Source organism: Leopardus geoffroyi, chromosome A1 (genome assembly GCF_018350155.1).
Source record: "Leopardus geoffroyi isolate Oge1 chromosome A1, O.geoffroyi_Oge1_pat1.0, whole genome shotgun sequence".
In the NCBI taxonomy this organism is placed as follows: Eukaryota; Metazoa; Chordata; class Mammalia; order Carnivora; family Felidae; genus Leopardus; species Leopardus geoffroyi.
In genome coordinates this window covers 110,850,010-111,138,367 of record NC_059326.1, presented here as the reverse complement: position 1 = coordinate 111,138,367, position 288,358 = coordinate 110,850,010, and the positions used below count along the sequence as shown (strand labels likewise).

General features: G+C 42.2%; 5 protein-coding genes and 1 long non-coding RNA gene across 23 annotated transcripts in view; 4 read left to right on the top strand and 2 right to left on the bottom strand.

Annotated features, from left to right (window-relative positions):
• The window catches only part of JADE2 (jade family PHD finger 2), a 115,659-nt gene extending 17,133 nt beyond the window's left edge, over nucleotides 1-98,526 (bottom strand). Inside the window, exons 1-10 of one of the 11 annotated variants that reach the window (XM_045489121.1) lie at nucleotides 98,245-98,526; nucleotides 37,068-37,172; nucleotides 26,211-26,268; nucleotides 24,083-24,171; nucleotides 11,195-11,352; nucleotides 6,525-6,685; nucleotides 5,643-5,854; nucleotides 4,294-4,461; nucleotides 2,758-2,874; nucleotides 1,029-1,493 (exon numbers count right to left, since the gene is read on the bottom strand). In XM_045489121.1, the coding sequence (XP_045345077.1) occupies nucleotides 1,029-1,493; nucleotides 2,758-2,874; nucleotides 4,294-4,461; nucleotides 5,643-5,854; nucleotides 6,525-6,685; nucleotides 11,195-11,352; nucleotides 24,083-24,171; nucleotides 26,211-26,268 (1,428 nt within the window). In that variant the 5' untranslated portion in view covers nucleotides 37,068-37,172; nucleotides 98,245-98,526. Of the gene's footprint in view, nucleotides 1-1,028; nucleotides 1,494-2,757; nucleotides 2,875-4,293; nucleotides 4,462-5,642; nucleotides 5,855-6,524; nucleotides 6,686-11,194; nucleotides 11,353-24,082; nucleotides 24,172-26,210; nucleotides 26,269-31,133; nucleotides 31,318-31,413; nucleotides 31,595-34,330; nucleotides 34,444-34,803; nucleotides 34,915-35,092; nucleotides 35,910-36,666; nucleotides 36,752-37,067; nucleotides 37,173-98,244 lie in introns of those variants that run through there. The other 10 variants (XM_045489103.1, XM_045489057.1, XM_045489067.1 and 7 more) reach the window with 10 other exon arrangements.
• LOC123603842 lies at nucleotides 35,585-44,680 on the top strand. The gene is made up of 3 exons (XR_006715066.1): nucleotides 35,585-35,641; nucleotides 39,763-39,848; nucleotides 44,371-44,680. It is a non-coding gene; the product is annotated as an uncharacterized LOC123603842 (long non-coding RNA).
• Nucleotides 98,527-118,241: 19,715 nt separating the features above from the next.
• On the top strand, nucleotides 118,242-126,080 carry CDKN2AIPNL (CDKN2A interacting protein N-terminal like). The gene is made up of 3 exons (XM_045489195.1): nucleotides 118,242-118,533; nucleotides 119,802-119,901; nucleotides 125,378-126,080. Exons 1-3 carry the CDS (start codon nucleotides 118,295-118,297, stop codon nucleotides 125,387-125,389), a joined length of 351 nt encoding a protein of 116 aa, XP_045345151.1. The 5' UTR covers nucleotides 118,242-118,294; the 3' UTR covers nucleotides 125,390-126,080.
• A 7,661-nt stretch (nucleotides 126,081-133,741) lies between these two features.
• On the bottom strand, nucleotides 133,742-149,911 carry UBE2B (ubiquitin conjugating enzyme E2 B). The gene is made up of 6 exons (XM_045489185.1): nucleotides 149,517-149,911; nucleotides 147,358-147,438; nucleotides 145,666-145,691; nucleotides 140,405-140,494; nucleotides 136,032-136,120; nucleotides 133,742-135,074 (listed from the first exon to the last, which is right to left on the bottom strand). Exons 1-6 carry the CDS (start codon nucleotides 149,558-149,560, stop codon nucleotides 134,946-134,948), a joined length of 459 nt encoding a protein of 152 aa, XP_045345141.1. The 5' UTR covers nucleotides 149,561-149,911; the 3' UTR covers nucleotides 133,742-134,945.
• Nucleotides 149,912-151,074: 1,163 nt separating this feature from the next.
• On the top strand, nucleotides 151,075-254,412 carry CDKL3 (cyclin dependent kinase like 3). 8 transcript variants are annotated; one of them, XR_006715054.1, is made up of 13 exons: nucleotides 152,537-152,645; nucleotides 153,063-153,245; nucleotides 160,409-160,603; nucleotides 174,362-174,540; nucleotides 181,963-182,075; nucleotides 183,917-184,056; nucleotides 189,885-189,973; nucleotides 191,945-192,098; nucleotides 192,213-192,536; nucleotides 195,381-195,543; nucleotides 199,035-199,089; nucleotides 248,744-248,909; nucleotides 254,285-254,412. XR_006715054.1 is itself a non-coding variant. In XM_045489157.1 (12 exons), the coding sequence occupies exons 1-11, from the start codon at nucleotides 152,613-152,615 to the stop codon at nucleotides 199,052-199,054; spliced, it is 1,593 nt and encodes a 530-aa protein (XP_045345113.1). In that variant the 5' UTR covers nucleotides 152,537-152,612; the 3' UTR covers nucleotides 199,055-199,089; nucleotides 254,285-254,412. The 8 variants fall into 8 exon arrangements, 1 of the variants encoding a protein (XP_045345113.1); XR_006715053.1 differs by lacking the exons at nucleotides 152,537-152,645; nucleotides 199,035-199,089 and adding an exon at nucleotides 151,075-151,160; XR_006715056.1 differs by lacking the exons at nucleotides 152,537-152,645; nucleotides 199,035-199,089 and adding an exon at nucleotides 152,431-152,527.
• A 7,203-nt stretch (nucleotides 254,413-261,615) lies between these two features.
• PPP2CA (protein phosphatase 2 catalytic subunit alpha) lies at nucleotides 261,616-286,308 on the top strand. Its single transcript, XM_045489026.1, has 7 exons — nucleotides 261,616-262,056; nucleotides 277,173-277,382; nucleotides 281,876-282,049; nucleotides 282,832-282,921; nucleotides 283,439-283,600; nucleotides 284,669-284,787; nucleotides 285,554-286,308. Exons 1-7 carry the CDS (start codon nucleotides 261,955-261,957, stop codon nucleotides 285,624-285,626), a joined length of 930 nt encoding a protein of 309 aa, XP_045344982.1. The 5' UTR covers nucleotides 261,616-261,954; the 3' UTR covers nucleotides 285,627-286,308.
• The last annotated feature ends 2,050 nt before the right edge of the window (nucleotides 286,309-288,358 follow it).

The following is a 288,358-nucleotide window of genomic DNA, read 5'->3' as shown; positions in this document are numbered from 1 at the left end:
TTCAGAGAATATCTGGTTTCATCTTTAGATTGCCTCCAACTTGGTGGTAGTACTTTATGCGTTGGAGGAAACACAGTGGGAAAGTAAAGTCAAGCTCAAGCGTATTCTCCGTGGAAGGTGTAATCTCATCTTTTCTTCTGGGGTAGTAGGAGGGAATGGAACCTTTTGGGGGCTCCCATGCTCCAGGCAGAAAGCAACTCTCACTATCCCTTAACCACCACAGCTCACCCCAAAGCCATGGTGTCTCCTCATCTTACTCTGCTCCCAGAACTACCACCTTGGACCAAGCCAAGACCACCGATCTCCTTAGTACACAGCTGGGGGTAGTTTCAGCCAACCCATCCACCGTAGACCCAGTGACTGTTTGGAAGTTGCAGCCAGAGGGACAGTCCCTGCTTAAAACATCCTGCAGCTTCCACACACACTTTGGTCCACCCACTCAGCTTCATCCTTCTACTCCACACAGGTTGACTGTGTCTCCAGCCCACCCATATGCCCCCACGCCCCACGTTAATACCTGTTTTCCTTGCCCTGGTCCAGAACATGCCTAGTGTGCCTAGTATGCCCCCACGCCCCACGTTAATACCTGTTTTCCTTGCCCTGGTCCAGAACATGCAACTTGCTGCAATTCCCAGTTTCTCCCCTGCCTGATTCCAAGCTGAAGTTCATGTGTTGGGAACAGGCTACAAATGGGGACAGAGACCAACAGAAGCTCGAAGCCTGGGTTGTGCCCCAGGTCTGATGCCCTAGAGCCTCAGGAACACAGCAGGGCCCCTACCATTCAGGCCCATAAAAGGGTTGGCACAAGAAGGGCTCAGAGATCCAAGGGTCAGAGGCTTCCCTGTTCTGCATAGTATAAGTTACCCCCACCTTGTCAGGGAACTGGAAGCCCTCAGCCCCTTGGCCAGACATCACCATTTGGAGTTGGAGAGCCATGGCTGCTGTAGGGCAGTGTACGTGGGGTGGAAAGACCTCCTAGGATGCCCACCAGACAGGACGGCAGGTGGAAAAGTGACAGGGGGACTCACCCTCTCCAAGTCCTGCCGCAGGTGTGTGAAGAGCTTCAGGCGGCGGTATAGGACGTCCTGCTCCTGCTGGGCCAGGTTGTCCACCTCGTCAGTCTTGGGGGTCAGCAGTGGCTGATTGGCGTTGGCTTTCCTCTTCAGTTTCCAGTACTGGTAGATAAAGTCAACCAGCGCCTCAGCTAGCTCCAGCCGCTCAGCCACCTCAGCGGGCTCCACCAGCTCGTAGAAGTCTTCCTCTAGCTGCTGCAGCCGCTGTTTGCGTAGGGTCACCTTCTCCAGGTCCTCACCAGCTGAGCTGGGCTCCACGGGATCAGAAGTGGGCTCACCCCGAGGGCCCCCGTCACTGTGCTCCTGGCAGAATGACTTGAACTTGACCTCGTCATTGTCCGCTAATATAGTCCGCATTTCCAGGCCATGGTCAAAGGCGCATGTGACGTGAAATGCTGTGACACAGGAAGGCATGGAGCACTAGAGGGAGAAGAGGGGAAATGTCAGGCATGAGGGGAGCCCTGGTAGGAAGGAAGAAGGATGTAGGCCACTCTCCAGGGTTCCACTGAGAACCCAGGATGCTGGTGAGACCTTATATAAAATGGCATGGACCCCCAACATCTTGTGGGTATGGAAGGAGCTGTGGTATGTGGGAAGGGGGAACTCTGGGGGAGCTTGAGAGGAAATGGGTTTCAGCACCATATATCCTGGGGAAATGGTCAGGTGATTTGACAATCCTTTGGGGATTAAGCTGCATAACTATGTGGGCAAAATGACTTTGGAACAAGAGGCATCAAAAGAAAGGCTGGTGGTGGGTCACTGCCTCCTTTCTGCAACATCATCTAAGATGGGGAGTCATGTCCCTCCTTTGTCCTCTGGGAAGAGGTGCTGGACAGGGACCCCTTCCTTCTCTTGTCCAGGCAGCTAGGGCCGACTCAGGGACTGCTCCTCCCTCACAGCCCTGGATGATGGCTGTGATCAACTGATAAATGTTTCAGGAATACCCCACCCAACTATTAACGACCACTTATGTCGCACTCACAAGTCATTTTGAAAGTCTTACAAATGGGTGGAGGCACATCTAGTGTTTGCAATGACAACTGTTGCTAGAGAAAGAAGGACAAAGGATGACCCCTACTTTCCAATCTATAGACCAGCAGCATCGGGTCACCTGGGAACTTGCTGGAAAAGTAAATTCTCAGCCCATTCTTGATCTACTGAAACAGGACCTCTGGGGATAGGCCCAGAAATGCGTGTTTTAACAAGCTCTCCAGGTATTACTGACGCACACCAGAATGTGGGAACCAATGCTGTGGAAAGACTGGTGCAGCCCTGTCCTGTTTGGGTAGAGCCTATTAGCTCAGCTGGACGAAAAGTGTTTCCTACCCCTCCCACGTGTTTCATGTCAGATGTGAGGTCATTGTATTTATTAACCCCAAAGACAGTCGCTCTTTGGGAAAGCCAGAATCCTTCGGAATGCAGTGATGTGGTGAGCCTTTGCTTCTGCACTCTACCCCATGCCCAGAGGGACTGGGGATGGAGGAATGCCTCTCAGGTGAGGTTCTGAGTCTGGCTCCAGTCCCAGGCCTCCATGGCCCATCAGTGGTTCTGTCTATAGCACTATGGGAGTAGGGTGGGGGTGGTGGCAGCTGTGTATTTTCCAGAGGGTCCCAGAAGCACCCCTCTACGCAGATGGTATATGCAGGAGACCTCCTGGGCGACAGCAGGTGAACGGGCCACGTACCTGGATGCAGGTGCCTGTGCACTCCTTGCAAAGGCTGCACGACAGAGCCCAGCGACTGGCTGGGATATGTGAGATCTTGGTGATGGGCTCCATCTTCTCAGGGCACCCGATGCTGACCTAGGCAGGACACAGGGAGCTGCATCAGGCCTCTCATCCACAGCCTGCCTCTAGGGATCCCCCAAATGGGAGGTGTCTGCTGAAACCAGGCAGTGTGTGCACAGGGCAATGGGAGAGCCCCTGAATCACAAGACCTTCATGACTATCCCAGGCTGACCACTGAGTGTGTTAGTGTTTCCTCACCTGTGACTAGTCTTAAACTGTGACTGTGTATGAGAGTGCACAGCAGTCTGTGTAACTGTGTACGTGTGTGTGCGTGCACAAAGATTACTTATTATAACATGTATATATTTAATTTATGTTTCTGGGCAACAAGTAAATACCCCAAAGCAGCATTTTTTCTTGGGGGCTTCCAGAGCTTTCCTGGCCAATAGGGATGTGCCTTTATTTAGCTCTTCCTATCCCTCCTATGGGGAGAAACCAACAACCATGCCTAAGTCTTCTGGGCACAGCCCACCTCTTAGACCCAGAGGGTGCATTGGCCTCCCTACTGCCCCATGTCTGAAGATAGAGGAAGGGCTCCTGTCCAGAGGTCCTAAACCAAAGGGCCCCCACGGTGGGGAGAAATCTTGTTGGTTCTGCCTGTCTCCGCTGTGCCCAGCCCAGGGTACACTCAGAGGTAGTCCCAGCTTTCAAGATGTTGATCTGGGAGAAAGATACCACTGTCAACACAATCACTATCACCACAGAAGCCCACAATGTGGGTCCCTGCAAGAACATTCAGACTAGAAGCCCACGAAGGGGAGGGGCATCTGCTGACAGGGCCACTTGGCTTGCTTCCAGACAAAGGCAGCATCAGAGTGGGGCTTTATTCTGAGTCCGGGAACACAGCAGGGCTGGGTCAGAAACTCTGGTGAATGTCAGCATTTCATATTTCAAATAAAAGACCAGGACCTTCCAGGAGCCCAGGGCTTCTTCTAACTCAGAGTGGGCAAAGCCTGTTGCCCACAGTCCCCCTCCACCCAGACTCAGACCCAGGCTGACCCCTCCATCCCAGCCAGTTAGCTATCCACTTCTAATGAGCTCTCTGCCTGATTGCCTGATTTCCTTTTAGGTCAGCTGGCTTATTTTTGTTTTAAACAGGGGGTATGACACTGGTTGGAACCACTGCCTGGATTTGGAAGGACCCACAACATGCTTTCACCTCTACTCCGTGGCCTGGCATCTGCCCAGCTCTCAGACCTACCACCTGGATCCCCCAGTGTCCATAATCCCATTTACCCATAGAAACTACCACCTGAGTTCTGTCCAAGTCCACAGGCAAAGCTCTCTGTGGGTCGCTGCCCCAGTTCTTCTCAGGTGCCACGTGAGATATCCCTTTTTATGCAAACCTGTGGCCTTCTTTCCCAGTGCTCTGCTACCAGAGTTCTGGTAGCAGACCCTCTTATCCAGGGCTGCCCCATCCCCATGTCTGCCCACCTCAGGAATCCACAGAGCGCAGCTGACGTGCACCCACTTGGTCCCGCTCCTGGTGGGCTTCAAGGCTCCTCCTCGCTTGGGGCAGAGCAGGCACTTTGGCTGGACACCCAGGGCACATGTCCGGCACAGCCAGCTGCCCGTGGGCACCTTGAGGATCCCGTAGCATGCCTGGGAAGAGAGCAGAGTGGTCACAAGTCAGATGCAATGGCCATCTGCGTCTGGTCAGGGTTCAGCTGCAAATGGTCTCAGCCCCAGCCCGAGCTAGAAGCTACAGGGCCACACTGCTAGTAGGCTCTGGTAAGGAGGCCTCCAGAAGGATTCTAAGGCAAAGATGCCAGTCCTCTGTGGAAGGGCTCAGCTCTGCCCTCTGTTGGGAGGAAAGTCGCTTTGGCCAGAGATTCCTAGTGAGTGATGGATTTCAGAAGTGTCTATGAACTCCTGCAAGTTGAACATACATTTGGGTATGTTATGATGCCTGAGGACAAGGCCCAGAGCTTTCTACTTTTTTTCATAGAGATTTGTGAAGGGGGCTCCCCCTGGTCATGCCTAGGGCTTATGGACCTAAGAGCTACTGGGTATAAGGATAAGAATGAATGGGGGGTACACAGACAAGTGATGAAGCCCCTCTGAGCTCCCTAGGAAATATTTCAGAACCGGTGGATAAGGAGATGTGTGTGTGCGTGTGTGTGCTGGAGTGGATCCACTGGGTTCCAGTCAAGTCTTCTATAAACAAAGCCCAGAAACACCCCACACCTGGGAGCTTTCGGGCCCAAGATCAAGAGGGGGGCATGTCAGGCAACTCCTGATTTATAACATCAATAATGATAAATACTTATAGCTCGTACTATACTGTTCTCAGCAAATAGCTCGTTAGAAGTATCTTAGTCGTCACAAGAAATTACTTTTATCTGTAGCTGAGAAAATAGAGGTCCAGAGAGATTAAGAAATTACCCAAAGTCACATAGTTTGTAAAGGGCAGGGCCACAATTTGAAATCAGGAACCCTGGCTGCAGGCTTTGCTCTCCATCACTGCACGGTGCTGCCTGTTTAGAAGTTCAGGACGGTGAGGAACAGAGGAAGAGGGGCACGGAAGCAGGGGGTAGGGTGTTCAGTGAGGGGATTTGATGGAGGCCCACAGGAAAAGGATGGAAAGAGAACCCAGTGGACATTCACTCCAGTCTGGCTGACAGGACTGAGCCATGGGGCACTCATTCCGTTCCCTCCTCCTCCCTTGCCCTTCTCAGGGGCCTACGCCCATAGTGCTACTGCATTCCTACAGCGAGAATGACCAGTTCCAGGCAGCAGCCTGGCCAAGCAGCATGGGGGAGAATGATTGAAAGGATGCCCACCTGGTGCACACAGACATTGCATTTGTCACAGAAGACCATCTCGTTGCCATCTTCGCCCTCGGGAGAACGGCACACATCACAGACGACGTCCTCATCATACTCAATGCCCAACCCCTCCTGTGTCTCAATGGCCCGTGCCATATTCTGGTGGCACTGGGTTTCCAACTCCTCCAGCACACGCTCTAGCGTCAGCTCATCCAGCTCTGGCCTCTCTGTGAGGACAGCAGGGGAGGGTGTTAGGAGCCTGGTCTATCAGGGCAGACGTGTGGATGGGTCTCCACCCACGTACTGTGTGACTTGGGAAAATGCACCCACTGTCGTGGGCCTCAGCTCCATCATCTGGAAACAGAATGGGCTGGACCATTCAATCTCAAAGACCCCTGGGGCTGGTTATGGTGTTCTGACTTTAGACACCCTGCTTGTGACCACATACACGTGTAGATGCAGATAACACAGAAGTATCTCTGGGGTACAGCTGTGTGCATGAGGAATCCACTGCTTGAATTGTGTGTATGGCAGGGGGCTCGGGGAAACCTTCCTAGGAGATACTAGTGGCCCATATCAACTGTCCTCAGCCTCATTTATCATCCTAGACTCATTAATGTGTTCACTTACTCTTCGTATAATAGTCAGGCTTACTAACAATATTCTCAAGAACTCTGGAAATTGCATGCTATTAGTGCACTCACCTGACAGCTACAGAAAATGAGGCACAGACACACCAAATAACTTCTCCAATCAATCAGTAATACGGCGGGGACTTTCTCCTATCTATGCAGTGCCAAAGCCCAGTTGTGCCCACTACCTTTCTGAGGGTGGCATTCAGAAGAAAACTCTGCCTGACCTGCCCCGATCCCACTATTAGCCTGGCAGGTCACCTACCCATCTCCTTGAGCTCCGAGTTGATAAGCTCCAGCCAATAGGCATCAATCTCGTCCAGGTCATAGCGGCTGCCCCCAGGCCAATCAGGCTGGGAGCCCTCACCAAGTTCAGAGCTGCTAGGGGACACCTGGGTAGGGGGGCCTTCCAGCGGCGGGAGAATCCTAGGAAATCAAGAGAGGGTATTATGAGGGGAGGGATCCTCAGCCTGCCAGGCTTACTGGGTCTGGCAGCCTCCAGTGAGTCGACCAGCCCAGATGAGGAGCTGCTGGACAAGTGTGATTTTTTGATGCTACTTCCTTATACTACCTCTTCCTGCCTGCCCACCCTGCAGAGACTCAAAGCATTACGGGTAAGCAGGAGAGCAGACCAAAGGGCAGAGTGTGGGTGGGGAGCGGGTGCTGACCTATTGTCCTGCACATCCCATAAACATCCATTCTGCCCAGAGCACTCTACTGGTCCTCTCATGAAGGCATCTGGGCCTTAGCTAAAGCTCCATAATCTAGATCTGCCCCGCCTGGGCCTATAGGAGTCAGCCTATGTGCTCTCACTGGGCAATGCCCAGTGCTGGCCACTGTGGGACAAGGGGGAAAGAGCCAGTGGGGCTTCAGGTCCTTCAGCATACCCCTCAAGACTAGGGAGAGGCCAAGATTATCCCCATGTCCCCACAGGGGAAAGTGAGGCCGGGTCTCCTCTAGGGTGAGAAGGAGCCTTACCTGGGTACACTGCTGTAGCTCACAGTGGCCCTTTCCACATAAAGGGTCTACACTCCCAGAAGACAGTGTCTCCCACATACCTTATCATTCCCTCGAATATGACATAACCTGAGAAGTCAGTCTCTCACCATGGTGTCCCCTCCCCCACTGCGAGATGGAGGCCTCCTCCCCTGGATATAAGTAAGGATGGGCCTACTACAGTCCCAGAATCATACTCCAGGGCAGCCCTCCCTTGGGTCATGGCTCTTCCTGAGGCAGCTACATTTGAAGGGTCCTGGCTGCAAAATGTGGACCCAAAGTCCTGATACACTGTATGTTTTTTAAGTAAACTCTACCCCCAACGTGGGGCTAGAACTCACAACCCTAAGATCAAGAGTCGCATGCTCTACCGACTGAGCCAGCCAGGAGCCCCCTGATCTACCACTTACTGTGTAATCTGGGCAAGCTGCCCAACCTGTGACCAGTGACCTCATCCAAAAAAATAAGCTAATAATAACAGTACTTACTTTCTATGGTTGATAAGAACTAAATGGATGAATATGTGGAAAGCTCTTACAACAGTGCCTGGCACACAGTAAGCACTACAGGTGTGTGAGTGTGTATTTTAAGACCTCTAGATATCACTTTGCTCCTTCTGAGATGGAACTGGAGGGCTTTTTATCTGGGGAGGGCATAGTTCCCCCTCTTGGCTCAGCTGTGTGCTGCCCCTCAGTTCCTGATGCCAGTTCAAAATGCCAGCTCTTCCCACCCTCTACCGGTTGCCATGGTTATTGCTGTGGAGCCTGGCTTCCATCTGGCCAGCCCTCCCAGGGGCTGAGAGGCCCTCACTTGCCCGAGGAGCCTCCTGGGGTTGAAGGCAGGGCTGCCAGGGGTTGTGACTCAGCGCAGACACGGGAGGGGAGGGCAGGATGGCACAGGGACATGGCTGAGCTATGGGGAGGACTCCTGGGCTCCAGGACATGCCCCAGGTGTCAGCCAGAGGGGCAGGAAGGATGAAGGAGACAGGCAAAAATGGCCTCCAGACCCGGAGGGAGGCTCAGAGAAGGTTGGGGGGAGTAAGGAGAAAGGGAAAGTGCTTGGTGCCACCTTTTCCCACACGAGAGGCCCAGATTAAGGAAGGCCTCAGGTAATGACTAATGGTGACTCCATCCAGCCCCCCCTGTAAAATAGGTCATTCCAAATAGATGTAATACTGATACTCTTAGTCCTATAAAATCCTGCTTTTCCTCACAAAGATCTTACTGGAATTAATACATTCTTTTAAAAACATAGACTAATTTTGTCTTGATGCTACTTTGTGTCCCCAGTGTATGCTCAATGAGGTTTTGGATATAACCTTAGAGTGCCCTACTACCTACTGGTGTAACTACTGACACCTGTGTTCTCAGTCAGAAAATTCCTTTCTTTCTCTGAGAATCTAGGGTTAAGGGGCTCACACCAGAAAAGGCATTTCCTGTGTTTCTTGGGGATCTCATCCTCAAGTGTTACACCTCTTCTGGCTCTGGCTATGGAAGAAGCTATCTCTACCAGCTGGGGATCACCTGACCCTAAGCCAAGGTCTCAGTCTCAACTGTTAGCTAGCAGGACACAGATCAGCTGAAGAAGGCAGATGGCCTGGGCTGGGATCTGGGGGAGGGTCTCTACTTCAAAAGCCTATACCTACACCAGAGGCTGGTTTTGCCCTAGGTTGAATCTTCTGGATACAATGAGGGAGCAGCACAGGCCATCACTCAATTCATGATCAGGGGTTGAGACAGGTTCTCATTACCCACATAAATTTCAGACCATGAGGTAGGCAGACCTGCCAAAGGGCCAGGGAAGAATGGACAAAAAGGGAGACAGAGGCGGCTGGGGTAGCAGTGGGGAAAAAGCAATGAAAGCCAGCATGACAGCGTGATGGGGGCACAGCCTCTCTCTGGGCCTCACAGGGGCAACCCAGTGCTTGTTCCCTTGGCTTGTGACTTCCTGGCCCAGCCCACTAGGCCCTGGCGGTCATACAGGGAATTCCCCAGAATTTCCCAACTTCCTCATCTATCAAATGGGGACAGTAAGATGTACTTTATAGGGCTGATATGGTAATTAAATGAGAAGATGAACATAGCAGGCTCAGCACAGTGAATCCTCAGGAAGCACTGCTGTTAATAGTTCTGACCACGGTGGTTGCTGTGCTGGCTTCCAGATAAGGGCCTTGCAATGGGAGGTGCCCTGGAAGATGGCGGGACTGGGCTGGAGGGAGATAGGGAAGACTTTGCAAAGGAAACAGCCCCTCCCTACCTCTAGTCTATCTTCTCCAAAGAGCACAGACAGGAGGGGAGTGCCTGGCTCCTGTCAGCTTAGAGCAGCTGAGCATATGCAGGGAATGCACCTAGAAAAGCCAGAGCAGTCTGAACACGTGCTCTCCTCTTGATGTCAACAGATAAAGCACCATGCAGGCAGACAGAAGCCAAGCTACTGGTGTGGAAGCATCTGCAATTAATTACCCAGGCCATTGGATGTTTCCGGAACCACCTGACATTGACATCGAGAAGGGAGGACAGACAGCTGGGCCAAGCCTAATCAGGAATCCCCTCTCAGCCCAGCTGGTGGCCTGCCCCTCCCCTTTACTGACCTGGGCCCTTGCCATGTGTATTCTCATTTCATCCCTGCCACACCATTAGGCAGCTACTGTTATCGGGCCCATTTTACAGAGGAGAAAACTAGTTCAAATAGGTTAGTGGTAGTTCTTCAGTCTGCACAGTCTGCAGATGTAAAGGTGTCAAACTGGCTAGGAGCTTAATCCACATTTCTGGCCCTGGGGAGGGGATGTGGAGAATACATTTCCTCTCCAAATCCCACATATTCTCCCTTCCAGAGAATACTAGAGCTGCCCTGACTGTCAGAGGGCCCAGCACTCAGCCCTCAGCAGCCACAGGATGAGCCCTGCCCAGCCCCCGGTCCTCACAGAGCACGTAAGCAGCATTCAGAGTCTTATCTGCCTCTGTAATTCCATGTCCAGCACAGGTCTGGCACCAGGCGGGCACTCATAGGTGTGGCTACTGGAAAGCAACAGTGCCAATGTCAAGGGAGGTCAGGGCTGGAATCTTTGCCCCAGGCCTGGTCAAAATGGGCCTAAGTGAGAGCCATGGGGCTGCCAAGGCCAAGAGTGCCGGTGGGCTGGGGAGGTCAGGACGTCAGGTCCCTCTACCCAGAGACATAACTTAGAGGGTTTTGTAGCATGCAGAAAGCATCGCTTGGCTGACCTCTTTTGCTGGAGGCAAGGCCACAGTCATGAGGCACCACAGGTCTCTGTGATCCACAAGACCTGAAGGCTACAAAGCCTGGAGAGGATATACCCTGACCTAGCTCCTACCTTGCCCTGGCAAGGAATCCTCCTGGGATTCCGGAAGCAACTACTTCCGGAGCATCTGCTGTGTGTCAGCATTCAACTCCCTCCCACTTAGAACTCTCAAAAAGGAGTTAACAAGCCAAGAGCATGGCTTATTCCTGACTTAAAGACTTTTTAAAAGCCTGGAGATTTCCCAGATAAGACCTGCTTGTGGGACCCAGTTGGGACTGATGTGAAGACAACTCATGGCCTGTTTTTACTGAGTGCTTGCGTGAGCCAGGTCCCATGCCAAATGTCTTCCAGGCGTCGTTTCCCTATGTCATCTCAACCACCATAGGGGGTAGATGTACCATCGTCATTCCCATTTCACAGACAAGGAGACCAAGGCCCAGGGAGGTTATGTTTCTGGCCCAATGTCAGACTGAATGTGAGTGGCAATTTGAACCTAAGCCATCTGGCTCCAGAGCTGAGCCCAAGTCCGGGCCCTCAGCCTCAAAGGCAAACTGCCAGTATTTCTGGAAATTTTCAATGGTTTGTGGGACCAAAGAATCTAAGAACAGAGACAGGCTACAAAGGTCCCTTGTCCCAGCCTCCCCTGTCTAGGGTCTCCCAGCCTGGGCTGCCCAACTTACCTCACCACAGGCTCTGGAATGGCCTCTGCTCCAGCCGGCACCTGCACGCCCTTCTCCCATTCTTGTCGCCATGGGTCGGCCAGGATGTAGTAGTCATCCGGGCTGAGCTGGCAGGAATCTGGAATCTTCATGGCTGTGATCAAGTCTGTCCGGAACACCTGTCAGGAGCAGGAGTGGAAAGAGTGCCTCAGAGTGGTCTGCTCCACAGCCAGGGCAGGAAAAGGCAAATGCAACTCCAGTGGGCTTTCTGTCCACGCCGCACTGCCCCCACTTTACTTCAAAGTAAGAAGCCAACACAAAAGCAATAATTACATTAACACACCTTCCCTGAAGTCAGCACAGGGCTCTGCACAGAGATGTTCAATAAATGTGCTGAACGGAATTCACCTGTGTTCTGATCTGTTAAAGAACAGAGTTTGAATGACAGATGGGAGTGGAACTCAGGGAAGAGGAAAAACTTGCTGAGAAAGGCCAAAAACCTAAGGGAAAAATCAGATGGTAGGAAGGCTTCTGTGAATGCAATACTGCCATTAAGTGACTGCTTGGGGAATTTCTACTGAAGGTTTAAAATTACGCTCCATTGCTCATGTCCTCAATCTCTCTCAAAATAAATAAATAAATAAATAAAGGGGTGCCTGGGTGCCTCAGTTAAGCAGCCGACTTCAGCTCTGGTCATGATCTCATGATTTGTGAATTCGAACCCCGTGTCAGGCTCTGTGCTGACAGCTAGAGCCTGGAACCTGTTTGAGATTCTGTGTCTCCCTTTCTCTCTGGCCCTCCCCTGCTCTGTCCCTCTCTCTCAAAAGTAATAAACATTAAAAAAAATGTTTTTTAATAAATAAATAAAAACTTAAAAAAGCTGGGGGTGGGGGCACGCCTGGGTGGCTCAGTCAGTTAGGCGTCTGACCATGATCTCATGGTACTGAGTACAAGACCCTGAACTGACGGCATGGAACCTGCTTGGGATTCTCTCTCTTTGCCCTTCCCCTGCTCATGTCCTCAATCTCTCTCTCAAAATCAATAAATAAAAACTTAAAATTATGTTAGTACTGCAACCACAGGCTCAAATGGAGGTGTGAAGAAGTACAGGACACCAACCCCAGGCAAATATCAGAATCTTACATAAGTAGCTGAGGGAGAGGCCAGTCCCCAGGGGCAGCTCAGAGAATAGCTTCCCATGAGCCAGGGACTCCAACGTCCCTCAAGAACAAGGACACTGTGTCTCCTGCTCACCCGGGGCAACAAAGTGCCATCCTCTGTGTGTGACAGAGTAACAAGAAGAGAAGGTTGCATTCCTTCTTAGTCAAGCCCATCCGAAACTTCTCAGGACCAGGCCATGAATGTCTGCACCCTCATGCTCTGGTTTTCTTCTGGGCTACAGGGAACTCAGGGGGAATCTGCTTTTCCCAATGTTCTGTCTGTTGCCCACTCCCCCAACTCCGATTCCCTGCCTTCCACCCTGGAACAGTCTCCAAGCCCAGCCCCAGCTGACACCAGCAATGCCTCTCTTGCCCAGTTGCCTGACCTCACTGTGGCCTCCCACAAAGGGATATTGCAGGACCTGGTGGCAGCTCCAAACACTATGTGACTTGCTTAGGCACCAACTTTCCCAGTGATTATCAAATCAGAATCACAAGTTGAGAAACCACTTCAATGAGTTTTCTAGGCCTCTGACCAAATTCCAAACCAAACACTCCCCAGAAAAACCAGCATCACTGGCCTTCCAGGGGTTCATGACCAACCCGTTCAGTGGCAACTTCTGCCTGCCAGGGGCCCAAATCACTTGGCTGTGTGTGTCTCATTTGAATCTAGGGCCACAACAGCAAGAAAACAACCGAAATGGGTGCACCAAGGGGGCTTGAGGCAACATCGTCCAGAAATCTAATTAACATTTGCATCTAGCTAGAGAGCGCCCTGGCTTGAAAAAGGTCAAGTTTCTTGAAGACTCTATTTGCCAATATAATTTAATTGTTAAGACTAACACCCTAACATTTAATTAGGGTGCCAGTGTGAAAAAATTAAAATGAGATTACGATTAAATGCTAATTAAGCAGAAGATGAAATGTGGGGAAGATTTCACAGCCCTGATAATTTGCATATCTTATTAGCAAGCAGTAAGGCAGCTGATACAAGAACACAAACTCAGGCAGTGGGTGCTTCTGTGCTGTCTGTCTTTCACAAGTCCCCCTTTGCTGGCATGGGTCTTTCCCAGCTAAGGCCTCTTACAGAGCCCAGCAGGGCTGGAGCTGGGCTATTTCCCTCTGGGCCCCAGGACAGGACCTGGTGGGGTGAATGGAACCCATCATAGTCAGCTCATCACTGCCTCCAAATTCTCCCGATCCAGGTAAGCCAAGTGGTATAGGTGGAAGCCCTGTCACTCCAATGCCATGGGGAGCCTCCCACCCAGGAGGGCGTATCACCTTGCTCCAGAAATCAACCCTTCACTACAGTCACTAAGTGCCCCTCCAAAAAGGCACAGGTAAGCCTGAAACCTTTTGCAGTTCTCTCATCCTGCTCTATAGTATAAGCATCACGTCTTTCAGGATCCTTTCCCTGATCACCTTGACTCAGGGAACACCAACTGCCCCACAGAGCCATGTTCCACCCTGTCATCCTGCCTCTCGTCCCAGCACTTAACACCCCCACAATTAACTGGTGTGCTCCTGTGGTTTGTTTCTTGCCATCTCCCCTGCCAAAGCAGTCCTGTGTTCTGCTATGTTCTCAGTGCCTGGCATAAAGACTGCCACATAGCAGGTGTTCAGTAAATAGTGATGAAATGAATGAATGAAAGAATGAATGAATGGCCCTCTCTGGGGAATTATCTGAGGAGTCTGAGACCCCCAGCTAGCTCCTTGGCAGAGCTTTTTTTTTTTTTTTAACATTTTTTTATTTTTGAGACAGAGAGAGAGCATGCACGGGGGAGGGGCAGGGAGAGAGAGGGAGACACAGAATCGGAAGCAGGCTCCAGGCTCTGAGCCATCAGCCCAGAGCCCTACGCAGAGCTCGAACTCACGGACCGCGAGATTGTAACCTGAGCTGAAGTCGGAGGCATAACCGACTGAGCCACCCAGGTGCCCCTTGGCAGAGCTTTTTGAACATGCACTAGTAGGGTGAGATACCTCACGGATATATGCAGAGTTGAAATCCCCAAGCAGGGCTCAAAGCCTAAGGACCAGCACACTACCCAAGCTGGAGTCTGGGAAGCCAGAATGCCAAGCCACACCAGCAGGGGAGAGGTGGCCCTGAGGTAGGAACAGGAGTGGCACTGGAACTCTGCAGGAAGGGATCCCAGGCTCAACTGGATCAGAGATTCAGGAGGGAGGGAGAAAGTGGGGGGGGGGGGGGGGGGAGAGAGAGTCTAGCCCCAAGACAGTTCCAAGTTTCATCCTAGGTCACTTAGGTAGCAGGTGGCAGACTGGACACATTGGTCCTTTTGGGCAGGGGACTGATGGAAATTCAGGCAGGGGAGTACTATCCTAATAGTAGCAGCCAGCACTTAAGGAGCACTGGGTATTCAGCACCAGTCTAAAGGCAGTTCTTCAATTAATTTGAGTCCTTACACTAACTCTGTGAGGTAGATGCTACCATCATCCCTATTCTGAAACTAAAGTCAGTTAAATAACCTACACAAGGTCCTATATGCTGCAAGTGACACAGGATCCTAGGCCATGAGCCACCCAACACTCCCCCCACAGCCCCTCTGCCCCTTCTGGCCACTTGCTCATTGCCTGCACAGAAGCCAAATCAGATAGCTTCCCCAAAGGCTGGACTATGTAAATTAGATGGTAGCCTTTGCAAACTCCAAGCCCTTGAATGGCCTTCCACTGTTCCCTCAGGCTGAGCTGTAGGGCCTACCAGGCCCTGTGGCCACACAAATACACTTCAGTCTCCTGAGCACTTTTCACTCTTGGCACATGGGAGGACCCTGCTGGGACGCTCTTCTCTCTTGCCAAAGTGGGGCTGGCCTGTTTCATCTTGGAGGTCTCAGACGGGTCCACATGTGCTCTGGGAAACCTTCCCGGATCCCAGGCTGGGTTCTGGGCTTCCTGTGAACTCCCACAGGTCCTGTATTGGAATCCCCTGATTTCCTACTCCATAGCCCCCACATGAAGGAGGTGAGTTCAGTGAGGTCCAGCTGGGTCATAGGCTGGGGCCCAACAGTGTACGTAGGGCCTAGCACATGCAAGGTGCCAACAAAGGCTGAGTGACTCAAAAGCCTTTCACGAATCTACCACCACTTTCCTGGGTTACTGCCCAAGGCTACATATAAGCTGGGCACCTTGGTACTCTGTACCTTCCAAAGGAGCCTCTGTGCATTTATATAAAACCTGTCCACAAATATGGCAACCCAACTATCACCCAAACATCCTTTTTGTTCTAAACAGCCAGAGGTTATGCTTGAAAGAAGCTCAATTACTCTTCTAAAATGCCTTTGAATTATTTATGAAAACTAAATAAAGAATAAAATGGACGCTGATGAACTGGAGCCTTGTCATGGCGAGAAAGTTGGAAGTTGGAAAACAAGCAATTTTCCAAGAATGTGAATGTTTACTATTTTTTCTCTTATGGCAGAAAATGACAAATTGTCTTTAAAGGTCTGCTGCCTAGCAACAAAGTTCTGAGCTGCCTGGGAGATGTTAATTGTAGCTTCTTCAAACAGTATGAAGAATGGTTAAAGGTCTAAAACTTCAAACAGTATGAAGAATGTTTAATAACCAGTCTGAATGCCAAAGTGCCAACATGGCTCTGGAGGGAGCCGAAGACCGTGTTCTCCCCAGATCTAGCAACAATGCACATGGCCTTGAACTCCATTTCCTTTTCCTGAGACTGAAGACTACAGCCACTGAGCCATCTGTCTGGTTTTCCACACCTACTTCCTCAGGAAGAACCCCAAACAGACTCTGCCAGAAACCATCAGTGGAGTCTGGTACGACCTCCTGAAGCAAAGACAGTGACAACAGGCAACTTTCACTATGCTATGCACAGAGCTCTCGTATTTCGTATGTGATCACAAGACTTGTGGATGTTATTTGAATATTTCATCCTGGGACCTTGGCCTGTTTCCTTTTCTCAAGGGGGAATTATTGTATCAGAGAGTATTTCAGACCAAGAGACACCAAGAGGAAGTTCAGTTACTTAAGGAAAGGCTCCAGCACTTGTCATAATTATAAAATATGATTATTTGTGTAATAATTTGTTTAATGTCCATCTCCTCTAGTAATTAAGCTGAGAAAAGCAGAGACTGCATGTGTCTGGTTTATCATGGTGCCTCTCTACGGCACAGTGCCTGGCATGCACCAGATACTCAAGAAATGGGGTACAACAGGGCACCTGGATGGCTCAGCCAGTTAAGCATCTGACTTTGGCTCAGGACATGAAATCACAGTTTGCAAGCTCGAGCCCTGCACTGGGTGAGCCCCACTTCTCTCTCTCTCTCACTCCACCCTCACTCATTTGCCCCCTCTCTCTCCCCCCCCCCAAAAAAAAACAAGAAAAAGAAAATGAAAAAGAAATGGTTTACAACAAATGAATGAATGAATGAATGAACCCCAGGATTTGTCTAAGTATGATTAAACTCTGAAGCTTCCTGTCCTGCCTAGTAGGGAGAGTGGAGGCAGAGGGCTGAACTGAAAGATCCCTCCAGGTGGACTTTAGGAACTGGTCTTGGTCACTGTCCCAAAGCCAATGAAAACAGCTTTGGCCAAGAGTGCCTCTCCTTGACCTCTGCCCACGTTAGGAGTAAAGGTAGGAGTGGCACCCTCCTCCTAATCTCCCCCAAAATGGAGGGTCTGTCTTGAAAAATCCAAGTGAAATTACTACCAAATACCTCGTTTTGTTTATTTATTTAGTGTTTGTTTATTTTTGAGGGAGAGAGAGAGAGAGAGAGAGAGAGAGAGAGAGAGAAAACACAAGCAGGGGAAGGACAGAGAGAGAGGGAGACAGAATCCAAAGCAGTCTCCAGGCTCTGAACTGTCAGCACAGAGCCTGACACAGGGTTCAAACTCATGGACTGCGAGATCATGACCTGAGGTGAAGTTGGATGCTTAACTGACTGAGCCACCCAGGCACCCTCCAAATACCTCATTTTAAATCACAATTGCTTTTTCTGAGCACTTCATCTCTTTAGAAACAATAGCTAATGTTGAAAAGTCATTGTCCTGTTAAAACAAGGTGCATGCTAAATGCTTTTTGTACGTGATATATACATACACATACACACACACACACACACGCTTAACCTCACCTAATTCATATTACCCCCATTTTACAGACAGAGAAACTGAGACTCAAAGAAGTAAACCACTCATTTGAGGCCTGCATTGTACTTTAATTACAGCAATACTGCCAAGGAACCAGCCAGATATTTCTTCTTTTAAGAACTTTTCTTTGGGAATGCAAGCTGGTGCAGCCACTCTGGAAAACAGTGTGGAGGTTCCTCAAAAAACTAAAAATAGAAGTACCCTACGACCCAGCAATTGCACTACTAGGCATTTATCCACGGGATACAGGTGTGCTGTGTCGAAGGGACACATGCACCCCCATGTTTATAGCAGCACTATCAACAATAGCCAAAGTATGGAAAGAGCCCAAATGTCCATCGATGCATGAATGGATAAAGATGTGATATATATATATATATATATATATATATATATATATATATATACACACAATGGAGTATTACTCGGCAATCAAAAAGAATGACATCTTGACATCTGCAACTACGTGGATGGAACTAGAGGGTATTATGCTAAGTGAAATTAGTCAGAGAAAGACAAAAATCATATGACTTCACTCATATGAGGACTTTAAGAGACAAAACAGATGAACATAAGGGAAGGGAAGCAAAAATAGTATAAAAACAGGGAGGGGGACAAAACAGAAGAGACTCATAAATATGGAGAACAAACTGAGGGTTACTGGTTGGGTTGTGGGAGGGGGGATGGGCTAAATGCGTTAACGGGCACTAAGGAATCCACCCCTGAAATCATTGTTGCACTATATGCTAACTAATTTGGATGTAAATTTTAAAAAATAAAATTAAAAATGAATAATTAATTATTAAATAAAAAAAAAAAATAAAATGCTCTAAGAAAAGAGAGGCCAGGGCCTAGAGTCAGAAAGAAGACCAGTTCATAGGCTGAGGGGATTGTTAAGACTCTTTGGGTCAGTTTATTTGATCAGAACCCTTTGCTTACAAACCTGAAGTTCCTAATAATACAGATAATACTTTGATATTGAAGAAGCATATGCATGTGTTTTGATCTTCAATAACTTTTCTTCTTGTGCTAGACTAGATGATATAAAATGTAGTCAAGTGGTAATTAGTGATAATACTGATAATAGTAGATAACGTTATATGAGCTTTTTTGCAATGAAAATTTTTTAGACTACATCTACAGTGAAGTTTTGAGATTAATTGATGAGGGTATTTCCTTGGCCTTACTACTTTTTTGGGAATTTGTGTTTGAATTTTTATCAATTAAATATTTTTATTAGTGTGTAGTTTAATTCCTTTACATTTGTCATTGAAATAAATAGGATACTTTGATATGAGAAAAAAAAAAAAGAACTCTCTCTTGGGCTGGAACACGATAAAAATATCTCAAGCCAAGAACAAACTTAAATTAGGCATAAAACATCAGAGAAGCACTCTGAGCGTAGCCACACTCTGCCCAGCCCCATCCAAGCTACCACTAGGTTAATTTGGTCAGACACTTCTCCCCCCTCCTCTCTCTCTGTCTCTGTCTCTCTCACACACACCCTCTTTCTCTTTCACAAGGATAACAGCACTTCCTGCTCTTTAAAGAATTTATTACACACATTTCTTTTGCAAGAGAAGCCCCAGAGGCCAGGAGGAATTTCCAGCTGGCGGGAGCAGTGGTGTTTCCAACTATACTAGAAGTGGATTCTGCCCCCCACCCCAGAGGAAGGCGGCGAGAGTCTCAGAAAGCAGGCACTTAACCCAGTGGAAGGGCTCCCCTTCATCGCCCGCCTGGCTGCCTTACTGCCTCATGGGGCGGCAGAGGAGCCGCTGGCTATAAACATAGCTTAAGACCACAGGGCAAACATGAAACCTTTTTCGATTTCTCCTGTTTGACCTCTCAAGATTATGGGCATTTTGTTACAATATACGCCATCACTGTTTTAATATAAAATCTGTCATTTCAAACATCTGCATAGCACCTGTACTCCTCCAGGAAAACATCTTATTTATCCTGTGGTTTTGCATCTCAGCAACACATTCTGGCTACCCGTGCCTTCACCCAAGGTTGAAGGGTCCCATTTTTAGAAACAACAGGTCAAGCCAATAAGCTTCATCCTTGCTCTTCACTTGCTGCTTTTTCGGAAGGGGTGGGGGAGACTTCTATAGGAACTTTCACGGACACTGGTTCTGACAGACACCTCAGTCGTGACAGAAACTGTTCACGAGAATCACTTTTTTCTAGCATGCCCCTTCTTCCCCTAGGGCAAGAAGCTGAGCATTGGTGAAGGGCCCCTGTGGAACCCGCAGAGAGGCCCTATTCTCTCCTCTAGGGATATACTGATTTGTCACCAGGGCCTGCAAAGGAAGCTGACAGTCAGGTCCCAACTCCTACCTACCCTGTTCTGGGACCATCAAGGCTTTGACCCCAGGGAGGCCAGTTTTACCTCCACTTATTTCTGGGATCTCCTCCACCTTCAGGCTTCAGAGGCCTCAGCAAAGGACAGTCCTATCTACTGAACAGAAACTCCATGGCAGGGCTCTACAGATAACGACCTGCAGGCTAAGGGAGATAGAGTCACTTGCCCAAAGTCACAGAGCTCCTCAGTGGCAAAGCTGGCTGCACCTCCCATAACGGACACTTTCCTGTGTAGCACCTGCATCCTGCTGCCAGTCAAAGGACCAGTTCCCCGGGGACAGGGCCTGCATTTTCTGTACCCCTAGCACCCAGCTGGGCCTATCAGGTGTTCTCAAGTGCTTGCTGAGTTTAATCATTATCAGTAGCTCTTGGGTCCTGGAGACCCATGTCCCTGCCCACTGGCTGATTTCCGGGGACTCAGACTTCCTGAAAACCCTGTCTGGAGGGGAAACCCCACCACTCGGCCTGCCCTTCCTTCTACCTTTCTGCCCAGGCCTGAGGAAGACACAGCCTCAAACAGCAGCCTCCAACCCAGGGGGCTGGCCTCATTTCTCCTCCAGAACTCCTTCATAGCTCGGCCAGGGCTATAGAAACCTGTCTGTCCCCCTGGCCACTATGTGAGTAGGGGTCAGCTGGGGGGCCTGCCCTCAACCACACTCCCTGCTTTTGCTTAGTTCACTGAAACAGGCTGGAAAGCCTCCTCTTCCTCCTTCAACCTCAGGGTCCTTCCAGGAAGGATCAAGCCAGGACCTCCTGTCTTAGTAAATTAAGGAGAAAGGTCTGTGGCAGTAGACCAACAAAAAGGCTTTAAAAAAGAACAGATACTTGGGACTACACTCCAGGCCATTTAAGTCAGAATTCCTGGGGGTGAGGTGGGATGGGATGGGGGCCTGGTATTAATATTTAAAAGAATAATCTTTGGGATTCCATCAGATTCTCAGAAATAGGCCCCACAAAGTGTTAAGCACCAATAATGGTTATACCATCTGGTCAGACAAGCCAGGCCAGAAATCCAAGGCCTCAGCATGGTTTATACACTAGTACCACCTTCCCAGGGCAGGCTAATCCCTTCTACTCCTTCAGGACTTAAGCCTTAAGCGACAAATCTCAGCTTTGTTGGGATCCTATAGGCAGGCAGAACAGAGGAAGGGGGCAGCCTGTGTCCTTGGGGTCAACACGACCTTTTCCTTCTACTACCAAAGGGGCCAACTTCAGACTTGGTTCACTTTTACCAAAAATCCAGCCTCTCAAGAATCCCGGGGCCTGTCCCTTCAGCTCCAGTACTGAGACCTGTACTCCACCCCCCCACCCGCCACTCTGGCTGAGGGAGGCCACCCACTGGTTACAGGCCAGAGGGGAAGCTGGGTCTCAAGGCCTCAGCCCTGTCCAGGGTCCTGACTCCTGATCCGAACACTTTTTTCTGCCCTACAGCACCTTACTCCAGTGTAGATGGGGCTCTGAGATTTATACCTTCGGATGCACTGGGAAGGGCAGCCCCTGGCAGGTCATCACAGGGGCAGTCGCCCATCTGGCATAAACCCAAGCCCAGCCCTTTCTGTGGCTTTTGGCTTAACTAGGTGTTGGTACTGCTGCTATGCTATATACTCCTGGCCCTCAAATCCCCCATGCCATCACTGTCCACATTCAGAGATGAAGAGACAAAGGGAACCAAGGGTTCCCCACCAGGGAGGGGAATGCACCATGCACATCAATTTGCAAACATTGTGGCTGGGACCTTGGGCCAGACTGACAACTACCCCACAGGTGTCTTACTTTAGAGTACTGGAGAGTTGGGACTCCCAGATCCCCTTTCACCAGGGCGACCAAAGCCCTTGGTCCCCAGGCCCAGCAGACTCTAAAGGCCCGCCTCTCCAACCCATTCACAGAAAGAGAGGGGAACAGCCCAGAGAGGAGATTTAGTGTTAACGTTATCTGCCGCCAAATCGTTGCTTTTCATCTCTGCCTTCTCATGAGCCAAATAATTTGGAAGCTTTCATTGATGGTTTCCTCTCGGCCCCACGATCACTTGGAATTTATGCCGGCTATGGCTCAGCCTCCTCACTTAGGGGACAAGGGAAACCTCACAGGCTGCACTCCAGCCTGCTGTGGGAGGAAAAGCTTGTCCTTGGCGACAGTTCAAGGCAGTGAGGACTTCCTCAGCCCTCCTGGAGCCCAGGACTTGAGGGCGGGTGATGCCAGTCAGGCCTCAGAGCTGCCTGCAGAGGCCCCTGGGCTCGAACCCAGAGCCATGCACAACCAGTAGCCAGCAAGGCCTGGCATCAACGGCCTTTTGATGATTTAACTCTATTTTTAGGTGGAGAAAGGTTCAAAGGCTCTGCGCTGGAAAACCCAAGAGGGAGGGGAATTTTCAACCCCATGCAAATCACTCTTCCCCTCGGCCTTTGCAGACACCTGTTTCCTCCCAGCCCCTGGCCTATCCAGGATAGAGATGGCAGTCCTGCCCCTGGGATTTCTACCCTGAGAAATGGCCCCACCTCCTCCTGGAGCTTGGAGGAAGCAGGGTAGGCAGAGCCCCAGGAGCTCCCCAGAACTGCCCAACTCTTCTCCAACATTGAGAGCAGGGGCAGGCAGAATCCTCATCTCCAAAATGGGAAGAGAATTCCTGCTTCCTAGGTACTTGGAAGGCACATAAAGGTGGCTATTGTTTTACTAATTCAACCATAGCCACTGGGGAGCCACTGTGGCTCTAAGAAGAGGGTGGGAGGACAGGTGGGGAATAAGGGTGGAGGAGCAGAAAGGCAGCCCCAGAGGCTCCCAGGGCTCTAGAGCACACTCTGCCTCTTATGTCCCAGTGCCCTTGAGCACATCCCATATAGCCACTGAGCAGGGCTAGTCCACGAGGGCACTAAGAATCTCAAAACAGCATCCCCCTGCCCACCTCTTGTTCCAGTCCTCATGGCATTCCTAGAGGTATCTCCTTCCATCTCCACCCCTCTCCCACAGGGCCAAAGAAAGACACTAAGTTAAAGGATGGGGTGGGAGACATCGGGTCTCAACTACCTGCCCTCCCCCTCCAAACATACAAAAGTCCTAGGCTAGGCCAGCTCCAGGACCTGGGGAGTTATTTTTCAAATGCAAGGTTCTACAAAAGATGCCTCCACTGCATCTTAGGGGCTGGCTAACTACTGCTGCTCAGGATTGGCCCCCATAGTCATGAATGCCCCTGTGGTTAGTGGGGAGAGAGGACTCCAGGCTCAGAACAAAGATACCCTCCCCCACTCCATGTCGGGAGCTCTGCCTCAAGACTCTAGGCCCTTCTACCCTTGGCACTACTGGCCTCAAGAGCGTCAAGTCCTGGCTATACAGATCCTCAATTTCTTTACTGTAAGAGGAGGATTGAGAACCCTAAGTTACTTTTAAGGATTAAAAAAGTCAAGTGTTCAGCCCAGCTCCTGGCTACTCTGTAGGCTATAGAACAATGTCTCTCTTAAGGCACAGATTCAAACCCCCTGCTTCTTGGGTGTTCAATGCTCTTTCAATTGCGTATGGGCCAAGGGCATCTGCTGTCCCCAGTGCAATGCACTGAAGACCTGAAAGAGAGTGATGTGGCCCTAGGATGTGATTTGTCAGTGGCCACAAGAAGCAGGATCACGATGGCCCCGCGTGTCCAGCACTACCCACCCCTGACACACTTCTCCACAGTTCAAGAAATCAAACATCTCTACCTGCCACAAGAAACATCCCAGGTCAGAGTAAGGAAGACTTAGAATGCAGGTGAAACAGGAAGAATAAGGAGCAGATGACCTAACTGGATAGATGATCCCGAGGACCACAGCTGTCACCCCTGTATCAGCACATCCCATCACCCTTGGCTTAGCCACCAGAACACTCCAAATCCTACGGCTTCTTTCTCCACTGCTACTACTCAGCTCTCAGCCACCACTGCTTTTCTTCTGGACAACTGCAAAAGAGTCCTCCTTTCTCCTCACAGCATTCAGTGGGGCCTTTTATTAAAACATCAGGCTATGTCATTACCCTGCTTATGATCCTTGAAAGGCTTCTCTTCTTGCTCAGCTCACTTGGAACATTTTTACAACATCCTACAAAGCTTGGCATCCACACCCCCTCCTCCCATTCATTCCACTCAACCACTCTGGCCTCGCTCTGGTGACTGGACCCTCTGCCAGGAACGCTCTCTCCCATACATCTGCAGAGTTTTATTCCCTTAACCGTCCACAGGTCTCTTCTCCTGTGGCTTCTCCACCACTGCTTCATCTTTCTCTGGACACCTGTCACTACCCACCTCGGAGGGTTTCTTTTCGTTCTGCCGGGGCCAGCCCGACTTGGTGCTGCTGGGCAGTTTGGAGCATCTTGATGCAGATGTAGCGTGACCTGCAGAGAGAGCACAGCCCATTAGGGGCCCCTGGAAGGCAGGGAACACCACCCACCCACCCACATCCAAGGATAGGAAGCCTGTAAGGAAGGGTCTGGCTTGAATGTTCAGCAGGTGGAAACCTCTGTGAGCACCTGTCCCTGCTCTGGACTTCATCAATGATGAATGCGGACATGAATACTTCCTCCACTCACCAAGCATAAAGGACTTAGGAAATAAAAGGCAGTGGCCAGGACTCAGTATTAATTTACTGTACGACCCGTGACAAGTCCCTTGTCCTCTTTGGTCCTCTGCTTCCTCCTTGGTGAAGGAGGATCAGAATAAGCCTTCTGTGGCCACTCTTCATTCCTGCCCCAGGTTTAGATACTCTGGGATGATGCCCAGTGGATATAAAGAGGGACAAAAGGGAGGTGGGAAGAACGCTACACTACAAGTAGACCCATTTCCTAACTTGTCACCCTGGGCAAATGACTTACCCTCTTGGAGTCTCAGTTTGCCCTTCTCTAAAATGGGGGCAAAAGGTTGTTGGGAGGATGAAATAGTATTATGCCTGTAAAGTGTCAGTACAGTCCCTGGCACAGACCACCGCCTCCATAAATATTAGCGATTATCATTAGGGTTTAAGACCCTTACTGGACTCAAAGACTGTGACCTCCACCCCAAGGGTCAAAGGAGCAACAGCCATGGGGGTGTACAGTGGTGGGGGCTGGTGGAAAGGGAGTACCCTTGCCCAACTGTGATGCAGCTGCCCAGACAGCCACTCTTGCAGGTGCCTGGCCTTCAAGAGTTCCTTCGTCTGCAATGGAGTTAGAAGCGGAGGATGCGGTTCTTCTTGGCTCTACTGAGACAAGCCACAGGCAGTGTGGTTGTGGCCACAGAGGGCCAGATGCTGTGATCTCCTGCTGCAGGGAGGAAGGGCTGGCCAGGTTAGACACCAGAGCCAAGGCGAGCAAACAGACCCCAAAGGACAGTGAACGAGACCTGGAGGTAGGGAAGGGGCTGGGATGGACTGGCCATCTTGGGTGCATCTATCTTCAGGCTGTTGGGGTGCTGTGAAACTCCAGGAGCTCCAAGGGGCCTTGGAGATCTCCCAAATCCCAGTTGCTCACCACATATGAACAGACTGAGGTTTAGAGCCACAGGGCTGCAGGCCCAGCCTCCCTGGCAGTTAGTTCAGCCTCTTCCTCAGCCTGGGCTCCCACCAGCATGCACTGTTGGTGGGATCTCCCTGGCAGCGCACCTCTCCTACATAGGGCAGAACAGAACTCCTTACTTGGCTATTTCATGCAGGCCCAGGTTCCTGCAGCATCTGGGAAGAGCTGCCTTTTGGTACCAGAGAAAAGCTCTCTCCTTATACAAACCTCCCTTACCTCCCCCAAATTTGAGAAGAGGCTCCCTAAGCTCCCTTTTCTCTTTGACCCCTTTTTCTTTGCGGCTCCCTTGACCCCAGGACATCCAGCTTCCACACCCAGCCCATACACAAGTCTACCTCTGAGATTCTACTGCCAAGGTGCCTCATTAACTCCCTCGACAAGCATTTATTTAACACCTATTATGTGCCGGATCTAGCTGGGGATACAGCAGTGAGCCAAACATAACCCCTCTCATCGAGGAGCTTATGGCTCGTTAGGACATGATATTCATATTGGGTAATTATAATAAAAAGAAACAGGTTTTCTGTCTGTTGTGTAGAGACTTCCTACAGGGCCCTGATTTAACAGAAGGGCCAGAGGGAATGGGAAGTGTTCTGAGGAGCCAGGTGCAGCATATGCAAACACCCAGAGGGGATCTGATCTTTTCCAACCAGATCAAAACACATGGGACTGAGACCTAGGGGATAAAAGGGTACAGGGTGAATAGAACACCAGGCTCTGGAGGCCACAGGGTGTGGAGACTTTCGTAGGAGCACAAGGACCTGGCCTGATTTATGCTTTCGTCAACATGGAGACCATGGGGCAGCCTCCCCCAATCTGGGCCTGTGGGCCTGTTAATTATTTAAATGCTTTCCTTGTAGGAGCCCCAAGCAGGAAGGCCTTACTGTCAGTGGTGTCAGAGTTGTCGCTGCTGATGGAGTATTTTCGCCTCTTCTCTTCCATCTGCAATAAAAGGCAGGCTCCATTACATTTACAGGAGGCACAGGAAATCCTCAATCTCTCAGAAAATTGCCTGATCACCTACCTCCCCATACTCCCCCCTGCTGCAGTGAAGAATGAGAATAGGTCCTGCCGTAGCCTTCTCCCCAGCCATCCTCGCCCTCTCCCCACCCACCCACCCACAGGACTCCTGGGGGTGGGGCAGGGGGCTGCATCTCCCACTTCCTGAGCTCAGAGCCTCAGATGAGCAGGAGTCTGGCCAAAGACGACAGAGGGAGGAGGGCAAGGGGGTCAGCAGCCCCAGAACAATGATTAGGGCCTGCCCAGCCCCAGCTTCCACTCAAGGCAACTCAGGCCTTCCAGAGAATCCACTCCCATCGAGTTATAACTGGTGTTCTGCAGGGTGCCGAGGAGGGGCAGGAAGAGGAAACAAGATTCTTCCAGAGGGACCATTGCCATGTGAGTTTGCAGACAAGCCAGCTCACACAGCACTAATGGCACATCCTGAGAGTGGTGGCCAGAGGGGTGTGGAAAAGGGGTAGGGGCAGAATGGCTCCAAGTTGGGTCCCTGAGACACACCAGGCCCAGGGTGACTGGTCCTAGGCTGGGCTGCCCTCCCTCCCCCAATGTCCTTCTCCACATTAGAGTTCAAACCAACTTTATCTCAACTATAGTATTTGACTTCAAGGTAAGAAGGGAAGCTCTCCATACTGAGCTCATTCCTCTACCAACACTACCTCAGCTCGTGTTCCTAACAACCCGGAAGTTGCGAGCCTTTGGCTCCCCTTTCTGGAGTGGTGCAGGACCTTGTTGTGCTAGTAACTTGCTGAACTGGGATTTGAATCCACGTGGTCTGATCCCTGAGCCCACACTGAGCTGCCTTTGTGCCCTGTGAGCTCCTGCCTGTTGGGAATGCTTTCCCACCCACCATTTCCTCGAATCCCGCAGAACCCAGAGTGGCAGAACTTGCTTTTGACTCCTCTTGGAGGGGAGCACACCAAGTGGCTGGTTCACCTGCCTTGGGTCTCACAGCTAGTCAGTGGCTGGAGTCCTAATGTGAGAAGAGATCTGGGATTCAGGACCCAAAGCATTTTCCACCACATCCCTCTTAGTCTGGAACCTGGGCTGCCTCACTGCCCACAGTAAAGGGCAAGGAGCCAGTGTCAGTAGAGAGAAAACCCCTGCTGCCCAGCCCGGCTGCAGGCCAACCAGGTTCCCCACCTTCCCATGGGCTGCCTGCCACTGCCAACCCCTCCAAGTCTGTTCCTGCCGAGCCCTGGGTTTCCCTTTATCTTATTGTGGCCCTGCAGAGACAAGGGAACATTAGCTCTCCAGGGCAGGGCATGACTGTCCAGACCTCCGAGCCAGCCAGGACCCTCCTGCCTCAGACCTAACCTTAGTCAGGAGCTTCTCCCCACTCCAGTGTCCAACAGTAGGATCAGGATGACAAAAACATTCACTGGGGCTGCTTGCTGCCAGCTCCAAAGGTGCAGGCAACATGCTCTCCAGAGGGTGCAGAGGTGCAGGGGGGAGGTCTGAGGACATGGGTGGCATGGGTGCCAGGGAGGTTAAATAGCTCAACACTCATTGTGGCAGAAAAAGGGGATGCCCTGCTACACAGGGACCTCATGAAACCCTCAGAACAGCTCTTCTGTGCCAGTGGGCATGATGACTGCTTCCCTTTTGCAGATTAGGAAAAGGAAGCACAGAGGTTAAGTGACTTTCCTAAGACTGTAAAGCTTGTGAGCACGTGCCCTTGACCTTTAGACTTCAGCCCCGTGGCCTGGGTCATGGACTGAATGGGGCAATAATGCTCTGCCACCCACAGCTGTCATCTTTACAGTCCTCCAGGTTCTGAGTGTGACAAGATGACTTCGATAGGGCCCTGACTCTAGCCTGCATCTTGCCAGCCCAGTGCTCTCACAGGTAGGGCAGGGCGAGGAGAAGTGCTATAAACGCAAGCCACCGGTTTTCTCCTGAAGTCTTGCCCATGTCTCTCCTCTTCCAGTAAAGAGGGCACTTGCAAGCCAGCGTTTCCCAAAGCAGAAAAGCAGAAGCTCTGGATTCAGGGGTGACGAGTTCAAATCCTAGCTTTACCCCTCAAGAGACCAGAGACCTTGGAAAAGACATACCTCCCAGAGGATAAGGTTCTATCTGGATTTTTACAGAAGTCTCTTGAGCTTCAAATGTTGGCAACTGATTCAGAATTTTTAAAAACACTTTGAGACGGCCAAACTAAACACATCCGTGGGCCAGAATCGGCTGGTGAGGATAAACGAGAGCAGCGTAAAACCTTAAGCACAGTGGCTGGCTCTCCATATAAGTGCTAGTCATATCGTGAGAACCCTGGGCCAGGTAAGGGGTCCTCCTACCAATGCCCTGAGGGGCTCATGTACAGCAAGGAAGGACTCCTATAACAGGACTCTTCGATTGCCAACACCCTTCTCGTGATGCTGTTTCCTGTTGCCCAAGGACCAACAGGTAACCTGCCAGCTTTCAGACCTACACCCCACCCTCAGCCTGCTCCCAGTCCAACCTTCCCTCCGTGAAAACACCCCAGAATTCTTCTGGGTAGGGTGTTATTAAGGGAGCAGATTTTGTGTGGCTTAATTGGAATAATAACTAGGCTTCAGAGGGAAGCTACTTTTTTTGTTAGCGAAGTTTCTTTCCTTTGAACCAAGTCTGTTCCAAAGGCCTCCCTGCCTCAGGTGAACCTCCACTGTTAGTGGCTAATGAAGCTCCAAATGAGGCTTGGGCTTCCCTGTGGGACAGTCTTTTGTCCCTTGACTCCCCACCCCCAACTCAGCTAGGAGACAGGGAGGACTCCTTCCCCAAAGCTGAAATCCAGGTGGGGTGTGTGGGGGGCTGCTGACACTTTGGTCTTGGCCTCTGGTTTTCTCTCTCCACTGGCCCCTCCCATCTCTCCCAAAGCAAGGTCTGCTCTGGAAAAACACCCCAGTGTCACAAGGCGTTTTGCTTTTGGGGATAAAGGTGACCCCCTGAAAAGGGTCCCCTTTTCCTTCCCTTTGCACCTCCCACACCATCCCCAGCCTGGAGACAGAGAGCAGAAGCTCTCCTTCGGGAGCATGGGTGTCCTAGAGTTCCCACAGCCTCTCTGTGCAATCTCTGCCCCCACAGTAGTCCCCTGGCAAGTCCAGGGGGCTCTCTGTCCAGAACATACTGTGAATCCATCCACTTTTCCCCATCTCTGCTGCTACCACACTGGTCCAAACCAGTCTCATCTCTTGCCTGGACTCCTCATTCATCTCCCACCTTCCACTGTTGCTCCCCTCCACCCCTCAATCTAGAATCCACACAGCAGCCAAAATGACCTTTAAAGAAACATAAATCAGATCATGTCATACCCCTATTTAAAATCTTTCAAAGGCTTCCTGCTGATCAAAGGGCAAAATTCAAGCTCTTTACCACAATATCCCCATGATCTGGCCCCTCCCTACCTCAACAAGTTCACATGGACCACTATCCCCTTCCTCACCACTTTCTAGCCACACTGGTCTCCTTTCATTTCCTGAAACAAGCCAAATATTCCATGCTTCAGAACCAGTGCACAAGCTGCGCTCTCTGCTGTAAGGTTCTAGTAGTCTATGCATGTCTGACTTTTTATCCTTCACATTTCAACTTAAAGGTCAAGGAGGTTTATGCCAGTTACCTTATCTAAAGAAAACCCACAACCAAGTTATTCAACATCTTCAGAGCATCCACCATGATTAGTATCTGTTGAGCTACTTGTTCAATGTCCTCTTTGGAGAAGAGGGGAAGGAGCATGTCTGTCTGGATCTCTGCTGGAGCTCGTGTTATGTCCAGCACACAAAAGGGGTTTGATACACAGGGATGCTGAGTGAATTCTTGTCCCCTCCCTGTAGAAGTGTGGGGTGCACAGAGCCCAGCTGGCTGGCCTGCAGCTTGCAGGAACATACACCCCAGGCCAAGATTTCGTCCTGTTTTCACAGCCTGCCTTCCCCATCTTAACCTCACACATTTTCCAGGAGGCTTTATTTGGTTGGGCTCCTGGCTAATGATCAATGTCAACTCAGTAATAGGGCAGCAATTTGGTGGCAGATGTTTTCTTGGCAGCACTAGCCATTGGTCTTAGTGGGGGCCTCGGGTCTGGACTTGAAACACCAATGCCCAATGCCAGCCCCCTTTAAAGACCTCGCCACAAATAAACTCAAATAAACACCCTGGGCCTCCATTAACGCCCTTCCAGCTGACCCTGGGAACAGTGGGCCTTTCAGGCCTGCTAGTGCAGCCGCTCCCTGGGCAGTTAAAACACCCCAACCTGGCCTCCGGCCTCTCTTCTCTGGGGGCCACCAGGCCTGCCCTGCCCGCCACCACACACAGCAGGACTTCGTCTTCCTCCTTAAAAAGGGGGGGAAAACGGCTTTCAAGCAGGCAATTTACCATTCCAGACACAATCTTTCAAAGAGAAACAAAAAGTCTCCCTGTCTGAGGCAGACCGCTTAGGCGTGTGTGTAATAAGATGCTAATACAATTTAATGATATTTCGGCTGGAAAACCTGTCCTCAGAGCCTCCTTGTGTCGGGAAGGCCAGACATTCAGAAAACAAGAGCTGCACACTCTTAAACCAGCTTTAAACGGGGGTCAGAGCCCCAGTCTTTCCTATCTCTCATTAACTTTAATGCCTTCTGAGGGACAGTAATTGCCATTACAAAAAATGATTTTGTACACACAGATCCTCAAACTTGCTTCTCCAAGCAGAGGGGAGCCTGAACCCTCCTCCAACGCTCATCACTGCCCACTTGCAATTCCAAGTGTCCCTGAGGGCACCCAGCTCCCTGGAACACGCTGCCCACACCGACCCACCAAACCCAGTTCTGGGGACATACCTAGGGGATCCTGGAAGAATGAAAAGGGGCTTTGTCTACTTTGTCCTTCGGCACCTTCTCACCCTACCCTCCACCTCAGAGGGCAATGCTCAGTCCACTTGCTCCCACAGATGGCTGCCCATTGGCAACTGCAGGGTCCTTCTCGTCCCTTCTTCAGAGAAGGGAGCTGGCTCTCTGGCCTAGCCTAAAGGGGAGAGATCAAAGGTCAAAGCTGCTTTTGGGCCCTCTCCAGATCATTAATAATAATAGTAAAAATGGCTAATGCTAATCAAGTGCTTACCACATGCCTGGCTTTGGGTTTAATCTTCTTTATGCAATATATTGCTTAATCCATACACCAATCATGGGATACAGACTGTTACTAACCCTACTTACAGATGAAGAAAGTGAGGCACAGAGCACTGTTACAGTTGGTGACTGCATAGCTAGCATTCGAACCCAGGCTCTCTGACTCCAGGTGGTATATCATGGGCGCCCCGCCCCCCCCCCCCCCCCCCCCCCCCCCCCCCCCCGCCCCGGGCTAACCTGCACAGGCCTACAACCCCAGAGCGTGGCTGACGTACTCCAGATTCCTATGGGTTATTTGAGAACCTTCCTGGGTTCCTAAACTTTAAGCCACACGGTCAGGATCCTATGTGGATCTGCACAAAGCAGGCCAGGAATACCTCCTCACAACCTGGTCTTTCCTTGGAGCACCTAAACACAGAACTAACTGTAAGGCCTGCAAAGAGCCTGGTGGATGAGTTGTCAAGAATTTGGACTGGAAGTCACTGAACTGGGTCTTGGGTGTAAGACAACTACCTTCCTGTTACCTGGAACCCCGGTTAACTAGAGCACCCTGCTCCCCGCTGTCCCCCCACCCCCACCCCCGTCATGGATGTGGTAGTTAGTGTTGGAGGTCTACCCTCAAGACTCCAGGGTACATCTGGGGGCTGGGACCAGCAGTCCCACCTCACCTGTCAATGAAAGGCAAGTGGAAGCTCTCTTGGAATAATGTTACTGGCCATTTAGCCATGAAATTTAGGGAAAGAAAAAGCACGTTGGATGGGAAATGTTCTGGAAACATTTGCTGCATCCTGAGTCCAAACAACTTTGTCCTTAAACACTTCATCTCCAAAAGTGCTGGAGAGACCTTTGGCCAAACAGTTTCAAAACCAATATTCACTGCAAGTCCTGCTGCCTGGGGCGAGGACTTCCCTCTGCGAGGCATTTGCTGTAGAACCAAATGCTTTTCCACTCCAAACAACAGCCAACAGCACTTGGGACAACTGAGAGGGCTCCAGATCAAACAAACATCCCTTTTTTTCCCCCTACCATGCAAACTTTCTCAATAAATTATTCGCCCACTTCGGATCAAAGCCTGTTTTGCAGCCTGTGACCTAAAAAGCAAATAGCATCTCTTAAACATGAAAGCCCTCCTCCCTGCCTGGGTCGGCTTTATTACTCATTCCTTCCCCTTACAGTTATTCTGTTGTTATTTTCCTCCTCTGCTTGTTAGATCGCTTTGCAAGTCCCAACCCGCCTGAGGAAGAAGAGATGGGAGGGATGGTGCGTTCACTTGGGGCCCTAAGGTGAGAGAGGAAGTCAGGGTAGGGGAGAAGCCAGCACCCTGGGAACCCAGGAAACAGGGCCAGGCCCGGTTGGCAGCTCCTTGCATGGCCCTTTTGCCAAATGTCCTACTGGGAATTTTACCAGTGAAGGGAGGGAGTCAATGCCACCGTGAGAGGAGGGACCAGGCGGCAGACCCGGGACCCTGATTCAGTTTGCAAACATAAACGTTAAGGGGACATCCTGACAGCTAGTGTGGGCTCAAAACTCAGGGCTCCTCCCCCTTCCAACAAAGGCAAGGCGGCAAGCCAGCCGTGCCCTCTTAGTCTTTCCCCAACTCCCTTTAGCGCCACTCCGAGCGCAAACAAGATGCCTCCTGATGACCCCTACAAACTCAGCCTCTGGGTAAAACTTTACGTCCCGCAGTAGATGAGCGAGGGTTGCTAAAAGCGGGAGCAAGGTTTGGAAATCTACAGAGACCACAGTCGCTGGGTGCACCGTGCCCTTGGCTCAGGGCAAGGGGAAACACTGCCCTTCCCGCCCCCACCAGCCCTGGCATAAGACCTGCAGCCAAAGTGGTTTAAAAAAAAAAAAAAAAAGGCGTCCCGGCCCGCGGCGATGGCTACGGGGATTGGGAGGGGGTGGCGCGCGCCTCCAGCCTGCCCCTGGAGGCAGTCCGCGGCACAGCAGGCTGGAGGCGCGCCGGCGTGATTCCGACCGCGAGAGCCGGGAGGAGGAGCCGGAGGTGGCTGCGGGGGGCTCTGGCCCAGGCAAAGGAAGGGCAAGGGGCGGTTCGGGCCGGGGGCTGCGGACTTGACGTCCAGGGCGGGGGAGAGGTCTTTAGGTGAAGCGGGTAAGAGGAGCCGAGCCTCTTAGGAAGTGGGCAGCTCTGTGGGGGGGGGGGGGGGGGAGACTGGGTGTGTGTGGGGGGGGGGGGGGTGTCCTGGGCCTCTGGAAGCCACCGCGAAGCCTTCCTCCCTGTTTCACAGACATCCCCACCTTCTGATGTAACAGCTACGAATCGCGAGGCTGACCTCTCATCCTTTGGCCTGGAGATGAGAGTGTCTCAGGCCCAGTGATAGGCGGGAAGGGACCGGAGGGAGCCACAAGTCTGCACCCAGGCGGGGAGGAAGCGGGCGGGAGCCGCTCCGCAGGCGCAGGCGAGTGGGTGGGAAGGAGGGAGGGAGAGAGGGAGAGAGGGAGGAAGGAGGTGAGGCCGGGAAGATGCCACTGCCGGGGGCGGGGCGGGGCCCGGGATCCGGGAGAGGGACTGCAGCGGTGTTTGGTGGGGGCTGGGGCTGCAATGTCACTTATTTGAGGGTCAGGTGTGTATGTCCCAGGCTGGGACTGCCACTTGCTTACATCTTCCCAGTACCACCCAGGGCGCAGGGACCGAGGCGGAGGGCAGGGGACTGCAGTACCGTCCCCGAAGCGGGACGCGAACCGGCAGAGTTGGGAGAAGGTAAACAAGGGCCACGCCCCCTGCCGTCGCCCCGCGGGCGCGCACCCGCCGCTCCGGCCGCAGCCGGTACATTTCCACTCTCCCAGCGCTTCTCCCCCGCCGGACTCCCGCGCAGCCCCAGAGGGGGGACTGCCCCCGACCCCAGCCCGCGCCCCGTACGCCGGAACTGCACACCCGGCATACTCACCTGGAAAGGGTGTCCCCCGCCCCTCCAAAACACTGTTTAATTTGTGCAGAGCCTCCGCGCCGGGGAGCTGAGCATGCTGCCCCCGCGTGCAGCGCCCGCGTGCACCCAGCCCGGAGAGGGGGCGACAGGGCGGAGGCGGTGGCCCCCGGAAGGTGTCTGGGACCGGACCGGCTGCACGTGAGCCCAGCGCGGAGTCATGTGCACCGGCTCAGCCCGGTTCGGCGGCCGGACGTGCTGCGTATCAACAAAATGAAACTCAGGGCGACAGGAGGGCAGATAGCTCTGGGTCCTCCGAACCCCCGTCTCCGGCAGAACGACCTCCCCTCCGCTGCGGTCTCCCGCCGCAGCCCCTCCGCGCGGCCGGAGCCCGCGGGGCAAGTTGCAGCCCTGGCGCGCCCCCGCCCGCCCGCGCCCCCTCACCGGCCCGGGGGCGCTTTGCCGCAGTCATTAATAAAGAAGGTCGCCAAGCTCACCCTTCCAAAAGTTGTTGTTGCATGCGCCCCTCTCAGCCTCCCCGCAATGTACTCTTTAAAACACGACTGACCAACATGCGCAATCTCTCTCCCCGGTGCTGTGCATCTCCCCCCCCCCCCCCCCGCGCCCTGGCTTCCTAGAACAGGCAGCCAGCAGGAGAGAGAGGGAGCGAGCGAGCAAGAGAGAGAGCGCGAGCGAGGGAGCGAGGAGCGCTGGCAGATCTGTTGCAAAAACATAAAATAACGCCGTGGAGATGCGCAGGGCCCATCGCTGGGGGCAGGATCTTACCTTCCTCCGCGGTGCCCTTCTGAGGGGCGCTGCCCTGGACTACGCGCCGCGGCGGGGGCCGGCGCTGGAAGGATGCTCCCGAAACCCGGAGCTCCTGGGGCCGGCGCGGACGGGCGGGGGGCGCGCATCCATCCGGGGTCGCGGCGAGGGAGGCTGCCGGGCCCTCGGCGTCCCCGGCCCCGCACCCCTGCTGGGGACGGTCAGCCCGCTGGACGTAAGCCCTTGTCGCTAGGAATGGGCACAAAGTAACTCCATGGACGCTACTCACCCCCCTCCCAAAAAAATAGCCTCCAACTGCGATGGCCGCGGTCGGCACCATTCACCAATCCCCCTGTGTATGTTTCTGTTTCTTTTTAAACCAAGACTTCCTTGTGATCTCTTTAGAAAAAAAATGTGTTGGGGTGGGGGTGGGGTGGGGGCGGGCGGGAGGAGCGAGGGAGGGGGAGTAGCCACTTTTTTCTTATTCACTCGGATCTCCACTCCTGACACCCCCCCACCGTCGCCCGCCCCACCCCCCGCCCGGTTGTTTGGCTCCGGCAGCGGGTCCAGGTAGGGTTGCAGGCCTCGGGGGCGGGGAGGGTGCTCTACCCGGCTGCCCGTCTGCCTGCACCTCGGGCCCAGACTCCCCATGGGCTCTGGGGCGCCCCCAGCCCGCCCTGTCCCCAGGGCCGGGCCCGAGCGGCGGCTGCGCCCGTGCAAGTCCCATCAGGTCTGCTCACACTTCACACACTCACACACATACCCCGCCCCTCCACTCTCTCACACTTTCTGCTCACACCCCGCCCCCTTCGAGCCCCAGACCCGGGCGGCGCCCCCCGCAACCTTAAAAAAAAAAAAAAAAGCAAGCTTATACTTAAAAAAATCTTTTGGCGCCATATTAATGACGTACTTAAAATTTGCCATTTCTCCCTGCGTCAAAAAGACGTTTCTTTGCAAATAACAGCCTGAAGGCGACACTCGCGGAGGGAACGAGGTTTGCACCGAGCACCCCGCCTCCCGGGGCTCCAGCGCTGGAAGACCCTCGCCCTAGGCCCTGCTCCCGAATCGCTGGTTTAAAAATGCGAACCGAATAAATCGCGTGGCGCTCTGCAGCGCCAGAAGTGAGCAGAAAGTGCTGGCAGGAGCGGAGGGGAGGGGCACGCGCGCGAGTCTGGGGGAGGGGGCGCGTCCCTTCTCCCCCACCCACAGCAGATGGAAACTAACATCCCGGGCGGGGGAAACTTGAAATTGCCGGCGACCTCAGGAAGGAGGGGCCGTCCGTGGAGAGGGTCCTTCTCGGGTTCGTTGCCCCCCTCCCCCGTTCGGGTGCCTACAGGCTCCCAGCTCTGCCCCGCATTTCCGGGGGGTGGGGAACGCAGTGATGGGTGGGTGGGTAGCTGCAAGTCTTGGCCCCAGTAGGAGTTTGCCCCGAGGTGTTCCCTTCCCCCCTAGCTCGTCCTTCCCATTCCCCCTAAAGGGTTAAAAACCGAGGGGGCTACTTCCAAGGGCTGGCACTTGGCGAGGAAGCGGGGCGCCCCTCTCCCCACCCTTCGCCTCCTCGCCCCTCCTCCTCCGGCTCCACTTCCCGACTTGACCTTGTGGTGCACAAACAGTGCGCTCGGATCCTCGCAGTTTCTGGAAGAAGCGCTTGCGCTCGCCAGGCAGGCGGGCTGTCGGGCGGCTCGCGGGCGGTGGCGGGGCCTTGGGTCGGTTCCCAGAGCCGCGGGCCACACCCACCCAACCCGCTGCGCCCGCGGTGCTCACCTTCTCTCGAGGAAGGAGCTGCGCTAGCCTCCTGGATGGGGAGGTGTCCGGGGCAAGCTGCAGCCTTCTCCCAATGCTCCCAATTGGGGAGAGGGTGGTCTGGTCTCAGGCGGGGTTTGTTGGGGAGACCTGGGAACCTGGTTCAACATCCCCAAAGCATCGTTGCCAACTTTTCCTTCCCCCTCCCTTTTGGCTGCCCCTCAAAGATGATCCAATAATTTTTGCAACTCACCTTTGGCTTTGAAGGCACATGGGTGAGTTGTGAACTGGGACAGGAACCGCCTTCCCTCTCCGAGACTGAAGGTTGTTTATCCTTTCTTTCTTTCCCTTCCACCCCCTTCTATGGAAAGACAAATACTCAATTTACATAAGATGACATTTATGTGACACTTAAAAAGATTCCCCCATGGAATGTTGTGAACACATTTGCTTATAGGAGAAATAAATCTAATAATAAACAAACTTCTAACAGCACAAATCCTCTGACGGGTTAAATGGTCTACACAACAAAGAGGAAGATGGTGAACGTGGAAATAAGCCCTTTCTGCAACAAGAAAGAAATATGAGCTCAAAGGGAGCCCCAGCAGCGTTTCTCTTCCTTGGCCTTCATTCACAAAGTCTGGGAAGGCTTGTTTGGCAAGACTGAAGAACTGGGGTACCACCTCCAGACCTGACTCTAGCTCTGAGTTGGTAGGATTTTCCCAAGCCTAAACTCAGTGCCAGAAAACAGATGTCACAAGCTGTTAGCATGTAACAAAAATGGTCAAATACCTGGATTCAAATCCTGGCTTTGCAGTTGAGAAGCTACTTAATGTGGGCAAGCACATTCATATCTCTGGGTCTCTTTCTTCTATAGAATAGGATGGTTGGAGGGTTCCTGAAGCCATGTGTATATATACATATATGTATATATGTTTGCATACATTCTGTATGTGTAAAGCAGGGGCCTGGCTCAGAGTGCACAGTGCACATTAGCACTTTCCCTGGTGTTTGTGTTTTGGAAGGGTGAATATGCTCCCTGAAAGCTCTTAACACTGGAAATACTGGAGAACAATGATTTCTATCTTGTCCTCTATGATGACATATACAAGATCTCCCAGTTAGGGCAAAAAGAAGTAGAAGAGAAAAAACTGTACTAGATGGTAGGCTTCATGGTCAAGGTCCAGATGGCAGTCTTAACCACACATTTGAAGTGGGAATGGAGGCACCAATTTACAGTGGCACAGTCCAAAGGAAGCACTCTGGGTCTAGATATAGCGGGTTTACATACAGGAAAGGACTGGACAGGCTCCTCCTCTTAGCCATCAAGATCCTGTGAGCCTTGGCAGGCAGTTATAAAATGACCTAGAGAGATGGAAGAGGGTGAAGATGACCATCTCCTGTGCTGTGCACTATGCCAGTCATCCCATTTCATCCTCAGAAAAATCCCATTTTATCTATTCAGAAAGGTTTCGTGACTCACCAACAATCACACGAGCTAGGAAGTGGTGGCAGAGTTGGCACCTGGTTTGGATGCCCCCAAGATTATGTGTTGTCCATTTTACCATGCTGCCAGAATTAAAAGGTATGAGAATTATTGGTTTGATTGGGGATGGGGGCCTGACTGCTGTAACAGCAAGAAAGAATTTTATGGGTAGCACTTTGCCTCTAAGGTGGTTCCCTGAATTTGGGTGAGACACAGGTCCCCTAAGGAGTCCTTGGAAGGTACTTCTTGTTTAGGACTGGAAGCTCCATCAGAATCCTTGCATTCCTGCTGCTCTCTGCTACTGTTTAAGGTTAACCTTGATAATGTTTACAGAATAATAGGAAAGGAGATAATCATAACTCTTTAATCTTTAGTAAAAGTCTCACAAATCATGAACTTACTGCAGAAAAAAAAAAGAGAAGAAACATAAGAGTTCTAGGAGATGTAATTACTCTTTTTTTTTTTTCAACAAATGTTTACTGAGTGCCACCTGTATTCCAGGTACCATTCTAGGGGCTGAGGACACAGCACAAAAGTGGCAGACAAAAATGCCTACTCCCATGGAATTCACTTTCTAGTGGAAGGAGATGCACAATTTTTTTTAAGTGAAATATTATATTTGAAGGTGAGTAAGTGCTGTTCAGAAAAATTAAGTAGGAAAGGGGGATAGGGAACGTGGGCATGCAATTTAAATAGAGTCCTCAGGGAAGAGCTGACTGAGAAGGTGGCTTTTGAATTAAAGGAGGTGAAGGAATGAGCTGTGAGGGCTTATGGGAGAAGAGCATTCTAAGGCAGGGGTTCTTAACATGGAGTCCGCAGACACTCTCCTCCAGAGATCTGTGTATAGAATTCACAGAGTCTTGACTTCAGATAGGGAAAAAATGTTATCTTTATTTTCACGAATTAACATTTGGCATGTTCTTCAATTATGAATGCAGACAGCAAATCACAGTGCTATTAGCAGCACCTGTGATGTTGTTGCTAGTAGAAATCAGATATTTTCATAGCACATTATAGTTGCTTCAAATATCTTAAAATATCATTACAGTTATCACTACTTCATAATTATGCTGCTAGCTCTTGTAATTTAATGAATTAATAAGAAACACATATATTACTCTATTACACATTTTAAAAATATTTTGAGAGTTGTATTTCAGCATAATTGGTTTTCTTTATAATTTATGAAACTTATTTTATGGATTTAAAGATACTGTACTCAGAAGGAATCCATGGGCATTACTAACTGCACAGGGGTCCCTGGCACAAAGTAAAAGAAACCACTGTCTCCACCATTTGCGGTCTCTAGCAAATGCAGAGGTCCTGAGGTAGGAAGATGCTTATTGTGCACATGTAGAAGAAAGAAGTGACATAGGCCATTGTTAGGAATTTGGCTTTTGCTAGGAGTACTAAAGATGGTTTTGAGCTGAGGAGTGACATAATCTGACACTGGATTTTACAGGTTACTTTGCTGTCCTATGGAGGACAGACTGAAAGTAGAAAGGCTGAAGCTGGAAGACAGGTGAGGAGGTCACTGAAATAAACCAGGTAAGAGATGATGTTAAAGTACACTAGAGTGGTAGCAGGGGAAGTGGTCAAAGTCAATATATTTTATGAAGATAGCTTTGACAGGATTTGTTGATGAGGCATGAGAAAACAAGAATTCAAGGATGACTAGAGTTTTGTCTTGAACCAGTGGAAAAACAGAATTGCCATTAAAAGATATGTGAAGACTATGGAAGGAGTAGATTCGGGGGAGGATAAGGAGCTCCGCATTAAGACATAGTAAGCTTAAGATACCTATTAGATGTCCAAGTGCAGCCGTCCTGTAGGCAGTTAGAAATGGTAGCCTCAGCTCAGAGGTAGGTTCGGGGCTGAAGGTACCTTTTGAGAAGGGTCAGCAGGTGGCTGGTTTTTAAAGCTATAAGACTGTTTGAAATCACTAAGGAATTGAGTGTAGAAAGAGAAGTCCAAGGACGATGCCCTTGGCCACTACAAGGTTAAGAGGTCTGGAAGATGAAAAGGAATCAGTAAGATGTTGTTAAAAAAGAAATATTCAGACATTTCTCCAAAGAAGAAATATAAATGGCCAAAAAGCACATGAAAAGATGCTCAATGTTGCTCACCATTAGGGAAATACAGATCAAAGGTGCAATACGGTACCACCTCACATCCAATAGGATGGCTATTATTTAAAAGAAAAAAAAAACAAACAGAAAATAACAAGGGTTGGCAAGGATGTGGAGAAATTAGAACAGTTGTGCACTATCATTGAGAATATAAAATAGTACAGCCACTGTGGAAAACAGTATGGCCATTCCTCAGAAAATTAAAAATAGAATTACCATATGATCCAGCAATTCCATTTCTGGATATATATTCAAAAGAATTGAAAACAGGGTCTTGAAGAGATATTTGTGTACTTGTGTTCATAGTAGCATCATCCACGATAACTAAAATGTGGAAGCAACCCAAGTGTCTGTTAATGGATGAATGGGTAAAGCAAAATGTGGTATATACATAGAATGGAATATTATTCAGCCTTAAAAAGGAAGGAAATTCTGCAACATGCTACAACATGGATGCACCTTTAGGTCCTTATGCTAAGGGAAATAAGCCAGTCACAAAAAGACAAATACTGTATGATTCCACTTATGCGAGATACCTAGAGTGATGAAATTCATAGAGACAGAAAGAACAGTGTTTGCCAGGGGCTGGAGCAGGGAGGGCAGATGGGGACTCATAGTTCAACAGGTACAGTTTCAGTTTTGCAAGATGAAAGAGTTCTGGAGATGGAGGGTGGTGACAGTTGCACAACAGTGTGAATGTACTTAATATCATTGAACTGTACACTTAAAAATGATTAAGATTGTGGGGCGCCTGGGTGGCTCAGTCGGTTGAGCATCCGACTTCGGCTCAGGTCATGATTTCGCAGTTTGTGAGTTCGAGCCCCGCATCGGGCTCTGTGCTGACAGCTCAGATCCTGGAGCCTGCTTCAGATTCTGTGTCTCCCTCTCTCTCGGCCCCTTCCCTGCTCATGCTCTGTCTCTTTCTGTCTCTCAAAAATGAATAAACGTTAAAAAAATTTTTTTAAAAATGATTAAGATAGTAAAATTTATGTTATGTGTATTTTATCACAATAAAAAAATTGGGGGAGGGGTGCCTGGCTGGCTCAGTCAGTGGAGCATGGGACTCTTGTGTGTTTGAGCTCTACTGTTGGGTGTAGAGATTCCTTAAAAATAAAATATTTAAAAATAATAAAAATAATTTTTTTTAATTGGGGGAAAAAAGTAAAAAGAAAGCAGTGGCATCCAGAGAGATAGGAGGAGTGTCTTAGAAGACAAGATAAGAGTGTTTCAGGAGGGAGGAAAGCTCTATGTGCAAAGCTACCAAGAGGAATGAGGTTAGATACAGACTGACAATTGATCATTAGTTTCAGCCACGTTGAAGTCACTGCTGATACTGATAAGAGCCACATCAACACACTGGCATAAGTGAAAGTTTGACTGAGTGGGTTCAAGAGAGAGTGGGAAAGTTTATAGTTGTTATACCTTGTTCCAAGATTCTACTTGAAAATGAGAAGTCCTCTGTATATGTATGTTTATAGAAATAGATAATCATGTATCTGTAGGAATTCAATTCAAATGATTTTTATTGAGAGTCTTCCAGGTACTAGCCATGTTTAATGGGTTCTACAGATAACTGAGAGAAAGAAAACACATTAACTGCCTTCCAGTATTTCACAAGAGTTCATAATCTACCAAACTTTGTGGACACAAAGTGATGTATATGGCTAAATACACACAGTCAGACCCAGCATCAATTTTTTCAGTGTATGGCTAAAACTGTGGATTCCACATTCATATGGTCTTAGGATAGAGTCCTGTCCCCACCATTCACCAGCTCTGTGACTTTGTACAACCTCTGTGTGCCTAAGTTTCCTCCTCTGTAATTAGGGATGCAATAATTTCCAAACTTCAGTGTGCCTGGTATGCTTGTTAAAAATGGAGATTTCTGGGAGTGCCTGGCTGGCTCAGTCAGAAGAGTTTGTGACTCTGGATCTCAGGGTCATGAGTTCAAGTCCCATGTTGGGTGTAGAGATTACTTAAAGAAATAAAACTTAAATTTCTTTAAAGTTTTATTTATTTTATTTTTGAGACGGGCAGGGGGTGGGGCAGAGAGAGAGGGAGAGAGAGAATTCCAAGCAGGCTATGTGGAACCTGAGGCAGGGCTTCATCTCACAAACCATGAGATCATGACCTGAGCAGAAATCAAGAGTCTAATGCTCAACTGACTGAGCCACCCAGGAGCCACTCCCCGCCAACCCTCAAATTTTTTTAAATGTGGATTTCCAGGTGCCTGGGTGTCTCAGTTGGTTAAGTGTCAGACTTTGGCTCAGGTCATGATCTCTCAGTTCATAAGTTTGAGCCCCGCATCTGGCTCTCCGCTGTCAGTGTGGAGCCTGCTTTGGATCTTCTGTCCCCCTCTCTCTCTGCCCCTCTCCTGCTTGTGCTGTCTCTCTCTCTCTCTTGGTCTCAAAAATAAATAAACATAAATAAAATAAAATAAAATAAAATAAAATAAAATAAAATAAAATAAAATAAAATAAAATAATAAAATAAAATAAAAATAAAACGTGGATTTCTAGACTTTATCCCTAAAGGTTCTCAACGGGCAGGTCTGGGGCAAGGCCCAAGGATATGCATTTTTTTTTTTTTAACATTTATTTATTTTTGAGACAGAGAGAGACAGAGCATGAAAAGGGGAGAGGCAGAGAGAGAGAGGGAGACACAGAATCGGAAGCAGGCTCCAGGCTCTGAGCCATCGGCCCAGAGCCCGACACGGGGCTCGAACTCACGGACCGTGAGATCGTGACCTGAGCCGAAGTCGGACGCTTAACCGACTGAGCCACCCAGGCGCCCTGATATGCATTTTTTAATAAGTACCTGGTCATGCTTGATGCCCTTGGCCTTGAACCACACTTTGTAAGCATTGGCCTGGCACTCAGTAATTGCTCATCAGACAATAGCTGTTCTTCCGGGGGTCCCTACTGGGAACAAAAGTTCTAATCCCTTGTGATTTATATCCAGAACCAGAGGTCCAGCATACCCTAAGCACCCTAAATGTAGAAAAGAGCATGAGAATCATTCAACATTTATTTATTGAATGCTTACTCTGTTCTAACAGTGTTCAAGGGCTGGAGAGACAAACAATATATGACTCAATAATTTGTTTGAGTCATCAGGATAGGCAGAAGCCCCACATGAAGTTAGCCACACTCTCCAGCAGCCAAACTGTATCAGGTGAGAAGTCCTATGTTCACTCACTAGCTGCTTAAGGCAGTACTTGTACAACAATAACATGAACATGAATCACCTGGGTTCCTGTCTACATGAAGGTTCTGATTCATTAGGTTTGGGGCAGGGCTTGAGAATCTGCATTTCTAACGGGCTGCTAGATGATTTGGATGGTGCCAGTCCATAGATGATACTTGATGTAGTAGAGTTAGGAAAACTGGATCACAATACTTGTCCTAACATTAGAGTTCCTAGAGACTTTCTGCAAATCCTAAAGGGACAAAATGAAATCTGGGAAGATCACACATGTGAGCTTTGCTCACCCTTTCTTCCATCTCCTCTGTTTCTGGAATCTGATCCTCACCCTCCCAAATATAGTCAGTGCTACTAGGTGACCTCCTCTAAGGGAGGGTGAACATTCATTCTCTTGGTCATTCAGTAAATATTTCCTGGCTGCCTACTCTGTGCCAAGCCCTATGCAAAGCGCATAATTTGGCATTCAAGAGAGGACAGATCCAGCAGCTCTGCCTCCTAGGCTCCAGGCAGGGGCTGCAGGTGGGGTTTGGGCAGATAGGAAAACTGCCCAGGGCTGCATCTGTGGCTTAAGACGCTGCCCTGGCAAGAGCCAGCCTTGCTACTTTCTGTGGTGCTACAAACACATGCCTGGGAGAAGCACCCCTCTGGAGCCTTTGCCAGCTGGTTTAGAGATGGTACTGACCAGCCGTAGGAGATGTCTGGATGATGTGCCAGCCTGGCCACCTGTCTCTTCTCAGACTCTCAGACTCAGCCCAGTGGCCACAGATGGCAGAAGGCAAAGAAGATCCCTGGGGCTTCTAAACACTTCCCCAGAAACTGGCAGCAGGCAGTAACTCCGGCCAAGTCAGGGGCCAGCTTGACCAGACACTCATCAAAGTGTGAGATGCCCCGCGTGGAGCTGAGGGACCTGGCTCTGTCCAAGAACCATCAAGAACCAAAGGCGCTGGCTCCAAGTCAAGTTGAACAGGGTAAGCAAAACCCTTTCCTCTTCCCCTAGGGTTTCTTTCTTTCTTTCTTTCTTTCTTTCTTTCTTTCTTTCTTTCTTTCTTTCTTTCTTTCTGTTTATTTATTTTTGAGAGAGAGACAGACAGACAGACAGACAGGCAGAGCACATGCTGGGGAGGAGCAGACAGAGAGGAAGACACAGAATCTGAAGCAGTTTCCAGGCTCTGAGGTGTCAGCACAGAGCCCGACATGGGGCTCAAACACACGAACTGCTAGATCATGACCTGAGCTGAAGTCTGACACTTAACCGACTAAACCACCCAGGTTCCCCTTCCATAGGGTTTCTGATAAATGAAGCAAATCTCCCTTCATCTGGCAGTCTTACAAAGACCCTTCCCATGGATTTACTGATGAATTCATAGCCATGCTGGAGGTAACCTGGTTTTATTAGAAATAGCATGCTTTTAACAAGCACCTATACAAACAAGGCTTTATCTTAGGGCAGTGAGTTCCAGGTTCAGATCCTATTTTAGAGGGGTTTTGGCCCATTTAGGAAGACAAATCCTTAAGTGTATGCAGGATGGGCAAGCTATCTGGGGAGCCTGTGGGGTGGAAAAATACAGAAAGGTTGAGAAGGGTCTGGAGATGGACCTGCATATAGATAAAAATTTTGATGAGTTGGGGGTGGGGCGGGGAGAATGATACAGAGAGATGAAATGTGTCTGTCTGGTGCACAGCAGTACAGTGGGGGCGTAGAACATGATGCTAATAACTGGTTCTAGGGTTCCTTCTGAGAGAGAACTGCCCTTGTACAGGAAAATATACCAGTAAGCTGGTTGAAGATGAAAGGTGAGAACCAAGTTAGAAGTAGGAGATGAGAAAGGTTGCCCCAAGTTAGAAGTAGATGAGAACATGCAGTCTACTTCTAGGAATCTACCCCAGAGAGACCCTCTGATGTGGGCACAAGAAGATCTGTTTAAGATATCATTAGAGGGGCGCCTGGCTGGCTCCGTCGGTAGAGCACGAGACTCTTGATCTCAGGGTCATGAGTTCAAGCCCCACATTGGGTGTAGAGGTTACTTAAAATAAAATAAAATAAAATAAATCTTTGGGATGCCTGGGTGGCTCAGTCATTTGGTCTTCCCGACTTCAGCTCAGGTCATGATCTTATGGTTCATGGGTTCGAGCCCCGCCTCACGTTCTGTGCTGACAGCTTGGAGCCTGGAGCCTGCTTCGGAATCTTAGACTACCTCTTTCTCTGCCCCTCCCCCACTCACGCTCTGTCTCTCTCTCAAAAGTGAATAAACACTAAAAAAAATTTTTTAAACAAAATATAATATTTATTTTATTATTATTTTTCTCATGTTTATTTATTTTTGAGAGACAGAGAGAGACAGAGTATGAGCAGGGGATGGGGAGAGAGGGAGAGGGAGACACAGAATCCAAAGTAGGCTCCAGGCTCTGAGCTGTGAGCACAGAGCCCAACATGGGGCTCAAACCGACAAGCCATGAGATCGTGACCTGAGCTGAAGTTGGACGCCCAACCAACCAAGCCACCCAGGCGCCCCTAAAATACAATCTTTATAAAGAAAAAAGAAAAACTGGAAATGGCTTGAATGTCCATCACTAGAGCACTGGCTAAATAAACCACAGTCAAAAAGAAGGCAGTGGGGCACCTGGGTGGCTTAGCTGGTTAAGCATCTGACTCCTGATTTCTGCTCAGGTCATGATCTTGCAGTTCATGGGTTGGAGCTCTGAGTCAGCCTCTGCACTGATAGTGTGGATCCTGCTTGGGATTTCTCTCTCTGCCCTTCCCCTGCTAGTGCACTCTCTCTCTCTCTCAAAAATAAATAAAAACATTAAAAAAAAAAAAAAGAAGGCAGCGAAGAAAGAAGCATTGTGTGGTTTTGTGTGTTTGATGTGGAAAAAGTTCTAATAAAAGTGTTAAGTGAAAAGCAAGTTTCAGGATATACAAATATCAGATCATTATGCTGTACACGTGAAAACAAAAAGCAAGTTTCGGGGTAATATGTATAAGATATTATCTGCATGAAAAAACACCTTAAAAAGTCTACATTTTTATCTGAACATAGACACACAGATATACATAATTTCATAGAGAAAACAAAGCATCTGAAAGATACTCATCAAATTGTTGATGAGTTGCCTGTGTTGTAGTGTAGGAAGTGAAGTTGGGAAGAGGTGAAGGGTTAACGTAGGAGTTGTGAAGATGAAGAGGAAGAGTCAGCCCCATGGTTGTTGAGGAAGCCCTAAGAAGCCCTTTGCATTTACCATAGGTGCTTAGAATTCTCCAGAGACAAAAGCATCATGGGGGTGGCAGGACATGTTTTCCCAGCCCAACCATGGACTGCATTGTCCAGGAAGCCTGCCCTCTGGTCTAGCCCTCTGGTCTAGCCCCAGTGCTGACTCCTGGTGGCCTGGGGCCTGTTTGGCCCTCTTTGGGCCCCAGCATTAGGGTCTCTCTGGGATTCTAAGTTCATTCCAGAGCCTTCTCATGGAGACTGAGCTCCAGCAGGGGCATGGAAAAGCTCCACTTGGCCTTTGGCCTGCTGGGACTTAAACATGGGCCAGGCTGCGACTGGGAATCAGTGTGAGAAAGGAGGTTTCTGAGCATCACGGCTTCCCTCCTCTGACAGATGGACTACCATTTCTTCCCAGAACATTTGGCTTGAGGATACCTGGCCCAGCTTGGTTCCTCAGGAAACAAATGTGGGGATTATTCATTACCTGTTGGGCTCTAAACAGTTAATGAAACCCACTGAGTGAGGGCTCTGGACTGGGAGGCAGAAGTGGAGACTGCTTCAGGCTAGGACTTGGGCTCTGGGCCCACAGGATGTTGGTGTGAGCTGTGCACAGGTGCAGATACAATTCCTATGGTTGGTCTAGGCTAGCTTCAGTTTACAGAGATGTGTTAGATGAAGTGTCTGTCCTGAGGATACCACAGGATGGAGGAGGGGCATTAATTGGATTTGGATGGGGTCAAGTATGTGGATAGAATCTAGCCTCAGCGTGGAACCAGAAGCAGCAAGGGCAGCTGGCCCTGAGATGCCTCACTCCAGTCAAGGCTTCGTTAATGGTGTCCTGGCTTTGACCAGCTTCCCACTGCTGGGAAGTGCTCCAGAGTCCAAGGTGGTTGCCTTGGGAGCCTCCTGCAGGCACTAGTGAGCAAGCTGTTCCTCCCTTATGGCTGTGGACAAAGTGACTTGTGAGCCTGGGGTGGCCTTAGCCACTGTAACTGGTGGACATCCAGGACCTGCAGCTCTGGCAGGTGGCAACCTCCTTCAAAATGTTCTAGATCTCCAGCCAGGGCCCTGGGGAGAGACTTGGACAGGAATTGGCCCTGGATGCCTGTGCAATGGACATGCTTGGAAACAAGGGAATTCTTGTCAAGCTGATCCCCAGCTAGGCCAGCTCCAGGCAGATTATCCACCTAATACAGTTCCTCTAGGCTCTAGGAAAGTTCTACAGAAGAAGGAAAGCCTGTAGACCCTGGCATCCAGCTGGGGCAAGAGAGGCAGATTCCTAAGGGGCAGAAGGGACTTCCCTGAAGACCCTCTGTCTTTGGGCATCTAGCTGCTTACTTTTCTGATCCCCAGCTGCCCTTAGAATTCAAGGAAAGGCACACAGCTCTTAAGTGTCTAGTCTGCTGGCTGTCCAGGCTGTGAGGGCATGCCCAAGGAACAGCAGGTATCATTCTTGCTCTGGAAAACCTCACAGCTCAGGTGGGGAGGTGAGATTCCTAGATTGGAAACAAGATGGGTTAGGGTATGAATCAGTGTTCAAGTGTCCACTTTGGCCATGTGTGTGCACATACTCACAATGTGTGAATGAGCCAGGAAGGATTCACTATGTGGGAGCAGAAGAAAGACTGTGTGCATGTGTGCATTTGTGTGTACCCATGCTCATGTGTACGTGTGTGTTGCATGTCTGCATGTGTCCAGATACACCTAATGTAGCCTCTCTAGAGTCCCCATCCTCTGTGCTATTTGCCTAGACAACCTAAAAATAATTTCCATTTAACTTTAGGATTTGTTATTCGAGGCATAAGATGCTTGCCCAGCAGATACAGTTTTCTACCTACACTTTATCTGAAATTAAGTTAAAATGGGTCTGCATTATTTATACACAGGATGGCTAGTGAGCAAAAGGCAGACTAGAACAGCCTGGATTTGGCTGGTAAGTCCATATAAAAACGATCCCTACGTGGATAACAAAACTGGACAGTGTGCATAGGTTGGCAGTGATGGCATCGACAGCGATGATGACAATGATGAAAAAGGGCCCAATATGGTTACCAGGGGTATAAACAACCCTGTATCTCACCCACACATGACATAGAATTGGGCACATGGCAAGCAGTCATGAATATTTATTCAATTTATTTGTAGGTGTTTAGAAGGAATGTCCACATATGTGACACATATAAAAATATGGAGCTAGATGACTGATAATTCATCATGTACAGAGGACTATCAAATGATAGATTGAGTTTAAAAATTAGTTTATTGGACCCATGGCTGGGGGACCATACAATTATCAGATTGAATGATGAAAGCCATGGAGGAATGATAGATTGATAAATAACTTGTTGATACTTGATAAAGGGGTAAGAAGGGAGATAATTTGTGGCCAGGTGACAAAGTTAGTAGATCCATGGTCAAATCCAAATAGGTAGATAGATAGGTGAACAGAAATGTAGCAATGGAGTGAGAGGCAGATAAGAGGATGAGCGAGATACTGCAGTGGGCAGAATAATGCCCTCCCAACATGTTTATGGTGTGCTTTCCATAACCTGGAATATGTTACCTTACATGGCAAAAAGGACTTTGCAAACATGATTAAATCAAGGGCCTTGAGATGGAGACATTACCCTGTATTACCCAGATGACCTCAGTCTAATCATATGTCCTACCCATGACCTCTCTTTCAGCATGCCCCAGCCTCCTCTGCCTCTTTTCAGTTCTTGATCATACCAAGCTCCCTCCTACCTCAGGGCCTTTGAACTCACTGTTGCCTCTGTCTGCTGCTTTTTGCCTCTCAGATCTCAGCTCAAATGAGTGTTGCCTCCCTGCTTCCAGATTTTTGTCCTGAAGCCTTGAGCACACTCCGTTCCTGGGGACTGGGCTGGTGCAATGGGATGTCCCAGCTCTTAGCCTGCCCTGGCTGGCACTATCCCCAGCCCTGGGTCCCGCCCAAAGCTGCGGGATGGAGCAGTGTGCATGAGTCATCGAGCCACAGACACAGTCCCCTTGTTGGAGGGACCTGAGAAGTTATGTTGTGGCAAACTCTTAGAGCCAATGGCCAGATTGAAAGGGAAGGTTAGGAATTTCCCTAAGTTATTCAGGCTCACACGAGGCTGGGAGGGGGCTGGACGGTAGAAGAGCTGGGAGTGGCCTGTGGGGATGATGCTATAACCTCTCTGTGGACTGCCCTGTTCCCACCCAAGCTAGAACAGGCTGTAGAGGAGTAGATGACATGCCCCAGTCTGAAAGGCACTCATTTCCCCTCAACTATTCCTTCAGTCACCTCTCTGTGACTGAGCACCCACGGTGTACCAGGAACTGTGCTGCCCTACTCCAGGCCAGGCCCTGCCCTGAAGGAACTTACGGTCTAGTCGGGAAGGCAGGCTGGCATGCAGACCTTACCGATTGACTGGACAAGGGCTCGCTGTCAGGGCTCACAGAGAAGCCACCCTCGGCTGCCTGTATGATGGCAGTGACTGGACTAGCTAGAAGGGCATTCCAGGCAGTAGAATCAGCCTGGTGTGTTAGTTTTCTAGAGCTGCCATAACAAAGCAGCACATGCTGAATGGCTTAAAAACAATAGAAAATTGTTCTTTCACAACTCTGGAGGCTGGAAGTCCAAAATGAAGGTGTTGACAGGGCCAGGCTCCCTCCCAAGCCTCAAGGGGGAGGATACTTCATTGCCTCTTCTATCTTCTGGTAGCTCCAGGCATTCCTTGGCTTGTGGCTGCATCCTTCTGATCTCTGCCTTCATCTTTACATGGTCTCTTCCTTCAGTGTCTGTGTGTCTCCACATGTGCTTGTGACTGTGTCCCAATTCCCCTCTTCTTACAAGGACATCAGTCATATTGGCTTTGGGCCCACCCTAATGACTCATCTGAACTGGATTATATCTGCAAATAGCCTATTTCTAAATAAGGACATACTCACAGGTACTAGGGTTAGGACATTTTTGGTGGGACACAATTCAACCCGTAACAGTCAGTGAAGACTTGCAAGGGCCTGGAGCTCAGGACCAGAGCACTCTGCTGCTTGCTGTTTCATCACAAGCTTTGTACACATTTCCCCCGGGGGCGGCTCACTGGTCCATACACCTGTTAGCATGTCTCCACCTACAGACTTACTCCCAGCTCCCCCCATCTCGACAGCTTTTCCATCTCATGCGTCAGACTTGTCTCTGTAGGAAATCTTTCTCTGATTTCTGAGATTCTCAGTCCTCTTCAGCTTCCTCCCCACCCCATGCCAAGCCTAGCATTGGGAAGCCAGAGGCTTTGAGTCTAGCCCTTCAGCTATTTCCATATTCCCCTCAACACCATCTCTGCCCAGGCTTCTGACTGAGCCTCGGTGTCCCTGTGATGGGGGAGGCAGAGCTCTGACTTCTGCACCAATGGCCCTAGCTGTTGAATTGTCCCCTTTGCTCTGGCCACACTGCATCTGCTAGGAGCTCCCTGAGAGTTCTGAGGTGTCCCCACTTCCAACACTTGGGGCCCTATGAAGGCCACTTGGCCCCTACAGTGAACAGGGCTGTAGCGGAGCACTGCCTAGCTGACTCAATTTGAGGGGCTCACAAAGGGCTCCCTGACCCAAAGATCTCTCTCACCTAACTGCCCAGGCTCAGAAATTCCACCATGGGCAAGTCTGACAGCATCCACCCCTAATGAGGACAAGTATCGCTTCCCGGGGAGGGGGGTGGGCAGAGCAGGGAGACTCTCTGACGGGAGTGGCTTAGGCAGGGACTTGCCTCCGGAACCTGGAAATCTGGTGATATTTCACTCAAGTCCTACAGGAGACTTGCCACCCAGGAGCAGGAGGGGCCAAAGAAGACAGGCTATGATGCAGAGCTTTGTCCAGAGCCTGCAGGCTGTACAGTGGGGGGCAGCTGAGGGCAGCTCCAAGCCCAGCCTGACCCAGGCAGAGATGCATTCAGGCCCTAGGATATGAACTAAGCCCAGCCTCTTCCTTCTCTCCTGCCCATCCTCCTTTGTCCTGAACCTCCCCGCCTGAAGACCCAGCCTCTTCGACATACTCCCAGCCACTGGGCTGTTAGTGGCCTTTGGACTGGGGAAGGATTGGGGCCTCCCTCTTGGGCTCCACACCCCTGCTGGCAATCATCAGGAGCAGGGAGAGGCCCAGAACTGTCACTCCCTGGGCACAGTCCCACAGTGTCCTCAACCGGCCAGTCCTATTCTGCCCTTTCTCCCATGGGGAGGAGCTGGGGGCAGGGCCCAGACCTGGACAGAGGCACTGTGTTGCCAGGGGCCCTTAGTCCCACGTGTGCCCATGGAGCCCACACTGTGTGCGAAGGCCCTGGATGAGGCCGGGCTGCCTGGACTGTTCCTCCTTTCCTGCCAGAGGGACTGAAGGATAGGATGGTGTGGGCTGGGGGGTGTGGAGGGGGGGGATGGGGGGTGTTTTGCTCACTACAAGACCCCAAGTCTTCCAGAAAGGTTTCTTTGGAAGGGTGAGCCAGCCATGTCTAATAATGAGCTATTTCAGTTTTGACACAATCAAGTCTAGCTTTAGGCTGCCTAAAATAGCCAAGTATAGGGGCGCCTGGGTGGCGCAGTCGGTTAAGCGTCCAACTTCAGCCAGGTCACGATCTCGCAGTCCGTGAGTTCGAGCCCCGCGTCAGGCTCTGGGCTGATGGCTCAGAGCCTGGAGCCTGTTTCCGATTCTGTGTTTCCCTCTCTCTCTGCCCCTCCCCCGTTCATGCTTTGTCTCTCTCTGTCCCGAAAATAAATAAACGTTGAAAAAAAAATTTTTTTAAATAGCCAAGTATAGAAGCCAAAAACCTGCAAGGATGGTTTGGCTCCTAAGGCCTGGGGTCCAGTGCAGGCCCAGGTTGGGGTCAGGAAGGTAGCCTCAACCCCTGCATCCAGATTCCAGGCCTCAATCTCCACACCAAGGTACCAGTCCAGGCCTAGCCCATACCAGATCCTGAGGCTAATGAATCCTCTCAAATTCCCACTCTTACCTATCCATTTAGTACCCACATGGCAAACATTAATAGAGCACTTTTTAGATTAAGAGCTGTGTGGAGAATTTCATGGTGCCCCAGAGAGGGTAAGGAATGGTCACGGGTATAGCTAAGTCTGGCTTTGAACCTGCTGCTCGTGGAAGAGAAGGCATCTCCAGGCCAGACCTGAGCCTATGTTGGGGGGTCCAGTCAGTAGCCTGGGCAGCTGGGCTGGCCTCTTTGCCCAGGATTATCTACCTGCTGGGTTACCAAGGACAGCCAAGTTGGGGAAGCAGCCCCTGTCAATGGCCTTACTGGCCCCTCTTGGGCTTGCTGAATTCTTTGTTCCCTCTCTCACAGAGAAGGAGGGAAACCAAGCAGTGTGTGTCATGGGCCACAAGGCTCTGAACCTTGAGCATAGCACCATGCTAGGACGGGGAGCAGCATACAGAGACACTCAGGGGGCACCTTTGGAGCAGAGCCGGCTGCCTTGGCTCAGGAAATAAATGCTCAGCTCCCTCTTAGCAGCAAAATCCTGCTGTGTGTCCTATTTCCTCACCAGGCCCTCAGAGACCATCTGGGGAATCCGTGAGAGCATGATCTGCCTCTGCCAGGGGTACAATCCCCAAGGTCATCAGCCACCAGACTTCTGTGTGTTCTCTGGAGGTCTTTGCGCAGCACCGGGAAGAATAGTTTCTCCCTCACCTGACCCTTGACTTCTCTGGGAAGCTCATCCCTCCCTAATGCCCCCTGTGGGCTTCCTGAGTCCCAGAACCTCAAAAGCACAGTCTAACAAAGCTGTTAATGGCCGTTCCACCACTTGGTAGCTATTTGTGAGCAAGATAATCTCTCTGAGCTTCATTTGCCTCACTTATAAAGTAGAAATAATGACAGTCTTTATCTGAAAGGGTCATTGTGAGGATCAAGTAAGATCATCTAGGGGCTGGCACATAGTGACTGTCTAATAAACAAGTGGTATGATTATCATCATTATCTGTGGGTAACCTTCTTTAATCTGCTTCTCTTCTTTGCTCCTCCCCTTTAGCCCCCTAAATCCATAATTGTCACCTTCCTAGAAGCTTCTCCAGTTTGAAAGGGGTTAGCTGGTCAGGTCCTGCTCCCAGGTGAGTGGGAAACAGGATGTGTGCCTGAGCATTCTGATTGTAGAGCCTAGAATGAGTTGTCCACTGACCCAGAACGTTCTCGCTTAGGTCACCATCCACATCCTTAATTCAAGGGGATTTCAAGAATCAGCATTTCTGTGGTAGAAGACAAAGCCAAGAAACGGAGAGGGTGAAGGAGTCACTGAAGGCTACACAGCAAGCTTAGGCCAGAGCTGGGCTAGAGCCCCAGGGGACCTGCCATCCAGCTCTCCTCACTGTCTGACTCAACAGCTCTCATTTCTTCAGAAGTCTCACTGGAAACCTTACTCCGGAGCTTTCCTGTTCAGAGAAAGCAGCAAAGTGTAGAGCCAGGCCCCTGGGCCTAGAGCCCTGAACTCCCTGGGCAGACCCACAGGCTGACGGAGACGTTACCGGAGCTGATGATTCAACTTCCTGCCTTTTGAGAGCACCCAGACCACAGAGGTTTTCTTTCTTGGAGGAGGGGGGCATCTCCTTGCCTTGGGCCAGGCAGAGTGGGTCAAGTCTCCACCACAAACCACAGGGACTAGGTGGTGCGTGGGGCAGCCCCTAGGGGGCCATGCTAGAACCCTGGCTGGTGCTTCGGTAAGCCTGTCTCCTCTTTGGGTTAATGATTACAACCTAGGGTGACAAACTATCCTTTTTTTTTTTTTTTAAATCTGCCCTGGTGTTAGCACCAAAAACTCCACATCCTGGGAAACCCCTCAGCCCTGGGCAAACCAGAACGGTTGGTTACTTTATTACTACCTTCATTTCAGGAGGACACGACTTTCCACCTCAGTGACGCTGGGAGCATGGGCCCCAGGACAGCACATTCTAGAACAGAGAATTAGCAAACTATGGTCTGAGGACCTGATCTGGCCCTATGCCTATTTTTGAACAGCTCATGAGCTAAGAATAGTTTTTATGTTTTTTAATGGTTGAAAACAAAATTAAAGAAGAATAATATTTCATGACACGTGGAAGTTACATGAAAGTCAAATTTCCGTGTTCATAAATCAAGGAACACAGCCATGTCCATTCACTTATATATCGTCTCTGGTTGCTTTCTTATTACAAAGCAGAGTTGAAGAGCTGTGACATAGACTGTATGGACCCACAGACCACCTCAAAGTCTCAAGTATTTCCTGTTTGACCCTTGACACAAACAGTTTGTTGACCCCTGTTCCAGAGGCAGACAGAAGGTAGGAATGCTTGGAGTGCACCAGGTGTAGGTGTGTGTTGAGGGGGCAGTGATGCTTCTGTGAAGAAACTCAGAGCTAGAGGAGAGAGAGAATAGAGGAGGATTCATAGCACAGCACTAATCCAGGATTTATTGGATTAGCTGTGAGGTGGGGACAAGGTACTGAGTTTCTCTAAGATTCAGTTTGCCCCTTTGCACTGTGGGGTGAAGGTAGGTAGGCTCTGCATCTCTCTGACTTCACTGCCTTGTCCTCTAAGCTGACACAGTCCTCTCCAATGACTCAGACACTCCAGGACTTCTGTGTGGCCTAGAGCAGAGCAGGTCCTGCTCCCTCTGGGCCCAGCCCACAGCCTATTTGGCTTTAAGCCACAAATAGCCCACAGCCTGTTTGGCTTTAAGGCAGACCCAGATCCTGTTTCCAGGACTGGAAACTCCATCCTAACTAACTAATATTTCAACAAACCTTAGGAAGCACCTACTGTGTGAAAGGTACTTTTAGGGCCTCCTAATACTGGAATGGTCCAAGGAGCCTCTCTTTCCCTTTCTTCCAGTCATTTGAGGTGGGGAGCTCTCCTCCCCAAGAGAGGGTGCAATAGAGCAATTGACTCCACGACACCTCTTCTTAGATGAACACACTAGAAACCTCTCAAGTGCCAGGTCATGTACTATGTGCTATTAAGCTGAGCCAGCATGCAGTTGACAATCTGGGAGAGTTTGAACAATGTGGACTCGAGTGAAATTGTACCCAATGCCAAGTCTAAAGTGGGCACCAACTTGACCCCTCTGCCCCTTCCCTGCCTTAGCCCTACAACAAGATGTACTCCCCTTTTCTCTTTCAGAGGGCTGGGAAAGGAATTTATCTGGTTCATAGAAGGCTTGCGGGGGGCTGACCTCAGTGTGGACCTTCGTGAGCTCCAGCTAAGCACCTACAATGGTCTGTCTGGTCTTTTCTGGAGACCTTTGTGCCCTCGGAGCACAAAGCCACCTTCTTCTTCTTTGCCCCTGTCCCCACAGCTCTGGTGGCTGACCTTAATGCATAAGACATCTGAGAACCCAAAAAACTAAGGATCAGGGGAAGGTACTATAGAAACAGATGCTCAATTTCCAGGCTCTCTGAAATTTCTGCTGGGGTTGATTGGGTCAGAGGGGTTATTTATCTTTTTTAAATAAACATTTTAATTGAAATCTAATATTCTTGGAGAAAAGCGCTCAGCTCATAAGTTCACAACTCCTGTGAACACACCTCTGTAACTATTACCTATGTGACCAAAAACAGCATTACCAGCCCCCCAAACCTCTAGTGCCCTCTGTAAGTTACTGACCCCAGGGATAACCACTATGGTATCCTCTGTCACCATAGATTAGTGTTGCCTATTTTTGAAAACTTATATGAATGGAATCATATAGTATGTGCTATTTTTATGTCTGGTTTCTCTTGCTCAGTGAGATTCACCCATGTTATTGACTATGAAATAGTTTGCTCAGTTTCATTGCTATTCTCTGTTTTATGAATGTACCACCACTGATTTGTTGATATCATTGTTGATGGAAATTTGGGTTGTTTCCGGCAATAGTACATGTCTTTTGGGACATGTATGTACCCTTGCTGAGTATATGTACTCAGAAGTGGAATTGTTGGGATATCAGACATGCCTATGTTTAACTTTAAAACATATTTACTTGCTGATAGTTTTCAAAGGATTTTTTAAAAGCTCAGGCTAAAACTTCAAATAGATATGTCTATAACTACTTACATTTCTGGGGACAGGTAATGTCCCAACCCATTTCTCAGGCTGCAAACACTTGCCAGCCCAATTCCAAAAATGGTTCACAAATGATGCCCATACATCCATGGGATGTACCCTCCGCCTGCTAACAATTGTGCTTCATGGGCTTATGGGGGACACTGGGGCCTGCAGGACACATGCAATACCAGATCCTTGGCCTATAGGTCACAGAGTCCTGTTTAGGCATCCATGGGACCTGTAGTTTCAGGACCCCAAATCAAAACTTGGGGTCTGACAACTAGGAGGCATATTTGAAGCTGGGACCATCTTATGAAACCCACTTTTCTGACCATGGACAAAAGCAGTAAGGCTCCATGTAGGTTCAGGCATCCCAATGTTGTCACACAGTGCCATAAGTACAGCAGAGGCCCCATGTGCCTGAGCAGGTCTCTCCACTTGTACCAGGGCCAATCTACCTGTGTGACTTAGCAGCTCAGGGCTGCAGCAGCACTGGTAGGCTGTTCTCAGAGCCTGGTATGGAAGGTCCTCATCTGATTCCTTTCTGAGCAGCTTCTAGTTCATGGGACCCTGATTCCTTCCCACTGGCAACACATGCAAGGAGAGTTTCTCAGAGGTGGATTATGCCCTCATGTTGCTCTCCCTGGCCCAGATTTTCAATTCTTAGAAGGAACAGAGCTCATTGCATCTCTGCAAGAAACCTTCCTCCATGTCTTACTTGGGAAAGACAGTGGCTTCCTTAAGGCTTGAGCAATGCTTTCCATCACTTTGAAGGACTCATCATTAAGAGCAAACACCATGGTTAGCTTACTAAACATTGTAGGAAATAATGAAGGCAGTACTCACAGCCCCCTTGGGGGAGGCAGGTTGTGAGGAAGTGTGAGAGAGAGCCCTGGAGATATCCTGGAGAAGACCTGGGCCAGTTTGGTTATTACCCTGATGCCAGGAAGAATTTTGTCATGGACCTAGGCTGGGTTTGTTAGCTCTACATGGACAACGGGTGTGCTTGACTAAATATCCTACCAACCACTCCATCAGCCATGTGATCAGGTTGTTTCCAGGCCATACATCCCATACTGGCTTCTGTGGACTTATTGCTGAGATAAGGAGAGGTTGGGGATGGTACTAGAGTCCCCTCATTCAGAGACCTGGGCTCTAGGTCAATCCTGAGTCCCCCAGGCTGTTGCTCAGTTGTGCCCCTGTGTTCCCATCTACAAAATGGGATAATTTTGTCCATTACAAGGGGGCTCTAAAGAACAATACCAGAGAGAAGGCCCCCTGGTGATTTCATTGTGGACATTCCACAGGAGTTGGTTCCAGGTTGATGCTGAGGCAGGGTGTATGTGGGAAAACCAATTAGAATTCTTTTAGTTTCAAGTTATATGAAACTCATCCAAATTGGCTGAAGCAAAAGAGAACTATTTGTTTGTTTGGTTGGTTGTTTTACATAATGGAAAAATTCAGGGGCTTCAGGCACAACTTGATCCAGGGGCTCAACTATGTCATCCAGACCAGGGCATTCTTCATTTCTGCTTCCTTAAGGATTGGCCCTTTTCTTAAAGTGTGGTGACAAGACAGCTGCCAGCAGCTCCAAGCTGACACCCTCACATCTCTAAGTCCAGATGAAAGGACAACATCTTTTCCTAGAATACTCAAATACTTAGTATTGGCTCTGATTGGACCTCATGGCTCGGCTTACATCCCATGCTCCGCCTTAAACCAGCCATTGTGCAACCCTGCAAAGGGCCTAATGCGCTATGCAACTCTGATTGTCCAGGCCTGATTCACTTGTGACTCTCAAGCCAGGGAATTACTCCACCTGAAGCACATGAGCTGAAAATTATAAGAGGAGTACTTTCTTGGATGAAAATTGGGTTGCTATTCCCAGAAGAGGAGGGACAGTTACTAAGCAGGGAAACGACAACAGTTCTCAACAGGGACGTCCCCTGCCTAGAACAGGAGTCCTCTGGCCTGTGCCTTTTACTCCCTGATTGTGCTGTGCTTTGAGGGCAGGAATCATAACTATCTTCCCTCTGTATCTGCAGAAATATTAATAGAATGAATAATAATCTTGGGTAGGTATGTTGAGCTTGATACCTTTTCAAACCTCTTTTAACATCTACCCTATTATTTGATTCTTTGTTCTTCTTTTTGGCTACCCAGGATCTGAACCCTCTTCCTGTGATGGGGAATTCCCCTCATTCTGAGGCAGAGCCCACTTCCCACTACAGAGGCTAAAAGTACCATGTGCATACTTTTCCCAGCCTCTCCGTGGCTGGGTGAAGGCCCATGACTGAGGTTCTGCCATTCAGGCACAAAGGCTCCAGACAGTGACCCAGGAACTAGTGACCCAAAGAAGCAGGGATCACAGAAGGTTCTCCTTGGTGGTTACTGTGGGTGTAGCCGGCCACCCACAGTGGTGGTGGAGATGGTGACAGCACAGAGCCTGGGCAGGATACAGCAGCCCAGCCTATAGGGTCTAGTGCACGATGGTGGTGGCAACAGTGAGAACAATGAGGTCCTGACTGAGCCAGTTTTCAGTATGATTGTCTTTTCACGTCATCTGCAGGGCTGCTTTTCTGCTTTGCCAAGAGATTCTCTAAGCTGCTCAATATTATTTTTCTGCTTAAATCAATTTAGCTTAAGTCAATTAAGTTAAAGGTCTAAGTTAAAGGTCAATTTCTGTTGCTTGTATTTAGAAACTCTGACTGTTACAATCCTGGAGACAAACCCACTGGATAATTCCCCTTTCTCGGATGGATAAAATAAGGCTTAGCAACCGGCCCAAGCTCATTCAATGTGACAGTCTGTGAGTTGAGACCAGAACCCTGGACTAGGTGGGACAGCCCTACAGCTGGCAGGTGGGAGCCCAGGCAAGGAAGAACTTTCTCACAAGTAGAGCTGCCTTACCAGATAAAAGCCCCTTGTTACTGGAGGTGTGCAAGCAGATCTCGGGAGACTTAAGGGAGAGACCAAGCAAGGGAACTCCAGTTCGCTTCTTCCTCATGGATTGCACACGTTATCATCTGTCCAACCTAGAGTGAGTGCTCTTTGTGAACACAAGGGTGTTAAAGGGGAAAACACAGTTCCTGGTGCTACAACTCCAAATGCCCACCCTCTCTTGTGAGTCAGCCTGGCCCTGGCCCAAAACATAACTGCCACTATCCCTGTGTCCCAGAGCAAAGTCATGGTGTTTACTGGCCTCCGTCGCTTTAATGAAAAAGCCCCTACACCAAACAAATACAAGCACAGACATTTGCAACTAATTACAGTAGTGCTGATCAGTCAAATTTCATTGCAAATTGCATGTTGAAATTGATAGTGGGCGAGTCAAGAATAAACTGGTTGTCTGGAAAAGTGACACGGGCACACAGGACTAGATTAATAATTCAATTTAGACTCAGTCAGACACTCTGAAGAAGAGGAAAAAGCAGATTAGCATTGCCCCAAGATTGCTTGTTTACCCAGTACTTCTTGCCAATGTGCCTGGCTTCTAAGGGAAGTTGATCCTCCTTTAGAGTCCTCCCACTTCGGGAGACCACAGGGCGTTGAGTATTCCAGCCTTTAATTCCTGGTTTGCAAAATTGCAGCCCTGAGTGGTTTGGGGAGGGGTAAACTGCCCTTCATCCTAGCTGCTGCTGAGAAGCCTACTCAGGCAGCTTCTTGGGGGACAGACACCTCCTGCTGCAGTGAACCACACTCTTGGTCTCTCATTTGTGGGTACTGGGCTCGGGGGAGGTAATCCACCTTGAGAGTCCAGGTGGATTTCCCAGGTCAGGTATGGCTCCAGAGAAGTGAGCCCTGAGAAGGTGGGAAAGAAACCAGAAGGGCCTCACAGAGCTCCCCAGTTGGCTTGGTCCCCATGGGATCCCAGAGAGCTATGAAGTCCAGAGTCCCAGCTTGGATGGAGGCCATAAGATGGATGGGCAGTGTCCTTAGGATCGGGCCTTCTGGGAAGGTCACTGTGTCCTTGCACCTGGAGAGGAAGGTAGGAAGGAGACACAGCAAGCAAAATGTACAGGTGTGTGTGTGGTGGTGGTGGGGGGGGTGGTTAGGTACCTGTAAGCCCATGAGATGCCACCTTGAGTGGCCACCCTGAACTAGCCAGGAGTGCTTCACACTGAGCTGCTCACCAGCCCAAAATGGATTGAGTATCAAGCAGCCTGCAATGTGCACAGAGACACTGGCCCCCACTCCAACTGCCCTCACTCCACAGGCCTGTGCAAAGGAAAGTCTTAATCTTCATCCTCTGGATCTGGGTTCAAAACTCAAACATCTACAGGGAAGTGGGCCAGCTATGGGATGGGGGAGAGCTGGTGAGCTTGAAACTGATTGGCGGGGGGCGGCCGTGATTCAGCTTCAGGAGTCTGCCTAGAGACAATATAAGTTGGAATTCAGAAAAAAGCTTAGGCCAGGGATATAAATTTGCAAGTTGTCAGCAACGGAATGTTATTTAAAGCCAGGACACTGGAGGAGATTATCAAGGGACTGCGCGAAGATAAGAGATTAAAAGAGGTCCAAGGACTGAGCCTTGGAGATGAGGAAGTGCCAGCAAAGGAGACAGAAGATGAGTGACCAGAGAGGTAGGAGGGAAACCACGAGAGGGTGGTGCTGATCCCGGTGCCAAGGAGGGAGAGATGAACTCTTACATGCTACTGAGAAGCAAGCAAGGTGAAGCCTGATATTTGAGAACATGGAGAGCCCTTGACAGAGGTAGCTTTGCTGTAGTGGTAGGGGCTAAAGCCTGATGGGAAAAAGGAAGCAGGGAGAGGACTTGAGACAGCAAGAAGAGTCCATTCCTTCTAGGAGTTAGGCCATAAAGAGGAGCAGAGAAATTGGGTGAGAGTTTGAGGGGGATATAAGGCCAAGACATGATTTTTCTTTAAGATGGAAAAATCACAGTATTTTTGTGTACTGATGGGAATAATCCTGGAGAGAGGGGAATTTTGATGATGTAGGTGAGAAAAGGGATAAATGTTGGAGTGAAGTCCTTGAGTAGACAGGTGGAGATAGCATCTGGTGTACAAAAAAGGGGACTGTCCTTAAATAGGAGCATGGACAGTTCACCCATATTAGCAAAATGAAAACCAGAGTTGATGAGCACAGATGCAAGTGGGTGGGGGAAGTAGTGGTGGAGCCCGTGGAACTTCTCTGGTGAGGGCTTCTATTTTCTTAGCAAGCTAGGAACAGGTTGTCAGCTGAGAGTGAGGTGGAAGAGGAGGTGTGAGGCAGTCGGCTGAGAGAGAGGGTGTAAGTGCCCTTGGGGGTGTAGTACGATTTCTGGGCAGCCTATAGGTCTCACTGAGGGAGGCTTGGGTTCATTAATTCAAAGTGAGACTGGTCAGCCCATTGTGGGTTTTTATTTGTCCCAGGTAGTCTGTGGATGCAGGTGTAGGGTAGATAGAGGGCTGAGTTTAACCAAGGCTGTGGTTTTGCCAGATGACCATTCTACAGGGAGGGGAGAGGGAGAGAGTATGGCATCAGACCATGGAATGTGAGCTGGGTAAGAAGGGAAGGGGGCCTGAGGAGGCAAGGGAACACGAATATTTGCTTGGATCAGTAGGCTCCAAGACGAGCTGTTGGATTGGGGGCACTAGAAGGAGTGAGGTGGAGAGAGAGGTACTGTTTACCGAGAGGGGACACAGATCACCCAGTCAATGAAGGTACTGTACTGACAGATAACCACCAGTTGGAGGTCTGGCTGCTGGAGCAAGAGGCTGAGGTACTACGGAAGCCAAGATTGTGAAGAGGAGGCCAAGGGGCTGAAAGAGCTGGTTCATTTACATGAATGGAGAAACTAAAAACTAAGGCAGGAGTGCCCCTGGAGAGGAAAGGTGGGGAACTAGGGTGGGCCAGGAGCTAAAATCTTCAAAGAACAAGGGGGAGAGACCAAGGGGGCCTGTCAATGGCTGTCAAAAGTGGAGGAATGGGTGGTCTTGTCTGATGACATGGCTTCCAGACATGGGTATTTCCAAGGAGGAGGGCAAACTGTGACACTGAGGAGCAAAATGGTCATTCCCGATCCCACCAGGGACACAAGGACCACAGTAGGGGAAAGAGCCACCACTTGAGAGGCTGAAGGGGAAGCGGAGTCCTTACAGGAGAGGCAGTTTGCCATTAGAGCAAGAAAGCAAAGATGACATTCTGAAATGAGGTTGAGGATATGGGGAAATTCACTGATGCCAGACCATGAGTTTCAGAGACCAGTGAAAGGATTTCTAGACATGGGGTAGGGTAGTCGATGAGGTCAGAAAAGGGTAATGCAGAGGCACATGGGGCTTAGAGTCCTGGAGTGAAGGATACCCTTGGAATTCTGGACTTCATGTGGGACTGGTATGAACAGGGATAAAGGGGCTGTTGAGAGCAGCCCCGAGGAGCCTAAGGCAGAGGGTGGTGGCCAGGCTGGGTTTGTTGGGAGGGGAGAGGAGAGAGCACCTGTCGGGAGCCCTCTTCACTCCTCTTATGGTGGTCTGGAGGTTTGAGGAAGAGCAGTATTCCCAGAGCAGGTAGAGGCCTGTGCTCCCTCTTTACTCCCACATAGAACTATTACTCAAAACTCTCTTCATAGAACCGAAAAATAAAACTACAGACACATCAATGAAAGAGAGTTATCCAGAAATAGAGTCTTACATATGGCATAATAAATCTCTATATAATAAAGTTTGCCCTCAAAACAGTAGAGATAAAAAGCATGATTTCCCCTGCCCCAGGGACAAGTCACTATTTGAGAAAAAATAAATCCAGATCTTTACCTTAAATCTTACACTAAATGAATTCAAGTGATCTAAAAAGCTAGTGTAAAAAATGTAATATTAGTGTAAAGATAGAAATAGACCCACACATACATGATCAATTGATTTTTAACAAATAGTACCAAGGTTGGGGCGCCTGGGTGGCTCAGTCATTTGAGCAACTGACTCTTGATCTCGACTCAGTTGATGATCTCACAGTTCATGAGTTCAAGGCTTGCATCAGGCTCTGTGCTAATGGTACGGAGCCTGCTTGAGATCCTCTCTTTCTCTCTGCCCCTCTCCCCACTTGTGTTCTTTCTCTCTCTCTCCCTCTCAAAGTAAATAAATAAACTTAGGGGGAAAAAACCACAAAAAAACCAAAACAGTACCAAGGCAACTCAATGGGGAGCAAACAATCTTTCCAGCAAATGGTCCTGGGACTATTGGATAGCCATATGTAAAATTCATACCACATACATATATCATTTATGCTATATATAAAAATTATATGATATGGATTAGAGACCTATATGTATGACCCATATCCAAATTATATATACAAATTTTAATTTTTTTTTCAACGTTTGTTTATTTTTGGGACAGAGAGAGACAGAGCACGAACGGGGGAGGGGCAGAGAGAGAGGGAGACACAGAATCGGAAACAGGCTCCAGGCTCTGAGCCATCAGCCCAGAGCCCGACGCGGGGCTCGAACTCACGGACCGCGAGATCGTGACCTGGCTGAAGTCGGACGCTCAACCGACTGCGCCACCCAGGCGCCCCTATATATACAAATTTTATACAAAAATTATATACAACACAATTTAAAAACAGGCAAAAGACTTGAATTGAAGAAGACTTTACCAAAGAAGTTATTTAGGTAACAAATAAACAACATGAGATGCTCAACATCTTTTGTCATTAGGAAAATATAAATGAAAACTATGAACCCACTAGAAGGACCAGAATTTAACAAGACCGACCAAATCAAGTACTGGCAAGGATGGGAACTGTGGTTGCCCTGGGACGGATGGAACAAAAAAGTGCCATGAGGAAACACGGGGAAATTATGGGTCTGTTGTATGAGCAAAGCAGAGTTTAACCTTCGTTTGCTCAGTTGATAGACATTTCAGTTGTTGCCGGTTTGGGCTTGTGGCTGACGCAAAGATGTGTCACCCAGATCCTTCCTCAAGGAAGGATTTGCTGTCCAGTTGCAGAGAGTGTGATAAGCAGAAACCTGCAGCTAGTAGTTTATTCAGGGTCTGCCTGAGCTGCAGAGGGCTGCCTTGCCCCTTTTCAGAGCAGCTGGCATCCAGTGACTGAACAAAGCAGGGATATAGAGGCTGGGCCATTTTAATCCAATCTGGGACAATCCAGATGCACAATATTTGCTCCAGAGTTCCCTGCCAACTTGGCTTAGACGTCAATGAATGTGCATCACAGTTGGACTTCTTCTGCTCAATCCTGCTTCCTCTCCCTTCCTTTCATTGATGTTGATTCCTAATGTCCATCATAAATATCTTGTGCTCCAAACTCCATCTCAGCATCTGTTTCCTGGGAACCAGATTTATGACAGGGCTATGACAAACCGAGCTCCTATGACCATTCTTGTCCATGTTTCTTGTCCTATTAACACTCTTTTCTGTAGGATATTTGCCTAGGAATGGAATTGCTGGCTCGTAGTGTATGTTATTTTCAGCTTACTTGGATAATGCTGAACTGTTTTCCAAAATGTTTGTTCATCTTTATGTAAATTTATATAGATGAATGTTTTTACTTATTCAATTTGGTAAGTATGTAGTGATATCTTACTGTGATATTAATTGACATTTGCCTGATGACCAAAAAATTTGAACAGTTTTATGTTACTGGCCTTTGTGTTTCTTTTTTTCAAAGTACCTATCTTTTGCCCATTTTTCTTTTTCCCAAGTTATTCTATTTTTTGTATTATTTACTCATTTATTTTAAAACCACTTTATTAAAGTATGATTGACATACAGAAAGCTATACATATTTAATGTATATAGCTTGATGAGTTTGGAATGCACATTCTTCTACTGGGTTGTCTTCTGTTATTATTTCTCATGAGTCCTGTATATATTCTGGATAAAAGCCTTTGATAGTTTAAAAAAAATTTTTTTTAATGTTTTATTTATTTTTGAAAGAAACAGAGCATGAGCAGGAGAAAGGCAGAGAGAGGGAGACACAGAATTGGAGGCAGGCTCCAGGCCTCGAGGTGTCAGCACAGAGCCTGATGTGGGGCTTGAACTCACAAACCATGAGATCATGACCCAAGCCGAAGTTGGACGCTTAACTGACTGAGCCACCCAGGCACCCCATAGCCTTTGATAGTTTTATCTGTTATTATTATCTTCTGCTACTCTGTAGATTGCCTTTTCACTCTCTTAATGTTGTCTTTTGATGAATATAAATTCTTCCTTTTATCCGTCTTTCCTTTGTAATATTGCTTTTTGTGTTTTGTTTAAGACCATTTCCCTACCCGAGATTATGAAGATATTCTTCTACATTGTTATTTTTCTACGTTATTATTATTAATGTTTATTTATTTTGAGAGAGAGAGAGAGTGCGTGCACACATGTGTGGGGGAGGGACAAAGGGAGAGAGAGGATCCCAAGCAGGGTCCATGATGTCAGTGCAGAGCCCAATGTGGGCCTTGATCTCAAAACGTGAAATCATGACCTGAGCCAAAATCAAGAGTTGGATGCTTAACCCACTGAGCCATGCGGGTGCCCCTCTACATTATTATTTTAAAACTTTACAATTTTGGCTTTTCTATTTAGGTCCATATACACCTGAAGTTGATTTTGGTGTATGGTGTAAAGTAGGGGTTCAATTTCATTCTTTTCCTATATAGATCCTCAGTTGTTCCAGCCAAGTTTATTAAGAATCTTTCTGCCAATGCTGTACCATGCCACTTCTGTCAAAAACCAAGCATCTAAATATGTGCAGCTCTGTTTCTGTAATCTCATCTCTATTCCATTGAACTGCCTATCCCCCAAATCCAGGCCCTCTCCTAATTACTATAGCTTTATAGTAATCTGATATAGTAATAGCAATTCCTCTAATCTCGTTCTTCCTCTAGAGTGACTTAGCTATTCTTGGCCTTGTGCATGTCCACATAAATTTTGGAATCATCTTGTACAGTCCCACAAAAAATCCTCATGAGACTTTATAGAAATAAAATTGAATCTATAGGTCACTTTGGGAAGAATTGATGATCTTTGTAATATTTTAGTCTTCCAATCCATGAACACTATAGCTTCATTTATTAAGATCTTTAATTTCTGTCTATAATGCTGTAAATTTTTCTGCATTGGAGACTTATTCAAATTTTATTGCTTTATTCCTAGTGATTTGATATTTTAAAATGATATTCTAAGTGCTATCCTTTTAAAATATAATTTCCTTTTTGTTGCTGTTAAATACATTGATTTGTATATATTTACTTTTTTTAAATCCAAGAAACTTGCTGGACTTTGTTAATAATTCTAATTACCTGTAGAGCATTTTAAAAATTTCCTCTGTATACTATCAAAACATCTATAAATAAAGGAAATTTTGTTTCTTCCTTTTCCAGTCCTTATTCCTCTTCTTTCTTCACTGTGTTGGCCAAGATCTCCAGTATCATGTTGAATAAAAGTGGTGGTAATGGATATCTTTGTTTTGTTCCAATTTTCAAAGGGAAAATTTCCAATGTTTTACCACTAAGTATGATGCTTGCATTAGTTATTTTTTAAAAGACAGCCTTTTTAAAATTAAGGAAGTTTCTTTCCAGTTCCAGTTTGGCTCAAGGTTGGTTTTTTTCCCCACTATTTATCCATTTGATTCAATGGATGTTGCATTTTATAAAATGCTTTTTCTGCATCCACTGAGATAACTATAGGATTTTTCTTCTTTAATCTATTAATGTGATAAATGACATTGACTGGTTTTTGAAAGTTAAACAAAGCTTGAATTTCTAGGATAATTATAACTTGGTCATATGAACTATCTTTTTTATTATATGATGATAAATTTTGTTTATTTTATTATTTAAAAAATGTTTTGTTTTTTTTTTAACATTTATTTATTGTTAAGAGACACAGTGCGAGCAGGGAGGACTACAGAGAGAGGGAGACACAGAATGTGAAGCAGGCTCCAGGCTCTGAGCTGTCAGCACAGAGCCCAACATGGGACTCAAACCCACAAACTGAGATCATGACCTGAGCTGAAGTCAGATGCTCAACCGACCAAGCCACCCAGGTGCCCCTAAATTTTGTTTAATTTAAAGTTTATTTATTGAGGGAAAGAGAGAGAGAGAGGGAGGAAGAGAGAGAGAATGAGTAGGGGAGGGGCAGAGACAGAGAATCCCAAGCAGGCTCCACACTGTCAGCACAGAGCCCAACAGGGGGCTCCAACTCATGAACCCCAAGATCATGACCTGAACTACAATCAAGAGTCTGATGCTTAACCAACCGAGCCACCCAGGCGCCCCAATAAATTTTAATAATACTTTGTTTAGGGTTTTTATATGCATGTTCATAAACAAGACTGGCCTTCAATTTTCCTATATTGACCCTGTTAGATTTGGGGGTCAGGGACATATTAGATCCATGAAATGAGTTAGAAGGATAACTTTAGTCTTTGGGAGTAGAAACTTCTATACTTGTGGAAGTTTGTATATGAATGGTATTTTCTATCTGGAAAAAAGAAATCTTTGTGGAAAGATTTTAAATTACTGATACAATCTCTTTAATAAAATATACAATATAAAATATTTATGAATAAATAGAATCAAGTACAAATATAAAATATAAAACATAAAGTATAAAACATAAAATATTTAAGAATAAATATAATCAAGCAAATATAGGACTTGTATACTGAAAATTATAATGCATTTTTGAGAGAAATTAAGGGGAAAAAAGAAATTAAAGAAGACCTAAATAAATGGAATAGATATCCTATGTTCATGAATCAAAAGACAATATTGTTCAGATGGTAACCTACAGAATCAATGCAATCCCCATTCCAATGAGTTTCTTTGCAGAAACTAACAAGCTAATCCTATATCATGTAGAAAATGCAAGGGACTCAGGACAATGAAAACAATCTGGGTAAAAACCAAAAAGTTGGAGGACTCACATGTCCTGCTTTCAAAACTTACTGCAAAGCTACAGAAATCAAGACTATGTGATATTGGCATAACGAATAAACACACAGATAATAGAATAAAAGTGAAAATTCAGAAATAAACTCTTACATTCAAGGTCAACTGATTTTCAACAAGGGCACAAGACAATTTAATGGGCTAAAAGAAAAAACAGTGCTGAAACAACTGAATATTCACGTACAGAAGAATGCAGTTGGATCCCTACCTCACATCATACCTAAAAATTAACTCAAACCAAATCAAAGATCCAAATGTAAGAAATAAAACTCAAACCATTAAAAGAAAACATAGATGTAAATATTTGTTACTTGGATCAAGCAATCATTTCTTAGCCATGAAACCAAAAGCACAGGCAACCAAAGAAACATATAAACTTGGACTTCACCAAAATTAAAAATTTTATGCTACAGAGAGCAACATTAAGAAAGTATAAAGACAATCTAGATGATGGTAGAAAATTTTTACAAATCATATATCTGACAAAGGGCTTTTATCTAGAATATATAAAGAACTCTTACAACTCAAAAGTAGAAAGACAAATGCTCAATTTAAAATTGGGCAAAGGATCTGAATATACATTGCTTCAAAGAATATATACAAATTGCCAATAAGCACATGAAAAAATACTCATTATTAGTCATCAGGGAAAAGCAAATGAAATCATACTCAGATACTACATCATACATACCACTAGAATGACTACAATTAAAAGAACAGATAATAACAAATGTTGGCAAGGATGTGGAGAAATTAGAACCCTCATACACTACTGGTAGAAATGTAAAATAGTGCAACTGCTTTGGAAAACAATTTGACAGTTCCCCTAAAGATTAAATATAGAGTTACCATATGATCCAGAAATTCTACTCCTAGGGATATACTCAAGGGAAAGGAAAACATGTATCTATAGAAAAACTTATACATAAATGTCCATAGCAGCATTATTCATAGTATTCCAAAAGTAGAAACAACCCAAGAGTCATGAACTGATAAATGGATAAACCAAATAAATGGAATATTATCCAGCCATAAAAAGGAAAGAAATTCTAATACATGCTACCACATGGATAAACCATGAAAACATTACGTAAGTAAAGAAGCTAGTGACAAAAGACCACATATTGTGTGATTCCACTTAAATGAAATATCCAGAATAGGCAAATCCATAAAGAGAAAATAGGGGTACCTGGCTGGCTCAGTGGATGGAGCATGTGACTCTTGATCTTGGGGTTGTGAGTTCGAGCCCCATGTTGGGCGTAGAGTTTACTTAATAATAATAAAAAAGGGCAGCAAGTAGATTAGTGGTTATCTAATGCCCTGGAGGTAGGGTATAGGGGGAAAAGTGAAATGACTCCTAATGGGTATGATTTTTGGAGGAGAAGGTGAAGAAATGCCCTAAAAGTGATTGCAGTGATCATTGCACATCTCTGTGAATATACTAAAAACTCCTGAATTCTCTACCTTAAATAGATGAATTGCATGGTATGTGAATTATATGTCAATCAAGTTATTTATTAAAAAAAAAAAAAAATATATATATATATATATATATATATATATATATATATATATATATATATCAGAGGCACCTGGCTGGCTCAGTTGATGGGGCATGCAACTCTTGATCTCAGGGTTATGAGTTTGAGCCCCATGTTGGTTATAGAGATTACTTAAATAAAAAAATAAATACATTTTAATGGATTTGAGAATCAGGAAGACTCTGATGACCCTCAGCCAGCCAAAAGCATTTCAGTGCCATGGTCACGTATTGGAAATTGGCAGGATGGGGAGTGATGTGAAGAAGGAAGAAAGGAAAATACAGGGGAAAGACTTGGAAGAGTTATCTGGCCATGAAGGCAGAAGTGAGACTTGATGGAAAAGAAGGCTCAGGAGTATGTATTCTTTAGAGTCACATAAGACACATTACATACCTCAGCCTGAGATCTAGCTCATCAAAGAAGCTGGTGAAGCTGATTCTGTGGGCCTTTCCAGCCTTCTCTCCTGATGCTGGTCAGACCGGCCAGGCCAGTCCTCTCTTCCTATACCACTAAAACTTAGCCACCTGGAAAGGCTTACCACACCCCGCCTCATCTTGGAGCCTTTCCCAAGAGGTGCCATCTCCCACTGACCTCTCCCTTCTCAGCCTGCTTTCACACTGCATACAAGATGTCATCACTATATTGTTATCTTACATGACCAGGTATTCCAGATTCACCAATGCTGTCCTGGTGACCTGATTTGGGGAGTAGGATATTGCCTAGAGCCTGGGACCCAGAACCTTCAGCCTGCCAAACTCATTAATAAAACATTCTCTTATGACCATCACCCCATGCCTGGCTTCTATAGGCTGGCCCCTCTTTGAGGATATGGTCACTGAATGTGGGTTTCTAGGAAGCCATGGTTTCTAGGAAAGCCTACATGTGCCCACCCATTCCATGTGGGCCAGAGTCAGCAAGAAAGACATACTTATTAAGCCTTGGGCCCCAGTATTTTCAGAAGAGCACAAGCCCCATGAGGCTGGCCTTAAGGTGTGAGGGGGACTTCTCTATACCCTCCCCACTCTTGGAAAACAAAAATGCTGTTAATTGTCATATGAAATAAAGGCTTTGATAAAGCCCAGTAAATGGTGCTTAGCTTTTTTGAACACAGTGTTTCCCAAAAATATTTGTCCTTGGGACCTTTTGTCCACCCCATCCACTATCATCCAGGAACACATCACCCCAACAAAAAAGTCTAGAACCTATAACTGGCACTTGTGGCCCAGCCTACAAATTTCAATGGCCAACCTCTCCTCCTCCACCAGGACCCTTCTCTGTATCTTACATATTCTCCTCTAAGGCATAGCCTACAGCTATCTCCACTTGCTGGGGTGCCAGTATCTCTGAGTCACCTGTTCCCTTAAACACACAGAGACCCCTCTCCCCACCTCATACCCACAGCTGGCTATTGCTTCCAACATTGAATATCCTTGAGTATGCCTGTCCTTTCCCTATCCCCCTTTCCAGGTCATTCCTTACAGCTCTCTGGGTTGCCCCTGTGAGGCCATGGGCATGAGACACCACATTTGGCAACAAGCCAACGTGGCAGCACTGGGCTTTGAAGTATTCTCAGAACCTGAGTCCCCTCTCTCAGCTTCTCTACCCCATAGGGATTCTGCCCCAGATAGCACAAGAGCAGGGTATAGGGCAGGATCAGAGGTGGAAATGGGCATGGGGCCACAATCCAGTAGCAGCTTTTCCCATGGGCAGGGATCAGAGGACCGTCCCTATGCCTAAGTTTGGCACTTGGTGAATGATCATGGACAGTTCTTAGAAGCCCCCACTCCTCCAGACCCTAGTGGGGGCACATTCTCCACGAGGGAACTGGACACTTCCCAAACTCAACACATCCTGGCTGGAGCTGGCTGTGGGCTGGGCACCCCCGGGCCAGCCGGGCAGGGCGGGGTGTCCTGGAGAGCCACGGATGGGCCTCACACCCAGGCTGGGCCAGGACACCCCGTCCTTGGCCGAGGCCCAAACCGGCTCTGTTTACAGAATCTGTCAGCTCTGTTCCCCCTCCCCCACCCGGCACTTCCCCTAGAGTCCTGGGGGCTGGGAGAGGGGCAGGCGGAGCCTGAGGGAGACTAGGAGGCAGCCAAATCCCAGTCTGGTCCCTCAGTCCTCCTCCCCTTCTTGGCGCCTAGGGACTATCTCCGCCGGTTCTCCAATCTTCTGGTTTCCCTTTCAAAAGCATTGGGTGGGAATGCGCCTTTTAAAAGAGAAATCTGCAAAAGACAACGCTTACTCCCAAGGAAAGTTTAGCTAATGGTGGAAAGATAAGACACTGAGCCGGCAGGCGCAGGGAGAGTTTTCTAGGCAAGGGGTTCCTGGATACCTCCAGACAGCCCGGAAGGAGGCTCTCTCTTTCCTTGGGACCCCAAACTCATGGGCCCCTGGGAATTTTTCCAAGAACTACCAGAGGGAGTTGGCGCAAATTACATGTAACCCGTCGGGCAGGCTGGGGGCTTTTGGAGGGTAGCGACGTCTCGAGATAAGGCCAACGGCCGGACAGGCCACCGTGACTCAGCTGCCTTGGGCTGCAGGGAAGCTCCACGGGCGCCCCCAGGAGCCGGAGGGGGAAGGCGGGACCCGGACTGCGTTGCTCCGCCCCTACCCCGCCCCCTGGCTCCGGGAAAGCCTGCCCACCACCCCCAGCTTCCCAGAGGCGCCCGGATTTCCCACGGGTTTCCCCACCTGCTGCAAATAGTAACAAAGGCTGGCGTTTGCAGAGCGCTCACGCTGTGCTAGGTACTTAGCAGGAATCGTGTCTTTTGTGACCTCCAGCAAGGCTCTGAAGAGGGCACCACTTTTGCTGCTAGAGAAAGAAACCGAGGCTCAGAGAGGCCAAGCTACTTACTGAAGGTCACACAGCTACTGAGTGGTAGGGGCCAGAGTTTACAAAACCTCAGATACTTCTTACCCCTTAGGGTACCATGTCCTGACCTTCCTGTTGCTAGCGGGTCCTCTGGGCCTTTCTAAGGAACCAGGACATCCCCTGGGTTGGGGGCTAACACATTACAAATATTTATCTTGGGGCAAATTCAGTGATATTGATTACGTGTGTCCTGAACTCCCAGCCTGGTTTCACATGGTGGCAAAATTCCCCAGCCTTAAGTTTCCCTTTGACCCCCACTCTGACGGAAACTCCTGGGCACAGGGCTGGGCCCCCAGGGAACACTGCCACGCCAATGCTTAGCCCTGCCCTCTGGAGAGATGCAGTCTCCAGAAAGCCCCTATCTTGCTTACAGATTAGTCCCCCAACCCTGGGACCTTGCCAAGAGAGAAGCAGCAGGTGCACACCACCCCCCTGCTGCTGGCTGGGCCCTGACCATATGCAGTCAAGGACAGGACAGTGCCACAGAAAGCCAAGTCTGAGCCACAGAAGAGGTCAAGGAGCAAAGGGCAATCTGTACCCTAGGGCTGTTCTGGGAGCTAATGAGCTCCATGTTATGTGGTGTGGAAGAAATGATTCAAAAATAGGGTGGGATGAGATGACCTCTGAAACCCCAAATTCCTCTCTCCTGTGAGTCAGGCAGTGTCCAAGTGAATGGCCTGTTGTGACAGCCACTCACATAGAAACTTTCCCAGACTCTCTCATTTTCTTCTCCTTTGGCCTTTTTCTTTGGGGACCTGGGACCTTTCTCCTGGAGACTCGGGAAGTATTGGGAAGGAGATCACTGCCACATGTCCCTGCCTCAGTTTGCTACTCTGTCTCAGTGGCCATTATGTAGGCTCTGGGAGGGCTCTGACTTGTGGGGAGTAAGGAAGGAAGCAAAGAAGGAAGGAAAAAAGGACCACGAGAGGGAGAAATCTTGAGACCGGGGACTGCTTCTGTGGCTGAGTTGGTTTGACCTTTGGCCCCAGTCATAGCTCCATCCTCTTCCCCTAGATATGAGATCTTGAGCACTGTCACTTTATCTCCCAGGGCCTCTGTGAAATGAAAGAACTCTAATATCAACCTCCCTTGTTGGGAGGGTTGTCGGTAGCAACAATGAGTGACCGCTGGGGGTAAGGTCATCTGAAACACAATTCTGTGCTTGTGCCCAGTGGGCAGTCCAGCTCTACAAGCAGACATCATTCGTCATGGTTCTGTCTGAGGAAATAAGTCCCCAAAGACGGGCCAGTTTGGATGGGAGAGGAGGGAGAAAGGGACGTGACTAGGGGCTGCAGGGGATGGGTCTCCTGCAGCAGGAAGAGCTATGGTCTGGGGTCAGTGGACCTGTGTCCTAAAGATACTAAGTACTGCTCTGTGGTCCAGCATGGTGCTAGGTGCTTCACAAACATTGTCATATTTAGTTCTATCTACAAGGCAGGTAGTGTTGCCATCTCCATTTTATAGTTAGCAAAAGCAAGGCTTAGAGAAGTTAGGTGAGCTGTCATCAGAGGGGCACAGAGTCATAGCCAGGCAAGCTGGCTCTGGAGCCCTGTCCTACCCAACTCCTGACTCAGGTCCCTCCTCAACTGCCCCCACAGTTGTCTTAGGGGCTGGTACCCGGTGGCCCGGCAGATTGTGCCCAGTTCCCCAAGGTCCGTGCCCTTGCCTGGCACCCTCTCTCTGCCAGTTGCCTTGTCCACCCAGAACAGTGCTGGTCAACCTGAGTCTGGCATCATGACAGTGTTATACCTTGTACCTTGTACCTTGTACCTTGTACCTTGTACAGAGAGACAGGGACTAGGATGAAAGCCCCAAATGACAGGAGACAGGGTATGGGGGAGAGGTCTTGCCTGGTGCTCAGCTTTGCACAGCAAAGGAAGAAAAGAATACTGGGAGGCAAGGAGCCACCCCTACCCACCCTGAATTCAGAACTAAGAAGCGACCTTAGGCACCTTGTTACCAGACCAGCTATGGTTCCATAAGCATTGGTTTTAGCGAAGGTTTTAGATGGTCATCAAGCGAAGGTTTTAGATGGTCATCAAGGAAGCTGTAAGAGTGAGGCTGCCCTAAATAAGAGGTAATACTGGAGGACCTCAAGTCCCCCACACCTAATTTTCCTGTCAGAATCATGACCTAGCCTAGGGCATTCCCTGATCAAAGCCCTGTATCACCAGGAGGTCTGGAAAACCTCTGTCCAGTGGCTCTGAGCCCCACATGGGTTCCCTGCCTTTAGTTAGAAGAGCCCCCTCTTTGCCCTCACACCTCCACTTCCAAGGAACTCTTCCTCTGACCTTGGAAACAAACTGCTCCCAACTTCAAAGCATTATAATCCCCCCCAAAGAGCAATCTTGAGAATGTCAAGGGGAAATTATTGAATTATCCTGGTTGGCAGAAAAATCTAATTTATAGCAAAGCACTTCTCCTGAAGTTTTAATAGATTTTTTTCCTCCGATGGATTTTAATGTGCAATTGTTTCCCGGGCTCGGAAATTTAGTTGGAAGCACTGACATCGCTTTTCAATGCTTGATTTATTGCCAGCTCTCTGCTTTTGAGCCTGATAGCAAACCCAACATTCTATTTTCCTAAACTGAGAGACTGCACTTTCTGCTTATCCTGCTAGACCAGACATCTGATGGCACTGCCATCTCATTAAGGGTGTAAGGAGGACTGGCGATCTGGCTGAAACTTTCATGCCCTCCCTACCTAGCTCCCAAGGACAAGTCCCCTCCTTGAGGATTTTGCTGGATGGAATCTTAGTACTATGTTATGAGGATACTATTGATCTGTGGACACCACCGGGGGCAATGGCATGGCTAACCTTCCCCTCTGCCCACTCCCTGCTTCTCAGTCCGTCAAGGTGTGTGGCACAAAATAAGGGCTCAGCCAATAGGTGTTGATTCAAAGAGAGTGGGGCAAGAGGGTGGTGTGACTGAGTGTCAGAGTCCTGCTTGGGCCAATGACAGCTCAGGCCAAGGAACATTGTGTTGACATCTTTGCCCAAGCTCCAGTCCATTGGATTGCAATCATCTGGGCATAGCACAGGGGCAGCAGGTAAGAGTGCTGTCTGGAGATTTTAATTAATGGCAGCATGACCAACTCGGGAGAAAGGGGCACAAAGGCATCAAAAAAATACACTCTACCCCCAAAGATAAGAAGCTTAGTGAGCCCCTAGCCACCTTTCAAGAGTATCTGACTAGGGCAATGCTTAACCCAAACTTGATAAGGAGAGTGGGGCTTTTGGAATGTACAACAGGCAGAGAAGGGAGTTATTTAGGAATAAATAGACTTCCTTTGATCCCTTGGAATGATGATACCCATTTTACAGACACAGAAAATGAGGCTCAAAGAGGGGCAGAAACTCACAAAGCTTTGGCAAACAGCCAAAGTGACACTGAGATCCAGCTGTTTGACTCCCTGAGGTCTCTTTTCACAGCAGTGTGGGAGGCTGTACCAGGCTCTTGCTAGACTGACCCTGCAGGACTCAGCAAAGTTCAGGATCCTTTGAAAGAGTGGGCATCCCTCAGGCCCCCAAAAGAGGTTGCCGATCATCTAGTTTTAGAATAGGTTGACAGGCCCATGGGGATTCCTTCCTAGGTCACCCCTGTTTTCTGGGGGTTTCTCCTAGCAATCCTGCCATCTCTGACCCCATGTACCCAAATATCCAGACCCTGCCCCCCTCAGAGATTTCAGTCTCTTTCTTCCCAGAGATCCCTGCTGTTGTGCCAAGTGAAAGGATCATTTGGCCAGAGAGGGGTGTGAACAAGGAATGAGGAGGAAAGGGTCTGTACCCTTTTGATCACTCCTTCTCTCTATACTGTGTCCTCCCCCATTTCTCCCTGACTGCCTTATCTTCTATCCTTGGGAAATTTGGGGTTCCTATCACAGGGCAGTACCAGGAACAGAGTCAAACGGCCTGACCTCTGGGAAGCCCTAGAAGAGGTCCCTGGGGCTAGAGGGGTCACCCTGGCCAGAGTCCCTATCTGGACATGGAAGTTGGGACTTCCATGGAAGTGGCAGGAAGTTGGAAAACACTCCCAGTGTGTAGGGCTGAAGCAGACCCTGCACACTTTGTGAGACTACTCCCATCACATCCAGCCCTCTGGAGCCCAGCCAGGAGAGAGTGGTTTGGCGGGGGCACATAGAATTGTGAGGAGGGGGATCATGGCAGGTGTTTCTCTCTAACTTCAGGGCAGAGACAGGCCTGGGGCTGAGGATCCTAGAGACTCCACTCCTATAAGGAAGGTATCCTCACCACTCAAGCTGCAAAAGCTCTGTCATGGGGACAGAGTACATTGTCACAGGGCTATTCCCCTGGCAACCTGCCTCTCAAGGTTCCACCAGACAAGCTTCTGCTCAGGAGTGAGGGAGAGCTACTACCCTTATTAATTCACCCTGCCCCTCCAGATTTAATGACTTCCCAAATGCTACCTCTGCTGGGACAAGTCCCCAGCTGTGTCCCAGCCAGCTGGAACCCAGGTGACCTGATTCCCTTCCTGGTACTCATCTCTGTACCCCCTGGCAGACTTGTGACTGCACCAGACATGGATGTGAGCCAGGCCCAAGAGAGCTGAGTGGCAGGTGGGAGGAAGAAGAAGGAAGCTTGAGCAAGCTGGTTATGCAATTCTAGCTCCTGGGGATGGGGAGCTCATGACAGGCCAAGACTGGGACACTTTTCCTGAGGGTGTTGGGAAGCAGACTTCCAGGATGCTTCCAGAAGGACAAAATGGAGATCAGGGATGAGGAAGCTGCTGATAGGACCCCAAATACATGTTAAGTCAGTCTTCAGTAGGTCTGGGAGCTTTGAGGGTCCCAACTGGTCAGCTAGACAGGCAGGACCAAGGAGTGCTCAACATGGTGCCCCAGTCCCCCACCTGCAGTTTGGTAAGATGAGGTGTAGGGTAGGCCAGTTGGAAGGAGGTATGCATGAGCAGGGCTCTGGCCCTACCCATGAAAGCTCCCCAATGCCACAGCCCCTGCTGACCAGCCATTCTGATCAGACCATGGGGCAGGGTCCCTTGCCTAGGTTTCTGAAAACTTACCCTCTGGTGAGTAATTTCTGGGAGTTTGTGCCTGGCATCAAGATCAGAGATTTTGCTCTCCACCTCCTACCTCTGAAGGATTCACGAAGAAGGGCTTTCTTGAGGGCCCTGGGGGATGCTTCTGATCTGAGAAGCCTCCAGAGGCAGGATGAGGGGCATGTGTGGACCTGAAGCACTTGGGGCAGGAGGTTTCTGGACCAGGTCCTCCATCCCACGCACCCTGGCACAGGCTCCCTGGGTCTGAGTCTGACAGGCACCAGAGGCTGACATGCTTGATGGTGGTCATGCAACAGGCATGTCCACCACCCAAGCCCTTGGCCCCCAGCCCATGCCTCAGTCCCACTGCCTCTCAGCACCAAGCCGACTCAACAAGGGCAGTAGAGAATGGCCTGAGCTCAAGTTGCAGCTGGAAGTCCGGGCTAGACTTAAAGAACTTTCTGAATATAGGAGCTGTGATGTGTAACCAGCAGAGGTGTGAGAAGGTAGACTAATCACTCAACTCTCAACAACCACATGCCAGCCTTGTCCCTTCAACTTGTTTTTTCCACTTGTCAGATCTCAGGAAATGGCAATGCCAGCCACCTATCCACCCAAGCCCCCTGGGCAGTGAGCCCTTCAGCCCCAAGGCCAACCCAGCATCTTTTCCTTCCAAACATCTCTAGAAACAGTCCCTAGCCCTCCACCTCCACTGCTACTACTCAGGCCAAGCCACCACCACCCCTCTTGTAGATGCCTGTAGCAACCTCTCCTTGTCTGCCTGCTCCTATCCATGCCCTTGCTGTCCATTCTCCACCCAACAGCCAGAGTGAACTCAGAATTTAAGTCAAAGGGGTCTCTCTCCTGCTGCAAACCCTCCAGGGGACTATGATCCCCTTGGGTAAAGGTCCTGACCAGTCTGGCTCCAGGACATCTCCTGCTACCTGGACTCAACATTCAGCCACACAGTGACCTCATTCTGCATGCCCCTAGCTTCACCATGACTCTCCCATCTTCCTGGACTTTAAACTGTCACTTACTCATCTTTTAAGACCAGGAAGACTTTCTGGTCTGCCAACCCGCTCCAAGGCTCTGAGAATTCTTGCTGAACCTGAATCCATCTCCCCAATACCTATCACCTCTTGCTGTCATCTTTCTTTACTCTGAAATCTACCTACTTAAGAGTGACAGCCACAATCAAGACAACAATAGAACAGACATGTGAAATGACCACAACCCATCATCAATGATATCATCATCATCACTACTCACTGTTACTGAGCACATTGTATGTGCCCAGTACTATTGTAAGCATTTTATGTGGATTAAGTCATTTAATCTTTGTGAAAATCCTATGAAGTCAGATTTGCCTTAAATTCCAAGATGCCCCATAGGGAGTCAGTGTGGCCTGAGGTGGATAGGAAGGTTTTGTGGTAGAAGTAGGAATGGAACTGGGGTTCAGGGGATGAGGAATAACTGGTAGACAGGCACAGGAGAAGTAGTCCAGGCCAGTATGAAGAATACTCCTAATAGTAATAATATATTGAGCACTTACTATGGACCCTTCACTGTGCTCAAGAGCTTTATATTTATTATCTTGTTGGACACTTACAACAACCATGAGAGGTAGATATCAAGAGTCCCATTGTGCAGACAAGGACACTGAGTAACTACTGCTGGTCTCCAGCCTTGGAGGGAAAGAAACAGCCTTGGCCCAAGAGGCTTCAGTCCCCTGAGGAAAGAGCCCAGGACAAGGAGAACAGGACTGTTGGTATAGGAGGGAGTGGACACTCACTACTTGCTCTGGGGGGGAGCAGTGAGGGCTGGAGGTCCCATCTCAGAGGAAGTGGGAAAGGACCAGAGCTGGGCTTTGAAGGATGGGCAGGAGTTAGAGAGGCAGAAATAAGGGAAGGTTGGTGATGGAGGATGGGGGCCACATAGCCCCCTTCTTCTGCCCCTCGTCACCTTCCCCACTATCTCCCAGGATCCCAAGAGTAAGCTTCCAGAGGAGAATACTTACAAATTTAAGTGCCTCATACCCATGCAACTTTTTCTTTTTTTATTATCATAAAATACACCTAACCTAAAATGTAGCACTTTAACTATTTTTAAATGTATGTTCAGGGGTATTAAGTACAACCTCATCACTGTGCAACCATTACCACCATCCATACCCAGAACTTTTTCATCATTCCAAACTGATTAATAATTCTCCATTCCCCCCTCCCCCCAGTCCACAACCACCATTCTACTTTCTGTCTCTGAATTTGACTACTCTAGGTACCTCGTACAAGTGGAATCATGCAGTATTTGTCTTTTTGTGTCCAGCTTATTTCATTCAGCATAATGTCTTCAAGGTTCATCCTGTTGTAGCATGTGCCAGAATTTCCTCCCTTTTTAAAACTGAGTAATATTCCATTGTAAATCTAGACCTCATTTTGCTTATCCATGCATCCACTGATGAGCATTTGAATTGTTACTACTTTTTGCCTATTGTGAATAATGGTGCTATGCCCTTGAGGGTACAAACATCTGTTCAAGTCCCTGCTTTCAGTTCATTTAGGCACATATCCAGAAGTGGATTTGCTGGATCATATGGTAATTCTGTGTTTAATTTGTTGAGGTGTTGTTTTCCACAGCAGTGACGCCATTTTACATGCTCATTGGCAATGCACAAGGGCTTCCAGTTTCTCCACATCCTTGCCAAAACGTGTTATTTTCTGTGTAGTTTTTTTTTTTTTAATGATAGTCATCCAAATGGATATGATGTGGCATCTCATAGGGATTTTGATTTTGATATTCTTAATAATTAGTGACGTCGAGCACCTTTTTATGTGTTTATTGGCCATCTGTATATTTTCTTTGAAGAAATGTCTATTCAAGTCCTTTGCCCACTTTCAAATCTGGCTATTTGGGTTTCTTTTGTTGTTGAGTTGTAGGGGTTCTTTAGATATTCTGCACATTATCTCTTTATCAGGTGTACGATTTGCAAATATTTCTCCCATTCCGTAGGGTTCCTTTTCACTGTTGGTAGTGTCCTTTAATGTACAAAAGTTTTTCATTTTGATAAAGCCAATTCATCTATTTTGCTTTTGTTGCCTGGGCTTTTGGTGTCATATTCAATTAATCACTGCCAAATCCAATGTCATGAAGATTTTCTTTTATTTTTTCTTCTACAAGTTTCATAGTTTAGCTCTCATGTTTAGGTCTTTGATCCATTTTGTCTTAATATTTGTTGATGGTGTGAGGTGAGGACCCATCTTCATCCTTTGTGCGCAGATACCAGTTTTCCCAGTACCACTTGTTGAAAAGACTGTCCTTTCCTCAGTGGATGGTCTTGGCACCCTTGTCTAAGAGTATTGGACCATATATGTGAGGACTTATTTCTGCGCACTTCATTCTGCTTTATTTGTCTGTCTGTCTGTCTGTCTTTATGCCAGTACCACACTGTTTTGATTACTGTAGATTTGATTACTGAAGTTTTGTATTCAGGAGATATGAGACCTCTAACTTTTTTCTTTTTAAACGTTGTTTTGGTTATTCGAGATTCTGTAAGATCCCATTTGATTTGTGTTTTTTTGTTTGTTTGTTTTAAGTAATCTCTACACCCAATGTGGGGCTCAAACTCATAGCTCCAAGATAAAGAGCCCCATGCTCCACCAACTGAACCAGCCAGGTGCCCCTGAGAAATTCCATTTGAATTTCAGGATGGGTTTTTCTTCTCTATCTAAAAACAAACAAACAAACAAACAAAAAAAAACCCAGGAAACAAAAAAACAACAACAAAAGACACTGTTGTAATTTTGATAGTGATTTATGGACCCTTGGAACTTTAAGGAGGGCCTGGGCCAGCTAGGGTGTCCTAAAGTAACCAGGAACCAGCAAGCACAGTGAGAATCAATAGAAATCTGAGCAGAAGGGGAAGGCACAGATTGGCACATCAAAGAGTAAGGTCAAGAGGCTACCCTTCTTTAGAATAGTGAATACTTTGGCTCTTCCCAGGGTTCCATCAAAGACTGGTCTCTATGGGAAGGAGCTCACCTATCTGTGTAATGGGCATTGCATTCCTAAGCCAATGAAAAGTCTCTTCCAGAATCAAAAACATCCTCCTTTCCCTCATTGAGTTTTCTCAGGCTTTTGATGTCCTTGCTGGTTTGCTGGGAACTGGTATTCCCTATTGTGGCTTCTAAGAGCACTAGTGCTATTTTTTATGTGGCTGGGATTCTGTCTCACTTCAGCCCTTGGACAGGTCACCCTTTTAGTCCAGCAAACTATCCCTTCTGGGAGGGGTATGTTTCTCAAGACTGGGGTAGGGGTGATAGGAATGAGCAGTTCCTGGCCCTTTGGGAGAGGATGGCTGGACAGAAGTCCTTGGTGAAGATTATAGAGATGGTCTCTCCTTATCCTGGTACAAGTTACAGGCAGACCCAGACCCCAGTAAGTGAGGTCCACCTGTAGCAGCAAAAGCAAAGGAGGGCACAGGCAGCCTTCTCGTGTAGCCTAGACTCTTGAGGGATGACTCATTGGGCCCTATGCCAGACCTCTGGCTCTGCCTCAGAAAAACTCCTGCACTCAGTCCATTACTGAAGACAGACAGATGGACAAACAAGCAGAGCACTCTGGTCTCTTCATGGGGCACAATTCCCAGTTCTGAGCTGTGACATTCACCTATCTTACCTGCCTGGCTGTGGGGACACAGAAGAGTCTTTATTGTCCTAACTCTAGGAGGTGTGGCTGGGGCTTCTAGAAACTCATCCTGCCCTGGAAGATGCCATCTAAGTCCAGCTCTGACAGTAAGGACTGGGATTTCAGGCACAGCCTGAATTTCTTTTTCTTTTTTTAATTTTTTTTTAATGTTTATTCATTTTTGAGAGTGAGAGAGACACAGCATTAGCGGGATAGGGGCAGAGAGAGAGGGAGACACAGAATCAGAAGCAGGCTCCAGGCTCCGAGCTGTCAGAACAGGGCCCAACACAGGGCTCAAACTCACGGACTGTGAGATCATGACCTGAGCCGAAGTCGGATGCTCAACTGACTGAGACATCCAGGTGCCCCACAGCCTGAATTTCTATTTCAAGTGTCACATAAATGTGATTGGGTGTCACAATAAGGTTCTTGAGCCAAACGGGAGCCTCTACCCAAGTTGTTTTTAAAGCATTTCAAGTTTTATGAGACTGATTGGGGTCACTTTAGATATAGAAGTGAAGCAGCAAGGAGGGAACATTCTTCCTATTTCAGAGATGAAACAATAAAGGCCTAGAAAATTATATCAGTACTGGAGACAATCCTATCCAATTGAGGCTTTCTGTTTTACCAGGTGAAATCTATCCATCTGTCCGTCTTTTGGCTCATTCATTCATTCATTCATTCAGTGCTTACTCCTGGACAGGTCCCTAGCTATAGGCTAGGGATACAGCAGTGAGTCAGACAAGACAGAACCTCTCTCCCATGGAAGGCAAAGTCTTGTGGGGAAGACAGATGGTAGCAAAAAACAAACAACAACAACAAAACCCTAATGAAGGGAAAGATGTAATGGAACATGGGCCTATGGGAATATTTAAGTACAGAATCTGATCTGAACCAAGAAGTCATTGAGGTTTCCCTGAGACAGCAGAGACCAGCAGGATGAGCCAAACAAAGAAGAGTATTCCAGGCAGAAAGAGAAGCATTGTGCAAAGGCCTGGGGGCTGGAGAAGGGACAGGCCCAGAGAAGAAAGGATACCTGAGGAGTTAGAGACCAGAACTGAGGCTTTGGAATTCCTACCTATATTCTTTCCCCCAAACCCCAGCCCAATGCCCCCAACCCTGCAAGCTTCCTGGCTTCACACAACACCCATGGCTCCTGTTGGGCCATTCATTGCACTCCCAGGTACCCAGGAGAGCTCAAAGACGAAAGAGCTCAAAGAGTGAAGAATGTCAGAATTGTGCAAAGAACATATAGGGTATATTCAACTTTGTGGGAGCTGGTGGGAGCCTCTGGCTTGAGATAGGATAAGAGGCTAAAGATTGAGGGCTGAGTGGAAAAGTTTTACCACCAAACAGAGAAACTATTCCAGCAGAGAATCTAAGGCTCAGGGTTGGGGAGGGAGAAGAAATGGCATAATGAATTATCTGTGTTCTGTTTTCAAACAGCAAAGTTTCTGAGTGTTGCTGATTGACTGGGGATATTGGGTTTGTAGGTCAGGTGAGCAGTGGGTTGGCTGGAAATGGTCAGCTGTGTACCTGGAACATCTGCTTCAAGATTATGGTGTCTAGCAACCTCTGTGTGTACCTGACATGCTTGAGTCAAGATCTGGGTGACCAGTGAGGTCTGCACTGATTGACTAGTCCTCTCTAAGCATCTAGAAGGCCAGACTGGGAGTATTTATTGCCTTTGATTCTTTATCTATGAAAGATTGTAGGGACACCTAGGTCCTCACACTCTCAGTCCAATCCAGTTAACAACTGTTTGCTAAATGCAACTGTCAATCTGGAACCCATATCCATAACACCTGAGCTAGAGTTTGCTTCCTGCCCCTCACCCCCATCTGCTGTGTTGAATTCTCCCTCTTCTCATATTCCACTGTGTCTGCCCAAGTCCAAACCACCATTATTGTTCACTCAAAGGGATTCACTTCTTCCAAACTTATCACCTCCTGCTCATGGTCTGTGTCTAAAATGTTACTCTTCTTCTGCAAACTTTTTTTTTTTTTTTAATTTTTTTTTTCAACGTTTATTTATTTTTGGGGCAGAGAGAGACAGAGCATGAATGGGGGAGGGGCAGAGAGAGAGGGAGACACAGAATCGGAAACAGGCTCCAGGCTCTGAGCCATCAGCCCAGAGCCCGATGCGGGGCTCGAACTCACGGACCGCGAGATAGTGACCTGGCTGAAGTCGGACGCCCAACCGACCGCGCCACCCAGGCGCCCCTTCTGCAAACTTTTTTCATTGATTCCCCTTGGCCACTGGACAAAGCTCTAGGGATTGCACACCTAGGCAATTATACAACCACAGCAAGATTTCCAGTTCAGCTCCGCCCGGGCTTGTAGTAGAAGTAGTGCTAGGCCACGAGGATTTTACAGAGGCCTGGTTGCCTTTTGAACTTGAGTTTCTGGTTCTTAGAATAGAATGGATATTCCCATATGAACAGGAAATGCTTCTCTGGGGCACTGTTCTTTGAAAGAAATCAAGGGGTCTCATAGACTGACCTTGAAAATTTTCTTTCAAAGTCAACCTGGGGTGCTGGTGGCTCAGTCGGTTAAGTGTCTGACTTCGGCTAGGTTATGATATCACATTCCCTGAGTTTGAGCCCCGCTTTGGGCTCTGTGCTGACAGTTCAGAGCTTGGAGCCTGCTTTGGATTCTGTGTCTCCCTCTCTCTCTGCCCCCCTCCCCCCACTCATGCTCTGTCTCTCTTGCTCTTAAAAATAAACATTAAAAAAATCAAAGTCAACCAAAATCACCACCTCTGAAACCTTCCCTCATTTACACTCATTTCTGCCCCCACCTGCCACCATCATGTCAAGTGGTTGTGGAAGGCCTCCAAAGGCCCCTCTCCTGTTGGGTAAAATGGGTACCCAAGGGCCTGCCTGACTGTTAACTGGGGCCAGTTCTAGGGAAAGGAGAGTTGGGATGACACACTCATTTTAACACGTATGCGTCTGTAATGTGGGAATGTTTTTACAAGCATGTATCACTCCTGTAATTAAAGATGCAAATCTAGTAAAAAGCTCCATCCCTTAGGCCATGGGTTCAGAGGGCAGAGGGTAAAAAGGAACACTTGATAGGTGGCACGGCACTGGAGCTGGGCCTGGTCAGGAGGTCAGCAGCAACAAGGGGGCATCTGGACCAGATAAAGGCAAGATCCAGGGTGAGGAGCAAGTTAGTACTGTAGTGGGTAGGGCCTTGAACGCCAGACCGAGGAGTTTATGTAACTAAGGTGTTTTTGAGCCAGAGGGATATGATCTGAGCTAGGTCTTGACGTTGGAGCTGGCAAAGGTGAGAGAAAGGCCAGGGTTGCCAGGAGCCTATTTGTGCATCCCAGTGAGAAAAGCAATAATCAGGGGAATGAATGAGCTGGTCTGGTCTGGACCTTATACTGAGGGCAGGGCCCACCCTCTACCTGTATGGAGAATTCCAAAGCCTCACTAGGCAGTGGTAGTTCTGTGCCTCAGGTTCCTGGTCCACCTGGAGCTGGAGACAGGGTAGCTAGCATCTTAGCACGGGTGTGTTTCAGTTACACTTTCCCACCTTGACCCAGAGAGGGGGTGGCGCCCACTGAACTTCTTGGGGCATCCAGTTCTTTCTGTCTTCATAGAACAACTTCAGACTAGCTATTTGGTTTTGGGTCACCTGGTGATTTATCTGCATATCACATTTTCCTGGGTTCTGGAGGAAAAGCTAGCTTGTACACCACAAAATAAGTGGTGAGGATGTGCCAGCATGAGCCAGATGATGCTTCCCATAGTCCAGAGCCAATTGCAAGAGGCAGGATGGGTGATTTAGCAATGCTGGGGGTTCCAAAGGATCCCAGAGAGACCCAGACACTTTGAGAGACTGGGTCTGACACCAACGAGGGAAGCCCAGTGAACCTCCCAGTCCTGCCTCCTGCTCCATCAGAAGCTACTGGGGACAGCCATGCCTAAGGGGCTATCCAAAGTTACTTGGAGACCTAACATGCAGAAGGACTGGGTTTTGGACAGGTTCTCCAAGATCAGAAAAGCTTCCTTCTTAATTATGGTTCCTCCACTAACATGACCAGGTATGAGGACTCAAAGATGAAAGAAAACCCAACAAACTCTGAAGGAAAGAAGCATCTTCTCCTGTCTCTGACTCCTTTGAGCAGCTTAGTGGAAGAGATCAAGTCCCCACTGCATCCTGAAAGGGCCCAGAAACTTCAGAGTACTGTAAACACATCAGGCAAGGAAATTCTCTTCCTCTGCTCCAGGCAGTTTCACAGCTCAGAGCTCTGGGGTCTGCTATTCCCTCTACCTGGATGCTTTTCCTCACCTGGCCCCACTATCAGCTGAGAAACTCCTGTTCTTTCTTGCAAGTATCACCTCTTCTGTGAAGCTTTTCTTTACTGCTCTACTAGCACACTCCCCTCCACCATTATTTCTGTATCTTGTACTTGTACCCATCCCTGCACATTGCACCCTCTGCTATTTTGCTTTATTTATGTGTCTGGAGTGATGTCATATGAACCTTCCTCTGCTCTGTGTCCCCAGGGGGTAGCCTAATGTCTGCTCCATTGAGCAGGTGCTCAGTGATCACTGGTGCGACAGAACCATGAAGAACAGTCCCAGATTTCCCAAGCCATTTCAAGTTCACTTCAAGATGGTTTAGCCTTCTTGCCAGCCCACCCTTAGTCTCCAGGGACCTCCTGCTCTGCCTAAGGTTGGAGCCTGATGTTGGCCATTCCTGGAGGTTATGTCTCTTGAAATGGTCCTCAAATTAGGAGGCTGTAGTGGTCCCCCAAGTTCTTGGTGAACTTTGGACTCAGGCGAAAGCAGAGTGGGGAAGGCTGGGAACTTTGGTGATCCCCTCACTGCTCTGGAAATAGACTCTTTTATAGCAGCAATACAGTTATGATTGACAGCCCAGATGCAATACAGAGCCCAAGTATGCTGCCTGGGCGGGTGTCCTGCCAACCTCACCTGGAGATGGCCAGGTGGGCACTCAGGACCCAGTACGTCATTCAGCTTGGGCCATGGGCAGAGTATGTGAGACTAGCCAGGCAGGTAGGAAACCCTTAGCCACCCTCCATGAAACAAGTACTTCTGAGTCCTTAGTCTACCTCTTTCACCCTCACGATAAGGATCTGCTGCCCAGGCAAGCTGTGTAGCAAGGAGAAATCCAGCCCCCGTCAGAAGGGCCTTAGCAGTACTAGTTGTCCTCTTGGGTGCTTCAGCCCCAGGCTTCTTGCTTCAGACTTTGCATTCCTCTAGAACGACAGTGCCCCCTGTCCCTGGCCATTTGGCCAAGTCAGTGCCTTGCCCTACTTCTACCAGGGCAGCTTTTCTGTGGACCTCTCAAGCCTTAGAATTTGCTGGCTGGCTGATGGCTCATCTTCTGCTAAGCTAGGCTCTGATGCCCAGCACCACCCTCCCTACCCCCTCACCCCAGCTTGAGTCAGCACCCAGCTGATTGCTCAAGTCCTGGCTCTGGTCTCTAAGAGGTCTCTGGGCAAATCTGCAGCTCAGCTTTAAACACGTCTGCATTTGGTCTCTTCGGTTCATTGATCAGGAATCATATGATCTTTTAAAAACACAGCTGGTAGAGTGGCCCATCTGTGCTTCTGCATTTGGATCAGTAAATTGAGCTGCCTAGAATTTATTTAAACCTACAGGTCTGAGTACAGAATGTGGCTGCCCTCACGATGCCTCCTGTGATGATCTTCTCATTTTCTCATTTTCTGGATCATCTTCATTCTTGGGACGATCCTTGGCTGGGCTTCTAGCACTAGGTCTGTTTTTAACACTCATTTGTCTCCTGAGCTCTTCTAAGGACTATTTTCTCTTTACACTGAGATTCACTAATTACAGGGTAAAGCACTAATCTGCACTCTTCCCCCATGGCTGAAACACACACACACACGCACACACACACACACACACACACACACACACACACACACACTTATTTCCCAGCCAAGCAGACAAGATGGGTCATAAGTCCTTAGTCAGGCAGTAACCCAAAATAGTGATGGTCTCTATGGTCCCCTCCCCTCCCTCTATCCTTTGAAATAAATGTGGGAACATTGCTAATGTGGCAGAGACTACCAACTTGCCCCCAATATCTGAGCACATGACCATCAAAAATAAATACTCGGGGCACCTGACCGGCTCAGTTGGTAGAGCATGCGACTCTTGATCTTGGGGTAATGAGTTCTAGTCCCACGTTGAGTACAGAGCGTACTTAACAAATAAATACATACATAGGTACTAAAATTCCTGGCTTCCTTTCCAGCTATGTGATTAATTTTTGATCAATGAGATATAAGTATGATGGTGTATACAACCTCTGGAAAGTATCCTTAAAGGGAAAAGGCATGCTTTCTTCCTTTCTCCCTTCTTTGTGCTAGTTAAAAAGCACCTTTGGTGATGTGATAGCTGCAGTTAGAGCAGCCATCTGGGAACATGAGGGTGAAGCCACACCTTGAGGATGGCAGATGTGGTAAACTAACTTCCAAGATGGCCTCCAATGATTCTCAACTTCTGGTATTCATGTCCTTATTTACTTCCCTCCCATATTAAATAGTGCTACCTGTGTAATCAATAGGATGTTGCAGAAATGATGGTGTGGCTTCTGAAACTACATCGTAAAAGACATTGCAGCTTCTGTCTTATTTCTTTTTTAATCACTTGCTCTAAGTGTGTAGAAGCTGGCTGCCATGTTGTAAGTACACTCAAGCAACCCTATGGAGGATGACAGGTGGTAAGAAACTAAGGCTTATTGTCAACAGCCAGAACCAACTTGCCAGGAGTGCTGCAGTCTCAGTCAAGCCTTCAAATGACCACAGCTCTGTCTGACATCCTGACTGCAATGTCATGAAACAGCTCCAGCCAGAACCATGCAGCTAGGTCACTTGTGAATTCCTGATATGTCACAGAAAGTGGGAGACAGTAAATGTTTATTGTTGTTTTAAGCCACTGAGTTTTGAAGTGATTTGTTACAGAGCAATAGAAGAGCCACAAAAGGGAAGGAGGCTTGGCCTCTGAAATTGTGGAGGACTGTAGCAACCTTGACCCTTGATCTACTGAAGACTTTTTTTTTTAGAGACATAAACTACACTTACTTTCTACTATTTTGAGTTTTCTGTCATTCCTATACTACTCCTGTTTTGGCACCACTCATTTAGAAACTCTTCTGGGAATTGCTACCTGGATGTGCCGTTGGCGACCATTTCAGCCATGCCTGTGCCAACGGTATGTTGCGGCCTAAATCTTCCTAAGATGAAGGGCAGTTAATGTGTAAAAATGTCTCTAAAAGGAATTTTATAATGAGAACCACAGGACAGGGATTAGGAGATCCTGGCTCTATACCCTCCTGAGGGATCTCACTTAATATTTTGGTGACCATACTTGGCACAGAGTGACATTGTCTTCATACGGGTATCCCTGGATGTCCATGAGGTTCAAAAAGATTTATAAATAAGCACTTTGGAGAGTGCCAAGATTCTCTACCAACTGAAGATAACACTCTTGCTATAAGTTGGGCTGATTCTAGATGGCGTGAGCCTACCCCAGCATTTATAGACGTTCTGTTCATGGTCCAGCTTTCAGGTGTGCATCTCATGTAGCCTACTGAGCAATTCCTAAGCAGTGATGAGATGCCCTGCTCAGGTCCAGTCAGCCGTGGCAGCTGACTGGACAGAATGATGGCAGTCCTGCTAGTCCTTTCTTTTTAAGAAAGCACTCCTTCCTGGTGCCCTGGTTGTAAGACAATGGCCAGCCCTCTGAGGTAGAGGTTTCCTCTCTACCCCACATCCTGCTTTATAACAGACTATGACATTCAAGTGGACCAACCAGCCATCACAATTCCTGACCCCCAGCATCACAATTCCTGGATCTGCTTAATGTTCTTCACCTTCTCCCACTTGGCTCTTGCCACACAGTGGGATGGATTCCCTCTGAAATCTTAGCCTCCTGAATTCTACCAGAGGACTTGACCTCCTACTTGTTAGATTTTTCCAGGACTCTCTCTACTCCCGCTCTTGGACTTTAACAAAAACCTTCTGTACCCTTAGAGGCCTCAATTATTTCCCCATCCTGGTCCCATCATAGCCATCTGAACAACCAAAAGTTTTCTTAAGCCCTATATTAATTAGGGTAATGCTAAATGCTATAACAAACAAATCCCAAAACGTGTATTGCCTCAGACAATGTAGTGAATTTCTTGCTCACATAAAACCCAAATGGGTATTTCTGATCAGTAGCCTCTCTCCTGTAAATGATAAGTCAGGGACAAGGAACCTCCCACCTGTGGTTCTGCTCTCTCCAACATGTGGTTTCCAAGAGGATCTCAACATGGAGGAAGGAGAAAGGCAGGGTGGAGAAGGCCTATCTGCTGCTTAACTATCTTGGGCTGGAAATGACACATGTCATCCCTGATCAACATTCTATTGCCAAGAACAAGTCACTTGACTCCTCTCAGATGCAACGGATGTGAGCCGAAGGGTGTGTGTTGGGAAATGTAGTCTGTGCTGACTCTTTCCTATCCTCAACTTTATTCTATAGAAGGGCAGAGGATGACTGTGTTTGGTGAACAGTTAGCTGCCTCTGCTCCACACTTCTTTTTTTAATGTTTATTTATTTTTGAGGGAGAGAGAAAGAGAGAGAGAGAGAGACAGAGAGAGAGAGAGAGAGAGAGAGAGAGAGAAAATGAGCAGGGAAGAGGCAGAGAGAGAGGGAGACACAGAATCTGAGCTGTCAGCACAGAGCCCAATGTGGGACTCAAACTCACAAACCGTGAGATCATGACCTGAGTCTGTGAGCCACCCAGGCACCCCTCTGCTCCACACCTCTTATTTCCTTCTGCCACAACCTCAGCAAGACTGCAGCCCAGGTACTATAGGCCATCCTGACTTCTTGGCTTTTAGATCCTGGAGAAAACCTTGAGGGCGACAGATCAGTGTCAAAGCAGATTCATCACCTCCAAAGGCAGTACAGTGATGTATTGCCAGGTCTGGGTCAGATTCTGTCCTATTTCCCATAACAAGTGTTCCAAACACCTCCTCTTTGCCCTTATCCCCTCCTCCCACCCTCATTCTCAGCAGGAGAGCATTTTAGGGCCAAAGGGCACGGTGCTCCCTCCACTTGTCTTGCTCTCTCCTCCCCGCCACAGTCTCAGAAGCCTCTCTGTGCTTGCAGTCACCCTAGCTTCCCAGCCCAAACTGCTTCCTAGGCTTCAGACCTATGTATCCATCTTCCTCCTGGATGCTCCCACCTGGATGTGCACAGGTCTTTCATACTCACCATGTCTCAAATTGAATCCTCATCGCTCAGCCCCCCTACCCCCCACCCAGACCTATTTCTCCTCCTGTGGTTTCTTTCTCCTATCATGGCACCACCCTAACCACACCTGAAGGTCATTGCTGTCTCTTTTCTCTGGTTAAATGCTGGCCCAAACATTTCTTGAGTCAGTTCCCTACACTCCTTTTCTCAGGTCATTGCTTCTTGTTTGGATGCCTGTAATCATCTCTTAATAGGTCTTATGCCTCTAGAATGTTCCCCTCCAACGTGTGCTCTGTGGGCAGCCAGAGGGACTGTTCTACAATACAAATCTGACCATAACACTCACTTTCTCAAGCACAGAATTTCCTCTGAGGCCCCCAAGTCCCCACGTGACTGGCCCCACTGCTCACTTCAGCCAGGCTCTCACCTCCCTTGGCACCCCAGCAACGCCTAACTTTACTCTGTACATGTTCTGACGGTCCCTGAAGCCACTGGGGTTTTGGGTGGGTGCCCCTCCTTGGTACTGTTAGAATATCCTCTGTCTGTGCTTATTACTCTCCTTGGTAAATCTTTTTGTATGTTGGCCTCCCAGGACCATAAAGGGAGGAACTAACTCTTTATCTTGGTATGTCAGTGCCTGGGACAGTGCTTATCAGTAGTGCTTATCAGAGCACAGTAGGTGCTCAATACACAATAGGTGCTCAGTGAATGAATGAAGATTGTGAGAAAGTACCTGTTGAAGGTATGGAAAATCTTCATTTAGATATGCTTGCCTTACCGTGAATGAACATTTCTTTTTCAGGATAGCCAAGGTGTGTGTGTGTGTGTGTGTGTGTGTGTGTGTGTGTGTGTGTATTTATGAAATCTGATCCTTTGCCTAAGAGCCTCCCCATCAATTAATCATGACTGCACATTTGCACAAAACCTCTTCTCCCAAAGCACTTTACACAGAGGGACCAAGCTCTCCCATCCTGCCAGAGCTGTGGGCTCAGTTCCCACCACATGACTGGCCTTGGCAGTAGGCTCATACCCATGCCTCTCACAGGAACCTTATAGCAGCCCTGGGAGGCAAGCCAAAAAGGAGCATTGTCTCCCATTTTTAAGATAAGAAAACTTGTTCATGGGGTGTCTGGCTGCCTCAGTCAGAAAAGCATGAGACTCTTGATCTCAGGGTCATTGAGTTTGAACCCCACATTGGATGTACAGATCACTAAATAAATAAATAAACTTAAAAAGAAAACTTGTTCTTGGGAGGTGAGGTGACTGTCCAAGGGTGCAAGGTGAGTTAGATATTTGTTCTTTTCCATCGTATGATGGACCACTCTGCCCCCCGCCCTTTGGGGCTGATACAATGCTCCATGGTGCCAACACAAATGGTGGGCTCTGTGGGAAGCCCTCAGACACCACCCCATGCCCCTCAGTCATAATACAGCTTGCATGTCAGCTATTCTCTTAGATAGGAAATTATTGGAATAGACACCCACCCAAGTATAAAGGAGGATTCTCACAGAATCCAAATGCAGAAAATCACCCCAGGAACTCAATGGTCATTACACAAACACTTTGTCTTTTGTGCTGGACCATAGGTCTTTTCTCTCTGCATTTCTAATCTGATCTTTTTCCACAAAACCTTAACCATTTTTTAATGTGACTACCCACACTAGGCCCAATGTGACTACCAGCCCTGAGATGGCCTGGCTCACACCTCCAAGGCCCACCACCACAGAAGCAGAGTTGGAGCCTGGGGAACACTCAGCCAGCTCAGCCCAGGTGATAGCTGGTTTTCCCAGGTTCATCACCTGGAACTTGGGCAAAGCCATTGGGTGAGCTGATACAAACAGAGCAGCAGAGGTGATGAGCAGAGGAAATCCTAGGATGGATGTAGGTAGGGAGCCAATTGCAAGTGGAGGGAACAACTGTGAAAGATCTTGAAATTTAGTGGGCGTCCCGAGTAACTAACCCACCTAGGTTCTCTCTGCCTTCTGTTGTCTTTGAGTAGACAGTTCTGATCTCTAAAGATGGAAGTGAAGTTGTAGAAGTTTGAGAGTAATGTAATTCCTGTTCTCAGAAACACAGAAACACAGACTGTGGCTGGCCGAGGACCACCAACTGTTGCCTTGTGGGCACTGACTAGTTTTGCACCCATTTCTAAAATCATTTCAGCATCCCTTATCTGACAACCATGAGTGATACTTTGAGTTCTCCTTTGAATTCGTTGTGATAGGAGCACCGGGGTGGTTCAGTCAAGATCTTGCGGTTTGTGAGTTCAAGTCCCGCATCAGGCTTTCTGCTGTCAGTGCAGAGACTGCTTCCAATCCTCTCTCCCTGCCTCTCCCCTGCTCGCGCTCTCTCTCAAAAATAATAAATAAATGTTTGGATTAGTTGTGATATTTGAGTGCTTCTCTTATTAACTGATGAATTAAGTTAAATCTTCAACACACATTCATTTTATATTTGAGGAGAGGCATTACTGCATACTTCTTAAAAATTTATTGTGAAGGAGTGCCTGGCTGGCTCAGGCGGTTAGAGCGTGTGACTCTTGGTCTTAAGGTCCTGAGTTCCAGTCCCACATTAAAAGAATTTCACTGGAAGGGTGCCTAGGTGGCTCAGTCGGTTAAGCATCTGACTCTGGACCTTGCCTCAGGTCATGAGCTCACAGTTCATGAGATTGAGCCCCACGTCAGACTGACATCACGGAGCCTGCTTGGGATTCTTTCTCTCCCTTTCTCTCTGCCCCTCCTCTGCTCTCCCTCTCTCTCAAAATAGATTTAAAAAGAAGAAAAAGCAAACAAAATAGGGTAAAACTACATCTGGGCATATTGCTACAAGCCAGCCAAGGGTAGCCAGAGGTGGTTATGATGCGCTGCCTGCCATCAGGGAAGAGGATAAGGTTCAGGCTCCGCCCATAGGCAAATGGGTTCCAGGCACCCACTACCATAGCCACCTGTGTCAGGAGCTGCTCAGGTAAGGAGACTTCCTCACTGTTCCACACCTGCCACTTCTCCTCCCTCCTGCCCCCCTGGTAGCACAGTTCAGGGAACAAGGATAGAAGATCATGCCAGAATGGAATTTCTTCCTCCTGCCTTTCCTCCCCTGACAACCTGAGAGGCATCTTGCCCTCGCCAGCTTACAGCTGAAAGGCGAGAATCACTGCCAAACCCCTGCTTGCAAAACAATCCCCTTCTGAGAAGGGGACACAAAATTTCTGTCCCCTGAATCCTGTTTTCCTCTTGACTTACACGATGGTCCAGATATGCTCTGGCTTCCATCACCGTGGGTGGCTCACCCATTGGTCATGGTCCCAATGCTTCATATTTTTCTGTCTTCATGAAACCATCCTTTAAACTGGTATTTATTTAAGCACAAGAGAATAAAACCTTTCTTCTAGGAAGGGCTCCATCAACCAAACTTGGATATATATCTGCTGTTTTCTAAGTGTGTATGTACAATAGGGGAGACAATACCCACAGGCAGTGGAACCATCTCTCAGCCCCAGGAGGCTCCCCTGACCTTTGGCATAAGTGTCTGCAGTCTCTTGAATTTAGCACATCAGCACACAAGCGCTTCCTTAATGAACTCTGGTCTGGAAGGACTGAGGAAAAAGGACATAGCATGAGCCCTGTATGTCCCCTTACTGACTGCACACTTAACTGGCCTGACTAGGGCTGGCCTTTCCGACACTTACCCACTAAGCATGAAGTCACAGCCACCCCTGAATCCAGGAGCCAGTGCTCCAGGTGCTCCAGAAACTTTCCCAAGAATACCTACGTTATACAGAGGGAGAGTCTTACCCTTATTGCTACTACTTAGGGGTGTTGGAGCCCAGACTCCCACTGTCATCTGACTACATCACTCTCTGCCTTAAGTCCTTCGGTGGCTCCCTTTTGCCTGCTTGATAAAGTCCAACCTCTATGGCCTGGCCTGCAGGTCCCTTGCTTTCCAATCTGGCCCCAGCTATATCTCTGGCATCATCTCCCTAAACCATGGACCTCAGTGTTTTTTGTTTTTGTTTTTTAATGTTTATTTATTTTTGAGAGAGAGAGAGACAGAGTGCGAGCCAGGGAGGGGCAGAGAGAGAGGGAGACACAGAATCTGAAGCAAGCTCCAGGCTCTAAGCTGTCAGCACAGAGCCCGACGCGGGGCTGGAACCCACGAACCGTGAGATCATGACCTGAGCCGAAGTCGGACGCTTAACTGACTAAGCCACCCAGGCACCCCTGGACCTCAGTGTTTTAACCATTCATTCATCCCATGAACACTGGAGTCCAATTTGCATATACATCTAACAGTGTTTTCCAAGCTCTTACAGATGCTCAAAATGCCTCATTTCAATGGCAGTGTCTCTCTTATTAATTGATGTCGTCAGAATTGCATTACTATAGCTGCAGATGAAAGCACGCCAGTGCCTGTTTAAATGCAGGGCCTTACTCTGGTGCTCACACTACCTTCATGGCTGCACCTGGGTGAACATCACACAGACCACTTTTCAGAACAGCTCTCTCCACAGGAGCAGCTGCAGATTCCTCCCACCTCCTAAAAGCTCACTGCTGTGGAGCAGAGGCAGTTGTATTAGGACACATCGCAGCATCTCACTGCCAAAGTGACAGCTACAATTATGTTTTGGCCGACAGCTAGAGATGAGAGAATGTACAAACAACCAAGGCCACATGAGCCTTCATGAATCAGCAGTTTGTAATACATGTCCAGCTGGTAGGTGAGGTGGGCAACCTGCTGGCTACAGATCTCAAGTTAGTACCTGGGACCCTCTGGTGAAGTCCTCCACGGGACAGCCCCAACGGCCACCCAGGACACAGAAGGGCAGAAGAGTGGGGCGGTCAAGGCTGGGTAAGGTCCAAGCCCGAGGGATAGGCACCTGATTCCTAGGCAAGGGCAGGGGCAGGCAACACAAAGGGCTGAACTACTCAGTGGTGGAGTCTATCTTGCTGAACAGCCTGATGAGTGGTATATTCATATTGGATAGAGGGTTCCTGTTGAGACCCCAGGGCACCACCTCCATGAGGAGCCTGACTGCCATAGGCATGATGTCAGGATAGGGGCCAAGACACCATAGCAAAAACAATCACAGCAGCGGCCATGAAAGCGGCAGCTTCCACTAATGGAGACTTCCATATGCCAGGCACCAGGCTTGACCCCTTTACATACGTTTCTTCCTTCTGTCTATAAGACAATCCAGTGAGGCAATTTCTGTTATCATCCCTTTTTACCAGCAAGAAAACTGAGTCTTAGGGAGGAATGTGATGGAGGCCCAGTAGCTGGCAATTATGGAGATGGAATTTGAGCTCAGACAATGTGGCTCCAGAGCCTGGTTGGTTTATGGCCTCATTATCCTTGTTTGGTCCTTTCAATCTGGTCTTGGTTGCAGGAAGCTAAGAGACCCTCAGCACGTTCCTCGCATAGGGTGAGTTGTGTTGGGGCCTCCAAGTAGACTTTGGTCTGAAAGCCAAGATGTTACCAAAAGAAAATAAACAACAGCTGTTTCAGATGACAGGTGCTGGGCTAGGAAATTGGGGGAAAAATGAAAAAGCTACCAGGATTTCCTCATTGTACATTTTTTGCTTGTTCAACAGAACAAGCATCATCAGGAAGCTGCTCTATTACAAGTGTTGTCCCTGAAGACAGAGGGCAGTAGCAGGAACTGTCCTTTCTCTCTGACCCTGGGTCCCTCTGGGGCCCAGCACCAAGGGTGGCCTCCTGAGCCCAGGGCTTGGCTCTTACTCAGCCTGACCTGGGTTCTGGCCAAGGCCTCTGGGAGGGGCGGGCTCAGGCTCTTGGTGTTTTTCCGAGGAGTGCTGCTTCCTTTCTCATGCCCCTTGTTGGAGCAGAATCTGTCCATCCTCACTGTCTGCCCAAACGCAAGCAGACAAGAAGGTCATAGGCTAGCAAATCTGTTCCATATGCTTCCAAAGGGGGCATCTGAAAGGCCAGTGGGGCTGTGGCACAGGAATGTTTGGATTTCAAGTGGCTGCTGCCCATGAATCACCAATTGCATTTTGTGCTCTCAGCTCTGTGAAGGCATCATTTCCAGCAGCCTCACACGGAGCTGGCGGCCAGAGCCTCTTAGTGGGGCTATAAATAGCAGATCATCAACTCACCTCTTCTGAGCTCAGCACAGGCTTCTCAGTTCACTGTGAGTCTTCCTGCGGCCTGTGTGTCAACGTCACTCAGATTTCCCAGGTGAGGCCTGGCTGAGAGATCCAGGGCTTGCTCTGGGGGACTGCATGGTTTGGGTTCCCAGAGCTGTTCAGGGTGAGAGTGAGGGCAATGGCAGACTTTTGAAGAGCTTGACATTTCAGGCGTCATAATTATAATCTCCCGTATCTGAGCTCCTCTCCAATTAAATGCAGTGCCAAGGGACTGTCATTTCTTTAGGAGTCCTAGAAATAAAAGGCAAAAGAGTCACCAAAAACACACCCAGAGAAAGCCACCTGGAGTGGGTAGCAACAAATGAAAGGTTTCATGCCTTCCTGTGGACTTGTCCCCTAACACTGAATGAAATATTTTATGGCTCGCCAGCTGCAGAAGTGAGAGACACTGAATGAAATACTTTACGACTCCCTGGCTTGAGAAGTGAGCTCACATGTTTTAGTATTACTCACTGCTACCATTTATGGAGGGTTCCCTGTGTGCCAGGCTCTGTGCCCAGCCTTCACAGGCAGCATATCATTAAGTCATCCCAATAGCCATACTGGAGTCAACTGCTACCATCACTGGCTTTCTGCAGGTGAGGAGACAGTGGCTCCCACAGTCACAGGGACAGGGCTGCTGGATTCCAGAGCCCAATTTCTGAACCACCACACTTTCTGACTCCTGCAGAAGAGGAATGTTGGGGTGTCCACGTACTTGGGTGACCAGTGGGAAGTGAACTGTAGTCTCCTTTCTTCAACTCTATGCACTTCATGACTCCCAGACTCCTTTAGTACACAGAACGTCCCCTGTCACCATCTTCTTCCAAATCTGACTTTCTCCTAGCTTTCCTGTGGGAAGGCACCAGCTTCCACTTGGCTCTCCAAGCTCAGAGTAATGGTCTTCCTCATATCTTCCTCCCCTGAGGCCCTGAAATAGGCAGGGGTCCGGTGGGACTCCTTCTCTCTCCCTCTCCTCCTTCCCTTCTCCAGGTGGCAGCCTCCCTCTAATCTTTTTCCTCCTCTGCCTCAAAAGTTTGAGGCCTGGTCCCCTTTATTGGTTTGTCACAATAGCTTTCCAGCTCAGTGCTGCACCTGGGGAATGTTTTAAGAACACAGATTCTTGGGGCCCCTGGGTGGCTCAGTTGGTTAAGTGTCTGACTTCAGCTCAGGTCAATGATCTCACAGCTCATGAATTCGAGCCCTGTGCCGGCTTCTGTGCTGACAGCCCAGAGCCTGGGTTTGCTTCAGATTCTGTGTCTCTGTCTCTCTCTCTGCCCCTCCACCACTTGCTCTCTCTCTCAAAAATTATAAACATTAAAAAAAAAAAAAAAAAGAACACAGATTCTTGGTTGCCTCCCTCCTTTGGTTCAGACCACATGAAGTCAAATCTCTCAAGGTAGAGGCCAGGATCAGGATGTTTTAAACAGCTCTTCCAGTGATCTATGAAGCCAGGATTAAGAACTACTTTGTCTGCCTGCCTGCCTAGACTCCAGCATCTCTCTGTTCTCAACCCTCTCAACCACATCTATCAGTTTGATTTTCTTAAAGCATAGTTTATCTTATGTCATTCTCCTGCTAAAAATCCTTGAGTAGTTCATGCTGCCTGCAGGAAAGCACAAAATTCTTAGTGTGGCGTTCAAGGCCCTCTCCATCCTCGTCCACTCATTTTCCTGCCTACCCCATGCCCCACCCTATACAGCCACCTCTCCCTGAGTCAGTCTCCTGGCCCTGCTTTCTCTCCTTTGCTTATCTGGACTTTGGGTGTCAGCTGGGCACAGCAGAACACACTGAAACAACAGTGAACCCTCCTTAAGACGCTGAGTCCTCCAATAAAAGGAATGAGGAATTATTGCTAAAATGCCCCTCTTGATTCAAGTACCTTGTGTGCAATTTTAAGTGAAGAGAGTTTTGTGTGGCCTGCAGATGAAAGGAGATCAGCCAGCAGATACAACCCAATAAGTAGTAATGTGTAAACACAGGATAGCAGGAGAGGTGGGGCTCGTGATTGATTCCAAGGACATGGCATTTCAGCATTCTCCTTGCTTTTACTCAAGTCGGAGACAGAGCAGGTCTGGTAAGCACTGGGGCCAGGGCCATGTTTCAAAATGCCTCTCATGCTTTTTTGTCCCCCAGTCCTAGACAAAAGCAGAGGACCGCATTTGGATCTTGTTCAAAAGGTCAAGAGTGTTTTACTAAAACGATTAAACAATGTGTGTGTTTGGACTTTGAAATCCTTTCCCATAAAGAAATGCCTACCCCCAGATAAAATAAAAAGTGATTGTGTTGACTGACAGCAGGCATTCTTTCAGAACGGGGTCTGGAAATTGTTCCCCTCAAGAGCTTTCAGAGTGAAAATGAACCCTAAAAGAACTTCTGGGTAAATGTGGCAGAAGAGCCTCTCATGAATCTCCATCTGCTCCCTCCCAAAACTCTACTAAAAACAACTATAAAGGAGTAAAAAGAGTTACAAATCCACAAGGTCTATGAGAACAGGCGGGGAGACAGCAGCAGACAAAGGATGGAAGCACATTTTTGGAAGGTGGGAAGCACAGGAAGGAGTGGTGAGTCACACAGCAGCCCGGGGGAGGTTGAAGGCCTGATTCCTGCAAAGGGGCTCTGAGGGGAGAGGCAGGCCTAGCTGTTTAGCTGTCGGGGACAAGGAGGACAGAGCTGCAAATGGGAGGGCTAGTGGAGGCTGTGTGAGAGCACAGTCCCAGGGGCAAAGGGGTTGTACACCTTGCCCATTCCTGTAGGGCACCTGTGGTGCTCACTGGGGAATTTGGATCAGCACATGAGGCAGTGTGGAGGGTGTGAATAAAGTGCAGAGAATACAGACAACAGCAGAAGTCTAGATACCGAAAGGTAAAATCCCAGCCCCTTTTCCTCATGCAGCCAGACACAGCACTTACTCCCAGGATGGAGACTAAAGAACCCTCTTCTATAGAAGCTGAGCAAACTCAAGGGAAAGACCTACAGATACAGACATGATATGGATACAAACCTTCAATGGAGGAGCCAGCTCATGACCAACTACCTCTACAGGGAAGTTTGCTGTTTGACAAGTTCCATCTAAGCATGCTGATCAAAGCATAATTCTTAGATATTATCAGGTAGCTGAGATCCTCAGACATTTAAGGAAAGCTTCAGACATGAGAAACAGGTATGTGGGGAAGGGGAGGAGAGGAAGAATGCCTAAGTTCAGGGAGAAGAAAGCTTTAAAAATGCTATAAAATCCTCAGGGAGAGAAAATAAGGTTTCTACTTCAAGGTTCATTATCCATGAAATGTCAGAACACCAGGGATAATAAAGAAAAGACCCTGAAAGGACTCAGAGAGGAAAAACAGGTCAACTGAGAGGACTGAGGATTAGAATGGCACCAGACTCCTCAACAGCAACACTGGAAGCTGGGAGATAATGGAGTCAGGCCTTTAGAACTCTGAAAGAGAATTAGTTATAGCTTAGACATCTAAACCCAAACCATTAATTACGGGAAATGGTAGAATAAGAGATGTTTGTAGACCCAAAAGACCACAAATAATGTGCCTCTCACACTCCCTTTCTTAGGAAGATCTCTACCCAAATAAAAGAATAGTCCAAGAATGAGGAAGGCATGCCCAGGAAAGGGCAAAGGGATGCCCATAGTGATGCTGAAGGAGAGCCTGGATGACAGTGAGGCAGAAGGCCCAGGGGCAAGAGCTCCCCTCTGAGCCAGAGGACAGAGGACTTCAGGTGAGAGATGGCCAGATTACCTGACCAGTATGCCCAAGTGGAAAATTATATTGAGGAGCTATTAGACAGTTATGAGAGTTAGCAATATGTTTATAAAAAAACTGAGTAAATAGAAAACACAGAGCTATTGCGACCTATAACAAACAAAAAAACAAACAAACAAACCCCATGACACATAAACTGTGAAAGCAAATAAATGCTGCACCAAGAAAATTTACGTAGCCACAGTAATGTAAACACAGATTATTGATTTAACCAGAGATTGTAATAAACAGCGCTGAGAAGCTGGGGGAAAGGGAAGGAGGATGCAGGTGGCAGTGGATAAAAGAAGCAAAGCCTCATCTCCCATAATTGCAAGAAAATGGATAATGTCTAAAACTGACAAATCAACAAAATAACACTATAAGCATATTATTTAGAGAAATGGAGGAGGTGGTTAAAACTGGCAGAAACAGCTGAAAGAGATTATTTATTTATTTAACTGGGTACCTCTGGGTATCAGGCTGGGGTTGGGTTTATGTGGGACAGGGAACTGCTATTTTCTTCTCCCCCCCCCAAAAAAAATTTTTTAATGCTTTATTTATTTGAGAGAGAGAGAGAGAGAGAGAGAGAGAGAGAGAGAGAGAGAGAGAGAGAAAGAGAGTATAAGCTGGGCAGGGGCAGAGAGAGAGGGAGACAGAATCCACAAAGCAGGCTCCAGGTTCTGAGCTGTCAGTACAGTGCCTGATGCAGGGCTTGAATCCATGAACCACGGGATCATGATCTGAGCCGAGGTCGGCCACCAAACCAACTGAGCCACCCAGGCGCCCCGGGAAACTGCTATTTTCCACGGCCCCGGGAAACTGCTATTTTCCACGATACACCTTTTAGTCCTATTTGACTTTTTGTGTGTATACATTATTTTCACAAAAAATAAAAAGTTTTTAAGAGAGAAATCAAAAGCGGGGCACTCCATGAGTTCGAGCCCCGCATTGGGCTCTGTACTGACAGCTTGGAGCTTGGAGCCTGCTTCGGATTCTGTGTCTCCCTCTGTCTCTGCTCCTCCCCTGCTCATGCTCTGTCTCTCTCTGACTCAAAAATAAATTAAAACATTAAAAAAAATTTTTTTTAATAAATCAAAAGAAAATATTTTCAGTGGACAAAAACATGTCAGGTATTCATTAATTACATCTCTGTGATTTTTTCTGTCCTGTTGATCTTCCTCTTCATTCATCCACGCATTCATTTATTTTCTTTCAAAGTCTTAAATATGGATGGGAAAATGTGGTGGGGTGGCCAGCAGAAAATGCATTTGGGATATGCTTACACTAAAAAAATGATTTGTTGTTTATCTGAAATTCAAATTTAGTCAGGTGTTCAGTACTTTTATTTCACTAAATCTGTCATTCTAAAATGTGGCCTCTCCTTTTGCTTATCCCACAGGCTAGGCCTAGGGCTAGACAGCGGAATGAGAAAGTTCGTCTGCAATTAATATTCACAGTGCGGGAGACAGGTATAGAAACTAACAAAACTACCTGGTCAGATGCTGAGCAGTGATTTGTTACACAGTCAAGATGTGTATGGCATGGTGCCAACACAGTCTCGGTGAGTATATTAAAGAAGTATATTAAAGAAGTGCAGTTCTTGCCCTGTGACTGGCAGCTGGGTCCCCCATGGGCCCAATGCCTGGAACTTCTCCCTCTATTTGTCCCTCATGGCTTGGGAGCTGGGCCTAGGGCTCCTGGCGGTCATCATCATCCCTCCCGCAGCATTTTCTCACGAGAGAGGGGGTGGGCAGGATGAGAAGTGACTTCAATTTATCTAAATTCAGGAGTGGGACCACACACTTCATCCTTCTTCCTTTTTATTAAAAAACTAGCTCTTAGGGCACCTGGCTGGCTCAGTCTCTAAAGCATCGATCTTGATCTTGGGATTGTAAGTTCAAGTCCTATGTTGGGTGTAGAGACTTAAAAATAAAACCCCAAAACAAAAACTGTCTCTTAAGCAAATTCTTACACGGATGCCCAATCTTGTCTGTAGTGTGCTTACTTAAGAGTTTCTCTCAAAGGAGGATTTTTTTTCTTGAACTATGGGGAGAGTCTCCACCACCACTGACTAATGGTAGGAAGGTAATCATTTTCTCCCTTTTGTGCTGGGGAAAGTGTTCTTTGGGGTTAACAGAAGTAACACTAAGGATATGCGAGTCTTCCTGCAGCTAAAATCATCTCTGGAATATGTAAACATAAAATTTGGAAATACATAAATGTATATAAAGAAAATCAGCTATAATCTGAGGAAGAACACAAAACATAAAGCGTTTTTGTTTTGCTATTAATTATTCCTATGTGAGTAGAGGTCAAGGGCAGTCAGGCAGGCAGCAGTTTTCAGAAATTTGTCTGGGATTAAGATTATTAGCTATAGGGTCCTATTCTACAAAACCAGCAGTGAGAATGACAAAAGAGTTCGCTTTGCTTAAGCATTTTCAAAGCTTTCTAAAAACAAATAGCTGTGGCCATATATTTTTTGTTAACGGTAAAATACTTAATCATGTATCTTGGTCAATCATGAATTTATTGTAGATGTGAGATAACTGGGAGCTCAGTTCAACCCAAGCAAGTATTTTCTATTTTTCAGACAACTATAATTGTTTCAAGTTTTTCTATTTAAAGATGAAATCTGACTTCATATAGCTCTCTCAATCTTTGGCCCTATGCCTGCCTTGAAAAGCAAAGAATGAGTTATCTTCTACAAAATAGCCCTTCAAGGATCTGAAGGCAGTCCTCACAATTGTGTCCTCTGCTGCCATACGCCACCTGGTCTCCAGCTCCCCTCCTCCATCTCCTTCCTGGTGAGCACTAGTTTATCAATGTGTGCTTGAAATGAGGCATTCAGACTGAACTCCTGGTATGGCCTGAGGCGTACAAAATAGCAAGAACTGTAACTTTCTGTGATCTGAATGCTGAACATTCATTTGGTTAGGTAAAAGCAGCCGCTAGATCGCTGTTTTAAGAACATCAACTTTATGGTCTCTGGCAGAGAGACGAGTCTAATTCAATAGAAAAAAACTTTAGGCTTACACTTACAACAGATTAAAATATTCATGCATCTAGATACAGAAACACCATCTTATATGAATATAAATAATGGATTAACAAACTTTTGCACAACAGAAGCTAACCTGATTTTAATGTTACTACCTCTCAGTTACCTTTGCACAGTAACTTCCTGCAGTAGGAAGCCTTTGGGGAATGTAATTTCCACTGCCTTGTGATGTTAATTTGAGGCAATTATCATAAGTAGACTAAAAAAAGTTTTGCATATTATTTGTTCTTGTGGAAGCCCTGGGCTGTTGGCGAGTCAGGATACTGGAGAGGCCATAGGAGAGGAATATTCAGAATTTAGAAACTTCTTTAATAGCCTCGGATCATAAGGTTTCAAAGCTTTTAATGTTTCCCAGCTTTTGGGCTGGTAAAACCTTCTTTTCTGCAGATGCTGGGAAGCCAGCTTGAAGAGCTCTGAGAGCTCTCTCCACTTGATATTTTAAATGCACCTGCATTTTCAGGTTTTCCAAGGTAGGATAAGCAAGAGTAAAACTGCTTCTCCAGTCCATTTGGCTACTTTAAAACAGTTTTGTCAGGTACAGAGGGGAAAATAAGTAAGCTTTTCCCCTTGACACTTCCAGAACCACTGTAAACTTGGGTTACTTGCTGAGCTTACGTGTGGTGGGAAGAAATAGAAAACCCTGGTGTCTGTAGTTCAGTGCTCTCATCTGACCACCCTCAGGAGGCCTTTTTGAGCCATTTCCAGGAGTGTTTTAACCTGTTGCATTGGTCCCCCTCTTCAAGACCAAAATCAGAATAGAAGAGTTTAAAGTGTTCTTAATAGTAAGTAACTTGCTGTTTCTCCAGATATTTGTTCCTGTGCCAGGGCCCTAGGCTGGGGGTTTTCAGCGCATCAGTCATAAAGTGGGAGGCTACACAGAAAGAAGAAAGATTTTGCTCAGGAGAGTATGGAAATTCAAGAATGTGAGAGCTGTGATTGCAATAACTATGCAATGGCTTTAAAGACGAAGGAAGCCCGTGGCTGGTACAAGTTTGGGCACAAACTTTCTACCGTGTACTTCAGCAAAATACAGTAAATGCTTTAAAAGTGTGCGTGTTCAAGGGGGCACCTGGGTGGCTCGGTAGGTTGGGCATCTGACTTCGGCTCAGGTCATGATCTCATAGTTCATGCCCCACATAGAGCTCCATGCTGACAGCCTGGAGACTGGAGCCTGCTTCAAATTCTGTGTCTCCCTCCGTCTCTGCTCCTCCCCTCCTTGCACTCTGTCTCTCTGTCTCTCTCTCTCTCTCTCAAAAATAAACATTAAAAAAAAAATTAAGAAAAAAAAATTATGCAGGATCTTTTGAACCAGGAACCTCACTTCTAGAAGTTTATCAGAAGGAAACACAAACAAACCTGGATGTCCACAGAAGTTCAGTTGAAAGGATAAGTCATGTTGGCATTGATTAAAATTTTTTATCATAACTTAAAAGTAGGGGAACGTCCCATTTCAGAAGGAACACAAAAGTGTTTTGGCTTTGAACTATCACCCTCAACAAGGATAATAACAAATCTGCCAGCTATGTATTTGGTGAAACCTGGAGAAAAATACAACCTCCAAAGTGTTGATAAGAGTTGCCAAAGACAGGGACACATGGGTGGCTCAGTCGGGGTTAAGCACCCGACTCTTGATCTCAGCTCAGGTCTTGGTATCAGGGTTGGGAGTTCAAGATCCTCACTGGAACCTACTTACAAAAAAAAAAAAAAGAAAAATGTTGCTAAAGATGAAAAAAAGCAGAATATCTGGTGAAACTTCTTGAGTGAGGAGGGAAAATAGAGCTTCTCCAGCAAGTATTCCCTTCCAGAAGGGGAGGATCCTACTCTGAAAGGGAACTACAAGGACAAGGCCTAAATTAAACAAAACAAGATTGCTGGGGATGATGGAAACTCTTGGAAAGCACTATGGGGGAGAGAGGTACTTTTAAAAGTACTCTTAGAAACAAAGGCTGTAAAAAATTCTGGGAGACAAATGGACAGAGAAGCTCTCCTCAACCAAACTGAAATCTAGAGGAGGTGACTTCTCACAGAAGCTATGTTTGAGATCCATCACTGTGATAACGAGAAGCTTCCTTGGTCCCACCTCTCCACCCCTCCACCACATTTCTAGGGTAAAAATTGCTACCAACAACAGTGGAACAACACCTGCAAGACACTCAAAGGAAGAAAAGTATGGGCCAAGAATTCTATCCACCAAACTGATCTTCAAGTATAAAGCTTACAGATATTTTTAAAAATAATTATATATTTTTTATTTTGAAAGAGAGAGAGAGCAAGCTGGGGGGAAGGGCAGAAAGAGAGAGAGAGAGAGAGAGAGAGAGAGAGAGAGAGAGAGAGAGAGAATCTTTAGCAGGCTCCACACCCAGCTTGGAGCCTGACTAGGGACTCAACCGTGAGATCATGACCTGAACTGAAATCAAGAATCAGATGCTTAACCAACTGAGCCACCCAGGTGCCCCAAGGTTAGAGAAAAACATTTTAAAACATGTAAGAAATCAGGGAATATTATTTTCATGAGCCCTTTCTGAAGAACCCACTAGAACCATAGAACAGCAGTCTTAACATCACGTGGCAAGCCTTATGAAATCAGGGTAAAAGGAACTTCCTTGAGTATGGAATGTATTTAACTATAGACATAAGAGTAAAACAAATATAGAAATCAGGGTGACAGGTCAGAATTCAAATGTTACATGCCTTAATAATGTAGAAATTTCTAGAGAGAAGATAGGAATAAGAATGAGCTTACTAATTGCCTCGAGTCAATGGATTCACAGGATAGTATTTAAAGTTTCCAAATCATTGGAGCGCCTGGGTGGCGCAGTCGGTTAAGCGTCCGACTTCAGCCAGGTCACGATCTCACGGTCCATGAGTTCGAGCCCCGCGTCAGGCTCTGGGCTGATGGCTCAAAGCCTGGAGCCTGTTTCCGATTCTGTGTCTCCCTCTCTCTCTGCCCCTCCCCTGTTCATGCTCTGTCTCTCTCTGTCCCAAAAATAAATAAACGCTGAAAAAAAAAAAAAAATTTAAAGTTTCCAAATCAAGTAGAAGCTTAAGCATATTTAATACAAACACTAAAATTGATAATCCTATGATTATATGATGGGGGGGGAAGGATTGGATTACAAGATAATTTTATTTTGCTCATAGTAGGGAATCAAAAGATACAGTGCCAAAAGAAAATGGATGAAGGGTATTTTACATAGATAACTTCTAGAATAAAAATACAAAACTTCCTAATAGCAAAACTACATTAAGGAAAAGGGGAAATACAAAAATGCATTATGAAAACCAACATAAAATAATGACACAATTGAGAACAAATATATTTGTCATTTCAATAACTGAGTTTAATTCATCTTTTAATTTTTTATTTTTTTAAACGTTTATGTATTTATTTTTGAGAGAGAGCGCACCAGCAGGTTAGGAGCAGGGAGAGGGATACAGAGGATCCCAAGCAGCCTCTGCACTGTCAGCACAGAGCTCGATGTGGGGCTAGAGCTCACCAACTGTGAGATCATGACCTGAGCCGAAATCAAGAGTCAATCGCTTAACCAACTGAGCCACCCAGCCACCCCATAACTCATTTTTTAAAAATAGTTTTCAAAGTAGAATTCAAAATTCGATCCAACTCTAAACTGTACACATCTAAGATAAAATGATTCTGAAAGGTTAATAATAAATGGATGGGCAAAGAAAGGCATACCAAAAAATTATAAACATTAAAAATCTTAATATCTGACAACATAAAATTCAGGGCAAAAAGCTTTAACCAAGATAAAGAGAAGTAATCTTTGTAGCTAAAGACTACAATCCACTATAAAAATTTAAGTTATGAATATTTATGCATTAAGTAATATAGCAAGGACTTTCATATAATAGAAACTATAGAGATATGAGATTTAGACAGAGACACACTAATAACAGAATAACTTTTTTTTCCTTTAAAGTTTATTTTATTTATTTTGAGAGAGAAAGAGAGAGAGAGCAAGGGAGGGGAGAGAGAGGGACGGAGAGAGAGAATCCCAAGCAGGCTCTGTGCTGTTAGCCTGGAAGCTCAACTTGGGGCTTGATCGTTAGGAACCATGAGATCATGGCCTGACCTGAAATCAAGAGTCAGTCCCTTAACAAACTGAGCCACACAGGTGCCCCTAAAAGACTTTGATTTACCTTTCCCAGTCCAGAACAGATCAAGTGGTCACAATTAAATGATGATCTAGAACTCCACACAACACAATCAACAAGGTAGATGTTATTGATAGGGATCAAACATTGTCCTATGAGAATAGAAAACATACTATGTTTTCAAGTGCTCTGGAATATTCATACACATACACTTAGACACATACAAAAGATTATATATTAGGCCACAAACCAGACCTCATTACCACAGTAAAAATAATGCAGATAGCATTTTATAATAATGACACAAGAATCATTGACATTTATAACATGTTCAGAAAACAAATATTGTGCTCTTTGGATATATATGGGGGTCTATATTAAATAACTCTATAATCAAAGGGAAAATATAAATTCAAAATTGCATAATTTCTAGAAGACAACAATAATGAACATACCATATAGAAGGATCTCTGAGTACAGTTAAAGTAGTACTCAAAGAAAAATTCATTTCATTAAATAATTATATCAACACAAATGAAAGAAAAGAAATGGATTAAACTGGCTTAAAAAACTAGAAAAATATTTTTAAAATAAGCCAAAGGAAAGCAAAAGGAAAATTTAATAAGGATAAATACAGAAATTAATCAGTTAAAATAACAAAACTATAGTGGAACTTATTAATAAATAAGCTTATTCTTAGAAAAAATTCAATCATGTTAACTAACTGGAATTTAAATAAAATCTTGAAAAAAAGAAAAAAATTCGGGGCACCTGGGTGGCTCAGTCAGTTAAGCATTAAACTTTGGCTCAGGTCATGATCTCATGGTTCATGAGTTCAAGCCCCATGTTGGGCTCTCTGCTATCAGTGCAGAGCCCACTTTGGATCCTCTATCTCCTCTCTTTGCCCCCCTCCAACTCTCTCTCTCTCTCAAAAATAAATTAACATAAAAAAAGAAAAAATTCAATAAATTAGTTAACCACAAACTAATTTCAAAAAAAAAAAAAAAAGAGAGAGAGAGAAAGAGAATGTACAAACACCCAAAATAAAAAATTACAAGGGGGAGGGAAAGATTCACACAAACATTGGAAAGTAAAAAACAAATTTAAAAAAAGCATACAAAATACCATAAGAGAATATCTTATACAGTTTTATGCAAATAAATTAAAAAACATGTATGAAATGTACAATTTTATCAGAATGCTAAAAGTAGAAAACCAAAAGGGACTAATGTGCATAAAATAATTTGAATAAAAATATTATGGATAAATATATACAGATGTAGTATTATACAAAATATAATAAATATTAATTTCAATATAGAATTTTGTCAAAATAATTTGGCAGTGTGGAGTGTGGAGCCTGCTTTGGATTCTCTCTCCTTCTCTCTCTCTGCCCCTCCCCCTCTCATTCTCTCTCCCTTAAAAGAAAAAAACTTAAAAAAAAGAGAAAAAGAATAAAAACTTACAATTTCTTGGGGCGCCTGGGTGGCGCAGTCGGTTGGGCGTCCGACTTCAGCCAGGTCACGATCTCGCGGTCCGTGAGTTCGAGCCCCGCGTCGGGCTCTGGGCTGATGGCTCAGAGCCTGGAGCCTGTTTCCGATTCTGTGTCTCCCTCTCTCTCTGCCCCTCCCCCGTTCATGCTCTGTCTCTCTCTGTCTCAAAAATAAATAAACGTTAAAAAAAATTTAAAAAAAAAAAAAAAAAAAAAAAACTTACAATTTCTTTTCATAAAGCAAATATAAGTACACTAAAACCAAAATATAATAACAATGAAAAAAATAGGACAGTATCATTTTCAAATATCAGTGCAAAAATCCTAAATAAAATTTTAGTAAATAGAATCTAAAAGCACTTGGGAAGAGGGCGCCTGGTTAGCTCAGTCAGTTGAGCACCAGACTCTTGGTTTTAGCGGGGGTCATGATCTCTCAGTTAGTAGGTTCTAGCCCTGCATTGGCAGCACTATCAGTGCAGAGCCTGCTTGGAATTCTCAACCTCTCCCTCACTCTCTGCCCCTCCCCAACTCTCACGCTCTCTTTTTCTCTCAAAATAAACTTAAAAAAAGCATATTGGAAGAATAATATATTGTGACCAAATGCAGTTTATTCTAGAAATGGAAATGAAGTTTAATGTTAGAAAATCCACTAATAAGAGTCATTATAAATCATATCAATAGTTCTAAATATAAAATTATATGACTGTGTTTATAAGTACTGAAAATGCATTTGATAAGACTAAATATTTACTCTCATTTAAAGACAAGACATTCAGTAAAATGGGAATTAATGGATACATCCTCAAAATGGAAAGCAACAGTTTACTTAACAGGGGAACACTAGAGACTCAGATATTTAGAATATGTTAGACTTAGTAACCAATGCAGTAGGGACAAAAGAAATAAATTAGTGGTAAAAGAAATTGAAAAGAAACATTCTAGATCATTTTCTAGAGTATCTTCTAGAATTCTCTTAAGGTTTTCAGGGCCACAATGAAAAGAACTGGTGAGGAAGGTTCTAGAAGATAATCTGAGGAGAAGAAGGAAAGAAGAGGAGCAGAAAAAGGAGGAGAGGAAGAAGGTGAAGAAAGAAGAGGAAAAAAAGAAGAAAAAAGAAAAGAAAGCGTAGTGGCTTAAAATACATTCACAAATTCTTTGATCCTCCATTCAAAAGATGGAGCCTAATTCTTTTGTCCTCAATTGTGTACTATACTTAATGACTTACATCTAGTGAACAGAGTTAAGTTCTAAGTGATGGTATGTGACCTATGAGTCTATGTCATAAAGAATATTGTGGCTTCTGCCTTGCTTTTTCTTGGTTCACAAACTCTGAAGAAAGATCCCTGCCCTGTGAGGAAGGACACACAAGCAGCCCTGTAGATAGGTAGGTCCATGCAGCGAGAAGCGACATCTATGGCCAACAGCATTCTTGGAGGTGGCTCCTCTAGCCCCTAAACAGGCCTTCACATAAATGAAGCCCCCACCAACAAATGTACTGAAACATCATCAGAGACCCTGAGCCAGAACCACACCGCTAAAGCTACTTGTGAATTTATAGAAATTGTGAGATAACAAATGTTTATTTTTTTGCTATCAAGTTTCAGAGAAACTTGTTATGCAGCCATATAAGGAATACAGAAGGCAAAATAAAGTCATTTTCAGATTGACAAAAAGTAAGTTTGTCACCAACAGATCTGTACTAAAGGAAATAACAAATTTTTCAGGTAGAAGAAAAATGATACCATATGGGAAGTATAGATAGAGAAGGAATGAAGAATAAATAAAGTAGTGACTATATGTATTAATCAATGTTTGATCAGGTTTTAAAATACATAACAACAAACATACCCAAATAAATGCAGAGATACACCCTGTTTACAGATTGTAAGATTTGATATTGAGATGTTAATTTTCCCCAAATTGATGTATAGATTCAGTACAACCCCAATTAAAAACCCAGTAGCCTAGGTGTGCCTGGGTGGTCAGTCTGTTGTGTCCAGCTCTTGGTTTCAGCTCAGCTCATGATCTCACAGTTTGTGAGTTCAAGCCCCGCACTGACACCACAGAACCTGCTTAGGATTCTTTCTTTCTGCCCTTCCCCTGCTCACTGTTGCTCTCTCAAAATAAATAAATAAACTTAAAAAAATTTTTTTTTAAATAACCCCCCAAACCAGCAGCCTGTTTTTGTAGAAATTGACAAGCTAGGGGCGCCTGGGTGGCGCAGTCGGTTAAGCGTCTGACTTCAGCCAGGTCACGATCTCGCGGTCCGGGAGTTCGAGCCCCGCGTCGGGCTCTGGGCTGATGGCTCAGAGCCTGGAGCCTGTTTCCGATTCTGTGTCTCCCTCTCTCTCTGCCCCTCCCCTGTTCATGCTCTGTCTCTCTCTGTCCCAAAAATAAATAAACGTTGAAAAAAAAAAAATTAAAAAAAAAAAAAAAAAAGAAATTGACAAGCTAATGCTAAAATCTGTATTAAAAAACAATAGACTAACATAGCCAAAAGGGGTGCCGGGCTGGCTGGGGCGGTAGAGCATGGGACTCTGGATCTCAGGATTGTGAATTCAAGCACCATATAAATACATATATATACATATATATATACACATATATACACACATACATATATATATATACACACACACACACACACACACACACACACACACACACACACACATATATAATATAAAGAGAACTGAAACAATTTGATCTTAAGACTTACTATAAGGGGCGTCCAAGGGGCTCAGTCAGTTAAGTGTCTGACTTTGGCTCAGGTCATGATCTTGCGTTGGGCTCTGTGCTAACAGCTCAGAGCCTGGAGCCTGCTTTGGATTCTGCGTCTCTCTCTCTGCCCCTCCCCCATGCACACACTATCAAAAATGAATAAACATAAAAAAATTTTTTAATAAAAAAAAAGACTTACTATAAAGCTATAGCAGGAGTTGGCACATTATTGCCCATGGGCACAATCTAGCCTGCAGTCTGTTTTTGTAAAGCCTACAAGCTAAAAATGCTTTTTACATTTTTAAATAGTTGGAAAAAGAAACAAAGTAAAGTATGCAACAGGAGTTATATGCAGCCCCCCTTTACAGGAGAACTTTGCTAACTCTGAGTCACACTAATCAAGACCGTATAGTATTGGTAAAAAGACAGACACATAGATCAATGACACAGAATAGAGTCCAGAAATAGACTCACATAAATATGGTCAATTGATTTTTGACAAGGATATCAAGGTAATTGAATAGAAAAAAGATAGTCTTTTCAACAAATTGTACTGGACCAATTAGGTGACCACACAGCCAAAAAAAAAAAAAAAAAAAAAAAAATCTCAACCTATGTTGGGAAACAATTTCTCAGTGGGTCTCTCATGTATCTGCACATTTTAAGAGTTAGACACTAACTGCCCTTTTCTTCTAGACTGTCTTTTCAAGGATGTTTGTCCATGAAACAGCTTAGAGATAGTGTCCACCTTCAGAGTAAAGGGCAAGTTTGTTTACTGTCCAGATAAAAAAAGATAATGTATTGTTCTGGGTCAAAGGTTGGGCAGGTTTGCTTGCAGTCCTTTGTAAAAGATTGCTGTTCCCTAAGCTGAGGGTTCCTCAGCTGTGACACAAACCCACTGTGCGTACTCTGTACTTTCTCCACCCGGCCCCTTGGCATAGCCCACCGTGGGACTTATGGACAAGGGAACCAACATCAACTTGAAGCCCACGCTGCTCCCTATGCTGTGAGTCATCAAGTTCTTTGTCTCTATCATAGGAGTCTTAGATCATTTTCCAGCAGCCATTGAAAATGGGCCACAGTAACTTGTTACCTTCCAAGTGGGGTAAAATTTTATACCCTTTATCACTCTTGACAATCCATACCTTGCATCATATGCAAAAATTAATTTGAAATGAATCATATATCTAAATGTAAAACCATAAAACTTCCAGAAGAGAACAGAAAATCTTCATGTCATTGGGTGAGTCAAAGTTTTCTTAGAAAGGACCAAAAGTGTGACTCAGAAAAAAAAATTATATTTCATCAAAATATAAAACTCTTGCTCTTCAAAAGCCAGGATTTTTAGGGCAGCAAAACTATTGTGTTACTATAATGGTGGATTCACATCATTACACATTCACCAAAATCTATAGAACGTACAACACCAAGAGTGAACCCTAATGTAAACTATGGACTTTGGATGATAACGACGTGTCAGTGTAACAAATGTACCACTCTGGTGCTAGATGTTGATAGTGCAGGAAGCTGGAGGGAGAGGAGAAAAGGAGATGGATACTGCACTTTCTGTTCAATTTTTCTGTAAATCTAAACATGTTCTAAAATACAGTCTCTGGGGCGCCTGTGTGGCTCAGTCAGTTACACGGTTAAGCATCTGACTCTTGGTTTCTGCTCAGATCATGATTCTCATGGTTTGTGAGTTTGAGCCCTGGTTCATGAGTTCGAGCCCCACACTGGGCTTTGTGCTCACAGTGCGAAGCCTGTTTGGGATTCTCTATCTCCCTCTATTTATGCTTCGCCCCTACGCATGCTCACATGTGGGAGCTCTCTCTCTCAAAATAAATAAACATTAAAATTAAATAAATAAAACAAAAACCAAAAAAAGTATCTCTCGTTTCTAAAATGGCAAGGAATGTGAGTAGACATTTCTCCAAAGATATGCAAGTGACCAATAAGCACACGAAAGATGCTCAACATAATTAGTTCTTAGGGAAATAAAAAACCACAATGAGATCCGTCTTTGTACACACTGAGATGACTGTAATAAAAGAAAGGGAAAATAGTAAGTGAAGTCATACAATGCTGGTGAGTATGGAGAATGGTGCAGACATGGTGGAGAACAATCTGTCAGCTCTTCAAAAAGTTAGACACAGCAATCCACTATATCATCAAGAAAACTGAAAATGTATGTCCACACAAAAACTTGTACATGAATGTTCATAGCAGCATTATTCATAATAGCCAAAATGTAAGAATAACCCAGATGTCCATCAAATGATGAATGGATAAAGAGAATGAGGCATATCCATATGATGTAGTGGTTTTCAGCCACAAGAAGGAATGAAGAACTGCTAACACGGTACAACATGGATGAGCCTTGAAAACATTATACAAGTGAAAGCTAGTCACAAAAAATCACATATTGCATGATTCCACTTATGTTACATGTCCAGAACAGGAAATCCATAGAGACAAAAAGTAGATTTGTGGTTGGTAGATGCTGGAGGGAGTGGGGAACAAGTGCTAATGGATATGTGGTTTCTTTTGGGGTGACAAAAATGTTCTATGTTTGGTTTGTGTTGATTAGTTGCACAAATCTGTGAATATACTAAACCATTGGATTATATACTATAAATGGGTGAAACTTTCTGGTATGTGAAATATATCTCAATAAAGATTAAAAAAAAAAGATGAGGTAGGAAAATTGATCCTTGTCTATATAAGTAAGTACTCCACTCTGAGGAAATCTGAATCATAAAAACAAGTTGGAAATAATAAACTGGGGGAAAAAAGAAATAATAAACTTGGCAATAATTTACAAGACCAAAGGTCCTATAAAATGTTAATACCAACATTTTTAGACTACTTCACATTTTGAAAGAATAATGTAACAATATCATGTTATTTTTATAATACCTATTTGTATACATTTGGGTTCTTCCGATTTGCATGCATGTATGAATATATTTGTATGTAGGTATATATACATATATGTATATGACTCATTATCAAAAACGATGCTAAATAAGCTAGTTGCTGGAGGACCCCTTAGCTTTTCCCCACTCCAGTGGCCAAGTTAGCTGTGGAGCTACAGCCGCTGATAACAAAACTTGGGTTCTAATTTTTGGGCCAGCCTCTCAACTGTATATCAGGTGACCAAGAAGTTGGTTCAGAGAAGTCTGATCAATGTTTTTCAAAGTTTGCTCAGCGCCAGATGGAATCAACTACCTGGAGCCTTGATTTTGAGCATCCAGCGAGAGGCCTGGGAATCTGCTATTTCAACAAGCCCCTCAGGAGATGTGATCTGCACTCAATTTTGAGAGTCCTGGCTGTGGGCACCTATTCCTGACTGCTGTGGAGAAGCTGAGACTGTCTTGGTTTTACACCCCTGTTCACATTCTCCCTGCTTGAGGGGGTGAGAGTACTATGTCTCCCTATTGTTAACCATAATGGGAGATCACTGAGCCTGGTACTGGGTTTGTGAACACAATGTCCTCATTAGACTGCCTGGTATTTCCATTTTGTGTGGAGGTTTCTGCCTGCTGGGGTCCTAACATCCCATCAGAAACTGCAGAAGCAGCAGACATCACCGATGGCTCTGCTCTGCCTTTGGACCCTACTATGTAGCCCTGGATCCTGGATTCTCGGCCCAGCTCTGTACCTCTGTACCAAATGATAAGGGATGATGGGGAATACTCTTAGGTCAATAATCTCTCAAGGCTGAAGGGGGCTCAAGTGATTTCCCAAGTGCTGTGCTTGAATGCTTCCAGGGATAGGAAATTCACTACTTACAAGTAAGCTCTTCTCTCAGTGGATCTGCTACCTGACACCTGAACAGTCACCAGAGTTATGCTAGTTCACCTGCTCAGCTCCTGTGGACACATCCATTCCAATTCTTTCCAACATCTTTTGGAAACAGAGGTGTCACTGCTCTGGTTAAAATCCTTCAGAGGCTCCCCATTCCTCTTAGGAACTAGACCACAGTCCCTACCATGGCCAGCTATTTTTGCTGATCTTTGCTGCCTCATCTCCTTCACTGTCCCCCACTGTGGAACCCTGTCACACAGATCTTGGCCTGTTCTTACCAGGCCAGACTGGGTCTTACCATGGCCTATGTCTCTTTACGTGGTTAACTCCTGTTCATCTCTCTGCTCTCCTGTATCACTTCCTGGATACTCACGTCTGGATCAGGTCTCTTGCTTATTCATGCTCCTAACACTCTGGGCCTTCTTATGAACATCTGCCAACGTTGAATATTTTCACTCAAGCAATTATTTCACTCACGTTTGCCTCCCCCAGCAGACAGCAAAGTTCATTAAAGCAGGGCTTTGAGTTTGCTCTCTTGCATCCCCAGCATCTAGCAAAAGGCCTGGCAGGTATTTAATTGGCTGGGTGGCTGGCTCCGGGAAGGTGGGCCACAACCTGAATGGGTGTCGAGACCTTTGGGAATTAATCAAAGACCCTAAGTAGCTACACATATAAGCCCTCAGAACTGAGAGCATCCATCTGAGGGCTGGGTGCCGGGGGGAAAGCCCCAGGGCAAGGACACAGCACAGCTGTGGCTGGTACCGAGCTGCCGAATGGGAGAGGGGCATTCCGTCTCTGTGCTTGGGGCCTCCATTTCCCTACCGGTTCCCCGCGGGTCGACTGAGAACGGCCCCTGCGACTCCTGGGTGGACGCACGCCAGGCGCCTGGGACTGCGGAGGTCTGAGGGGCCGGGGCCGGGGCCGGTGAGGCCGCCGCTCCCGGCGAGGGCGCTCCAGGCCGGTCGTCCCTAGCAGTCGCGCGCCGCTAGGGCCGCTCTAGCCGCCGGGAAGTGGCGCGGTGCGAGTCGGGAAGGCGGCGGGCGGGTGCGGCCCTCGGCGGCGGAGGGCGCCATGGTCGGTGGCGAGGCGGCTGCCGCGGTGGCGGAGCTGGTTTCGGGGGTGCGGCAGGCGGCTGACTTCGCGGAGCAGTTCCGCTCCTACTCGGAGAGCGAGAAGCAATGGAAGGCTCGCATGGAATTCATCCTGCGCCACTTGCCCGACTACCGCGACCCGCCAGATGGCGGTGGCCGCCTGGACCAGCTGCTGTCCCTCTCCATGGTGTGGGCCAACCACCTCTTCCTGGGTTGCAGGTGCGGACCCCTGCGGGCTGGCTGACCCTGTCCCCTGCCTTCAGACTTGCAGCCCTCCCCTGGGGCTGAGCCCCCCTTGCCAGTGCTGACCCCGCCCCCAACCTCCTGGCGCTCTAACCTGTGGCTGTTGACCACGTTAGTCCGCCCTTTTGGAAAGGTATTTAACCTCTGAGCCTCAGTTTTCTCACTTGGAAAGTGAGTTGTGATGACTGCAATGTTAAAGACTAAAAAAAAGCACCTAGCACAGGCTGCTATCTAGCAAGAGCTCAACCTTTGGTGAGCTCTAAAATGCCATTGTTATGTGTATTATTACTATTAATTTAAACTATCATCTTTGCCAAGTACATTTTTAAGTGCCTTGGCTCCTTCCACCCAAGTGGCAAACGTGCAGAGACAGAAACTGAGGTCTCCAATTTACATATGAAGTAGCTGAGAGAGGCCCGGATGGTTTTTGACAGGATTAGTAGATTTTACCAATTATGGCAGGATGTAATTTGTGGCCTTTGGCTTTTTCTCCCCACTCTCCCTTCTGTTGGACCCTTAGCAAGAGCCAGCCATTGCCTCTCTGCCTTTACAGATATAAAAATAACAGATGCCTTCAAGAGACTGCTTTTGAAGAAGGTGTCAAATCTTGAAGCTCCACATCCTTTTATCTTAGCGTCCTGAAATTGTTAGGATAATAAGAGGACTCGGCTTAGTCCTGCTTTCTGTGCACCTTATGGATGTCTGACTCTGGTCACATGGCCCCTCCAACCCCTAGCCACTTGGTTTTGCTTTCAGATGTTGGGGCTTATTAGAATAGGATTTGAAGAAGCAGTGCCAAAGGCTCTTTCTCTATTTTCTAGGTGCTCCTGGGAAATCCTGGGTAATGGGTTCCAAGATTAGGTAAATGTCAGAAAATTGGACAAATGAACAAATAATGATTACATTAGACCAGAATTCCATGTGTTTAAAAAATAAAATTTGGTCCTCATACTGTATCCATGCATATGTACTGCCAGATGTATAGTGCGTCTGTTTTCGTAAATCCTTTTTTGGTTTGGAAGTCTTGAAACGACTGCTCTATTGGCATTCCTAGAGCCACTTCTGAGTCCACAAGCCGGAAGAACTGTTTCCAGATTTACTGTTGAACATGTGTCCCTTTCCTGTAGTATCACATCAGAGCTCTAAGAGTCGAGTTCACAGTCCAGCTACTTGCAATTTCTTATTAGTCCACAGTGACAAGTAATTCCTCCAGGGTTTTTATCTTACTACTTTTTATTGTGCAGTTACAACAAAGACCTTTTAGACAAAGTGATGGAAATGGCTGATGGGATTGAAGTGGAAGACCTGCCACAGTTTACTACCAGAAGTGAATTAATGAAAAAGGTAAACAGGATTTCTCAGTGCATTTGAAATGGTATAGAGTTAATGGACCCTGCCTTTGTGATGATATATGTTAGAGTATATTGTTTTCTGGATGTTCTTGTTTACTCCTCAAGGATTTAAGCCCTTTCATTAAAAAATTTTAAAAATTTGTTACTGAAGTATAATTGACTTACAGTATTCTATTTGTTTCAGGTGTACATCATGTTTTTTTACATTATAAAATAATCTCCATGAGAAGTCTAGTTACCATCTATCACCACACAAAGCTTTTATAGTATTAATGACTGTATTCTCTGTGCTGTACATCACATCCTCATGACTTATTCATTTTATAAGTGGAAGTTTGTACTTCTTAATCCCTTTCACTTCAGTACCCACCTGCCATCTGGTAACCATCAGTTTGTTTCCTATGTCTGCGAATCTTTTTGTTTTATTTGTTCGTTTTTTTTTAGATTCCACATATAAGTAAAATCATTTGTCAGCATTTGTCTTCATCTGTCTGACTTATTTCACTTGGCAGAATACCTTCTAGGTTCACCTATGTTGTTGCAAATGTCAAGGTCTTTTTTTTATGGCTGAGTAGTATTCCATTTCACACACACACACACACACACATGCACACACACACACACACACACACACACATACATATATAGCATGTAATCTTTATCCCTTCATTTATCCGTGGACACTTACGTGCTTTTTCACTTTTATTTCTCTGTAATTGGTATAAACCTTTTCACAGCTAGATAACTAAATTACACATTTTTGGTGGAGTAATACATAAACTCAACCTCTAAACTTTTTTATTTTTTAAAACATTTTATCTTTAGGTAATCTCTACACCCAACATGGGGCTGGAACTCACAACTCTGAGATCAGGAGTCACATGCACCACTGACTGAGCCAGCCAGGCACTCCTCCAAACTTCCTTTATGAACATTGTTTTGAGCTTTTTGCTTACTTTTTAAGAAAATGTTGGCTAGAGTGCTACTTTTTTACACTTATTGAAAAAATCTTTTTGGTAACATTTTTACCCCAATGGGTGAGAGTCTAACCAGACTTGTTTGGCCCTTCTGACTTGCTGATGGGAATGTAGATGGAATAATGCTCACATATAGGTGTTCCCTGTTCTGTAGGGCTTAGTCTGATTTGAAGTTGTACACTTTATATGGTGAGCTGTTGCCTGTGGAGCCTTGTATCTGGGTCCTGGTGCTGGGGCCCTGGAGAGTGGCAGAAAGCAGCTCAGATGATGGGGCTGGGCATCCCGGTTGCTTTTCTTTTTTTTTTTTTTAATTTTTTTTTTTTCAACGTTTATTTATTTTTGGGACAGAGAGAGACAGAGCATGAACGGGGGAGGGGCAGAGAGAGAGGGAGACACAGAATCGGAAACAGGCTCCAGGCTCTGAGCCATCAGCCCAGAGCCTGACGCAGGGCTCGAACACACGGACTGCGAGATCGTGACCTGGCTGAAGTCGGACGCTTAACCGACTGCGCCACCCAGGCGCCCCATCCCGGTTGCTTTTCAAAATCCCCTCCAAACATGGTTTTTCTCATTTCGCTTGGCCTTTTTAGGCAGTAGAATTAATTGCTCCCTCTCCCAAAGTTTGTTTCCTTGGCACTTTACTCAGGCCTCTTTTAGAGGATTGTAAGCTTCTCAAGGGGAGAGATGGTGCCTAAAGTTTTAGTCCTTCTGTCTCCAAAACCTAGTATAGGCTTACCCTAGAGCAGCTCAGAAAAAGCTTACAAAATTGACCAAACCGATAGAGTGAAAGACTCATGCCCCCTGTTTTAGTTCTATCCTCAGAAACATAGGTAAGCCCTTGCCTTGCCCCAGTTGGGTCTTGTTTTGGGAGGCAGAGCATATAAAGAGGTTCCCTTCTATGTGGGTATCAAGGAACTAATCAAAACTTCAGCTTCCCAGAAAGTACTTCGGCCTCAAACATCATACCCCACTCAGATAGTTTTGTTAAAAAAAAAAAAAAAAAATTATATATATATATATATTCTTTTTTAATCTGAAGTTGGAAGTCAGGAATTGGAAGTTTTTGACTTTTTGGATTGTCTTCTGTAATACTTTAAAAAAAATCTCTAGTCAGTGCTTCAATGTCCCATAGTGGTAAGGTTCCTGGAGCTCAGTCACGGAGCAGCTAGATAGTTGCTGGCTGCCTGAGTGCACCCCATGGGGAGGCGTAGGCAGAAGGAGTAGGATGAGCTTTTACTTCCTAACTGCTTGTGGCAGATTCTTTCCTTGCTTTTTGCTTCCAAGAGGTATTGTGCCCTCCCTAAAGACTTTTCACATCAGTTTTCTGTTACACTTCTCTGTCTTGTATGTAACCATAGTCTTTCCAGTCATGCTGGACTATGAGAGATCAGAACCATTCATGGAGGAGCACCTGGGTGGCTGAGTCAGTTAAGCATCTGACTTCGGCTTGGGTCATGATCTCCTGGTTCATGGGTTTGAGCCCCACCCATATCAGGCTCTGCGCTAACAATGTGGAGCTTGCTTGGGATTCTCTCTCTCTCCCTTTCTCTGTCCCTCCCCAACTTGCACTTTTTCTCTCTCAAAATAATAAATAAACTTTAAAAAGACCAAAAAACAAAACAAAACAAAAAACAAAAAAGGACCCTTCGTGGTGTTTGGGTTGCAGATCAGGAGAGACTAAGGAGGTTTTGTAATTGATTGGTATGACCATAGATTGGTGTGCAGAAATTTGTGTGTGTGTGTTGTGCCAGGGTGTCTCTCAAAGCTGTTAATATTGTAAAGGGGTCCTGAACCTCAAAAATGTAGGGATCCTCTGCCCTGTGATATTCATTTTTGACACTGTTATTTCATAGTGTCAACATCCAGAGAAGAGTCCTCAGGCATGAACCCAGTATCCCTGAAAGCAGCTCTGCTCGCAGACTAATTATTTTCATGTTGTCACCTGGAAGAGGCCTGCGGGGAGCCTATACTTCTAGAGTGTTTTTAAGAGTATGTGTGTCTCAGCTTCCTTCAAATAAAATGTCAGTTGGTTAGGCGTCTGACTCTTGATTGTAGCTCAGGTCATGATCTCAGAGTTCGTGAAATGGAGCCCCATGTCAGGCTCCACGCTGACAGCACAGAGTCTGCTTGAGATTCTCTCCCCCTCTCCCCTGCTTATGCTTTCTCTCAAAATAAATAAACTTAAAAAAAAAAAAAAAAGACTCTTGTAGATATTTCGATCCTAAGAAGTCTTCTGATGTGTGTGCTATGACAGACTCGTGTGGTGTTGAAGGATATCCCTAAGAGGCTCCTGGAAAGTGTTGTGGAGACTTCGCCGTTCTTTTGTCTCTTGCCTGAGGTGTTTGCATGTGATAGAGGCTAGCAAACATTAAACAATGATGCCAGCCCAGAGACCGAAAAAGCTTGATATTGAGCCATGTACCTGAAAATGTCTGTTGTAGTTCTGCCCAGAATAGATCTTAAGCTGTGAAATTAGAATTTAGGTGGGTTTTGAAGCTGGCTAGCAAAAAGAAATGAATCAACTGGAATTGTTGGTATCTTGAGACTGGACAGTGAAGATAATTTAGGACATAATGTCTTTAAGATTTAAAAATATTTTGTAGTTATTCTGCACTTTTGAGGCAAATACATCTCTGTAGTCTATCCAACTCTTAACTATTTTGGTCCCAGAGAAGAAATGAGCATTGGTATATCAAATAGATGGAGGGTATGATTTTTCTTCTGATTCAAATACAAATATATTGAGCAAACAATCTGTTATTTAACAGCCATCCCTGGCCACTTACTAGCAGCCTTTGTGGTTGACCAGCTTTATCCATTAGTGAGCAATACTTAACAAAGAGCAGCAGCTCACTCAGGAAAGGTGTTATTACTCTGACTGTCAGAGTTAATATTTCCAGACCATGGTCTTAAGGAGAAAGAGGAGTGATTAACTAGGAAGCTGTCATTATTGGCTCATAGAATTTGTCAACTGAATTTCTTGGCCCATTTTTCCTGAGAACATTTTTATCCAAGAAGGAACATGGCAGTATAGAAAGTGACTATATATGAAATGTGAAAGAGAAAGTAGGAAAACAAGAGTGCTTGCATTTCAAGAAGTTCTTTCTGTGCATTGTGTCTAGTCTTGGCAAGCTCTAAGGTAATGGAACAGCCACTCCCTTGGTGAAAGGAGATGTGATTTTAAGGCAGCAGTTAATTGTGAGCGTTAAGACAAATGCAGGGGCACACGAGTGGCTCAGTTGGTGAAGTGTCTAACTCTTGATTTCAGCTCAGGTCATGATCTCCTAGCTCGTGAGTTTGAGTCCCATGTCGGGCTCTGTGTGGACAGTGCAGAGCCCGCTTGGGATTCTCTGTCTTGCTCTCTCTGCCCCTCCTGCACTCTCATTTGCACCTCTCCCTCTCTCAAAAATCTTTAAAAAAATCTTCAAAAAAATAATAATGTAAAACAAATGCAGCTTGTCAGATTAGTGGAGTTACATTTCCCCCTTTATCCACCAGAAATAGAAAAAGCAAGAAAAGCTTTATCTGACCCCACAGGCCAGTGTGTCGCCTGGTTGGTGCCCAGGATGAGAGAATCATGTGCTAACACCTTATGTCAAAGACCGTATTTGGAGCAGCCAAAGCTGTGGCAAGCTTGTGCTGCTGTAGTCTTGGTCTGTCCTTTTGGAAATTTGAAAGATACCTTAGGGGGTTTTCTTTTCCTTCAGACTAAAGATGGTTTCTTTAGGTGATGTTGTATTCTTCTAACAGGAGGAAGACTTGTTATATTTTGCTTTTCCCAAGGAATTTTGCTTTTTCATTGCTCAGAAAGACTGAAGTGACAGGCTTAGCTAGGAAATAGGTCATACCTTGAAAACTCTGATTACTGAAAAGACTCTCAGATTGATTCACTCACATTGCTGAATGTTAAGGAAATCCGAATACAAGGTGACAGCCAAAATGATTTCTTCACACCCAGCTTAAAAGTTGTCTAAAGACAAGTTTAAATTTATCAAAGGTGCTAGAGAGCACCCAGAAAGAATATATTTGCTTCATTTTGCCACTATTTGAAGACATGCATTTACAGTTTTTAATAGTGCGAAATCCAGAAATACATAAATAACCTTCACATCTCCTAACTATCCTGAGTCAATGTGAAATCTTGTGAATTACTACCTGGATTCAACTGATTTTAATTTAGAACAGTGTTTGTGTGATTCTGCTTTTAGAACCCTTCACTGCAGAGCATGCCATGAAAAAAGTTATATTTCAAGTATTTCTCATCACTTTTAATTGTGACATTTATAGATCACGAGTGACAAGAGAAAAAATTAGGCTCTAGGTTCCAAATGGATGGTTATGTTGATTTTTTTGTTTTCTATATGTAGTAAAATAATTCCTGAGTGTACTTTCCATGTAGGTAGTACATAGTGTATCACTGCTGTATTTTAATTTATGGATTTGATTGGCTGGACTACATAGTTCAATAACCTTTTCTTTTTTTTCCCCCAGCATCAAAGCTAAGGCAGAAGATTCATCACATTTTCAACATCAGCTTAGGAAGGAGGCTGGGATGAATGTGACATTGACCACAGCAGCTCTCTTAAGATTCCTGGTATTTCAACCTGTAGGAAATCAAGAGGCAGTTGGAATGATAGATAGTCTTGTCTAGATTGGAGTTTTAAAAGGTCTCATTCTTCCAGTAGCTATCATTCTAAAAGTGTGCATGGATATTTGTGGATTTATAAATCATGCCTTTTTTTATTCTTACTTTTTGAATGTCAAACTTTTTGTTAAAAAATCCCTATTTTTTTTATGTTGATGTAATAATTGTAGGTAATGAATTTTACAATTTGGATTTTTCAACAATGTATATTCAAGTCTGATTCTGTTTCATGGTGTTCCCTCCCACCCCACCCCCCCGCCCCCACTGAGGCAGACCAGCCTTTATTTCCTTATTTCTTTCTGAAGTTTATGCCATCTTTATGGCCATTGCTACACACACTTATCTTTTTTTAAGAGATGAGTGAGAATCAAATCGTAGGCCTCAAGTACCTGCCAACTCATGGGAAGAGGCAACTTCTGAAAGGGCATCTGGCCTTTAAAACTGATACCAGATGCCACAGCTTGGTCCAGGCAGCCAGTTGGTTTATAGATTCTCTAGAAGGTCTCCTAGGCTGCTGAATAAAACCCACATTCTCTTTTTCTGGAGGGACCCTGAGGGTTTTGGTCTTGTATATTCGTGGATTGCCTTGCACATATCCCCTGAAGAAATAACTTTAGTGCAATGTTGTTTTGCTCTGAAGTTCTCATATTAATTTCCCTCTTTTATTTAATATATCTGCTCTTTATCCCCTCCCTCTTCCATTTTATTTATGATTTTATTTATGACTTATTTTTAAGTAACCTCTACACCCAACATGGGGCTTGAACTTAGAACCCCAAGATGAAAGGTTGCATGCTCTACCAACTGAGCCAGACAGGTGTCCTCTCTTTCATATTTAATACCCACAATTAAGTACTTACCTCCAGGCATAAATCCGACCCTTGATCTTAGCCAAAATGCCAAGAAGCAATATCCAGGCATAAATCCTGAGAGAGGGACTTCATTTGGGGTCAGCAGTATAATAGTCACAGCAGGATTCACTCATCACTGAGCTTGGTATTGAGGGTAGTGGTGAAAAAGACAGTGAACCCTGTCTTAGCTTAACCTACTGGTAAATTCAGGTAATTAAAAACCCAGAAATGCTGAAGAGAGCTGGCTGTGGGAGCATTTCTCTGGCAACAGAGAAGTGGGAAGGCTCTCACTGCTCAAGGCTAACCATCACATCTTGGATGGAACTCATCTCTGCGCAGCCTGTGGCTCTAATCTGTAGCGATCACTAGGGTAGACCAAGTGAGCTCAAGACCTCCGATATAACTTTGGATCAGCCATGTCTCTCCCTGGCCTTACCTGGGAAATGGAGATCATAGAAATCCCTACCAGACGGATGTGGCAGAGATGAAGATGTTGCAGGGCTAAGCCACTGCTCAGTGAGCCTCAGCCCCTTCCTCAAATATGGCCTAGCCTCTTTCTTTTCTGCTTACCTGTACAAATTTATGAGGTTTAAAAACCAAATTATAAAGTGGGAAATACCAGAGTGGGGCTGTTCACTTTAATGCGTCTTTCACAAGTTTCTCATCATGGATCCCATTTCCACTGTAAGATATAATGCCCCAGTAAAATAGCAATATCCTGTCAGGAATGTATCCATTGCATAAACCAAGCTTAATCTGTGCACAGATTCCATGCCTGCGCCCCGCTGCGCCCCCCAACTTTCTTCTTCAGTTTATTTTTGAAGACTTCTCTAGTTAACCAAATTTTCTGATAACCATTTTCTAATGGGTTATCTCATTATTTCCTCAGCTTAAGCTTTCTGTTTTTCTTCTCATCTAAAAAATGAACCAGTATTTTAGAATTTCATCCTTTATGTTTTTCTGGAATAGAAAGTAGCACAGAAATCTAAATTTTTGCACTGGAGCAGTCCTTGTAGTGTAGGTAAGACAGCCCACTCTTAGTGTTCAAACAGGAGCTTGCTGTAAGATACTTGCCTTGGTATGTACATTCCTGTCTAACATGGGGTAAGGATCAAATGAGATTAAGAGGAAGGACATGGTAAACTGTCCTTATCATAACTAGAGTGTATCTTTTCTGTCAAAGACTTAAGTCTCAAGACCTTGTGAGAAGCAAGTAATAACAATACTGTGTAGGGTGCTCACTTAACCATGACACCCTTTTATGTTACCCAGAAAATTCCTTTTTCCAATATTCCTTAGAGCCTATAGCCCAGCTGATGAAATTCTCTGCTTTGGCAGAGGCAAGGATTTTCCAGGATCCATGTGGACCTGTGGCTTACCTATTCCATGGGCACTGGGAGGAATCATTATCACTGCCCATCCTCTGATCCTTTGCTATTTGTAGTAAACGGCACTGAAAATACATTGTTGCATCTGAAATGAGATTTATATTATTCTAAATGTCAGATAACTTAAGTGTTTCCTTGCTGTCCAGCTCTAAAGTCTCTGTGAGGTACCCTTTTGTCTGGAAAGAGACTGTCAGCTAGGTATCCTGTCATCTAGTCACGACTCTCATTGTTGACTAGTTCAGGGACACCTTTTGTTTCTGTAGGAGTTAAGACTAAACAAATCTTAGAGGCAAGAGTTTTAGAACTTAAATAAGTTTGTGGTCATATGGAAATTGCTTCTTTCAATGAATACTGAATACACACTAAAAAAATCTCTGCCCTCATGGAGATATATAGATACACACACATACATTGTTTGGGGAAAATAAAGAATCTCTCCTGCCTTGCTTGTCATTAAAATAGATAAATGGCAACGAAGCGAAAGAGCCTATTTATCCATTTATTTATTTAAGTGAAAAACAAACCAGAGGAGGTTGTTTCTTTCCCCAAGTTTACTCTGCTCCTTACAAGTTGGGGCTCCCAGGCCTAGTGGTGACAGTGTGTTGGCTGCCCTTCTCGTTTTGGTTTAGTTTTTCTCACAATGTCAGCAGTAGGGGCAGAGTCCTTTGCACATGTGCTCATCACAGAGGGAGGTGAGCCTGAAGCCTTGCCCACAGACAAGAGGACTAGCTGAGGAGGTGGAGGGAACAAGAATGTATTACCTGAACAGATTCCCTTGGGAATCAAAAAAGAAAGTAAAAATTGAGACTATTAAAATCCCATTAGATGGAAGCTAGAATTCTTAATCTATCCTAAACATGGGCATGTGAACCAGAGCTTTTTTCCTTGACAGCACTGTCAGTCAAGGGTGGCTCTTTAGAAATTACCCAAGTAGTCCCAGCCCAAGTCCCATCCTTCTTTCTCAGCCTAGGAAAAGTAGGCAAATGACCCCAAAATATCCTTGATTATGGCCCTCTGGCCTATTTGCCTGGGAGAAATGCTGTGAGGGCATGTAGAGGCAGGTCTTGGTCTTCCCCTGGATAGGTGAAAGGGCAGTTAACAATAAGGTCGACCCTGAACTGTTTGGGCCTACTGACTAAAGCCCTTGCTTTGCTGTGAATGCTAGCATCACAATCTCACTGTTGGGCTGCATTTTCCTTTCCCTTTGACATTTTCTCATATTAAGAATATTTAATTGAGGGGCGCCTGTCTAGGTGGCTCAGTCAATTGAGCATCTAGCTCTTGATTTCGGCTCAGGTCATGAGCTCATGGTTTGTGGGATGGAGTCCTAGGTGGGCTCCCTGCCCACAGCACAGCACTGGGCCTGCTTGGGATTTTGTCTCTCCCTCTCCCTCAAAATAAACATTAAAAAAAAAAAAGAATTTAATTGAACTTGTGAAGCGGTAGGGAATTCGTTCCTCCTGATTTATTTCACTCCTCAGTGTAGGGGTCTTCAAAGTGGGGGATGATTCTTGCTTTGATCTTGATTGGAGGATTCAGTGGAAAAATTTGTCTTTAAGTACCTGGCATTTAGTGAGTTCTCCCTGCTTCATTCCTACCCTACTCTTGCTTTGAGGACAAACTGGGAAAATATGAAATGTTTCAACTAACTTATATTTACACAAAAGAAAAATTAGCACTCACAATGACCCCCACAAGGTCAGACTCCATCCCCAGGGCTGCAGAAGGGCAGAACACATCAGTTGAAGATGTGACTTAACACACAGTAGGTACTCAGTAGCAATGCTGACAAATTCAATGGCAGCAGGCACTGAACCATGCAGCCCTGATTTAATGTCCGGCAAAGGCTATGGGTGTTCTCCTTTCTCCATGAATGTGGCCTTTGCTCTAGCACTGGCTGCATGGTAGGCTTGCCTGAGTCTCACCTGTAAGCTGTAGGAGATTCCTTATAACTTGGTGTGAATTACAGGCTCCACATGACAAACAGTTGGGCTTGGACCACCACCTACAGCCCCACTTCCCCTTGAGCCAGCTGTTTTCAACTTCACAGTGACTCGTGCTTCCTTCTACCTTTGTGTTTACCAAATTATTTTTTATGATTGTGTTCTACTTTTGAAACAAAACCCAGAAACCTGCTAATCAGTGTCTCCAGAGGATCTGGAGCTTGGAACCTGGAGGTCCTCTGCTGTTCTATTGGCCTCCTGCCCAGGCTTGTGCATGTACTGCCAGAGGCTGTCTGGAAAGGAGTTCCTAGTATTTGATTTACATTCCAGTCTTTGGAACTGTACTTGTACTGTTGCTTTTATAGCCTGATCCCTCATAGTTGGTCTTGAGAGGGTGCCATAGTGACTGTGTTCTCAAGCTGCTCTGTGCAAAAGAATCGGCAGTCCATCAACTAACTGATGTCTAAGGGCTAACAAAAGCCAGAGAAACTTTCTCCCTGAAAAAATGGGCCATCAACCTCACCGTCATCAGGCCCCAGTATTGCTCTCACTGATCTTTCTGGCTTGCAAAAGATCCCTTGTACCCATCCCTGGGATTGACAGTCTTCATTCTAAAGGCAACCTTCCAGCTGTTGTTCCAGGGAGTCTCCACCTGAAACCAAAGCCTTATGTGTTGTACAGGTACAGTTCTCTAACCAAAGCCCACTAAAACCCAGCAGGGTCACTAATCCAGCTTTCCTTTGGAGGGGATATTCCAAGCCTTTGCTGAAGTTGATGACATGGGCTGGACTCTGTGGATTCTTTTCCTATTCTCTGCCCAGGATGTTATCAGGACAAGTTTCCAGTTCTTATTGGTCTCTGTACTCGCACCACCACAGTAACATAAAAATTTCCTAACTCAGTTTTGTAAAATGACTTTGTACAGAGGCCAAAGAGCTGCAAGTCTCTCTGAATTTGACATTCTCCCAACTCAGGAGGGAAGCTAGTCTAATTCATTAGGTGGGCTGTGCTATTCTTGGCAAAAAGCCTTGTTTGTAAAGGGGGAAAGGAAAGGGCAACTTATACTTTGGGCTTCAGACAGGAAGCAGCATTAAGAGGTCTGCCTTAAGTGCTCTTATGTTTGCATTTTGGCAGCCTTCAAGACACCACAGAATCCGTCCTGCATTCCAGGAAGAATGACAACTAAATGGTACAGGTTGATGGAGCCTGAGGAGATCCTTTCAGAGATAGGCTCTGGTTCCCTCTAGACAAGTACTCAACCCCGTGGCACTTTAAGGATCCCAGTCTTTCAGGTAAGAGTTTAGATAGCTAACCTCCCCCCAAAAGCCTGCAGAAGCATCATACTTGTAACCAACACCATCACCATATAAAGACCTAACTAACTAAAAGGTTATTTGCTTTTTCTCAGCACAGTACACACTCTGGAGTCTTTTCAAAAGTATCACTGACAAGTCACTGATAAACAAAAGCATTATGTGGCCAATCTTTAGCACTCAAATCACTGGCAGTTCCTGAAAGTCATTCCATTCGGGCTTTTTACCCAAGTCTGAATCCTCCATATGCCAAAGAGGAAGCTTGAAGCCCTTCCTTCCAGGATTCTTGATTTCAACCAGCAAGGAGCACTAATGTTGAGCCTGACATGAGTCATATACTCAAAAAGGTTTGCAAAAGGCACAGCTCATTTGTCTTTTTGGCCAACTAAAAAAAGCCCTAGCCCATGCTATGACAGGAAATGTACAAACCTCAAGACACTATTAACAAAACTGTTTTAAACCAATGCAGTTGAGGGATAGGGGAGGTGGAGAAATTACTCAAAGAGGAATAGCACATGCACTTGTATCTTCTTTTTCAGAGGACAGAGAAAAAAGTAAATTCAACAGTAAAACTTTGTTTCTAATCTCTTTCCTCTAATATGTCATATACTTGAATAATTAAAGGTAACTAATCTTTACTCTTAGCTGACAACAGCTCAGTTTTTTCCTAACTAGATGGGAACTGAAGTAACAGGGCTACTGTCTTGGCACAAGGCCCTTGCCCTATGGACAATTTCATTTACCTTTAATAGCTGTGCAACCACTGACTTTTTAATTTACATAATAATCCTCACATAACTGAGATTCCTTTGGGACTTTGCAGTGCTAAATGCAATAGAAAGGAATTGTAATAAATACCACCAAGACCTAAAAAGTTGATTGCTATCTTTTAAAATCTGGGATTGAGAGATCAAAATACCTTAAACAAAACTCTAAACTGCTATATAAACCCCAGGGGGTTCTTTCTTAAGAGTACTAAATGAATAATTTAAGTAGACTTTGTTTACTCAGCACAAAATACTGTTAACTAAGGCACCTTTAATAGATTTCTTCTCCAGTACCTTCTACCTACAGGAGTCAGAATTTTTACATCAGTTTCAGAAGTTATTCATGGAACTTTTTTATTGGGTGGTAGGGGAGGGGAGAGTACTGACTCAAGAATAGTTCCATGAAGGGGTTAAAATGTGCTCTATTGTTAAGTCATAGTCTTTTATATCAGAGAGCAGAAAGTGTTCCTATATCCAGACTTTACTTGTTTACCAAAAAAGAAAAAAAAAGGGGGAGGTAGAAAATAATCGTCAAGAAAACCTCTTCACTGGATAGATATAAATCTGTACATAATTCTAAATCAACTAAAGTATTATAGATTTTCTAAAACTGTGAACTTAATTCCTTAATATTTCCTAAGGGGCAGTACAGTTCTTGGGTAAAAGACCAGATTGGCCAGGTACAAATCCCAGCTCTATCACTTGCTAGTTGGTTGACCTAGACCAAGTCACTTTATCTCTGTGTACCTAATTCTTCATCTGTAACATAATGGTTAGCTACCCTCACAGGATTAATGTGAGTTTGAAAGTGATCATATGTTGAAGTGTTTTGAATAATGCCATGCATGTAGAGCATTCCATGTTACAGGGTGCTGGCACCTGGGTGACTCAGTCGGTTGAGCATCTGACTTCAGCTCGGGTCATGATCTCACATTTTGTGAGTTCAAGCCCCACATCGGGTTCACCACTGTCAGCACAGAGCCCGCTTCCTATCCTCTGTCCCCCTCTATCTGCCCCTCTCCCACTGTGCTCTCCCCCAAAATAAATAAATATGGAAAAAAAAAAAGTACTTTTACAGAGGAAAATGCATCATAAATGCATTTAAACTTCAGCATGCATTTAAAATTCATACCAAAATAAATTAGTTCTAGCCTCTTGCCATACATTTATAAAATTTACCTAGTTTACACATTTTTTTGTATGATCTAACCTTATAAATAGAGGGTTTTCATCTAGTACTCAACCAAAGAAATAGGACACTGTTCCAAGGCTGAAGAAAATACCTGAGGAGTAATTGGGAGAGGAATATTCCTAAGAATTTTCTCTACTGGGAATGTAGTTTCATGGTAGGAGTTTTAGGTGTGTACTGAATTTAGGACTTGGAGCTCACAGACTCCCTGCAAAGTGAGATGTAACCCTCTTATGATGATCAACACCTGAAATGTTTCAATTTTATATGGGAAGAGGAAAACAGATTAAGGTAAAAATAGATTTTGAAGCAGTAACCAAATAGCATTTAATGAAATAAGAGGGGAGACTCTCATACCTACTGTGTATTTAAAATAAGAGTCAGTCAGTCACTGGAGTAAGGTCTACAGGAACTATAATTTGTCTGAGAGCTGAATATGAAAGCATCACACATTTGATATGAGCAAAAAGTACCTTTAAACTTTTTTTTTTGGCCATTAATTCCAGTGAGTGGACTCTCATTTGTATGAAAAGCTTCCTAAGATCATACTTACTCCAAAATTTGCCAAGTAATAACTTTTAAAGGGAAACATCCTTCCAGTGTTAAACTTTGCTTAATAAATAGAAGCTGTACATATTGCTATCCTACAGTCTTCCAACAGAGAAGCAGCTACTAGCTTACTGAGCTGGTAAGAATAGGACAAGAAACTACTGGGGTTACTCAATAGCTGTTTTAACTGAACTAGAAAGACTACACAGGTGGTTCAACAGAATTTACTTGTATATTTTCCATTTTCTGTGCTATTTGAAGGCATAGGATAGCTTTGTATTAGCTTTCTACAATACTGTGTTTTAAATTTATCCAGTAAACTAAGATGCAGTACAACTTTTATACAACTTAGGAGATAAAAAAAAAAAAAATCTCCACAAGAGAATGCAACTCAGCAGGCCCTGGTATTAAAACAATTTTCCAGAATAAACAGATACGCAATTGCATTAAAAGGCAGTTTTCAAATATTTTAAGTTACACCAAGATTCCTTCCAAATATCTGCCTTGCTAAACCAATGCAATCAAATCTTATTCAGTGTTAATAGTGGGGCATGGATTTTGATAAGTGTTTACAGTTTTACTTTATCAAAAAACTTTTAAAGTGCTATCAAGCAGCAAAATAAATTGCATTAGCTCTGTGCTCCAGGTAGAGGTGCCAAATCCTCACAGTAGAGGTACAAACTGTGAAATTGCAAAAGGTACAGTTTAACGGTAAATAGTGCAGGAAGAAACAGTAACAAGTGGCCTAAATACAGAGTGGGACAGAATCAAACCAGTTATGTCTATGATTGCTCAAGTGAAACTGATATAATTTCATTCATTCAAAATAAAATGTGAAATTATAATTGGTGTTTAGAATCAAATTTGAAGAATTTCTTGATAAAATATAAATCTGTTCTTTTGAAATTGGAAATGAAACTATCAATTGATGGGAGAGCTAGAGACTTATTAACCCCTCCTACACAGATAAGGAAATAAGTGACAAAGTCTCTTGCACTGAAGTTATGTATTTTAACAGCTTTACATGTAATATTCATATATAAAAAACTTTAAGTGCTTTTCTCCAATTTAAAAATCTAAAGAATTCAAAAATAAGGCATTCAATATTTGAAAAAAGTACAGATTTACAAAATGTGTATTATTCTGTCATGAAAACTCCACACCAACATTATACACTTGGAAAAAAATACAAACAGGATATATTACAAATTTATGTAAGCAATAACTTAGTTCACACCATGCAATAAAAAGTACATTAATCAAGATACACAAGCTTTTGTAGGTCTAAACTGAAGGACTTTTTTTTTTTCTGCAGAATCCTTAAAACCTGTGGCACTTAAAATGTGTTAGCCTTTCTACTGAGAGGTAAATTATACACAACAATGATGAAAAAAATTAACAGACCAGATGTCTATTATGAATCATTCCAGCTTTGTTCAACAATGGCCGAAACTCTTTTCTCATATTCTCGTTTGTTTTCCTGATAAAGCTGTGCTGCCTGGCTATTGGCTGGACTGTTTGGATTCGGTTCATCCAGCAGAGACTAGATGGAAAGACAGAAAAGAAAAAAAAGATTTGCAAAGTTATTCTTTACATTAACGTGGGTTAGATATGGAGCACAGGAGTTGTACAAAACAACAAATTATTCACTAATGAAATGGCAGATAGATCTTCTGTATTTTTAGGTCTTAAATAGTTTCAGAAATGGCCTGATCACTGTAATAACTTTCCTGATGCTAGAAAACTTAAACTTCCAAAACTCATAGTTCTCAATTGTCTTAAGACCTCTAATTTCAAGGAAATTGGAAAAGAGTATTCTTCAACATACTGAAACCATTAGCCAAGAAATAGAAATAGCTGAAAACAATGTTTATAAAATGATCTGAATTAAAAAGAAATGTGATAGAAAAAGCTTTAAAAATGTCTCAAGCAAAAATTTAATTGTGATCCTATGAAATCCACATAAACTAAAATACCCCTCAGTCCACCTCTCTCCAAAACTTTCATTCAAGGTCAACTCTGAACCCACCAGAGTGCTTTGGCAGATGGTTAACACTATCTTCTTCTTCTTTTTTTTTTAAACAATTTCTCGGATGGGATAACATATTCATACTCAACACTGCTTCTCTGCACTTGGCAGTTTCTTGAGGTCCCTATGGTTTTTATAAGCAATCATCTTTCTCTATCTCCAAGAAGAGTTTTCTTCCTTCTCCACATCCTCTGGCTATGCTTCTTGGGCACAACTCATGCTTGACCTGTGAGAACACTTTATTTACACAAGGATCAGGAAAATGACCATGGATTTGGTCCAGTGTGGTCACTAACAAAAAAAGCAGACCAACTGTCTAAAAATCACGGGTTTTTATCCAAGCTGTGCCATTGGTTACCTGGGTGCTGGAAAGCTTAGTTTGCTCACTTGGGTCTTTAGAGTGCTCCAAAAGAAGCTGACTATATCCCGCACAATCTTGAAAAATCATGATGCATCCTAACACACACTTACCTGAATTGATGTTAAGATAGAAGATACGTCATATGTTGGACTCCATCGATTCTGAAGGATATCTAAACATATGCTGCCATCAGCATACACTGCAAAGACAACACTAAAACTGGTTACATATTAACTTTATCATACTTAACAGTTAAAGAGAAATCTTTACTACAAATAAAATGCCTGGCCCCATCAGAAGTTGTGAACATTAATTACTAAACCCTGTCTCACAGAAAAATCAGTGTTCTCCTATTTTGCACCTTTTCATCAGAAGAGTTTCAGAGTTGAATCTGTTTAAATTCCCTATTTCTAAATTCCTTAAATAAAGCTCTTAAAAAAAAAAAACTTATATATCCACCCTAAGTTAATGATATACAAAGACATACATGATATGTTAATAAGTTTCTATTTTTATTTATTATTTCTTAAAATATTTACTTATTTTGAAAGAGAGAGAATCCCAAGCAGGCTCCACACTCAGCATGGAGCCTAACACAGGGCTCAATCTCATGTCTGTGAGATCATGACCTGAGCTGGTATCAATAGTCAAAGCTTAATCGATGAAGTCACCCAGATGCCCCAATAAGATTCCAAATGTGGTAAAAATTTACAATAAACTTTGTAAAGAATTTACAAAATATTTAAATTTTTCATTTGGAATATGTGTAGTCACAAAAACATTTGTAAGACTAAATGCCAAAATGTAAGTATGGGCTATCTGTAAATCACAGGATTTAAAGGGTCTTGTTGTCTTTTACCTTTTCTTGTATTTTATGATTTATTTTTAAAACGAGTATGCATTCCTTTCATAAAAAATGAAAACCAAGTGATTAAAACGTTTTAAATCTTTAACATTTGGGAGGTTTTTTCCCCTCTTAAACTGTATGTGAATTAATGAACATAATTTTCTTTTCTTTTTTAATGTTGAGACTCCTAAGCAGGCTCCATGCCATCAGTGCAGAACCCAACGCGGGGCTCTAACTCATGAAGTGTGAGATGAGGACCTGAGTCAAAATCAAGAGTAGGATGCTTAACCGACGGAGCCACCCAGGCACCCCAGTGAACACTTGTGAGACTATATGTCTACATGATAAACTTCCACAAGTGGAACTGCTGTCTTGATAAAGGGTAAATGCGTTTAAATGTTATAGATACTGCCAAACTTTGGAAAACTTCATGGAGCCAGCCAGATCACTCCACATAAAGATAAGAATAGTGAGGCTTTTTGGGGGAGAGGGGCAAATTATACATAAATGCTGTCATTTCTCAGGGTTCTAATCTCCATCCTCTTCCTTCTTGCCCTGTATACACCCTCTGGGCAATGTTATCCACTCTCATGGCGTCAATGACCATCCGTGTGCTAGCTATGTCTACTTTTTAGCTTTAGATCAGATTTAACTCTCTGCTTTAAAGCAGCTTAGTCAGTGGCTTCCTATCTATCCTACAGGAACATCAAACTTGGCAAGTCTACACAACAAAACACTTAAGTATAGATTAAGTTTTAAAGTAGTAACTATTTAAAGTAATCCAAAAGTAAACTAGAAGCCACAAACATCCATCAAATGATAAATGGATAAACAAAATACAGTATATTCATAAAATGAAATCTCACTTGAAGCAATAAAAGGAAATGAAGTACGGTTAAAACATCGATGAACCCTGAAAACTATGCTAGCTGAAAGCTACAAAAAGCCCACGTGAATTACAGGATTTCATTTAAATGAAATGTCCAGAACAGGCAAATACATAGAGACAGAAAATATGACTGCCTAGGGCTGGGGTGCTGGGACAAAGGAGAAGGACTGCTCATTGTCATGGGATTTTTTTTGGGAGATAAAATGTTCTAAACGTGATTATGGTGATGGCTGCATAACTCAGTGAATATACTAAAATCCACTGAACTGTACAATTTAAATGAATGAATAGCATGATACATGAATTATACTTCAAATAAAGATGTTTAAAAAGTAGACCAGAAAGTTAATAAAATACTAAGGTGCCTGGGTGGTTCAGTTAAGCATCTGACTTTGGCTCAGGTCATGGTTGGGAAGTTTGAGCACACCGGGCTCCATGCTGCTGCTGTGGAGCGTGCTTGGGTCTCAGGGTCTCTGTCTCTCTGTCTCTCTCTCCTTCCCTCTCTGCCCCTTTCCTGCTCTATCAAAATAAATAAACTGAAAAAAAAATTCTGATAAAAGAAAAAAGGGAAACCATGTTATTAATACAAAGGGATGAGAAATAATCTAATATATGTTTCCCTAAGGTTGAAAATACTACACACCTTACACACATAGACCACCACCACCCCCTGCACATTATACAGTGTTTCCCACTTTGATTTACAAAGCCTTCTTACCACATTGTGAATCTGATTCGATAACAAGTCTAAGATAAAAGTGGAATCAATGTTAAGTGACTCCTTCTGGAATTAAGTGAACTGATGGAGAAGACCATATTTAAATGAACAAAGGTTATAAAAAAGAAAACTTAAATCTTTCATACTGTAATTTATAATCCAGGAATATACATATATTTGAAATAAATAAGAGATCACAGAAGAGCAAATTTAATTATAAAGAGTCACTCAGCAATCATTTATGGAAAACAGTAATTTCTACAAGTGAAAATAGGAATAGAGAAAAAATGGAAAACTGTATTTAAAAAAGCCTTGAAAACATATGAATCTTTGACCCAATAATCCCACTTGTAAAAGCTTATATTCTATAACAATAGTATGGGTATTTGGGAAGGTTTTCAAGAATGTTCAAAGTGCTATTTAAGGGGCACCTGGCTGGCTGAGTCCCTTGAGCATCCTACTCTGGATTCTGGCTCAGGTCACAATCTCATGGTCAGGAGTTTGAGCCCCAAGTCAGGTTCTGCAATCACCAACTGGGGTGCCTGGGTGGCTCAGCTGGTTAAACATCTGACTCTTGATCTCGCTCAATTCATTATCTCACAGTTCTTGAATTCAAGCCCTGCACTGGGCTCTGGGCTCACAGCGCAGAACCTGCTTGGGATTCTCTCAATCCCTCTTTCCCTGCCCCTCCCTCACTTTCTCTCTAAATAAATAAACTTTAAAAATAAATAAATTAAATTATAAACTGAAAATCACCAACTGGACACATTAAATAAATTATGGCAACCTCATAAAACATTCTGCAGCCATTAAGAAGGATATAAAAGAAAACATGAACATAAGGGAAGGGAAACAAAAATAATATAAAAACAGGGAGAAGGACGAAACAGAAGAGACTCATAAATATGGAGAACAAACTGAGGGTTGCTGTAGGGGTTGTGGCAGGGGGGATGGGCTAAATGGGTAAGGGGAATTAAAGGAATCCACTCCTGAAATCATTGTTGCACTATATGCTAATCTGGATGTAAATTAAAAAAATAATAAAAAAATAAAATTAAAAAAAAAAAGGATGTAAAAGAATAGTTAATAAGGTACTCACAGTACCTATATATCTATATAAAAAATTGTAATAAAAAAATAAAATTAAAAAAAAAAAAGGATGTAAAAGAATAGTTAATAAGGTACTCACAGTACCTATATATCTATATAAAAAATTGTATCACAGTATCTATATAAAAAATTATATAGAACAATCTCAGTTTTGAACAAGCACTTGCATTATTTAAAAGCTAAATTTTGGGGCGCCTGGGTGGCGCAGTCGGTTAAGCGTCCGACTTCAGCCAGGTCATGATCTCGCAGTCGGTGAGTTCGAGCCCCGCGTCAGGCTCTGGGCTGATGGCTCGGAGCCTGGAGCCTGTTTCCGATTCTGTGTCTCCCTCTCTCTCTGCCCCTCCCCCGTTCATGCTCTGTCTCTCTCTGTCCCAAAAATAAATAAACGTTGAAAAAAAAAAAAAAAATTAAAAAAAAAAAAAAAGCTAAATTTTAAGCAACAAATTATTTTTGGTATCTTTCACATTTCTACAAATAAATAGGTATTATTTTAGGGGCACCTGGGTGGCTCAGTTAATTAAAGAGTCCAACTCTTGGTTTCAGCTCAGGTCATGATCTCACAGTCTGAAACTGGGCTCTGTGCTGACAATGCAGAGCCTGCTTGGGATTCCTTCTCTCCTGCCCCACTCCTCATGCTCTTTCTAAATATAAATAAATAAACTTAAAAAAAAAAAAAAAGCACCTCTTAAAAAAGAATAAAAAGGATATTATTTTAAAATCAGAAATATTAAAACAAAAGAACTTTACTTGAAATTCGGAACCTTCTAAAGATTCCAGGATACAAAACCATAGCTAATACTGACATGGAAGCAACATCTAGAAGTGAGAAGTAGAAGGGAAGGCCTAACAGGAAGGAAGCCACTGCCACTCTTTCCCCCCTCCCCTCATCATTTGTGAAGTGTAATAAAATGTTACTTACCATTTGGATGAAACATTTTGGATAAAAACCTAACAGTTGGTGGTTTATTTGGATACTCTTCAGAAAATTCTATTACTAGTTTAAAAGTACCTAGATAGAAAACAAACCAAAATAATTATAGTAAAGACAAGCAAAATTTTTAATCTCTTCATCAATGAATCCCCAACCCAATACTGGTGTTTTTGCACAACCACACAAAAATTAATGTCAATTTTGGCTTAGTACATACAACACACTAAAAACACTTTGATTTACGTTAGACTGGTTAACACACAACATTGGCAAGCACTTGGGAACACACACTTTCAAGTGCTATCGGTGGGAATGTTAAACTGCCATACTTTTGGAAGGCAATTTGGCCCTAGCTACCAAAGTTTAAAATGTACATTTGGGGAACTACAGCTAGTTTATTATAGCTTAGAGGGGTGTATGCCAAAGGATTGTGAGAGGGGTAACTACCACACAACAAATGACTTAGACTGGAGGCATGGACACTAATTTGAAAGGTCTCTTCTGTCCCCATATGAATCTGTTCACTTAAATATGCCAAGAATCACTAGTGTTAGTGTAACTGCCTACTTTAGGTTACAGACCAAAGTGGTACACCTTATAAAGCAGTATTTTATGGTAAGTACAAGCATAGGCTTTTAAAAAGATTATGCACTTCTAACAAAGTTAGTCTGTTCACAGTGTACTAAGAACCCTCAATTCCAATTCCAAATTTATTATGCAGAAATAACCATTATTAGTGGTTTTGTCTTTCTAGACTTTGCTGTTTATATACTATCCAGTTTTTTATTTTGAGGAAATCTTCCCGAAGGCTGAAGAGGCATTCCAACTACAACCCTTGAGTATTTATAATACTCTGTAAATTGAGCCTTATTCCTAATGAAGTCAATAGAAGTTTAAACCATTCCAGATGTTTCTACACGGTTCTTCCCTTAATTCATCAATGCAGTTTTAAAAAGCAAAACAAAAAACCTTTCTTCTATTTATTCTATCTTGTATTTTACCTTTATGTTTTTAGTACATAACCTCTCTTTTACGTTTTTTTTTTTTTTTTTTTTTTGCCATTTGGAAATTTGGGATTAGGTAGGTCAAAGATAAAAGCAAAATCAAATGTGTTATCTATTTCATATTCTGAATCGAGGTATTATGAAATGTACAGTTAAATGGTGAAGGCAGCCTTATATCTAATAATGTATTTTGAAAGTTTACAGTTTAATTAAAAAAAGTATAATGTAAAAATTTCAGGCTACACAAATACAGAACAGCTTTTTAAAAAAAAATTTTTATGTTTATTTATTTTTGAGACAGAGAGAAACAGAGCATGAATGGGGGAGGGGCAGAGAAAGAGGGAGACACAGAATCCCAAGGAGGCTCCAGGCTCTGGGCTGTCAGCACAGAGCCCAATGCGAACCGTGAGATCATGACCTGAGCTGAAGTCGGATGCTTAACCGACTGAGCCACCCAGGCGCCCCTAGAAAAGCTATTTTCAAGATTTTCCCCTACCTTATGGAGTCTCAGGACCCCTTTATACTCGTATTCCCAACCAGAGCCATGCTTCCAATGGGAAGTCAACTGAATGTTAAGATGGGGAGAGATACACGTGACAGCATACCATTTTATATATTTCCACCAAAAATGGAAAATAATTTCATTTAAAAATATTGGCTCTTTAGTAACTAGGTTGCAACAATTCCCCCAGTTTTTAACATTCTGTTCTCATGAATCAGTTGGTACAAACTGCTTCCAGCATGCCACTGGATTCAACTACCAGTCTTTCTTTTTTTTTTTTTTTTTGTTAAAGATTTTTTGCTTAAGCAATCTCTACACCCAACATGTGCTCAAACTTACAACCCTGGATCAAGAGTTGCATGCTCTACTGATTGAGCCAGCCAGGTGTCTCTATCAGTATTTCTTGTATTAGAGGACTGAACTAAAAAATTTTTGAAAGTAATTTCTATGCCCAATATGGGGCTCTGTCTTGACCTGGAGATCAAAAGTCACATGTTCTAATGACTGGGCCGGCCAGGCTCCCCCAACTCAGAAAAATTTTAAATATTAATTACTGTAAACTCACTACACATTAACCTAAGTATGAAACCTAAGTATGAAACCTAAGTATATGTGTAACCTACACATTGAATTAAAAATAATATTATCTCCCCCCCCACCCCCAAAGATAGTGAGAAGTGTAGCACTGTTTTACAATTCTGCAAGTCTCTTTAATGACTGGCTTTAACAGAAGACAGCTGGAGTTTCTTAGCTACTTCTGCAATCTGTTACAATATGCTGTTTTGGTTGAGGGATAGGAAGCAAATCAGGCTTCATAAAATCAGTAAATGAAAAAGTAGAGTATTTTCATTGTTTTTTCAGATAGTTGTAGATATTCTTTTTTGATTACTAAAGAACTGGTAGGGTTTTAAAGGTTAATTGCAATGTAGAATCTGAAACCGTATCAATAAACGTTTTGCATCAGTTACACTAAAATCTGTTGCACAATGCATAAATCTTTTATTCATCCATAATTTTCTAGTATCATACATTAGTAACTCAAAAAAAATACAGACTTATACAAATGTAAATTCTGCCACATTTCATTATATACTATCAAAAAACAAATCACAATTAGGTAACCACCTACTGATCTTATCAGAGAAGTCTTGAAGTACAGTTCACTTCATCACTTTTAAGTATGTCTGCCATACAGTCAAATCTAAATTATGACAGTTCGTCTCTCAGTCATTCATTCAAGTAGAAATGCTCCATGAAGAAAATCAGTTTATGTTGCAACTCTGACAACTGCACAAGTGCTTTTTTTCCAGACAGTTGTCACAGAAATGTTTTATGCATACTTCCCACCTAATCACACAGAAGATTTAAAAAATGTATACTAAAGGGTCAGAATTTTTTTTTTGAGAGGGAGACAGAGTGGGGGGGGGGGTGCGGGGGAGGGGCTTAGAGGGAAAGAGGAGAAGGGAGAGGGAGACAGAAGGAGGGAGGGGGAGAGAGAAGGAAGGAGAGGAGGGGGGAGGTGAGGGGGGAGAGAGGAAGAGGGAGGCAGAGAAAGAGAATCTCAAGCAGGCTCCAAGCCCAGCACAGAATCCTACATGGGCCTTGATCTCACAACCCTAAAATCAAGACCTGAGCCAAAATCAAGAACCGGATGTGTAACAATGAGCCACTCAGGCACCCCAAGGTTCAAAATTCAATAGTATTAATATTTACTTTTTTTACCAAGATGTATCTTTTTTGTCATCAAGATGTTTTTAAGTGAAATTGGTAACTTTTAAAATCACAGAAGAAATTAACTTGAATTTAAATAAAGATTAAAAAAAATAATAAACAGCACATCTCTTTAAAAAACGCCAAGAACAATGGGTTGCCTGGGTGGCTCAGTCAGTTAAATGAATGACTCTTGATTTTGGCTCAGGTCATGATCTCACTGTTTCTGGGTTCGAGCCTCATTCTGTCAGCACAGAGCCTGCTTGGGATTCCCTCTCTGTCTCCTCCTCAATCAATAAATTACAAAGAATATGGGGTGTCTGGCTGGCTCAACTGATGGAGCATGCAACTCCTGATCTCAGAGTGGGGAGTTCCAGGCTCATTTTGGATGTAGAGATTACTTAAAAATTAAAATCTTTAAAATACATTTCTTAAATAAATAAAAAGAATGCAATGACTATTAGTACAGTATAGAGCCACCATCTTGATTTGTGCCAAGATGCTAAATGCACAGGTCCACTTATAACTACTAAAGGTTTTGTACCATTAGTACCAATTTGAATAGAATAAAAAAGGCAAATAGTGCCTCACTAGTGGTATGCAATTTTTTTAAATGTTTACTTATTTGAGAGAGAAAGAATGAAAGTGAGTGAGTGTGGTAAGGGCACAGAGAGAGGGAGAGAAAGAATCCCAATCTCTGTCAGCGCAGAGCCCAATGGGGGGCTCAAATCTCATGAACTAAGAGATCATGAACCGAGCCGCAATTAAGAGCTGGACACTTAACTCTGGACACACACCAGACACCCTGGTATAAATAGACAGTTTTGATCACAAGGTATCCGTGAAACAGTTTCAGGGACTTTAAGGGAGCCCTGAGAACCTCCTGATAAAGTGTAAAAAGCTGAAGTCCTTAAGTCCTTTTCTTCAATTCTTTACCCCCACCCAGAGGTAACCACTGGTAACAGTGTGGTATAAAACCCTTTAATACACACACACCTGCATGTATATGTTTAGTAAAAATGTAATACAATATATGTTATTCTGAAACTTTTTTTGTGTCTTGAAATGTACGTCCAGATCTACCTTATTCTTTAACGGGTACATAATATTCTAAAATCTAGATATATCATAATTTACTTAACCATTTCCCCTACCGGCATTCAGGTTCTCTCTTTAAAAACAGTACTGCAATCAGTATATCTGTGCAAATTATCTTCAATGGCTTAATTCTGAAACCATTTTGATAATTAAAAACAAACCTATTCAACAATTCTTAATATCCATGCTATAATTAGGGAAAAATCTAAGGACCTGGGTCTTGGTGAAAATACTAAATTTAAGAGACAAGTGATCATGCAGAATCCTATTTATGGATGTCAAATGCTAGCTATGTGTGAAACTAATGGCAGCCATTTTTTAAAAGATTTCTTATTTTATTTTTATCAAGTCATCTCTACACCCAACACGGGGCTCAAATTTATAACCCCAAGATTGAGATTCGCATGCTCTACTGAATGAACCAGCCAGGTGCCCCAGCTATGTGTGTTTAAGAGCAATTTCAGCTCAACACCCCATCAGCATAGATACCAATGTTAAAAAAGCACCAAGGGCGCCTGGGTGGCTCATCAGGTTAAGCATCTGACTCTTGATTTCGGCTCAGGTCACGATCTCAACAGTTCATGAGTTCGAGCCTGGCATCATGCTCCGCGCTGACAGTGTGAAGCCTGCTTGGGATTCTCTCTCCCCACTGCCCCCACCCCCCCAAAAAAAGTGCACAATTATCCTCCTTTAACCTACCAACTAGGCCTATAGTTCTACAGCCAAATACCAAAGTAACACAAAGAACTTGCAATGGATAGTGATCAAAGTGACTTGGAAAGAAAGTCCTCTGTAAACTATGACTTCTTAGCACTAGTTTTAGTATGACCTAATAATGACAGAAAATAGTTTTAAATTAGATATGCTGTTGTTACAACTTCCTGCTTAAAAAGCAGTGTCCTAATATTACAGAAAACATAATGAGAATGACTTACCATCTTCAAAGGGTGTCCCTTCTGGTCTGAAAACAAGAAGATTTTTGATTAAAAGATGTTTTCATTCTGCCTTTTCCTGATTTTTTTTTTTTTAACATTTTTATTTATTTTAGAGACAGAGCATGAACGGGGGAGGGTCAGAGAGAGAGGGAGACACAGAATCTGAAACAGGCTCCAGGCTCTGAGCTGTCAGCACAGAGCCCGACGCGGGGCTTGAACTCACGAACCGTGAGATCATGACCTGAGCCGAAGTCGGACGCCCAACCGACTGAGCCACCCAGACGCCCCTTTTCCTGATTTTTAAGAGTGAAAAGGATAAACTCAGAGAAGGAGGGGCTCATTCTAGTGATTTGTGAAGTTTTAAAGATAGTGTTAGTTCACTGTCATGTTAGCCCTAGATTTTTAGAGATGTAGGCATACAGGGTAACTATTTTCGAAGTTTTCATTTTAGGCTGGTTTTAAATTAAAAAAAAGGGGGGGAATCACAACCTTAGTAGAAAAATAATTAAGTTCATAAATATCAACCAGTGTCTTCTTAAGAGAAAAAATCATATTTTCAATTTACATCAGTAAGATGGAAATCACTTTTAAAGATAACTGTAACACCAGTGTTCTGCTTCCCAGTAAAGCTCTTGTTCCAAAAAGCCAGACAGAACTGATGTAAACCAAGAAAGATACTTTTTTTTCTCAAATCTCTTCCCTGCCTCCATATGCCAATTTCATCTTTCATAAGCAGCACTATCAAGTTTAATTAGTTCTTTCAAGGCATTCAGGATCTCAAAGCATGTTAGTCTGAATTTAATCTCTTTCCTTTAAAGCATTTTTTTTTTTTCAACGTTTATTTATTTTTGGGACAGAGAGAGACAGAGCATGAACGGGGGAGGGGCAGAGAGAGAGGGAGACACAGAATCGGAAACAGGCTCCAGGCTCTGAGCCATCAGCCCAGAGCCCGACGCGGGGCTCGAACCCACGGACCGCGTGATCGTGACCTGTCTGAAGTCGGACACTTAACCGACTGCGCCACCCAGGCGCCCCAATCTCTTTCCTTTAAAAGAGCGAACTACACTCATTGTTTTCACTAGTTTTTAACATGAACTCTTACAACTCATTGCAACTCAGAATTGTTTATGAAGGTATTCCTTTAAAGTTTGAGTGTAAAACCTAAGTTTAAAAAGTATGAAAGAAAAAAGATCAAATCCAGGAAAACAAAAGAAAGCATAATAAAATTCTAAATTAAGAAGCATATACGCAATACATATAATATATAAAACATAGACCGCTTCTCAAAAGGCTCCAGTTATTTCACACCAAGGTGTGAGACATTTTTATTTAAATTCTTACCACACTCCAACTTGTCAGTATTTTTTATTCCTAGCTTTTTTAGTTACCAAAGAATGCAAGCATAAACACTTGTTGGTACACTTTGTACAAAATAATTTACCTTTGCTCATTTAGTTTCGAATGATATTTTTATCAGGTAAAACCCAAAGGGATTAGAAAGTCATAGACAGTAACACCAATGCAAATAGTTTTACATAACTACAAAAACACTTATTGGCAGGTTTTTTTTCTAATTTACTTTGCAGTTTCTGTAAGATTCCTCAGTTCCACTTCAGTCTCTTTCCCTAGTCGATACATTCACTTTTTAAAAAGAATTACTACACCTATCATTTGTTATACCTTTCCACTCACCCAAATATAACTGCATTCCACTGCATGATGTTGTTTTCAGATGGTGCGCCACTGACACCCACAGGTGGGTCCTCTTGCAATCTAGAAATCCAGAGTAGTAATTTCCAAAGTTGAACAACTTGAAGTCACTAAGAAGGCCAAACAGAACTCCTGTGGTCTGTACAATCTACTCTAATACAAACTAAATCCATCTCCTTGTTCTTGTGCCGAGGTGTAATCAACCATAGGATTTAAAAAAAAAAAACTTAACAGGTATATACTTATTAAATACGTCTTCAAATTATCTAAAATTCCAAAGGGCTTTGGAGTCATCCCTCCTCAAATATCAAGGTTCAAAGTTAAGACATATCTTCGAGAAGTGATAAGTACAGACTGCCATCAACAACAAAAATTAAAAGCCCTGAATGCAAAAAATATTTTTATGCACCATCAGTTTTGCTGCCATAAACATGCTGAGACTGTGTGAGTCCTAACCACAGCTACCTGTGCAACAGCACCCCCCGCCCCCAAAAGGACCCTCAAGGCAAACACTAAATGGCTGAAAACATTTATATTCAATTTAATCAGGAAACTAGTGTTAGGCAGGAGAGTAGCTTTATCTCATTTGTTTCAATTAGCAACAGCCTTTAAAGAAATCAAGCTTCAATTAGATTTTTTCATCAATCCCTGTTTTAAAGACCTGCAATATAGCTAAATCTATCTCTCATTATCAAGAGACTCAATACAAAGCTGCCTTCCAGCATGTCATAATCAAATTCTTGTAACATGAAGCCCTTGGAAAACTACCAAAGGTGCCATGTGTTCAACTCAGAATTAAACAGAAAAGTGCAGTAAGAATCCAGAGTAACAATGGAAAGGAGCTGAACTTTTATTATTTGGGTTTCAATCACCGGAACGTGAAATTTGGTTTTAAGTTTCAGAAGACAACTTTTGCACCAAACAGAGCACCTCCTTGTACAGACTGTCATTTCAATAAAAAAATAAGAGAGACATTTTATATATAGACATAAATCTGTAGTGATTGTCAGGTAACATACTTTCAAATTAGTCTACATAAAAATAGTTCTTTTCAGTCAATCTGATTAAGCCACGATGACCAGAACCCTTAAAGGAATTATGCTGCTTCGTGTCCACCAAAGGTAAACGGCTAAATTAGAATATATTCAATGATAAACTATCCAAAGCTCAAAACAATGGCTTCCAAATGCCTCACCTATGGCTTTCTAATGGCGAAATTGAAAGGTTACTTCCTGAGCAGCTACTGGATGTTTTGTCTCAACCAGGGCAGGTCTCCCCAGAAAATCACTTAAAAATATGCAGTGGATCTAGTGCAGTTTTCCGTTTTTTTCCCCCGTACCTCCGAGTATCAAAGGTAAACAACTGAGAAAAAGGCACTTCTTCCTCACTAACCCCAACACCTCTTAACAAAACCCTATTTTACAAAAGGAGGCCCAGGGAGTATCAGGTTAGCGCCAGTCTCAAGGAAGGCATTTTTCCAGACTTTGGAGGCTATAGATAGGGCTTTATACGCCAAGCCACAGAGCTGAGTTCCAGAAGGCACTGGCAGCCCGGGCTGCCAGCCCGAGTCCCAGGTCTCTAAGCCAGTTCTCAAGGTCCTTTCGGGCGGGCGAGGGGGAGTCGGGTTTCGGAGGATGGGTTACTAACCTCCGGACCTCGCGCTGCAGACCCCACCCTCACTGCAGAAAGAATGGGGGGGGGGGCAATTTTCGTCCCAACCCTGCCCCTCAGAGAAGACCGTAGGGCCATCCAGCAAAACTAACTGGTGCAACAAGCAGGGAAAAAGACTGCAAGGGTTCGCTTTTGGGGGACGAGGCACCGCAGGGTGCAGGGGCGGGGGGAATGAGGCTTGAGCTCTTGGGCCAGACGTCGGCAGCTGACCCAAGTGAGCAGCGGGGGCATCCTAGGATAGTCCATAGCCATCTTTTTACTTTTGGGGGAGGGGGTATCAGAATTTCTTCAATAGGAAGAGCGAAGAAGGAAGGATGGGGAGTGCGAACGGGGAATGGGCTTCCGTCGGTTCCACAGGGCCCATAGTCGGCCCTCTTAGGGTTAGGAGAGGAAGGTGTCCCGGATCCCCGCCCAGCAGCCCCACAGCCACGGGGAGGAGCCGTCACCCAGGCCAAGGTGAGGGGCCTTACCGCTTGAAATCCCTCATGAGCCTCCTCCGCGCCGGAGTCGACATGCTCCCCAGCTGCCCCGCGGTCAGTCTGAAAGAAAAGAGTCCCGCGCAGCCCCCCCACCCCCCGGCGCGGCGGCCGAATCACTGTGGGTCACCACCGCTGCCGAGGCTGCACAAACAACCCTGCAATGACGTCTCCCTCCGCCGCCTCCAGATCCCTCCGCCCTCCGCCAGTACCACGGAGTGAGGGGTGTGGGAAAAGGGTACGGGGCGTATGAGAGCTCGTTATTGTAGTTTTTAGCAGGATTCTGTCCATTTTGGCTTCCTTATATAATAGATAAATTAGTTCTGTCTGATATAGAGATGTAGATTGTGGATTATGAGATCCCAAAGCTGAAACGCCATTATGTTTCTCCCCCTTTCACTAGTTTAAACTGGACCGGGTGGGGACAGAAAGACGCATCCGGGGCCAGAGATTTCAGGGAAAGGAGGTGGGATGACGTAAGGTCACGTGACTGCCGGCAGCGTTGTCAACAATCCACCCCTGAGGGGGAGGGGACGAAGTATCTAGAACCACGTGTCCCTGTGACGCGATTAGAACGCATCACGTGGGAGTGTCGCCTGAATCGGAGGCTCGGTCAGATTTCTGGAGCTGGTAGTTAAATTTAAGGGGTTGAGGTCCGGGAGAGACTTTTACTAGTTTTCTCTTCGGTTTGTTTGAACAGGGACGGCGATTGTGGCCTAAGCAAAAGCTCGTTTTGCTTAACTCCTTAAAACAAAGTCAAACATAACATGGATTTAAAATCCTTTGTGGTTAGTTCAACTGCTTATCAAATCTGATACATGGAGCAATGAGAGGACCTCCGCTTTTTATAATAAGTGCAGCATTGAATGCTGAGGTACACACCACGTAAAATCCCTTGAAATGCTTCCATTAGGCCACCAAATACCCTGGCACATCCATTACAATGGGGTTTCTAGGGTAGGAAATTCTGAGAACAAAAAAGTATGGTATACAGATTTTTTAAAAGTTTGTTTACAATCTCTATAGACATTTTCTGAACACGGGGCTGCACTCATTTGAGGATTTGTGTCAAACTGTGTAAAAGTCCACGGATTTGGCTAAGACGGGGTACATGGAGAGGAGATCTCAAGAGAGCACTTCGAAGTGTGATTGGTTGTCAAGAAAGCCTAAAAATATGACTCAGATGTGAAGAAATTTTGCAGACATGGGTGGGGGGTGTTATAAATCTAACCTGGATAACTGGTTTCAGGTTTTGTACACCAGCAAGTAAGGTGCAAATGGGCCTGAATTGTCGCCCATCCCGTCAGGGAGCTCAGGAGGTGTTGATCCTTGGGGATTCTGACATTTCCCTCCCTCTAGTTCCTTTAATGCCTGGCCTCAGGGCCAATAAAGGTCTGCAGGACTCTCAGCACTTTATAACCCTTTGGGTTAATTCTTCAGCCCAAAGCAGAATGGAAGTATTGCATGAAGTTGCCAATAGTTCCATGGAACCAGAAAAGGTTAATTGCACCCACTTTCTTGCTACCTCCTTTTCTTGAAACAGTGAATTTTATCTTTTGTTTTTATAACTGCCTTGGTGATCAAGGCAGACAGGCCTAACTCTTGATAGGTTCTACTATGCATCACACATGTGATTCTGTAAGTCAAAAGCTGAATGTTGTTTGTCTTCCTGATATATAATTCTCCCCAAAGCTAAAGATGAAGACATATAGGTAAGATTACATGCAGGAAAATGCTGAGGATAAACTGCAAAAAATCCCTATTATATCATTTATCTAGCAATGTAGAACTGCTATAGAAATTGACAGTTTATGGAGGCTGGCAGGCCAGCAGAACCCAATGCCTAGTTCTTAAGCAATTAAATAACTTTTTTTTTTCTCTTGCTGTCCCCTTATATGTCTAGCAATTTTGGTATGTCTATCCAATTTTGATTTACTTGTTTTCCCAAAGAGGGCGTTTTTATTTTTTTTAACGTTTTTTTTTTTTTTAATTTATTTTTGAGACAGAGAGAGACAGAGCATGAACGGGGGAGGGGCAGAGAGAGAGGGAGACACAGAATCGGAAGCAGGCTCCAGGCTCTGAGCCCTCAGCCCAGAGCCCGACGCGGGGCTCGAACTCACGGACCGCGAGATCGTGACCTGAGCCGAAGTCGGACGCATAACCGACTGAGCCACCCAGGCGCCCCAAGAGGGCGTTTTTAAAAAGGAGGAGTATGAGTTCAAAAAAAAATTCAAAAGGGGCGCTTGGGTGGCTCAGTCAGTTGGGCATCCGACTTAGCTCAGGTCATGATCTCGCAGTCCGTGAGTTTGAGCTCTGCGTCAGGCTTTGTGCTGACAGCTCAGAGCCTGGAGCCTGCCTCAGATTCTCTATCTCCCTTTCTCTCTGCCCTTCTCCCTGCTCACGCTTGCTCTCCTTCAAAAATAAATTAACATTAAAAATTTTTTTTAAAGCATATAGGTGTTCAAGAAACGTTCTTGAACCATCTTAACTGCGTTTTAAGGATGCATGTCAATGGCTGAGGTCGAACTGAGGTCTACGCAATTTAACGTTAGGTAACTTAGACAACTGTAATTACACAAGACTTTCTTGGAAAGACTTGTTTTACAAGATGACTCCGCTTAATGACACCAGATATCCTTTTAGGACCCAGCACCAGCGGCAGGTGTTCGTTGGCCCGGAGGCATCTAAGAGCTGGTCGGGCAAGCTGGCGCCTCTGTGGCCCTTCCTTAGAAGACGTGAAGACCCTGGGTGCTGTCAAAATGGGGGTCCTCCCGCTCTCAGCTCAAAACCAACCTTGTGAGTTGGTCTCAATCCAAAAACTTCCCACCCCACCCCACGCAAGCTTTCTCTGAGCGCTTTCACCTCGCCTCATTTGCTCTTCCGGGTCGGGTGGGGTCGGGCCGATGTTCCGGTCTTGCGCAGTAGAGCCCGGGGCGTGAGGCCAGCTGCATCGTTGCCATGGTAGTGGCCTGCCGGGATTTAGCTGGGCAGGCGAGATAAGTAGGGTCAGTGTCTAGTTGACCCGCTGGGTCTGCGCGGAACCTGGCTGGCGGCATTACAAAATGGGCTGAGACGTCGGTGGTTGACTGGATGAGGTCGACTTCGGGAAGAAGGGCGCGACTGGTCCGGGTGTCTGGTTTGAGGAGCGGGTGGGGCTGAGGTTTTCTTGGGTCCGGTGTCTGACCTGTAGGCGACTGCAGTATTTTGGGAACCCCCATACCTGACGGGCGCATGACAGGAAGTGTGCGGACCCCACTCCTGATGGGTGACGTGTAGTGAAGGAATCTTCAATCTTAGTGTTCATGGGAATGACCGAGACAGCAGGAAGATCTCTAAGTTCTGGTGAGGCTGGAGCCCCACAAGGACACCCTACTGTCTGCAGGTGGCAGAGTCCCAAAGACAAACAAGAGTCTGTGGAAAAGATTAATATTTTTTTATGTTTAGGTATTTTAAAATACGGGTTTATTGTGGAAATGCATTGCGCAGCTTGAATAAATAAAAGTACAATGCTTAACATTTTCTTTCTTTATTTTTATGAAGAAGAATCCAGATTTGAAAATGGAGATGTATGAAACTCTCGGAAAAGTGGGAGAGGGAAGTTATGGAACAGTCATGAAATGTAAACGTAAGGATACTGGGCAGATAGTGGCCATTAAGATATTTTATGAGAAACCAGAAAAATCTGTCAACAAAATTGCAACGAGAGAAATAAAGTTTTTAAAGGTTTGTTTCTTTTACCTTAGTTGCTTTAAGTCAAAGAGGAATTGTTATATAGTAAAAAATTATAAAAGGAATATTTTATTTAACACATATATTAAGACATATAGTAGGCATAAAGCGTGGTACCCTACCTTATTGTGTGTATTTTGAAATTTTATAGCAATACAAGATATATATGCTTATGTATAATGTAACAAAAGTTATGCCAAATGTTGTGAAATGTTTGTTCAGAAATACGCAGGTATAATAATTAGTAAAAATATCTGCTTTGTGAAAGGCATTTTGCCAGATGCTGAGATTATAATGCAGTACCTCCTTTTCAGAACTTTTTACTATTTAATCAGAAAGATGGGAGGGCACTTGAAAACCATACTGAAGAGAAAGTGGCTTATAATAAATGCCAGTTGATTAACACAAAGGCCAGTTGGGTAGAGAAATTTTCTTGGAGGAAATAGAACATGAATTTGGCCTTAAAGCATGTACAGAATTTAGGCAGGAGAGAGAAATTAATTTATTCCACATTAGGAAACAAACTCAGAGATGCCCAAGTAGTTCTGAGGAGAGACCAGAGACTTTTGCCTGTAGAGTTTTTTTGTAAAGAAGTAGAAAGAGGTGATATTAGAGAAGTAAACAGGAGTTAGGTTTTAAAGTCTTGTCTTTTTAAAAATTATTTAAATATTTATTTATTTTGAGAGAGAGCGAGGGAAGGGCAGAGAGAGAGAGAGAGAGAGAGAATCCCAAGCAGGGTCCACACGCAGCAGAGAGCCTGATGCAGGGCTCCATCTCACAACATGAGATCATGACCTGGGCCAGTATCAAGAGTTGGACACTCAACCCACTGAGCCATCCAGGTGCCCCAAGTCTTTTCTTAAATGGACAAAACTTGGGGCGCCTGGGTGGCTCAGTCAGTTAAGCGTCCGACTTTGGCTCAGGTCATGATCTCGTGGTCCGTGAGTTCGAACCCCACGTTGGGCTCTGTGCTGACAGCTCAGAGCCTGGAGTCTGCTTCAGATTCTGTGTCTCCCTCTCTCTGACCCTCCCCCATTCATGCTCTGTCTCTCTCTGTCTCAAAAAAAAAAAAACAAAAAAAACCCAAAAAACCCAAAACATTAAAAAAACAAACAAACAAACAAAACTGATGTCATTTCACACACACAAAAAAAGGACAAAACTTGATTTTGTAAGAGGTGGAATATTTTGAATTCAAAATAATTAATCTAGCACTATTTTTTAGAATAGATTGGAAGACTGAGTAAAAATAGTGAGAGCTCATAAATTTAATTCAAGAATCCTGGTAAATATCACGAGAGCCCTTGCTGGATTGCAGCAATTTGAATTTAAAGTGAGAAAAGTAAAGTTAAAATAGAATACATTTCAAAAAAAAAAGACATGAAAGGATATAGAAGGAAACAAAGGGAGGAGAAAAAAAGAATTGAAGTTCAGTGACTGTTATCATTGATGGAAATATGAAAGACCCAAAAAAGAAATGGAGGGAAGTAGTTCACTTTTAGAAATGTTGAATTTGAGGTGACAGGAATATATTTAAGTAAAAATGACTAGTGTGCTTTTAAAAATTTTTTTACGTTTATTTATTTTTGACACAGAGACAGAGCATGAATGGGGGAGGGTCATAGAGAGAGGGAGACAGAATCTGAAACAGGCTGCAGGCTCTGAGCACAGAGCCCAATGCGGGGCTCGAACTCACGAACTGCGAGATCATGACCTGAGCCGAAGTCAGACGCCCAACCGACTGAGCCACCCAGGCGCCCTTAGTGTGCTTTTAGAGATGGGGGCAGAAGATAGAATTTTGTGTGGGTATGACAGGTCAATCCAGGGGAAAGAACTCAGGAGTGTGAAGAAAGGAGGATTAGCATTCTTTGGAGATTAGGTACAAAACTAGTGATTAAAAAAATTTTAAATCTACATATTTTATTTATTGGAATTTGTCTAGATGCTTTAAGGTTTATGACTTTCACAACATAGTCTAGATGTTTTATATGATGAAGAAAACATACTCTCGTTCATTTTTATATGATACGAAAGTAATATTTGCCTCTTTTTTATAATTGAAGTATATTGAACATACAATGTTATAGTAGTTTCAGGTGTACAACATAGTGATGTGACAATTCTGTACATGACTCAGTGTTCACCTTGGCAAGTGTAGTCATTCTCTGTCACCATACAATGTAATTAGAATATTATTGACCATATTTCCTATGCTATAGTTTTCATCTCTATGACTTTTTAGTTTTATCACTGGAAGTTTGTACCTCTTAATCCCTTTATTTATTTTGCCCATGCACTCTCTTCCCTCCCCTCTGGCATCCACCAGTTTGTTCCTCCCTCCCCTCTAGCAACCAATATTTTGTTCTCTGTTTTTAAGAGTCTGTTTGATTTTTTGTTTGTTGATTTGTTTTGTAATTTTTAGATTCCACGTATAAGTGAAATCATATGGTACTTGTCTTTTTTTTTTACTTATTTCACTTAGCATAATACCTTCTAGGTCCATTCATGTTCTCACAAATATTAAGATCTCATTATTTTTGGGTGCCTTTCTGGCTCAGTCAGTAGAGTGTACCACTCTTGATCTCAGACTTGTGAGTTTGAGCCCCACATTGGGTGTTGAGATTACTTAAAAAAATAAAAAAAAGATCTCATTCTTTTTTATAGGTGAGTAATATTCTGTTGTATATATATGTGTGTGTGTGTGTGTGTGTGTGTGTGTGTGTGTATGAACACACATACATCACATCTTCTTTATCCATTCATTTATGGATGGACACTTAAGTTGCTTCCATATCTTAGCTATTGTAAATAAGCTGCAATAAACAGGGTGCATGTATCTTTCTGAACTGATGTTTTCATTTTCTTTGGGCAAATACCCAGCATTGGAATTACTGGATTATATGGTATTTCTACATCTAATTTTTTGAGCAACCTGCATACTGTTTTCCACAGTAGCTACTCCAATTAATAGTCCCTACACACAGCACAAGCGTTCCCTTTTCTCCACATCCTTGCCAACACGTATTATTTCTTCTCTTTTTGATACTAGCCATTCTGATTAGTGTGAGGTGGTATCTCATTGTGGTTTTGATTTGCATTTCCCTGATGATTAGTGATGTTGAGCATCTTTTATGTGCCTGTTGGCCATATGTATGTCTTTGTTGGAAAAATGTCTATTCAGGTCCTTTGCCCATTTTTAAATAGTATTATCTTTTTACTGTAGAGGTGTGTAAGTTGTTTATATATGGTGGATATTAACACCTTATGGATACATCATTTGTAAGTATCTTCTCCCTTTCACTAGGTTGCCTTTTTTTGTTGTTGATAGTTTCTTTTGCTGTGCAAAAGCTTCTTATTTTGGTGTAGTCCCATTTATTTATTTTTGCTTTTGTTTCCCTTGCCTGAAGAGATAGATTCATAAACACATTGCTAAGGGGGAATTTCTAAGAGATTACTGCTTAATGATTTCTTTTAGGAATTTTATGGCTTCAGGTGTCACATTTAGGTCTTTAATCCATTTTGAGTTTTTTTTTGTGTATGGTGTTCAAAGCGGTGCAGTTTCATTTTTTTTTTTTGGCATATAGCTGTCCACTTTTCTCAGTACTATTTATTAAAAAGATTATGTTTTGGTGTGCCTGGGTAGCTCAGTCAGTTCAGCTTCCGACTTCAGCCCAGGTCATGATCTCATGGCTCGTGAGTTAGAGCCCTGCATCTGGCTCTGCTTACAGCTCAGAGCCTGGAGCCTGCTTCAGAATCTGTCTCCCTCTCTCTCTGCTCCTCCACCACTCACACTCTGTCTCTCTCTCCCTCAAAAATAAATAAACATTAAAAAAAAAAGATGATGCTTACCTAATTATACATTCTTACCTCCTTTGTTGTCAGTTAATTGACCATATAGGTCAATTGTTGTGTGTTGACCTGTGTGTGAGTTTTTGTGCCACTCCCATTTATCTTTGTGGTTCATTGATCCCGTGTCCTGTTCTCTTGATTTATGTATAATTTTTTTGTACCCATATCATATGGTTTTGATACTCTAGCTTTGTAGTATATCTTGAAATCTGGGACTGTGATACTTCAGACTTTGTTCTACTTTCTCAAGATTTCTTTGCCTATTTGATGTCTTTTGTGATTCTATACAAATTTTAGGATTATTTGTTCTAGCCCTTTGAAATTCTTTCTTTTTAAACCTATATTAGATATGATGGATGAATTTGTTTTTTTAATTTTTTTTATGTTTTTAAAAGTTTATTTATTTATTCTTGAGAGAGAGAGAGAGTGAGCTCACAAGTGTGCATGAAAGCAAGGGAGGGGCAGAGAGAGAGGGAGTGAATCCTAAAGCAGGTTCCACACTGTCAGCACTGAGCCTGATGCAGGCTCAATCTCATGAACTGTGAAATCATGACCTGAGCTGAAATCAAGAGTAGGATGCTTAACCAACTGAGCCACCCAGACACTCCAATTTGTTTTTTAAGTAGAATAAGTATATTAGGCATCTATATGTGTGAATTGTTGAAGTGCTCTGTCTCTAGACAATGGAAAGCAGTTAAAGTCAGTAAAGATGTTATGATTTTATGAGTTGCCAGTCCTATTCCTGATCACCTAAAACAGTAATAATGTAAGGCAGTTACTGTACATCATAAGTGAAAATCTGATCAGAAGATCTTTTCACAGGCAATATCTTTTGCTCTTTATTCAACGCTGTTACATTTAAGGTGATTATTTTTTTCTACTTTATCATTTTGTAAAACAACCAATATGTGGCAAGAACACAGAGATGAATTTGAAAATGTACTTTATTGTTATTATACAAACTGTTTTGAGATACCTTAGCTATTTATTTTCATTGGCTTATTTTTTTTTCAAAAAATTTTTTATTCATTGGCTTATTTCTTACAGAAGTTTTTGTTTGATCTAACCCAACAAGAGAGAGTTCTTGGATTATTTCACATTTTTAGTCTAAAAAGATTGCCATAGTGATTTATTTATTTGAATTAAATTTTTATCTTCTAGAATTTTGTTTAATAAATTACAGTTAGAGTAATTAGTGATAATATCTGTAGAAAAGTTATCTGATTATGAAGGAAGACAAAAGTAAACAATTTGAAAAGTGACAATGGAGCATTTATAGGAGTTTCATGGTTTATCTGAGAAAACACCTGATTCCTTACCCTGGGTGGATCTTCCATGGTGCTTATTAACTCACATTAACTCTTTGTTGCTTTTGCCTTTAAAATAAAGACTGGACAGGGAAACAGTAATTTTCCTTAGTTGAAGGGTTAGTAGAGTAGTGTCCAAAACCAGTCAATTGTTCTTGATACTGCCAGTATGCTGTCACTGCAGCATTTTGGCATCTTTCCAATCAGGGAAATTGGGAACAAAAATAGGAAGGGGATCTGGCATTATATTCTGGCATGTTTTTCTCTTGGTCATATTTTAAGGACTTAGGTCTATGTGTTAGTGCAGATAAGTCGAAAAATTGATATTGTGCCATTAGAATAAAGGCAAATATTTTTTCATAAAATCATAGTTTTCTAATGAATCTAACATTGAAAATATACCTCTCAATTAAATTTTTTAAGTTTATTTATTTTGAAAGAGAGCAAGAGTGAGCAGGGAAGGGCAGAGAGAGAGAGGGAGAGAGAGAATCAGAAGCAGTCTCCACGCACTGTCAGCACAGAGCACGATGTGGGACTAGATCTCATGAAACTGAGATCATGACCTGAGAAATTAAGAGTCTGCTCAGGAGCCCCTGTACCTCTCAGTTTTTAGCCAAATGAATAAACGTTTTTGGTAATTTGAAAATGTTAAATATTTGAGAATATTTGGTAATAATTCAGCGTGTTAAAAACTAAAGTAAGCAGCATAAAATATGGAGCCTGATTTGTTTTCTAGGCTGGTACATGCCATTTTTACTCTTTGGAAGTTATTTTAACAGTGTTACTAGTTTAAAAAGATGTTTTATTGCTTAATAGAATATTACAGACAGTGAACAAAAAGGTATCCACAAAGAATGGTATATTTTTATAAAGTTCCTATAGCTATAAATTGTTTTTTCACATATCTGAAAGGGTTCTAGATATTTTGATGCTCTTGTTCTAGTATTATTAATTTATACTGTCCACTTGGAAGTTATGTTTTACTTTTGAGACTTTAGGATCAAACTAATAAAATAATTTCTTAAAATTCATATCATGTACTGAATGGCACTGAAATCCATGCTCGCTTGAAAATTTAAGAATATTTTATTAAAAAAATTTTTTTAATGTTTATTTATTCTTGAGACACACACACACACACACACACACACACACACACACACACACAGAGCAGGGGAGGGACAGAGAGAGAGGGAGACACAGAATCCGAAGCAGGCTCCAGGCTCCGAGCTGTCAGCACAGAGACTGATGCAGGGCTCGAACTCACAAACCGTGAGATCATGACCTGAGCTGAAGTCATATGTTTAACCAACTGAGCCACCCAGGCACCCAAAGATGTAAAAACATTTTAAATTTCAGATATTAAATTTAACTATAAACCAAGTTAAAGGATAATACCAAGTTGTATTATAGTACACTAACCAAGTTATTTTAGTAAGCAATCAAATGCCAACCTCAAGTAAGGCAGTACATTTCCCCTTGTTTTATATGTATTAATTATGAAATAGTTTAGAATTTTTTTTAAGTTTATTTTTTGAGTAATCTGTACACCTAACGTGGGGCTCAAACTCAAGACTGCGAGATCAAGAGTTGCATGTTTTTCCAACTGAACCAGACAGGTGCCCCAAGTTTAGCATTTTAGAAAATAGGAATGTAAGCAAATAAGTTGAAAATTTTCTGTTGACATGCATGGAGTAAAAGAAGCTAAGAATATTTTTGCTTTTTAAAATTCCATAGATCTTGGGGCACCTGGGTAGCTCAGCTGTTTAAACATCTGACTCTTGATTTCAGCTATGGTCATGATTTCATGGTTTGTGGGATCAATCCCTGCTGACAGCACAGAGCCTGCTTGGGATTCTGTCTCTCCCTCCCTCTCTGCCCATCCCTTACATGTATGCATGTTCTCTCTCAAAATAAATAAACTTTAAAATTATATGTGTTATATGTACAAATTATTGTGCACGTAATAATTTTTAAAAAATCTGTTTCTTTTGTCAATAGCAATTTCATCATGAAAACCTGGTCAATTTGATTGAAGTTTTTAGACAGAAAAAGAAAATTCATTTGGTGTTTGAATTTATTGACCACACAGTATTAGATGAGTTACAACATTATTGTCATGGACTGGAGAGTAAACGACTTAGAAAATACCTGTTCCAGATCCTTCGGGCAATTGAATATCTTCACAATAATAATGTAAGTGCTTCAGAGTAAGCCAAACTATAGGCTGTATATGAATCATAAGTGCCCTTTATGAAGATTTAAAATTTATTTTCCTGTACAATATTAATTGAATTGGGGTCACTACCTTAAAATTTAGTTACAGAATTATAAAACATATTGACTACACAATAATAAAGCTATAACTATAACAATAGGGCAAACCAAGTTGGAATACTAAAGTATCAGTAATTTCATAAGGAAGAATCAACAGTCAATTGGGGTACCTTTTATTGTGGAAAGTACATTAAAATGTCGGGCTGGCTCAAATGAAGGGATGTTTGGAGATAGGAACTGGAAACTAGGACAGTGTATGGCAAATGAATGTCAATACCTTTACGGAAAGAAAGAAAAAATAAAGTGGCTAAGAGGTATGGAGCCTTGTTTCACATGAAAAAATTAAGACAGGAAAGAAGATCAATTGTTCTGCTTAAAAAAAATTTTTTTTAACTTTTGTTTATTACTGAGAGAGAGACACAGCATGAGTGGGGGAGGGGCAGAGAGAGAGGGAAACCCAGAATTTGAAGCAGGCTCCAGGGTCTGAGCTGTCAGCACAGAGCCCGATGTGGCGCTCGAACTCACAGACCACGGGATCTGACCTGAGCTGAAGTAGGACGTTTACCTGACTGAGCCACCCAGGCACCCCTCACTTGTTCTGATTTTTAATGTTGCCTTTAGCATTGCCGAGTAAGTGTTTAGCTCAGCAGGTTTTGTTGTTGTTGATCTGTTTATTTTGAGACAGACAGAGATAGCACAAGCAGGGGAAGGGCAGAGAGAGAGGGAGAGAGAGAGAGAATCCCAACTAGGCTCCACAAATGTCAGCACAGAGCCCAATGTGGGGATCGATCTCACGAACCCTGAGATCACAACCTGAGCTGAAACCAAGAGTCTGACACTCAACTGACTGAGCCACCCAGGAGCCCTGAGCTCAGCAGGTTTTTGTGGAGTTTTTTGTTCCCAACTTGAGCTCTACTTTCTGGAAAGCTAGATATATATATTCAGTAAGAATAGTTTTATTAATAAATAGTTTTATTAGTAAATGATATAGCATCTATATATCCTAGGCTTTCTCGGATATCTTAATTTCTAATTCTCTGTCTTGCTAATAGTGTATTTCACTTTATGGTTTTGAAAAATGTGGTTGTGGGGCACCTGGGTGGCTCAGTCGGTTAAGCGTCTGACTTCAGCTCAGGTCACGATCTCGCGGTCCGTGAGTTCGAGCCCCGCGTGGGGCTCTGGGCTGATGATGGCTCAGAGCCTGGAGCCTGCTTCCGATTCTGTGTCTCCCTCTCTCTCTGCCCCTCCCCCGTTCATGCTCTGTCTCTCTCTGTCTCAAAAATAAATAAACGTTAAAAAAAATTAAAAAAAAGAAAAATGTGGTTGTGATAGCAACTAGAATTCAGATTGTAATTTCCTTGCCAGCTGGATCCTTGGGGAGGCAGTATAATGTAATAGTTAAGAGCACAGTCTGTGGAATCAGACTATCGTAGGTTTTCACCCACCAGTTTTGCTATGGATAACAACACAACTTGTGCAGTTCACAGCTCACTGCAGTAGTGCACAGTGACAGGTGGTAGCACCATTACTCTCTGGTCCCAGGAAAGTTATCTAACCTCTCTGAGTCTCATCCTCCTCATCTATAAAATGATACTATAGGGGTGCCTGGGTGGCTCAGTCGGTTCAGTGTCCGGCTTCGGCTCAGGTCATGATCTCACAGTTCGTGGGTTCGAGCCCCACATCGGGCTCTGTGCTGACAGCTGGGAGCCTGGATCCTGCTTCGGATTCTGTGTCTCCCTCTCTCTCTGCCTTTCCCCCATTCACACGCTGTCTCTGTGTCTCTCAAAAATGAATAAACGTTAAAAAATTTTTTTAAAAAAATAAATCAAAATAAAATGATACTATAGTAGTACATCACAGATTTTTTGTAAAGGTTGACATTAGGTAGTATGTATAATGTATTTAGCACTGTGTCAAGTATATTTTAAGGCTTAATAAGTAGTGCTGGTAAGGAGTCAGGAATAGTTGTGTTATCTGTATACCTATAGTGTCTTATCTATTTAAAATGTTTCTTGAATTAAGGGAGAGACCACTATGTGCTATACTCTGAGTAGAGGACTTCAAAGAGGAAGTAAAACTAAAGTAAGTCGAACTTGGAATTGTAGCTAGGATTTCACTGGAATAGAAGAAAAAATAAATTCAGATGGGGTGTTACTGTGAGAATAGTGGCAGGCCTGAGCAGGGGACTCAGAGAGTGGTGATAAGTGGGGTTTGCATAGACTAGGTAAAGGGTGATAGGATTGCACAGGTGCCCTGCGGAGAGGTTTCCAGTGTCCTGAGATTCATCCTCAAAGAGTTTAGACTTTTTCCAGAGGATACTGGGAAACCATGGAAGGTTTTTGAGCCTGGCTGTAACACGATTAAAATAAAACCTAAGCTTATTTTGGCAAGTGTAGAGGATAAGTATGGGTAGAAGCAGGTCGGGTGAGAGGCTGTTATGATAATCCAGATATGAAATGGTAAGGGCTTGGAATAGGTAGAGGAGGGATGGCAAAGGGAGAGAATGGAGACTTGAAAAGAGAAATGAGGAGCGCCTGGGTGGCTTGGTTGGTTTAGCATCCTACCCTTGATTTTCAGCTCAGGTCATGATCTCAAAGGTTGTGAGATCAAGGCCTGCGTTGGGCTTTGCGCTGTCAGTACTGACTCCTTTTGGGATTCTCTCTCTCCCTCTCTCTCTGCCCCTCCCCTGTTTGTACTTGCTCTCTCTCAAAAACAAAACAAAACAAAACAAAACAAAACAAAACAAAACAAAACAAAACAAAAAACAGAAAGAAATGATAAGATGTGGGGACTAAGTAGATATGAGAGGGATGTGAATAAAATGAGAAATCAAAGAATTACAAGGTTTTTAATTTGAGAGCAGAAGAATTTTGGTACCATTGACAGTCACTGGTTTTATTTAGAAGAGGGAATTGCTTTTAGAAATGTATATTTTAAAAGACAGTGAGAATTTCTAAGTAAAAATAGTGGTTGACCAATTATTTAACATGGTCTTTCTAGGAAGTTGTCAGAACTGGGTATCTTTGGGATTTGGGAATCTTCCTCTTAGAGACTTTGGTTGAAGAGGTAAGGATGGATTATTCTCCAAGGAACAGAAAGAAAAAGTCCTCAGCACCAAGTATGGAAGAATACCCATAGAGTTGTTGGAGCAGCAGAGAAAAAGGCCTGGACAGAAGCACCTAAATTCTTTTATTCTCGTTGTCTTACCTAGGACCTGAAGTAAAATTATGCATGTCTCTCACCTCACAGAATATTGAAAAATTAGTAACCCTTGAGAATTAAGGCAGCCATGAGTGAAGTGGCTCATTAGAATATTATTATGCTTATTATCTGGATATCTGGATTCTGGCCTTGATATAAGGTTATCTTCATGTTGACAAAAAGGAAAGGAAAACTTTATTTTCCTAGTATCTCCAAATTTCAGTTGAGTGGTTTTTTATATAACTGAAATGTCTGAGATATTATCTACTGTGATACCCCATGTTACTTTTTTTTTTTAACGTTTATTTATTTTGAGAGAGAGAAAGAGCACGGGCAGGGGCAGGGAGAGACAGAGAGAGAGAATCCCAAGCAGGCTCTGCACTGTCAGCACAGAAGCCTGACATGGGGCTCAATCTCACAAACTGTGAGGTCATGATCCGAGCCGAAATCAAGAGTAGGATGCTTAACTGACTGAGCCACGCAGGCATCCCCCATGTTACTTTCATAAGAATTTATGAAGTCAGATATAGTTCAGTACCAGTAAAGGCTTTTTATCTCCGGAAGTACTCGTTTACTTTCTTTTTATAAAATATAGAAAATATGCTTTCTATATTGGTTTTTAGGCAGCTTAAATAAAAATTTACTGTTCAGTTGCAGTAACTAGTTAATTATCTTTTTCATTCTGGTTGTTTTTATAATTAAAAATTTTGATCTGCTTAATAGTATAAGCCTCTTATACCTGAAACAAATGTAACACTGTGTGTCAATTTATATTTGAATAAAAAATTTTGAAAATATATTATAAAATACCCAAACAATGTAGCATGAGATTATGTGCTGTTCATGGTGACATGCACCACTGGTCGCCCACTATTAAACACACAAATGAGAGTTGCCTGTGTCTTGCTTTAATGGAAGCGAGTGTGATGTCATATAATTTCAGCTAATTATTTTAGAGGAAATGGGTCTGACAGATTAAAACTGTAAACATTACATCTCACCATGCTAGTATTTCATTATAATAATTAAAAAAAACCTTCAAAGTTTTAGAATTCATGTGATAATTCAGACTGCTTATTATTTACTTACAGGAAAATACCATACTGTGCACAAAGTTGTAAACTTCATGCAAATCAAAATAATTCCTCAAAGATAATCCATGTCCTACAAGCTTGTGAAACAATATTAAGTGATATGTGAACAGCTTGTTAATTCTAAATGAATAAAGTTTTGTGAATCCTGAAAAAAAAAAGTTTCTTTGAAACCATTTTGGAAGCAAAGTGTAAATGCAAATATTTGGCCCTTATGGGGAAGACATGGTTATTTGTCCCCTCATCCATTTATTCAATAAATAGTTATTGAGCATCTTCCAGTAACAATCATTGATTGTAGTGGGAGTTGAGGATGGAACCTTGAGTAAAAGACTTAGCTCCTACCCATATGGAGCTTCTTAAATTTTATTCGGTTTTCAGTAACCTTTATGAATTATAAATAATTTTGACTAATACCTAAGCACTGTCAATCTTTCTTAGCCCCACCCCACCTCCTACTCCACAAAGTCCTGCTTTCCTAAATTTAGGCCACTTTTGCATAGTTTTTTTCTTTTTTTTAATTTTTAAGGATTGTTTTGTTTATTTTTTGAGAGAGAGAGCATAAGTTGGGGAGGGGCAGAGAGAGAGAGGGGGACAGAGGATTTGAAGCAGGCTCTGTGCTGACAGGCTGACAGCAGCAACTCTAATGGGGGGCTGGAACTCACAAACTGCGAGATCATGACCTGAGCCAAAGTCAGACACTTAACCCGACTGAGCCACTCAGGCGCCCCTGCGTAGTTTTCTTAACTCTGCTTTGGATTTTAAACTCCTAGTCTTCCAAATAAGAAATTGTTATTATTTGAATAATGTTATTTTTAACATTTTAATATGTAATATGTTTTAACAGTATTTTGCTACGTGAGCTTCATCTATTTTGTTTTCTGAAGTATTTTAAATTATTGGTACCCTGACATTTTATTTCTAAATACATCACTATCTATCTCTTTAAAAAAGCAAATTTTCCTGTATAACTTCAGAATCATGATTACATCTACACAATTAAAAATAATTCCTTAATGTCATCTAATACCAAATTTATATTAAAATGTAGCTAATTGTTCCTAAATGTCTTTTAAAGTGATTTATTAAGATCAGGATTCAGTCAAGGATTCCATTTGGTTTTTAGGGCATAAGGGAATCCCCAGTCTTTTGGTCTACCTCAGACATTCTATTCAGCCTTTTTCCGGAAACTACTAGCTTATTTTTTCATATGAACATTAGCATTTAATTGTATAACATCCAACTGGAAAGTTTATTTAATTGAAGTTCTGGGTGACTTAAAATCGGGTTTTCTGAGGCTGTTAGATGATAGGGAAATTAGAACTCTCTCTTCAGATGAGTGTTAACATTTAAGCACACACAACTGTATAAACAGAAGTATTATAATCAGATTTTTAGGGGTACCTGGGTGGCTCAGTTGGTTAAGCATCCAACTTCATCTCAGGTCATGATCTCACGGTTCATGGGTTCAAGCCCTGTGTCACGTTCTGTGCTGACAGTTCAGAACCTGGAGCCTGCTTTGGATTCTGTCTCCCTCTCTCGGCCCTTCCTACGCTCACACTCTGTCTCTCTCTCAAAAATAAATAAAACATTAAATAAATAAATAAATCAGGGGTACCTGAGTGGCTTAGTTGGTGAAGCATCCAACTTCAGCTCAGGTCATGATCTCGCAGTTCGTGAGTTCAAGCCCCGCATTGGGCTCTGTGCTGACAGCCCAGAGCCTGGAGCCTGCTTCAGATTCTGTGTCTCCCTCTCTCTCTGTCTCTCCCCCACTCACTCTCTCTCTCTCTCTTTCTCTCAAAAATAAAGATTAAAAAAATGTTTTTAATAAAAAAACAATAAATAAGTCAATCAGATTTTTAAAAATCTTTTTTGGAGGAGCGGGTGCCTGGGTAGCTCAGTCAGTCGGTTAAGCATCCAACTTCAGCTCAGTTCATGATCTCACAGTTCATGGGTTCAAGCCCCACATTGGGCTCCCTGCTGTTAGCTCAGAGCCTCTTTAGATCCTCTGTTTCCCGCCCCCCCCCCCCCCCCCGCCCTTCCCCTCGCCCACTTGTTCTCTCTCCCAAAAATAGACATTGATGTGGCGCCTGGGTGGCTCAGTCGGTGAAGTGTCTGACTTCCGCTCAGGTCACGATCTCACGGTTTGTGGGTTCGAGCCCCGCATCGGGATCTGTGCTGACAGCTCGGAGCCTGGAGCCTGCTTTGGATTCTGTGTCTCCCTCTCTCTCTGCCCCTCCCCTGCTCATGCTCTGTCTCTCTCTGTCTCAAAAATTAATAAAACATTTAAAAAAACAGACATTGAACGAAAAAAGTTTCATTGGGGCGCCTGGGTGGCTCAGTCTTGTTTTTGGCTCAAGCCAGAATCTCACAGTTCATGAGTTTGAGCCCCATGCTGGGCTCTGCACTGACAGAGCAGAGCCTCCTTGAGATTCTCTCCCTCCCTCTGTCTCTGCCCCTCCCCTGGTCAGTCTCTCTTTCAATCTCAAAATAAATAAATAAACACTTGAAAAATAAAAATAAAAATCTTTACGTTTTAAAATTCTTTTTAGGGGCGCCTGGGTGGCGCAGTCGGTTAAGCGTCAGACTTCAGCCAGGTCACGATCTCATGGTCCGTGAGTTCGAGCCCTGTGTCGGGCTCTGGGCTGATGGCTCAGAGCCTGGAGCCTGTTTCCGATTCTGTGTCTCCCTCTCTCTCTGCCCCTCCCCCGTTCATGCTCTGTCTCTCTCTGTCCCCCCAAAAAAATATGTTGAAAAAAAAATTAAAAAAAAATTCTTTTTAAATTTCTTTAAATTCCATTTAGCGTACAGGGTAATATTAGTTTCAGGTGATAAATCAGACTCCAGTATGGAATTTTATGTAGTTCTGGTACATTCCACCACAAAGTAAAGGAGAAGCAAACTCCTTGTTTGAATTCTAGGTCTGATAGTTCACACTATGTACAAAAACTAACTCAAAATTTATCAAAGACCTAAGTATAAGAGGTAAAACTATAAAAGTCTTACAAGAAAATGTAGGTGAAAATCTGTGTGACCATTTATTAGTCTATACTTTTTTTTTTTTTTAAGATTTATTATTAAGTAATCTCTCCACCCAATGTGATGTGTGAACCAAGAGCTGCATGCTCTGCCCTCTGAGCCAGCCAGGCGCCCCTAGGCAATAGTTCTTTACATATGACATCAAAAGCAAAAGCAATCAAAAAAATAATAAATTGGATTTCATCAAAATTAAAACTTTGGCGCATCAAAGGACACTATCAAGAAAATAAAAAGTTCAGGGGCTCGTGGGTGGCTCAGTCAGTTAAGCATCTGACTTGGGTTCAGATTATGATCTCACGGGTCATGAGTTCAAGCTCCACATTCAGCTCTCTGCTGTCAGCACAGAGCCCACTTCAGATCCTGTCCCCTCCTTGCATGTGTGCATGCTCAAAAGTAAATAAACATTAAAAAAGAAAAGAAAAGAAAGTAAAAAGTTCACAGGAAAGGGAGAAAATATTTGCAAATCATATATCTGATAAATATCCAGGATATGCAAAATACAACTCAAGTATAAAAAGATAACCCAATTTAACATTTTTCAAAGGTATATAAATGGCTGATAGCACATGAAATGTGCTCAATATCATTAGTCATTATGAAAATACAAATCGAAATTACAATGAGAAGTCACTTCACACCCACCAGGCTGGCTGTAATTTAAAAAGCAGACAATGACAAATATTGGCGAGGAAGTAGAGAAATTGGAACCTTTATACGCTGCTGGTGGTGGTATAAAATGGTGCAGATGGTATGGAAAACAGTTTGGCAATTCCCCCAAAGGTTAAATAAAGAACTACCATGTGACCTAACAATTCTCCTCCTAGGTATCTACACAATAGAATGGAAAACATGTGTTCACATAAAAACTTGCACAAGAATATTCATAGCAGCATTATTCATAATACCTAAAAAGTGGAAACAACTCAAACATGTATCAGGCTGATGAATGGATAAACAAATGAGGAATATCCATATGGTGAAATATATTCAGCCATAAAAAGGAATTAAGTACTGATACGTGCTACACCATGAAAGCTCCTTGAAACTTCACGTTAAATGAAGAAATTGAGATGTAAAAAACCACACAGCATAAATTCCATTAAAATGAAACATTCAAAACTGGCAAATTCTTATTTGCATATCTTCTTTGAAGAAATGTCTATTCGGGTCCTTTACTAATTTTTATTATTTTTTAAACATTTTTTTAATGTTTATTTTTGAGAGAGAGAGAGTACGAGCAGGGGAGGGACAGGGCGGGGGGGACAGAGGATCTGAAGTGGGATCATCTGACAGCAGTGAGCCCAATGTGGGGTTTGAGCTCACGAATCATGAGATCACAACTGGAGCCAAAATCAGACACTCAACCGATTGGACCACCCAGGTGCCCGCTTTAATAGCTTATTTGTCTTTTTATTTTTTTATTTTATTTCATTTAAAAAAAAATGTTTTTAACGTTTATTTATTCTTGAGACAGAGAGAGACAGAGCATGAACGGGGGAGGGTCAGAGAGAGAGGGAGACACAGAATCGGAAACAGGCTCCAGGCTCTGAGCCATCAGCCCAGAGCCGGACGCGGGGCTCGAACTCACGAACTGGGAGATCATGACCTGAGCCGAAGTCGGACGCTTAACCGAATGAGCCACCCAGGCGCCCCAGCTTATTTGTCTTTTTATTGTTGACTTGTATTTTATATATTTTGGATACTAGATGCTTATCAGAGATGGAATTTGCAAATATTTTCTCCTATGAGTTGTCTTTTTGTTTTCTTGATAGTGTTCTAATTATGGTGTGCTAATTATTTCTGACCAAGGCCCCAGGAGAAAGGCTTTTTGCGCTGGGCAAGCTCTACTTTCAATCAAATAAATGGAAGGCTTCTAGTGGGATTTTTCAGTGATCTGTCAGATCAAATAATGACAGCTACGTGGGAAAGGGGCTTTGGAGGAGATAAGACACTGTCCTTCTTTCTCTGGGAGCTGCTAGGCTTCTGGTTTTCCCCATGATTTGGGGGACAGTTGGTTTACCAAACTACCAGGAACTAGGGAGAAAGAAGTAAAATAAGTCAAGTTAAGAATACTATATGGGTAGGAGCGACTGGCTGGCTCCAACAGTAGAGCATGTGACTCTTGCTCTTGGGGGTAATGAGTTCAAGTCCCATGTTGGGTGTAGAGCTTACGTAAAAAAATACCACATGCGTCATAGGTTTTATGTTTTAACTTTTTAAAGAAGCTGTCAAAAAAAAAAAAAAAAAAAAAAAAAAAAGAAAGAAACTGCCATCCTGTTTTCCAAAGTGGCTGTATCATTTTACATCCCCACCAACAATATACTTCCTCCCCAATACTTGTTTTTTGTCATTTTGATTGTGGCTATTCTAGTGGGTGTGAAATGGTGCCTTATTTTTTTGAGAAGTAAAATTGTCTTTATTTACAAGTGATATGATCATCTACATAGAAAACCCTATGGAATCTACAATAAAATTAACAGAACTAATTTGTAAATTTATCACAGTTATGGGATATAAGATTTATATACCAAAATTAATTGTATTTCTATATGTTGGCAATCAACAATCAGAAACTGAAATAAAGAATACCATTAAATAGGGGCACCTGGCTGGCTCAGTCAGTGGAGCCTGTGACTCTTGATCTTGGGGTTGTAAATTCAAGCCCCAGGTTGGGTGTAGAGATTACTTAAAAATAAAATCTTAAAAAAATGCCATTAAACAGCTTCAAAAATGCGAAATACTTAGGGAGAGTCTGACAAAAGATGTATAAGAACTATAACCTGAAAATTACTAAACATTGAGAGAAGTTAAAGAAGACCTAAACAAGTTGAAGGAAATACTGTGTTTATGGAGGTCACAGTGTGATAGTAGAAGGCCAAGGAGGATCTAGTCAAACACAGGTTTTACAAGTTGGGATTTAGAGTGTGCTTGGTTCTCAAGGATAACAAAATTCCACATGTTGTCATGGTTTTAGTTGTTGAATAGAATGAAAATACAAGCGTATCAACTGAGTGCATCTTTCTGCCTCGTTTTTAAAAGACTGAGGAGGAAAGTGATAGATATCTGGTGGGCAGAATATGTGAAGTGGTATCTTAATGTGCTTTTCCATGTCGGCTCTTGCTCATGTTATATCCTTAGATCTTGGCATAATGCCTAGCATATACTACTCATTCAATAAAAGTTGTAGAAATAAAAAAGGATTAATATAGGGGTGCCTGGGTGGCTCAGTCACTTGAGCATCTGACTCTTAATTTCAGTCAGGTCATGATCTTAATTTTTTTTTTTTTCAACGTTTATTTATTTTTGGGACAGAGAGAGACAGAGCATGAACGGGGGAGGGGCAGAGAGAGAGGGAGACACAGAATCGGAAACAGGCTCCAGGCTCTGAGCCATCAGCCCAGAGCCCGACGCGGGGCTCGAACTCCCGGACCGCGAGATCGTGACCTGGCTGAAGTCGGACGCTTAACCGACTGCGCCACCCAGGCGCCCCCAGTCAGGTCATGATCTTACAGTTGGTGAGACTGAGCCCCGTGTGGGGCTTTGCGCCGAAAGCATGGAGCCTGCTTTGGATTCTGTCTTTCCCTCTCTCTCTGCCCCTCCCCCCCAACTAATAAACAAACTTAAAAAAAAGGATTAATATAGTTTTATATATGGTACATTTAAGGTGTCTCATTACCCCAAGTTAATGTTTTGGCCACTTATGGAGGGAAACTGAGTCAGAACGAGAGCCAATCCCAAACGCTTATAGCAGTAAGTTGTATAAACAAGGAAAGATGCCAGATTTCTGTCACTGAGATATTTTCACTTGTGCTATGATACTTTGTTAGTGATGAAAATATGCTTCATTCATAAAATTTTTAAATGCTTCCTTTGTCTTAGGCACTGTACTGGTCACTGGGGATATAGCTTAAATAATACAGAAATCTTGCCCTCATGGCGTTTATAGTCTAGTGGGAGTTACAAACAAGTAAACAGGCAATTAATAAATAGCATGACAGGGGCGCCTGGGTGGCGCAGTCGGTTAAGCGTCCGACTTCAGCCAGGTCACGATCTCGCGGTCCGTGAGTTCGAGCCCCGCGTCAGGCTCTGGGCTGATGGCTCGGAGCCTGGAGCCTGTTTCCGATTCTGTGTCTCCCTCTCTCTCTGCCCCGCCCCCATTCATGCTCTGTCTCTCTCTGTCCCAAAAATAAACATTGAAAAAAAAAAATTAAAAATAAATAAATAAATAAATAGCATGACAATGTAATGGGGGAAGTACAGAATGATGTGAGAACACATGTTGGCAATCAACAATCAGAAATTGAAATAAAGAATACCATTAAATAGGGGCACTTGGCTGGCTCAGTCAGTGGAGTCTGTGACTCTTAATCTCGGGGTTGTAAGTTCAAGCCCCAGGTTGGGTGTAGAGATTACTTAAATACTAACATAAATTTATATTACTAATATAAATATATAAGCTATGACCTAAGGAAATAGGTGGCCAGGCAAAGCGTTCTAGGCAATTGGAACAGCATCAGCAAGTGCATAGAGATGAGACAAACCTTGGAAACTTAGGAAACGAATATTGTATAGGCTAGGGAAGTGAGGGCCAAATTCTAGAAGGCATTATAAGCCATTTTAAGGAGTTTAAAATTTGTTCTATGGGATGGGAAATCCTTGAAGAATGTTAAGCAGAGAAGTGACATGATCACACATGTAATTTTTTTAAAGTTTATTTTTTTTAGTAATTACTACACCCAGCGTGGGGCTCGAACCCATGACCTTGAGATCAAGAATCACATGCTCTTCCAACTGAGCCAGCTTGGTGCCCACACATGTGATTTTAAAATAGTACTCTGAGGGCAGCTGGATGGCTTAGTTGGTTGAGTGTCTGACTCTTGATTTGGGCTCAGGTCATGTTCCCAGGGTCGTGGGTTCAAGCCCCACGCAGCATAGAGCCTGCTTGAGATTCTCTCTCCCTCTCTCTCTCTCAATCTCCCTCTCTCTCTCTCCCTCTCTCCTTCCTTACCCCTCTGCTCCTCTCCCCTGCTCATGATCTCTCTCTCTAAAGTAAAATAAAATAAAATGAAATAAAATAAAATAGTACTGTGACAGTGGATTGGAGGGGATCCGAATGAATTCAGGGAGACCATTTGGCAATGTAGTAATTTTGGTGAGAGAGTTGAGGGGACTTGAACTAGGGACAAAAATATATATTGGAGCTGAAGGAGAAAAATATTTTGGTTTCTGGCTTGAGATATGGGGTCAATGTTTGTTCCATCCATGGAACTAAAGGACTGTTGAAAACATAGGTTTTGGGGAGAAAATGAAGCATTCAGTTTTGGATTTGCTAAGTTTGAGCTGTGTGTGGGTCAGCCTTGTCAGACTTCTTGTGGACTTCCAATCCTTGTGGAAATCAGGAGACATATCTTGGTTAGAGATAGAATTTGGAAATTATCAGTATATTGTTACTAAATCTAGAAGTGTAGATGAGATTGAGCTGGAGCAGCCAAGAGGTGGGAAGAAAGCCAAGAGAATATGGTGTCTCCATGATAGGTGACGAAAGTGGTAAAAAAACCAATGAGTAGATGTCATTGCCCAGGGAACAGGATGTGTGAGAAAAGAAAGCCTGGGACCAGAATCCTACATTTAAGAGACAAATAGAGAAAGAGGAACTGCCACCGAAATGGAAGGGACTGGGAGAATTTTAGGTCCCAGAAATCAGGAAGGGAGGAATAGTTGGCAACATTTTTACTCTAATATGTCAAGTAAGATACATATTGGGGCAGTCTGATAGAATGTGGGAACAAATGACATTAAGGAATATTTTATATTTCTTATATAAGGAATTATTACTTTAAGGAATGCTATATTATATTATTACTTTAAGGTTATATTACTTTAAGGTTATTTTACTTTATATTATATTACTTTATATACTTTAAGGTTATATTACTTTAAGGAATAAATGAGTGATGAGAAAAAAAAAAGACTTAGTAAAGATAATGTCTTCAAGAGGTTTAGCTGTGAAGGAATGAGAGAAGGGGCAGTTGTATCTAGAATGGCACAGGGTTAAAGGAAAGTTAACCTGTTTTTCATTATGTTCTTTTGATTACCTTTCTTTTTAGGAATGTGATTTTCCTTTTTAGTATTATATCTGTTTTCTTGGCTTCATTTGATTTTGAGATGACAAGAATTGAAAATATGTACTTATTTAGCTTTTGCATTGTGCAGTTAATCCTTTGCCTGCGGTAAGAAAATAGCTTTACTGTCTTAATTAGCTAGATTATCTCTGTATAATTTTTGAGTGATCCTCTAGATAATGAATTCTCATTTTAATGTATTGCATCTTCTGTTTGTTTTTTAGATCATTCATCGAGATATAAAACCTGAGAATATTTTAGTATCCCAGTCAGGAATTACTAAGCTCTGTGATTTTGGTTTTGCACGAACTCTAGCAGCTCCTGGGGACATTTATACGGACTATGTGGCCACACGCTGGTATAGAGCTCCAGAATTAGTATTAAAAGATACCTCTTATGGAAAGTACGTATATTTTGGGATCCTGTCTGGCCTTTCCTGGCCATCTCTTTTTTTCCCTTTGTGTGTCTGTCACCCCTACTATTGACACCCTCTGCCTTCTGCTTCTGGGCTGGAGATAAGAAAGGGATGCCTCTAAAAAGAACAGACAGACCCTGTAGGCACCTGCCCTGCTAGATAATGGTGTTACCACGCTTGCCCTCTGCTGCTGAGTGGCCCCAACCCCAGGTGACCTGTGCTGACATCCCTCACGTTGTATCCGTGCTTGCTTTAAGCTGTGCCCCCACCATGGCAGAGTGACGTCTGTTTCTCTTTAACCTCTACATTCTGCAAAGATTTCAAAATCATTTACCTTGCTCTGCTGACATTACCATAGGAACTGCCAAGTTTCCTATTTTCCAGAATATGGCACCCTCTTTACAAAGTCTGGCAAACAATTTTTAGATTGTGCTGTTCTAGATACTTTAGAAAGTAGCATTATCTCAGTCTTTTGTGAAACAGTAGAAATGGCAATCTAATATATAAATAATAAATCTTGATGTGCATAAAGGGACCAAGTAGTCCAACTTAATACAAGAACTGGCGGTGGGGTGGGGGGCATGGATAATTCTCAAACACCTTTTCTAGAAATCATTATTCTGTTTTTACAATAATATCTAACTTTAATGAGTGTTTACTTCGTGGCCAGGAACTGTTCTAAATGCTTTACGTGCATTAAACAATTTTATTTCCTCAATGACTCTGTGATAAGGTGCTGCTGTTATCATCCCCATTTTGTTTTATTTTATTTTTTAAAATTTTTATAAATGATAATATGGATATTTTATTTAAAATATTTTTTATTTGACTGTAGTTGAAGGGCATCTGGCTAGCTCAGCCTGTGGACCATGTGACTTTTGATCCCAGGGTTGTGAGTTCAAGTCCCGTGTTGGGTGTAGACATTATTAAAATAAAATCTTAAAAAAAAAAAAAAGAAAGAAAATAGTTGACACACAATACTACATTAGTTTGAGGTGTACAATACAACAATTCAATATCTGTTTACATTATGCTATGCTCAGTACAAATGTAACTACCATTTGTCACCTTAAAATACTATCATAATATCTATTGACTATATTCCTTATGCTGTGCCTTTTATTCCTGTGACTTAATCATTTTGTAACTGGAAGTCTGTATCTCCTACTACCCTTCACCCATTTTGCCCATCCTCCTCATCATCCCCATTTAAAATAAAAGGATATAAAACACATGTAAACTAACTGGCCCAAGGTCATTCCTGAGTACCTTTTCTTTAAAAAAATTTGTTTTAATGTTTATTTATTTATTTATTTATTTTTTTTTTTTTTAATTTTTTTTTCAACGTTTATTTATTTTTGGGACAGAGAGAGACAGAGCATGAACGGGGGAGGGGCAGAGAGAGAGGGAGACACAGAATCAGAAACAGGCTCCAGGCTCTGAGCCATCAGCCCAGAGCCTGACGCGGGGCTCAAACTCACGGACCGCGAGATCGTGACCTGGCTGAAGTCGGACGCTTAACCGACTGCGCCACCCAGGCGCCCCTGTTTATTTATTTTTGAGAGAGAGAGAGAGACAGAGCACAGCTGTGGAAGGGCAGAGAGAGAGGAAGACACAGAATCTGAAGCAGTCTCTAGGCTCTGAGCTGTCAGCACAGAGCCTGACGTGGGGCTCATACTCACAAACTGTGAGATCATGACCTGAGCCGAACACTTAACCGACTGAGCCACCCAGGCACCCCTAAGTACCTTTTCAACTATACTTCCCACTGATCCTTACGTACACCATCTCTGTGCCTCAGTTACTTTATCTGTATAATGGAAATAATAATAGGACAAGCTTCATAGGTTTGTGGTGAGAATCAAATGACTAAATGAATGAAAAAGATTAAAATATAATAAACACTCAATAAGTGTAGCCCCATAAGGTGTGTCCCAGTTTTACCCTCTCTTCATGATATCTTAAATTCCTTTTCTCATGCACCTGCTATTCCTAACCCTTGCCCCCAAATCATATCCCCTTCTAAATCTTCTTGTTCATTGTGTGTAAATTTTGTGCCAGTTAATACTAATATGATCTAGTTCTAGCTTTTTAAAAAAATAAAATGCTTCCTGGGGCACCTGGGTGGCTCAGTTGGTTAAGCGTCCGACTTCAACTCAGGTCACGATCTCGAGGTCCGTGAGTTTGAGCCCCACGTCGGGCTCTGGGCTGATAGCTCAGAGCCTGGAGCCTGGTTCGGATTCTGTACCTCCCTCTCCCTCTGCCCCTCCCCCGTTCATGCTCTGTCTCTCTCTGTCTCAAAAATAACTAAACGTTAAAAAAAAAATGCTTCCTGCTGAAAGATAAGTTCCTTGAGAACAGGTATAATCTCTTGTATTCCACAGAGCCAAAATTGGTGACTTGTACATGGTAAATTTGGCTTCTATGGGACTTCACATTATGTCTGAAATAAATTTACTAGTGCATCTTTAAAAAAAAATCGTTTTATTGTGAAACAACACAGAGATACAAAAAATCCAGCACAACAAATGTACAGTCTTAGCAACAGATCAAAAAATAGAATTTTGGAGTTAAGGGTTGGTTGAAATAGGTGAAGGGGATTAAGAAACACGTATGATGAGCAATGAGTAGTGTATAGTGTATAGGATTGTTGAATCACATTATACACTTGAAACTAATATATATTAATTACACTTGAATAAAAAAATAGAATTTTTCTGCCCCCCTGAAGGCCTTCCATGTTCCCTGTTCCAATTTTATCACTCTCCCTTATCCCAAAAGTAACCATCTTGTTGATTTTTATTATATTCAGTTCCTCGTATTTCTTTATAGTTTTATCTACTTCCATAAGTGCATCTACTTAGTTTAATCTACACTTTTGTTACAACAATTTTTTTGAGATATGAGTCACATACCATAAAATTCACCCGTTTAAATTGTACAGTTCAGGGGCACCTTGGGTGGCTCAGTTGGTTAAGCGTCTGACTTCAGATCAGGTCATGATCTCACAGTCCTGAGTTCAAGTTCCACATCGGGCTCTGTGCTGACAGCTTGGAGCCTGGAGACTGCTTTGGATTCTGTGTCTCCCTCTCTCTTTGCCCCCCACCCCCTCCCCCCGGTCATGCTATATCTCTCTTTCTCAAAAATAATAAAAAACATTTAAAAAATCTTAAAAAAAAACACTCATCACCTAACCCAAGATCATCTAGATTTTTTCCTATATTATTGTCTAGAAGTTTTATAGTTTTGTATATAATTTTTTTTTCTTGGTTTCATGACTTTTATTTTATTTTATTTTTTTTTTTCAACGTTTATTTATTTTTGGGACAGAGAGAGACAGAGCATGAACGGGGGAGGTGCAGAGAGAGAGGGAGACACAGAATCGGAAACAGGCTCCAGGCTCCGAGCCATCAGCCCAGAGCCCGACGCGGGGCTCGAACTCACGGACCGCGAGATCGTGACCTGGCTGAAGTCGGACGCTTAACCGACTGCGCCACCCAGGCGCCCCTATAATTTTTATATCTGTGATCCATTCTGAGTTAATTTTTGTGAAAATGTTAAGATCTATGTCTAGCTTCTTTTTCCCCCCATATACGGATGTCTAGTTGTTCTAGTATCATTTGTTGAAGATTTTCCTTTCTCTACTGGATTGTCCTTTCTCCTTTGTCAGTTTAAATCATCTTTTCTTGGGGCGCCTGGGTGGCTCAATCGGTTGAGCATCCGACTTCAGCTCAGGTCACGATCTTGCGGTTCGTGAGTTCGAGCCCCGCATCAGGCTCTGGGGCCGATGGCCCAGAGCCTGGAGCCTGCTTCCGATTCTGTGTCTCCCTCTCTCTCTGCCCCTCCCCCGTTCATGCTCTGTCTCTCTCTGTCTCAAAAATAAATAAATGTTAAAAGAAAAAAAATTTTTTTAAATAAAAAAAAATAAATAAATCATCTTTTCTCCTCTGTCAAAGTTTAGTTATTCTTGTGAGTCTAGTTCTGGACTCTATTCTGTTCTCTTCATCTGTTTATTCTTTCACCAATACCAGTGTCTTGATTATTGTAGCTTTATAATATGTCTTGAAGTTAAGGGGTATCTTTCCTCTGACTTTGTTCTTCTTCAACATTGTGTTGGCTCTTCTGGTCTATTGTCTTACCATATTGTTAAAAACCAAAATTCAGCTGAGTAAAAGTTAAAGATCTTAATGGCTCGGAGTGCCTGGGTGGCTCAGTCGGTTGAGCTTCTGACTTTGGCTCAGGTCATGATATCACCGCTTGTGGGTTCAAACCCTGCATCAGGCTCTGTGCTGATAGCTCAGAGCCTGGAGCCTGCTTTGGATTCTGGGTCCCACTCTCTCTGTGCCCCTCCCTCGCTCATGCTCTGTCTCTCTCTCTCTCTCTCTCAAGAATAAATTTTAAAAAACATTAAAAAAATCTCAATGGCTCTATTCAACAATTTGTGAATCAGGCAGCATTCCATCTAGCAGATAGAAAGGCACACCAAAGGGCTGTACAAAATAGAAAGACTTACATAGGCAAAAGAGAGCAAGGCAAGGAAGTTACTAGTAAAGAATAGATTATTTTTCACCTTCCTTTAGAGAATGGCAGGGTTCTGTCTGGCAGAAACTCAGGCAGCATTCAGGGGTGCTGATCAGGTAATTCCAGACTGACTAGTTTAATATCCCATTTCTGGGATAAGTTGAAGCAAATTAAGTTAAGTATTAAGCTTCAGTTTGGTGATGTGGGCTTAGCACAAGTGACTCAATTTTGAGCAGGGTGTCTCTTTTTAAACTATGTATAAACAATATAAATTTAAATATTACTTAAATTTTTTAAATATTTATTTATTTTTGAGAAAGAGAGAGAGAGAGACAGAGAACATGCATGCGTGAGTGGCAGAGGGGCAGAGAGAGAGGGAGACATAGAATCCAAAGGAGGCTTCAGTCTCTGAGCTGTCAGCACAGAGCCCAACATGGGGCTTGAACTCACGAACCACGAGATAATGACCTGAGCTTAAGTTGGAGGCTCAACTGACTGAGCCACCCAAGTATCTCAACAATATAAACTTTAGAATCAGTTTGTTGGTATCCAAATTGGATTTTGACTGGGATTGCACCGAATCTATAGATCAAGTTGGGAAGAACTGACATTTTGACAATATTGAGTCTTCCTATTCATGAATATACAATATTTCTCCATTTATATAGATCTTCCAGGATTTCTTTACTGAATTTTGCTTTTTTCGCTTGAGAGTTTATCTTGGAGATCACTTAAAAAAATTTTTTTTAAATATTTATTTATTTAAGTAATCTATTCACCCAGCATGGGGCTTGAAGTCATGACCCTGAGATGAAGAGTTGCATGCTCTTTCCCCTGAGCCACTCACGGGCCCCTCCTGGAGATCACTTTATTTTTGTTTAATTTTTATTAAAAATTTTTTTTTAAATATTCATTTTGAGAGAGAGCAAGCGAGCAAGCATATGAGCAGGGGGAAGGGCAGAGAGAGGAGAGAGAATCCCAAGCAGTGGCTCAGGGCTTGATTCCATGAGTTGTGAGATCATGACCTAAGCTGAAATATATAGTCCGATCCTTAACTGACTGAGCCACCCAGACACCCCAGAATCACTTTATATTATCACATACCTTATCTTTTTAAACAGGTGAATAATATTTTGTTGTGTTTTATACAAAATTTTACATAGCCTTTCTTCTGTTGATGGATGTTTAGGTTGTTTCCATTTTTTTTTCTACCACAAATAGTGCTTATTATTTATCTTTTATCATTTATTTTTGTGTTCTAGGGTGGGCAGATCTTTGTATAAATTCCTAGGAATAAAGTTGGTCAAAAGTATGTACATTTTTTTTTCCTTTTTTTGAGAAGGGGAGAGAGAGAGAGAGAATGAGCAGGAGTTGGGGGGGGGGTAGAAGGAGAATGAGAATCTCAAGTAGACTCCATGCCCAGTGCAGAGCTCAGTGCAGGGCTTCATCTCACAACCATGCAATCAAGACCTGAGCCAAAATTGAGAGTGAGTTGCTTAACCAGCTGAGCCACCCAGGTGCCCCAAAAGTATGTACATTTTTTATTTTGATAACTTTTGCCAATTTTCCCTTCAAATAAGTATAGTTTACACTCCCAAAACAGTACATGGGAGTATTCATTTTCCATAGCTTCACCGATACAGCAGTTACTGAATCTTATAATTTTTATCAATTGGATTAGAGAAAGATATATCTTACTGTAGCGTTTTTTTTTTTTTTTTTTTTTTTCAACGTTTATTTATTTTTGGGACAGAGAGAGACAGAGCATGAACGGGGGAGGGGCAGAGAGAGAGGGAGACACAGAATCGGAAACAGGCTCCAGGCTCCGAGCCATCAGCCCAGAGCCCGACGCGGGGCTCGAACTCACGGACCGCGAGATCGTGACCTGGCTGAAGTCGGACACTTAACCAACTGCGCCACCCAGGCGCCCCTGTAGCGTTTTTTAAAATTTTTATTATTATTATTATTATTATTTTAGTTTTGAGACAGAGAGAGAGAGACAGAGCATGAGTGGAGGAGGGGCAGAGCAAGAGAGGGAGACACAGAATCCAAAGCAGGCTCCAGGCTCTGAGCTGTCAGCACAGAGCCCGATGCAGGGTTCGAATTCACAGACCACGAGATCATGACCTGAGCTGTAGTCGGACACTTAGCCAACTGAGCCACCCAGGTACCCCCTCATTGTAGTGTTTATATTTCTTCTGAATGTGAGATAGGGCTGCTTTTTATCTGTTTAAAAGTCTTAGTAATATAAACTATTTTTTAAAAACTGGTTATGTCGGGGGCGCCTGGGTGGCTCAGTTGGTTAAATGTCCAACTCTTAATCTTAGCTCAGGTCATGACAGTTTGTGGGATGGAGCCCCTGGCCCCTGCTTGGGATTCTCTCTCTGTCTCTGCCCCCTCCCCCTGCTTGCACTCACTTGCTCAAAATAAATAAGTAAACTTAAAAGAAAAACTGATTAATGGGAAAATGTTGGAATTATGAATGACTCACAACACCTTAAGATAAGTAAATGTAAATGGTAAAATATTTAAGATTTTTTATATTCCTTAAAAAACAAGATGATTTTGGTATTCAATTATTCTAATTAATAAACCATTTATCATAATGTCCTTATATAAGTATTTGAAACAATTTTAGAATTATAGTTACTTTTCATCTGGACTACTACATGGCTTCTCATGTGATTTAAATATAAGCTATTTATTATTATTAATAAAATGTGATAATGTTTATATATATCCTAAAGTTGGGTTACGATACTAAGGTGAAAATTTATAAGTGATACCACTTAACTATTCTTTTTTCTTTGGCTGCAACTTTATTTAAAAATTTTTTTAGAAAAGGTATGTATTTCTCCATGAAAAAGCAATTTATTCTTGTTGTTTCAGACCTGTAGATATCTGGGCTTTAGGTTGTATGATCATTGAGATGGCCACTGGAAATCCCTATCTTCCTAGCAGCTCTGATTTGGATTTACTTCATAAAATTGTTTTAAAAGTAGGTAGGTACTACTGAAATATACTGTTAAATGCCTGAAATAGATATTGCCAGATCACGTCTGCTTGATATTCAGATTCAGTTTTTTCTTTATAAGAACAGGGGAAGCATATTGTTTTGGTAGATGGCAGCAAGTGGAAGCCTTGGGCTGATAAAGAAAGTAGAAAATTCTCTGTTTTTGTAAATAATATTTTCTTTGCTAGGATGTAAGTAGCTAAGACATTTGCTAATGATTGATAGTAAGAAAAATAGTACAGTAGGAAACTACTTCAAATTGTCTGAAAGTTGTTCTAAAGTTTTGGCTTCTACAAATATTTGCATCTCTGAAAGAGGACTTTTAAAAATTTTTTATTTTTTTTTTCAACGTTTATTTATTTTTGGGACAGAGAGAGACAGAGCATGAACGGGGGAGGTGCAGAGAGAGAGGGAGACACAGAATCGGAAACAGGCTCCAGGCTCTGAGCCATCAGCCCAGAGCCTGACGCGGGGCTCGAACCCACGGACCGCGAGATCGTGACCTGGCTGAAGTCGGACGCTTAACCGACTGCGCCACCCAGGCGCCCCTGAAAGAGGACTTTTAAATAATAGAGTTGATTTAGATGTCTTTTAAAGTAGTTGGAGATAGAAAGTTACTGAGAATTTTTTTTTTTTTTTTTGCCACAATAAATAACCAGGTACCTAAATAACTTATTCAAAAATACATTTGCTGAGGGGTGCGTGGGTGGCTCAGTTGGTTAAGCGTCCGACTTCAGCTCAGGTCATGATCTCACAGTTTGTGAGTTCAAGCCCTTTGGTGGACTCTGTGCCTGATGGCTCAGAACTTGGAGCCTGCTTCAGATTCTGTGTCTTTCTCTCTCTCTGTCCTTCCCCTGCTCGCACTCTGTCTCTGCCTCTCTCTCAAAAATAAATAAACATTAAATTTTTATTAAATTAAAAAAGTAATTAAAAATACACTTGATGAGAGCTGAATTATGATGATCTGCCTTGACTATCCACACATTTTGATGGTTACCCTTGCTCATGGAGTTTCAATGATTTGTTTTTTTATATATTTCTGAATGAGGAGTTTGAGGAGCCCTTTTGTGGTAGAGAGGCTATACATAAACATGTAATTACAGATCATGAAGAAGATACTGTGAGCAACCATAAAAATCATGAAATCTGGATAAATATTAATTAAAGATTTAGTTCAGAGTCTTAGAGCATCATAGTTTTTTGGGTCATCTTTAAAGTTTTCATTATTAGATTAATGTTAGAAAAAAACCCTAGAGATGATAGGATTACTTTTGTCCTTTTACAGATAAGGAAACTGAAGCATAGAAAGGAAAGAGATTTGCCCAAGGTCACAGCCCTAGTTGTAGCAAAACTGGCTCTAGAACTTAGCTTTCTCCACTGCTATTTATAGTTCTTTCCATTCTACTACTACTCCATAGCCTTGTTTCTTCTTTGCAATATTGCTATTTCTAAATAATTTAGATATTTTAGCTGTTTTGAGTAAGGCTTTGCTGACGAACACTTGTTAGTTAAGCTATTTAGATGCCCATATGGAAATATGGAAAAGTTTGCGCTTTTCTTGACAGCATCATATATTATGTCTTATAATTTGGGAAATGAAAACGAACCTGGTGGTTTTAAATTTTCTACTGCTTACCTGCTATCAACAGATTACTGGGGAAACTTATGAACTTTTATGCTGTATTCAGATAGTGCCTTCTTCAACCTTAAAAAATTAACATAATTGTTATTCTCCCTTTTTAGTAATTTAATGCAAGTCACATAGCAATTTATTTTGATTTTAGATTAATTTCCTTGTTTTCTTATATTCATATTTTTTTTTCTTTCCAGGCAATTTGACACCTCATTTACAGAATATCTTTTCCAAGAGTCCCATTTTTGCTGGGGTGGTCCTTCCTCAAGTTCAACACCCCAAAAATGCAAGAAAAAAATACCCAAAGCTAAATGGATTGTTGGCAGATATAGTTCATGTAGGTTAAGAATTAAGGACATATTTTGGGGAAATTTGCATAAATTATAATACAGTTTTAGGATATTACTTTAATGAAATTCCGAAAGGATTCGTAATGTTGACTGTTAACAGTTACTATATTCCTCTGTCTTTATGTCTTTAGTCCAGAGAAATTAAAATTCATAGACTATAAAACTGAAAGCTCCCTAGGATAATCCTGTCCATTATTTTTAGTTTATCCCAATTTTAATGATAATTAGGGATAAACTGGAAAAATTCAAAGGACTTGCAGTGTTTATCACCACCTTTTAACAGCCAGTCTACCCAAGTTAGGGATCTGTTCCTTGTACACTGGTATCGTAAGATATCTACAAGGCATTGGCAGCTGCAGTTTTAATTTTATAAATTCACCCTGAATTTGAAGAAAACAAAAACATTATACTGTATAGCACTTTCTAATTATTTTAAAATTTAAATTTTATTTTAAACTCGGTAATAAATATGCCAATATACTCAGTACAAAATTCAAAAAGTTAGAGAATTTACTGTGGAAAGTTAAATCTGCTTCTGTTTATTTTTTCTATCCAGCCAATTTCCTTTCCCAGGTCAAGTGAGGTATCTTATTTCTGATGTATAGCCCTTTAAAAAAAGTGGTTACGTAAATTTCAAAGCAAATATGGTGTAGTGTTTATCAGAAGGGGCTCTGGAATCACATAGACTAAAACTCAGCTGTGTCACTAATTAGCTCTGTAACCTTGGGAAAGTCACTTAATCTCTGTGCCCCAGTTTACTGGGCTATAAAACAGCTTTAACAGTCTTCATTTTCTGGGGCTGGAGAATTAAATGAGGTAATGGTGAAAATGTTCTGAGCACAGGGCCTTTGATAAACTATCAACAAATGTTAATATTAATTGTTGCTTTTGCTATTTAGGTAAACTTACTAACCGTATGATATGTAACATCTAAAGACTATTCTTAAAGGAAAAAATGACTTCATTTGTATCTGGAGAGAACTAGAATTTTGTAAGAATCAGATTTATTTACTACATTTTCAATTGAATTTTAATTCAATTAGTTGAATTAGTTGAATTAGTTGAATTTTAATTCAATTAGTTTTAATTCTATAAAGAATACGTAATGATTATAGAAAAAGTAGAAAATACATGATAAACAAAAAGGAGAAGTTAAGGTTTTCCCACAATCTGGAAAAATTACTGTTGATATTTTGATTTATATACTTCTAGGCTTTTGTCAACCAAATACGTGCTTAGGAATTTATGCTTTTTAAAAGATGTCATACTTCACACAGTGTTGTGTGACCTGTTTGTTATGTAACCATCTCAGTAAATATGGAACTATATCATAATTTTCAATGGTTACATGGTATTCCACTGTATGACTCTAATATAGTTTGTTTAACTGATCCTACAATTTTGAACATTTGTTTTCAGGTTTTCTCTGTCACTATTGGTAAAGATGCTTTAGTGAATGTCTTTTATTGAATTAATTAATTAATTAATTTTGAAATATTTATTTATTTTGAGAGCAAGAAAGTATGAGCAGGGGAGAGGCAGAGAGAGGGAGAGAGAGAAACCCAAGAGGGCTTCCCACCATCAGCACAGAGCCCAGTGTGGGGCTGGATTCCCCTGAAACCATGAGATCATAACTTAAGCCAAAATCAACAGTCAGATGCTCACGTGACTAAGCCACCCAGGCAGCCTAGTGAACATCTTTTAAATATGTCTTTTTGAACTTATTTTATTATTTTTTTAGGATAAATTCCTAGAATTATGATTAGCGGGCCACAGGGTTTACACTTTTTCAGAATTAAAAAAAAAAAGAGTTTTTTTAATGTTTATTTTTGAGGGAGAGACTCAGTCAGAGACAGAGCATGAGTTGGGGGTGGGGGGGACAGAGAGAGAAGGAGACACAGAATCCAAAGCAGGCTCCAGGCTCTGAGCTGTCAGCACAGAGCCTGATGTAGGGCTCAAATCCATGAAACGTGAGATCATGACCCGAGCTGAGATCGGCTGCTTAACCGACTGAGCCACCCAAGCGCCCCATTTTTCAGAAGTTTTGATATATTGCTCTATATTTTCCCCAGAAAGGTTTTACTGATTTATACTCAAGTACTCCCAAGCAGCATTGGATATAAATTCCCACTCTCAATCTAACATTGGATATTACAGTTTTTAAAATATTTGCCTATTTTTTATTGTTTAAAAAATGTTTATTATTTTAAGAGAGAGAGAGCATGAGCAGGGGAGGGGCAAAGAGAGAGGGAGAGAGAATCTTAAGCAGGTTCCATACCCAGTGTGGAGCCTGACATGGGGATCTATCCCACAACCCTGGGATCATGACCTGAGCCAAAATCAAGAGTCTGATGCTCGACTGACTGAGACACCCACATGCTCCTATTTGCCTATTTTTCAAAAGTAACGCCTATACTCAATGTGGCACTCAAACTCATAACCTCAAGATCAGGGGTCACATACTCCACTGACTGAGCCAGCCAGGCATTACAAAATATTTGCCAATTTAATAAGTTTAAAATAGCGGGGCGCCTGGGTGGCGCAGTCGGTTAAGCGTCTGACTTCAGCCAAGTCACGATCTCGCGGTCCCTGAGTTCGAGCCCCGCGTCAGGCTCTGGGCTGATGGCTCAGAGCCTGGAGCCTGTTTCTGGTTCTGTGCCTCCCTCTCTCTCTGCCCCTCCCCCGTTCATGCTCTGTCTCTCTCTGTCCCAAAAATAAATAAACGTTGAAAAAAAAAAAAAAAAGTTTAAAATAGCATCTTTTTTTTTAGTTGCACTTATGTGATTACAGGAAAGGTTGAATATTTTACCTTTATTATTAATATAATACAATATAAATTGGCCATAATAATGAAAAATTATTAGTATATAATATATAATATAAATCTATAGAAATAATATAAACAATATTTAAGAATGATTAAACTATTTGTCAATTAAACCATCTTTTTTCATATAGATTTGTGAAGTAATAAGCATATTAGTCTTTATCACATATGTTGTAAATATTTTTCTTCAACTTCAATAATCCTGTGACTTGGTTTGCCACATTTATCATAGACAAAATACTTAATACATGCTTGGGTCTGTTTCTATTTCATTGATTTCTTTCTTTAGTCTAGTGTAAGTACCAGTTTAATTGATTATTGTAACTTTATTTTTGTTTTTTGTTTTTTTTTTTTAATTTTTTTTAATGTTTATTTCTGAGACAGAGACAGAGCATGAGTGGGGGAGGGTCAGAGAGAGAGGGAGACACAGAATCGGAAGCAGGTTCCAGGCTCTGAGCTGTCAGCACAGAGCCCGATGCGGGGCCCGAACCCACAAACCCTGAGATCGTGACCTGAGCTGAAGTCGGTTGCTCAACCGACTGAGCCACCCAGGCGCCCCACTTTATTTTTGTTTTTAATTACTCCTTCCCAGTTTTATTTTATTTTAGGTTTTATTTTTAAGTAATCTCTATACTCAACATATGACTTTAACTCAGAACCCTGAGATCAAGAGTAACGCGCTCCACTGACTGAGCCAGTCAGGTGCCCCGACTATTGCAACTTTAAAATACATCTTAATATTTGGGCAAAGCATGAATCATTTCCTAGATTTAAATTTTGTAAGCAACTTTATTGTGACATAATTTATATACAGTAAACTACACATACTTAAAATTTGCAATTTGATGAGTTTTGATAGGTGTATACACCTAAGAAACCACCACCACAATCAAGATATCTAACATTTCCATCACCCTACAAAATGTCCTTTTGTCCTTTTACAATCTATCTTTCCCATCATTTCAGTTCCCAGACAACCTCTGAGTTGCTTTCTGTCACTGTAGATTAGTTCACATTTTCTAGAATATATATACATGGAATTACATAGTATGTACTCTTCAACTCAGCATTATGGTTTAGAGATTCATTCATGGCTTTGTGTGTATCACTGGTTGATTCCTTTTTATTGCTGAGTAGTAGTCCATTGTATGGATCTGTAACAATTATTAATCTATTCCCTTGTTTTGGGTTGTTTCCTATTTTTGGCTGTTACAAATAAAATTGCTATGAACATGCATGTATATGTCTTTGTGTAGATGTATAGTTTTATTCTCTTGAGTAAATATCTAAGACTGAAATGGTGGGTGGGTTTAAGGTATGTGTATTTTTGATTTTTAATGAAACTGCCAGTCTGTTTCTCAAAGTATCATATTTTACATTTTCCAAACTAGGGCATAGATTTAAATTTTCTGGTTATATTATTCAGAGAAGGACTAATTTAGTCTACCTCTAATAGGCTATGACTTGGGCAGACTTTTTAACATTTTTCTTAATAAATTTTATTGACAGATTACTGTTACACTCTAAAATAAGTATATATTTTTAACTAGTTGCAGTTTTAAGGGTATGGGTATTCCCGCATCATAAAGTGGATAATGAAATCAGTTTTGCTTTGTGACTCAATATATTTTTATTACAGTAAAAAATGCATAATATGAAATGTACCCTCTTACCAAATTTCAAAATGTATAGTATAGCTATACATTAGCTATATTCTTATTGTTGTATAGCAGATCTTTACAACTTTTTTTTGTGAATCACTTTAAACATACATATTTGGACATAAATGAAAAGGTAATATTATATTCAATTACCTTGGTTTTTCTGGATTTTAATTACACTTTTATTTATTAGATCTTAGACAAATTGATTTCTCTGGGCCTCAGTCTCTTTATCTGTGCAATGGGAGTAATAATATATACTTTGTAGGGTTGTTGCTAGGATCAAATAATAGGAAAAAGCTAGGTGGAGTGTTGTGTGGCACACAGTAAACATCAATAAAAGTTACCAATTATTATTATTCTTTGCCTTTTTTAAAAGGAAGAATGAAAATTATGATGCAAATGAATTTTATTCAAATTCTATCATTAATATTTTGGTTAAAAATATCTTCTATTTACAACCATATAAAGATTTCTTATGTTTGACTTATTTTTAAATGATTAATTTTTAAAAAATATTTATTTATATTTGAGAGAGAGACACAGAGAGAGAGACAGAGTATGAGCAGGGGAGGGGCAGTGAGAGAGGGAGACACAGAATTTGAAGTAGGCTCCAGGCTCTGAGCTGTCAGCACAGAGCCCAGTGAAGGACTCAAGCCCATGAGCCGTGAGATCATGACCTGAGCGAAGCTGGATGCTTAACCCACTGAGCTACCCAGGCTCCTTTCAACTTATTTTTAAAACTCTTACTTCTATCACCTGTTTTTGTTTTGTGGGTTTTTTTTTTTAAATCTCTATTCAGTTGAAATATTCTCAAAATAGGGTAAGAGAAAAGAGCTGTTCTTATAATGGATTATTGAAAGATTTGAGTGCTTGAAGGTTTGTAAAGTTGTATTATAGGAAGAGCACTGGATTAGGATTCAGACAATGAGTTAAAATCCTCATATGGTAAATCACTAATTATGCTTCTAGTACTGTAAAAGGGAAATAATAATCCATGAACTTTTCACCTTATGGTGCTGATAAGAGGATCAAAAAGAACAAATTAATTTCTGCTAATTGCAGCTGAAACAAACCGACTTCTGTTTTGGCTAGAATCATAGGATGTTTAACCTGTAATAATGCTTTACAAGTACAAATTTCTTAGGGAAATAAATGGTCAGAACTCACTGTCAGAAATTTCTAAGGTCTAATTCCATCTTCTTAAGAATCTTTTTAGCTCTGGGTAATTAGTTAACTTCTACATAGGTCAATTTAATTTTTACCTTATAGAGCCCTGTTAGAAACTTATTAATGTTAGAATCTTTTTTTTTTTTTCATTTTCTAGGCTTGTTTACAAATTGATCCTGCTGAGAGGACATCGTCAACTGATCTTTTGCATCATGAGTATTTTACTAGAGATGGATTTATAGAAAAGTAAGCATGTTGAGTGATTATGGACTTAATAGTGTTTTATATTAGGAAGTTTTAGTAGCATGAGAATTGCTGCATACGTTAATGTTACACACACAGAAAATTCAATTTAACAAAAACTTTACTGAGTTCCTTGCTATTGACTAGGTATATGGTAGGCTCACAGGTGTTATGATGAAAATTGTAATAAAAATAATTGTAGTTAACATTCATTACAGTTACTATGGTCTAGGCAGTATGCTAAGCTCTTTACACACATTTTCAATGGCAATCATAGGCCAGAAGATAGTAAATAAACAATCAGTACTGTTTAACTTTATTCCCATTTGGACCTCTGACTCAGAATAGTCTGGTTTTTCCTCTTCTGACAGCTTCTCTGATCTATATGTTATAGTTGGCATTTATTTCCCGAATGATTTTTTCCCCTCTGCATTATTTATTCTCTATTGCAGTCACTGTTGTCATATTCTCCCTACCAAAATGGAAATTCTGGAATGTAGGGACCATGCCTCTAGTCCTTCTGTGTCCAACATTGTATATGTAACATATAATGACAGTGTATATTTATAAATCAGCTGTATTTCTTTAAAAGAAAACCCACTGTTTTCTATTTGGGCTTTGAAAGAAGAATTTTTTCTTTAATTGCAGAGTCATTCAGTTGGTCTTTGGATGTGAGGTCAGAAAATATGGACATCATTTGAAAATGTGATGAATTTAAGATTAGGCATGGAAAGTTCCAGGAACTGCCATTGAAGATATACTATAATAGAAAAAGGCAAAGAAGAGAGAATCCTTTAGAGTACTTAGAACTTTAAGCATTTTAAGAATTTTAATATAAAATAAAAAATGTAAAGAAGGTATATTGAAAATCCATTGATGAAAAAAGTGCCAGTTATTGAATTAAAAAGTTGCTTTATATCACTTCTCCATAGACCAAGTTGATTTCTCCTGGATACTTAGATACTAGGATTTTAGCATGATGGGGTGAAAGTTCTTGAATTCCAATGATTGAATTCTCAGAAAATGTTTGGAGAAGACCTTTTCCTTTGATAAGTGACCTCTCCCTTTCACAGAGCCTTCTGCAATGCAAAGGAGTTTTGGCAGAAGTATGACATTTTCTTATTCAGCCAAATGAATCACACTGTTTATTTTCTTCGTCTCTTCACACCCCCTTTTCTAGACATGTGCCCTGCACAGCCCTGTCAAGATTGGGTTGAACTAGGGAAGAATTTACTCATGGAATGGTATTTTAAAGTTTCCACAAACTAGGGGACACCTGGCTGGTTCAGTTGGTGGAGGATGTGACTTTTGAACTTGGGGGGTGAGTTCAAGACCCAATTGTGTGTAGAGCCACTTAAAAAAATAAATAAAATAAAATTTCTCCAAAGTGATAATAATAGCTGCTTCAGGGAGGGGAACTGTGCAACTCAGGGGCAGGGTAAGAAGGAGACTTTTCAATACAGCCTTTTACGTTTTGAGCGATGTGAATGGTTTTCTATTAAAAAATAAGTAACACAAAAAAATCAAACTAAAACCAAAATCATCTCCCTTCAATATCAATGTATTCTGTTACATTTTGTACTAAAAATATTTCTCTAGACTAAGATTTCAGAAACTAATTAGTTCATCTTTTAAGTACTGTTACTTTGAAGAAACACAAAAAGGACAAAATGGTTTGGGTTTTCCTTGGAAAGAATAATACATTTATGAAAATTAAAAAAATAATTTTATTGAGTAAAGTTTTCTAAAAGTTTTATATAGTAAATTCCCATGCCAAAATTTTTGGAAGATTTATCTTTACCAGGAAGCAATTTGTATTAAATAAATATTGTACCATCTCTTGGCACACATGCATTTTTAATAACTTATTTATGCTGTAGTTAGCATGTAAATTAATTGATTAACTGGTACATTAAAGATAAAATACTTTATATAAATAAAAGATTATTGGTTGATAATTGCTTGTTTTATCAGATTTATACCAGAACTGAGAGCTAAATTACTACAAGAAGCAAAAGTCAATTCATTCATAAAGCCAAAAGAGAATTCTAAAGAAAATGAACTTATGAAAGATGAAAGGAAAACAACTTCTACCAATACACTGTTAAGTACTCCAATTTTGGGAAAGGTAAAGACTATTCTCTTTCTGGCCAATATAACTGTATTATAAGTAGCACTCTAATGATAAAAATAACTGTTCTTCTGACTCAGATTTTGGATGTTTGGATATTTCCTATTCCAGGAAATGGAAAAAGAGAAAAGGCCCAAGGAGATCAAAGTCAGAGTTATTAAAGTCAAAGGAGGAAAAGGAGATATCTTAGAATCAAAAAAGACAGAGTGTGAAGGTGGACATTGTCAACAGGATGCAATTGAAAATGTTCATACTATATCTCAAGACACAAAATCTATAATCAGTGAACTACCAAACCCTGTCAATCCCGGCACTAACTCTAATGGAATGAAAAATGATCCACATACTGGAGGTAGTATGATGATGCCACCTATCAATCTAACTAGCAGTAATTTGGTGGCTTCAAATCCCATGTCAAATCTTTCCCACTCCAAGGTGAGTTGTGACAGAAAAAGACAGAAGGAAATGAACCTAAGTGATACAACATTCCTATATAAAGGTGTTTCAGGGAATCAAGTTCATAGTGTCTGTATATAAACTGAATTTGAGGATATATTGAAATTATAATAATAGGACATTACTGAGTGTTTCTTAAGAATGCCATAGAAGAAATTAACTTTTCTTACCTATATAGATGTCTAATTTTCCACTTATGCCTTTGGGAAAAACCTCACTTTTAAAAACAAGAGCCTCAGGATAATTTCTTCCCATTTGAAGAAGAAAAAGGTGATATGACCTAGGTTCTGGGACTGATGTGCCTTGGTATAACGAAGTAAGCATTTTTTTCTGTATCATAGCAGATTTTCTAAATGGAGGAGAATAGTTGAAAATAATCGTTTATAGTCAAATAGCCTTTGAAGATCAAGTATTTGGGGAGGAAAACAACATATTGGGCCAGTTGTAGATTTAGCTACTGATACAGATTGAAAGACTGGTACCATGAGTCTGGTTAATCAAGGGCAGTGTGATGTATATAGCAAGGGTCTATTTAATAAGGCATCAGGGATAGTTTTAAATTTAGGGAGAGGCACCTGGGTGGCTCAGTTGATTGGGTGTCCAACTCTTGATTTCGGCTCAGGTCATGATCTCAGTGTCACGGGATGGAGCCCTGCACCAATCTCCACACTGAGTGTGGAGCCTGCTTAGGATTCTCTGTCTATCTGTCTGTCTGTCTGTTTCTCTCCCCCTCTGTCCTCTCCCATGTTCCTGTTCTTTCTTTCTCTCTAAAATAAAATAATAAAAAAAACCTTTAACTTTAGGGACACTACCATGAATCTGGGTTAGGAAGGAGACTACATTCAGCATCCCAAGCCCATACTAACAGACTGGTTTGAGTTATAAGTTGTAAAGCTCAATGGCTGCAGCAGTGGGCCAGTGGACGTTTCTGCGTCAGTCCAAAGGTACAACAGTCTACAGACAGCAAGAGCCCATTTGTTCTTGAGAGGACCCCAAAACCCTAGTTGCAATAACCATGGTTGTAAGCCAGCCTTGGAAACCAAGCTCAGAAATTCAGAAACCAGTAGTTAAGAGATCCAGATTTAGAACAAATACAAGAAAACAAGCAGGCCAGCTGGAGTGAGCCCACAACATGGTTGTTACCACTGATGGTAGCCATGAGCAAGTTGTTCTCTGCTCTGTTTTCACCTACTTCTATCAATTGGCATTTATACAATGTGATTGCATTTTGGCACTCAGTGTTCAAACTGTAGACTGCCATGATATCACTTCATTACTGAAGCTAAAACAGAAGTGCTTATGGGGAGTTCTAATAACTTTGCCTTCATTTTTAAATAATAGGTTGACTGAAAGAGCGAAAAAGAGACATACTTCTTCACAATCTATTGTACAGGTTATGTCTAATAGCAGGCAAGAGGATGTAGGTCCCACTCAAGTAAGGCAAGAAACTAGTCATTAAAACATGGCCTCTTTTAAACTTTATCCTTGACTCCCTCCCCATTCAATCCTTTTTTCTATCTTTAGGGCTCCAACATTTTAAAAAATGTGCTTTTAGCTTTTTTTTTTTTCCCCTCCTGAGATGAAAATAGGCCATCATTTCCTTAGTGCTTTCAGTTTTCGTTAATTTCTTATAATTTGATTTCTGTATTTAATGTGTGACTTGCACAAAAAAAGTTAAGATTTTCACCCTTAAAAGTCACAAGACTTGGGGTGCCTGGCTAGCTCAGTCAGAAGAGCATGTGACTCTTGATCCTCTGGTTCATAGGTTCGAGCCCTACGTAGTGTGTAGAGATTAGTTAAAAAAAAAAATAGAATCTTAAAAAAAAAAAAGGCACAAGACTTTTTGGTCTTTTACTGCCCCCAAAGTGTTTTTAATATCTTATTTATAGATTAAAGGCAATTACCAAATAGACGCATCAAACTTTTCACTAGAAAAATATAATCAGTGGGGCACCTGGGTGGGTCAGTAGGTACGGCATCCAGCCTCAGCTCAGGTCGTGATCTTGCGGTTCACGAGTTTGAGCCCCACATCAGGCTCTGTGCTGGCAGCTCAGAGCCTGGAGCCTGCTTCAGATTCTGTGTCTCCCTCTCTCTCTGCCCCTCCCCTGCTCACACACTCTCTCTCTCGCAAAAATAAATAAACATTAAAAAAAAATTTTTTAAAGAAAAATGCAATCAGTGTAGTTCATTGCCTTACTGTTTTACATAGGGAAGTAGCTTATTAAAAATTGAAGCATAATGTTATTTATAATAATAAAAACTGAAAACAACACAAATCTATCTAAGAGCAAGCAAGTCATTAAGCACATTAATATATATTCACACAGTGGCATACTACATATTACATTGTGGTAGAGTGTTCATTAACTTAGCAGATTTTTTGTCATCTGTTGCCAAATGAGTGAAAATAGGTAACACATTTCTAGAGTTCTGGGTTCTCAGGTTTTCAATGTGTCCAGAGTACATCATGTTGTAAATGGAAAATAAATTATTAATAAAATGAACTGAAGCAGTTCGTCAGAGTACAATGAGTAGGATTATAAATTAAAAGTTAAGATTATGCTTCTCATGATCAACACTAGTATTCTCAGATTATCCAATATATCTTTAAAAGTTTGCTTCATGAAACTTTTATTGGAATTCGATCTGTTTATGTGTTTAATCGTATTCTATTCTACTTCTTAATTATTAAATAACCTTGCAAATGTAGACCTTTTATGACTATCTTATTACCTTCCAAATGGCTGGCAATTTTAGGCTTATGATTCAAAAAACAGTTACACATCTTTTTTTAAATTAACTCTTACTTATTTGTTTGTTTAGAGCCAAATGGACAAGGGTGTATTTAATGAGCGAACAGGTCAAAATGACCAAATAGCAAATGGAAACAAAAGAAAGCTGAATTCTTCCAGATCTGACAGGAAGGAATTCCATTTCCCAGAACTGCCTTTCACGATACAGCCCAAGGAGATGAAAGGAATGGAAGGTACATATATGTTGCACAGCTTTACAAATTTCCAGATGTTATCTTTTACAAGACCTTTTTTTTGTAAGATAGCTTACATTTATAATATAATTTAGATAGAAAATAGATTGCTTTGAAAAATATTTTCAGCTGATGAGAATTTCTTTTCTCATAGTCAAAGAAGAGGTAAGTCTTAAAGGAGATACTTTTAAAGAAGGATTAAGAAAACTTTAAAAGACAAATTTTTCAGTAGCTCAGTATTGTTGAAATGTTCGTACAGTATTTGAGGAAAGTGATTTTGGTTCCGTATATGACCTGGAGTAAATCAGTTTCCTTTGTTTCTCCATGATTTTTGCCCATATAATAGCAGGAATAATATATGTGCTTCTGGCATCCGAAGATACAGTAGATTAAGATTTATAACATGTATTGAGCTCTTAAAATGAAACACATTTTTTTTTTTACAGAGTAAATGTTTTGTTTCTTTGAAGAACAGTGACACCTTGTGAAAAGTTATTATAATAGCAAGAATATAGTACTTGAATATAATTCAAGAGGAATTATCTGATCCACTTAATATGCAGAATTTAAAAAATAAATGTCTTCTTTTAATACCTGTAAGACTATCTGTAAAGTGGTAAAACAAATCATTTATGATTGGCATGTTTTACCACTATAGCTGATGATTTATTAAGTTCCATTTTAATATATTGAGAAACTGACTCTAGTGGATATCACAATTTCTATTTGAAACTCTTAAAAAGGAAAGTAAAATTTCAAGGTAGGAATAACAAGTTGTCACTGTTGTATATATTTTTGCAAAAGTTAAACAGATAAAAGTGCTGAAAAGGGAATCAAAGAAAACAGATTCATCTAAAATACCAACTTTACATAATAAGGATCAAAAAAACCTTTTTTGTTTATAGTTTTAGTAAGGAGTGCTGTTTGGAACCCTTGGTGTGTAAATTTAGTTATTACTAAAAATTACATAAACATTCAAAATTGTAATCTTTGAACCTGAGAAACAGATTTATATTCTCTTAAAGTAACATATTAATAAAAGTTTTTAAAAGTTATTTTTTGGGGTAATTAATACTAACACTCATTTGAACGTTGAGTGATTAGAATATACGGTACCCAGGGAAGATATTATGTATGCTGTGTGTATTATGTAGTGCTGGGCCCCTTTCTTCCTGTTTTCTCTTCAGTTTATTTTGCCATCTTTGCTTTCCACCAATAGTTCTATTTTTACAAAGATTTGTTCTCAGCTAGCTATCAGATAATATTGTTGAAATATCCCAACCCCTATCTCCCAGAGAGAGTCTTGAATTTATTTGGAAATCTTCAAGATCCTCAGTATCCAAATGTATACCCTCTAAAGGTATTCTTTTAGAAAAGGGTATGGTGCTCAGCACCCACTGAATTAAATCATAGAAATGGCCTTCTATGCTACACATTTGTAAGGTGAGCAACTTCATTAAATCAGTTTCTCATGTTATAAATAAAATTGATTATATTTTTAAATTCATGATGAAATTAGCACATACTTATTAAGGAAATTTGAAGAAATTAGCAAAATAGAGAGACTTTGAAACCATGTAAGAAGGTGTTCTCACCAAGTCTGTTCAATCGCTACATCATTTGGATTAAAGAGTTATCAAATACTGTTAGATATATCTTCAAAGTGATGCTTAGGCCTTATTTTTAGCTTAGAACTTGTTAAGAACTCTACAATCCACTTTGCAGAAAAGAGATGTTTTCTAGGTAGAACAAGAAAGTCACTAATGGTCACTTTTTAGTTCACCATAGAAAGTAGTGAGGTGGCCTTAAAGTTTTAAACTTTGGTGACTTACTGATGTCACAGCTTGTTGAGTAGCACACCCTTTGCACATTCTTCAAATGACTGACTAAATTAGTTCCCTGAGTTTGTGTATTAGGCTCCTAGTAACGTGCTGCATGTATTTATCCCACTGTCCCATGAGAGCCTCTGGAACTAAAATTATATTCCAATGCGGGAAGAAAGGAACTCTTAATTCTTTCATTTAAAGATTTCATTTAAATAAATAGGAAGGGAAAATCCCTTCTTGCTCCTGTGGTGTAGAACGCTTAAAAGTTGACCTTCTCAAGAGTGACCTTGAAACAGTTATAGTTATTAGAGAAGTGATCAGTGATGGTTGTCGTTTATTTGTGCTGCCCATTCACAATATGTGCCCATTCATAATATGTTAATGTCAGAATTAAGAAACTAAACTTTGAATTGGTAGTTTATTATTTTAGGGCACAATAGAGTATGACATGGTTTTAAAAAAGCAAGATAGGATATAGCAACTTTCTTGTTCTGTTCCTGGCTGTGCCATTGACTTGTTTTTGAATTATCTAGTCAGATCCATGTGCTTCCCAGTTGTACATTCAACTCCTTCAGGCATCTTAAATGTATGCTGAACTAGTGTACATATTGACACACACATATATCTATATATCTATATATCTATCTATCTATATATATCAACATACATATATTGAATAGACAACATAATCTAAGAGAAACTCTAAATTACTGCTGATGAGTTAGGCAAGAGAGAAAAGAGCCCATACAAAAGCCACCTTCAATTCTGTTTCATGATGATCATGAGGAATACTTTGCTAAAGAGTGTCCCGTATAAAACAAACCCCAGGTGCAAAGTATAAGTACTTATCTGTGGCTATATTTCCTTAGCCAAAGACTCACCATTTCCTCAATCAAGGTCCTGTTTCTATTTACTTTTTAGAATACAGGAAATGCACAAACTGAAAGGAAGAAGAACCTGCCAGGTGTAGAGTAGAAAATGCAGCAGCTGAAAATTCAGGGAATCCTTGAATCATTGTATGGTTAAAAAAAATCCTTTTTATTAATATTACACGCACAACAAATGCTGACTAGAGAATCCTACAGATACACCATAAATCCTGTGTAGTTATGTGTATATTCACCTAAATTTTTAAAAATTTATTAGTCTTTAAATTATTCATGTTTTCTTAATTTAAACACTAAGTTATAGAAATTGCCCGACTGGTACATTCTAATAAAACTGCAACTTACATTAAGTCAGATAATTTTATTTGATGTTGTGTTGTCTTAGTCACGTATAATCAATGGCCATTCTTACCTTTGGTTCAGAACTTTATAATTATAGAAGTAAAAGTTTCTAATTGTGTAATAAAACGAGATCCCAATGTCTAATAGCACCAAACATTTCTGAGCAAACAATTACACTTGATAAGCATGAAATAAGATTTGGTTCCACACTAAATATTCTGGAACAGCATTTAAACATATCATGAAGGTCATTTAAGAGGATGGAAATTGAGGACAGCACTGAAGCAAATCTTTTGGCTTGACCTGCATGTTTATCATTTAGTAGTTTATATAAAACATATTATTACATATAATTTAACGTTAATACAGTCAAGGTTTTGGCAGCAGGTAATTAAGTTCTTATTTCTGGTCTTACTGGCTTGGTTTCTGATTTTAGGGTGGAGATGGCCATTTTAAGGGGAAGAATTGGAAGAGGAACAGATTTTTTTCTGGTAGTGTTCTTTCTTTTAAATCTTAAAAATACAAATTGGCAAGTCTCCTCTTATTTTATGTACAATAGAAATGTAACATGAGCTATTAAGACAGCCATGCATCTTGCATTAGCGACATCCAACTTTGTTTCATTAGCAAACCATTCACTGTTTTGTATTCTTCTAAGAATTCTGTTAGTGTAGAATTATGAAGTTACCTCTCCACCTGCTTCTTTACTTGCCATGGTTACTGAGTTACGTAACACATCCTGTCATACGACACACACTACACATACTCTGATATCTGCTCTTTGCTAATCACATAACCTGAAGTCTCTTTTATTTCCTAGAATGCTCAGGGTTCCTGAAGTGAGTTCTTAATGAAATATCTGACCCATTGTTTTAAAAGCTCTTCTTACCCTTACATGATTAAAAGTATGTTCTTGGGGCACCTGGGTGACTCAGTCAGTTAAGCGTCCAATTTAGGCTCAGGTCATAATTTCACGGCTCATGAGTTCCAGCTCCACGTCAGTCTCTGTGCTAACAGCTCAGAGCCTGGAGCCTGCTTCGGATTCTGTCTCCCTCTCTCTCTACCCCTCCTCCGCTCATGCTCTGTCTCTGTCTCTCAAAAATAAATAAACATTAAAAAAAATTTGTAAAAAGTATGTTCTTAGCTGTGAAAGCATTTAAAATATTTATAAAATATCTGAAGATTGTATGGTATTCAAGTGTTATTTAAATTCTTTTATTCTTTTTTGTTTTGTTTTCACTTAAATTCCACTTAGTTAATAATCCTTTTATTCTTTTGAACAACTCCCAGCACTCTTCCAGTTTCCTTGTTCCATCTGATAGTGCCTTTTATTTGGTACAGACTTTTTCTATTCCATAAGATATGTACAACCTGGAAGAGGTACACCACTAAAATTCTTGATTGTCCTGTTCTTAAAACAACAACAATAATAATAAAGTGGCATTATCTGGTATTTTACCAGGGCTTTACCTGATTTGGTACTTATTAAATAGACATGAGAAACAAAGGAAAACGTAATTTCTTTATTACAGTATTGTAATACTTTTTATCTTATTTTAATTATTTTTAAGTTTTTATTTTATTTTTAAGAGAGAGACAGAGAGAACGAGTGGGTGAGAGGCAAAGGGAGAGACAGAGAAAGAGAATCTCAAGCAGGTTCCATGAGCCGGCAGGGTTCGGACTCACGAACCATGGGATCATGACCTGAGCTGAAACCAAAAGTTGGACACTTGACTGACTGAGCCAACCAGGTGCCCCTCTTTTTATCTTAAGTTTGATTGGAATTAATACCTGAGATTATTATACATAATATACTTTTCTAATAGAATTCCTGTTACTTTTAGCAACTCATCTCCTCCAGGGAAATTAAGAGTTGTTCCCTGTAGTAGGTTCAACAGATATAAGTCTGCCTCTTACCTGTTGCATTTGGGTATTTGTTGATCCTACATCAATATCAAAGGATTCAACTTGTACAAAAAATGTCTACTTGGATTTTAATTGGGATTGTGTTAAATCTATATATCAGTTAGAGGAAAATTGATATCTTAATAATATTAAGTCTTTCAATACATGAGGATAAACTCTCCATTTATTTAGATCTTCTTCAATTTCTGTCTGTAATATTTTATACCAGTATTACACGTCATTCATTAAATTTATTTCTATGTATTTTGTTTTCTTGATGCATTATAAATAGTATTGTTTTTAAATATCATTTTCCAGTTGGTTTTGCTAATATACAGAAGTACAGTTTGTTTTTCTATCTTGATCTTGTATTCGGAGACTTTGCTAAATTCACTTAATTTATTCTAGTAGGTTTCCTAATTTCATTTGTTCCTTCTTTTCTTCCTTCTTTTTTTATATTCCTTAGGATTTCCCAGATAGGCAATCATAACATCTACAGATAAAGATAGTCTTACTTCTTCCTTCCCAATGTTTATGCCTTTTATTATTTTTTCTTGCCTTATTGCACTGACTAGGACCTGTGACAATGTTGAACAGAAGTAGTGAGAGTGAATGGACATCCTTGCTTTTTTTCCTGTACTGGAGGGAAAACATTCAGCTTTTTCCCATTATGATGTTAGTTACAGGTTTTATGTACATGACTTTTATTACACTGAGGAAGGTTTCCTTTCCTTTCTCTTTGCTCGAGCAGATGTTAAATTTTGTTAAATGTTTTTCCCATAACAACTGAGATGTTCTTAGGATTTTCCTTCTTTATTATGTTAATGTGAATTATATTAACTGATGTTTGAATGTGAAATCAACCTTACATTCCTGAGATTAAATATCACTTGATCCTTTTTATGTTTTGTTTTGGATTTGGTTGGTTAATATTTTATTAAGGATTTTGACATTTATGTTAAGGAGGAATTTTAGTCCTTTTTTTTTTCCTTATATTGTACTTGTTTGGTTTTGATGTCAATGTTACGTTGCTTTATAAATGAGTTGGGAAGTGTTCTCTCTTCCTCTATTTTCTGAAAGATTGATTTTCTTTTTTCCTTAAATGTTTGTTAGAAATTCCAGGGAGGGAGTGCCTGGGTGGCTTAGTTTGGTTAAGTGTTGGACTCTTGATTTCATCTCAGTTCATGATCTCACAGTTCGTGGGTTTGAGCTCCGCATAGGGCTCTGTGTTGGTAGTGTGGAGCCTGCTTGGGATTCTGTCTCCTTCTCTCTCTGCCCCTCTGCCACTTGCTGTCTTCATCTTTCTCAAAAATAAATTGAAATAAACTTTAAAAAAAAAGAAAGAACAATAAAGAAACGCCAGGGAAGCCAACAAGGCCTGGAATTTTCTTTGTGGAAATATTTTAATATACAAATTCAATGTCCTTCAATTTATTTAAGAGATATCCACATCCATTATTTCTCCTTATATAAATTTTGGTAATTTGCCTCCTTCAAATAATTTATTCATTTCATCAAAGTTGCTGATTTTATTGGGGTGCCTGGGTGACTCAGTTGGTTAAGCATCTGACTTCCATGATCTCACCACTCATGGGTCCGAGCCCCGCCTTGAGCTCTGTGCTGACAGCTCAGAGCCTGGAGCTTACTTCAGATTCTCTGCCTCCCTCTCTCTCTGCTCCTATGCTGCACACACCTTTTCTCTCTCAAAAATAAATAAACATTAAAAAAATTTTTTTAATTAAAAAAATAAAAGATGTTTTAAAAGTTTATTTGTTTATTTTGAGAGAGAGAGAGTGAGAGAGAGAGTGTGTGTGTGTATGCATGCAAGTGAGCACGGGAGGGGCAGAGAGAGAGGGAGAGAGAGAATTCCAAGCAGGCTCTGTAAAAACACGGAGTTTGATGCAGGGCTTGAACTCATGAACTGTGAGATCATGACCTGAGCCAAAATCAAGATTCAGACACTTAACCAACTGAGCTACCCAGGTGGCCCTAAAAGATTTTATTTTTAGGTAATCCCTACACCCAACGTGTGGCTCACATTTACAACCACAAGATCAAGAGTTGCATGCTCTACTGACTGAGCCAGCCAGACACCCCAATACCTGAGTTTATGATAATGAAGCCCCCTTTCAACCACATCTGAGTTTTTGCTAATGAGATGCCTCTTAGAGGAAAAGGGCTGGTTCTGAGAGGAACTAACAATATGACAAGAGGATTAGAATTTTCAGCTCTGAGCTCTAGGGAGAGAAGGGCTAGAGATTGAGTTCATCACCAGTGGCCAATGATTTAATCGATTATGTCTATATACTGGCACTTCCATGAAAACCTAAACAAAGGGATTTGGAGAGCTTTCCAATTGGTAAATACATTGAGGTCCTGGGAGGATGATGCACCCAGAAAAGTCATGGAAACTCTGCACTCCTCCCCACATACTTTTTCCTATGCATCTTTTTCATTTGGCTCTTTCTGAATTGTATCCTTTATAATAAATTGATAATAGCAAGTAAACCACTTTCCTGAGTTCTGTGAGCCATTCTAGCAAATTATTAGACCCAAGAAAGAGGTTGTGGCAATTCCTGATTTACAGCCAGTTGGTAAGAAGTAGAAGAGGCCCAGACTTGTGACTGGAATCTGAAGTGAGGGACAGTCTTGCACTGAGCCCTTAAGCTGTGGGCTAACTCCAGGTAGTGTCAGAAGTGTTATGAGTAGAAGAAGCAGTTTTTCTATTAACTTTTATTTTTCTGGCTCCTGAAAGGTGGAGCTGAGGTCATGACTTGAGACTTCTCATCTTTTATTTAAAAAATTTTTTTTAATGTTTATTTATTTTTGAGAGAGAGAGAGAGAGAGCTTGCGTGTGAGCAGGGGAGGGGCAGAAAGAGAGAGAGAGAGGGAGACACAGAATCCGAAGCAGGCTCCAGGCTCCAAGCTGTCAGCACAGAGATAGATGTGGGGCTGGAACCCATGAACCATGAGATCATGACATGAGCCGAAATTGGACACTGAACCAACTGAGCCATCCTGGCACCCCTCCTCTTTTCTAATATGAACATTTAAAGCTTTAAATTTCCATGTTAACTGTATGCCACAAATTTAAATAGTATTATTTCAAGCAGTTAAACATATTTCCCAATTTCCTTTATGATTTCTTTTGTTGTTCAATTATCAACTATTTAGCTCGGTTCCAAATATCTTACTATTATCATTTTTTAATTTAATTTTCAGAGAATATATTATTTCGGTCCTAAATCCACTGAGACCTGTTTTATGTCCCAGCATATGGTTTATCTTATTGAATGTTGAAAAAAACTTAAAATGAATGTGTATACTTGAAAATAAGTATTCTCGAAAAAAAAATATCTTGGGGTGCCTGGGTGGCTCAGTCGGTTAAGTGTCTGACTTCGGCTCAGGTCATAATCTCGCAGTTTGTGAGTTCAAGCTCTGCATGGGGCTCTGTGCTAACAGCTCAGAGTCTGGAGCCTGCTTCGGATTCTGTGTCTCCTCCTATCTCTGCCCCTCTTATGCTCACACTCTGTCTGTTTCTCGGTAATAAATAAAAATAAAAATAAAATAAATATTTTGTTGAAGTTGAATATAGTGTTCTATAAAAGACCATTAGATCAAGTTTGTTGATACTGTATTTAGGTTTCTTATCTTTCTGATTTTTAGTCTACTTCTTTTATCAGTTGCTGAGGGAGGAATATTGAAATCTTCAACTATAATTTTAGATTTGTCTTTTTCTCCTTTCCGTTCTGTTAGTAGCTACTTTATACATTTTGAAGCTCTGTTATTAAATGCATATATATTTAGGACCTTTTTATTTCTGATAAAATTGACCTGATCTGCTGTCCAGTATCTGAAACAGTTGTTTTATGTGTTTTGTCCAGTTTTATTGTTGTTTGAGGTAAGACCAGTACCTGTTACTCCATCATGGCTGGAACTAGAAGTTCAGTTTAAGAGTTCTGGTAGTAGAGATACAGTCACTATTTTAGGCAACGGAATTGTATTGAATAACATATGCTATTTATCTTAAGAATTAAAAAAAAACTTTAGTCATTATCAAAAGTTATAGCTCTATAGTATATAAAATGTCCCTTTTTTCCTCTATTTTAGTTTAAGACCATCCCTAAGGATATGAATATGTGGACAGGAATTTGCTCCCTTATGTGTAAATAGGAGTCTATACCTTTTGTTTTTGTTGTTCTTATTCTGGTTATTGTAATGCTAATTTATTCTGTGAACTCTTTGCCAAAGTATAAATTAAAGGGCCCTAAATGGAAATTGGCCCATGTTAGTAAAACTACTAGCAGAATTGCATAGGGAAATGATCAAGAAATCTTTGGTGATGTAGGAAACTTATGTTACAAGACGACAACAAGAAATCATTCTTTTCATTTTAATAAAAAGCAAAAATATAGAAACAAGGAAAATGTCCTACTATCCTGCTAGTGTCCTAACTGCCTATATTTTCTTCCTACACTGTTAGGAAAAGATGATAACTGATGACTCTGTAAAGGCAAAGAATTATAATAATTTTTCTTCTTTTCTGAAAAAAGTAATCCTGAAGTCAGATAATCTGAAGTATGTACTTAAAATGGGTGCGATGAAAGTCAAACTAAAAGAGAAGAGGGTAAAACTAGTTAAAGCTGTGATGTATTCAAACTTGTCCAAAACAAAACGAAAAAACAAAGGAACAAAAAAACTTGTGTAAATATATTGTCATTCATCCTAGGATTGCTGAGAAATAGTTGCTATCGATTAGTTACAAGTGGTTATTTGGGAAACGTCTCAGAAGGCAGATAAATGTAGCACCCTTCTTTATTTTATTTTATTTTATTTTATTTTATTTTATTTTATTTTATTTTATTTTTTTAATGTTTGTTTAGTTTAAAAAAAATTTTTTTTAATGTTTTTATTTTTGAGACAGAGAGAGACAGAGCATGAGCAGGGGAGGGGCAGAGAGAGAGGGAGACACAGAATCCATAGCAGGCTCCAGGCTCTGAGCTGTCAGCACAGAGCCTGACGTGGGGTTGAACTCAGGGACCGCGAAATCATGACCTGAGCTGAAGTCAGACGCTTAACCAACTGAGCCACCCAGGCGCCCCCTTTTTTTTTTTTTTTAATTTTTTTAAATGTTTTTATTTATTTTTGAGACAGAGAGAGAGCATGAGCAGGGAAGGGGCAGAGAGAGAGGGAGTGTTTGTTTAGTTTTTAGAGAGCGCGAGAGAGACAGAGCATGAGTGGGGGAGGAGGGGAGAGAGAGATAGAGAGAGAGAGAGAGAGAGAAAGAGATACAGAATCCTAAGCAGGCTCCAGGCTCTGAGCTGTCAGCACAGAGCTGGATGCGGGGCTTGAACCCACAAACTGCAAGATCATGACTTGAACCAAAGTCAGACACTTATCTGACTGAGCCACCCTTCTTTAAAATCTTATGGGCAAAAAAAAAAGAAACAGATTGGGGCGCCTGGGTGGCTCAATCTGTTAAGTGTCTGACTTCAGCTCAGGTCATGATCTCATGGTCTGTGAGTTCGAACCCCACATTGGGCTCTGTGCTGACAGCTTGGAGCCTGGAGCCTGCTTTGGATTCTGTGTCTCCTTCTCTCTCTACCCCTCCCCCCACTCATGCTCTGTCTTTCTCTGTTTCTCAAAAATGAGTAAGTGTTTTAAAAAAAAAGGATTTATTTTTTTTTAAGTTTATTTATTTATTTTGAGAGAGACAGAGTGTGTGAGCGGGGGAGGGGCAAAGAAAGAGGGAGAATCATCTCAAGCTGGCTATATGCTATCAGTGCACAGCCAATGTATGGCTCAAACTCAGGAATCTGTGAGATCATGACCTGAACAGATACCAAACAGCCAGACGCTTAACCTGGGTGCCCCCAAAACAACAGTTTATTTACCTTAATTTTGAAACCTGAAGATGACCTAGGAAGAATCACTAGACAGTTGATTTATAGCTTTGTGGAAGAATAGTGGATGACAATCATTATGAATTTATTTTATCTGATTACTTTATCTTAATAATAGTTTAGTGAGCCCTGTAAACAAAGGGAAAGCAGGAGATATAATGATTTTGTGGTTTAAATAATCAAAAAGCGTTTGGGCTCAGTTCTCAGACCTTCTCTTTTCTCTGTGTAGTCCTTCGGTGAGCTCATCCAGATTCATGGCCTTAAATACCATTTACATACTGATGACTCTCAGTTCTCTCTCTCCAGCCTGGACTTGACCCCTGAACTCCAGACTCAGATTCCAACTGTCCATTCAACAGCTCCACCAGAACATATAATAGGTATCTCAAACTTAACATGTCCAAAATTAAGATCCTGATCTCTTCCTCACTCCCTCCTGCTCCTCCATATTTTCCTCATCTTAGTTAAGGGCAACTCCGTTCTTCCATTTGCTCAGCAGAAATATCTTGGAATAATCCTGGACATCTCCCTTTCTCTCATCCCCTACATTCTTTCAGCTATACCTTCAAAGAATTTCCAGGACTTGACTACTTTTTACTCTTCTACTACTATGCACAACATTTCTTACCAATTGTTCAAGACAACCTCCTTACTGATTTTTACTCATAAATGGCGACTTTACTTAAAATTACGACTTTTCCCATTCTTGTTCCCCTTTTTAACTTTTTCATATAGCATTTCTCTACCTGACAAGCTACAGATGTTACTTATTTGTTTTGTTTTTTAATGGTCTCCCTCCATTAAAATATGCCAGGCACCTTCCCAGTCATGGGGAATACAGCAATGAGCCAAACACTAAATCCCTGCTCCATGAGTTCCTGACTTATTTACCTAAATGTATGGATACACATGGCATTGAAAGAATAAATGATCCTGTGAAATGTATAACTCAAAGCAGTAAATAAAATGAGTTTTGCCTTAGATTGACTTTCACACTGTCTTTGGTTAAGGTTCTTTCTCTTCACAAGTAGCTTTCATTTAATGGATAGCAATATATAGATTACAGGTGTCCAGTGGCTTTACATAGTCTATATGTCCCTCTTGTCCAAGAGTAAAAATGATTATCAGGTTCTCTTTGAAGTCTGATAGTCCCAGCCTCCTGCAGAGGGAGCTTAGGGTCCAGCATTTCCAGGATCTGGAGCCATTATGTGCCCTGGTTTAAAATAGAGGATAAGCTACTTGGTCCTCTGTTGGACCGAACTAGTGTATGGAGATGAAGATGGGGCACTAATACAGCAATGTTTTTTGCTCCACATCAATGGCTCTTGGTATTCTAGGAGAGAGATGCAATAAAAATGCATGCTAGGTATTGGGCTGTTTCATATGAATGACTCCAAAGTCTTAGGACATTACAAACTAAGCCATAGATTATTTATATACATTTCAGGCAGCATCTCTTGGGCTTCTCTGAATAATTTCTTTGTGGCTACTAATTATTACATTGAACAGTATTATTAAAATCTTTAAAGCATATGACGCCTTGTGAAAACCTTTAAAAGCAAGATTTATTATGGATAATTCTGTCATCAATAATCTTCCTTGTTGTTTTTTGATAGATTTGAGTTCAGAAAATTGTTTTTTCCAAAAAGAGTATGTGGTGGTGTCAGAATATTTTCTGAAATTATATAAACTTCTGGGGCTTCTATCTTTTTAAAACTATTTATTGCATGAACATTCAATTTTTATTAAAAGCCATATGATATAATAGAGTCCAGATTAGTATCAGATTACCTGAATTAGAATGATGGTCTAAAGGCTGTGGTAAACCACTTCTTCACTGGTGATTTTGCGTGTGGTGCTTTGTTGCCTCAATTTTCCTACCTGGGAAATGGGAACAAGAGTAACTTATCTTAGACATATTGTAAGGACTTACTGGGATAAGATTTAAAATACACAGGGCATAGTGAGTTTTCATGATGAAATTTTTTTTTTTTTAATTTTTTTTTTTTCAACGTTTATTTATTTTTGGGACAGAGAGAGACAGAGCATGAACGGGTGAGGGGCAGAGAGAGAGGGAGACACAGAATCGGAAACAGGCTCCAGGCTCTGAGCCGTCAGCCCAGAGCCTGACGCGGGGCTCGAACTCACGGGCCGCGAGATCGTGACCTGGCTGAAGTCGGACGCTTAACCGACTGCGCCACCCAGGCGCCCCTTCATGATGAAATTTAATTGTTCATGGTACCTTTGGAGTCTCATTCAAAAATGCGGAATCATGGTCTTTAATTTTAGTTCTGTTGTCCTAGTTGTTTCAATGTATCCTGACTTCATTCCCTGGATAATACATTCAGTGTGGAGGTACTCTCTACTCTTGTTGCATACTGCCTGAAAATTCTGAGGGTATCTGTGCCTTGTTCTTCATTTGTTTAGATAAGAAGTTGGCAGCAATACAACAAAGACCTGCTCTTCATGTATAAATGTTCCATTAAATACAAGAAAAAACATGGTGGGGCACCTGGGTGGCTTAGTCGGTTAAGCCTCCAACTTTGGCTCAGGTTTGTGAGTTTGAGTGCCTCATTGGGCTCTGCTCTCAGCACAGAGTTGGCTTCAGATCCTCTGTCCCCTTCTCTCTCTGTCCCTATGCTGTTCATTCTCTCTCTCTGTCTCTCAAGTAAATAAATAAAGACTTAAAAAAAAAGAATAAACATGGCATTTAGAGCTTCAAAAGAGAACTGTATAACATACCTCTTTCTGTAGTTAAGAAAAAAATTAATCTCTGCAGATTTGGCAGCACTTTTTAAAGTTGTGCTATGTTAAATGAGAGATACTTGTATTGGAATTCTTTTTATTTTTCAGAGAGAGAGAGAAAGCACAAGTAGGGGACAGGGGCAGAGAGAGAGAGAGAGAGAGAGAGAGAGAGAGAATCTTGCACAGAACCTGATGTGGGGCTTGATCCCACTACCCTGGAATTGACTTGAGCTGAAATCAAGAGTCAGATGCAATCAACTGAGCCACCCAGGCACCCCTGTATTGTAGTTCTGTTCCATCCTGGGGAAACGAAGTGTAGACTAGCAATTCCCAGCTTTCATCTTTTGAGGCTATATTGGACTTTCTCAAAGTCTGTACATTAGTGGAGCAGGTAAGGCGATGTTACAAACATGGCTATGTTACGATGTTGGAGAGGATGAGTTACTGGTTAATATAGGGAGATCCAGGTATTATGCAGCTTGATGCTTTCATATCTCAGGACCCTTTTTGGAGAAAAAGAACACAGAATTGCAATAAAAAAATTGCTAGGGCTATTCTTATGGCCTTGGAGGGAGCCTATACAAGGCTGATGGGATTGCCATGACTTGGTTCCTGTGCCTACCAAAAGTCACGGAAAGAAGTGGGTTATGGCAAAGACAGTGGCAGCTGAGTTGGTAATCAACTGAGTCAAGTTTTGAAATCTATTGGGTAGATATCCATGTGATAATTGGGACTCTTGGCTCCAGTCCTTTGACCAGGTGGAGTTGTTGTAAGTGGAAGGGGTTACAGCTCATAGCTTAGAGGGTTGTTGCCATGTGGCACCTATTTTCTTTCATCTGGAGGAAGGAACAAAGAATATAGTCACAGTGATAGGGAAGCACCCTAACACCTTGAAGAATAAAATTAAAATTTGATTCATTACATATTGAGTCTGGCTTCCGTTTTTACCACAGCAATAAAACCTTGCTTTTGATGGACATCAATTATTTCCTAGTTGTCAGATTCAGTGGCTTTCTTTAAGTCCTTATTTTCCCTGATTTTCTGTCGCATTTGATGCCATGAATCATCTTTTTCTTCTTGAAACACTCTCACCTTTTTGGTCACACCACTGTTTTCTTCTCACCTCCAAACACTTTTCTGCTCTACTAATAATTTATCTTCCTACCTTTTTCCCTGTCAGCATCCTCTAAAGTTCATTTCTTAAGCCTTCTACTCTTCCCTGTTTTCCTGAGGAAAGTGTGCTGCTCTTCTATCTTGACTACCACCACAGAGGGTATTAGAGGATATTCTTCCAAGATATTTAGTTCTGAACTGACGTTTTTCTGATCTCCACGTTTTGCTAATATTTCCACTTTATTGTTTTGCTGTTTCTTCAAACTTACCATATCTACATTGGATTCATTTCTCCCCAAACTATCTTTCTTTTCCCTCCTGGATTTTCTTGTTTCTAAAAGTGGTACCATGGTTTCCTCAGGTTTAAACTTGGCATCAACTTGATTTTTTTTTGTTCATTTTCCATGTGTCTGATAGTCATTAGGGTATCAGGTGTACTTGATTCTTTATAACTCATTTGATCCTTGTATATTGTATTAACTTTTCATGTTTAAGTTTATGAGCCTCTCTTGTATGATTGGGACTCTATTTTTCCTGTAGACTCCCATTTTTTTAATTGCTTATACTATATATATCTAAACAAATATTATATGTTTCACATCCTGTTTTGTGATGCTAGTTATCTCTTAAATTATATCTTTGTAACTATCACTCCTCCCCAAGTGTCTTTATATAATTATGTACCTTAATATGTATGGAACAAATAAATTCAAAACAACCTGGGTAGTTTGGACACTTGCTGAAGAGTCAATGAATGATATTAAAAATGATTAGTAAGAATCTGAGGCATGGTTGTCACTGAGCAAGCTTGTTGGAAGAAATCTTGGGATTGGAGTTAGTGATGTCATGCTACAGTTCCTTTCCCAAACTTCAGAGCACTCACAATTCTGTTTGCCTTTACGAAGGTGCAGTTGAAGCTTTTCTGAAGTTTCAGCATTGTTAGATCAAAAACAAGTCTCCTTTTTCATTTCTGGCAGTATGCATCCTAGCTATCTGACAACATGTGTGCTGGATATCCTAAAAAATTCCAATTATAGAAGCTCATGTCTAAACTGGTGGTTTAGTGTATGGTTTTAGCAGGTCATTCAAGTGAAAGGAGATAAAGTCTGGGCCTATGCAAAGTTGTATTGGAAACTAACTGCACATAAAGCTGAGTCCTTGAAAAGTGATACCCTTAGTAAAGAGTGAATTAGACAAAGCCAATTCCTTGGAAGAGGTTGTAGAGAAGTTTATCTGCCTTGTCCTTGGCTCTGGATGGCAAAAACAAAACAAAACAAAACAAAACAAAACAACAAACAACCTTTCCCTTGAGAACTCATAACCATCCTTTACACAGGTTTAGGGTCAGAATTCACACTGCATGTATTATCCCAGAAACCCAAGGTGAGAATGTAGCTGAAAGTACTAATGGATAAGTGATGAAACCAGGTGGCTGGCAGAAGCAAACGCAAATCCTTTCTGGAGGAATGCAGTTTAAAGTAGGATGTTAAGGGCACCTGGGTGGCTCAGTCGGTTAGGTGTCTAACTTCGGCTGAGGTCATGACCTCACGGTTTGTGGGTTCAAGCCCCACATCAGGCTCCGTGCTGACAGCTCAAACTTGTGAGTTTGAGCCCCATGTTGGGATTCGCACTGAGAGTACGGAGCCTGCTTTGGATTCTCTCTTTCCCTCCCTCTTTGCCCTTCCCTTGCTCATGTGCTCTGTCTCTGTCTCTGTCTCAAAATGAATGAATAAATTTTAAAAAGTAATTAAAAGTAGAATCCTCATGGAGTTGTCAAATAGTAAATTAGAACTAAAGAGAGAATAAGTGAAATGGAAAATAGATCTAAAGAAATTACTCAGATGACGGCCTAGGGAAATAAGAAGTAGAAAAGATAAAGTGGAAGTTAAGAGGCATGGATGAAGTATGTGAAAGTCTGACATATGACTAAATACAATTCTGAAAGGAAAAAAAAGAAAGAATGAGAGAGGGAAATGTTCAAAGAAATGATAGCTGATAATTTTGCAGAATTGATAAAAAACGAATGCTTAAGACTCAGGAATCCCAGTGAATTCTAAGAATAAGAAAAATGAAATCCACTCTCTGACACATCACCCTGAAAGTACACAACACCAATGAAGTGAAAAAATGGAAAAGCAGTTAGAGAAAAAGACCAAGCCCTGTAAATGAATGATACATAGAATTACAACTGACTTCTCAACAGCACAGTGGAGGTCAGAAAATAGTTGGAATGATACCTTCCATGGACCAAGAGAAAATAGCTATAACCCTGGAATACTGAAGTAGATTAATAGTCATCTCCCAATATCGGTTCTCTACTTCTTCTTTTGTAATAAAAGTCTTGATTTGTGGGTCGCCTGGGTGGCTCAGTCAGTCTGACTTTGGCTCAGGTTATGATCTCACAGCTTGTGAGTTCAAGCCTTGTGTAGGGCTCTGTGGTGACAGCTCAGAGCCTGGAGCCTGTTTCTGATTCTGTGTCTCCCTGTCTCTCTGACCCTCCCCTGTCCATGCTCTGTCTCTCTCTGTTCCAAAAATAAATGAACGTTGAAAAAAAAATTTTTTTAAATTAAAAAATAGATAAACAAATAAATAATAAAACATTAAAAATTTTTAAAAAAATTAATAAAAGTCCTGATTTGTAACTGAACCATGAATGCCTGGAATAAAAACTACTTTTCCCAGCCTTCCTTACAGTTAGCATTATCAGGGAAGTAGTGAAAGTAGTAATTTATATTAAAGTCTAACAAGTCAAAAGTTTTGCTTTATTGTAGGCAATTGGTAAGATAATATAAAAAAATGAAACAGCTGTCTTTGATGTTGGGCAACAGGCAGCCCAGGACAATCATCCCTGAATGAATGATTTCCTTCCTTATGAATCATTTCCTTCATAGAAGGAAAATGAAGTGGTCGCTATGATCACACAGGCTTTTTACAATTCCTGGATCACAGGATAAGGAGGTGGTGATCCAAGGAGAGCCTGTTAATTTTTCTGAGTTGATGAGGTAGGGAGATAAGCTCAGGGAGGCCAAGGTGGCTACAATTTACAAGGCAGCATACTAGAGAAGAGAAAGCTATGTAGAGAAGGAGCTTAGAAATCTGTATTGGTGGGAATGCAAGCTGGTGCAGCCACTCTGGAAAACAATATGGAGGTTCCCCAAAAAACTAAAAATAGAACTATCCTACGACCCAGAAATTGCACTACTAGGTATCTATCCAAGGGATATAGGTGTGCTGTTTCGAAGGGACACATGCACCCCCATGTTTATAGGAGCACTATCAACAATAGCCAAAGTATGGAAAGAGCCCAAATGTCTATGGTTGGCTGAATGGATAAAGAAGATGTGGTACATCTATACAATGGAGTATTACTCGGCAATCAAAAAGAATGACATCTTGCCATCTGCAACTACGTGCATAGAACTAGAGGGTATTATACTAAGTGAAATTAGTCAGTCAGAGAAAGACAAAAATCATATGACTTCACTCAGATGAGGACTTTAAGAGACAAAACAGATGAACATAAGGGAAGGGAAACAAAAATAATATAAAAACAGGGAGGGGGACAAAACAGAAGAGACTCATAAATATGGAGAAAAAACAGAGGGTTACTGGAGGGGTTGTGGAAGGGGGGACGGGCTAAATGGGTAAGGGGCACTAAGGAATCTACTCCTGAAATCATTGTTGCACTATATGCTAACTAATTTGGATGTAAATTTTAAAAAATAAAAAATAAAATGAAAAAAAAGGAAAAAAAAAGAAACAAAACTAATGAACAAAGAGAAAGAGAGGGAGACAAACCAGGAAAGAGACACTTAACTATAGAGAACAAAGGGATGGTTACCAGAAAGGAGGTGGGTATCGGGATGGGCAAAATATGTGAAAGGGATTAACAGTATGCTTATCATGATGAGCACTGAGTAATGTATAAAATCGTTGAACCACTACATTGTACACCTGAAACTAATATAGTACTAACTGTATAAATTTTTTTTAAGTAAAATAAAATCTTTAAAAGATAGTTACCTGTTTAGGGACAGTCCCTAGATTGTGGCCTAATTTTGCAGTCTGTGTTTTCAATAACTATTTAATTTTTAGAGCCTTTATGGAGCTATTTTAGTCTGCTTGGTTCATCTGGTGCTGCTGAAATAAAGCTGTATGTCTATACAAAAAAAAAAAAAAAAGAAATCTGTATTGGTTCCCTTCCAATATTTGTCTGGATAATAATCTTTGAGTGTGTGGCAGCCATGAAGATGCACCTCTCAGAGCTCCAAATGCAGAGAGTGTAATTGACCTTATGCCAGAAGTTTAAGAATTAGCTAGCTTACCAAAAGGAGCCAGGGAAATACCTCTGGGATTCGATTTTTAGGGTATTTGATCAAGGGGACTGGAATATAAGTCCAGATAAGGAAGAATTCATTGACTTGGGCGCACCACCTCAGAACATGAGATATAACACCCTATGAGAACCTTAGGGGATGTAGCAAATTGACTATTAGAAGCCTGGAAAAAGCTATGGCCAACACCCATGGAAATAGTAATGCCTGAGTTGCCCTTACAGATGGATTAAAGAGGCTAAGTGAATGGGCTTGCTAGAGTAAATTATGTAAGATCAAAAGACCAACCAAAGAATGATGTTCCATGGTAGGGACCCAGGGTACACATCATTCACTAAGGTCCTAGAGAAAGGCCATGTAAGACTTGTACACTGAAAACTGCAGCAATAGAGGCTAATGTCAAGCTCCTGACATATGGTTATTCTTTGAGGAGACCAACTAGCTACTAGGTGGTAAGTCAAGTATATCAGGATTTTTCCATCCTTGAAGGACTAGGGTTTCATTTTCACAGAGATGGATACCTATTGTGAATATATATATGCTTTCCTGCCTGAAGATTTTCAGTAGCCTGGGACTTCAGAATACCTGATTCACAAGCATGGAAATACACACAGTGTAGCATCCAACCACTTCACGATGAAGAAGATGTGGGAATGGTCTGATAGCCATGGGAATCAGTGTAGTATCCATCCAGTACCATTTCAAAGCAGCCAACCTCATAGAATAGTGGACCAATATTTATAAGGTGCAACTGAAGTGACAGCTCAGAGGCAGTTTTATGAAAGGATGATGTGCTGTTCTTCAGGGTGTAGAATATATAGTAAATCAGAGATATTTATGAATGCTGTATCCCAACAGAAATAACTGGGTGCTGTATTTCCATGGATCCAGGAGCCAAGGCATGGAAGGAGGAAAGGCTCCACTCAGCATCACTTCCAATGACCTACTCTGGGATTTTGTATTTCTCATCCTTGCAGCTTTGGGGTTTGGTGAAACTGGAGTTCTTGGTTTTCAAAAGGAGCACGTTCTTGCTAGAGGCCACAGCAAGACTGCTAGTGAACTAAAAGTTATAGCTGCCACTATGGGATTTTAGATTCCTTGTGACCAGTGACTAGTGGTCAAAAAGAAGAATCCCCACATTGATAGAGGTAATTCGTCCTGATCAGCAGGAGGAGGTAGGACTGCTGTTACAGGAAGAGGGCAGGGATATGTTTTAAGCCCACTTATCCATTTGAGTGCCTCCTGGTACTTCCTTATACTTTCTAACCATGAATGGACACATGTAGCCACTTTTGACTGAGAAGGGTATGATTACCAAGGATTTAGACTTCCTAGGAGTGCTGGTTTGGGTCACACTCCCAGGTAATAAAGCACCAAGACCTGCCAAAATGATGGGTATAGGTGAGGAAAATTCAGAATGAATCATGGGAGAGCATGAGTACAGTAGCAGCCCTGAGATCTATTACAGTTATGAGGGCTGTGATTTGTCTTATTATCCTCCAACTTCTGAGTTTCCTCTCAGGAATAAAGGATAACAGGAATCATGGAGGAGTCTTTCTCTAATTGGTGAGGAGAAGTATATCTGTGTAGTGCAATGGGCAAATCTCTGGTGGCCACAAAAATGTACCTCTTAGATCTGTGACTGTGCGGAGCATAATTGACTTGTGGCTTCAGCTGCTGCACTCTGAAATTTGGCTCCACATTTACAATAAAGCCACACTTCCCACGTGTTAATCCTAGCTAATGACTGAGTTCACCAGAGGTGTGAGTCAGGACTGTCCCTGAGAAATTCAAGACTTCTCTGATGGGCGACTTTGGTGTGAAGGTTCCCTGTTAGCTTTCCAAACTTCCTTAGAATAGTTTCCCACTCAATCTGACTTTCATTCCTCTCTCTTTCTGAAGGTCATATCTGCACTGCAATCTTATAACTCTCTTAGGAAACCCTGGCTCCTTATTTTTCCTTAAAGGCACTTACTTCAATAAATCTGTTACATGTCAAATCCCCTTCTTGGCATCTGGTTTTTGGAGTATCCAGTCTGACAAGGCATGCATAGAGTGAAACTTACATGGCCAAAGACAATCTACTAGGAAGCTATAAGCCAAATAATTCTTAGAGATCACATAAGGCTAGAAATGACTCAGGTTTCTGAGGTCCATTGTGGAAAGATCTTGCTGGATAGCTGGGGCATAGAGATCTCAGAAGGATTATACTTTAGTACTCGGGTTAAACTAGCCTTAGAAAAAGGCCAATTTAGATCTTCTCTTGCAAGCTCAGAAACAAACATTATTGGACCAAACTGATCTTCAAGTAAGTCAATTGCCTATCAAAACAAACTTAAAACTCTTTAAAGAACAACTAAAACAAAAAATCCTAACATTCAGTCATGCAATGGTCATAATACCTGCCATTCAAACTAAAATTACTAGATTTGAAAACAGCCCAGAAAAGTGTAAGCCATAATGAAAATTAAAAATCAGTCAATAGAAAGAGATAAAGAAATGATGATTATTAGCAGATAAGGACTTTAGGACAGCTATTATAAAATGCTCAAGTATTTAAAGGAAAACATGAAAATAAGGAAGAAAGAAATGGAATACAAAAAAAATCTAAATGGAACTTCTAGAGCTAAAATATACAATATCTGAAGTGAAGTGAAAATTCACTGAATTGAGTCCAAAACAGATTAGATACTAAATGAAAATATCAGTGTCCTTAAGACATAACAATAGAAACCATCCAAATTGAAGCATATGAGGAAGATTGAAGTAAAATGAGACAAAATTGAAATAAAATCAAAATGATGACAGTGGGACAATCTTAATCATTCTGACACATGTAATTGTATTTCCAGAAATAGAAGAGAGGGAAGAAAGGGCCAAAAAATTATTTAAAAAAAAGAGTGGCTGTGAAATGTTTTTTAAAAATGTGATAAAAACTATAAATCCTCAGATCCAGGTAGGTCAATGAATGCCAAACAGGATAAACACAAAATTCCAGCAAGGCACATAATAAATTGCCAAAACGCAGGATGTATTAAAACAAAGATTTATTACTATCCAGGTAGGGTGAGTCCAACAATTGAGGAGACTGCCATTGAAAACATAGTTTGTTATATTCTTAGATCTCAAGAGAAAGGGATCACTCTATGCCACAGGGGACCACCTGGGCATACACCTGGGAAAGCACCAGGGTTGGTCGGGAAGCAGAGGGAAGGGCGGGGGGAACCTGGGAAAGAGCCTTTATCTTGGTTTCTATGGGAAGAAACATGCAAGTCAGGGTAAGCAGTCTTAGGATTGGCTAGTTTGAGTAATTTCAGCAGGCTCTGGGATTTGGGGACTGTCCTTATTTGTCTCATACCTGGCCTTGGGGTGATTAGAGCAGAGGAATAGCAACCTGCAGTGTAAGAGCCTGATAAAGGATGTAGTTAGGATATTGCATATGAAAAGCATGCTGACAGGTGAGTTCTTTACTATCTCTAATAATTGGCTAGCCTTAGGAAGGAGCAGTCTCCTCAGGGTCAGTAAGATCTCAGAATGCCAAAGCATCAAAAATAAAGAAAATAAAAAGGTATGATTAATATGCAGGGATATGGAGAAAATTTTAAAGCAGAGGAAAACAAACCAAAGAATAGGAGAAAAATCACATATGTGATAAGGTACTAGTATCCAAGGTGTATCAAGAACTCTTAAAACTCAATAATACAAAGTCAGCCCAATTTTTTAGATGGACAAAGGACCTGCTGTAGACTGAATTGTGTTCCTTCACAGAATTCATATGTTGAAGTCCTAAACCCCCTTGTGACTGTATTGAAGATGAGGCCTTTATAGAAATAATTAAGGTTAATAAGATCATAAAGGTAGAGCCATGATCTAATAAGTGTCTAATTAGTGTACTTTTAAGAAGAGAACCCAGAGATCTTTCTCACTCTTTCTCTTCCTACTTCTACCAACCCCCATGTGCATGCCCTGAAGAAAGGCCATGTAAGGGCACAGTGAGGAGGTGGTGTCTGTAAGCCACGAAGACAGACTTCACCACAGCCCAACCATGCTGGTGTCCTGATCTTGGACTTCCAGCCTCCAGAACTGTGAGAAAATAAATTTCTGCTGTTTAAGCCACCCCATCTATGGTATTTTGTTATAGTAGCCTGAGCTAAGACAGGATCTGGACAGATATTGTTCCAAGGAATATAGAAAATGGCCAATAAGCACTTGAAAATATGCTCAACATCATTAATCATCAGGGATATGCAAATCAAACCCCCAGAGATTCAGTGCCACTCCACACCCACACATCAGGATGACTAGAATCCAAAAGTCAGACAATAGCAAATGTTGGAGAGGATGTAGAGAAATTGTAACCCTTATACTCTGCTGGTGGAAATATAAAATGGTGCAGATACTCTGGAAAAATAGTCTGGCAGTTCCTTAAATAATTAAACACATAAGTTACCTTATGACCCAACAATACTACTCCTAGGTACATACCCAAGAGAAATGAAAACATATCTATATACACTGAAATTTGTACACAAATATTTATAATAACATTATTAGCAATAACTAAAAGTAGTAACAACCCAAATGTCCATCAGCTGATGAATGGATAAGCAAAATGTGGCATTTCCTTGCAATGGAACATTCTATGGCCTTAAAAAAGGAATAAAGTAGCAATGCATGGTACAACATGGATGAACCTTGAAAATATTTTGCTAACTGAAAGAAGCCAGTCACAAAAAGACCATGTATTACATGACTCCACTCCTATGAAATGCCTGGAACAGAGAAATCTATAGAGACAGACAGAAAATAGGTTGTTAAAAACTTTCTCATACTTTTGCATATTGCCAAAATCAATTTGCTAGTATTTCACTTAGAACTTTCACATCTATGTCATGGGTGAGAAAGAACTGTAATTTTCCTTTCTTACAATGTCCTTGTCAGACTTTCGATCAAATCATGCTGATTTAGTAAAATTGGTTGGGAACTGTGCAATCTATATAGCTATTCAGATATTCACTCCCCTTTTCTCTAAGAGATCATACATCCTTGCCTTTGTGATTTGTAGTAGCACCTATGAAGGAGGTACATTTCCTTGACCCACTGAGTAGAGATTGAACATCTGACTTGCTTTGGCAAAGGACATGTAAATGGACAAGCCATACACTATGTCTGAAAGGATCCATTATGTCTTTGTGCCATCTCTCTTGTTCTTTACCTTCTGACATTGGATGATAACAGTAAATCCCAAATAGTTCCTTCAGCTCGGATCACAGGGATGTGAGCCACAGCATACCCACAGCTTGGAGAAGAGCTGCAACAAATCTGTTGCATCTGAAGCATAACATGAGAAAGAAATCCTCATTGTTTTGAATCACTGAGACTCAGAGATTATTTGTTTCCACAGAGTAAGATAGCAAAATTTCACTATTCTTCGAAAGATTTTATGTAAGATTAGTTTGTTTTTTTAAGTTTGTTTGTTTGTTTATTTATTTATTTTGAAAGAAAGAGGGAGGGAGCGAGTGAGAGAGGAGCGGGGGCAGGAGGAGGGAGAGAGAGAGAGAGGGAGAATGCCAAGTAGGCTCCACGCTCAGTGAGGAGCCTGACACTGTGGCTCTATCCCACGACCCTGGGATCATAACCTGAGCCGAAATCAAGAGTCAGATGCTCAACTGACAGAGCCATCCAGGTGCCCCAGATTATTTTCTTATTAAAATGATAGTGTATCGGTGAAGCCATCTGGGCCTGGAGTTCTCTTTGTGGGAGTGTCTTCCACACTTCCTTCCCTTTGACCTCTCTCTCCTTTCATTTAGTTTTCATGGTTTTGTTTCATAATGAAGTATTCATACATCTGAATAAATTAATATCTGGGCTGTGAGTTAGATACTTTTTCCTTCTTCTTCTTCTTCTTCTTCTTCTTCTTCTTCTTCTTCTTCTTCTTCTTCTTTGGTTATTAAAGAAACTCAGCAGTAGATTTTTTTTTTCAAGTAGTATCTATACCCAATATGGGGTTTGAACTCACAATCCTGAGATCAAGAGTCACATGCTCTACCAACTAAGCCTGCCAGCCAGGTGCCCCACTTGTCTATAATTTTTTTTAAGTCCATTATGTACTCTTTCTAAAGTTGTGCTACTACCACACAAACTAATGTCAGATAAAAAAACTATAATCCAAATATACTTATAACTCTTCAGTGGCAATAGCACAACATCACTGTTGCTACAAGCCCTACTTAATTGTGAATTTTGGAGTATCTAGGAGACTGATTTATATCAGGAAGAAGAGGGAAATAATGTGGTCACATGGGTGAGAGATCAGCTTTGAAATTGTAGAGGACAAACCTGAATGTGTGATTGGTGCAAAGCCAACCATTAGTAATGTACTTCAATAAAAAGATGGGCTTGGGGCGCATGGATGGCTCAGTTGGTTAGGTGACCGACTTTGGCTCAGGTCATGATCTCACAGTTTGTGAGTTCAAGCCTTGTGTCAGGCTCTGTGCTGACAGCTCAGAGCCTGGAGCCTACTTCAGATTCGTGTCTCCCCCTCTCTGTACCTCTCCCCTGTTCATGCGCATGTCTCTCTGTCTCTCAATAGTAAATAAATGTTAAAAAAAATAAAAAGATGGGCTTTACGTTGGCCTTGAGCTGAGGACATTGTTACTTGATATAGGCTAGAGGTCTTGTGCTTTGGTACTATGCTAGATTTTCTGAACTGAATATCTAGTACACTTCTTCATGAGTTCATCATTCCCCAGGCAGGCACTTCTGTCCTCCCACTGGCAAAATGCATCAAGATATTTTGCATCTGGATGAGTTTGTTTTTATCAAATGCCTAATCGTAATTCTAATTTTTTTTTAATACTTTCATTTATTTTTGAGACAGAGAGAGACAGAGCATGAGCAGGGGGAAGGGCAGAGAGACAGGGAGATACAGTATCTGAAGCAGGCTCCAGGCTCTGAGCTGTCAGCACACAGCCCGATGCGGGGCTTGAACTCATGGACTGTGAGATCATGACCTGAGCTGAAGTTGGATGCTAAACTGACTGAGCCACCCAGGCGCCCCTAATCCTAATTCTAGATGAGGCTGGATCCAAACTTCCCTCTAATTGGCTTGTCTCTCATTCTGCAGCATCACCTGACTTCATTAGAATCCAAGGATCCAAGGGACTCACATTGTGTTGGCAACAGCAGCAGTGTGTGGGAAAGTTTTTAATGACCAACTCCTTTTATTTGAAAATTAGATCCTATTAATTAATTGACTGATTTTTTTTTTTTTTTTGCTGCTGCTGCTGCTACTTGTTTGTTGTTTTTCTACGAATTTGTCCATTTCACCTAAATTTCTAAATTTGTCAGGATAAAGTTGTTCATAATATTCTCTTATTATAAAAATCCGTAGGATTTATAGTGAAGTCCTCTTTTTGATTATTGACAGTGAAAATTTCTATTTTCTCTCATTTTTCCTTGGTAATTTTTTTTAATGTTTATTTTTGAGAGAGAAGGAAAGAGAACATGAGCAGGGGAGGGGCAGAGAGAGAGGGAGACACAGAATCCTAACCAGGCTCCAGGCTCCAAGCTGTCAGCACAGAGCCTCATGTGGGGCTCGAACTCACAGACCATGAGATCATGACCTGAGCCAAAGTCAGACGTTTAACCTACTGAGCCACCCAGGCGCCCCTCCTTGGTAAGTTTTGACAGAGATTTATTAGTTTCTACGTCTTCAATGAAGATGATCCTTTCTCTGCTTGTTTTTTATGTCATTAATGTTTGCTTTTATCCTTAATTTTTTCCCTCTACTTTCTTTAGCATAAATTTTGTGTTCATTTTCTAACTTAAATCGTTATCAGCCACTGTTCTTTTTATAATAAGCATTTTAAAGTGATAGGTTTACCTCTAAGCACAAATTTTTTACCTCTGCATCACACAAATTTCTATATGTAGTATTTTCATTATTGTTCAGTAAAAGGTATTTTCTAATTTCTCTTGTGATATCTGCTTTGACCCATGAGTTACTGAGAAATGTAATTCTCAGTTTCCAAACATATGAGGATCTTTGAAATTACTATTTACCTTAATTAGAGTGTGGTCAGAGAATACAATCTGTATTAATTCAGTCCTTTGAAATTTATTGACTTGTTTTATGTACCAGCATATAGTAAATTTTTTAACTTTAAAATAATGTGTATTCTCTAGTCATTGGGTACAGTATTCTCCAGGTGTCAGTTCAAGACTGTTGTGTTATTCAGATCTTCAAATCATTTCTTATTCTTTGGCTGTGCCTATTCTAACAGGTATCGACAGGTGTGTGTTAAAATTTCAAACTATGATTATGGAATTCTCTATTTCTCCTTTTAATTTTATTTTTTCTTTATGTACATTTAAGGCTATGTTTTTAGGTGCAAAAATATAGATTTATTACATTTTCCTGCTGAATTTTACCTTTTTTGGTTATGAAATATCTCTCATCTTTGTTCATTACGAAATATTTCTTGCCATAAAGTCTACTTGATCTGTTATCAATACAACTACACTAGCTTTGTCTGTTTAGAGTTTGTATGGTACATTTTTAATTTTGACTTTCAATATTCCTATGTATTTATATTTCATCTAAATGGTTCTTTTATAAGCAGCATAATTTTAATTTTTTTAATCCAGTCTGACAATTCATGTGTTTTATTTGAAGGATTTTATTTAGAGCCATTTATATTTAATTTAGTTATTGCTATCTTTGGTTTTAAATTTATCAGCTTACTGTTTATTTTCCATTTGTTCTACTTGTTCTGTTTTTTCCCCCTCCCTTTATTGCTTTCTTTGGATTTTTTGAGTATTTTTATTTTTCAATATTTCCCTTTTATTTGTTTGTTAATTATACTCTTTTACAATTCTCTGTAGACTATCGCATGCATCTTTGACTTACTAGAGTTTAATAAAATTAGTACTTTTACTTGTTTTTGGACAATGAAAGGACCTGAGATTATCTTTACTCCTTATACTTCTCTCCTGACTTACGTGTTATTTTTGTCATGTATTTTAATTATGTATGTGTTAGTTCTACAATACACTATTATTGTTTTAGACGGTTAATATTTAACATTTTTGTTGCTATGTATTTTCCTCCCAGAATCTCCAAGCTTACATCTGGGATCATTGTACTGAAATTTGCCTGAAAACTACCCTTTCATACTTCCTTTAATGTAGACCTGTTGGTGACAAAGCCACACATTTATGTTTTTCTGAAAATATCTTTATTTCATTTTCATTTTAGGGCTTTTGAAATGGATTTTAAGTCTTCAGTTGAATGAGTTTTGACAATTGTATTCACCCATGCAATACTACCTGAAACAAGATCTAGAACATTTCCATTACCCTAGTCCTTTTTCCAGGGGATTTTCTACTCCCCCTTAATCCAAACACTTTCTGAGTTCTGACACCATAAATTAGTTTGCCCATTTTCAGACTTTGAAATTTGAATCATATAAATAGAATACAGTGTGTATACTTTGGTGTGATGTTTTGAGATTCATCCATGGTTTGCAGGTGTCACTTATTTGTTACTTTTTATGGCTATGTAGTGTTTTGTTGTAAGAAAATCAAACAGTTTCCTTATCCATTCTCCTATTGACACATATTTGTGTTGTTTTAATTATTATGATTAAGGATACTATGAACTTTCTTGCACAAGCCTCTTTGTGGATATGAACCACTGTTTCTCTTGGGAAAATACTTAGAAGTAGAATTCCTGGGTCATGGGAATTCAAATTTTTAAGAAACTACCAAGGAGTTCTCTAAAATGAGAGAACTCTTTGAACACCCATCAACAATAGATAAGAGTTCCAGTTGTACCATATCTTTATAAACATTTCATACTATAAGTTGTTTTCATTTTATCCATTTTAGTGGATGTATATTAGCATCTCATTGAGGTTTTAATTTGCAATTCCCTAGGGAATAATGATGTTAAGCATCTTTTCACATGCTTATTTGACATCCTCATATCTTTTTTAACTGTTCATATATTTTGTACATTTTTTGCACATTGTAAATTGGAATGTTTGCTTCTTATGAGAGAGAGTGTGCACAAAGGGGAGTGGCAGAGAGAGATGGAGAGAGAGGATCTCAGGCAGGCTCCTCTTTGTCAGCATAGAGCCCCACACAGGGCTTGATCCCACGAACGATGAGATCATGACCTGATCAGATATCAAGAGTTAGACACTTAACCAGTTGAGCCACCCAACCACCCTGGAATGTTTGCTTTTTTGTTGCTAGTTTTTAGAGATTCTTGATATATTCTGGATAGAAGTCTTTTGTCACACATATGCATTATAAATATTATCTCCCAATGTGTGATATTATCCATTCACTTCCTTAAAGAGATCTTCTTTTTGTATAAAGAAATGGAAAGACATTCCCTGCTCATGGATTGGAAGAATAAATATTGTCAAAATGTCAATACTACCCAAAGCTATCTACACATTCAATGCAATCCCAATCAAAATTGCACCAGCATTCTTCTCGAAACTAGAACGAGCAATCCTAAAATTCATATGGAACCACAAAAGGCCCCGAATAGCCAAAGTAATCTTGAAGAAGACCAAAGCAGGAGGCATCACAATCCCAGACTTTAGCCTCTACTACAAAGCTGTCATCATCAAGACAGCATGGTATTGGCACAAAAACAGACACATAGACCAATGGAATAGAATAGACCCAGAACTAGACCCATAAATGTATGGCCAACTAATCTTTGACAAAGCAGGAAAGAACATCCAATGGAAAAAAGACAGTCTCTTTAACAAATGGTGCTGGGAGAACTGGACAGCAACATGCAGAAGGTTGAAACTAGACCACTTTCTCACACCATTCACAAAAATAAACTCAAAATGGATAAAGGACCTGAATGTGAGACAGGAAACCATCAAAACCCTAGAGGAGAAAGCAGGAAAAGACCTCTCTAACCTCAGCCGTAGCAATCTCTTACTCAACACATCCCCAAAGGCAAGGGAATTAAAAGCAAAAATGAATTACTGGGACCTTATGAAGATAAAAAGCTTCTGCACAGCAAAGGAAACAACCAACAAAACTAAAAGGCAACCAACGGAATAGGAAAAGATATTTGCAAATGACATATCGGACAAAGGGCTTAGTATCCAAAATCTATAAAGAGCTCACCAAACTCCACACCCGAAAAACAAATAACCCAGTGAAGAAATGGGCAGAAAACATGAATAGACACTTCTCTAAAGAAGACATCCGGATGGCCAACAGGCACATGAAAAGATGCTCAACGTCGCTCCTTATCAGGGAAATACAAATCAAAACCACACTCAGATATCACCTCACGCCAGTCAGAGTCGCCAAAATGAACAAATCAGGAGACTATAGATGCTGGAGAGGATGTGGAGAAACGGGAACCCTCTTGCACTGTTGGTGGGAATGCAAAGTGGTGCGGCTACTCTGGAAAACAGTGTGGAGGTTCCTCAGAAAATTAAAAATAGACCTACCCTATGACCCAGCAATAGCACTGCTAAGAATTTACCCAAGGGATACAGGAGTACTGATGCCTAGGGGCACTTGTACCCCAATGTTTATAGCAGCACTCTCAACAATAGCCAAATTATGGAAAGAGCCTAAATGTCCATCAACTGATGAATGGATAAAGAAATTGTGGTTTATATACACAATGGAGTACTACAGGGCAATGAGAAAGAACGAAATATGGCCCTTTGTAGCAACGTGGATGGAACTGGAGAGTGTGATGCTAAGTGAAATAAGCCATACAGAGAAAGACAGATACCATATGTTTTCACTCTTATGTGGATCCTGAGAAACTTGACAGAAACCCATGGGGGAGGGGAAGGAAAAAAAAAAAAGAGGTTAGGGTGGGAGAGAGCCAAAGCAAAGTTTAAGAGACTCTTAAAAACTGAGAACAAACTGAGGGTTGATGGGGGGTGGGAGGGAGGGGAGGGTGGATGATGGGTATTGGGGAGGGCACCTTTTGGGATGAGCACTGGGTGTTGTATGGAAACCATTTTGACAATAAATTTCATATATTGAAAAAAAAAGATATCTTCTTTTTAAAGAAAAGAAAAGAAGAAGATGAAAAGCATGTGGTTAGGATTAGAATTAGCTTTTAAACATTTACAAATTCATCCTCACTGATAATTAGAAAATGTATTTTTAAAGTATCTGGAGAGAAAACTGTTGAATTTAGCAAATTGTCACAAATCCAAGTTAGAAAACATTTTGTCTGGGAAGACTTTGGGTAAAGTAGGTAATCTGATGCATTGCTAGTGGGAGGGTAATTGGTGCATGACTTTTGTAGCACTTTGAAAATACCTATCAGAAATAAAAATGTAGATACCTTTTGAACCAGAAAAAAAAAGATATATTCTTTTTAAGGTATAGTTTATGTAAAATAAAATGCACAGATTCTGTTTAGCTTCATATGTTGTGACAAATATACTTATGTAACAACTACCCAAAGCAAAATATAGAACAATTATATCAAAATATAGAACAGCCACCCAAAGCAAAATATATAACAAATAAACAATTATATATTTTTCAATCAATATCTCCTACCAGAGGCAACCACTTTCTGACTTCTGTTACCACAGATTAGTATTATTTGTATTTGAATATTATATAAATAGAATCATATAGTATATATGTAAATGAACCATATAGTAGATATTCTTTTGTACTTGGCTTCTTTTTTTCACAGTGTTTTTGAGATTCATCAATGTTGTATATGTATATTCAATTCATTCCTTTTTTAATAGCCTTATTGAGATATGTCTAACAAACCATATAATCTATCCACTTAAAGTAGTTCATTCCTGGGGCACCTGGGTGGCTCAGTCGGTTAAGCCTCTGACTCTTGGTTTTGGCTCAGGTCATGATCTCACGATTTGTGGGTTCAAGCCCTGCATGGGCTCTGCGTTGACATTGCTACCAGCACAGAGCCCAATGTGGGGCTCGATCCCACAAACCATGAGATCATGACTTGAGCTGAAATCAAGAGTTGGATGTTTAATCCACTGAGCCATCCAAGCACCCCTAGTCTTTGTTTTAAAGTCTATTTTGTCTGATATAAATATTGCTATCCTGGATTTTTTTTTGCTTCAATTTTCATGAGAAAAGTTTTTCCATCTCTTCACTTTCAGTTGCTGACAGATTTTAATACTTTTTTAAAAATCAATTTATTTATTTTGAGAGAGAGAGTGAAGGGCAGAGAGATAGAGAGAATCACAAGCAGGCTCTGCACTGTCAGCACGGAGCCCAATGTGGGGCTTGAACTCACAAACTGTGAGATCATGACCTGAACCGAAATCAAGAACCAAATGATTAATCAACTGAGCCACCCAGGCACCCAGATTTTAATACTTCTATGCATATGTTTATACAAATATTTTGTGGACATGTTTTCATTTTTCTCAGGCAAATACCTTTGAGTAGTATTGCTAGGTCATAGAGTAGATATGTACATTAAACTTTCTAGAAAAACTGCTAAAGAGTTTTCCAAAGCAGTGATTGAAGATTTAAGTTGTTACATATTCTTCCCAATGTTGGGCTTGTCATCTCTTCTTTTAACCATTTTAGGGGGGATGTTGTAGTATTTCATTGGGGTTTTAATTTGGATTTCTCTGATGAGTAATGACTGAGTCCCTTTTCATATGCTTTTTGGCTATTTGTAATGTGTTTTTGTTGCCCATTGAAGACTTCTGTTCATTTTTAATGTGTTCTTTGTCTTTTTTGTTAACTTATAGGGGTTTTTAATCTATTCTGAATACAGATCCTTTATTGATAGAGAACATTTTTCCAGTACATAAGTATGTAGCTTGCCTATTCATCTTTCTTTTTTTTTTAATTGTTTTTTTAATGTTTATTTTTGAGGGAGAGAGAAAGACAGATCATGAGCAGGGGAGGAGCAGAGAAAGAGGGAGACACAAAACCCAAAGCAGGCTCCAGGCTCTGAGCTGTCAGCACAGAGCCCGACACGGGGTCAAACCCACGAACTGTGAGATTATCACCTGAGCTGAAGTCAGATGCTTAACTGACTGAGCCACTCGGGCGCCCCCTTCTTTCTTTCTTTTTTTAAGTTTAATTATTTTACTTATTTATCTATTTATTTATCTATCTATTTATCTATCTATTTATGTTTATTTATTTCTGAGATAGAGAGACAGAGCATGAGTGGGGGAGGGGCAGAGAGAAAGGGAGACACAGAACCCAAAGCAGGCTCCAGGCTCTGAGCTGTCAGCACAGAGCCCCACGTGGGGCTCAAACTCACAAACCGTGAGATCATGACCTGAGCTGAAATTGGTTGCTGAACCGACTGAGCCACCCAGGCGCCCCTTTAATTATTTTTTTTTAGAGAGAGCATGAGCAGGGGAGGAGCAGAGAGAGAGGAGAGAGAGAACCTCAAGCAGACTTTGTGCTGTCAGTGCAGAGCCCAGCGTGGGGCTGGAATGTGAGATCATGACCTGCGCTGAAATCAAAAGTCCGATGCTTAACCGGCTGAGCCACCCAGGCACCTCTGCCTATTCATCTTTCTAATGGTATCTTTTGATGAGTAGAAATGTTGAATTTTGATGAAGTCCAACTTATCAATGTTTTCTCTTATGGTTAGTGCTTTCTATGAGCTAAATAAATTTTACCTGCTCCAGAGTTGCAAAGATACTCTCCTATGTATTTTCTAGAAGTTTTACAGTAGTAATATTTGATTGATTTAGATCTAATCTTAAATTATTTTTGCATATGGAATATAATGGAGGTTGAAGCTCATTATTTCCCCAATCAGATATCCTATTATTCTATTACCATTCATTAAAAATACTTTTCCTTTTGGGGCACCTGGGTGGCTCAGTCGGTTGAGCGTCCGACTTCGGCTCAGGTCATGATCTCACGGTTTGTGGGTTTGAGCCCCACATCAGGCTCTGTGCTCAGAGCCTGGAGCTCTGTGCTGGCAGCTCAGAGCCTGGAGCCTGCTTCGGGTTCTGTGTCTCCCTGTCTCTCTGCCCCTCCCCTGCTCATGCTCTCTCTCCATGTCAAAAATAAATAAAACATTTAAAAAAATACTTTTCCTTCCTTCCATTTAATTGATTTGACACCAGGGTGTGTGTGTGTGTGTGTGTGTGTGTGTGTGTGTGTGTGTGTGTGTTGGGGGTAGGAACCAAAATTGAATACAAATCATAACAAATGAATAAAATAGCCACAGTGGAGAGGGTAGAGAAGGAAAGAACTAACCTAAATAACTTTAGAAAAGAGTATTTTGGGGGCACCTGGGTGGCTCGGTCAGTTAAGCATCCAACTTCAGCTCAAGTCATGATCTCATGCTTCGTGAGTTCTAGCCCCGCATCGGGCTCTGTGCTGACAGCTCAGAGCCTGGAGCCTGCTTCAGATTCTATGTCTCCCTCTCTTTCTGTCCCTCCCCCGCTCATGCTCTGCCTCTCTCTCTCTCTCAAAAATAAATAAATATTAAAAAAAAATTTTAAAGAGAAAAGAGTATTTTGCCTTTATACTGTAAAGCTAAAAACAAAAAGAACAGTACACAAATATTGTACTCTAGTTAGTAAATTCGTGTTTCACAGGAGCATGTGTTAACAATTCTGAAACTTTTATAAATTCTATGTATATTCTAGAATTTGAGCAAATAAGTATATTATGGAACAAACTCATGGTTTTTGTTTTTTTTTTCTTTTCTTTTAATTTTTTTAAATAATTACATCCAAATTAGTTAGCATCTAGTGCAACAATGATTTCAGGAGTGGATTCCTTAGTGCCCCTTACCCATTTAGCCCGTCCCCCCTCCCATAGACCCTCCAGTAACCTTTTGCTTGTTCTCCATATTTATTAGTGTCTTCTGTTTTGTCCCCCTCCCTGTTTTTATATTATTTTTGTTTCCCTTCCCTTATGTTCATCTGTTTTGTCTCTTAAAGTCCTCATATGAGTGAAGTCATATGATATTTGTCTTCCTCTGACTGACTAATTTCACTTAGCATAATACCCTCTAGTTCCATCCACGTAGTTGCAAATGGCCAGATGTCATTCTTTTTGATTGTCGAGTAATACTCCTTTGTACATTTATATACCACATCTTCTTTATCCATTCAGCCATCGATGGACATTTGGGCTCTCTCCATACTTTGGCTACTGTTGATAATGCTGCTATAAACACGGGGTTGCATGTGTCCCTTCAAAACAGCACACCTGTATCCCTTGGATAGATACCTAGTAGTGCAATTGCTGGGTCATAGGGTAGTTCTATTTTTAATTTTTTGAGGAACCTCCATACTGTTTTCCAGCGTGGCTGCACCAGCTTGCATTCCCACAAACTCACGGTTTTTATGAGATATAGATGCATGTATGTGTTTTCACATACACTTTTATATTTTTCTTCATTTTTTTCTGCTGATGGATCTCTAGCAATGAGTGCATCTAGTGCCTACATCTTTACTTCCAAATAGTATTCTTCAAAAAAAGATGACAAAGCTCTTTGAAGAAATGGCTGACTCCAGGGCTGGGGTAGGGAAAGTAGATGGTGAGCCTACAACATCTTGTTGTGCCAGAAAGTAAGGGAATCCTTAAAAAAATTTTTTTTAAAGGACACAGATTCCAACTGGAAGATGCTTCTAACAGTCAACTCTGAGACAACAGGAGCAACAAAACAAATAACAACAATGGAGTATAATGTATAAATACAAATCACTATCTAGGAGTCCATATACATATAAATAAATAATTGAAAAAAATAAATAAGCAGGGGGAGAAGACACAGCTCTTCCTTATAGAATTACATTTAATAAATGTAAAAGGAATGATGAAAAAAGAAAATCATCACTTGACATCACACTAATAATTATCACAGACAAGAATCATTCATGGATGCTAAAACTAAGATATTTGCATAGTGTCAAAATGTCTCCCACAAGATAACTTATTAATTACAAATGGAAGAGAATAATTTTACAGAGGAGAAACTTGTTAGAAAACACTTTAGTAAATTGGTCAAAGTGAACATTCACAGTTATGGGACAAATTGACCTAATTTACCACCTGGCAGGATGCATTGAAAATAACAACATTATTTCCTTGATATTCCTACCAAAAATACATGACCTGGAATCTAAACATGAGGAAATGTCAGAAAAACTAAAATCTGGAGCACTATACAAAACAACTGGCCTGAAACATTCAAAAGAGTCAGTCCTTGAAAGTCAGGGAGAGACTGAAGAACTCATCTATATTGAAAGAGAAAGAGAAATGTGAAAACCAAATATAACATGTGATCCCTGACTGGAGGGTTTTGCTACAAAAGACATATGGGAGAATTGGAAGAACCTGAATGAAGTCTTTGGATTCAATGATAGTAGTATATTAATGTTAATTTCCTGCTTTTGATTATTGTACTCGGGTTAAGTAAGACAATACCCTTGTTCACAGGAGTTGCGTATAAATTCTAAGTTATTTGAGGCATCATACCAGCAATTTAGTCTCAAGTGTGTTTTTTTGTAACTTTTTTACAAGTTTGAAATTATTTCAAAATGAAACAGTGTTCACATCAGCATTGTTTGTATTAGCTCCAAACTGGAAACCTCACAAATATTCATCAAAAGTACAATGGATAAATGAACTCTAGTGTATTCATATAATGAAATATTATATATAGCCACAAAGTGAACAAACTATACCCACATACAACAACTTAGATGTATCTCATAAATATAATATCAAAGAATTAAGCCAAATATAAGAAAGAATACATACTACATTATTCTGTTTTCATAAAGTTCAGAAACAGCTAAAACTGATCTGTGGTGACAGAGGTCATGATGGTGGTTACCTTCTGTAAAGTAGGAGACTGGACTGGGAGAGACTAGGAATGTTCTCTTTCTTGACCTGCATGGGAGTCACCCATGTTCTGTTCACTTTGTGATAATTCGCTGAAGTGTTATGATTTGTGCATTTGTGTTTATGTGTGTTATGGTTTTTATAAAAGTTAAAGAAGACTTGTGACATTAAGAAGGAAATATGTTACTTTAAATATTTCTAAAAGAAGAGAATAGATGAAAATGAGTGAATTAAACACCAACTGAAGAAATTTTTAAAAGAACAGAATAAAACCAAAATAAAAGGGGTGAAGTAATAACTAGAAGAACAGAAATTCATGAAGTGAAAAATGGAGATATAATAGAGAATATAATACAATAGAGAACAAAGCCACAAGTTAATTTTTTGATGAGACTAGTAAAATTGACAAGCCTGTTGTGAAATGGATCAAGAAAAATGGGGAAGAGGCAGCAGGCCGGGTAAGAAATGTGAAGGTGGCCATAAGTAGTGATGCAGTTGAGATAAAAGCAAAACAAAACAAAAACTGTAAGAGAACATTGCCAGCAACCTCAGGCAAGTAAATTTCAAATTTTAAATGAACTAGAAGAATTTCTACAAAATATTAGTTAAAACTGACTCAAAAATAGAAAACCTGAATGATGCTATAAACAAGAAAAAGAATCAATTGTTGGGGCACCTGAGTGGCTCAGCTGGTTAAGTGTCCAAGTTCAGCCCAGGTCATGATCTCGTGGTCTGTGAGTTCGAGCTCCACGTTGGGCTCTTGTGCAGACAGCTCAGAGCCTGGAGCCTGCTTCAGATTCTGTGTCTCCCTCTCTCTCTGACCCTTCCTCCCTCACACTCTATCTCTCTCTCAAAAGTAAATAAACATTTTAAAAATTAAAAAAAAAAAAAAAAAAGAATCAATTGTTAAAACACCAGGCCCAGAATGCTTAAAAAATATGTTCTTGCAAGGGCGCCTGGCTGGCTCAGTCAGTAGAGCATGTGCCTCTTCATCCCAGGGTCATGAGTTCCAGCCCCACATTGCATGTAGAACTTACTTAAAAATTAAAAAGATAAACAAAAACGAAACAGTATGTTCTTTCAGACATTTAAGAGTGAGATAATTCCCAAGTCTTATAACGCCTCCAGAAAGTTAAAAAAAAAAAAAAAAAAAAAAAAAAAAAAGCGAAACATACCCTAACTCATCATATGAGGCTAGAATGTAATGTCTACCAGAACAGAGATATTTTTCTCTTTTGTTCATGATGTGTCCAAATGCCTAGAATAGTGCCTTGTATACAGTAGGCATTCAAAAAAAATTTTGTTCAGTGAATGGATGTGTGGAATAGTCTTAAAACTTAAGTCAGTCAAGGTCAATAAAACAAAGACAGTAACAGCCCAATCTCACATACAGTTGCAAAATCCTAAACACGATATTAGCAAGCAAAATCCAGAATATAAAAAATGGTACTGTTTAATAACAAAGTTGGGTTTGTCCCAGAACACAAGGTTGGTAGGGAAGTCTAATGCTTTAGTCTACTACCCTAACAGATCAAAGGGAGGAAACACATTTATTTTAGACAAGGCAGGTCACAATTGGGAAATTACATAATTTATATTATTATATCTAAAATATATAGTAAATTCCTTTAAAAATTGGGGAGCCTGGGTGGCGCAGTCGGTTAAGCGTCCGACTTCAGCCAGGTCACGATCTCGCGGTCCGTGAGTTCGAGCCCCGCGTCGGGCTCTGGGCTGATGGCTCAGAGCCTGGAGCCTGTTTCCGATTCTGTGTCTCCCTCTCTCTCTGCACCTCCCCCATTCATGCTCTGTCTCTCTCTGTCCCAAAAATAAATAAACGTTGAAAAAAAAATTAAAAAAAATAAATAAATAAAAATCAATAAGAAAAAGACAACATACCTACAAATGAGCAAAGGATGGAATCAGATATTTCACAAAAGCAGGAAGATGAGTGGGGAATAACATGACAAGAGACTCAGCTTCATTAATAAGCAGGGAAATGGAGGGGCGCCTGGGTGGCGCAGTCGGTTAAGTGTCTGACTTCAGCCAGGTCAAGATCTCGTGGTCCCTGAGTTCGAGCCCCGCGTCGGGCTCTGGGCTGATGGCTCAGAGCCTGGAGCCTGTTTCCGGTTCTGTGTCTCCCTCTCTCTCTGCCCCTCCCCCGTTCATACTCTGTCTCTCTCTGTCCCAAAAATAAATAAACGCTGAAAAAAAAAATAAGCAGGGAAATGGAAATTAAAATCACAGATTCCAGTTCTCACCTCACTCACTAGGCAAACTAATTGTCAATACCAAGTGTTGGTGAGGATACAGAGCACTGGAATCTCTCACACAAGGCTGGTGGGAGTGCACACTGGGGCAACCACAGTGGAAAATCTGGCATTATCTAGGTAAAGTTGTAGATGGACTTACCCTATGCCCAACTGTTCCTTTCCTTGGTGTTTACTGTAGAGAAAGTCTTGCACATAGACTTCAGGAGATAAGTATAAGAATGTGTCCAGCAGTGTTGTTTATTATAGCAAAAAACTGGAAACAACCCAAAAGTCCATCAGCAATAGACTGGATAAATAAATAATTTAGTACACACACAGTGAAAATGAATGAACTATAACACATGCATCAACATCAATACATCTCATAGTATCTCATATTAAAATAAGTCAAGGGGCATCTGGGTGGCTCAGTCAATAAAACATTCGACTCTCGATTTTGGCTTAGGTCAAGATCTCACAGTCGTGAGATCAAACCCCACGTTGCGCTCCACACTGGGCGTGGAGCCTGCTTAAGATTCTGTCTCCCTCTCACTCTGACTCTCCCCCACTCACTCTCTCTCTTTCTCTCTCTCTCTCCTCAAAAAAAAAGCAAGTCAGAGTATAATTCCACATGCACAAGTTAAAAACATGTAAAACTATATCTTAAATACACAATATATGATTATATTACAGAGAAAGTCCAAGAAAGATAAACACAAAATTCAGGATAGCAGCTCTGTCTGCTGGGAATGTGAATAGAGACTGTACCAGGAACTTTATTGGTCTTAGTACTGTCAGATTTCTTGAGTCATGGTTGAAAGGAGTTCGTTTTATCATTATCATTATTATTATTTAAATATGCTAATTATATTTTTGTCAGTATGATTTTTTTATAATAAAAATATTTTAACAAAAAAAGAAGCAATTTTCCTAAACTGAGGAATAGGGTGGCGATGGATATTGTTCTTGGAAGTCAATACAAGAAGTGCAGGACTCTTCCAGAACATCCCCACAAATGATTATCCAATTTCTGTTTCATTTTTTTATTTTAATTTTTATGTGTACTTCTATTGTTAAATATTTCAAAAAATACAAAAGTGAGTAGAGAATAATATGATAATCACATATGTTTACTGCTTTATGTAAAAATAGTTGAAGCCCCTTGTGTAACCCTTCCCAATTACCTTCCCCTTCCTGCATCCCAATAACCATGGTTTTGAAATTTGTATCTGTCATTCCCATGCTTGTCTTTCTAGGTTTTTGCATGTAACCTTAGGAGTTTGTATTGTATCACTTGTATTGTTTGACATGTTTGGAATTTTATATAAATGACATTTTTCAGGATACATCCTTCTGCAACACATTTTTCCCCAGCATTTTTTAAAAGTGTTTATTCATTTTGACAGAGAGAGAGAGAGAGAGAGAGAGAGAGGACCCCAAGCAGGCTCTGCACTGCCAGCACAAAGCCCAACGCAGAGCTCAATCTCATGAACCAAGAGATCACAACCTGAGCCAAAATCAAAAGTCCAACACTTAATGGAATAAGCACCCAGGCACCCCTCCCCAACATTTTTTTAATGTTTATTCATGTTGATGTGGCAAGTTTTTTTCTTTCTGAGTTTATTTATTTAGGTAATCTCTATGCCCAATGTGGGGCTCAAAACCATGATTCTGAGATCAAGAGTCTCATGCTCTAACAACTGAGCCAGCCAGGCACCCCGGCAGGATTCTTTGCATCCAGTTTTAATTTATGTTTCTAATGCTCCAAAATTTAAAAAACTTTTTGTTGTGGGAAATTTCAAATATATACAAGAGTAGACAGTGTATCACAATGGCCCTCCATGTACTTATCACCCAGATTATCAATTATCAACACATGGTCAGTTTTGTTTCATGTATTTCCCCACTCATTTCTTCCCCTCCTTTATTATTTTGGAGCAAATCCCAGGCATCATTTAACCCTTCCCTACATATTTCAATATGTATCTCTAAAAGCTAAGACCTCTTCCTACAAAGACATAATTCCATGTCTTTATAACAGTTATTAACACTTTGTTAATACCATCAACTATTCAATCAGTGTTCAAATATATTTCTCATATTTTTACATTCTGTTTGAATGAAGCCTTTGTTTTAATTTTTTAAATTGTTGATCAGCTGCTCTGCACAAGGCATTGAGTGAAGTTCTGTTGAACATGTGTTGAGCTGAAGATCTCATTCTGAGTGGAGGGCAACTGGCTCACTCCATTGATGGGGTGAGAATATAAACTTCTTCAGGTGACTTGTGGAAACTGGCAGCCATTTCCACAGATACCTGTTTTCTACATGACTGGTAATTGTTTAACTCTGTGCTAAAGTTGGTTTTGGTCCTTTTATACACCTGTGTCATGACGTCCTGTAACATACTTTTATTCTTAACACCCCATAAGATGGCTATGCAGTTACTCAATATCTACCATATCAAGGAAGATCTAAATATAATACTTCTTTGTTGACTAGTATTTCATGCTAAGCAAATACTGATTTTGTCATCTTACCATTCTTGTTCTTTCTTGAAACTGAAGAAGGTGTGGGATGAGACGAAAGTGTGAGGTGATGACAGAATGAGGAAATGTACATGAAAGTAGACTATAACCCAGAAGATACTCTATAAAGGTACAGTTTTCATACAACTAGCCACCCTCATTTCTCACATGTTTTACTTCTGTATTCACTATACTTACAGCTTTTCCTTAGTCCACTTGTCCAACATTCAGACTCTCATCCATCAGTTGGACTAATGCAGTCTGTCCTCCTCTGCCAGGTCCATCATGCAGGCTTAAAAGTGGTGCTCTCATTGTTTGCATAGTGGTGCCTATGTGACAACTTGAATATTTTACTCTTTTTTTGTGTGTAAAAATAGAAATTATTTGGAGTAGAAACATGAGGTTACTGATGCTAGTGATTAGAAGCATCACTTTTCTGAATGTGACAACATTAAGACAAAGCTGTTCCTGAGGGGTACTAAAAGCATGACCCTTTAGTCCCATCTGGACTCTTAGTCACATGCCAGATGACACGCTCAGTTGTGAAGAAAAGAAAAAAAGGAAATATCTACAAATATTGGAAAATAAATTGTTCAATACTATGATTAAAATGCAAGATGCAATTAGGGATTTTATAATGATTTTATCTTTCTGGGAATGAACTGTCCTTACATTGTTTGACCAAACATCTGACTTTTGCATCTGTTTTCAGAAACACAAAACTGCCCCTAGTTGAATAATGCTTCCTCTCTCACAGTTCCCCACAGATCTAGAATCCTGGAGGTGTAGTGAGGAAACCAGCCTTGCCCCACCCCCACAAGGCACTACTGCTCAGCCAGCCTGGAGTGGGGGACAGTGGGAGAAAGGGGGGCGTGGTCTGCTCTATCCAGGAGAATAAGCTACTCCTCTTTGCTTAGCTGCCCAGAGCAGTTACTTGAGGAGGAGCCATCCTGATGACACGTGCCCAGCCACATGGTCAAAATATGCTGCCCAGCTGCATTGTTTCCTGTTGTAGCAGGTGTTGTGGGTGTCATCTTCAGTTGGGCGAGGCAGGAACCCTGGCAGTCTCACCTGAAGTCCTGTTGACATTGGGAACTTGGCCCTGAACTAAAACCTCGTTTACTACAAGACAGATTAGATTCAGCAATTAGGACTGCTGGTTTTCTGCAGCTGAGATCCAGTTGTAGTCGTTAACCTCACAGTTTTGGTCTCTAGGCTGGCTGACGTGATGCAGCATTGAGGGGTTGTGTGGCCTTCACCATCTCTTCTGCCCTTGGATTACACATACACCAAGAATGCATATCATAATTCATCACCAGGGAAAGGAGGCTAGAAGTGCTTCTAGCTCTGTGCCATATCTTAGGCCTAATACTTTGTGTATTTATTTTGGCAAAAGTTTTGGGAGCAGAGGAAGTCCTAGCTGGATTCTATCATTTCAATCTCTAAACATCACTGACAGTACCTTTCCCTGGATAGTTCCTCAAACTCAGCTGTGTTCAATTGTATTTTACTACATTTGTTCTCTAGAAGTAAATTCTGTTTAGTAGTAGCGGAAATGGTCCCTGTGTTAAAATGTAGCTCATACTTTGAGATTCTTCCGTAAGAGGACCTTAGGAAAACAGTATCATCATAATAATAATGAACCACATCTTTATTGAACAAACAATGGTGAGTTGTATTTGTGTTGCCAATGTCTGTTTGCTAACTAGATTCTGAGCACTACTTGCATGGCAAAGAACCAAGTTTTCTTCCTTTTTTTATTCCCTATGGCATTTAGTACATGGCAGGGATTCAACAGCATAGGACAGCAAAGATGTGTATCAGAATAATAAAAATAATACAACATAGAAAGTTGTGCTGAGAAAGAGGTGTGAATGGTCTGTAGGATCAGAGAGGCGAGATGACCTTCCACTGGGGAAACTACAAAGGTTTCATGAGGTGGTGTCTCTTGACAGATAGAAAGACCTTAATCAACTGAAATAAAAGCTATAATATATTGGATATTTATTATGTACCAGGCACTGCTTAATCTAACCTAATCCTCCCAGCAACTCTACAAGAAATGTGCTTTAATCATTCCCATTTTAGAGTTGAAGCAACTTGTGCCTCAGGCAGAGTAAGTGATTTTATCAAAGTCAGTTAGCTGATAGGTGACAGAGCCAGGATCCCAACCAGTCTGACATGAAGGTTATGCTCTTAAACACTGGGCTATCCCATCTCTTACATTCAGATGTGAATTCAGTGTTTCATTGTTTGATAAAACTTGGCTTATGTTCTAAAAACATTTACTAGCTGATGCGGCCAGAAAACAGAGTATGTGGAGAGTAGGAGAGTGAGGAATAGGTTGTTCCAGTAAGTCAGAGACCAATCTCAGAACTTGGAATGCTATCCTAAAGACCTGGGGGTTTTTTGGAAGGTGATGGAAGCATTAAATGCCTATTAGTGAAGTGGCAGGACTAGGTAAGTGCTTAAGAAGACAGCTCAGTGTGAAGGGGGAGGAGGAGAAGCATACAAACCAGTTAGGTAACTATTGCAGTAGTGGTGCAGGAGTGAAAAGGCATGCACAGCCCCAAGAATATGTGATTTCCTCCTGCAAGTCTAGTTGGGATTGTTTCATTTTAAGAAAATAAAACGTTCAAAGCTCTAGTCTCACAACATGAGAGAGAACATGAATTAGCTTTACAAAATGTGCTCTTTTGGAAACTTTAAAGATAGGATTTGATTTAAAGAATTTTTTTTGCACATAAATCTTTGGGAACTGCATAAACTAACCTTTGTGTTTATATAATATTCTTTAAAAAAATTTTTTTTTAATGTTTATTTTTAAGAGAGAGACAGAGTGCGAGCGGGACAGCGGTGGGGGAGGTTAGAGAGAGAGGGTGACACAGAATCCAAAGCAGGTTCTAGGCTCTGAGCTGTCAGCATAGAGCCCAATGCAGGGCTCAAACTCATGAACTGAGAAATCATGACCTGAGCGGAAGTTGGACGATCAACTGACTGAGCTACCCAGGCTCCCTTGTGTTTATGTAACATTCTCAAAGGAACATTTGTCAATCAGTACAAAGGAATATAGGGAGTATGTATATATCCCTCACAACCCCTCCCCCCTTTTTTGTACATGACTCTACTTTCTCTTCAATTCCTTGTGAACAACACTGAGGTTATTACAGGTCTGATAAATTCCTAAAATATTTCCAAAGAAACAGAAACTAGTAGAATCCGGCTTTGGAAAACTCTCATAGACTGTTGCTTCTGGATTGGGCGCTGGATTTGCAAGCAATTTCCTCGCCCACGGTGCTCACTCACATTCCTGAGCTCTGTGTATAGGTCTGAGACAGTGTGTATGACACCATGACATTGGCTAATTACATGGAGCCTCCTCTTATCCAAGAGAATTGCTCATGAGTATGGAGGCTCTCTAATTTTCCTTTCGGGGGATTTCATCCATGATTCCCCACCCTGAAGTGCAGAATAAACAAATAATAAATATTAGGTTGACTATGAGATTCCATCACCCACTCTCTGAAGTTTTATCGGATAAGCTAGAAATAAGTCCCATTTCATTTTACAGTCTGTGGGAATGGCAGTATTTCACACCTCTCCACTGGTCAACATCTTTGTTTTTTTCCCTCAAAAATTTTTAATGTTTGTTTACTTATTTATTTTTTGAGAGAAAGAAAGACAGAGTGCGAGTGGGGCAGGGGCAGAGAGAGAGGGAAACACGGAATCCGAAACAGGCTCCAGGTTCTGAGCTGTCATCACAGAGCCCAATGCAGGGCTAGAACTCGTGAGCTGGAAGATCATGAGCTGAGCCGAAGTCAGATGCCTAACCAACTGATCAAAAGTCGTCCCCTCGTCAACACTTTTTATATTCTGACATGACTTACATATTCTATAAGTGACATTATAGTATTATTAGTTCCAAGTATGGGAGTGATTATGTTTAAAATGAGTTTTTATCTTTTAGAGATACATATTGAATATTTATACATGAAATTATATGATGTCTAGGATTTGCCTCAAAATAACACTGGATGGAGAAAGTCAGTGGGGATGCAGATAAAATAATGATAGGTATGGGCTGATGATTGTTGAAGCTGGATAATGCATGCATGGGGGATCGTTATATTATTCACTGTATAAATTAGTGAACAATTATTAGCTTTGCAAAAGGTTTACTTGCATATGTTTGAAACTATACACAATATTTAAATGATCACTCTTTAGATTTTGGATCGAGTACTACAATGAAAAAGAAATATTGGTGAATTGTTTCTAGAAACATGTGCATACATAGTCATTGCTCTTCTCAATGCATAGTGCACCAGTCTGTCCCCTGTCTCCAAGCCTACACTAACTCTGTAGAGCTGTGATTATTTTCCTATGCATTTGCCCGTGCCTTTTATCTATATTCTTAGAGCTTTTTCTACTCTACCTTGTCTCTTCCTTTAGATTAGTAATCTCATCATGGCATGACTTTCCATGTAACCAGCCCTTCATCCATCATAGTATGATTTCTCAAGAATGATAAAGTAAAATGCTAAAGAAAGGAGATCAAATAGTGTAAGTGAGTATTTTTCAAAAGGCTTGCAAAGGGATGGTGATTATCTAAATGTTGGCCTATGTGTCATGAACATCTGAGTCCAATTCAGACACAACAGTGATTCTCCCTGAAGCTGGGAGGGAATACATCCTTGTTTTTCTTCTTGTAAATCAGAAGTAATTTGGTCTCAGGGTAGAGAAGGGAGGGAAAAGGGAAGGAAACAGAGATGAGAATGGCAGCTGTGTTCTCCAGTGAACCAGTGATTATTCCAGAATTCATCCCCAAACGGTGGGGACCATGGACCTGCCCCCCAGAGGCTGTGCTCACAGCATTGGGTCTGGTCTTACTGGTGTGGCTCTAACACAGCTCTAATTCTTCTAGGTAGGTGAAATTGTCGCCAGTAGTCTTCTGCAGCCCCTTTTCCTTTTTTAGCCTAGAGTTGTAGAAATTTTTATTGCGGAGAAAGGTTAAAGCATCATTTTAAAGGTTATCCAAAGGCCCTGAATGTGCACAGATTTGTTCCAGGTCATATAATTACCCCACAGGGCCCATGGTAGACACTAGGTCTCAGCACTATTGGCCAACTCCCCACCTCCTGGAAGTTTGTTTTGAAAATTTTAGTCCAATAAGGAGTCAAGCAATATGTTAAGTGCCCTGTTTAAGAACTATGATCTCTAGCTTGGGCCTTCAGAAGGAAGTGTAGGGCAGGTGGCTTACCTGCGGAGATGTCTGAGTGAAGGCAAGTGGTGATGTCTTCAGCCGTTTCTGGCCTCCACACTGAAACTGGAACTACATTCTTGGTTAGGAAATAAAGAAGGAAGTGAAGCAGATTCATCACTGCTTAAGTAGCCTGTTATGCGGAGCTGGGATTCTCGATTCTCTAGCTGTTGATTGAGGCAACAGGAGGAAACTTTCTCATGCACACGCTGGGCCCCAGCTGAGAAGGGGGGGAACTGCCAGTTGTCAGAATGGACCCACTCACCCGCGTTCTCTGCGTGCTCCGTTCCAAGGAGCTCCCTGGGAACTGCGGCGGGCTCGTGTCTTCTCCAGCATTGCTCAATTCCTCCAGGAAGTTTTCTTTAGGAGAAACCTTTTATACTAGTTCTGCGTGGATAATTGCCAAATGTAGCTCTGATACAACAGCTAACATTTGTTTGATTATTTGAGTGTTTCAGCCACCAAATGGACATTACCATTTAAGATTCCCCTTCCTCTTGAAGGAAAATTGGGGCGCCTGGGTGGCTCGGTCGGTTGGGCATCTGACTTCAGCTCAGGTCATGATCACGGTTTGTGGGTTCGAGCCCCACGTTGGGCCCTGTGCTGACAGCTTGGAACCAGAAGCCTGCTTCGGATTCTCTGTCTCCCCCTCTCTCTGTCCATCCCCCACTCATGCTCTGTTTCTCTGTGTCTCTCAAAAATGAATAAACGTTAACAAAAAAAAAAAGTGGTTAAGAAAATCAACAGTGAACACATCCGTTCTCCGGGGGCTCAGGAGGGCAGACATAGCAGGTTTTCTGAGCTCTTGGAATCCTAGACAGGCTCTCAGCATTCATTTTTCCTCTAGGAATAGGTTCTTGTTCAGTTGTTAGGAATAAAAAATTCAGCTTGCAAGAACAACTAGTCATTCATCTGAAGTGTTACCTCATGTATAAGGAACCTTGCTTGGCCTTTCCCTCCTTGAAGGCAGGCATGCCTTGAGTCTAGAATAGCACTGTGGGATGAAATGAAGTTCCCATCTTCCTGCCCATGGCCTAATCCAGCCTTGGTTTTCCTCTTTTGTCAAATACTTCGCCAGGAAGGAACCAACCCAAATGTCCTTTGCCTTAATTTGGGCCAGTTTCTTCTTGATTAATTGTCTGGTGATACAATAATTTCTTGATCATTATACCTCGCCCTCCATCACTATTAGGTAGGTATTCCTTAAGTTTTTTTAAAAGGTTGTTTATTATTTATCTTTTATTAAGGAATCTTTATGCCCAAAGTGGGGCTCAAACTCATGACTCCAAGATCAAGAGTCACATGCTTCACCGACTGGCCAGCCAGGCGTCCCTCTTAAAACTTTTCTTATGAGCTTGAGCTTCTCAGAAGAAAGATACTTTTATTTATTTTTTAAAGGCTTTATTTATTTATTTATTTATTTATTTATTTATTTATTTTAATGTTTATTTTTGAGAGAGAGAGAGCATGAGTGTGGGAGAGGCAGAGAGGGAGGGAGACACAGAATCGGAAGCAGGCCCCAGGCTCTGAGCTGTCAGCACAGAGCCCATTGCAGGGCTCGAACTCATGGATCATGATATCATGACCTGAGCTGAAGTAGGACGTTTCACTGACAGAGCCATCCAGGCGCCCCTGGTCTCCATCATTCTTTTTTTTTTTTTTTTTAATTTTTTTTTTTAATCTTTATTTTTGAGAAAGAGAGAGAGAGACAGAGTGTGAGTAGGGGAGGAACAGAGAGAGGGAGACACAGAATCCGAAGCAGGCTTCAGGCTCCAAGCTGTCAGCACAGAGCCCGACGCAGGACTCGAACCCACAAACTGTGAGAGTATGACCTGAGCCGAAGTCGGACGCTTAACCGACTGAGCCACTCAGGCACCCCTCCCCATCATTCTTAATGATAAAAGCAGGGGCTTGAGCTGACAGGGCAGGGAGGGATGCTGACTTCGAATTCACATTGTGTAGAAGGCACCCCAGACCTCCTAGGTCATTAAACATCAACAAGCCAATGATGTGATTTACTGACTCCATGATATAGGGATGGGGAACTAACCAAGAGACACTGTGGGTACAGGTAAGCTCCAGGACCCCGATGAGGTCATGTATTTCTGGTGGGAGGGATGGAAAGGATGAAGTTATGCTGGAACCATTTGAGAAGGATGAGTCAGGTCTCAGTGGGTGGTGGATACCTTGTCCTTTGTGAAGCAGCCAGGCCATTTGAGAATCTCTGTATCTTTCCTGACATTTGTCAGCCATCTCTAGGTTTTAACCAGTGCTCCTCTTTTTGTTGTTGTTTTTTAACGTTTATTTATTTATTTTGAGAGAGAGAGAATGTGCACACATGAGCAGGGAAGTGGGAGGGAGAGAGAATGAGAATCCCAACCAGGCTCCATGCTTAGCATGGAGTCCAACTTGGGGCTCAATCCCACAAACTGTGAGATCATGGCCTGAGCCGAAATCAAGAGTCGGACGCTTAACTGACTGAGCCACCAAGGTGTCCCATGTGCTCCTCTTCCCAAATATGAAGATTATGTTATGGTTTTTATGTCACAGGCCCACTTAGTGTTCCATATTTTCCAGACCCTCATGTTTGTTAATGCATACAACTGATTTGTACTTTTGTTCTTCTGCATTGTTTCAAAGCCCACTGTTGCGTATTCACAAGGGCACACATTAACAGTAATCACTATGGTATTCAGCATGGCTCACATCCTTGCGTGATTGACTGTTATCCAGGCTTATTTTTGTTGTTGTTGTTAATTTTTTTTAGTGTTTATTTTTGAGAGACAAAGACATAGCGTGAGAGGGGGAAGGGCAGAGAAAGGGGGAGACACAGAATTGGAAGCAGGCTCCAGGCTTTGAGCTGTCAGCACAGAGCTGGATGCGGAGCTCTAACTCACAAGCCGTGAGATCATGACCTGAACCAAAGTTGGATGCTTAACTGACTGAGCCACCCAGGCACCCCTATCCAGGCTTATTATAAATACTGAAGTGTAGTTCTTAATTTGCAAGCATAATCCAGAGATGTAGTAATAGGTTGATTTCTGAGGTTGCCTTTCTTCCAGAAATCTGAAAATTCCAATGACTCTTTTCTGAAAAAAATTATGAATTAAGACTTCTGTCTTCTAGAAGTTCTCATCATGATTATCCTCATTGGACAGCTGAAAAAACATTGGCATGAAAGTAACAACTTTCTCTATAACTTAGGTGTTTCATTTACCTCCACAATGTTTATTTATTTTTGAGGGAAAGAGAGTGAGGGGGTAGGTGCAAAGAGAGAAGGGGACAGAGGATCCCAAGCAGACTCTGCACTGACAGCAGGGAGCTCCATGTGGGGTTCGAACTCATGAACCATGAGGTCATGACCTGAGCTAAAGTCAGATGGCCAATCGACGGAGCCACCCAGGTGCCCCCTCCACAGAGGGTTATTTTAAGAGGGTTTAGATAGGAGCACCTGGGTGTCTCCATCAGTTAAGCATCTGACTTTGGCTCAGGTCACAATCTTGTGGCTTGTGGGTTCCAGCCCTGCATCTGAACCCCGCATCTGAGCTCTGTGTCTGAGCCCTGCATCGGGCTCTGTGCTTACGGCTCAGAGCCTGGACCCTGCTTTAGATTCTGTGTCTCCCTCTCTCTCTGCTCCTCCCCTGCTTGCACTCTGTTTCCCTCTCTCAAAAATAAGCAAACAATAAAAAAATGTTGAAATGAATTAAAAAAAAATTAAGAGGGTTAAGATATATCTGAATGGTCACTAAGAATTTCTGATGGATTTGAAACCTGACCTGCTTAAAGGATTGAATAATCCTAGTTGAATTCTGGCCTATCCAGGTGACCTTGAGAAAGAACTGACAGTTCTTATTTGTGTCAGCCCCGGGACGTTCACCAAGGGGCAAAGGCAAGATGGCTCAGGGCCCGATGTCCACTATTTGTGGCAAAGCCACTCAGAGCTGCTGCCTTGCAGATACGAGGCCCGCCCCTTCACCTGTGTCCTGTGACAACAGCATTAAGAGAAAAGATGTTTCTCTCCCATCTCCAAGACAAAGTGAGGGATTGAATTACTCGGGCCCTTTGCCTTGGCCTCAGGCAGGTATATCTGCACTATCACCCGTGTACTGTAGCCATGTCTGACTCCCCATTTCCTGTGCAGGTCGTAAACTAGCCATGGCGCTCCCACATACTGCATCAGCCCAAGTATAAAGTGCCCAAGTACGGTAGCACTGCTTGATCAAATCAAGTAGACACAGATCCTATGATGAGATTTCTGTGGTCAGTTGACACCCTCCCTTTTCCTGTACCAACCAGGAGTGATGTCGCCAACAGCCGAAATCTGGTGGAAGTGAGAACTGGGGAATGTTTGTTGGCAGGGCCACTTCCTACAGTTGTACCCTGAACAAGACTCCCATCTGAGGGGGTGAGTTGGGGCTGAAACTCAGTCTGGGCTCCATCTTGCCCAACCTTGCATTTAACCACTGGGCAGTTTTCTCCAAGATGAAGAGGCACCTTTTCTAATGCACTTAAAGACACCTTGTGGGCAAGAGGTTGTCTAAAGAAATTGCTACACAGGCCCAAAATGGGGTCACATATGAGGCTGCTCATGGCAGCATTGTTTTGGGTGCTAGAAAGTTATAGGCACTGGGGGTGCCCATTACTGGAGTATTCAGCAGTCAGGGATGATGGACTGGATGTGCACATAGCAATGTGGATAAGTCTTAAAAACAAAGTGTGGAGTGGAAACAATAAGACAGAGTGAGATCTGTAATACAATGCTATTGTGTAAATTAAAAGACATGCAAACCAGTTATCAACACACATCCACAAGAACACATACAAGCCAAAAAAATATAATTAAATGTATTAGAATGGTTCCTTGCAGGAAGGAAGGATAGGAGTGAGGAGTGGGAATAGGAGAAAATGTAGATACACATATCTAAAAGAGTGGACTTGTTTGGACCAATTAAGGTAATGTGCCATGAACTGAAAAGCGCAATTAATTTAGCACTCTACACCTGAGGCCTAATAAGTTTTAAAAAATTAGGTGCCCTGGGCCTTGCAATTTAATGCATTCCTCACCCCAGCTATTGACCACCAGCATGGCTAGATCAGCATGATCACCGCTTTTTAATAATCTCATTGACAGAGACTTATATCTGGACTTGTGTGAGCTTCATTATAACATAGCTGTCCTTATCAAACTCAGGTTTGAGTTTGCTATCTCCTGGTCCTTAAAAATCCTTGGAAGTTAACTTGCCTTATCTGTATTATTTTATTTTTCTTGTAGTCATAAATAGAAATGAAAGCATTTACTTCCCTAGGGTTTTTTTTTTTTTTTTTTTTTTAAGTAGGCTTCTTGTCCAGCATGGCACCCAACAGGGGTCTTGAACTCACAACCCTGAGATCAAGGCCTGAACTGAGATCAAGTGTCAGATGCTTAACCAACTGAGCCACCCAGGCACCCGATTCCCTAGGAATTTAATCAATCTATAAAAGCTACGTTAATAAAGAATAGTGACTACAAAGAAGAAAAAAAAAAACCCTGAATTCCGTTTGGCCTGGTTTCCACTTATTGCATTCGGCCAAGGCTTGCAGCAGATGGGTCAAAATGGGCCTATCGTCATTGTGACACAGTGTATAAGTTTCTTTCAAGATTCATCTGGAACATTCTAAATCAATGTAATCAAAAAGTACCTGATGGGGGCACCTGGGTGGCTCAGTCAGTTAAGCATCTGACTTCTGCTCAGGACATGATCTCACAGCTTGTGGGTTTGAGCCCCACATCACTCACACTCTGTCTCTCTCTCTCTCTCAAAAAATAAACATTAAAAAAAATTTTTTTAAAGAGTACCTGATGCATAAAACTTGCACCGTTTAACAAATACATGAGTAACTCCAGCACCATTTCTGAAATAGTTCTTGGTCCACTCTGTGTAGCTTAAACAAACAAACAAACAAACAAACAAAAAAAAGACCTAATACTCTTCAAAGTGGCATAAAGAAAGTTCCCTTTCAGTAGGTATCTGGTAAGTGTTAAGTTAGATTGAATGCCCTTTTGCTATCCATTAAGGGACATCTCTTGCCCCTGTGGTATCTTACATGTATAAGAGAAGGTACCTCTTCTTCCCAGCAACACAGCCCCACAGTCAGGCACAGGTGTAGCAAATGGAGCTGGATCTCAGCCTAGTAACCTTGTTGGTTATTAAGGGTATAATCGACACAGCTGTAGGACATGGCCCTGCACACAAATAAGCTCCCAGCCTTTCTCTCTTCCACTAGGTTTCCATGATTTGCAACTTTATTCTGGTTGGTGTTGGAAAGGCAGGCTTGAATGACCATCCTAGTCCCAAGTAGAGCAACAGTATCTGCCATCCCACATGCTCTTCTGGAACTTTGCCTTTGCCTCTGTAAAGCTGGAGTCTGATTCTACTCTCTTTGAGTCTGGGTAAGCTTTGGACTTGCTTGCCACCAACACAACACAACACAACACAACACAACACAACACAACACGAGTGACGATGTAATTTCTGAGGTTAGGTTATAAGAAGTGATATAGCATCCACCTTGTTGGCTGGAACACTTGAACTTGGAGCCCTAAGCTGACATGCAAGAAATCTGACGATCCTGAGACTACCAAGCTGCAAGAAAGCCATACCACATGGTGAGGCTGTATGTAGGGCCTGTGGTCACAAGTCCTAGTTTTTGAGTGCTCCAGACTCAGACACCAGACCTGTGAGTAAACAAACTTTAGATGCTTCTAGCTCCCAGTTTTGAAGTCATCACCACACTCTGAATCTCCTCAGCTCAGGCCCCAGATACCTTGGAGCAAAGAGCAGCCATCTTTACTGTGCTGTTTCTGAATTTCTGACACATGGAATCCACAAGCACCATAAATTGGTTTATGTTATTGTTTTATGTTACACAGCAATAGTAACTAAAATACCTATTATCTTTGATAACACCAAGAAGGAGAATAAAAAAAAGGAGACGAAACTTATAAAATTTAAAATTAAAAATTTAAATACATTTAAATGTATTTACAGGATACAGACAAAATATATCAACAAATACAAGTGACAGATTAGAATAAACCATGACAGAAAGACACTTGTGAAAATCAGGGCAATTTGACCTCTGACTGGATACTAGATGATATTTAAAAAATTATTGTTAATTTTAAAGATGTGATAAAGTGGTTATTGAAAAATTAGTCCTTATTTGTTACAGATACATACCGATGTATTTGCTTATGAAAATATTTGATTTGCTTTAAATTGGATTTAAAATGGAAACGAGGGGAGGGGAGGGTACAGATAAAACAAGATTGCCATTTTTTAAAATTTAATTTTATTAAAAAAAATTTTTTAACGTTTATGCATTTCTGACAGAGACAGAGCATGAGTGGGGGAGGGGCACAGAGAGAGAGAAAGGGAGACACAGGATCTGAAGCAGGCTTTAGCTGTCTACACAAAGCCTGACATGGGGCTCGAACTCACAAACCCCGAGATTACGACCTGAGCTAAAGTCGGCCACCCAACCAACCGAACCACCCAAGCACCCCTAAATTTAATTTTGGAGAGAGGGAGAGGGAGAGGGAGAGGGAGAGGGAGAGGGAGGGGGGGGGAGAGAGAAAGAGAGAGAGAGAGAGAGAGAGAGAGAGAGAGAGAGAGAATTTTAAGCAGGCTCGACACAGGGCTTGATCCCACAACCCTGGGATCATGCATGACCGGAGCCGAAATTAAGAGTAGGATGCTTAACTGACTGAGCCACCCAGGTGCCCCAAGATTGCCATATTTAAAAAAAATTTTTTTTTTCCAACGTTTATTTATTTTTTTTGGGACAGAGAGAGACAGAGCATGAACGGGGGAGGGGCAGAGAGAGAGGGAGACACAGAATCGGAAACAGGCTCCAGGCTCTGAGCCATCAGCCCAGAGCCCGACGCGGGGCTCGAACTCACGGACTGCGAGATCGTGACCTGGCTGAAGTCGGACGCTTAACCGACTGCGCCACCCAGGCGCCCCAAGATTGCCATATTTTAATAATTGTTGAAGCCAGGTGATAGGTACATGGAGGTTTATTATCTCTACCTTTGTGCATATTTGAAACTTCCCATAAGAAAAAGTTTGCCAGGGTGAGACTCAGGAGGAACGTATTTGTCCTCTGTCCTGTTCTTCCAGGCTGTAGTTATGTGCTAACAGGTGCCAATGATTTAAATAGATTGCCCCTCCTATAAGCAAGAGAGGTCTTGCTCTGTGTACTCCTGGAGGCTTCTTGAGACCCGGGACCCTTCACCCATGTGGGATTTCAGGCAGATCTCAGGACTAAGGAAGAAAGCATATTCTCAGGCAAATAAATGTTTTAGGCACTCCTCAAATCAGTTTAACTTTGGGTGGCTGGAACTCCCCCTGAAGACAGTATTCTCTTCTCTGATAATACCCAGTCCAGCCCTAGGTATACAGGGGGACATCCATGAATTCCTGGCGAATTGACTGAAGAAAATTCATTGTTCAGGATGCATTCATTAGCTTACTCTGAAGGTTAAGGAGTGTTCGATTTTAAACTTTGAAATATATCTGTCACCAGAAAGACAGGCAAATAGGCTGCATGTTGCTACATAGATGATGTACTTTGGAAGGTCCTTCTGTTTGCTTGCAGGTTCCCTCCCTTCAATAAAGACTATTAACTCATGCTGCAGCCTGCTGCTCTCTGCTTGGCTTTGGCTATGTCACTAAGCCCAAAATAGAAAGTTCTTTTACTGCAGAGCAGGGAAAGAGGTTTAAATTTATCAATTCAAAGAACAAAGGGAAGCATTATACTGGCTCTTCTCTGGGGCGGGGGTGGAGTGGGGGGCGGGGGTGGTGGGGGGGGTGGGTAGGGAAGAGATAATGCCTGCTTCATCAAGGAGAAGGAGTGATCTGACACTGGCAGGGGTTGAGACCAAGAGACAAGCTTACACTGTGGTGAGTTGGGCTTGTTTCCCATCCTGGCTCCCCTCATTCCCTCCTTCCAACCATGTCACCTCTTTTAGGACATGGGAAAGCAGCTGAGCCACTGAGGAACCAATCCCAGAAATGTCACTGAATTTATCAGACTGGAAACAATTCTCTGAGCCAAACCCCTTCTCTCTTAGCTTTGAGAGGAGTCAGTACCTTGCAACAAAGTTACCCAAAAGGGAGATGTATCTTTTCCTTATCAAATGGTCCAAAATTTTTGATGATCCCTAGGGTTAGAAAGAGTTTGTGGAAATTGGCATTCTTGTGTATTGCTGGAGGGAGGTAGACTGAGCCAACCACCTGGAGAGCAACCTGACAACATGGATCTGTGGTATACCAGAGACTGTGGATCTAGAGGCTCTCTGCTTATAGCTGGTGGGAGTGTAAATTGGGTCTGTAGACAAACTCTTGTACATGTACAACAGGGAACATTTATAGTATAACATTCATAGCAGCAGTGTGAACAAAAGCTAAATCCTAGAAACAATGCACGTACATGGATGAATTTTAGCAAAGTGAATGGAAAAAACAAATTCCAAAAGATGACATACAGCTTGATGTCCTTTTTATAAAGCTAAGGACAGTTCTGAAAATTTACTCCTTAGGAATATATACACATAGAGCAAAACCACATCAAAAGAAAAGGAAATGAACTTACGATTCAGAATGGTTCCCTTGGGTGGGGAACACAGGAAGATGGTGTGGAAAGCCTTATGCTTCAGTATTGGTTATTCCCCAGGCCCTAGCTTTTGTTTTGGGTTGTGGATTGACAGGGACTGAATATGTTATTAAAATTAATGAATTGGGTGCCTGGGTAGCTGAGTTGGTTAAACATACAACTCTTGGTTTCGGCTCAGGTCATGATCTCACAGTTCGAGAGTTCAAGCCCCTCACTGGGCTCCGCACTGACAGTGTGGAGCCTGCTTGGGATTCTCTCTCTACCTCTTTTTCTGCCCCTTCCCTGTTTGTGCTCAATAAATAAATAAATAAATAAATAAATAAATAAATAAATAAGCAAACAAACAAACTTTAAAAATAAATTTAAAAAATTAATGAATTTACCACCAAAATTAACAAGATCAGGCCATCCAGTACCAATTATGGGAGTGTCAGAACAAAGGATTGTGGTGAATCCAGTTATTTATGCCAGACATTAAAACAAAACAAAACAAAACAAAACAAAACAAAACAAAACAAAAACAGAGTATATATCCTTTGGCACAGTCACTCCACGTCTAAGCATTTATCTTAAGGAATAAATAAAGATGCACACAGACATTTGTGAACAGGACACTTACCATGGTACTTATAAAAATAAGAAACAATCTAATTACCAAACTAAGAGATTAGTTACATAAATTGGGCTGCATTGATATGCTTGAAAACTAGGTAGTCTTTTAGAATCATTCTTTTCTGGAGTATGTGGGTGGCTCAGTCAGTTAAGTGACTGACTTCAGCTCAGGTCATGATCTCGGTAGTGAGTTTGAGTCCCACATTGGGCTCTGTGCTGACAGCTGGAAGCCTAGAGCCCACTTCGGATTCTGTGTCTCCCTCTTTCTGCCCCTCCCTGACCTACAGTCTCTCTCTCTCTCTCTTTCTCAAAAATAAACATTAAGAAAACTTTTTTTAGAAATATTCTTTTCAAGGAGTATTTAACTATATGGGAAAACAGATACATACAGAACAGACACATGCAACATGAACTTTAGTTCACAGTTTTTAATTTCCGATAATATATATCTATGCACACCAAGAAAAGCCGAGAAGGCTATACATCAAAATGATTATAGCCCTCATTTCTGGATCTTATGATTGTTTCTTCCTGAAACTTGCCAGCAGTTCACACATTTTCTGCAGTGATCATTAATTTTTTTACAGCCAGAAATAGTTTTATTATAAAAATAGTTAATAATAATAGCTAATGTTGATGGAGTACTTGTTATGTACTAGAGCGTTACATGGATTCATTTATTTAAGGCTTAAAATAACCCTACGGGGTTAGGACCCTATGGGGGTCCTATTATGATCCCCATCATATGAATGAAAATACTGATGTTAAATAACTTTGAGGACACAGAAGCCATAAGAAGTTGTGCCTTGAATCAGGCTTGTAGGAGGTTCTTCAAAGGGTGGGCCTGATTGTAGGCTATTGGTCTCCCTGGTGCAGGATGGCTGTACCAGAGACAATGATCTCCCCGCGCGCAACACTGGAAATTGAACAGGCTGATGTAGAACCTGCAATCCACACCCAGAAAGAGGCCCCCAAGGGGTGTCTGAGCCTGAGCCAACACAAGGCAGCCAACCATCAAATGTGGGTTGGGTGGGGGGCACACATAGGAAAGCCAGGAAACCCAGCCTCTAAGAGTTTCTGAAGAGCCTCTGTGGGAGATCCCAGAGCAGAGATGTTTTTACTCATGGCTCTGACTAGCTCTCGTCTCCAGCAGCCACTGTAGGATTGGCCTCTAGAGCCTTCGGTGGAGAGGAGGGATGGGACAGAGCCAGGACTCAGCCGCGGTCTCTTTTCATCACTCATGCTTTAAATATAAGCTCTGATGTGATCAAGGCGCCAGAGATAAAATGCCTTTCTCAAGCTAAGCAGGCAGGATCTGGTATCCAATTTGGACAAGACAGTGGAAAATAGACTCAGGGGGAAAAAATCCCTTGGCCTCAACACCAACACACGGGAGCTGAAGAATTTGACACCTTAACATTGTAGAATAAACAAATGTAGGCATAGTTTCCTATGTTTTCTTAAAAGCATCTAAAATAGATATGATTTAAGAGGGAGTTCTTGTCTGACTTTAACAGCCAGTTCTTCTCTTCTCAGCTGAGGAATTCTGGATATCCTTTAAGATGTAGCTCAAGCATCAGCTTCTGTGGAAGTACTTCCCAAGCTGCCCCAAGTAACGATGCCGTTCCTCTTCTGTACGTGTTTAATAAATACGTTTACCTGTAGGAATGTCCCATCTTCCACTGCTGGACCATGAGTTCAGTGGACTGTGTTTTATGCGTCTTTGGGTTTTCCCCACTATTCCTGTATTTCTTCCCGTCACCTGTCCTCCACATGCATCTCTATGCCTGTCATGTGGTAAGTGCCAATTAAATGTTGCTTTTGGAACAGAGAGGTATAAAGGCTTGGGGTGTGGTCTTCTAGAATTCTCAGAGCTGGGAATCAAACCCTTTTTTGCATCTACAATACTTGAGAGAATCTGATAAAAGCTAAGAACCTTTCTTTCCCCAGGGAAAAAAGCATATACAAAAGAAAACTCCCAGTTGTACAACAGTAAGTGCTCTCTCTCTCTCTCTCTCTCTCTCTCTCTCTCTCTCACACACACACACGAGTGCATGTAAAACTGGGGAAATATGAATGATAGGTAGGTTGTATCAATATCAATATCCCAGTTATGATATTGTACTCTAGTACTGCAAGAGGTTACCACTGGGAAATCAGGATTTCTTTGTATTATTTCTTACAACCACATGAGAATCTAAAATTGTCTCAATAAAAATTTCAGTAAAAAAGAAAATTCCCATACATTATCCTCTGGGAGTTGGTAAGTCCCCATGAATCCACCTATGAATCCTAAACTAAGAGGTCTCCAGTATAGTCCAATCTCTACGTTGTTATATGGGGAAACTGATGGGTAAAGATGTGCTTAAAGTCATACAGATTGTTGATGGCAGAGGTGAGGATGAGCCCAGCACTCTTTTCCTTATACTGCAACTGGTTTCTGGGAGGAAGAGAGTGCTGTCCATTTGGTATTGTTTACTGGACTAAAAGGCAAAGCTAACCTGGTATTTCCTGTTGTGGAGAGAAAGCAGGGCAATTCATTTTCAGAACTGTTTGGTCTCTTTTTTCTTCTCATGGCTTTCTAGGCTGCCTATGCTCAGCCTATGGATCGGGAAGGATCTCCTTTCCAAAGAAGGTGGCTCAGGGGCTGGCAGGCTTTTTGCTTCTGCATAATAAAGAGCCAAATCAAGCAGGCTGGACAAATGGAGGAGGAGGAGAGAAAGAGAAGAAAAAGGATGAGGGTACATCAGAGAAAAGAGAGCAGAAGGGCATGGTACAAGAAGACAGTAGTGGAGGGGACGAGATGGATGTATTTAGGGAATAGGAGCGATGGGGTGGGCTGGATCACAGGCCACTCACTACTGAGCTGCAACCTGTAAGGACATGGATTATTGGTCTATCCTTGGAGATTGCTAGGCATTGAAAGTGTCAGATGGTTCAGTGGTCAAGATCTTCCATTCATGAAAATCATTTGAGTTTTGATGCTAAAGGCTCTCTAGTAGGACTTCGGACTTTGGGCAGTGAAGCCAGACCTCAGCTCCTCTGCTTACTAGTTATTTTACCTTATACAAGTTACTCAGTCCTTTTGTGCCTCAGTTTCATCATCTGTAAAATGAGGATAATAATAGTACCTCACTCAGGAGTTGTGAGGGAGGAGGGATATAATATACGTAAAGTACTTGGAAGAGTACATAAGTGCTTAATAAATGCTGGCCTTATAACTTGACAGAGACTCATTTCCTATTCCTTGTTCCTCCGAAGATGGAGAAAACTGATTAACATCCTTCCTTTAAAAACCATCCACCAACCTGTAGGCACTAAATTACCCATGAGTTTTCTCTTTTCTGCACACAATGTCTGTTCCTTCTGTTTGTGGACCTAATTCTATCAGCATCCACCACAATTTAAAGATGAGCATATAAATACCTGGTCATTGTGTGTGTGGGGGGAGGTGGGGTGTCTCCCTGTCTGGTGTGCCTTCTAACAGCTTAGGGAATGAACACTCCTGTCAAGGGAGAGTGTTTCTTTCCATCAGACAGAAGAGCAGTATGGTCCTATCTACCTATCTTTGCAAATTAATTTCAAAGTACTCCTTAGATGCTTTTGTACTTGCAAATTCATCTGCTTTGGAGAACCTTATTTCTTTTTTGGCGGCGGGGGGGGGGGGTGTGATTTCTAAATCTTGCCTAGAGTCAAGCTAGAACACTGGTAAACTTGTTAATATGGAAAATATGAACAAAATATAAACAGATTTTCTCTCTGGCTCCCTGCAAAATGCCCCCTCATCTTCTACAGCATCTCTGAGAGTCTTTAGGGAATACTCATATGGGCTCATGAACAAGTTCTCCATTCTTACCCCTCTGCTCTGACAGGTGCCAGGTCTCTGTGCTGTTCCACCAGACTCTGAGGTTTTCCTGTTGCTTTTGTAGGCACTCCCAATCAAGAGAGACCTACAGCCATCAGAGAAGACTCTTCAGAGAGTGTGGGGCTTGAACTGGTCTTGAATGCCAGGGTTCTTATAGATACAAGTGGCTGTCTGAGGAGAAGGGACATGTTGAGCAAAGGAGAAAGTAGGAATGGAGTGGATGAGTACAGTATTTGTCTGAGAGAAGAAGAGGGCCATCTGAGCTGAGGATAAGATCTTTTAATGAGAGGGAAGGTAGAAGAAAAGGCCATATTGAAATGCCGTGTGAGGAGGCCATGTAAGAGATCCACAGGAAGGTGAGACTTCTTTTCACAAGAAAGTTGGGGCCCTTGAGTAATATTCCAGGGCATAGTGGAATATTTAACATAACTATTGGCTACTTGTTGTTTGGGCCTGTGACTCCCCTAATCATGTTTACTCAGGATATCTGAAGATTTTTTTCACAATTATGAGCAATATGTTTTCATTACAGAAGAATCAAGTACATAAAAAGAAAAAAAAGAAAAACTCCATTCACCAGAAGCAACTGCTATTAGTACCTCATTGTATAGATTTCTAAAGTCTCATAAACATATACTTATATTTAATAAAATTATGGTAATATCATATACGCTGTTTTATAAGGTATTTGTCACTTAATACTATATTGTGCATAATGTTCCATGCCAATAAACCTATTTCTATGATAAGATTTTTACACTTGATCTTAGCCAAAAGGCCGAGAAGCGATCTATGATAAGATTTTTAATACCTGCAAAGTTGGTGACAGTATTTTTAAGGTTTATCCAGCCTTCTGGTAATAAACTTTGCCTTTCATTTCAGAGATTTTATTTTTCCTGTAACAGGGTAAAAAATATTTCCTCTGTAACTGAGAATAGTATCTAGATGTCAGGGACATTACCAAAGGATAATATGGTCATTTCTCTCTCTTTTTTCTTTAGCCAAACTGTAGTAGGTGAGGGAAAGAGCTGTTATTATATCTGTGGCAAAATTCCTGGCCACAAAATTTTGGCCACATATATAAAATTCTAATTTCAGGTGAAATGTTAAGTTTAATTGTTCAGAAAACTGCAAAGGAGAAAAACAGGGATAGCTACCAATCAGTTGCAAGTATTTGTGTATCCCGAGTACCAAAATCTTCCAGTAGTTGGGCAGGCCCAGTTGGCCAGAACATGGCAGGCTTCTCATGGGCATAGGCACTAATGTTGACTAATTAGGTCTTTATGTTGGAATTTCTGGGGCATAAAAGGCCTTGGTGCAAAGTGCATGTTATCAGATATGGCACCCTTTTCAGATAAAAAATTCTGACACAACAGGAACTTAAGACTAACCAACTGTATTATTTCTTGAATTTATTCCTCATTGACTTTTTCTCTACACAACAAGCCTTCTGAATGTTTGCACGGTGTCAAGGGAAGAGAGGGGATGTTCTTTTTGTTCCATCTCGACCCTCTTTTCTTGAATCCCCTCCCCCCTCCATCTTCACTTCATCTGATGGCTTTGTGTGTATATGATGTTTTTGATACCGTTATGTTCTGTTTCCATAGCAGGCAATGAAGTGCTCCAACTGGCATTAGGGGATATGTAGGACCTGAGACCACTTAGAACTATTAAAAGTAAGACTATCTCATTCTTACTGGACATTTACTATATGCTGTGTTTTACATTCATAATTTCACTGAATTCTCATAAGAACCTTATTATTTGGCAATTATAATGATCCCCACTTTATACATGAGATAATGGAGACTCAGCAAAGTTATGTAACTTGCCAAGCTTCTTAACTAGAATTCAAACCAGGTCCATCTGATTCCAGAGCCATTTCTTACCTTTCTGGCTCTACTTTCTGTCTCAGTAAAGCTTAGAAATCAGGCAACTGGAAGGAATAACAACAAAATAAACCTAATGTGAGGCCAAGAGAATTGTTGACAAAACGATGTATCTCATTCTTCCTCCAAGATTTGATGTCAATTTTTATACTTTGGCTAAGAGTACCTATTATCAAGCTATTTGCTCAAGGTCATCTTCCTTCAACCCCACCCCCATCATCAGATGATTTTTTTTTTTATAGCTATGTTTAAACATCATGGGCAACACTTAGACTTGCTGTATACTGAATTTGCCATCTGAGCAAAGATTTCTTTCTCAAAGCATATTTATTTACTTTCTGGTTTCTGCCAAGCAATTAAAAGGACAATGTTTTTTTGGTTTGCTTTTACTTTTTTGTTCCAAGCATTCTTCAGCTCTAGAATTTAGACAGTCAGGCCCACTGAGTCAGGACCAGATCAATCAATCTGAAGTTTCAGATCCGTCGGTGAGTATGAGTTCTGCAGAGTAAGAAAACAATCTAGATTCCTTCTAAAGAAAAACACGTTCTGATTTAGTTCTGTATTGTTTATAATCACATATGCTTTACTTCATGGCTTGAAAGCTAATAAGAGCTTCCTAGAATTCATTGCTTAAGAAGTTAAGTCATGGCATCTAATTATTTGGCAGGATGTTTTAAGTATATATAATTATATCTTCCCACCATTTTGTGGTGGTGGTGAGCCAAGTAATCTGAATCAAGAGAAAATAAGTAATACCTACATTAGGGCTACCAACTAGGAGCTCAAAGCACTTTGGAAAAACCCATTCATTATAATCTTAATACATAGTAGGTGCTCAACACTTTTTTTTTTTTTTAGGGTAGATAAAACTCATGAGGTTTTTTATTGTTTGCTTTTTTAATCACACGACTTCTGAGAATATATCATTTTGTAAATTTCCTTTTGAAAGGAATTTGTTTCTCATGGGAATCATGGTTCAAGGAAACTACTTTAGAAATGCTGCTGCAGATGCATAAAATCTCGATGTCCTCAGTACACATTTGCACCCATTCAGGAGCTTTGTCTGAAACATGAAAGAATGCAGCCCTTAGGGTGTTCAATATTCTTTAATGAACCAAACTAACATCACCCAACCTTTCTAGATAAGAGAACTGAAGCAAAGGGAAATCACATTGACCCTGTTCTGTATTTCAGTTCTTAGAGGTCAGTTGTGTGAGTGTGGCAGATGCCCTGCACTTGGGAGTATCAAATTTCAAATCCTGGTTACTACCTTGGGCAAGTCCCTTCTCTTTTCTGTTTGTCTGCTTGTTGCCCTGTAAGACAGGACCAGTTCTCACACAGGTACAGGGCAACAGTGAAGAATAAGATGACAGCACACTGGGCATGACTTTATAGTCATGAGCACTAAGTGATGATTTTTTCCTTATACATTCTACATGGTCTTAACTCCTTACTCCTCTATTATTGGGGGATGTTAACTATAAAACATGGTCAGAATTTGGGCTAAAAGAACTTTTTTCCGGTCTGGCAAATTAAGTATAAGCTTTCAGGGGAGAAGATCTGAGAGACTTTCCTCTAGGGACGCTGCTGGGAGGTATGAAAGAAAAGCAGAATTGCCATTTTCAGTCTGGGACCTCACTAAGCAAGTTCTCTTTGATGAAGGAGAATTTTCAGGCCCATCATTGGCTCATCCAGGCCTCTAGATCCTTCTTCAGGTTATTGGTTGGGACGATGCCCTCAGAGCTGCAGAGTGAGCCTGGATTTGGCAGGGTCAACTGCTATTGGGGATAGGAAATCTAGAAGACAAGCGACTAGGTTCAGCTCTTGCCTTGTATTTTAAAAGTCCTTTGGATGGGCTCCTGGGTGGCTCAGTCTGTTGAGCATCTGACTTCCTCTAAGGTCATGATCTCAAGGCTCATGATTTCGAGGCCCCTGTCGGGCTCCCTGCTAACAGCTCAGAGCCTGAAGCCTCCAATTCTGTGTCTCCCTGTCTCTCTCTCAAAAATAAATAAACGTTAAAAAAAATTCTAAACGTCCTTTGGAAAGTTTGTATCTCTCAGGTCCTGGGGACATGATAATCTCTCTTCCATCTAGTCCTACACTACTGGGAGAATACCAGCTTCTACCGAGGCAGGAAACCTTGTCTGTTTGGTTGACCCCTCTCTCTCCTAAGGATGGGATTCAACACATAATTGATGCTCTACTGAGCCAAATATTTCTGTGAATGCAGAGATAATGGGATGTAAAAACATCTCGCAAACATCAAAGAGATTCATAGCCAGACCGAGCTCCGATACTCAGATATCCGAGCTTTCTTTAAAGCGCGGATTGTAGCCGCTTCTAACATCATCAGGCCAGAGAGGGCACGGGTGGGGGGCGAAGGGGTTCCTCATTCTCCGGAGGAACCAGAGTGGGAGGAAGGCGCACACCTGGGGAGAAGGCGACAATGGGCGAGGCTGCGCGAGGCTTGTGGAAGCTAGGATCGAGGTCCTAAACTTAGAGAAAAGCCTAAGGCTCGGGCGCAGGCATCACGGCCGACAGGCACCTAGGCCCAAAGACAGGTGTGTGCCCAAGGAGTCAGGTGCACTGCGCCGCGCTCCCAGGGCAGACACACCCTCCTCCGCCCACGAGTGACCTAATTACAAGGTGCCTGCCGCGCCCAGAGGCGGAGGTGGCCACTCCAAAGAGGCTACCACTTGGCACCCGTTCCCGCCCTCAAAGACTTAGGAATCCCATACAATTCCAGCGCACCGTGAGGTCACAATTCTAGTTTCTGTAACCTGAGTACAAACGCGGGGCGAAGCGCAGAACTGCTCACCTTAGAGAAAAAGCTCGGACTAGCAGGTTCGCCTCAACCTCCCAAGCCCCAGACTGCGCCTGCGCTAAACAGGCGCCCGCGCCGCGCAGGACTCTGTGCTCTGGAATTAGCCCAGTTTCCTGCTGCAGGCATCGCGCTTGTTCGGACTCGGTCCTCTCTTCCCCGCCCCCCCTCCCTTCTGGACCACCACGCCCTAAAAGCGAAGGTGCCTCAGTTACCAGCCGGCTACGTTGCGCCTGCGCCGTGGCCCCTGGTTGCCGCCCCCCCTCCCCGCACCCCCCCCCCCCCCCCCCCGGCCTGGCGGCGGACCGGGGTTGGCTCTGCAGTTGCGCAGCTCTTGTCCCGGCCCTTCTACCCCGCCGCACCCCGCCGCCTCCTGACGCCGCGCGTGATGTCACCACGCCGGTGGCCGCCATTACAGAGAGCCGAGCTCCAGGACTAGATCGAGCGGAGGAGGACAGCGGCCGGCGGCCGGATACTTCAGGGAGAACTCGCGGGTTCGCGCTAGCGCCGAGCAGCCGCCAGTAGCCACACAAGTACCCCGGGAACCGGCGGCGGCGTGTGCGTGTGGCCCGTGTGCGGGCGGCGGCGCGGGAGTAGCGCGGAGCGGCAGCCGGTTCGGGCGGGTGGCATCATGGACGAGAAGGTGTTCACCAAGGAGCTGGACCAGTGGATCGAGCAGCTCAATGAGTGCAAGCAGCTGTCCGAGTCCCAGGTCAAGAGCCTCTGCGAGAAGGTGAGCTTCTCTCCGGTTGCAGGAGCCGCCGCGGGCCGAGCCCACCGAGAAGTAGGCGGCTGTGGGGAGAGTGCAACATGGCGGAGGCCGTCGGCCCGGGCCCCCGAGCCTCCCAGACCGGCGCCCGGCGCGGCCCGGCGGCGGCTCCCGGGCGACCCGGCGCCCCCTGCCTCCTGCGCAGGGATTGGTTGTCGCCGCCACCGCCGCCTAAAATGGCGCCTTTCACCCGACTCCAGGGCTTCTGAGCCTCCAGCTTCGGTGCCGGGAAATGTGGCTGGGGGAGCAGAGACCCTGTGTGTTAGGGTCGGGCACGGTTTTGAGATGGATGTAAGAGGACTTGGGTTCTAAGGTCTGGGAAGGAGGTGTGTGACTCTACTGTGAGGTGGGTCAGAGGCTTTTTGCTTGTACTCGGGCCTAACTCTTCGGTCCAGAGCTGTCCAGAGGATCCTCCAAAGGCAGGCTCGTAGGTTACATACCAAGACCTGTCTAAAGGTCACACAGCTTTAGTACTCTTCTCGGTGGTTTGTGTTAAACTCATTGAGCAATCTTTGACAGAGACTTAAAAATGTGTGTTATAAAAATTTTTAAATATACCTCTAACCTAATTTCTGCGAAGGTCGTGGTGGTAGATGGAGAGAGGAGTACAACTTATTTTTCATAGTTGGAACAAATGGAGAATTTGGTGAGTCATACTACATAAGGAGCTTTCGGATTGCAAATCAAGTGTCAATTTAATCTATGATTTATATGCTGACTCAAATTGGGTAACTGAAACCCTTCTGTAAACTGAACGTACTCGGCATTTTGCCATCTATTTTTAAAATGAACAGCGTAAATTTAAAGCAGCAAATTTTGTATCCCAGCTCTTTGTTTGAAAACTTGTTGATATTTTTATGGGTTTAAGTAATGGTAGTAATAATAACGATAGCTGTACACTGAGCTTTTATTGTGTCCCATACATTGTGCTTAGCGTTTAAATATTTTTCAGATGTTGTAAATGGAATGCTGTAGTTGCTTTAGTAAGTCGATTTTAAATTACCTAATTCCGTTTTGGTTTTCCCTAGGGGTTGGGGAAACAGGTAGTCTATTTAACTATTGGCTGTGTCGTGTTTTTGAAGTCTTAGAAGTCAGCTTTCTAATGTATAGAAAATGCTTATCTCTCCTATAAATAGTTTCACTCTTCTTGTCAAAATTAACTTTGCAGCATTTCATTTTAGTACAGAATTGCAGAATACCATATTCACATTTTGTGTTAGTGTAGAGAGTTATTAGAGAGCAATTATGCTGACTCGTTTGTGGTTTTGATGGGAAAATTGGGTTCACGAGTTTGATGTATTTGCTTCTAAAGTAGGCTTTTTCAGAAATGCTGTAAATAAGTGCAATTTAAATGAGTCAAATTCAGATTTATTTATCCTAAGCCTGAACAACTCTCCTACTAGTTGATGAGGTGGCACATTACCTATTGGAGCTCAATTTTACTGTTAGCAATGTATTGAGTCTTTTGTTCCTATTTTACCCTTAATTTTCTTTCATCAAATGAGAATGGTATATGTAGTAAGGATTTAGAAATAGGCTTCTGAAACTTATTGTATATTGTCGGGTCTTAATTTCTAAGTGCTGTAAGTGATGATTTTAATGATTTTTAAAGATCAGTACTTCATATAAAGACATTGAGTCAGCAGTTGGCTAGATGACTAGTCATTTGTGTAGAAAACATTGAAAGAGAGGTAATGATGTAATTGAAAGACCCCTGGACTTCAAGTTAGACCTGGACACTAGTCCTCTTTCTGCCACAGAGTAATTGTGACTGACCTTGGGACAACCACTTAGGCCACATTTTCCTGTCTGTAAACTAAAGACTTAAAAACAGATGTTCCAGGGACCCTTCTACTATGAAATTATATAATCCAATTTAGATGCATACATTGTGTTTAAATATTAAATATCTAATGACTATTCAAGATTGCTAACTTTTTTTTATTAATTTTTTTTTCAACGTTTATTTATTTTTGGGACAGAGAGAGACAGAGCATGAACGGGGGAGGGGCAGAGAGAGAGGGAGACACAGAATCGGAAACAGGCTCCAGGCTCTGAGCCATCAGCCCAGAGCCTGACGCGGGGCTCGAACTCCCGGACCGCGAGATCGTGACCTGGCTGAAGTCGGACGCTTAACCGACTGCGCCACCCAGGCGCCCCTCAAGATTGCGAACTTTTATGAAAGAAGTGAAAAGCAATGAAGTATAATCATGCTTATTCTCGGGGAGCCTAAATCTAGTTGGAAAACAGTAGTAGATGAACCAGGGAAGTAGTGGGTTTGTGTTAGAGACCATAGGAGATAATACTGGGGGCTAAGGTTGGTTATCAAAAGCTTGATAATTTGGTAAATGTTGATTCTTGTCCACAATTTTGTAAAATTAAGATATAGTGAGATTAAACAATTTATACTTAGATCCCCACTGGTTATCTAGTGTGGCCAGGTATTTGTTCTTAGAGTCAAAAAGATGGAAATAATGTTTGAAGTTAAGTTTCCAAAAAATGGATCCTTTGAGGGGGAATATTATACAGTCTTAATACTCTTTTTAACTTGTAAATATTTCAACTTTTGGAAGTATATTAATTTTGCAAACTAAATTAACTTAAAGGCAGCTATTTAGGCATATGAAGTGAGTTAGGATGCATGACTCAAAATGATTTTTTGTACTAGAAAAGTTAACACAAAAGTTCTCTTTTCACTATTAATTGACTAGCCAAAGCACATATAGTGAAAGCTACATATTTTGAAAATCTTAAGGGAAACATGTTTACATTAGTACAATAGTTTTTTATTTCCTTTTAAAGAAAAAATTCTTGTTGGAGACAGGTACTTGGTAGTAGTTGATCATTTCTTTCATTATAAGAAGGAAAAATAATTTAAAAGTCTTCCATCTTCCTGAGCATGCCTGATCTGAATGAAATATTTAAATGGTAAAGATAGAAGTATACCATTAGAGGTTATGGTGATTAAAAAATTCAGAGACCATTATTGTAGTATCCCATCAGCAATTAACAGTGGATGTTCAAAATGCAGAGAATCCAGGTGTGTATTAATTAGACAAAGGTGAATATGGTTCTTATGCAATTGACTAGTTAAGGTTTTTTCCCCCCAAAATGTGATCAAGGCTTATATCAAAACCAAGATGATTGTGTGAATTATACTTTGTCATTTTGGGAATCATAATTTTAGTTGATTGCTGAAAAATTTGTGGTGAGCGAATGCAGTGTTGTCTTAAGTACATTTCTATAGTCAGTAACATTACTACATTTGTATGACTGGACTGGTATGTTTCCATTTACAGATTGGAAGAAGTAAATAGTATCAACTTGCTTTTGCATTAACTACAGTAAACACTCTTTTATTATGTGGCTTCAGCAGTGGTTTAATTTAGGTATGATTTTTGGCTTTGTGTTGTCAGGTCTTACCAAACTTGTGGAGAATTTTGTTTGATAGCCAGTTTTTTTTTTCCCCCTCTTTCCCCAAAGGAGTTCTTTACCTAGGTATGCTATTTTCCATTGCTCTGCAAACACTATAAATAAAATGCAGTCATTAAGTCTTCACATTTGTTACATGAGTATGGGAAAAAGCAAACCCTTCTAAACTGGATGAGCTGCAAGATATTTGATCAAGGTTAAATTTCTATATGAAGTGGCTGATACATTTTTATCAGTCTGTATGTGTGCTTAATTTAAAAGGTTGTTTGGCTCATTTCCATAAAAGTAATTTGAATATCGGAAACACATGGGGGGAAAGCATGATGCAGAATATTATTTTCATCATATTTTCACATAAACAGTTCTCTTAAGTTTATGAGACATTTATTATCTTCAGTTATAGATAGAAACCAGAGACTCAGAAAGGTACAGTGACTTCAGGGGCTAAAGTGGGATTGCATAGGCTTATGGATTCTGTGCCCAATGTTCTAGTCTTGCTTCACAGCCTTCCTCCCCTCTCTTTTCTTAGGGAGTGTTATTAATGAAAGATGGAGGTGAATTGGGGTCAAATTGTATTGTAGAATCAGCAGCTCTGTAAAATAAAACATTTTTATTCTAATTGCTCAAAGGCTTCCTATTCATGTCACACACTGCTGTCTCACTTTGTCCTGGAGGAAGAAACAGTAATAATTCTTCAATTTTGGATGTGGCTAACTGCATTTTCACCTCACATATCGTTAGTGAGAAGAAAATGCCAGCTCATTTTCTGTGTATCCTCAGTGCAAATCATGATCTAGAAGGTGAAATCTAAAATATTCCAGGAAAGCATAAGTGACCTTTATATTGTACACTACACTTGTAAAATCACTACAGCTTGTAAAATCCCTTTTTATCGTAGCTTCCACAGTCAGACCTATTTGTGCCTTTTGTGTGTTTCGTGATCTCCCAGGCATGAAGCAGTAATGCACTTGGTTTTGGGTTGACTTACTGAGGAAACATTGAAAAGGTGAACAGTCCTACTATTCAGACACACAAGTCCCCTGACTCCCCTTTTATTTTCTCTGTCAGAGCCAAGAATTCTCTCTGCAAATATTGGCAGGTGAAACCCATGCTGTAGAAAGCATGATAGGCACTGGAGGAGTGTATGTAATAATTGTAACATGGGTCAGGTGTCTCTCCACCACCCCCTCCCCCACTTTGTATGGCAGCAGATATTGCTGGTGGTGGTGTAAGTCATTTGTCAGTTATTTGTGGAGTATTTGTTTAGTTTGGAGGAGATGTACAAGGAAAGCCAGGAGACATTAGGTTTGGATTGAGGTAATGGTAGGGGGAGGGTCTTTTTTAAAGGTACTGAGAAGGGAGGAAAAGTTAAGTGTGACAGAGAATCCCTTGTTTTACTTTTTTGACCCATCTCTCGTTTCTTTTTTTCTTTACTTATTTCTCATTACCATCTTTGCCTGAAAAACCTTAAACCTGCACTCTCCTACACAAGTGAGCTATGAATTGGACTAGAACTATTAAGGGGAAAGATTTTGTTTTTGTTGTTTTAAATACCTTTTCTTTCACCTTCTGGAGCAGAGGTGGTAGAGGAGGCTCAAGTAGAGAGAGGTCTGGCTGCCAGTAAATGGGGGATTGGTTCTGAAAGAATTGTAAAGAGCAATCTGGAATTAACTGATTAATTTCTTAATGTTACAAAGTTACTATTGCCTCCTTACATATTGGTGTAGCATTTAGAATGGATGAACAAGGCAGTGACAGAAATGTGTGTATCTGAATCTGGGTATTTTCAGGGTGCCTGGGTGGCTCAGTTGGTTGAGCATCCAACTCTTAATTTTGGCTCAGGTCATGATCCCAGGTTCTTGGGATCAAGCTCCTCAGCAGGCTCCTGCTCTGCTGCCCCCCTCCCTCACTCGTGGGAACACTCAAATAAAAATGAATCTGAATTATTTTCTAAAGTGTACATGACCAGTTGGCCAGTCACTCTGGTACTCCCATGTCCTTACCTCTGCTTTAGTCATTTAGTTACTACAGATGGGAGTATGGCTGATGTTGAGGGGGCTGAAAGAAGACTGAGAATCTCTTTCTAGAGTGCTCCTGGGAAACATTTCATTTACTTAACTAGAGATGTATAGTAAGTGTAATTCACAAGACTGTCACATGTCAGTGATGCTATGTGACGGTGTATGTTTGGTTTTGGAATTCAGTCAAAATTTATTAAGCCTCCATTATGTGTGTTATTCATTTTCACTGTTTAGCTGTGTCTAAATAGCATTATTTTAGGGATGTTAGTTCATTGCTCTAATAGTACAGTTTCATGTTAGTCAGGAGGTTGAGTTTGTAGTAAATTCTATAGATAGGAAAGGTTTTAGAACGTGTTAATAGTGATCAAGTGAATTTTATTTCTTTGCCACCCATTGTTTGTCAGCTGAGAGTATTTCCCCACTACCTGTTTCTGTTGGGTGGCTCTGACTTAATGAAAAGGCTTAAGAATTGCTTTAGTAAAATTTTAGTGATAGAAGGAACCTTAAAGACCATTTAGGCCAAGTCACCTGGTACAGATGAAAGAGCCCAGAGTGGCTGAATATTGTCCATATGGAGTGTTGTGGTGAGAATTTTTAAACAACTACATATATACCAACATTTCTCTGTTTAGTAGGTTGTATATATTTTTTCCCCTTTGCAGGCATGATTGGGAATGTTTAATTCGTGCATATGTGTAGGTTGGTTAGTAAAGACCTGGGCCAGTGTGTTGCATGGGAAACATAGGGTCTCTGAAGAAAATGAATGTCCATATTCTTCAGTGGTCATTGAAGAATATGGACATTCATTCTCTTCACAGATACAGATGATTATTTGACAGAGATGGAAAAACATCAGCCTATGTAGTATTTTCTTTTAATATAATTTTAGAATTTTCCCTAATCCCTGACCTTTTTCTTCTGGTTAGACACTAACCAAATAGTAACTACTGGTTCCTAGAACATTACATGGAGGGGTATAGTACTTTTCTAGTATAATCACACTGATAGTGTGTATACAGTATAATCATACAGAAGACCAAAATGTTTCATAAACTAGAGGCATCTCTTCGGAATAATTAAAGAAAAGGCAAATAATATGAAGAAAGATTATGATAATTAACTCAAAATTTATTTGCTTCCACAGCTACTGGTATGTCCTATATTATGTATCACACGAAAATAAAAATCTGTCCATATATACTAGTTTGTCATGAACCTTAATTTTTTTTTTGCAGTTATGAAAATCCGGGAAACCTTCCATTTATCTTTCATAAAAGCAGTATGAAACAAAATAAAATTCTCTTAGAGTATTGAAGAAATTTATTTTTTCTTGCGAATTTACTTTTTTAAAAAGTCTTCAAATGGGGGTGCCTGGGTGGCTCTCAGTTAAGAGTCTGACTCTATTAATGTTTGTTTATTTTTGAGAGAGAGAGCATGCGCACACATGTGAGGGAGGGGCAGAGAGAGAGGGAGATGCAGAATCCCAAGGAGGCTCGGGGCTCTGAGCTATCTGCACAAAGCCAAATGCAGGGCTTGAACTCACAAACTGTGAGAGCGTGACCTGAACCGAAGTCAGATGCTTAACTGAGCCACCCAGGCTCTCAAAACATCCACTCTTGATACTGGCTCAGGTCATGATTGCACTGTTGTAAAATCGAGCCCTGCGTTGAGCTCCCTGTGCTGGGCACAGAGCCTACTTGAGATTCTCTCCCTCTCCCTCTGCCCCCTCCCCCACTCTTTCTCAAAATAAATAAACATTTAAAAAAAATAAACCTTCAAATGTTTTTAATTCTGAAACTAAAAAGTAAAATTCAAAAATTAATTACTGCATTCTTTTCAGCTTTGCTTCTCTTATGCCTTTATGGCTATATTAGTAGAAGAAATACTCAATTATGATTAAAGTATTGAATGTTTAATTTATGTGAAGTAGAGTTCCAGTGAACATTTGAATTAATAATCAGATTTTTAATAGAAAAATATCTAAGAGCATTATCTAGCTCTCAATCGATATTCAGAGAATTTGTGTGGACAGTCTGTATAAGAGAAAAATAACTGGTATATTTTAAGTAGATGGGAATAGGTGCATTCTTCCATTTATTATTGTATACAAGTTGGGCATAATTGAGCTTTATATAGTACATACGTAACAAAAAGTGTTCGTATATTTAACTCTGTAGTTCCATAATTGAAAATTTCCTGAAAGTAAATTAAATAAACAATACATGTATAGATCTGTTTGGGAAGATATTATACAGCAGTTTAAAGTGATTGCTATAATGCTATAGGACATTGGGTTCATGAATATGAACTTAAAAATTTTTTTTAATGTTTTTATTTTATTTTTGAGAGAGAAAGAGGCAGAGTGTGAGCAGGGCAGGGCAGAGAGTGAGGGAGACACAGAATCTGAAGCAGGCTCCAGGCTCTGAGCTGTCCGGACAGAGCCTGACGTGGGGCTTGAACTCCCGGACTGTGAGATGATGACCCGAGCCAAAGTCAGACGCTCAACCCACTGAGCCACCCAGGCGCCCCATGAATATGAACTTTAGTACACAAATTGAGATGTTAGCCAATTTGAAGCATGAAGTCTGTTTGTGAGTAGTTTTTGGTGTGGTAGGATTAAGACTGCCACAATCTATTCACATTTTAATGTTCTCAAGTCTTCTCGTATAAAGAATTTTTACATAGTTGCAATCATTCTACATGTTTAAATGTTTGCTTGGTTTAATAAGAAAAATGAATTAATATAGTCCATGACTTTTTCGACAGTACATGTTAAATAGAAATTATACTGCTATTGTGTGCCCTTAAGGAAATTAATATATAAATGGTTGGCGAATCATTGTTGGTTCCTGTTTTTCTTTTTTCTTTTTACTTGTCTTCCTTGAAATATCTTGACTTGAATGATTTGTGGAGTCTAATTTAAATTTGCTTTGGGGCACCTGGGTAGTTTAGTCACTTGAATGTCCAACTCATGATTTCAGCTCAGGTCATGGTCTTGTGGTTTGTGGAATCAAGCTTCGCTTCAGGCTCTGTGCTGGCATTGCAGAGCCTGCTCAGGATTCTCTCTCTTTTCTTCCTCCCCCACTTGCACACTTGATGCTCGCTCTCTCTCACAATAATAAATATTTTTTTTTAAGTATTTCTTATTTTAAAATTTTGGGTTTTTTTTTTTTTTTTTTTTTTTTTGTAATTTCATGTTATTATGGTGGTTAGGAATAGCCCATATGCCAAGAAACCAGATTGTTTTTACAGTAATTTGAAAAATAAACTTTTAAGGTTTCTGAATCTGAACTCAGAATACAGAGAGGACATTGATAATGAATTAATGCTCCTAAAGATTTCTTTTCTTCAAGTGGATCTCCAAATTCTTTTAATTTAGGACAGTAGAACATTTTAACTTTTCACGGTTAAGTTCTTATTACTGGATTACCCTATTCTAGTTTTAATCTTGTTCTAGGAAGGTTTTGTTTATTTTTGTTTTTTTTAAGGTTTATTTATTTTGAGAGAGAAAGTAGGCCCGCTCAAATGGGGGAGAGGCAGAGAGAGGAGGAGAGAGAATCCCCTTCTCTGGGGTTTCACAGCAGGCTCAGCGCTGTTAACATGGACCAGGAGATTATGACCTGAGCCAAAATCAAGAGTCTGACGCTTTAATCGACTGAGCCACCCACGCGCCCCATTCTAGGAAATTTAAGATCACATCTTTTTTCCTTAAATTCACTGATTTCAGTCTTTGCCATTTGACTGAAATTCAGTAGGGTTCCAATAAATTAAAAAATCAGTATGATGCTAATTAAACTATTTTTAAAAACTTTAATTTTCTTTCAGTTGTTTATTAGCTGAGCCTCTTGAAGCTTTGGAAAAGTGTTTTAGGGAAGCAAAAAAAGTTTGGGGGGGGTGTGTCTTTTGCTTTTGTTTCTGGGTCTAATTCAGGTGATATGAGGCTTTAAATTATAGGAATCAATATCAGAAAGTGAAAAGATAGTTATTAAATGTATAAATATCTCTAATGTTAATTAAGTTGCTTTGTAAATCTGGTTCTCCCATTTACTTTGAGTATAGGCTAGAGAGTTGAAGTTGTATAGCTACCTTAGAAACTGATGGTTGGTTAAAAAGAAAAAAAAGCAAAGAAAAATTGATGGTGAAGGCCTGCAGGTTCTAAAGGTGACTCATTAGAGGTCTCATTAGGTGATCCATAGAGGGGTTTGGTTAGGTGCTTCTGAAGGTAGAAAGGCCTGACTCCATGTGATAGCACAACTTCTCTTTTTTTTTTTCTGTGATTAGTTTTTCCTGACTGCAAAATAATCCTCAGTGAGAACCACTGCAACCTTTATTGTTCTGGTGATAGTGTATTTTGGTGTAGTTATCATCTTAGAGGTGAGTTGAGGTTAAAAAAAAAACAACAAACAAACTAAAATTCTTTGTAAGCTTGAATTTTTATTGTTAAAATATACTTAATAGTTGGCTTGATGGCATCTGATACATAATACTCTTTTCTGCAGGATTTAATTATAATTGTTCTAGTCTGAAATTTGGTAGGAAAGGAAGGAGTTTGGGCTTTCCCAGATTTAGAAGTTTAAAAGTTCACTTAATACAGTGTCCTTTCCCTTTTAGAGGATAAGTTGGTAACATAAAGAGAAGCTAGCGTTAAATATGTTAATAGGTCCACCTCATGGTATCTTTCAGGAAAAGTGTGTATGTATACCAGGGAGCAAATACTAGGATATACATTGCACTGCTTCCCCCCACTCCCTGCTACCCACCCCCCCCCCCGCCCCGTATTATAATCCCTCAGGGAATACTCTACATCCAGCATGAGAAATTAACCAAATGAATATATATGCATTATGATCTCCAAGATAGATTGTTAGAAAAGCAGGCTGCTGAATAATACTTTTTTTTTTTTTTTTTTAATGTTTATTTAATTTTTGAGAGAGTGCAAATGGGGGAGGAGCAGAGAGTGGGAGAAACAGAATCCAAAGCCCACTCCAGGCTCTGGTCTGTCAGCACAGAGCCTGATGCAGAGATGAGGAGGTGAACTGTGAGATCATGACCTGAGGCAAAGTCGGATGCTTAACTGACTGAGTCACCCAGACGCCCCAATACTCTTACTAGTTTAAAAATGCAAAGGAAAATGAGTATGTTTTTGTAAGCATATAATATGTATGTAAAATTTGTAAATAAGGTTTGCAAGGATGTACATCAGGATACTGTTGGTTACTTTGCCCAAGGGGAGTGAGATTGTGAAGAGTGGTCAAAGGGGACATTTAGGTTTTTTTGCTTTTTGGGGTCTTAAATTTTATTTTCTTGTTTATTTATTTTTAGAGCATGCACTCGCGAGGTAGGGGTGGAGAGAGAATCTTAAGCAGGCTGCGTGCTCTGTGTGGGGGCTCGATCCCTCGACCCTGGGGTCCCTTTGACCCTGGGGTCGTGACCTGAGCCGAAAGCAAGACTCAGAAGCTCAACCGAGTCACCCAAAGGGAACGTTCCCAAATTCCCAAAGGAACATTTAGTTTTATCTGCTCCAAAGTATTTTTTCCAAAAATTGTCACTATAACCTTCACAGTTTTAAAAGTAAAAGTAAAGATACATTGTTGATGATTGTGATTTGCTGAAATTGAGATAAAAGGAACAAATAGCATTTAGGTTTAAATGTCATTTTAGGATTTGAATGGAAATTTTGAGTAGGTTGTTATAAGGACATGAGGCAGTCATGAGTGGCAACTTTTTATTTTTCATACAGGGAATAGCCTTGTGGGTAAGCAAGTGTCAAGGGATGTATTTTGGAATGTAACTTCTTACAGATTGTAAGATTTGTATAGTTCTGACCATCTGTTTTATTATGTCATTGTCCTTTTAAAACTTCTGAATAACTTGCAAGTTTTTTTGAAGTAGGACCTATCATTTCATTTGCAGCTATTTTCCTTACCATGTGCCAGGTGCTAAAAACACTGGACATGGTATTAATCCCAAACAGATATATTCATGGAATATAACTAGTGAAATTCTGCCTTTTAGTAATAATAAATCATGGGAGATTGGAATTACCCTAGCGATTTGGATTCTATATATTTTTTAAGAAATATCACTCTTTGAGACACAGTGGTCTAAGTTTTAAAATGTTAGGGGCAACTGGGTGGCTCATTCTGTTGAGCATCTGACTTTGGCTTAGGTCATGATCTCGTGGTTCATGAGTTTGAGCCCTGACCTGGAGCCTGCTTCAGATTCTGTGTCTCCCTGTCTCTCTCTGCCTCTCCCCCACTCTTGCCCTGTCTCTCTCTCTCAAAAATAAATAAACTTTAAAATAAGCTTTTTAAATAAAATGTTAGATCAAATGAATGATTAATTTTTGGATGTCAGTGGTTGGTCATTGTCTTGAAATAGGCTCCCCAAGTGTTTGAAAACTTGAAAATAAGGGTTCTTGAACTTTGTTGTACCTAAGAAAGCACTGGAATAGAGTGAGGAGGGGAGACTAAAATATTATTGATGCTTGGATCCCACTCACAAAGATTCTGGCTTAATTGAAGGAGGAGTAGCCTTGGCACCTGGATTTTTATTTTATTTTTTTCAAAGAGCTTCTCAAGTGATTTTTTTTTTTTAATGTTTGTATATTTTTGAGAGAGCGAGAGTTGGGGAGGGGCAGAGAGAGAGAAAGACACAGAATCCGAAGCAGGCTCCAGGCTCTGAACTGTCAGCGCAGAGCCCAAAGCAGGGCTCAAACTCAAGAACCTCCAGATCATGACCTGAGCTGAAGTCAGACGTTTAACGGACAGACTGAGTCACCCAGGCTCCCCTCTCAAGTGATTTTTTTAAATTATTTATTTTGAGAGAGTGTGTGAGCCAGGGGGAGGGAGGAGAGAGGGAGAGAGTGTATCCTAAGCAGGCTCCTTGCTGTCAGCACAGAGTCCAATGAGGGCTTGATCTCATGAACTGAGATCATGACCTCAAGCTGAAATCTAGAGTTGGATGCTTAATCCACTGAGCCACCCAGGTGCCCTCAGGTGTTAGTTAGCTAGTTAGTTAGTTGTTTATTGTGTTTATTTTTTGAGAGAGAGAGAGAGAGTGTGAGTGGGAGAGGTGGGGGGCGGGGGGGGGACGGGGGACACAGAATCTGAAGCAGGTTCCAGGCTCCAAGCTGTCAGCACAGAGCCTGACTCGGGGCTTGAACCCACAAGCCGTGAGATCACGGCCTGAGCTGAAGTCATCAGCCACTTAACCGACTGAGCCACCCAGGCCCCCCTCCCCCTGCCCCCAGGTGATTTTTAATGTGTGGCTAAGGTTGCATACCACTGCCTTAAAACCAGTCCTTGTTACTCTGGGTTGTCTCTCAAAATGTAATGAGCAATTAAGTTAGCAACAGTTCTCACCTTCATGTTCTCGTGTTGGCTTCCCTCACCCAGCCTCCCACTGTACATTCTGGAACACCATTCATAGTGCTAGCTGTACAGAGAAGAAAATGCTCAATAAATGTTGAGTGTCTGAGGTAAATACTTTAAACCCATTCTCAGAATAAATTTCTTTTACCTTCTTGGCTTAACTGAAACCTGGCTCTTCTCAGGAAATTGTGCATTTCTCTAATAGCCTTCCCAGATAAACGGATGGATGCTGCTTTCCTCTAGCATAGAATTCCCTGTTTTTCAGGTTTCTGTTTTCTACCAAATACCCAAGCACCTTTCTTTTCTTACTACTGTTACCTATTATTTCTTCATTCTTTAGAGAACTTGGTACCAGTTTCTAGGCATGTATTTCTGATGTTGTTCTGAGAGACATCCTTGTTTTTCCCTCAAGATGACCTCTCTAAGAGTACCCCAGTTTAAGTTCTTGATTCATTAAAAAAAATACACATTAAGTGCCTTTTACATCTCAGACATTGTTCTAACAAGGTGCTGTGTACATGATGGTGAATTGAAGGAATCTAGTGAACATTTTAAACTCTTAACTTTGACAGTTGCCTGGAAAATAGATTAGAGTCAGGAAACATGGAAGCAGGGAGTTCAGTATGGAGGCTAGCACAGTAATCCAGGTGAGGTAGGTAATGGTGGCTTGGACCAGGATAGTGGCAAAAAAAACATAAATAAAAGCTGATTGATTTGCGATATGTTTTGGAGGGAGACTAGACCAGACTTGTGATGGATTGGTCGCTGAATACTAGTAGCCTTTAAGCTCTACTCTGTCTCAGATATCCACATGTCTAGCCCTACGTCTGAAATCATAAATTCACTTATCAGGTTTTCTGACAGGGAATCTTTGTTCTAATACTACTTTAATTAGACTTGTTCTTCAGTCCATGTCCTATTTCCCCTCTACATTTTGTACCTGGGGTGACCAACTGTCATGGTTTACCTGAGCACAACTGAGGCATCTCTTGGGATGCTAGACTTTGAGTGCTGAAACCAGCGTAATTTGGTCATCCTACACCTACCTGTCTTCCCTCTTGTCTACTCTTGTGGGGTATGCTTCAGTCCTGTTAGCCTTTTCCTGAGAATTGATACACATGATTGCATCTTGTCTGTTTTGGACCTTGTCCCATTTCCTACTCCTATCCCCTTTCTATAACTAACTCCTGCCAATTCCTTGGACCTCAGGCAGTTTTCCTAGCTTTCCCAGTGTTTGTGATCCTGAAACACTCCTGCTTACTCTAGCATGTCTTAGCACTTGGCCTGATCATTTTGTCTGCCTCTCTTGCTCCACTGTGCTTTTATAGGCTGTCGTGTTTGTTGTGATGTCTTACTTACCTACCATTTACTCTTTCCCTTTCTTTTCACCACTTAACACAGCCAGTACTTTGTTACTTGTTTACTTGTTTGTGATCCTCTGCCCCCAGTGACCTATTTTGTACACTATGCCCCCAGTGGCTAGGACAGGGCCTGGCACATAGTATCACTCAGATGGTTGAGCAAATGAACGAACGATTGACTCCCAGTGCGCTTTAGTTTTGGGAATATGATAAATGATTAATAATAAATGTGTGTTGAATGACTGATAGGATCTCTGTTGAGTGAAATGTTTATGCTGCCCTTAAAAGTAATGTTTGAATTTGTGATTACATGGGGGAATGCATATACTACCAAACAATTTTATAAAAACCACGTATATTGAATAGTTAACAATTATAAAACAAAAAGTTTATCTTTTGGTATAAAGAATATAAAAATACAGGCAAAATTTTCGTGTTTCAAAAAAAAAAAAAAGGTCAAGCGGAAATTAGAAACTTTTCCTCATAGCCTGGAATCTTGAAGTGCTGGCATATTTTAATTAGACATTAAAGCTAAGGAAATAGGTACCTGAATGTCTTGTTCCACTTTCATTAATCTTATATGGCTGCTAATAATAATCTGTTTAGCATGTAATTAGATAGTAACTGCTTGGCATAAAAACTGATAGTGATGAGAAGAATAGAACTGTGCATCTTGATACATGTTTTTTCCCCTAAGTGTCAGGAGTGAGATAGCAAATAGATGGAATCTGGCCATATCTTGCCCTTTTATGTTAATGGGATTACCAGTGCCCACATTTTCATCTTCTACGGAGTCTGCCCCTTATGCTACATTAAGTGTAAATAACATATCTTTGATATCTTTGTTAATGTTTCATGCCAAATGTATTGGTTTCTTTTTTCTCCATCCGTAGGCTAAAGAAATCCTGACAAAAGAATCCAACGTGCAAGAGGTTCGATGTCCAGTCACCGTCTGTGGAGATGTGCATGGGCAATTTCATGATCTTATGGAACTGTTTAGAATTGGTGGCAAATCACCAGATACGAACTACTTGTTTATGGGAGATTATGTTGACAGAGGATATTACTCAGTTGAAACTGTTACTCTGCTTGTAGCTCTTAAGGTAATTTCTGTTTTGTTTTGGCATTTTGTACTGGGTGAGACAGTCTTGAATGTTCTTTTTTTCCTCAGTAATTTGTGATTTTCTTTGAATGTTCAGTTTTAGGATAAAACTCCATATTTAGGAATGCAAGTATTCAGGTTTGGGGCTTAAAAATCACAGGTCTGTCTTCATTCTGAATAAGGGGATGGTACAGAATAAAAGTAAAAAGGTTATTATGCAGGTTATTTGAAAAATGTTAGAGGGCTCGTCAAATAGAAACGTAACTTTAGTTAATCGGGATGCGGAGAAGTAACATAATTATCTTTCTAGATGCTTTTGAAATAAAATATACTAAATGTCAGAATGTTTACATCTTTTGACACAGTAATCCTATAATTGGACTTTTACTGAAGAAGAAATTCAAGAGGAAAAGAGCTTCATTTGCTTGAAAACCTTAACGGTGACATTATTTTTAATACCAGAAAAGAAGATCTAAAAAGCCAACAAAAGTGAATATCTAAATTAAGGTTTATCTCAGTGGAATAGTTTGCAGCCATTAAAACTTGACAATCTAGAAAAGCAAGTTGCGTTATACCAGTTGTAGCTTTGTGAAATATACAAAGATCTGAAAGTGAAAACAGTGGTAGAATGGTCGATAGCTTTTAGAATGGCAGGCTTCTGTCTTCCTCTAGGAAGTATGACTTTACTTTTAGGAGAGATTCTATTAAAGAACATTCACATTGGGAACTAGAATGTTTTATGCTAAGGGAAATAGAGAAAGACAAGTATCGTATGATTTCACTCATGGGGAATCTAACAGATGAACATGGGGAAGGGAAGGAAAAATAAGATAACCAAGAGGGAGGCAAACCATAAGAGACTTAAATATAGAGAACAAACCAAGGGTTGCTGGAAGAGCTGTGGGTGGTAGGGTGGGCTAAGTGGGTGATGGGCATTAAGGAGGGTACTTGTTGGGATGAGCATTGGGTATTATATGTAAATGATGAATTGCTAAATTCTGAAAAAGCTATATGTTAATTAACTTGGATTTAAATAAATAAGGGGGAAAAAGAACATTCACAGTGATAAAATGGCTGCCAGAAACTTATAATATTGGGGAAGTGGTAAAATGTAGTTTTGGCAAGAGCTGAATTATAGGCAATTAATACAATGTATGTGTTTATGTAGCTACTAGTCTGAATCATGTAATGTGCTACAAAACATTTTTGGAGGATAGTATGTTCCGCATCTGTAAAATGAAGCAGTTCGATTAAATGTTGGATTAAAAATTTATGATGACTCTAGATACTGTGAAAACAACCTTGCAAACTAATCTGTATGCAAAGCCCAGGATGAATCCCAGTGCTCAGAGGAGGAATGAATATGCTGCCTTTAAGAATTCATATTTGCGGGGCACCTGTCAGTGGGTTCAGCGTCCGAATTTGGCTCAGGTCATGATCTCACAGTTGTGAGTTCGAGCCCCACATTGGGCCCTGCACTCATAGTGTGGAACCTGCTTGGGATTTTCCCTCCCCCTCTCTTCTTGCCTTCCTCCCACTCATGCTTTCTCTATTTCTCAAATTAATTAATTAAAAAAATAATTCATATTTGAAGGTTGTGGGACTGAATTGTGCTGCATGCCCTTCCCCCAGCCCCTTTCATACGTTGAAGTCTTAACCCCCAGTACCTCAGAATGTGACTGTATTTGGTGATAGGACCTTAAAGAGGTAATTAAAGGAAAGTGAGGTCATTTGGGTGAGCCCTAATTCAGTATGACTAGTGTCCATGTAAGAAGACATTAGGACACAGGGGCGCCTGGGTGGCGCAGTCGGTTGACCGACCGACTTCGGCTCAGGTCATGATCTCACAGTCCGTGAGTTCAAGCCCCGTGTCGGGCTCTGTGCTGACAGCTCGGAGCCCGGAGCCTGCTTCAGATTCTGTGTCTCCCTCTCTCTCTGACCCTCCCCTGTTCATGCTCTGTCTCTCTCTGTCTCAAAGATAAATAAACATTAAAAAAAAAAAAAAAAAGTGGATATTTAAAAAAAAAAAAAAGAAGAAGACATTAGGACACAGATACAAAGTGAAAATGATCAGACATGTGGAGAAGATGACCATTTGTTAGCCATGTAGACAGGCCTTCAGACTAATCACACTTTGATCTGGATTTCCAGCCTCCAGAACTGTGAGGAAATAAATTTCTGTTGTTTAAGCTGCCCATTTGTTGTACATTGCACACAAATCGTGGAGTCGGGGGAAGGAAACTTCAGCAGGTGATGCTTGGACAGTTGGATTATCCATATGCAAAAAAAAAAAAAAAAAAAAGACTTAGATACCTCATACCGTACAAATGAATCAAAATCAGAGACCTAAATGTAAGAGCTAAAGCTTTGATGCTTCTAGAATAAAACATAGGATAAAATATTCATAACCCTGGGTTAGGCAGTCATTTCCAAGATAGGATAAGAAAAGCATAGTCCATTAAAAAATTATTTTTTAATTTTTTAATGTTTGTTTATTTTATTTATTTATTTTTTTAATTTTTTTTTTTTTTTCAACGTTTATTTATTTTTGGGACAGAGAGAGACAGAGCATGAACGGGGGAGGGGCAGAGAGAGAGGGAGACACAGAATCGGAAACAGGCTCCAGGCTCTGAGCCATCAGCCCAGAGCCCGATGCGGGGCTCGAACTCAGGGACCGCGAGATCGTGACCTGGCTGAAGTCGGACGCTCAACCGACTGCGCCACCCAGGCGCCCCAATGTTTGTTTATTTTTGAGAGAGAGACAGAGGCAGAGTATGAGCCGAGGAGGGGCAGAAAGAGGGAGACGCAGAATCAGAAGCAGGCTCCAGGCCCTGAGCGGTCAGCCCAGAGTCCGATGCGGGGCTCGAACCCACGAACTGTGAGATCATGACCTTAGCTGAAGTTGGACACTTAACTGACTGAGCCACCCAGGCGCACCCCCCCCAAAGGAAATTATTAAACTGGACTTCATCAAAATTAAGAGTTTTTGTTTTTCAAAAGACATCAGTAAGAAAAAAAAAATTGCGTTCATATAATAAAAATGTATTCTAATTCAATAAGACGAAAAGGGACAAAACACTCAGATATTTCACCCGAGAAGATAAATAGTAGAAAAGCACATGAAAAGATGTTCAAAACCATTAATCATGGAAATGTAAATTAAAGTCATAATCACACTCATTAGAGTGACTATCATCAATACTAATGCTGATAATATCAAGTGTTAGTTTATGGAGAGATTAGAACCTTCATACACCAACCATTTTGAAAAATAGTTTGGCAGTTTCTCAAAAAATTAAGCGTACTTGTACCCATAACACCAAGCCATTATAGTGAACTGAGAATATACCCAAGAGAAATGAAAGTGTATTATAACTTTTTTTAAAGTTTTATTTATTTTGAGAGCAAGAGCCAGAGAATGAATCCCAAGCACTGTCAGTGCAGAGCCCAGCATGGGGTTTGAGCCCACGAACCATGAGATCATGACCTGAGCCAAAACCAAGAGTGGGGTGCTCAACCAAATAAGCCACCCATGTGCCCCAAGTAGATTGTAACTTTGTGCAAAAAATTTCATGGAAGATGATCATAGCAACATTTCCATAATACTCAAAAGCTGTAAACCTGGATCCCAGTATTCATCCTATTGGTAAATAAAGAAGCAAAATGTGGTATAATAGCCATACAAGGGAATACTGTACAGCAATAAAAAAACAATAATCCACTGATTCATACACAGGTGAGCCTCAGAGATATTCTGATGAGTGTATGAGGCCAGACACACAAAAAAGTATTATTCCACTTTAAGAAATTTCCACAGGGGTGCCTGGGTGGCTCGGTCGGTTAAGCGTCCGACTTTGGCTCAGGTCATGATCTCATGGTCCGTGAGTTCAAGCCCCGCGTCGGGCTCTGTGCTGAGCTCAGAGCCTGGAGCCTGTTTCAGATTCTGTGTCTCCCTCTCTCTCTGCCCCTCCCCCGTTCATGCTCTGTCTCTCCCTGTCCCAAAAATAAATAAACGTTGAAAAAAAAAATTAAAAAAAAAAAAAAAAGAAATTTCCACAAAAAGCAAATCTCAAAAGACAAAGTTAAGTCAGTGGTTGGGAGTAGGAGTTGGACAGCCTATGGCTGATATTTTTGGACTGGTGGAAAGGTTCTAAAATGATTGTGATGGTTTTTGTCTAACTGTAAATTTACCAAAAGTCATCTAACTGTAGACAGAAATTTCATGATTGGAATATTACAGCTGATGATTATGTTTTGTGTAAAAGTTGGTAGTCGTAGGAGTTTGATTTTAATTGAGATAGGCTTTGCTGATACTCCATGGTCAAATAACTATAGATGTGGGATTTGGGATTTCATTTTACTGTGGTGTGGGGGCATGGGGTCCACCCCACCACTACCAAAATTGGAACTCTGGATTTTCTTGTAGAGTTTGCTGAACTGTCATTTGGTTTTTGAAAGAGCCAGGTGTTCATATGTTTTGTTTTCTCATTTTAGGTTCGTTACCGTGAGCGCATCACCATTCTTCGAGGAAATCATGAGAGCAGACAGATCACACAAGTATATGGTTTCTATGATGAGTGTTTAAGGAAATACGGAAATGCAAATGTTTGGAAATATTTCACAGATCTTTTTGACTATCTTCCTCTTACAGCCTTGGTGGATGGGCAGGTATGTAAGTCTTACTAAAAGTTACATTGCTGCTTATTTTCAAGAATCTGCTTTCTTTTTTTTTAATGTTTGTTTATTTTTGAGACAGAGAGAGAGCATGAAAGGGGGAGGGTCAGAGACAGGGAGACACAGAATCTGAAACAGGCACCAGGCTCTGAGCTGTCAGCACAGAGCCCGACGCGGGGCTTGAACTCACTGACCGTGAGATCATGACCTGAGCCGAAGTCGGCCGCTTAACTGACTGAGCCACCCAGGCGCCCCAAGATTCTGCTTTCTTAATGTTTAGGGCCAGTCATTTTTCCACCTTCACATCCCTTTTAGACTTCTAAAGTACCTTCTTTGTATCAAGTCTTGACTGAACTGTTAAGTTGGGACCACAGGAATAGAAGATATAGCCCATCCATCCTCTCAAGTTGTTTCTGGACAAGTCTTGAAGATGTAATTAGCTATTTACTCACCAGGTAGAGAAGTGCACAGAAGAAATTGCAAGAAAATTCTATGACAAAGAAGATAGTCTGTGGTGAGGGTAAGGTCAGAGAAATGTTTCTTTGGAGTTGCTGATTGAAGTGGAGTCTAGCTGTAGTAGCAATGATTTATCAGGAAGAAAGGGAGTATGTTCAATAGTTGAGAGTGGGCTGGAAGAAAGACTGACCCTGCAGATACAAGCCTGGTTCTGGCAGAACACAGAAACCCCAGTGGGACCAAGTGATGTGGGCTGACCGAATCCAGAATGTGTGAATTTTCTTCTATATGAGGTTAACATTATAAACCACTCTTTTCAGATATTCTGTCTACATGGCGGCCTGTCACCATCCATAGATACACTGGATCACATCAGAGCACTTGATCGCCTACAAGAAGTTCCTCATGAGGTATTGACTCTTATTTGGTAGAGAGAGGGAAAATTTAATTGTAACTTAATTTCTTTTATGTATTCTCTACATTAATGCTTAAAAATGACCCCATGTGGTACGAACAGCAACCTCATTCTTCAGAAGAAGCTAATATTAAGAAGCCTGCCAAGATAACAGTGCCTTTGGGACTGGTCTTAGAATCTGGGTAGTTGTCTTCAGAGTTCTCCTTTCATTACTGGACTATACTGCCTAATGTTGAAATTTGCATACTATAGGTAGGTTAGTAACTTGTTAGGGTTTGTTGCTCTTGGGGCTCATTGATGTAGGATATACTTCTAAAAACATCTGGAAATAGTTTGTTACTTACTTGACACACATATTTGACTTTAAAGCAGACCTTAAGCTTTTTAAAGCAAATATCACTCAAAAAATGTGACTTTGTAGGGTGCTGCTTCTGATGAACTACTCAAATCGTTTTTGCAAGAGGCTGTTTAAAACTTAACTTGCAATAAACAAAACAAAACTTGCTTTTTAGGGTCCAATGTGTGACTTGCTGTGGTCAGATCCAGATGATCGTGGTGGTTGGGGTATATCTCCTCGAGGAGCTGGTTACACCTTTGGGCAAGACATTTCTGAAACATTTAATCATGCCAATGGCCTCACATTGGTGTCCAGAGCTCACCAGCTGGTGATGGAGGTATGTTCTCCTCTTTGAAACCTGATTTGCTTTTTATGTATTTGTAAAAAATGTTTATTTACTTATTTTGATAGAGGGCATGAGCATGGGACGGGCAGAGAGAGAGGAGGGGGGAGAGAGAAATCCCAAACAGGCTCTTTGCTCGAACTCATGAATTGTGAGATCATGACCTGAGCCGAAATCAAGAGTCTGACACTTAATGGACTGAGCCACCCAGGCGCCCCCTTATTTGTTTTTTTAAGTAAACTTAAGATCTTAGGAATCTTAGGGATGGATTTTGGGTTTGTTATTTTTTTTGGAAGGGGATAGGTCAGTTAGTGATACTAATGATGAGAATATTCCATGTGTTCCTTCCAATAAATTTGCCTGAGCCTTTTCAGTAGATGCACACTAGAATTAAAATCTCAAGCTTTTGATCACAGTGAATTTCATAGTTGACATACTTTCAGAGATGTCTTTAATGACTGGGTAGTGCTTGGGATTTTAGAGTGGGAAAGTAAGATTCAGGGAACAGGAGAGGAGGGAATGTAGCATTTTATGGTTTCAATTCTGTTTATTTCATGTATTTAACAGGTAAATGTAAGGAGGGGAGATTGAGATGAAATAGAAAAATGTTCACTGGTCCTTTGGATGGTAGAATTATAGGTGATTTTAAAGAAGAAACCAAAAGGGAAATGGGCTAAGTTTTTAGTATAGAACATTGATTAGCATACTTATAATATCAGGGGCCTATTTAGATTAATACTAAGTGGTTGTTATAAAAGTATGACTTTGCTAGAGATATGGAAAGATATTTGTGTACAATACTTAAAACATAACTCACGTCTTCAGATGGACTTCGACAAAATGAGGCTGGAGATCCTAGAGGCCTATTTTCTTTGTACCTGGTCAGTGACCAACGTGGGGACCTTCACCTATGACTAAGAATTAATATGGTATTAAATTAGCCAGAAACAAAACATTAGTATTCTTCAAGCCTTGTGGGAAGGGGAGATCTTTTTTCTCTCTTGAGTCATATTTAATTGTAAATAAGGGAGTAAAATAGGTTTTTATTACTTTTCCTTGTAGGGGTATAACTGGTGCCACGACCGGAATGTAGTAACAATTTTCAGTGCTCCAAACTATTGTTATCGTTGTGGTAATCAAGCTGCAATCATGGAACTTGATGATACTCTAAAATACTCTTTGTAAGTATTTACACCTGAGTAGATGGCTGCCATTACAGTTGAGTCAAATTGTATAGTTTGAATGGGGGGGGGGGGGTGGTGTGTAAGAATTGAAGGGTTCATGCTAAATTCAGATTCCAATTTGATTTTTGTTTCCTTTTTTTTAATGTTTATTTATTATGGAGCGGGGAGGGGCAGAGAGACTCCCAAGCAGGCTCTGCACTGTCAGCACAGAGCTTGATGCGGAGTTTGATTGCACAAACCATGAGATCGTGACCTGAGCTGAAACCCAAGAGTCAGGAGTTTGACTGAGTCCCTCAGGGCATCTTTATGTTTCCTTTTGAACAGACCTGTGATATGTTGAAACACATCAACAGAAACCTGGTACTGTATAGATTCTGATGTGTGAATTATTAGGATTTTAACTTTTAAACACTTGTTTTAAATGTGGAATTCATAAAATATATCCTGAGGTTAGATTACAAATACAGTACATTGGGCTTTTTAAATTTTATTTATTCAGTGGAACCCCCCTTTCATATAATCTTAGAAGGAACTCTGATATGTAAAAATTCTATCTGAAGTTGCATCAGCTCTTCGAGGAGGTGTGCCACTACAAGACTCTTATTAAATGCATGATTAGGCTGCAATTAAGGTTCTCTTCCATTAAGGCAAGCTTAAATCATACAGGAAAAAAATTATAAAGTTTGAAAGAATAATGTTCTTGATTTTGATTGTCGGTACATTGGTAACGTGCCGTATAAACAAATATGTTTTGTTTTTTCAGCTTGCAGTTTGACCCAGCACCTCGCAGAGGCGAGCCACATGTTACTCGTCGTACCCCAGACTACTTCCTGTAATGAAATTTTAAACTTGTACAGTATTGCCATGAACCATATATTGACCTAATGGAAATGGGAAGAGCAACAGTAACTCCAAAGTGTCAGAGAATAGTTAACATTCAAAAAACTTGTTTTCACACGGACCAAAAGATGTGCCATATAAAAATACAGAGCCTCTTGTCATCAACAGCCGTGACCACTTTAGAATGAACCAGTTCATTGCATGCTGAAGCGACATTGTTGGTCAAGAAACCAGTTTCTGGCATAGCGCTATTTGTAGTTACTTTTGCTTTCTCTGAGAGACTGCAGATAATAAGATGTAAACATTAACACCTCGTGAATACAATTTAACTTCCATTTAGCTATAGCTTTACTCAGCATGACTGTAGATAAGGATAGCAGCAAACAATCATTGGAGCTTAATGAACATTTTTAAAATAAGTACCAAGGCCTCCCCTCTACTTGTGAGTTTTGAAATCGTTTTGTTTATTTTCAGGGATACCGTTTAATTTAATTGTATGATTTGTCTGCACTCAGTTTCTTTCCCTTCTCAAATCTTAGCCTCATGTCGTTCTTTGTTATTGTCAGAACCTGGTGAGTTGTTTTGAACAGAACTGTTTTCCCCCCCTCCTATAAGACGATGTTACTGCACAAGAGCACTGCAGTGTTTTTCATAATAAACTTGTGAACTAAGAACTGAGAAAGTCAAATTTTAATTGTATCAATGGGCAAGACTGGTGCTGTTTATTTAAAAGATACATCAATTGATAAATTTTAGAATTTGTAGAATTCTAGGTAAAGAAAAATAAAAACTAAGGTCACTATATAATCTCTCTGCTAACTCCTTGACATTCTTCAGATGATTTTCAGGACTTGTAATCCAGATAGTACAATTTGTCAGATAGCCATCATGCTCTTCATGCGTTCTTCCTGCATATTAACTGGCCTGCAAGAAGGGAAATCTGTGCAACTTCAGGAAGACCCAACTGTGTTTAATTGTTTGGTTTTTGTTTTAATAAAACATCATGTTTTCAGGTGGAGCTTAACAAACTAATGTGTCTACTTATCAGTCAGTGCAGTTTCTGATGGTAAATATCCTATTGCTATGTATGTTAGATGGACTCTAAAATGATTGACAGATTTTGTACATTGCTTGTCATGTGATCTTAGAGTTAATTTTGTCTCAGATAAAAAAGCTGTTAAAGCATTATCCTGTATTTAGCTCTTTAAGTGAAACTAGTTAAACCAAATAGAAAACTGTTGCTAGATCTTGGTTTAGTGTTATGTGCATTCACCCAAGGACTAAAATGGCATTTGAAATGAAGTGGCAGTGCTAAGCACTTAATGAGTTTTCCCCCACCCTTTTATCCTTTGAATAAGATTAGGAAGTTAAAACAGTTCTTCTGTGGAAACTACTATTTGGTCATCTAAAGCTATGAGGGTAAACTTCAGGGCACTTGATCATTACTTGTGTGAATGTAGTAATAAAAGTTCCTTTGCTTTGTATTGTGTTGAACTTGGAACTGACAAGGAAGTTTTCTCATATCCAAGATGTGAGGAAAATACTCACACATTCTGTTGTTTTATTTTATTTATTTTTTTATTTTTTGTTTATTTATTTTTGAGAGAGAGACAGAGTGCAAGTGGGGAGGGACAGAGAGAGAAGGAGACACTGAATCCAAAGTAGGCTCCAGGCTCTGAGCTGTCAGCACAGATCCCAATGTGGGGCTCGGAACTCCTGAACCGTGAGATCGTAACCTAAGCTGAAGTCAGATGCTCAACTGATTGAGCCACCCAGGCACCCCACACACATTCTGTTTTAAAAATGGTCTAGTTTCTTTTTTATCTGTCCTCTGATGTAATTGACAGTATTTTTGGTGGCTTGTGGAATTGATGGTCCAAAGCAAAAAGCCCTGTTTTTCTATGTCTGCATTCCATTTTATTCTTTTCATGCTTTCACAAGAAATACATGTATCTTTTTTTTTTTTTTTTTTTTTTGCTTTGTCGCTTTATGCCCTTTCTCTTTGAACAAATAATTTATTGTGTGCCATAGTTTTAACCCAGTGTCCAAGTAATTTAGATACCAGGCAGCTGGTTTTCAGGTACTGTGGTAACAGAATTGGCTTTGAAGGAATGCATATCTTCTAATTGACCTGTGGTACTATCATTCAGGTGTACAAATTCTCTAATTCTTGTGGTTAGCAGAAAAGGGCTCGTGGCCAGAATGGCTTGGGTTTAGAATGATTACCAGAATTTCAACTAATTTTCTAGTTGTACAGAAAGACTGGAGTTTAACCATCTTAACTGGGAAGTGTTAGTAACCTACCTATGAAATGAATTAAAAAAATGCATTGGTAAGTATAGTAATTTCTTTTAACAATAATAAGTAATTGCTGTTGCTGATTTGTCAGTTAGTAACAGATTAAAAGAATTTTTATAATAAACTTTTTAAAAAACTTTTTTTTTTTCCTTAAAGACTTGTCAACTAAAAATATGTATTTTGAGTATTCTAAACAGAGAACTTACAGGGGTTTGCTTTGGAACTTTTAAGGGTAAAATGAATGATAAAATGGTATGCTCATATCTTAGGTTGAATATTCTAAGCAAACACACATGACTTTTTTCCTTTTCTTGGTTGCAGTAGATATGTTTTAAACGGAAGAATAGTTAAATTATTTTTCGGAAAGACTTAGCTTTAGATGAGTAGGATAAGGATGGTTATTTCTGTGGTTCTCAGCCTTGGTGCCCAC

What these genes read in the sequence shown, in the direction of transcription:
- UBE2B (XM_045489185.1), bottom strand. Translation starts at nt 149,560, where the DNA reads ATGTCGACTCCGGCGCGGAGGAGGCTCATGAGGGATTTCAAGCG. An exon ending in AGGGACACCCTTTGAAGATG is followed by an intron (nt 140,495 to 145,665) that starts GTAAGTCATTCT and finishes TTTTCTATCTAG; the next exon opens with GTACTTTTAAACTAGTAATA. An exon ending in CTATCTTAACATCAATTCAG is followed by an intron (nt 135,075 to 136,031) that starts GTAAGTGTGTGT and finishes CTTTCCATCTAG; the next exon opens with TCTCTGCTGGATGAACCGAA.
- PPP2CA (XM_045489026.1), top strand. Translation starts at nt 261,955, where the DNA reads ATGGACGAGAAGGTGTTCACCAAGGAGCTGGACCAGTGGATCGAGCAG. An exon ending in TCAAGAGCCTCTGCGAGAAG is followed by an intron (nt 262,057 to 277,172) that starts GTGAGCTTCTCT and finishes CTCCATCCGTAG; the next exon opens with GCTAAAGAAATCCTGACAAA. An exon ending in GATACTCTAAAATACTCTTT is followed by an intron (nt 284,788 to 285,553) that starts GTAAGTATTTAC and finishes TTGTTTTTTCAG; the next exon opens with CTTGCAGTTTGACCCAGCAC.
- CDKL3 (XM_045489157.1), top strand. Translation starts at nt 152,613, where the DNA reads ATGAGGTCGACTTCGGGAAGAAGGGCGCGACTG. An exon ending in AATATCTTCACAATAATAAT is followed by an intron (nt 160,604 to 174,361) that starts GTAAGTGCTTCA and finishes TTTGTTTTTTAG; the next exon opens with ATCATTCATCGAGATATAAA. An exon ending in AAAGATACCTCTTATGGAAA is followed by an intron (nt 174,541 to 181,962) that starts GTACGTATATTT and finishes TTGTTGTTTCAG; the next exon opens with ACCTGTAGATATCTGGGCTT.
- CDKN2AIPNL (XM_045489195.1), top strand. Translation starts at nt 118,295, where the DNA reads ATGGTCGGTGGCGAGGCGGCTGCCGCGGTGGCGGAGCTGGTTTCGGGG. An exon ending in CACCTCTTCCTGGGTTGCAG is followed by an intron (nt 118,534 to 119,801) that starts GTGCGGACCCCT and finishes TTTATTGTGCAG; the next exon opens with TTACAACAAAGACCTTTTAG.